The following is a 288,358-nucleotide window of genomic DNA, read 5'->3' on the forward strand; positions in this document are numbered from 1 at the left end:
ACTCTGATCTGGAGCTGTTTGCTCTTCGGCTGGAGTGAAGTGACCTCTTGTGGTTGGTCTTGTCTGCATTTTGTGGCCTGAAAAGTCTTAGACACACGTTTATGGTTGTTTTTATTACAATCCTTTATTTCAAATATTTTAGTGACAATTATTGTTACGTATTACCATCTGTTGCATTTATAAGGAGTACATTACAGTCTGATTGATTATCAAATTGTTTCTTTTTGATAAGCAAATAAGTCTGCTTTAGATTTGGTGATGTGCTGACCGATACTTTAATATTTTATATAATTGACTGATAAAGCCAATAGGGCCTCCTTATATATTTCAGTGTTCTGACCCTTTGTAAAAGCCAACAGGTCTGCCTTATTTAAAGTTACACCACTTTACATTGTTAAGCTACCTAAAAAACGAAACACCTCAGACCGTCAATGAAAAAAAAAAGGTTTAATTAAGGTTAGTTAGGTAAGGTAAAGCCTTACTTTACATTAGGAAAACAACGTAGAAATTCACAGAAAAAAGAAGTTAAAAGGAGGTTATAGTTAAGTGAAAATGTAATTGAAATAAATACCATTTTATACTCAAATAACCACTGAAATTTAGCAGTTATAGTTAACTCGAGTAATTATACTACTGCCTAGCCATGCACTGCGTATGACCTCACATATTACATTATGTATGACATGTTTTCTATGACATCATTGATAACATCTGAAATGACATTGATGAAAACAATGTATGGCAAGGGTGTGTAAGTTACTTCAGATAACTATAATTGGTGAATTTTAGTGTTTTTTTTTAAAGTTTACAATTGTATTTTTGAGTGTCATTTTCACCTAAATATAACATTAATTTAACCTGTCATTTAATTACTATATATATATATATATATATATATATATATACATATATATACATACATACACACACATACATTGTATTGTATTGTAATTGTATTTATATAGCGCTTACTACCCCTGACGCGGCGTCTAAGTGCTCTTTTGGCAAGTAGCACGCTACTCTAGAACCCATAAAAGATTAGTGTTGAATTAGTATAGTGAAATATGAAAGTGATTTTAAGTGGTGGATAGCTTAGTCAATTATTTGGATTCAGAAGGATAGTGGAAGGATAGAAGAGGGAAAAAAGGTTTGTATTTATATAGCGCTTGTTACACCTGATGAGGTGTAAAAGCCCTTTTTTTTATCCTTTGGCGACTAGCACGCTACTCCGAAAACCCATAACGAATTAGTGGTAAATTAGTATAGTGAAATATGAAAGTAATTTGAGTGGTGTTAGTCAGTTATTTGGAGTAATAAGGATAGCAGAGGGATAGCAGAGGGAAAAAGGGATTGCATTTATTTAGCGCTTGATACCACAGATGGGGTGTTGACGCGCTTTTTTTGGCGAGTAGCATGCTACTCCGAAACCCATAAAGGATTAGTGTTGAAAGTTAGTATAGTGAAATAGGAAAGTAATTTGAGGGGTGGATATGTTATTCAGTTATTTGGATAGAGAACGGTAGCGGCTGGATAGAAGAGGAAAAAGAGGTTTGCATTCATATAGCGCTTGCTACCCCTGATGGGGTTTTGAAGCGCTTTTTTGGCGAGTACCATGCTACTCCAGAACCGATAAGGATTAGAGTTGACCCTCCCAGCATCTCACACACAATCCTCCTACCGGGTCCGATAGTGGTCGCCAGTGCACTGTTCTCATTGGGCAACGGCCATACTGAAGCCAGCCCACATCCGGCAGGCACAGGAACTCACATTTTAAATAAGCCTGGAGCTCTCAAGTTTGGAGGAAAATCATGCAACAAGGGTAGTGATGTAAAGTAGCTAATCATCAGGCCCAAAGTTGTTTGAAAGGTTTTCTGCCATTTGCAAGTCATGGTATTTAACCCCCCGAATTGTTATGACAAAGCTCCACCACCCACAAAGTCCCCAGGAGGTTCCTCTTTTGCAGAAACCAGCTATTAATCACTAGGCTGATCCCAACATACACCTGATAACCACATTTCTCAACCCTCTCCTGCCAAATGCTACTGACTGCCCCACGGCAGCAGAATAACGTCCGGATTGCGTGTCAAAGGTATCCCTAGTATATGGTTAATATGGCTGAGCACCTCCTTTCAGAAAATATAATTCTCAAACAGCACCACCATACATGGAACCTTGTGCTAATACTCGCCCCTCATCGAGAACTATAAGAGGCATTGCGGAATGTATGTCTCAGCCTATCGGAGATAAAGTACTACCAACGTCTGCCCCTCACAGCAGACCGCTCCTAGCGCACTACTCCTTAAACTCCGCCCCTAGTTCTTTCTCCCACTGTGTCTTGAGTTTCCATTTGTATGGTGTTGACAACTGTGGTGAGAATGGCAGACAAAGTAGAATGCAAACCACTCATGGAGTCAAAAGCAAATATATTTTTTAAAAAGGCCCGTTGCCCAGCAGCCAGGTCCTTGTTATCTGGATATAATGGCCAGTGTGTGCATATGTAATTCTACTGTGTCTGTTCATCCCATAATCCATTACAATCCTGGAATCACTTAATTGTGATGATTCTGAGGAACATCCGTCAATATTAAACATTCTCTGGCTCTCCATCTATGCATCGCCTTACATCTAAGACTGGAGTAAAATGTGGGTTACAATGTATGGCGCGTACAGTGAGGGGGAAGGTAGTCAGTCCCACCTTCACAGCTAGTCTGTCCCATATCTTCAAAACATTTTGGTAATCTGGGAGATATATAGGTTGCACACTCTGTATTGTCAAAGTAGCCAGTGTGGGCCTCCACAAGAGTCGCCCGGCGAGAGCTCTTTCCATATATAGCCAGTGATTTTCTGAAGTTCTCACTGACCATTCAACCACTACACATAAATGCATAGCCCAATAGTAGTAAACAACATTATTACAAGCAAGGCTTCTACTCTCTCTGGGTGCCATTAGCAATTACAGGGCTTGGAACAGGTAGATGGGGCAGGAAGGATATTCATTTTAAAAACAGTAATTCTGGCCTGCCATGGCTTGAACAGTCTGTTCCGTTGCGTCAGGCCAGTGAGGATCTGAGATATCACACAGGGACTGTTAAGTCTCATACAGTCTGAAATAAAGCTAAAAATAGAAAATGATATATAATTGGCACCTTGGCCCATGAGAACAGTGTAAGTACTCTGAATCCCTATAGGCGGTTTGATGCTATATTTTAGATTTACCAAAACTGATTCAGAAGCTGGAGGCTTATTAAATTCAGCAAGTATTGACATCAGGGTTGAAAGACTAGCCTCGGGTTCTGTAAGGGCGAGTAGCATATTGGCTGATAACGGATAAATCTAGTTAGACCTGGCACCATTGGCGTGGGTCTCCCTTCCATTTTTGCTGTGTGTTTTTGCTGGTGTTAGATGCTTTGGGCACTGTGCCACTGCTGTCCACTACCACAGTGCAAGTGCTCCCTATTGTAAATGAATGTATGAATTTGTGATTCCATGATTGACTGGTTTGCTTTACCTGTCAGACCCTAGTACAGTGCATCAGGAGTGCATAGGGATTGTAAACCAAATTCTGCTGGTGGGGTTGCAGCACTGGTTGTGCCACCCACAGGAGAAGCCTGTAAGAGTGAGTCTTAGGCCTGCCATTGCAGAGCCTGCATGCAGTCTGGTCCTGCCATGCTGACTGGGCAAGTGCACCCACTTGCCAGTCCCTAAATCTACCCTTTTCTTCATATCAGACACCCCTATGGTAGGCCCAAGGGTAGGGTGCATTGGAAGTATAAGGTAGGACATGCCCTGGTGTGTGTGGCATGTCCTAATAGTGAATTACAGCCATTGTCATTTTTTCACTATTGCAAGGCTACCTGTTCTCCATAGGTCAGAATGGGCATTTCAATTATTACATATTATAATCCTAACTGACTCAGGGAACATGGTAGAAATTAGAGTTTAGTATGCCTGGACTCAGAATGATAAAATGCATCTTTTAGTGATGTTGGTTTTAACATTCTGTGTTTGAAAATACCACTTTTAGAAAGTAGGTATTTTCTTGTCTAACTTTCCAAGCCTTCCTCTGCTAGGTTGTGTATTCCTCGTCTGGAGTTTGAGTGACAGGGCTGGAGGATTCCAGGAGACAGAATGAGTCAGCCCAGTGGTGAATAGAGAGATCTGCATCTAGATGGGAGGGAGGAGTTGCACCTGGGACCTGAATAGGGCTGTGCCTTCCCTCCACAATGCTGGCTCCACCTCCTGGGGTGTGGCTGATGTCTCTGCCCTGCACTGTGAAAGAAGAGAAGGAATCATGTCAACAAAGTGCTCCAGGGCTGTGTTTTCCCTTCACAATGCTGGCTAAACCTCCTGTGGGGCGTCTGATGTTTCTGCCCTGCACTGTGAAAGGAAAGAAGGAGTCATGTCAACAGAGTGCTCCAGACTTGGTTTGGACTGGGCAAAGGCCCCTCTGCCCTCAGAGGACAAAGGATTTTGGAGTATAAGTATTGGGACCCTTATCCCAAGAATTTAGATCACTTTTGGACAAGAAGAAACGTTTGCTGAGGAGAGGAACCAGAAGAAACTATGGAGAGATTATTCCTGAGCTAAAGAGCAGCTTCTTTAATTTTTAACTTTATTTATTACATCTGGTTGACAAGACATCCATATTGACATTGTAAGCATTTTTCATCTTCTGGTACATAAATAAAATGGATTACATACATATTACTACACAGCCTCTACAGTAAACATACAAAATCAGACATTGGCGTGAGAACAATCCACAATGTACTGCAAGGTCCATTATATTGCTTACTTCTCTTATCGCATACTAAAAAGCTTATCATATATGTAGACACATGGAAAAATTGGCATTCGCATAAACATTCTATGACCTTTCCTTTAAACACCCGTACCAGTGGGTTTCCTACAATCACTTCTGCATGTCATCCCTTCATTAATCGCTGCTCTGCGTATTTAAGAGATACTGTTTTAGTGGTTCCCAGAAATCTTTGGGTCTTGATGCGTGCGGCAGTTCTTCTGCATACACCTCCATAGTCTCCCTACAGTAGGTCATGTCAACAAGCTAATCCTTAAACCTTGGGGGACGCCTGCTGCCCCACCTAACAGCCACTCTCCTTTTTGCCAATAATAGGGCCACCGCAAGTAACTTCTTTCTCTTTGCAGACTTTAATTTATGCAACCCTAGCAGACATACCTTAGGGGCATTCTGCACCAGTACGGCTAGAAAGTGCATCCATTATTTCTTGCCAATATTTGTGTATCTTCGGTTATGCCCATGCTAGATGCAGAAAATATGCATGTTCAGAGTCACATCTATGACATTTGTCATGCGCTCTAAGCCCATAACTATGTAATTGAATCGGGGAATAATAAAACTGGTGCAGAAATTTAAAATGAATAATCCGGAGATTGCAATTTGATGTTAATAATCGCAGTTGCATACAACTATATTCCCAATCCTGCACCTCTATAGCTTCACCTAGTAATGTTTCCCATCTAATCAATGATTTGTTGCTAGACTCTGTTTGCTCTGATTGTTAAGCCGTATAAAGGCGGGTTATTAACTTCTGACGTGTTGGCGCTTTCAATAAAGATTTTAATGCGAGTAGTGTCAGCGGTTCCTCCGAGAAGGTGGCATACAAGTCCTTATCGCCATTTGTAGGCGCATATGAGCGAATGTTTTCATTGGGGTATTGTGTATGCTTAGCGACGGGTCGCTGCGCTGTATGAATCTGCTGTGTGGGAAAATATCTTTCATAGTGGACAGCTGCATGTCCTCTAAAAGTTGTTTTTCTTGCGTCACTGATAGCTTCAGATGATTAGCTATAGGGAGTGCCGGGGCATAAAGAGGTAGTTTGTCCGCGCTGCTCGCTAATGTATGCCATGCTTTTGAGATACAGTGCGCGGGATGGATCGTGTCTGTGCGTATATAAGACTTAGGGTTGGATAGAAAAGTCATCAGCGGATTTGGGTGTACACTGTCCGTTTCTACCGCTTGGTGTGGGATATATGCATGGTGCGTTTTCCAATAGTGCGCGTGTTGCGCCTGCGCACAAAAAATATATAATTGCATGTCTGGTGCACCAAACCCCCCTTGATGGTATGGCCTCGTTAACACCTTCCAGCTTACTCTAGCTTGTTTACCCGCCCACGTGAGTCTCTGCAGCATAGTTCGCAGTTGGGAGAAAAACGCCTGTGTTAGCCAAATTGGGATATTAATAAATAAATATAAAAATTTGGGAAGAACAATCAGCTTTTGTAACGCAATTCTATCCGCTAATTATAAGGGTAGCTTAGTCCACCTATTAACCTGATCATCTAGTTTAGTTAGCGCCTTGCCATAGTTTTCTTTTAGTACTTGATCTGGGTCTCTATGTATCCCTACTCCCAGGTACTTGACCGGGTCAGTTTGCCATTTTAAAGGATAATTTAGCATTGGCTTAGTAGTGCCTGGCATGAGAGGGATTAACAAAAACACAACAGAATTCAAGTAGGGTCAGAGGCCAAAGTTTACCGACTCAGCAGGATATACAGCCCCATTATAGACTAGTCAAACACACAAAAAATACCCTGCGGTCTTATGCCAAAGAACAACGAATAACTGACAAATACCAAGACTGATCTAAAAAATACAAACATTTGGACGGATTCCCATCACTCGCCGATCCCGGTGACATGCTTCATCATCTGGGTCTCCTTTAGAAAGGGCTAACACTCCACACTAATGATGGAGGAGCCCAAGGATGTTTTCAAAGTTTTGATTAGTACAGATGCGAGCACGTAGCATGTAATAAAGGTGTATGGGAAATAAAGTGCAGTGCAAAAAAAGTGATGTGAATATAAAATTGAAGCGGAATCAGACAATAACTTTTATTCATGTCTGATCCGAACAAACATTAAAAACAGTGCAGAAAGGCCGGATTCAACAAATAACCGTCCATTTATAAGAGTTGGTCAACATGTTTCAGCACACGCAGGTAAAAAGTAAACCAAATGCTTTCATCAGGACCTCTTAAATGTAAAATGCTACTGCAAAACACATTTCAGTGAAGTGAAAAATAACAAACATAAAGGATACACTTTGAGTGTAGTCTTCAAAACACTCCTCTTGCCTCTTGGAAAAATCTATAAGAGAATAATGAGGTACATAATACAGTCTTGGGTCACAGTATACGTAGTCTTTAGAAAATCTATGTGGCTATAAATGGCCATCAGATAACTACCATTCAATGAATATATCACTCCATTGAGCCTTACCTCAAGGGTATGGAGGAATAGCCTCCCCCCACCTGGCAACAGCTCACGGAGAAGGAGGCACCGCTCTATAGGGGAGACAAAGAAACACCAAACCTGCACTTGTACGGTGTTTTTTGCTCCTCTTAACATAAAAATTACAACCATAACGCCCACCCCACAGGTGAAAAACTCTCCTCGATTAAATAGAACCTATCTCTCCTTTCATTTATCATATCAACCACTGTCTGATGTTGTGGTGATATATAATGTCAGTTAAGCACCCACAAAGTGCCAATATCAATATACATTTTGCTCCCTTTCCATAATCCATATCATTTAAGGTCGAAAAAACAGTAATATAAGGAGCTCCCAGTCAAGCTTTCAGGGATGCCCCCAAACTACCCATGGTTACTCTCTTGCTGAGCCCGTTTTATTTATTTAATGGTTTTTGTAAAGCGCGTAGTAACTCAAAAGAGCATCCCAGCGCTGACCTGCTTCTCCAAGGGTTTCAGCCAACTAATGAAATTATGAAAGTGGTGCACGCAAATAATCAGGCCACTGCTCCTCTAATAAAAAATGGGGGTAGGCAGACACTCACCTCACCGTCTGTACCTCTAGCGGTCGTCCGAGCCGTTGGGGAGGTACCGAAAGGGGGCTATCCTGCTGTTTATAAGGCGCCCCCATAACGAGAGCTGCTTCCTCTCCGTCACTAGCGATCCCGGAAGTCACGCATGATTACGAGCGTGTTCTCGCGAGAGTACGCGTGGAACTACAGGAATGTCTCAGTATCATGGCATATGTAGTTCTTTAATCGCTTTCTCATGAAAAAAGGTCCCTTCTTTGTTGTTGTTTCGAGATGATTTTACTAGAGTATGCGTGAAACTACCAGAATGTTTCCGCATCATGGCCTGTGTGGTACCTTAATCAAATTCTTAAAGAAACAATTTTTTCTTTTGTGTTATCTCGTGTTGTTAAAAATAACAAAGGAAGAAAACCGGCAGAGAATCAAACAATAAATAGTTTTGGAGTTACATACTGTTTACTAGTCATGGCTCTTCAAATTCTATAGTAACGAGTATGTACTCACGAAATTACGTGAGCCACTGCCAAAATATCTAGAACATTAGATCATACAGTTTAATATGATTATTTCATTGGGAAACCTCCTGTTGGCATTCAAAAAGCTAAATTGCTACTGGTAATAGAAAAAATAGAAAGGAAGCCAAGGACTTGTGTAAATTGACACTAGACACAGTAATAGAGGAATATCCGGGGTATAGTCATATAATGTCTAAAGAGAGTTTTATCTATAAATCAAGATGTTATAACCTATAGTATCAACCCTCTAGAAGAAGTGAGACTAGTTACATGATGTAACTATAAACTAGCCCAAGGGATAGAATCATTCAATCCAACAATATCACGTTTTAATCTAAACACCCATTTCTGTTCTCTTAGTAAGAGAAATTTTGATATGTCAGAAATATGTTGTGAGTTGAATGGTTGTTCTAAAATGGTCCAAGTCATATCTTCAGGATGATGATTTAGTTCAAGGTAATGTGCTGTGAGGCGTGTAGCTTGTTTCTTACACCTCACCGAGCTCATATGCTCCATGATCCTCTACTTGATTTTGCGGGTAGTCATCCCTACGTATTTCAAATCGCAGGGGCAAACAATCAGGTAGACCACCTTTTCACTATTACAGTTGGTAAAGTGTTTCTGTACCAATGGACGATCAGTCCCGATGTCAACTGCCTTAGACTTCTTGGTTAGAGGACATACCTTACATGTCCCGCAGGGAAAATAACCCTGAACTGGTGGTAAGCCCCATATTGTTCCTGATGTCTGGGAGACTGCACTACGTGGCTACGTGGTCTAGTATGGACAAGTTTGTCCCGCAGGTTGCTTTTTCTCTTGAACGCAAACAAGGGTACAGGTAGACTGTCGCCTCCCGCATTCAGAATTTTCCAGTGTTGTCGTACAATCTTTTTAATATCATTAGACGCTGTTCTGAATGTGTTGGCAAATGTCAATCTAGATGTTGCATCCTTAGGAATTTTGGGTTCCAAGAGGCTATTATGATTGTTGTTGCCAGCCCGTTTAGCTGCACGCTTGGCCAACTTGATCGGATAATCTCTTTCCACTAGGTGGGACGTGAGGGTATCTGCGTGTTTCTTGTAACTGTCTTTTGTAGAGCAATTCCTGCGTAACCACAGGAATTGGCCATACGGCAAGTTGTCTTTCATTGCTCCTGGATGGTGGCTTTTGAAGCTCAATAAAGAGTTCCTGGCCATAGGTTTGGTGTATAACTCTGTCTGGAGCCTAGAGGGAGAAGCAACAATCAAAAGATCTAAAAATGATAGCTTGTGCTTATCAACTTCAACTGTGATTTTAAGAAAATTGTTCCGACTATTCAGCCAGATAAGGAACATGTTCACACTTGTTCCATCACCTCACCAGATGACCAAAATATCATCGATGTAACATCTCCACAGACGTATCGATTCACGGTAGGGGTTAGTTTCAGTCAGTATATGCTCCTGTTCAAAGCCATGAACGTAGAGGTTCGCCAAGCTGGGAGCAAAAATGCTCCCCGTGCTCGTAACAGATGTTTGGAGGTAAATGGTGTCCTCGAATTAAAAAAAATTGTCTTTCATGGCAATTTGAGCACAGGCCATAATGAAATGCACTGGCGTTATTGAATTAAGATCCCGTAGTTCCAAAAGTGTGTTAACAGTGTCCAATGTCTCATCTTGTGGTATAGACGTGTATAAGGACTCCATGTCAAATGAGACAAGCAGATCAGTCTCATAGTCATATTCAATATCGGGCAATAGCCTCAGCACGTCTTTGGTATCTTGCAAAAAGGTGGGCATTTCTTTTACCATCGGGCTAAGAAAGAAATTCACAAATGTGGAAAGAGGTTCAAGAAGTGACCCAATCCCTGATATGATTGGACGACCCACTGGTGGTCTAGTGGGCTTATGAACCTTTGGAAGAACATAGAAATATGGCATCACTGGGTGCTTAGTTTGTAAAAAAGCCCCTTCTTGCCCAGTAATCCAGCCTTCACTGAGAGCTTCTTCCACCAGAGTGGAGATGTTCTTTCTAATTCTTTCAGTGGGGTCTTCCTTCAAATGACGGTACGCACTCCTCACTCCTAGTTGTCTCAGGCACTCCTACAGGTAAGTCTCCGTGTCGAGGAGGACTATCGCGCTGCCTTTGTCAGCCGGTTTGATAGTAATGCTCGGTCCCGCTTGCCCCGCCTGTGCCCCTTGTTTCTTCTTCGAAGAGCTCCGAAGAGTCCTTGGCGAAGGTGGAGGGCTCCAATGGACCTGAGCTCTTAGGTTCTTGCGTCTGCCTCTTGGGTTCCCTCAGCCATACCCTAAAAAAGGTTGGTTCTGAAAATTACCAAAATGGTTGGGTTGGAAATGATCCATTGGTCCCATTGGTCCCATGGTGCCTGGAGGGAACGGAGGTTGCCACGGGTTCGGCTGCCACCACGGAGGATACTGATTAGGTGGGCCCCCACTCCATCATTGCTGAGAACCCCTTCCTCTCCATTCTATCTATAAGAATTCGATTAAGGTACTACACAGGCCATGATGCGGAAATATTCTGGTAGTTTCACGCATACTCTCGTAAGATCAGCTCAAAACAACAAAGAAGGGACCTTTTTTCATGAGAAAGCGATTAAAGAACTACATATGCCATGATACTGAGACATTCCTGTAGTTCCACGCGTACTCTCGTGAGAACACGCTCGTAATCACGCGTGACTTCCGGGATCGCTAGTGACGGAGAGGAAGCAGCTCTCGTTATGGGGGCGCCTTTTAAACAGCAGGATAGCCCCCCGTTCAGGACCTCCCGACGGCTCGGACGACTGTCAGAGGTACAGACGGTGAGGTGAGTGTCTGCCAACCCCTATTTTTTATGAGAGGAGCAGTGGCCTGATTATTTGCGTGCACCACTTTCATTAAAATGGGTGCAGCAAGAGAGTAACCATGGGTAGTTTGGGGGTATCCCTGAAAGCTTGACTGGGGGCTCCTTATATTACTGTTTTTTCAACCTTAAATCATATGGATTATGGAAAGGGAGCAAAATGTATATTGATATCGGCACTTTGTGGTTGCTTAACTGACGTTATATATCACCACAACATCAGACAGTGGTTGATATGATAAATTAAAGGATAGATAGGTTCTATTTAAGCGAGGAGAGTTTTTCACCAGTGGGGTGGGCGTTATGGTTGTAATATTTATGTTAAGAGGAGTCAACACACCGTACAAATGCAGGTTTGGTGTTTCTTTGTCTCCCCTATAGAGCGGTGCCTCCTTCTCCCTGAGCTGTTGCCAGGTGGGGTGACGCTATTCCTCCATACCCTTGAGGTAAGGCTCAATGGAGTGATATATTCATTGAATGGTAGTTATCTGATGGCCATTTATAGCCACATAGATTTTCTAAAGACTCTGTATACTGTGACCCAAGACTGTATTATGTACCTCATTAATCTCTTATAGATTTTTCCAAGAGACAAGAGGAGTGTTTTGAAGACTACACTCAAAGCGTATCCTTTATGTTTGTTATTTTTCACTTCACTGAAATGTGTTTTGAAGTAGCATTTTACATTTAAGAGGTCTTGATGAAAGCAATTGGTTTACTTTTTACCTGCTTGTGCTGAAACATGTTGACCAACTCTTATAAATGGACGGTTATTTGTTGAATCCGGCCTTTCTGCACTGTTTTTAAGGTTTGTTCGGATCAGACACGAATAAAAGTTATTGTCTGATTCCGCTTCAATTTTATATTCACATCACTTTTTTCGCACTGCACTTTATTTCCCATACACCTTTATTACATGCTACGTGCTCGCATCTGTACTAATCAAAACTTTGAAAACATCCTTGGGCTCCTCTATCATTAGGGTGGAGTGTTAGCCCTTTCTAAAGGAGACCCAGATGATGAAGCATGTCACCGGGATCGGCGAGTGATGGGAATCCGTACAAATTTTTGTATTTTTTAGATCAGTCTTGGTATTTGTCAGTTATTTGTTGTTCTTTGGCATAAGACCGCAGGGTATTTTTTGTGTGATTTATGAGAGGGATTAACACCAACCTGTCCCAATTTATACGCAGCCCAGCATATCTTTCAAAGCGAATGTATTCACTAATCATGTCATTCAGGTATGTGTCTGGGTTGCACATGAACAGTACCAGGTCTTCCGCGTATAGCAAAATGTTAAGAGGACGCAGACCTAGCTGTAGTGCAGCATCCGAGTGGTGTTGGCGGATCTTGCAGGATAGGGGCTATAAAATCAGTGCAAACAGTATTGGTGATAGTGGGCAGCCCTGTCTAGTTCCTCTACCTTTGTGTATTGGCCCAGATGTCTGTCCATTTATTCTAATTCTAGCAGTCGGGTCGGTATATAGAATAGTTATCCATCTCATGAAACTCTCCGGGAAACATATCCTGCTAAGCACCACAAACATGAACTCCCATTCCACCGAATCGAAGGCCTTTGCAGCGTCCAGCAGTGCCGCCGCTGCCGGCTGCTCCGGATCCAGATGGTGGTAAAGGGCAAAAATGGTTCTTATGTTTTGGTTAGTGGACCTGTTTGGGACAAATCCTGCTTGGTCGGATAATATAAATTTTTCCTGCAGTAACTGAATTCTAGTGGCTATTACTTTTGCCAAAATGTTAACATCTATATTGATTAGGGACAGCAGACTGTAAGATTCACAGTGAGTTGGGTCCTTATCTGGTTTAGGGAGCGCTAGTAACAATGCCTCCCTAAGTGAATCAGGGAGGCTACCGGTCTCATAGGATTCCTCATAGATTGCCGCCAGGTTGGAAGCAGTAGGTCTTGATATGTTTTATAGAACTCTCCAGGGAGCTCATCAACCCCTGGAGCCTTATTGTTTGGTAGGGAATTGATTGTGTCACTAAGTTCGTTCTTAGTAATGTGGTGGCTGAAGAACTTCCCGTGGGTGTCCGATAGCCAGGCTAGTGCCACATCCTGTAAATAGAGGTCGATTTCTGGTGCGGAAGTGCACGATTGTGTGTCGTACAGTTGCGAGTAGTACTTCATGAAGCTATTTAGAATGGTTGGCGTGTCATACAGCATATTACCCTGTGCATCCCTGATTTGTGTTATGTATGAAGTCGTGTACGAAGGTTTGATCTTGCTGGATAAATCTCGCCCTGGTCTACCTCCCTCACCATAGTTCTGTGCTGTGTATCTCCTGGATTTATATTTTATCTCATCCTTAGCGTATGTGGAATAGTCCTCCATCCTCTCCTGAATTCTACCTAATAAAGTGGAGTTGCCCGTTTGTGTATGTTACGCTTCTAATAATCCGATGTCCCTTTCTATAATGTTAAATTGTTGCTGGATGTCCTTCAGGATCCCAGCGTGCTTACTAATACAGTGGCCTCTAATTGTGACCTTGAATGCTTTCCACATAGTCCCAGCACTCGACACCGATCCAGCATTTAAATCAAAGAAGTCTGTTATTGCCTGATGCAGCTCTGTGAGAAACACTTGGTCCAGTAGGGAGCCCTCCTGTAGCCTCCACGTGAATTGTTTGGGGATATGTGTAGGGATCTTCAGGGTAACATATACCGGGGAGTGATGTGATAAGGTTTTGGGCAGATGTTTAATTGATGTCGTCCAGGATCATGCCTCTGCTGTGAGTAACCAATAGTCTATACGTGACCATGTGTTGTGCGTAGTTGACGTGCATGTGCCCTCCCTACAACCCATGTGTCTCATTCTCCATATATCCGTCATTCCCCAGACTTCCATACCTTCTTTTAAGGCTTTGGCAGCACGCCTTCCATACCTCTTGTAACCCGTAGATCTATCAAGGGCCGGGTCCAGACAGGTGTTAAAGTCCCCTACCCATAATATTGGCGCACTTTGTAAATCTCTGAGTTTGGTCCATATGTCTACATAGAAGTCAGGATCATCTGTATTGGGGCCGTACGAGGTTATGACTGTCAGTACCGTGCCTCCAAAGTTCCCCTGTATAATAACGTATCTGCCGTGGTCATCTCGAAGTTCACGTATGAGCTGGAAGGGAACAGTTCGCCTAACAAGCATCAACACTCCTCTGGCGTATGTGGAATAGGAGGATGCCATATGGTAGATTGCCCATCGTGTACCTATATGTGTATCAGCAGTGGGGGGTAAGGTGTGTTTCCTGTAGACATGCTACATCTGTCCCGTGCCTGTCTAAATATGCAAATAGCTTTCGTATTTTCTGAGGGTTGTGCAGTCCCTGGACATTCCATGTGACAAATGTTAGTTTCCTAATCGATCTATCTGTCAAGTGTCAGGAAGCGCCTTCAAAGAAACAAACTTTGCTCGCAAAACTACATGTCCCAGAATCCTTGGCACAGTGGGAGGAGGATAAAAGGGGAAGTCTGAGGATGCTGTGTGTCGGATATTCTGGTTCTGGACCCGGTGTGGAGAGTTGCGTGTTGTTGGAGTTCCTGTTTGCTGTTTCCTTGTGCCCAGTTTCCTGTTCGTTTCACTCAGCATCGTTGTTATCCGCTGATGTGCCTTCTCTTCACCGGCTCGTGTGGGGGATGACGAGTTGCTGTACTGTTCTGGTGATTCCGTTGATCTAACACGCATAGGAGGAGGCGTGTGAAACGCTGGGCGTGTTTGCGGTGTAAAGAACTGTTTCTTTCACTTCTTGTGTGGAAAAAACGAGGTATTTCGTTTTTTGGGTGTTCACTGCTCGGCGTCCCCGTTGGCTGAGCCTTTTTGCACCGGCTCGTGCAGGGAACGCCCAGATCGTGTTCCCTCCTTCGGCGCCCCTGTTGGCTGAGCCTTCTTGTACCGGCCCCTGCAGGGTGCGCCACGTTCCAATGCTTGTTTTCTCATCCGGCGTCCCCTTTGGCTGAGCCTTCTTGCACCGGCTCGTGCGGGGAACGCCAGCAGTTTCCTACTCAGGTTTCAGGTTTTAATGTCTTTATTTCGATAATGAAATCATAAAAGACAGTTTTGACAAACATTTAAAACACAGTTTCATTATCTCTACATAATACAAGAAGTCTTATAAAATGGATATGCCAATATATAAACAACAGACTAAACACAATATGGAATCCACAGTTAAAAAGTTATTAAACCGTTAAATGGCAGGAAACAAGACATTGCTTTTAACAAAACTTAAAAATATATGTGGCAATTGCTAAAAGATACTATACACTTTACACACTTTACACACTTTATTTAATCATGTGATGATTGAATTCCTTCTTACCCTAATTGCCCATGCCCAGCCCAGATATTTAGCCAAGCATATCACAATAAATTCAGTTGTGTTTGTTTTTAAGGCCCATATAGCATCTGAGGATTTTTTACATTTTATTCGTTTAAAAATGGGTTTTAGCCATTTTGAACGGGGTTCTCTATATTGGGGACAGGCGAACAAAAAATGCCCCTCTGTTTCCTTACACCCGGGGCAGCAGCTACAAAGATTAGTACTGTTGTTGCTCCAGGATGAGGTGAAGGAATTGAGGGGTAATGAGCCCACTCGAAATTGGTGGAACAGTTTTCTGTCCAATGGCCTGGAGATAAGATCCCAATATGTCTCGCGTGCTGGGTCCAGTTTGAATCTTAGGAAACGCCCCGTCAGATTATCAGAGCTGGATGCATGTGCCATAGAGGAGCGAATTGAGGCCCAGAATAAACTCTTGAATTCCTTTTTTGGGGGGAAGTTGTTAGTGCTTGGCGAAACCCACAAGTGACTAAGACCCATGTCACACAGGCTCTTTTTCACCGACTGAAGCCAGGGGATTCGCTCAGAGCCCCCAATTGCCTTCACCTCGATTAACTCCTTGGCAAAGAGTGTCAACTCTTCCGTAGTCCACAGACGCCTCCAAGTAGACACTACTCTATACCTTGCCATGTCTGTTATAGGGAGGCATCCCATGTCGTGGCAAAGAGGGATTGAAGGAGTTGATTGGGGAAGCCCCACCAAGTTGCGAAGGAACCTACACTGGATTTTGTACAGGCTTGAGAGGTCCATAAAGCCCCATAACTCTGCCCCATAGAGCGTCGCAGCATTGATTTTAACATCATAAATTTGTAATGCGGGGGCTACTCTTTTGGTGATAGATTTCTTTTGCTCTCGCAAAAGGCAACCGGTCAGTTGGGCTAGTTTTAATTGCTGGGTCTCTATTTGGGGTATCCAAGACAAACGGCAATCCAGAGTGACCCCCAGATACGTCATCGTGTCAACTTGTTCCAGGTTTACCCCATTAAGTTGTACACTACTACGTATAGGTTTTTTCCTGGAGAAAACCATAAATTTGGTTTTCCCCACATTTATCTGGAGGTCATTTTGGTTGCAGTATTCCTCAAAGTGATTTAGTGCCCTCTGCAGACCCCCCCTCGTCTTTGATAAGAGGAGGGTGTCGTCCGCAAAGATCAACATTGGGAATTTAGTCCCCGCCAAGGACGGTGCATCCGTATTAATAGACCCGAAGAATTTAACGACCTGATCTATGAAGAGTAAAAATAGGGTGGGTGCGAGAACGCACCCCTGGCGGACCCCTCGAGACACTGGGAATGTGTCCGTAGTTTGCCCTTGTGCCCCCCATCTGACCCTGGCGAAATTATCTTCATGTAGTCTAACAATAATTTCCACTAATTCCCCCGGCATTCCTAGGTCCCTTAATACCCGCCATAGTTTTTCCCTCGGCACCAAATCAAAAGCTGATTTCAAGTCTATGAAAGCAGCGAAGATGGTACCCCCACCAAGTATGACAAACTTCCAGAAAATCATACAGAACCTCAGGACCTGGTCAATGGTACTTGTACCAGATCTAAAACCCGCCTGTAATGGGGACAGTATTCCTTCATGCTCCATCCACCCATGAACCCTCACCAAAATCATACGAGCAAACACTTTTTGAAAGCAGTCAATTAGGCTAATTGGGCGGTAGTTCCCTGGGTTAGATCTATCTCCCTTCTTGTATATGGGGAGAATCTCTGCCCCTTTCCATGTCTTGGGGATAGGGGCACCACTCGCTATGATGTTAGCTATACTAGTTAAGTAGGGTACCCATAGGCCCATATTTGCTTTAAATAGGTCTGCCGGGATTAGATCCAACCCAGGTGCCTTCCCCCTCTTTGTTAACCCTAATGCATACTCCGCTTCTGCTTCAGTAAAAGACAGGGTCGTAGTGCTAGGAATTGTTACCGTTAACATGGTTGGTCTGGACAGGGAGTCAAAGGATACTGGACAAAATTGGGTAGAGTAATGTTTAATCCAATCTTCCGGGCATACATGGTTAGATGGGGTACGAAACTCGCCATCCTTTCCGCATTTAACGATGTCCCAGAATTTGGTCTGGTCGTTTGATTTACTGGCGTCCAGAAGGTCCGCCCAAAAATCGTCTTCCCATTCCTTCTTAGCCACCCATTGCACTTTTTTGTATCTTTTCCTGGCCTCTTTAACTGCGACAGAATCTCTAGATTTAACTTGCTCAATGAGGTAACTATGGGCCTCTACATTCTCTATTGTACCATTTTTCTCTTGGTGGATTCTGGTGCCCAGTGTTAGACTTACATGGCTTGGATAGAATAGTTTTAAGTTCAAAAAAACATTTGTCATGTAAGTCCATCATCTTATGTAATTCGCCCTGGCCCTGCTCAACAACAACGGCCCTCATATGGTTTAAAGCATTTGACACCACATTTTCAATGTTGGCCAGTATCGTTACATCATTTGAAATTAGAGCCCACTTCACTCTCCTCCGATCGTTTGATATGGTTACAGCCCCTTGCCCCCTAGGATCAGGATCCCCTAACCTTATCTGATCAAACATTTTAAAAGTCAGGGACAGGGGGTTATGGTCACTTTCTGGGCGTATTATGATTTCCATATCATCAATTACACTCCAATATTCCATTTTTATAAAGATGTAATCGATCCGACTTTTCCTCACACCATTGTCAAAGGTGGGTTTAGCTTCAATGTCTGATTTGGTGCGACCATTCACAGCCCTTAAACCCCATGTAAGGCAAAAAGCTGTCCAGTTCAGAGCGGCCTCCGTCGCTTTGACAGGGACTTTATTAGAAAGTTCGGGGATTTTCCACGTAGCGTCTTCTTCAAACCCCCAGTTGTCCTCCGGCAGATACAATGGCTCAATCGTACAGTTGATATCCCCAGCCAAAATGATGAATGAGGTTTTATTCCAGCCCATTAGTAGTGTATCTAAGGCAGCTATCAACTTGGGGCATCGGCCACCAGGGAGGCCTCTGGCGTATATGTTGATAATAAGCATGTCCTGCCCCCCTGCTTTGCTCAAGCTTATGGCCAAAATATCAGGATTATCTATATGCAACTCAGCAGCTGAGAAACAACAGGCCTGTTTTACCCATGTGGTTAGTCCCCCAGACGCCCTCCCCTTTATACCTTTTATTGCAGGTTTAAAAAAGTTTAAATATCCAGCCTTATAGAACGGAGCAGTAGCCCACGTTTCCTGCAACAATACGACCTCGTAATTGTCTATGAACCCCAGCCAATCCTCAGATACTAGGCGTGACTTGGCTCCAGCAACATTCCAGGACACCATGTGTGAAGTTAGTAAGTCTGTCTCTGCATGGTTGTTACTAACTGAGAGTGGGGAATGGGGACTCGAGAGGCAGGTATTTATTGGTCCAATTTCCTCGATGTTAGAAGTGGTAGCATTGATCCCCTCAAGCCCCCTCTGCTTTCTGGTTATATGGGGCATGGGCAGTTGCTCCTTTGCTAATTTTAGAGTGAGAGTGGATGGGGTATGCACTCCTTCAACTTCCACTGGTACTGGGTTGGGTGGCTGGGTCGGAGCCCATAGTCAGTCAACCCATTCAAGGTCTGACAGAGCTTCAAAATGATTGTAGAGGGGAGGATAATATTGGGGATAGTGTATTGCAGGCTCTCGAGGTCTTCCCCCTTTAACTTTCCATGGATTATGGTCCATGGGGTTAGTTTGGTGTGTATGGGGGTAGAAGTAGCCAAGATGTAAGGTCTGGACATCGCCCAAACGGGCGAATCTGGCTTTCCTCTGGATTCTATCCACTACCCAGGGGTCTCTGAATGAAACTAAGATACAGTCCCCTTCTAGATCTTTTTCACCCTTTCCTACCCATTCTACTCTCCTTACGTAGAGGATTTCGGTAGGGGACGACGGGGGAAGTGGGCGGTGTTTGTTCAACCAGAATGTGACCTTGTTCCGCAAGTCCACTTGGGATTCTTTAATACCCTCTCTAAGGGGGGCCACTCCTGTTAGTACAATTGTGAATTGACACGCTTCTGGGGGAAGGTTAACCCTCGGTGGATTTCTTATGGTTCTATTATTTGTTTTTTTATTCCTATCTGGATGTGGGGTTTTATTATCCCTTCCCGGTGCTGGTGTATGTACCAGGGTATTTTTTTGTTGGTTTGATACACCATTCACATGGTGCTTTTTCCCCTGTGAAATGTTGGCTGCTAAAGGATTTTTGGCCTTAATTGATTCTTTGGTTTGGACTCTGCTAGCAGAAGGCGTAGTTGCCCCCGTTTGTGGTTTCTTATTTAAATTAGTAGTCGATGTCACTGCGGGATTGGTTAGAGTTATCCCCGTTTTTACAGTTGTACCCCCTGTATGGTTTGAGCCCCTCAACTTTGAGCTAGTGGCTGTTAAATTTTGTAAGAGGTCCATGTTAATGTTAATGGCTGCTTCTAAAACGTCTATTTTAGCAGACATTATCCTAGCACTCTCTAAGACCGGAAGCAATAAAGTTTTAACCATTGCTTCCATTTTTGTCAACAGGACGTCATCGCTACTAAGACAAGTTGGACAGGGGTTTGAAGACCCAGAGTGGGCCAATGATGGGCAAAACACTATTGGGGGTGCTTGAGTGGGCTGGGAATGGGAAGAGCTATTCGCTTGATCTAATTTGGGTTGTTTCTGTGTCATAACTCCCTGTGGGCTTGAAACATATTTTCTTTTTCGTGATACCTGTTTAGTGGTTACTAGTGGCGGGACGGGAGTACTGGGTATGATAGGGACTTCTAGTTGCGAAGTTTCTGGCGAGCTACGCTTATCATCGTTCTCTATGGGTAGGCTATCCCCGTCTGTACTGGACACATTATTGTCTGAATTCTGGTCCATATTTTCTTGAGGTCTATGTGTTGTAGCTTCGACCCCATCCTCGTGGACTATTATGTCAGCGACTGATGTAGAAATGCAGTTGAACGCTGCATTGGTTAGTGGGCTTTTTACTCGAGCCAGGGCACCTATCGAGGAGCGTTTCCCAGTAACTAAGTCCAGGGACAGTCTGTGCTCAACCAGTTCAATTTCTTTTTCTAATATTCCTGTGGCTCTGGTAATAAAGGCATCTAGGGGGCCTGAGACAACACCCTTTGAAGTTTGGATATGCACTAATCGTTGTTTACCAGATCTCAGGGCCATGTTTGAGTACAGGTGTTTAGAGCCTCTGGGTACAGTTAATCGGAGTATCTACATATAAGGTAGAACCAGGAGTATGGGCCCAACCCAACCTCGTCCGACCCCGGACGGCCACAGACGGTCCCGCCCTTGTCCCGGGCTTCTCCCGGCGCGCTCCCGCGCAGCGGGGATGACACTACTCTTTTGTAGATGGCTGATTGGACTCTAGGGGCGGAGCCGGCAGGGAGAGCAGCCCAGGTGACCACGGGCGCGCGGGGGCTCCTGGAACTTGGAGTCCCCCGCTTCTGGCTCGCAGCCCTGCCGGTCAGAGAAGCAGCACACCTGAATGCCTCACAACCGCTCCTGGCCGCGAAGCGGGACCCGCGAAGCGGGTCCGGCGAGGGGCAGCGGCGGGAGCAGGCAACAGGCAGGCAACACAGGCAGCAACGACCGCCCTCAGCTCCCTCCTTGGTCGCTGGAGCAGTAGGTCCGTAGTTTTGGCAAAGGAATCCGCCGGATGGAATGATGGACGCCTCTTTAAACGTCCAGGTGGGGGCGGAGCCGGCAGGGAGAGCAGCCCAGGTGACCACGGGCGCGCGGGGGCTCCTGGAACTTGGAGTCCCCCGCTTCTGGCTCGCAGCCCTGCCGGTCAGAGAAGCAGCACACCTGAATGCCTCACAACCGCTCCTGGCCGCGAAGCGGGACCCGCGAAGCGGGTCCGGCGAGGGGCAGCGGCGGGAGCAGGCAACAGGCAGGCAACACAGGCAGCAACGACCGCCCTCAGCTCCCTCCTTGGTCGCTGGAGCAGTAGGTCCGTAGTTTTGGCAAAGGAATCCTACTCATTCGGTGCCCCTGTTGGCTGAGCCTTCTTGCACCGGCTCGTGCAGGGTGCGCCACGTTCCTGTTTGGCCAGACCTGAGGTTCTTATATCAGGTACTGTGATTTCTATATTTTGGGTGACGTAACCCACTCTATTTTCTTTACTTCCCGAATCTTGGTACAGTAGAATTCTTTGGTCCTTGCATTGGGATGTTGAAACGTACTCAGCCACCATCAGTATATGCCTGGTATGTACTTAGTATTATTCTTACATAAGCAGCAGGAAGGTCATATCCGCGCTAAGCATTCATCTGCTTGTGTATTACAGGTGGAGTTTATATACGCTTCATACCTATACCTCGGACCAGATAGTAGGGGAAGTGTAGTATCTTCAGAGCCTACTCTTAGTTTGTTTACAGGTATAAAGTACAGGGGTTCTTTGAGTATAGTTGTCTACTACTCCACGAAAAGATACGATCATTATTGTCTCTTTTGTCGTTACAGTTCTCCCTCCCTGCTGTTCCCTTCCTTTCCTTCCTGTTTATTATTTTGTCCTTCTGCCCTCGCTTGATCCTTCCTGGACCCAGGCTATAATAGCCTTCTGGGTTCGGTTAGATCAGGAGGTGGCCCTGTTCACATCAACCTGCTGATTCCGAGGACTGGGAAGATAACAGAATATCCAACCCAAGGTTATACGTCCTCCCGATCAGGGTTTTTTTGGGGATCATGGCCACATTGGATGACGTTTTGGCAGCCCTAGTGTTAGTACAGGAAGAACTACATTCCTCTAAGCAGGAGACAGCAGAGTTACGTACAAGGTTGGATAATATCCAGAGAAATCCTTTTAGTGCAGGTGCATCAGGAACGCCTCCTCCTAGTTCAGTGGTGGTAGAAATGCCGGCCACCATACCATTGGCTAACCCCGAGCGATTCAAGGGCGATGCTGGTTCCATACAGGTATTCCTTACCCAAGTTACTTTACACTTTTCCTGCAAACCCAGATCCTTTCCCACTAATCAGGCCAAGGTGGCCTTTCTAGTTTCATATTTGGCCGGCGATGCTGCACAGTGGGCAGTTCCTTTAATTCAAAGAAATGACCCCATCATTCATGATTGGGAAGCGTTCAGGGATGGATTTGTAAAGGTGTTTGACAGACGGGCAGACATGTACACAGCCGATAGAGAGTTGTTGATTTTGAGACAGGGTAATCAAGACCTGTTAACGTATTTAAACTCATTCAGGAGGCTAGTCACAGAAACCAAGTGGCCGGAAGCCAAACAGGCTTCCTTGTTTCATCAAGGATTGAGTGAAGAAATGAAGAACGTCATTGCCCAAATCGACCCTCAACCAGCGACTTGTGAGGATTTGATCAATCTGGCAATGCGTTTAGATCATCGGATGCGGGCACGCAATGGAGACCATAAGGAGAAGAGTAGAACAATACCTTCTTTTGTTTCGTCTAAGACCACTGATAACGTTACTGCTTCAGGGGCCGAACCAATGGACATAGGGGCAGTGAGAGCCGCGTTGACTACGACCGAGAAAGAACAGAGAAGAAAAACGGGCTCTGTCTGTACTGTGGTAAAAAAGGGCATTTCGTCCGAGAATGCCCTGTTAAGCCCAAGGTGTCTAGATTCCGCTTTAATAAAGGGGCATCTGCGGTGGTGGAGAAACCGACGGAAAACTAGAGGGCTCTGAGGGTAATGAAGGGGTTCCTTGGAGTCAGTCAGTCATCCCTTCACTGTTGAATGAGTTTGTGGGAAAGAACCATTTGTTTATACAGATTCTGTTATATGTACGAACTGATTGGGTTAAGGCGCCCGGCCATGGTTGACTCAGGGGCCACAGGACTGTTCATGGATTCGACAGAGGCGAGAAGACTTGGTATTCCACTAGTTTCTAGGGCTATCTCTGAAGAGGTCTATGCGGTTGATGGGAGGAAATTAGACATAGGCCCCATCAGTTATCAGACAGAGGAGACAGATATGATATACGGAAGCCACAAGGAAAGGGTCGCGTTTAGCATCATCAATGCACCCCATTATGGCATTATTATAGGGATACCTTGGTTAAAATTACACAACCCTGATATTAACTGGGAAACAGGCATTGTGTCTATGAACTCCCACTATTGCCAGGACCATTGTTACAAAGACAATACTAGTCCGTCTTTTTCGTTGGCCAGCAGTGTGCAGGTAGCCACAGCAGCAGAAAAGGAAGTGTTTTTGCCAGAAGCGTATAAGGAATTTTCCCGTGTTTTCGATGAAGTTCAAGCTGAGGTACTCCCTCCTCATCGGCAATACGATTGTCAAATAGATCTAGTCCCTGGTGCAGTCGTGCCTAGTGGGCATCTGTATGCATTGACAGAGCCTGAAAATACTCATTTAAGGGCTTATTTGGACAAACTGGTTAAGTTGGGGTTCATCCGGCCTTCCAAGTCGCCCGCTGCGTCCCCTCTTTTCTTCATACCTAAGGCAAAGGGAGAACTGAGGGCGTGTGTTGACTTTAGGGCCCTGAATGCAGTTACCGTAAAGAACCGTTACCCTCTTCCTCTTATCCATGTGTTATTGGAACAGGTAAAGACAGCCACCATTTACACCAAAATGGATTTAAAGGGAGCCTATCATCTCGTAAGAATGAGGAAGGGGGATGAGTGGAAAACAGCCTTCAAGACCAGATATGGCCTCTACGAATATTTGGTTATGCCTTTTGGGCTATGCAACGCTCCAGCTGCGTTCCAGTATTTCTTGAACGATGTGCTACGCGAGATACTGGACCGTTACGTTGTCGTCTATATAGATGACATTCTGATATACTCAGAGTCAGAGGTTTCACATATTCAGCATGTCAAGGAGGTATTACGACGGTTACAACAGCATAGTCTCTTTTGCAAGTTGAGCAAATGCGACTTCCATGTCACCACGGTCGAATTTCTGGGGGTGATGCTCAGTCCTCAGGGGCAAGAGATGGCAGAGCGGAAGATCAGAGCTGTCAAGAAGTGGCCTGTTCCTCAAAACATCAGGGACATTCAGTGCTTTCTTGGCTTCGCCAATTTTTACAGGCGCTTTATCAAGCAGTTTTCCCAGGTGGTGGCTCCCATCACCCATCTGTTGAGGAAGACTCAGCCTTTCTTTTGGACGCAAGCGGCTGATGAGGCTTTCCAGACATTGAAGGCAGCCTTTGTGTCGGCTCCGGTGTTGGCACATCCAGACCCGGAGAAACCCTTCATCGTAGAGGCAGATGCCTCGGATGTTGCTGTAGGGGCCATTCTCTCACAAAGACATGAGTCAACAGGGCAGATGCATCCTGTCGCATACATGTCCAAGAAGCTGAATGGGGCCGAAACCAATTATTGTATCGCTGAAAAAGAATTATTGGCGATAAAGGCAGCGTTCACAGAATGGAGACATTTTTTGATGGGAGCCAGACACATGGTAACTGTATATACCGATCACAGGAATTTGCAGTACATGACCTCAGCTAGGCACCTTACACCTAGGCAGCTCCGGTGGATGTTGTTCTTTTCTGGGTTCCATTTCACTATCACCTTCCGCCCTGGGGTGGAGAACAGGAAGGCGGATGCCTTGACACGACAGTCATCTCTGAAGGTCCCAGAGAAGGTGGGGGAAACGGCCATCATTGATCCAGCGAATATGATCTGTGCCATTCAACCAGACGCATTCCTGCAGGGAATCCGCTTGGGTATCAAGACCATATACTGGAGGGGCTGGATACGCATGCATCCAGATTGGCGACTTAAGGATGGTTATCCAGTAAACAATGGACGGTTGTTGATACCCACGTTGCCTCTTCGTAAACAAGTTTATAAATGGTGCCATGAGTCGCCTAGTGCGGGTCACATAGGGGTTGACAAGACTGTCGATCAGCTCCTAAGGAGATGCGGGTGGCCCTCATTGAGCAAGGACGTCAGGGGATGGATTTACCAGTGTGAGGTGTGTGCAACAGCAAAGACGGATCATAGACGCCCGTCTGGGCTTCTAAAACCGCTACCCACTCCATCAGTTCCTTGGGAACGCATTTCACTGGATTTAGTGGTGGGTCTGCCTAAGGATCAGGGATGCACTGCAGTGCTAGTGGTTATTGACTATCTGACCAAGATGAGCCATTTTATTGCGTGTCCACAAGTACCTTCTGCTGGTCAATTGGCAGGGTTACTGATGGAAAATGTGGTACGTCTGCATGGACTACCGACTGTCATAGTCTCGGACAGAGGTTCCCAATTCACAGCACGTTTTTGGAAGGCATGGTGTTTGTATTTACACATTGAGACAGCTTTATCCACCAGCTTTCACCCCCAAACTGATGGGCAGACTGAGCGTCTCAATCAAACGCTGAAACAGTTCTTGAGATGTTATGTTGACCAGGGAAAAGACAACTGGGTGAGCTATTTGTGGCTTGCAGAGGTGGCCTATAACAACACCACTCATAGCGCCACTAGGGTCTCCCCCTTTTATTGTAACTATGGGCGCCATCTGTGCTTCATCCCTTTTCTCCATCCTCATGGGGAACAGACGGTGCCTGAAGCGGCCAGGAGGGTATCGCACATCAAGGACACGTTGGTAAAGACCCATGCTCAGCTACAGGCATCTAAGGTGGCTTACAAGAAGGCAGCAGATAAACGCAGAAGACCGGGCCCGCTTTATCAAGTGGGGGATCTGGTGTGGTTGTCTACTCGGAATATCAGATTCCGAAAGTACAGCGTGTTCAATCCAAGATACATCGCCCCCTTTCCAGTTCTGAAGCGTGTCAACCCAGTGGCCATGAAACTCAAACTGCCGCGCCATTTGCGGTTGCATCCGGTGTTTCATGTGTCACTTTTGAAACCTTCCTCATCTCCTAGACGTCAGCCGCCTCCTCCTGTTGACACTCGTGACGGCTCGGAATATGAAGTGGATGGTATTCTTGATTCCAAGCGACGGGGCAGAGGCCTGTGTTATCTGGTTTCCTGGAAGGGGTATGGACCTGAGGAGCACTCTTGGGAACCAGCGTCGGGGGTACATGCTCCGCGCCTGGTGGCGGCCTACCATAGACGGTTCCCTTTGTGTCCTGGCCCTTTGAGGCGCTCTCGGTGAAGGGGGATGTACTGTCAAGTGTCAGGAAGCGCCTTCAAAGAAACGAACTTTGCTCGCAAAACTACATGTCCCAGAATCCTTGGCACAGTGGGAGGAGGATAAAAGGGGAAGTCTGAGGATGCTGTGCGTCGAATATTCTGGTTCCGGACCCGGTGTGGAGAGTTGCGTGTTGTTGGAGTTCCTGTTTGTTGTTTCCTTGTGCCCAGTTTCCTGTTCGTTTCACTCAGCATCGTTGTTATCCGCTGATGTGCCTTCTCTTCACCGGCTCGTGTGGGGGATGACGAGTTGCTGTACTGTTCTTGTGATTCTGTTGATCTAACACGCATAGGAGGCGGCGTGTGAAACGCTGGGCGTGTTTGCGGTGTAAAGAACTGTTTCTTTCACTTCTTGTGTGGAAAAAACAAGGTATTTCGTTTTTTGGGTGTTCACTGCTTGGCGTCCCCGTTGGCTGAGCCTTTTTGCACCGGCTCGTGCGGGGAACGCCCAGATCGTGTTCCCTCCTTCGCGCCCCTGTTGGCTGAGCCTTCTTGCACCGGCTCGTGCAGGGTGCGCCACGTTCCAACGCTTGTTTTCTCATCCGGCGTCCCCGTTGGCTGAGCCTTCTTGCACCGGCTCGTGCGGGGAACGCCAGCAGTTTCCTACTCATTCGGTGCCCCTGTTGGCTGAGCCTTCTTGCACCGGCTCGTGCAGGGTGCGCCACGTTCCTGTGTGGCCAGACCTGAGGTTCTTATATCAGGTACTGTGATTTCTATATTTTGGGTGACGTAACCCACTCTATTTTCTTTACTTCCCGAATCTTGGTACAGTAGAATTCTTTGGTCCTTGCATTGGGATGTTGAAACGTACTCAGCCACCATCAGTATATGCCTGGTATGCACTTAGTATTATTCTTACATAAGCATCAGGAAGGTCATATCCGCGCTAAGCATTCATCTGCTTGTGTATTACAGGTGGAGTTTATATACGCTTCATACCTATAGCTCGGACCAGATAGTAGGGGAAGAGAAGTATCTTCAGGGCCTACTCTTAGTTTGTTTACAGGTATAAAGTACAGGGGTTCTTTGAGTATAGTTGTCTACTACTCCATGAAAAGATACGATCATTATTGTCTCTTTTGTCGTTACAGTTCTCCCTCCCTGCTGTTCCCTTCCTTTCCTTCCTGTTTATTATTTTGTCCTTCTGCCCTCGCTTGATACTTCCTGGTCCTAGGCTATAATAGCCTTCTGGGTTCGGTAAGATCAGGAGGTGGCCCTGTTCACATCAACCTGCTGATTCCGAGGACTGGGAAGATAACACTATCTGCAGTAGTCATTTACATCCGTGTCCATAAAGTACATTTCAGGCTCACAAACGACAAATGTTGTGTGAGTACTGTGCCAGTTTCTCCTCTTGTCAACCAGACTTTTTCTACATACCCCAATCTGCCCCCCTCCACCACCTACTCCGGCTTGTATATAGCGTTGGAAACATTCCCACAGTTAACCTTCCCATTAACCCCCCCCCCCCTTCTCCCCTCCCTTACAAAGAACAAAAACAGCCCCCTTAAACATAGGAGGAAAAAACTGTGTGGTGCACACCAAGGGGCAGTAGCTGCCAGCCCATTTCTTGTGGATCCGTTCTACATGGGCTAATGCCCTACTAGACTTAATGTATCTAGAAACCGTCTACTCCTAGCATATGTTGATAAGTATATGTGAAGGACTACAACATGTGCATTAAACGACAACAGTAATTATGATAGATAACTTTACAGTCATCGACACGCCAGCAATATTATATTTGGTCAACCTATCCACATTCATAGTATCACTTATCTGGGGATGATCACTAGCTGTCGAGATCTCCAACACTTAACCCATCTCTGATAGCCTCTGCCACAAGTCAGCCGAGGAGAAGGCATTCGTATGGGTCAGGAAGCCTTCATAATGTAAGCCATCCCCATTCTCCCAGCAGTTCCCGTGATCCCAATGTACTGCTGCCAAGATCACCAAGTACTTTACTCAGACATCCATTCCTGTGTATGATGTATGAGTTAATAAAAAAAGGTCTTGATTTTCCCAACTGTTACTCTGCTGTGTCCGACGCTGCAGCCTGGTCTTCCTGGTCACTTCTTGGGGATTTCCATCTCGGGCCTCGGCTGTGTCTTTGTTTAATGAACTTCAGCACGTCTTTAGGCACATTAAAAATGTTTGACTTGCCATCGTCCGTAATCTTGAGCCGTGCTGGGTAAATCATGGCGTATTGTACATTCAGTTCTCTCAGTTTCTGTTTTGACATGAGGAATTTCTTCCTGGCTTCTTGTACTGCCATAGTGAAGTCTGGGTATATGGATATATCCATACCTTGATGAGTCAGTTTTCCCAATTCTCAAGCTTTTCTGAGAGCTGCGTCTCTATAATTGAGTATACGAGCTATGATCGGCCTCGGTCACGAGCCAGTTGGGGGTTTTGGCGCCAGGGGCCTGTGCGCCCTATCCACTATAAAAAACTCTGAGAATGTGTCCCTTCCGAGCAACGAGATGAGCAGCTGTTCAACATATCTCTTCATGGGTCCTGTGTTCGTTGTCTCGGAAATACCCATCAGGCGTATATTGTTCCTTCTCGACCTCGCTTCCAAATCCTCAGCTTTAGCTGCGAGGTCAGCCATCTGTTTATCCATTCTCACCTGTTTGGAATCCATCTGCACATGTGCATCTTCTGCTTCAGATATGCGGCGTTCCGCCATACTTAGCTTTTCGGTGTGTCTGTCCAAGTGTTCTGACATCCTGTCGACCCTGTAGGTAAGAGTCGATTTTCCCATCGATATTCGTCAATGCTGCTTGTATCGTGGTGAACACTGCCGGCACGTCGTCGGTTGGAATTCCACTTGTCGCACCTGATGACCCCTGTACTGGTTGTTGGTCTTCAGTACTCTGGTCCGATGATTTTTTATTAGTTTAAAAATTGATTTTCGGTTGGTTCCTGTCCGGTTTGCCCATTTTTATCTGGTACAAAGCTTAAATGCTGTCGCCTAGTGTAAACTAATCAGATTATTCTCCGCCTTTCCACTGAACTGTTGTCATGGAGGGAGCTGTCAGGTCTCGCAAGTATCACTTCATTTGTTCTTCTCATCCAGATCACTTGAAAATGCAGTCAGTGGGCGGTCCTTGCCTCTCCTTCTTCCCAAGCCAGGAGGATGGTCCACTTCCCCTTGATCTCCTCTATTTATACCCGGAGTGGTCCCAATAAGTCCTGAAAATGCCTTTTCAAACATTGTGTTGGGCTCCCCCTGTCAACTGCGTCATCAGAGGGTCTCTGGTGTATATGCTCCCGAACTGGTCTATGGCGCCTTCCTGCACCCGAGGCTACACGAATCCTGCACACCCAGCCTCACAGAGCAACAAGGGTAGCAGCTCCTCCCAGAGCCTGCGCGTGTGTGACTGGCAGGGGTAGTTCACATAAAAAGCCCACCAACAGCGTTCCATGGGGGGCCTCAATCCTTCCCCACCTTCTCACTGGAGCCAGAATGCAGTCTACACGACCCCTTACTGAGCATTGCCTACGTCTCAATGTTCGCTCTGTCCCCTGGCGGGGGGGGGGCCCACTCCAATCCCACCACTCAACAATCAGCGGGGGGCATCCAAGCGCACCGCACCCGAGACAGGCCGCTCCTCAGTTTTCCCCCACTGTCCCGAGGCTCAGGGCCTCGACTGTGTCCCCTGGCAATCGTCCGGTTCCGGCGTGGACCGGTAGCGGCCCAGATAATGGCTCCGGGCAGCATCTCCGCCAGTTCACGGCCACAGAAGCTGCGCCGGTCCGGCAATGTAGCCACTCGTTCCGGCCCCCCCTCCGCCTCGCACCAGGAGGGTTTCTTTACGGGGCAGTATCTCCGGTGCGCAGGCCTCCGGGCGTAGGGGACGGCATGCCTCAGTGAAGTCTGCCGTACGTGCTGTGCTTGGCAGCCTTGCCGCTCACCACAGGTCCCGGCTGCACTTTCAATTTCTCTCATCCAGGCCTCGCGAAGAACGATCTCGGCACAGGCTAATTTCGAACCGGGGCAAGCACGAATCGCCCAGGCACAGGTTCCGGACAGTCAGTGACGGTAGTCCACACACAGATAACGGAGTTTGGTTTCTATTTAAAAGAATAATGATGCATTATTTCTGGCATTTACGAGGAGCTCTTCTATTACCCTACCATCTCGCAGCGTGGCAAGCTCCGCCCCAAGCTGAAGAGCCGCTTAGGGGATTGGCCTGCAGTGGTTGCCAGACTGCCAAAGAAAGGAGAAAGGACTTTGTGTGCACTTTATTCAACTTGTAAAGGATCTCCAAGCGATTGAGAAAAGAGCTTGCCTCCTGCTGAAGTCTCAGGGATTGCAGACTTCAACCCCCAGCTCCCTAGAGTTCCTTGGAAGTGCCTGCTGCTGTTTTGGGCCTTCTGAGGGACTGCGTGTCGCCAGGAGCTGGAAGCGCGACTCAAGAGGAAAAAGCATGTTGCTGATGCTGCCATCGCATCTTGTATGTCGCCGCTGTAGCTGTCGTATTGCACCGCATCGATAGAAGCGTCTCACAACGAAGAGGAAGCGTGTCGCTGTCGCTGCTGCTGCCATCGCATCTTGGATGTCCCCGCTGTAGCTGTCGTATTGCACTGCATCGAGAGAAGAGTCTCGCAACAAAGGAGAAGCGTGTTGCCGTCGCATCGTGGATTTTGCCGCTGTAGCTGTCGCATTGCCCCGCATCAAGAGAAGCGCCTCGCACCCACGGAGAAGCGTGCCGCTGTCGGAGCTGCTGTCGTCACATCACGGAACAAGGGTATCGCCGTTGCAGCTGACACATCGAGTTGAGACTTCTCGCATCATCAGAGAAGCGTGCCACATCAGGAAGAACTTCACATCTTTATTGCTTTGCACCCTAACTTTGCCGCATTTTCATCGCTGCAACACTTTTGTTGTGGAAGCGTAACGCATTGTAAGGTACATTGACTCACTCTCGCATTTTAAGAACTAAAGAGAACTAAGCTGAACTTACCATTTTAAGTACAGTATTGTAGATTTTGTAGTTTGTGGTCTTGTGATAAGTCTATATAAAGAATACTTATTTTTGATATAAAACCTGTGTGGTGTCCATCTGTAGTGTTGTCACTTGATTACTGTATGTGGTCACAAATGCTTTACACACTGCCTCTGAGATATATCTGTCTGCTCGTGCCAAGCTACCAAGGTGGTGAGCAGGGGTTATTTTAGGAGTGTACCCCCTTATCCTGACTAGAGGCAAGGGTCCCTATTTGTCACAAGTACCTACCTGTGCCAACTAGAGACCCGCAAATCTAACAAATCTCATGTTCAACCCTGTCAAGATTTCACACCCTAATTCTGGGGTTCCTAGCACAGGCCATATGCTTTATTGCTAGTGCAAACAAGATGCGGAACAAGGGACAACCATGTCAGTGCCTCTCCGCCTGTGAATTTCTTCAGAGCCAGAAACTGACCCTCAACCTGGCAGTAGGTGCGCAATAGTTTGCCAGAACTCACCCTCTCATTATAGTCCATATTTTAATTCTTGATAGGATGTCTTTCAGAAAGCTCCAACGCACTCTATCAAGCACTTATCAGCACCAAGGGTCACCAATAACAGCGTGACCCCCGCCCCCTTCTGTTTCACCTTTTCAGTCAGATGCCCCACTCTTCAAATGTTATCAGAGCCCAGCCTGCGCAATATAAAACCCAATAGGTCGGCCCCTACCAATGATGTGACCACCATGCCCAGTCTATTGGTAAAACTTTCACATCAGTTTAAATGTGCAATGAGCCGAAAAGAGGCAAAATAATGATACTGATACCAAAGGGGATTTTTCCTCCCTTTGGAATCAATATAATTATACGTTACACATCGTGGGGGTAACACCATCATATTCCGTAAAGGAGGTAAAACAAATGTTCCAAAGGTTGCAATAGTTCCACACATGTGAACTCTCCCCTCGCACTCCTAGTTCGGCCCTGAGAAGCTTTTGATCAAATTGGGGAAACTAATCTTTTGTCTGCCTTACTGGAGGAGAGTGTGCCCAAGCTTGCTGAATTCTGTGCAGTGTCCTTATATGCAGCGTCATATGTATTCAGTCACGGCTCTCCTTGTTCCCTGGAAAAAGGTTCCTCCACAGGCCCAAACAGCTAGTGAGGCAGATGGTGATCGCCAACCAGATGCCATGAGAACATAGCTACAGCTAGGAGAGCGCCGTTCTCAACCCCAGTACTCTCAATCTGTGTTCAATGTCTTACGTGCCCTGGCTTCACACACTAACGCAACACCCCCAGCACCTGCTGAGCATGCAATGTGGTCCCCCGCTAGCGAGCATGGGGGTAAACATGCAGCAGCAAACAAAACAGGTGGGGTGATGGGCGAATATGTAACCCACTGAATGGCACTAAATAAAACCAGCAGTGCCCCTAGGCTCAAAGCCCAACCATGGTGCACTCCAAACAGTGTTTAGAACGGGCCATGATTGAGGATTCCGGAGCCAAAACAGAAGGCACTGCGAGTTTCTCAAAATGGCTTTCAGTGAGGTAAATTAACAAGCATTGGCATAGCCAATAGGTCTCAGCCTTGGGACCTTACAATTGTTTAGCCATGCAACAGTTGATGTTGTTGCACCAAGGATATTGTACTGCATAACTAAATACTTATATGGTCGCAAAGGCGAGACCTATTGGCTATGCCAATGCTTGTTTTAACCTGTACTCTCTGCAGCCATTTCACAATTAGACTAATAATGTATATAATGAAAAAACTACAAATACCATGAGTTTTTAAACATTGTCACAAGCCCAATGTAGTAAACAGAACATGTAGGTGTGGCGAAACCTATCCTCAATTTTTTCTTTTGAAGCTGCTTAGCAGCCGAGACAAGTGCCTCATTTAGGTGTTTTATTAACCTTGTTCAGTTGTCCCCATTTTACATACATCATTGTGTATCATTGCTCCCATCCTTTTAGATGGTTAATATCACAGTTTTACAGATCTTACTGTCTTCTGACGGTCACTGGCGTCCCACCACCGTGCCCCTGTCGCAGAGCAGCTTCAAGCAGAATGTACAGGTCCATTATGTACTCAGGTAATTAACATTTCTCAACATTACCTACAGCTTCTGAACATGTATTTACTCAACATATATAGAGTAACTGTTCTTTTTCAAGGCTTCTCCTTCGATGCATATAATTGGAAGTTTTTTAGTCCTTGTTTTCCCTCTGGCTTACTAGAGAGGAACAGTGTTTGTATAATGTTGATACACTTACACGTTTTGCGGCTGTTTGAAATTATTGTCAGAAGAATTCCCGCAATGAAGAAGGAATTAAATGAAAGCCAGGACTGAAGCTAGGCGCGTGTGCCGGGAGGAGGGGGTGGAGAGAGAGAGAGGGTGCGCACGCGGAACGGAGGGGGTAGAGGATGAGGTCATTGGGATGTCCAGTAAGAGTGCAAGGAAGATGTGAGCACACACTCCATGTACACACAGGCGGCGTTTGCTGCCCAATTTGCACCAATGAGTTCCTGTGTGAAGACTTGATACTCTCACATGCGTTGTCCAAATAAGAATCCATCCCAATACTAAACAATTCAAAGTCTCAGCATTTTGCAGACTTCCTATTTTAAATCGTAAAGTAGAAATATTTCTTGATCATTTCATTTGCTATTTTCTATAGCACCCGACTTTAATTACTAAATATTAGAGCTCCCTGTGATGAGTAGAGGAATGTCAACAAGCGCGCGCCACACTAAATGAAAACAGATGGCCCCTGCGTGCCGCTGATCGCTACCGCATGGTGGATGCCAGCACAAGCATGAGTGCTTGAAAAGAGCAGACCGATTTCTAAAGGTCATCTCCTAGAGCAGCGCTTGCGGGCTGCGCTAGGCTCGACCTAAAAACAGCAGTCAGTCGGAGGCATTGGATCGCATTGTCAAGCCAAAAGGCGATACCAGTTCACTCTGCCAGTGTTTGAAATCACCTAGGGCAGATACTAAGGCGAATGAGCCTACTGTGGGATACCAGTGGCGAACAGACTGGTAGTTTTTTCAAACTGTGAATTGAAAGCCTGGAAGTCAGCTGCAACTACTACCAGCTGCAGAATTAGTGGCCAGGTACAACAGTCTGAAAGCCGAGAGTAAAGATGTGAGCAGGTGCCCCGAACATGAAACTTACCCTGTGGCAGACGGCCAATGACAGACACAGCATACACGCTTGGTTTAAAAGTACCAATCCTCTGCCATTTAAAAGTCTGTGTGCAGGGTCCTAAACAAAGCCCCCCCATTCACGAAATCCCGCTGGATATGAGGTCCTTCACACACACGACAAAAAGTCATAATTGTTAAACATCACAACAGAGGCGGAATTCTGCATCTGCCTCTTCCAAATAATGCAGGGGGAATTAAAGAGCACAAACAGTAAAAACAAACAGAGAAAAACATAATGCCCAATAGGACCTTCTCTCTGAGTTTCCAGTTGAAATGTGGACTGGCAAAGTGCGTTTTTTAATGATTTCCACACAAATATTATACCATACAAACATCACCTCTCCCAAACAAAGCACTATATCTTAGTTCTGAATATTAAAGAGTGGCGGGTTCCCGCCTTTGAAACAAAGCACGGTGTTTGCTGAAAACCCCAAAAGTGCGAGTAGAGGTGAGTAAAATCCAACAAATTGCACTTTCTGCAGATATATATTAAATCAGAGTGGTTTGCTCCATGGATGGTGTCAGTAACTTGTCCAATGCTATTCTCTTGCATTCTGATTTTTTTAGTGCAGCATTTACATGGGAAAACACAAGCAACAGCAGCTCCTTCATGAAGGTGGAGGAGCGTCGGCCCACTGCTTCTGAGCAGTGCAACAAAGGAAAAAATAAAATGATAATAGGATGTTATAATTGTATTTTCTCTATGGAGCCAGGTTGGGCGGGCTAGGTTTCTGTCACAGTGCAGGAGGCGTGGTATATGCACCTTAAGTGCGCATGACGTTATGGCGGCAGTCTTGGCTGGCCAGTCATGCACACTTAACCCCATGGCTGCTAAGGCAATTCCCCTCCGGTGCTGGCGATTTTACTTTTACATTGTTTTATGACGAGCTGGGCTCGTCATCAGTGTACGAGGAGGCTACACCATGACGAGCCCAGCTCGTCATCAGCTTGGAAGGGGTTAACATGTTCTCCACCAGGTTGTAATTGACAGCCTGGGTGGACTTCATGCCCAGGCTCGCTGTCCGAGTGCCGACCCAGGGCGCTCAGACCAAACCAGATGCTGCTATTGTGGTGAACTCAGCAGCATGGTTGGCTTAGGAGAGCCTGGGTGCTTCCTGCTTCCAGGAGCGAAGCAGAGCAGAGGACGAAGAGAAGCGTGCAGTGTGAACAGGTATGTGATCTTTATTTTTATTTTGTTGTTCCCGCCAACCCCATTCTGAAGCATCCGCCACTAAAAACCAGCACCAGAATTCAGTGGCAAAAACATGACTGGGTGGTTTGTTTACTATTGACTGGGTGGTTTGTTTACTATTGTTAAACCGAAGAGGCGCCAAAGAGTAGCCAGTCTGCGCCAGTCCGCGGCACGGAGGCGGACGGGGCCGGACTGCTCTCGCATATTTTCGCTCTCTGTGCTAGTGGCACTATGTGTCGCTGTACACTTACGTATTCCAGCCCCCAGCTTCGCTCCCTACGCCCCCCGTGTAGTCGCTGCCATCATGTTTTTCCGGGAGGGCGGGCTCTGAGGAAAGGCTGTAGTACTTGTGGCTGGCGCCTCCCTGATCGGAAATCTTTTATACAGGTCAGCCCAGCCTTTCAGCATAATTGTTTACTATTGAACACCAGATCCCTACCCGGCCACTCTTTAGACATTTGGAATATGTTACAGGATTCCAACATATCCTGTCTGTTCCTTACGGAAAATTGGCGGTCCGATTCATCCTCTCCTGATTTGGCCAATGCCGTACCTTCTGCCTATAACATTTATAGGAAAGATAGGTCATCCGGTAGAGGTGGTGGAGTGGCTATTATAGTTAAGAAGAACATTGTATGCCATACGTTCTCAGTAGATAATTTACAGGGCTGCGAAGCATTAGGCTTTACTCTCCAGCTCTCATCTTCCCAGGCCTGTACTGGTATCCTGGTCTGCAGATCACCAGGATCGGTGGGGCTGTTTTTGGAAGAACTACAGGCAGCCCTATCAATACCATGCCTTAGGTCTAATCACTGCATTTTATTAGGTGACTTAAATATCCATATGGATAATAGTTCAGATCCGGACACTTTAAAACTGCTAGATATTACTTCCGTGTTTGGCCTATCTCCTTATGTGGTAGGACCGTCTCATAATAAAGGCCACACGCTTGACCAGATTTTTTCTACCGTTCCTATCTGTGTCGACCCTCCCATGCCAGTTTTGTGGTCAGATCATTTTCTCATCACTTTTTCCATCTCTGTCTTGGCTCCATCACGGTCCCAACCAGTAGGGTCGCTAAAGCCTCTCTCCAAACCTTTCCATCTTCTTACTAGAGAGATGCTATCAAATGTTCTAACTAGCTTCCCGTGTCCCACCTCTAACAATGTAGAGGAGTACATCGATCTCTTCCATAATTGGTTCACAGACCGTCTAGAGAGCTTGATTCCAGCCAAGAAACATACTTCTGCAGATAAGAGAACATCTGCTCCTTGGTTTACCCCTCACCTAAAAAAAGCACGACAAGATCTCAAGAAAGCAGAAAGAGCATGGAGGCGATCCTATGATCTTTCCGAGAGGTTAAATTTTAAGACGCAGACTCGGGCCTACCATAAATTAATTTGGGAAGGTAAAAAATCCTATCTGGAATCCAGAATCAATGAAGCGGAGCATTCTAGCAAGGACATTTTTAGGGTGGTTAAGGACTTCACCTCTCCCACTGCTTATACTCCGACCCATGTTCACTCCGAAACTTGGTTGAAGGAATTAGCTGTCTATTTTGTGCAGAAAATTACCTCTATTCAATCTTCCCTCCAGGCCACTTTCCAGCAGCATACGACAAGTCTGGCATGTCCCCTGCCAGATCATGGCCCCTTTCTGTCCAATTTTCCCCCATTAGATCTAGAGAGTTCTCTTGCCATTCTGACAAGTCTCAAATCCGGATCTCCACAGGATCCTTGCCCTGCCAAGTGTCTAGCAAATATGGCACCTGTTCTTAATGACTTGATAAATCCCATCTTGAATCTGTCACTCTCTTCCGGGATAGTTCCCAAAGGTTGGAAGAGTGCCATGATCTTACCACTTATAAAAATACCGGCGCTCGACCCTGCAGTTCATGCAAACTACAGACCCATCTCCTTACTCCCTGCTCTGGCGAAAGTGACAGAAAGGTATGCTCACAGATCTATTTCCAATTTTATCGAAGAAAGGGGTCTGTTGCATGGTACTCAATCCGGCTTCCGTGCAAATTTCAGCACGGAGACCGCGCTCCTTGAAGTCACAGATGCCATCAGGGAGGAGTTGGATGCTGGTAAAAAAGTGGTACTGATTATGCTGGATCTGTCGGCGGCTTTCGACACCGTTCCCCACGCACTTCTTCTCTCCAGACTCTGGGACTTTGGTCTGCGGGGAACGGTGTGGAACTGGCTCAAGTCCTTTCTAGCCGACCGCCGGCAGACAATCTGGGCGCCACCTTTCTCTGCTGAAATGTCACCGCTTGAAGTGGGGGTCCCGCAAGGTTCCATCTTAAGCCCCCTCCTGTTTAACATCTTTATGGCCCCCCTGGCGGTGATGGCGGAGTCTTTTGGCGCCCGGATTGTCAGCTATGCTGATGACACCCAGCTCCTCTTTGTAAGTAACAGGGATGGTCAGTTTGATGGTGTCCAGGTCAACGGATGTTTGAGTGCTGTTTTTGAGTGGTTTGGATGCCATGGGCTGAAGTGCAACGCCGACAAGTCGGAGTTGCTCTTCTTTGGCTGTACATCTGAACCCGATTGGAAAACCTGGTGGCCGAAAGACATGTCTCCTCCCACTAGCTCGTCTGCGAAAGCCAAAAATCTGGGAGTGGTGATTGACAACAAGCTATCTTTCGGACCACATATTTCATCTCTCACTGGGAAATGTTTCGGCATCCTGCGGATGCTTCGCAAATTTCTCCCCCTAGTCTCTATCCAGCACAGAAAAATTATTGTCCAGGCACTGATCTGCTCCAGGCTGGATTATGCAAACATTCTGTTTTTGGGACTTCCCAAATATTTGGTCAGGCGTTTGCAAACCGCCCAGAATTCTGCAGCCCGAGCCATTTTTGGCCTTCCAAGGAAAGCCAGAGCCACGGATCTTCTCGCCACATTGCATTGGCTTCCAGTTGCAAAAAGGATTTTATTTAAAACACTGACCACGACTTTCAAGGCCTTGCATGGCATAGGCCCCAAATATATCTCCAAACGACTGTCTTGGGTTACCCCTCTCAGATCTCTTAGATCCTCGTCCTTATCAAAAATGAGTGTTCCCACTATCAAACGGGCAAGAGTAGGAGGACGGTCTTTTCGGCACTTAGCCCCTCATGCATGGAATGATCTTCCAATCTCTTTAAGACAGACTTCCAGTCTTCTGTCTTTCCGTAAGGCCCTTAAGACTTGGCTCTTCCCGTAATCTTTGAGGCTGTTTTTATGTCTGTATGCCCTTTTGGTGTTATGTTTTTCTCCCCATCTTCGGTTGGGAATCTTCGTCAAAGCGCCGGGATACTCCAGTGGAGTGGCCGTGCGCTATAGAAGTGTATAAATAACATAACATAACATAACAACTTGAGAGCTTCTATATGTTTTGACTATGAAATGCTATATTTTAGTAGGCCTGGCTGGTTAATCCCACAACCAAAACTTCCACACCTAGGGTCAAGTATCAATGGTAATCTGTAGTAAATGGTAGTGGTGCGCACATGGTACCTCACACCCCGCTACGTGTGGGGTGTGCATTGACCTCGAACAATCAGTTTAAAAATTCCAGACTGAACAGAATGATACTGAAGCACATGCGACTAATAGTTCAGAATATAAAGTCATAGGGATTCAATTCGTGGTTTCCAGAAGTTTTAATCCCTAAAAGCCTTCCAAATCTTCACCTGGACTCTGTCTTTATATACAATTTCTGGCTGTTGACGGGTTTCGTCACAAGGCGACTTTTCTAGGCTCAGCACAGGTCAAAAATGATGAAGGTAAGTGGATGTGTACAGTATTTCAATTATCACAAAGGGCTAGATGTCCAATGACGAACGGTATAAATGACTAGTGAGCAGGGTTATAGTCTACTGTCTGCAAAGGATGAGTGAAAAATGGTAGTCTGCACCCTAGGCAAATAGTTGACCACGGTCACTGGTGTGCAGGCCAAGAAGTAAACCAAATTTTGGGGCCATGATAAGCCTCCACATTTGTCAGTCTCTACCAGAGTATAGTAAACGACAGTGCCTATAGTCCAGACTACGATTATTTTAAACCCTATTGAAGACAGTCGATGATTATCATCTCAAAAGGGGAATAGATTGTCAGTCATTTCAGTGGTTTTATCAGACCATAGAGTTTTGAAGGGTTCCATTCACATGGCTTTCAAGAATGGCAATGATTTGAAAAGGTAATTTTGGAAAACTTTATTAAAACGTTCTATCATACTATTCCATTTTGGAGTGTACAGGGAAGTGGTCCTATGAAAAATACCACAACTCTCCAAGTACTCTTTTGCTTTATTAGAGGTAAACCGGACACCATTATCACTCAATGGACAAGTAGATAACCCTTCACTATGGAACAATTCGTCCAAAAAAAAATTAACACACAATCGGTATCAATGTTGTCAAGCACTTTAACACAAGGCCATCTTGAAAATGTGTCTATGACCACAACAACGTACTTATTTTGTGTTCCAGAGGTCTCCATGAGATCTACAACTTTACTCTCCCAAGGCACACTTGGACACTAAAACTGTGCTAGGGGTGGTTTCAAAGTTTTGAGAGGTTTAATGGACCCCATAGACTCATTACACCCTCTGATCATTCTTTCGACAACCATACACACTCAGATATTTTACAAATGAGATGATATAACTGATTCAAGTTTGATGTCTGGAATCACAATTTAAAGTCCAAATGTATAGTGAAGTCCAATTTTAAATTGCAACTCTGAAAATGCAACTTTTAGAAAATTAACATTTTCTTACTTTAGCCATTTGGTGGCTGCTGCCTGTGTGATCACTTGTCAGGGGTGTGTAACAGCTGGGCTTTGTGTATTCCTCCTAGACAGCCACACAAAATGGTAGCTTAGGTGTGACTTGATGGATTATCCTGGCAGGATGAGAGGGAGGAGTTGGAACCAGCTTCACTTACACCTGAATAGGTGGTGTCCTGGTCCGACAAAAAGGCCTGCATCCCCCCCTATGGTGAGTTAGGTGCCACGACAGGGCCTCTGTGAAATTCTATGGCCTGTTTTTGAAATCTACCCTACTTTAAAGGCACCACCACTTCTGTACACTTCTTCAGCTATGGATATTCTGCCAGGAAGAAGGACTGCTGTGCTGCTGAAGAACTACCACTCTGCAGACCTGCTGCCGTCCTACCTCGGTGAGGACTGGACCTGCATCACTTGACCCCAGATTGACTACAGATCAGGAGGCCTGCCAGGGACATAAGACTTCTAACCCCTGTATCTGATCTCTATATGTGAGTCTACCCTGGTAAGTGGTGCCACCCCTGTCCTGGACCCTTGGAAGTTGGCCTCAGGTGCTTTGTGGCAGAACAGACGCATCTCTGCTGAGCAATGCATCTCCTTAGCGGAGTGTTGCATCATCGAGAAGCACAGATGCATCGCTGCTGTTGTGTGGATAGGACCCGTCGCAAAAGCCTCACATTGCCACACCCATCCCGTATCTGGGACCGCCTTCAAAACCGCTGCTGCGTGACACTTTACCTGCATAAGATCCTCACATCCCTCATTGATGTCAGCCTCAACGATGATAAAGGAACTCCTAATCGCAGCTTCCCCCTCACCAGAACAGACACATCGCCTATACCGCTCCTCACATCCTCAACATCAGCCTTCACATCGCAAGCACCATCGACAAGACCCTCAGTCGACTCATCCAGATCGCGCACCTCTGCCTCGTCGCATCTTGGAACAGTCTCATCACCTCTGATGTGCGAGGCATCTTTGATAAGGATCTGTGCAATGCTCCACAACCAGGATTTAGGGTACTTTGTTCAGCTGGCTTAACTGGGTCGCTGTAGCAGGCCCACACCAGTCTGAACCTGTAACTTTGTCCCAGTCCGGCATGACCAGATATCCCAAACAGTGCTTTTTGCTTCTATGCTCTATTTCACTTTAAAACTTTGAAATTCAATATCTCCACTTCTACTAATTTGATTTGTGTCGTTTTTTGTGTTTTATTTATTAAACTAAGCTCTTTTTTCTAACCTGGTATGGAATCTTTTTGTTTTTTTACTGTTTGAAGTTTTGCACAAATAATTGAGCCAGATTGCTCTTTGCCAAGTTACCAGAAGGTGAGCAAGGGTTAATTTAGGCATTGCCTGCTTCTTACCCTGACTAAGATTGGGGTTGCAGATTGAATAGGGCTCCTACCCCTGTCAACCACCAACCCAATTTCTAACATTGGTGATCAGCAGTAAGGATAGGGCTTATTTATGCAGTGCAATACAGTGATTTGGTATAAACTACTATTCCACATCAAAGACCAATTCGAATTTTTTATTTTCCCTGATTGGCATTTTTATTGCCCCCTCAAAATGGTGGCTCTGGCTGCTGGATCTACAACCTCAAGCATGGAATTTGAGCTGGGCAACATAGAGGAATACACTGTGGAGCAGCTCAGGGACTTATGCAAGGGGTTTGAACTTCCTTCCAAGAGCATCACCAGGAAGGTGGAGTTGCAAAAGGCACAAGGGCCTGGCCAAAAGCTCACCCCATATTGGCTGAAACCACTGCTTCGGATGGTGGACTGCAGGATGGCCCTTCTGAGGAGCTACCTGAGGTGGAGGACAAGGGTGTGATTTCTGAACTGGAGCTTCCTGCCAGTGCAGGCAGCAGTATCTCTTCCTGTGGCCTGTCCCCCAGAGAAAATGGTGGAGAGTAGGGAGGAGAGAGAATATAAGCTGCGGATGGCTAATCTAAAAATGGAGACAGAGGAAAAAGAGGATTAAAGGGCCTTGGAGGCAAAGAAGGCTGAGACAGAGCCTTAGCAGAAAAGAAAATATTTATTTCTTTATTTCGGCCAGTTGGCCATAAAAGACACACATATATACATACATTAACCAGAGGCTCATACAATGTACATACGCAGATACATTAGAAACAGACGACTTTTAAAATACAGTAAAAACTTAGGTTCCAGCATCCTCTTTATAGCACATTTCGTTTGACAGTTGAGATAAAAAGCATATATAAAATTCCTACTCAAAGCATCTGACCCAATTTCCTGCGAACAATATACACAGAGTGAAGAAACCTACTAATGCTGAATACAATAAACTGGGCAGTATTGGTTTTGATAATCCTATATGCTGTCATACAAGATCTTGTTCCTAGGAGAGTGCACATGGGTTTCAACCATCTCTTTCGAGCTTTCGAATATGCTTTGCATATAAACAACATGTGGACCTCATTCTCCGTACAAGAATCTAAGCACATGGAACATTTCCCACTTATAGCATTCGGACATTCCATTTTTCTCTTGGACCAGCGTTCTATATTGGAATTCAGCATGAGGTTACCATACCTGAATTTCAGAAATAAAGACTTCGCAACAGGCGGCTCTATTTCGTCCAAGAAGAGTTCAAAGCAGGGTTCATCTTTAAAAGTAAAAAATTCTTGGATTAAGGACCCAGTTCTATTTTCATATACTAGCCTATTAGTCATGTAGGACCAAAAGGCTCACTTTACTAAGGACTTAGCGAAGGGTGGTAAATTGTCTGGATTCTCCCACAGCTGGGGCAAGCCCAGTATCGAGAACCATTTTTTAATATGTCTAAGCCATACAATAGAATGGAAAGAGTCTAGGTCCAATAACTCTCGAAGGCCGTTCCTATATTCGAATAGTTCTGGGGTAGACCATAACCTTATCCAAAACATTAATGGTCTAATGGTAGTAAAATAATCAGTTCTTTTAAAATTCAAATCAAATTGGAGAGGGATTAACGGTGTACTAGTGGGAACCCTTACAATTGCTCTCATAAATGTATTATCCAGGCCTTGGAAACTGTCCCTGGCCCAAGGTCCCCATATCTCTGCCCCATACAGGGTGGCCGATTGGATTTTAAATTTAAAGAGTTCAAGCTCAGGGGTCACACTCTTACTTGTGCTAGCATTCAGTTTGCTCAAAATCGGTTTAGCATTATGAGCATATGACACCTTACTTTTCTCAATTTGGGCCTTCCAAGTTAAATTTGAATCGAGTACCACCCCCAGATAGGAAAAGTTGTCCACAGTTCCTAAGGTTTGGCCATTTAAAATGAAAGTCCCTCTATCCGGTTTGCTAGGGTTCAATGCCATACACTTAGTTTTGTCAACGTTTATTTCTAATCCTTTCATCACACAATAGCTACTAAATGAGTTTAGGAGTGCCTGGAGGCCCTTCTTAGTTTGGGATATTAAGATGGTATCATCCGCGAAGAGCAACGCAGGCACCCTTTCTCCGTTGAGCTGAGGAGAGTCATTAATACAGCCATTCAGGTGATCAGGCACGTCATTGACAAATAAGGAAAATAAGGTGGGGGCCAAGACGCATCCTTGCCGGACACCACGCTCAATTGGAATGTTACGCGTCAGTTCACCACTTGGACCCCACCTAATGTTGGCATGATTTCTAGCATGTAGCTCAATTATTTGGACCAAAAGACACCCTGGCAGACCGGCTTCACTTAAGGATCTCCAGAGCAAGTTGCGAGGGACAAGGTCAAATGCCGCTCTCAGATCTACGAAAGCTACATACAAATGACCTTTCCTAATGTGCACATACTTCCAATATATACAACAAAATCTGAAGACCTGGTCTATAGAGCTGGTCTTGCTCCTAAAGCCTGCTTGAAATTTGGAAAGTATTGTTTTTTCCTCCAGCCAGTCATTTATCCGAAATAATAGATGTTTGGCATAGAGTTTTTGCAGGGTGTCCATTAAGCTAATTGGTCTATAATTTGAAGGTACAGATCTATTTCCCTTTTTGAAAATTAAAACAACTTCTGCTGCACGCCAGCTATCCGGAAATTGGCAATTTTTAGACAGAGCATTAAACAATCGATTTATATATGGAGCCCAAACTTCGATTTCGTGTTTATACAGGTCGCCCGGTATTTTATCAGGGCCAGGAGCTTTACTGTTTTTTAATTCGTTGATTGCCCTTTTTGTTTCATCCAGTGTAAAGTCAAGGCATTCAATAGGTGGAGGCAGCCATGGGGTCTCATCAACACCACTATCGTATTGTTTATAAAGAGATGTGAAGTGTGTCACCCAAGTCAATTCATCTAAAAACGTGTCCTTCACAACTCTACCTGCGTGACCCTTATTTGCAACCAGCCTCCAGAAGCCAACATTGTCATTAGATTTGGCAGCAACCAGCATGTCAGCCCAGATCGACTCTCCCCATGTTTTTTTTTAAATTTTTTGGACATGCTTGTACTCCTCCCTTGCAAGTCTAACATCTTCCTTTGATTTATTTGTAATAGCAAGCAAAAGCTCCCTCTTGGCCAACCTGCATGAATGGTCATACCATAGTTTGCCATGGCATCCCACTCGTACAGTTTGTTGCTTTTTCTTTGGCATTTTGGACAAGCAAGTTTTTAGCTCATTGAAGAAAGCCTTGTGTAATTCAACAAAATGATCATACTGGTCGGGTAAGAAAGGTTGTCCAACTATAGGCCCGAACATAGTCCCAAAAAGTGAATATACCAAAGCTAAGGCCTTACCTTCGGCTAAAATGTACGGCCATTTTAGTGCACGTCTGTTATTATTAACATGTACCTGCTCGCACATTTTACGGTTGGCAATCTCAGTCGATGTAGAGGCAGAGATGTCACTGAACATGTGTGCGTCGATATGCAGTTCAAGGGGATAATGATCACTCTCATCCCTATTTGCCACCTTGAAATCAACCATGAAATGCCAAATGCTTAGTGAAACAAGTATGAAGTCCAAATTGCTTTTGGACTTCGCGAAGGTTGGCTGTTTTGTTAAATCCGATGGGAGGCGGCCGTTACATGCTCTGAGACCATGATCTACAGTTAGCCTCATTAGTTTGACGGCTAGAGTAGAGCATTTAACACAGTTTGAAGTCTCTAGCTGGGGGATATTATATGCTTGATCTTCATCCTCAAAAACGTCAGTGATACTAAGAATCGGTTCAAAGTTGCAATTTAAATCACCTCCCAGAATCACAGGGACATCACTAACCACCCTTTTCAGGAAGGCACCCAAAGTTTCCAAAGTAGGTGAAACCTTGGAATGACCAAGGGGTCTATTATAAACATTGACAATGTAACATTCATCCCCATTAAAGTTTGCAAGTTTTAGTGCCAAGATGTCAGGGGTTCCTGTGTCTACTGGTTCGACCCTTATTTTTAATGTAATTTTGAGCCATATGATCAATCCCCCAGACGGCCTCCCCCTATCAGACTGGACCGCCTCAGTACCAAAGGTTTTGTATCCTATCCTATGCGGGATATCCATTGCCCATGTTTCTTGCAATAAACAGAAATCACTGGAGTCAACATAATCAGCCCATTCTGGGTCTTTCAGGTTTTTGCCGACTCCAGCAATGTTCCATGACAGAATGAGCAACTTTGGGGTTAGCCCACTACCAGAACAATATTACTGGCTCATGAACGGAGTCTCAAAGAGTTTGACATAAAGGCCAGATAGGTGAATTCCAGCAGTAGTGGTGGCAGTAGATCTGCAGTACCTGAAGGAGAAAAAGGGATTTGATACCGAAGGATTTGGTGCCCAGTTATGTGGGGGGAGATGACATAGACAAATTGTTTTCTGTCTAGGAGCTTGCACTGAGGGGGGTCACAAGATACCTGAGGAGCACGGGGTGATCTGTGGAATCACATGCATACTGTGGGGAAGGACACACTTCTGACACTAGAGGTTGAGGACTAAACCAATTACACCCCTATTTAGGCAATTTTACTTGCCAGATTTGGGCTGACCTCTGAGAATTACCACTAAAGGTTCAGGGAAAGGCAGAAGCTCCTCAACTAATCCTGGGTTTCTAGCTACCATTAATGGTTCTATACCCATCCCCCAGCATTGGCTCCATTTCAGACTCCAAGCTCCATACATCCCAGCGAAGCATCATCTGAAGTGTATCCTACCCCGTCTGAACTCTTACAAAGATGTACCCCTAACTAACAGCATGTTCTGTTGAGTAGACCATCATAGCAATCCATAATCAATATGGCCTCTTGGAATTCACTACATATGTTGCTTCTTGGGCACACTGGCCTAGAGGGTACAGTCTTATGCATGAGAATTTGTTACTTTTAAATCTTGTTCCATTCACACTCTCGAGCTCTGTGCACAACGTTCTCCCACCCTTGGAATCTCTTGTAAGTGGCACTCTGATTTTATAGCTTTTTAACTATGGTTGTGGTTTCCAAACTCAGACGATTATGAGCCGCATTCTTCTTTTCGCTGCTCATACCACTGCAGGTGTATGCTATAGTATACAGAGCAACTTGTTTGTTGTACTACAGTTTTGTTCCTTTTTAGTGTTTATAGTGAGGTCCATCATTCATCGTTGTACAAACATCACAGTTCTGAAGATGGTATTGTGGATGCTTACCGTATGAGACCCAAATGTCGATGCACAGCCCATCTTTCCTTTTGACATTTCATACCACCCCTTTGAGTCTTGTTTTCACTTGAAGACAAACATTCTTTTATTGCATTGTGAAAGTGGGCATTTAGCACATTGTCATATGTTAAATTGAGATTCCAGCTGTAGTATAATATCCATCGTTCATGTACACAATGAACTATCATTTATTCTGAGCCCCTGTATATTTTTTTAGTTTGATTTATAATACAATTTTGAAAAGCATGCACACCTGCCAACATGATTGATTCTGCTTGTCTTTAATTATCTTCGGTTTATTGTGTATAAACCAATTTATTTGAGATGTCACTCTCGGACATCAGAGTAATTAAAACATTTTTTTTGTATCCCGATTCTAAATAAATCCCTTGTTGGCCCTTTTACCTACCCTTTTCTTGAGATTAATGCAAGCATTCCTTTCATCACTTTTTTTATATACTTAAGTGTTTTTGGAGGCATGGCATCCAAGATTTGATGGAGGCTAGTGGATGGTTACCGCTTGCTTTATGACATTGCCACCAAAGTTCTCATTTAACACCATAATACTCTCCGGGTTGTAGTCGTGGTTTAATCCAATTAAACCACCGCCCAAAAAAATCAATTTGTGAAAAGGAGTCCCAGAACTGCAATAACTGGTTCCTGGTGTCATGCACGTTTTTGGAAATTGTCGTGGTAACCATACTGGCGTATTGGTCCATAACCTGGGTTGCAGCCCCTCCCTCGGCAGGTGCGGTTTTCCAGCTCATGATCCGCGAACTACACATCCCGGCGGCCCTTTTGCGTGTCGATTCCATCCTGCCCAGCGGGGGAGGTGGGCTCGGAGCTCTGTTCATGCCGACAGAGCTGGCGGTGCGCTTGGAGGAACTGGGTCGAGATCACCCCCGATCGCTGGAGACGGGCTGCCGGAGATTACGTGCCGAGGCACCCCTTTCCCCGATAGTCCCAAAGCCCCTGGACATCCCTTGGTAGCTCCAGTCTCCGGTCGAACCATCCAGTGTGAGCGGGGGCTGCGGGCGGCGTTCGCCACTACCGGGCTGAATCGGCGGGTTTCTGGGAGAAAGCTTTGGCCCTTTTCACAGGCTTGCCGGTGCAGAATACGGGCACCGAGATAGGAGCCACAGGGGGAGAGCAGTGATATCCACCCGACAGCTCTCACAAAGGGCCGCGCTCCCCTGCTCTGATGGTTCGTTCCGACGGGTATTAAAAGCAGTACAGGCCGCCGCGGCTCAGAGCGGCGAGAGGGGCCCGGAGAGGAGGCGGCAGGTAAGGGCCCATAGAGCTCCCTAGTACCACGTAGGAGGCCCCATCTTATATCCAGCCCCTCACCACCACCCCTCTGACCTAAGAGACCGGGTGGGTGTCAGGCCGGCTTACGATAGGTATGTAAAGGATATTCAGGGCCGAGCTAGCCACCATTGGGGAGGGGGGGCGCTCCCTTATCCCCCTTTCAAGACCAGACCCTCCACTCACTAGCCTGTACGAGTGAGGTCGGACCGGAGTGATGTTGTAAATCCTTTAATAAAAAAAAAAACGCCCACTCGGTCTCCGCAATTATCCCCCCCACACGTCCCCTCCCCCAAGCCCTAGAGGTGGTAGCAGGTAAATGCCACCGGAGGCCTATGGACCTTAGCGCCGTTCCTTCAGTGGTAGACGCCCTCTTCCAACCCTGCTCGTTCCGAACCAAAAACACAGCAGCCCATGGCTCGTAAACAAGTGCTAAGGAGGATAGCTATGTAAATGCCACCGGTAACTTGTGCATCCCACCAAGGATACACTTCCTGATTCATGGGAGTTGCCCCTATGTCATAAACAGGCCACAGGATGAGGCGAAGAAGTCGCGGACACCCCCACCACCCCCGGCCAGCTGGGTTAACGGCACCTGACACCAGTCGAACAGTAGCGGGGTGCTTCGAGGAGTGACGGCAGGGATAAGAATGGCGAGGTGGGGGTGCTAGGCCCACTCCTTAAGCACCTTATGAAGGGCTGATCCCCGGAGCCTGAACAAGATTCCTCTCTTAACGACCATATGCTTGCGCGCCAGAAACCCTGAGGCACATCTCTGTTTATCCAGAAAGCTAACTACACTCGGGCTGTCATAATCGGAGGCCGTCCCCCAGACCGTGGAAAAGGCGGTAAGTAAAAACAGACAAGTATGGATTCTCTGCCACAAGCTTCGAGTTTTCAAACAAGACCGGCCATATCCCTCCAGCCTACTCAGATCGCACATATAGAGGTGCCCACATATTTTAGTTCTTCTAATCTACCCACCGATCACCTCACTAGTAAACACCTTGCTTTATGGTGGTCCTTGTACGCATTCAATTAGGCGCCTTATAGGAAAAGTGTCTGGGAAACGTAAGTTATGCGGGCTTATATGCATGCGTGCAAATAAAGTATTGCCTTGGAATGTTCTTTTAAGCTTGATCTGCTGCCAGTCCGGCAACAAGGTCTCACCTGCAAACCATAAAAAGGTACGCCTGACTGCTCTTTGAAAGGGTGCCTTGTTCAAAAGCAACGCATGCAGGACATTGTAAAAAGAAATACATATGGTATGATCGTCGCCACGAATTTCTCAGTTTTTATAATTGCTAGTTGGGCTTCGTGGTAGCTCGTTGGGAATGGGAGTTGATAGGGTTGAAGGGTGCTTCCGCCGGTCGGTCAGTTTTTGTTCTCTTTTGACACGTGGATAGAGCTCAGCTGATCACGCTGTTCTGTGCCCGCTTGTAACACTGATGTAGTGCCAGAGGGCAGTATTTAATAATGGTTATTCCTATAGCGCTTCATGCCGCTCAGGTTTCCCTTGGAGTTCAGAGGGGAGAAGGACATGCAACAGGTTTTGCGAGAGGGTGAAGGAACGCGAAGGCAAGATGGGTAAAGAGTCTTCATAGTGGATTAGTCTTTATCAAAATGGGAACGTCTTTAAGGATGCAAAAATAGTGCGTTTAGGGTAGCCCACAATGATGTCTGCCATGAAAGGCAGCAGAAGTTAGAAGATTTAAAAGAGGGCAAATAAAGTCAGATGGCAGGGGAAGCAGCGACATTTAGAGGAATCTAAACAAGAGTATAGAAGTCTTGTTGCTCTGTTGGAGATGTATTAGATGGGCTACAGGGAGCCAAGAAACTGCCCTCCCTCCATCTTTTAGGTCCACAGATAGACCTCCCATGGGGATTCTTTAGAGATATCTTTAGGAGTTAAGCAGAAGAGGCAGTGAAAGGGTGAAAGACAATCTGACCCTGCAGACTTGTTGGGGGACAGAGGCAGAAATTAATCTTTAGGGCAGATGGCTTGGCAGGCACATTTGCATAGTGGGGCATGGACTGTCCTTTCAGTGCTCAAGACCCACACCCTGTTCTTCCTGTCTGACCTCTGTGTTAATCCCTTATAGGTTCTTTGTTTGACTAGGGCAGTAGCTAGAGTTCAGTGCACATAATACTGCCTTTTTCGCCCCAGGATACCTAGATCGGAACTGCAATGAGCACACAGGTCATCGGCCTTATGCCCAGCAGTATGATACGAAAACCTAGTTTTGCAACAGTGTAAAATACTTTTCATGACCGGTCAGACGAGCCTTGGTACTCAACTTAATACTTAAATGATGATTTTGTATGTTTTCTTTTCAAGGCGTTAACTGTGAAATGCAGATATTGATATGTATAGTGTTTCTTCTGGAGATATGCTTGTCTCCTCCCATGCAGAGTGGAACAGCTAGATCCTAGGCTCACCTTTTCACACAGAGACCCATTCTCCTGTTGATAGAGTCTCTTCATCTCTTGAGTGGAGGATGGTCAAGTAGACACACACAATGCTACAGTGTTAGCAAGTGCTTGTTGGTTATGCACCCTGTGAAGTGTGAGAAGGACAAAATAGAACGTAGAAATGGACTTTATGGTTTCCATCCAAATAAGCACTTCAGTGTCGTGGCGAACAGCTAGGAGGGCCCTGTGGTTCTTGTACAGGTCTGAGGAGGTAACACTTATAACAGAAGGTTGCAGGTATCTATGAGGACAGCTTGTACATCCATGGCAGTGGTGTGAAGTGGAAGGCAGTTCAGAGCTTCGATTCTTTGGGCCAGCATACATGCGCTGCTTCAGTGGGATGCAGGAGTGCTATGGTGGTAGTTAAAGCGGCTCATGTTCAATCTAGTGCACCCGAGTGCTAACCCTATTGACATGTTAAAGATGCTTTTAGATTATGAGCTGTAATGGTTGGAAGAGTGTTCTGTAATGGTTGGAAGGGTGTTAAAGAATTAGTTCTTTGCAAGTGTGTAAGATAGTGTGAACTTGTAAAGTGCTATGCTTGTAGGACGGTAGGAGGGCTGATTTTAAAGGTGCAAGGGCAGAGCCATTGTGAAATTGCATTGCTTATTTGTTGAACACATTGAGGGAGGACAGGTGAGATGGAATAGACAGTCCAAGAGAGAAGAAATGTGGAAAAACCGAAGATGAAGGAAAGAAGCCCCATGAATACTGTAGCTTTCAATAGTATGCTAGTATTTCAACAGGCACTAATGACATCTTGTGGGTAGCTAGGTATTAGGCAGCAGGTAGCATAGTGCTTTAGAGAGAGGTACGTAATATTAAGGACCCATTGGAGAAGACAACATGGACACAATTTCAGAATAGTCAGAATGTTGAAAACAGCAACAGTTGAAAAGGTGGGTGATTAGTCTTTTAATGTGATCCAGGTTGAAAAAGGATCCCCTGCTGTAGATATTTCCATCTAGAAATGGCATTGAAAGATAGTCGTTACTTTATTATATATGTATAGATTATTAAGAGCCGACGAATAATTAATTTAGTATTAGCGGCGTTAATGGAGGATCCAATTTTCCTGTTCCCCATATATTCGAGAACTTTTTGAAGCCTTTATACTGCTAGAATCCAACTTTGCTATGTGGATATTCCAGTTTAGAATTTTATCAAAAGTTACTCTGACTTATGTATTTTGAACTCTGTTCAATTAAAGATGTGGTTAGGGCTCAGCTAAACCTTGGGGTGGGACTTTCAAGCAATATTATTTTGTAAGCTGAACTTTTAATTAATTTAATCTATCCATGTAATCACTTGAGTTGTTGAAGGTCCATTTGGGTCAATGATAGAATGACCAAGTTATTCGTAAATGCTAGATGGCTAATCTTTTGACGGCCAATCTTTGGGGCAGAATGGTAAGAATAATCAAAACTTTGGTAGGTAATCCATATTTTGCGAAAGTAGTATTTAGAGGTCTTCTGAAGGTGTTAATGGAGTTCTGGATTCTGGCACACTTTCCTGAAAAAGCTTAGCTGAGAGTTCTTGGTTTTGAGGGCAGAATTTCTTGGAGAGTCTGCTCTGGGGGTTTTCATGAGCCAGCTGAGATGATCAGTTTGTTGGCTAGATACCTGTAGACTTTTTTATTATGTATATATATAAGACTTTAGGAAAAACACAGGCTAACTTGAATAATCTTGTAAACTCAATGGGAATCATTTTGGGACAAAGAAAGATTGGTCTGATTTAAGCTGATGCCTCTAGATATCAGACGAGCTGCCACATTAGTGCTGCTTTGAAAGGAGTGAAGTGAAATTTTGGTATTAAAGACAGCAGATAAATGTAATAGTTTCTGGAAGGAACTAGGGCTATAACCACGGAATTAAGTTCATCACATGGAGTGACTGTTTTCATGACACATGGGAGCCTGATTTTTGCTAGTGCATTAGTGGAAACCTGCAGATTGAGTTTATTTTTTTTAGAGTAAGGCGTAACGAATTAGTGCCCTCCACTGTGGACTTGCATTGTAGTAGGTCATGAAATGAGGATTTTCAAAATCCAAATTTAGAGGGTTTAGCTTGAGGTGATGGTGAGACATAGAATGAGTTATTTTAAGGTGAGGACTGGTTCAGTAATATCTGAGGAGGAGACGCTTTGCAATAGCTTCAGGTCATTGATGTAGTTGTGGAAGTAGATGTTAAACTGATTTTTTAAATTTTTTTTAATGTTTTTATTGAGGTTTTGTATTACATTACATCAAGTAGCCTAGTGAGCGCAAACCATTTTAACATAAAGGTATAGCAATCCATGGCGAATGTCCATTCAAGGAACATTGGTAGGATACAATTTTGACAGAAGGAATTGTCCTCCTGCACATGGTCCCTTGGAACATTTGCAATAATTACCCATTGTGGAAAGATCCCAAGCCCACCCTCTGAAGTAGCGATGGAGTGTACGGGCCATTGGGTCAGTATTGTCCGGTGTATCCAGGGACTCAGTGTGGCACCTCCATATGTCCTTGTGGTGTCCCTCACCAGGCCTTTGGTGTATGTATTCCTATAAACTATGCATCGGAATTGGGACCTCCGATATAGAGGAACTGTTAACTTCAGGGGGAATGAACTGGGGGATGGTGCTGCGGAGACTAGTGTGAAAGAGTCTAATCTGGGTAAGTGTTGCGGACTGCGGTAGGATCTTTATGGGAGGCAGTCGCGGAAGGTAACCTCTATGTGTCCCTTGATGTTTAACGGATTTATAAGGGAGCAGTGGGGTTCCATGTATACAAAGACAAATGATATGGAAAGAATAGATTCTCAAGGTACATACTCTTGAAGGGAGGGAGGGGTTTGATAGGGAGTTGGCTATCATTATTAGCTGGGTGCTGTTGGCCAGGTTGGACTCAAACAATCTCACTTCCGAGTTGCCGATTCCCATATGTAATTCCATTGTTTCATGAGTGACTGGATGAAGTCACTTATAATTTCAGAAGAATGGAAAAAAAACAGATGTGCCCAAATCTAGGATTTAGAGTGCATCATCCATAATTTGCAAGATGGCAGACTTAATATAGATCTAGGAGATGATTATTCTTGGAGGTGGAGCATTAATTGATTTGCTATACAGCTTTCCAGGAATTTAGCAGGCAAAGGCAGATTAGAAAATATTTGGATATTATTCAGGACTTATTGATCTGTTCTGTTTTTGGATCAACAGAGATCCTCAGGCAGTTTTTAAAACATCTGGGAATATGCTTTGCTTTAGGGAGGAATTAATCAAATTTGTTAGGAAGGGAACAAGTGATGGACTAGTTTTCCCTCAAAAGGTTTGCTGGGATTGCATCCAATAAATGAGGATGGTTTTTGCCTCAGATTTTTTTTTTACATTCCTGTCTGCTTGACCTTTTGCCTTTAACCGTTGAGGATTTGTGGGTCAGCCCTAAGGGAAGTAATTAAACTATTTGACCTACCCTGAGAGAACGTTCTGTATGTTATTTTATCCTGGAAAGAAGTTGGGATTTTTCAGTTTTCCTCAAGTTCTTTGGCACCCTGTTATATTGGGGGTGTGGGTCAATTGGTTAGCTTTTCAAAATTTCAAATACCTTCCTGGGTTAGTTTAAACCCTGTTGATTTTGAAGACGCTTTTGCGTCAAGTGATGTTTGTATGCCTTTTTTTAGTTTTAGTTTTCTGGGTTTATATGAGAGGGATTTAGCCTCCATTTTCTCCCTGAGTCTCTAGTAATATCCCTATTCTCATGTAGTTCTTTGGATTATTAACTACTTAGGTCAGGGGAAGGAGGGTGTTTCATCTGCTACTTTTATTTTCAATTTTGTCATGGCGTGTTAAGCAGTTGGCATTAATATCAATTATGGGATTCAGTAGCTTGCTTTCTATTTTCGATCAGACCTCTTACCAGACCTTTTCTTTCTTTAACTACCCATTGCTGAGGTTTGGTGCATATGATGTGAATGGTATATGAAGTGATCAGGCTAAGCCAGTCCACAAGGACAGGTTTTTTACTTTTTTTACCTCCTGCTTGGGTCCCTGAGTTTTTGTTGGACAGGCTTCAAAGGGTCCAGTCTGCGGCTGCAAAACTGGCCTTGGGGCTGCCAAGAAGATCTCATGGACCATCTGCCTTGGCAAAACTACACTGGCTTCCTCTCAGACAGAGGATTCAATTTAAGGCCCTCTGTATAGTTTTTAGGGCCCTCCATGGCTGTGGGCCAGCTCCATTAAAATCTAAGTTCGCTTGGTATGCACCTACCAGACAACTCCGTTCATCTGACGCTAAACTGGTAGTCATTCCTAGATTCAGGAAGGTCCGAACCGGAGGTAGATCCTTCGAGGTGGCTGCCGCCAGACTATGGAACACCCTCCCCATCGATATTAGGCACATTAACCCCTTCAGTGCTGATGACAAAGCCAGCTCGTCATGGGCTTTACCTGCCCTGTGCTTATGACGAGCTGGCTTTGTCACAAACAATGGGATCTCAAAGGATCCAGCACCCAGCGGGAAAACCCCTAGCAGCCAAGGTGTTAATGAACTCTTGCAGTTTAGAAGAAAGGTGAAAACCTGGCTTTTCCCTGGCTAAACCTATTCCCCCTACCCCTGTTGTCGCTCCCCTCTGAATTTCTGTCAGCGCCAGGATGCCTACAATGGTGACAGCCGCGCTTTACAAAATCTTAAAATAAATAAATAATAAATAAATAAATATATTGTTGGTTGACCCTTGTATATGAATGGCCATCAATTGTGGTTGATCAGTATAATTATTATTCAGAAAATAGGCTGACAAGACATCCGTTTGTTGGGTCTCCACGAAGCAGATTGAAGCCATCTATGATAGTGTTTGCAGCTGATGTCCTTGGCCAGCACCCTATTTATACAGCCTAACCTCTTTTGCATTCTCTCCTAAAGGTGCATTTAAGTGTGGGTACGTGGCTTAAGTGGGAGGGTGTGATAGAAGACACCAGAAGGCTGAGGTAGATGTATTGGTCATGCTGTTTGTCTCTGTTGGTGTCCTGGGAGTTGAGGTAGTGAGCATTAATTAGAATGTTGTGTTCATGAGGGATAATGGAGATTGGGTGCAGTGGGTCAGGCTCATGACTCCGTCCAGGAAGGAGAGGGTTGGTGATTAGGGTATAGTCACTAAGCCTGGAGATCTAGTCATTGGCAAACTGGTACGTTGCGATTGGTTGTCATGAAGACTCAGAATGCATGAAGGTTTTTCTGTTAAGCTACTCAATGTGTGTTGGCATACAGAGTGCAATACTTAAAGAAATAAGGGTTGTACGGTGTGAACATTGGAATGAATTATAGCAATCAGACCTGTGGAATAATAAAAAATAATATATTATCCCGTTTTCATTTAAAGGTAACGATGGATAGCTGCCATTCGCAAGAGGTTTGGGGAATCAAAATGTGATTGATATATATTAGAGAAGCAAAAATACTAAAACAACTTAGTGATGGAATACCAATTTAATTCAAAAAGGTGAAAATGCTACAAAGCTAACCATTAGTTATGTCTTTTGAACTTATAAACTCAAATAATTTCATGCATATTGACCACAGAAGCTAGTTTGTTGTAACTAAGTAATGCAAATTCCTGGTACTAACAGTGCTGCGTGATCTAATGAAGTCCTTTCACCCAAGGTGAATTTCTTGCCTTGGAAAAATCCGCAGATCTTTTTCCGATCTATTGCACAAATTCTGTGCCAGGGTAGCAGAACCGTCCAAAGAAGTTAATCGTATTTAAGTGAAATGTGCATCTGTTACTAAATGGCAGTATAAAAGTTCTTGAGGCAATTTTTTTTAATAAGCATTGTTATTTGTCAAATATCAAGTATAATGCAGAGATCTGTACCCCAGAAGACTTCTGCCACAATAAACTTACAGGGTCATGACTTTGACCTTTAGTTTATAAGTCCACGGAGAAAAGAAAGAAATACAAAAAGGAAAAAAAAAAACACAACAAGAAAACCCCCCTCCCATTGCACTATTATCTTCCCTTAACCAGTGTGCCACTCCTACACCCAAACCAACATGTAAAATGCATTGCCACACCGTTAGTTCCTTATTAAATGTAGATGAATAGTTAACCTGAGGCCGTGGCATCTGCAGTAGATAATGGCTCCAACTGCAGGCCCAGTAGTCCGCCCATCTTTTCCAGATTTTGAAATGTTTTTGCGGCCATCCCCTTGCTTTGAAGACTGGGATTTCCAACCCCATACAGAAGTCCAGGCCATTCTTCCAAGCGGACAAAGAAGGCCCAACAGATGCTTTCCATAGCTTTGCAATGTCTCTTTGCCAATGTAAATCCTAACATAAGATGGCGTTTATTGATCTTGCCCCAACCCCCTCCATAATATGCAAGAGTACCTGCTTCGGTGAGGAGTGGAGGTGTACTGGACGCACCGTAATTGCTAACTTCAGCGGGGAGGCCAACGCCTCTGTTCAATCCTCCCCCTCTAATGGGCCTAGATTCCCCCCCCGCAAGCTTCTGAGTTTCTGTAGTGTGGTAGAGCTATGTGTAACCAGTGATTCTTGAGGCAAATTTAGTGGCACAATCTAAAAACTAGGCAGATTGCATCTCGTGCAGGATAAGCAGTGATATCTATAAAGATTGGCCATAATGAATACTTGTTCCTGCGAACGCCTGAAAAGGAATGGATCTTAGAGGGTGGAAATGAGGTGATTCATGTGCTCATCCAGTGTTGAATTAACAATGTCCTCCAAGGTTTGCATAGTCTCTATAGGATCCCGTCTTTTTGTTCATTGATGGTTTGGCACAAGTGTCTATCATCTTTAACACTGATCTGTTCAAACATGTTTTCTTCAGGTGTTAGCATAGTGTTTTTAATTTGCCTGTGGTGGTACAGGCAATTTTAGAGCCCCAAGGCTGTAACTAAAAGGCTTTTCCTCCTGTTTTCTTTTGTAAAATGACAGCAACCACTTTCTTAGCTGAAGATCTCCTGGGATGTCTAAGTAGTGGAGAAAGTCTGCTGGAAAAGATGACTAATTGGTAAGGCGGCCTTGTACACTATGTACGGTGGATTAAATAAACCGCTTTGGTATAGGGATAACCAAAGAAGCCGGGACAGGAGTGGTATAATGTATTCTTTTATAATGTCTACCTCTATTCCTGCTGTAATATTAGGAGTGTGTTAAAGTATTGATTTTTTTCATTTGTTTTAATGTCAAAGATAAACATTATATTAAAGAAAGCATTATTACAGCAATATCCACTTCGTGATGGTAGTACAAACTTAGACTAACACAATTTTACAGATTACAGGCTACCATGTATGGATAGTGTACAAATGTCACTACACTTCTAATGGAACTGCTGATCAACATTTAAAACTAATTATGGTAAAACCAAATGTCACCTCCCTACCACCCGCCCCTCCGATTGCCCAGTAGTGTCCCAAAGATATTACAAAACATGTGCATGTCCGCTCTAAATGCAGGCACATGCATTTACAGAACACAGTAAGAGAAAACATTGCAAGTGTTAATATTGGTTCAGTCAGCCAAAGGGCAATACATTAGCCAGTATGAGGGTGTGCAAGAGGTTAAAAGGCCTGGTGAAACTGCAAGGCCTGTGTGATTAGTTCATTTCTAATAGGATTAAGGAGTGAAGGTTATGAATCATTGCAGCCTTTCATCATCCTTCCTGTCATCTTTGAAAGTCTGCAAGAGTTTGCCCCAATACACTGCAACAGGGTATTTCCACAATCTCCACTTTTCTTCCCTGTGGAGCCCTCTACTTTCAGCGCCAGACCAACATTCAAGGTCTCTACGTCATGTGCTAATTGTGGGAGGCATTAAGGATTTCCACCTTAATATCAATGGCTAAGCTGGTATAACGGCCATGGCAGTGAATTTAGTAGTGATTTTTTTTTGGGCCTGGTGCATATATGCCTGGAAAACAGGCTTCAATGTTTCCTTGTATGGTCTATTGATTTTGGAGGAAATACATTGCATGACATCCTAGAAAGGGTGTAATTTATCACAAGCCCATAACATAGGCAGACAATCAGCTGGTGAATAGATAGTAGCATATGGGGCCGGTTGCTGTCGTAGGGTAAATCTGATGTACGTTGTATGGTGTAATGTAAGCCCTATCCATACAGCTGAATTGAATACATTTAAAGCTAGCATTCTGGTGTGCCTTCCAGGGGCATTCCAGAGCCCTCTGCCATTCTTTATCATTATATAACCACACGAGTATTCCTCCAATTGGTCTTTAAGGGGTTGCAGAGATAGACCAATATGCTCTAGAATGGCTGTATAGAACCAAGTTACCAGTTTTCGAACATTCTCTATTGTATATAATGTTTGTATGACGCATGCGTAGGGGGCTCTGTACTATTAGCGTTCCACTATGACTTGAGCACGTATGCGATTGTGCCATTCATTAAAAACTGGTCTCGCAGTCCGTATGCGCCCATGGATGCCTGGAACTCTTGAATTGACCACATCATAACGGTTCCCCACAGTGAGGATACCCATGTCCCCTCCCCCCAGCAAGCCAACCCTCATAAGCGCTCCCGCTCTTGTGGGAAAACCCTGCAATGGAATAGTTGGTGCATATGTTATTGTCGTGGGCGTATACTTTAGACAGTGCTTCAGGTTTATAACTGCCACCTTAACCAAAGTTAGGAGATCTCTTGGGGAATTTGGAGCCCATAAATACATTTCTATATAGGTCTCCCTCTTGGATTATTTTCTCTCGTTATTCCAGTCTTTGCTAAGTGAAGACCTGCCAGCCGGTAGGCTGCCATTGAAGTTGGGCAGCAAAGTAGTATCCATGGAAGTCATAGCACCCAAACTCCCTTCTACTGGGCGACCATTTTAGTTTAGCTAGGCTCTCCCTACATTTTCAACTGCCCCATATGAGATCAATAATTGGGAGTGCATTTGTTTAAAGTTCATAATTGGTATTGTCAATGGAAGATTCACAAAATAGTAAAGACGATGAGGCAGCGTTATAATTTTCACAGTAGCTTCGTGGCTAGGCGCTGACAAATTGCAGTGAAGCCCAGAAGGTCATTTGGGATTTCAAGGACAGGAGCACTCTGCAGATTCCCATCAAGATCATAAGTTTGCCCATTGTATATATTCACCCCTAGGCATTGGAAGTTGTGGGCTGCTCATTTTAGCATCTAGTCTCCTAGGGTGACGACTCGTTAATTGATGTATGCTGAAGCGTAAATACATGAGATTTTTTGTGGTTGACCCAAAGTCCTGATATTCTATAAAATTCACCAATGAATTATTAGCAATTGGACTAAGTTCTGTGATCACATCTCAAATATAAAGTAGCAGGTTGTCTGCATATAGGGAAATAGTATGTATATCCACCTCCTCTAGGATGCCCCAAGTCTGCCCCAGTTCACACAGCTTTATAGCCAGGGGTTCATTAGCCAGAGAAATTAGTAGTGGAGACACTGGGCACTCTTGTCTTCTACCCTTGGATACAGCATAGGCACAATATGATAGGCTTGCAAAATCTCAACAGGTATGTCCAATCTAGAGAATGAAAGGCCTATCACAATTCACAGTCAGATTAGGCTGCTAATGTACGCAAGCAATAGTGTGCTAACTGTATAGTCTGACTGTGAATCGTGATACACAGACTATCTGAATTGTCTGTAAATTCTTGTTTGTCTTTCCTGAAGTCTTAGTTGGGCATCGGCTGGTGTCCTGCTTGTATCACACTACTTTCTTCTTACATTTTACTTACTAGAAATTAAATACTGTCCTGCTGGACAATGAATATAGTTGCTATCTAGTCTATATTTATTTCGCAGAATATTCCTTTGTCTAGGGACCACTGTCCTGTGTAAAGATGTAATTCCCTAAGGTCCCTAGCGTACTGCTTCCTTGGGTTCCCTTGTGTATTAAAATGTCAAGACATCTAAGGCGCTCCATTAATTGGGCAAGCTTATGCCTGCCTTTAATTAGGTGGCCAAGGCAGGAAGGGTCATGATAAGAGGGATCCAATGACAGTTAGGAATCCTCTTTTCAAGTTAGTTTTTATTTTCATGCAAGTTCCTATGGTAGTATTAATACAGAAGACCCTAATCACCACTTTGAAAGCTCCCCACTCAGGGAGAGGTGAGGAAGCTATGGTTTCCTGAAAATAGTTCTATGTTCTCTCTATTCCACCCTAGTTGGCTGTATCTTTGAACCATGTGGGTTAGGAGTTTCCAGGTTGATATTGGTGTAGGAACTTTTCCCCATGCTAAGCCCACCTCCTGCGGCTTATGGTCAAATAATTCTTGTGATATATTGAGGACAGGAGTTTTTCTGAGCAAACAACGTGTAAAGCCTGACATGCAGATTATGAGATGGGGATTAGGAGTATTCCCGCCAACATGTTTTTTTTTTGTCTCCAAGTATTAACTTGTGTCTATTCCCTCAGCCACACCTCCGACGCTTTGATGTTGCATTTAGCCGGAGCACTTGGTAGTGGGGCATGAAAGCAGTCAAGTTGTATGTCGAGTGTGGTATTAAAGTCTCATTCCCCCAAAACCCAGGGAACCGTCACCAAGTTTGCACAACAATTTGTCTAGGCAGATATGTTGATCAGCATTGGTTGGGGGAGCCTTCTAATTGTCCTTCAGTGAGTAAAAGGTATTCTTGGTTTTAACCAGGTTGCTGCACCTCTAGCTTATGCCGAATAAGTGGTGCTAATCAATTGTCTTCCCATCTCTCTCCTAGTGTATTACTTTCTCTCTCAAATGTGCCTCATGAAGAAACACAACTTTTGCTCCCTGACGATGTACTTGGCTAGCATCATGTATCTCTTATGTAGTGAGCCCAGTCCCCTTATATTCTAAGTTGTGAAGAGGTATTCACTGCTGCTTCTTGCAGTGTGGTATTGTGGCATGTGATTCAGTAAGGGAAAGGCATGGTGTGACTCTGGAGGCATCAAGTAGGTTCATATGCACTGTAATAAACTACAGAGCGTTTTGGGATTGAAGACACGTAGGCAAAGCCTAAAAAGTCTCATTCTCACAGCTGGTCTGTTGCAAAAAGGCAATCCGACCAAATAAACACTTGACTAAAACCGATAACAAACTGCTAAAACTGGGCATGAAAACACTGTTTAGGTTATAGCTTGCGGGTAAGTCCACTTGCGCCAGGGCCATATTCTCTGTTGGCCCATTGATCAGCCTTTATAACTGCTCAGCTGTCAGGCTATAATTGTGTGAAGAGGAGCCCATTGTGGCAAGCAGTTATGAGTTTAATGTGCTAAATAAGCTTTGTTGCTTTAGCTTGTATGAATCACTTTTGGGCGTGTCGCAACAGAGTATTGGGCGTCCTTATGGGCATAATTATATTTAAAGCATGTGTAGCAAGAAGTAATAACTATTATGTGAAATCAGTTTGCTGTTGTGGTCTCACTCGTGGCGTGTTTGTGGTTAAGATCTTGTGCACCATCTCGGAGCAGTGTGGTGGTAGTACAGACTATATACAATAATTAGCATTTTTAGATAAATTTGTTTGGACTTTGGAGCGTTCCAAAGGTGAGCACAGTGGAGTCATTGCTGGTTCTTCTTCTGTGTTGTCTTTGTGGGAAAATGGATCTGGATCACGAATGGTGCAATCGCTGCACTATACCCCTCCCGGATCTCTTTATTGGAGGGTGTACCATCGCTGCCTTTCATCGAGGTCTCCTGACACACCGTCCTGGAATAGGTGACTGGGATTTGTCGCCATGTGAGTAGGTCCCAATTGCTTCCCACACTTTCGGCAACAACCTGGTATTCCGCAACCCAGGCCCAAGCATTCTCTGGGCTGGTTAAAAATAAATACAAGTTTGCTGATCAGCAATTATTTTCAATTTAGCTGGGAATAGAAGTGGATTGGTGAGGCATATGTCTCGGAGTCACTTTCTGAAACAAAGGAGGCTCTACAATTTTGAACTGCTAGAGTATTGTTGGGCTGTGACTTTTTGTCAAAAGGGGGTCCAGAGCGTGCATTTTGAAGGGTCCGATCGCGGTAATTCAGGAGTTTAGAGACTATTGGCCTGAACGGAGCTCTCAGAAGGGTTCATCTGTTGGAGACAGTTTGCTCATTCTGCTGGTGAAATTGGTGACAGTCCTTGAGGGTAAACATCCTTCTTAAGCCAGTTCCTAATGTATACGGTAATAATCAGGCCGTCCCTGGTTTATGGTAGGCATTCTATGCACAGTTATTTTACCTGGCTGACCCTTCAGTGTCCTCAGCACGGCCTTCTAAAAATGTGATCTTTTCTATGATGTCATGGCATTGTACTGGTTGCGTCGTTCTATTGTGGTAGCAGCTCTTTAGTGTCTCTTCATTACTTTTAACTCTGTTCTTCAGTTTACATAGCTTTTTTTCTCGTTATGTTCTAATCAAGTGCCAGTGTATCTACTTTCACTACTAAAGCATTCCGTGTTTCTTGGCCCAGAGGGCTGCATTCCTTTGAAGAGGAGCACCAGAGTAGAATCCTCCAGGTCCCCGGAGCTTGGCATATTCCTTCTGGGTGTGATGCTAGGTTGGTAGACTTGGTCCTGCCCAGTGCACCAGAGGAGGATGGCTTTGTTGGGCACAGTTAAAGTGTGTTGCTCAAAGTGCAGTTTTTATTGGCCATTGTCTGTTTGCAACCTCCTCTAGCGTCAGATGATTTATTTGCATCCATTCATCTATCAAATATTGCCAAGAGCAGAGGGTATCGTGAGTTGGTATTGCTCATTCAGATTTAAAGAATGTTGCATGAACAACATGAGGATGAAGTTGAAACGGAGGTATCAGTCTTGTGGGGATGTGTTGCCCTAAGAGCTTTCACTGTGGAATCTTCATTGACCTACACTGATGTATGTTGGTGAAGATCCTGCATTTTGTGTTCCTATTTTCTTATCTTTTACATACACTTAGGGCACTCCTGAAACCATATTTCACTGGCGTGCCCCCGATCCCAAGCCTCTAGCCTTGATTTTTTCTGATCCCCATTCTACCCATACCCTGTGTGAGCAGCTTTTTTCCTTAGTAGGTGAATGCGAGGAACGAGCTACAAATGGCTACTGGACTATTAGTCGATGAACAAATAATTCCAGCAAACCTGTACATAAACATTAAAAATTGTAGATTGAGATTATTCCAGAGGGGCTCCACAAACTTTTGACATATCTAAATAAGTTTCATTTCAAAGCAAAGGGTAGAATGCTGTGTGAGTGAAAGATGATCTAGTGTAGTGCCATTTCTCGAAGCCCAGTCCTCTGATACTGCTGATAGGTGCTGTTTTCTTGAAATCTGAGATCTCCCACTAGCTCTACATAATTTCCTTTGTCCTGATGGGAATCCAGGATATAATGATTGTAAGTGAGGCGATCTTCTTTCACCGATACCTGGACCTGAAATGTGTACTGTTCCCGCTAGTTATGTGGGGTATGAGGAAAATTTAAAAGGTGTGACAGCTTACCAATTAATTTTGTTTTTATTTATTTTTTTATAAAGGATTGACAACTGCACATATGTTTTACATCCAGTAGCTTGGTCCTAACATGGTAAGACAGCTAGCTGGAAGGGTTTGTTTGTTCCCGATATACATGACCCTTATTACGTTACCAGTTTTGATTCAAATGAAGTTCAGTTCTGTACTGGTGTTTTTGCTACTATTGGTTTACCAAGGAGGCCAAAAATCTGAAATCATTCACTGGGTGTGTTTGAGTTATTCCATTCCACCTTTGATGCATTGTAATAGTTTTGCATTGTGCATTTTTTTAGCTTTTTGTGTGTTATTTTCTTTAGTGTTCTGATTTTATTTTTTTGCTGGTTCTACTCGTGATTTAAAGAATTGGTTTCTCCTGGCCTGCAAGTTGTAGGAGTTGCTGAAGTATGTAGCTATCCAATTTGAAAATTTTATTTTCTGCAGGAAAATCTGGTATACAATATTTGTTCCCTTTCTGAACATGTTTTCCTTGAACCAGTTGTCCTAGAAATAGTGGCAATTTGATTTTAACATTAAAGCTTCACCTTTGGTTTAAAGTATGCCCAAGACAATACTTGTGGTACAAAAGGGGGTGGTTATGGACGCAGCATCTGAATCAATCAAACACTCACACCCAGTCAAAAGATCTGGGTTTAATCCATCACCGTTCTTTAGCCCACTCTGCCACCCCAGTTCAGACATGCTATATGCAAATCAGTCTGACCCTGTGCCTCATGGGAACAGTCCAGCCCGAACTGCCAAGCCATGTCTTCCCTGGACCGGAAACAAGGTTCCGAGGACCGGTTTCCGGCATTCCAGCAGTCTTCAGCCTGGCTTGCTTGAATCCAGTGGCAAAGTGAGCAAGGGACTCACGTCTGAGCATACCCTGCCACACTTATGGCGGCCAAAAGCGGTACAAAAGGGGGTGGTGATGGACGGAGCATCTGAATCAATGGTATCTGTCCATGTGTATCTGATTTGGATGGACAGTGCAGACCAACCACTCAGAAACCGCAAGGACGCTTCAGTGCAAATTCTGGTCATAGATTCACCAGTTGTCAGTGACCCAAATTGGAGCAAGTAATATTTGATTTATCAGGTTTGAAGAGGTGGGAAGCTACAAAAAGGGTACTCTCAGCATCCCCGAATTCAAACCAATGTAGGCAATCAATATGGGTTAACCTTATCTGTTATGACTCTTCTTTTATAAAGGATGATTCATTGGATCCTGGCATATCTTAGATATTTTTATAAGGTCCTCTCCCACAGGTGCCATTTTTGGCATGCTTCCTCATTGGATCCTCACCCACTGTGCCTAGTGTGAGTGGGTGGGCTCGACGCAATTTGTAAGCAGAGCACTTTACTAAGAGGAAGAGATTTATGTTAGATTAAAATAGAAGAGGATCCAGAAAGCAATTTTAATCTTGAGGTCCGTTGGCAAGGTTAAAAGCAGAATGATGTAACTGGGTTAATGGCTCAAAACATCTGTGGGTCGACATGTTTCAGCCGTTTAATATGTATGAACATGTCAGCAGTCTTTCTTCAGGACCTATATAAATATAAACCCTGCAATAGATCACTCGGTTGTACCATTTTCTTCAATGAATTGGTGGTGTGACTAGCACATATATGATGAAGCATGCAATGGGAATGATCACTGATTAACATTTTTATGCCTTACTACCCCTCATTATATAGCTTCAATTTCCCGTGGTTGAGTGCACGAACAATAATTTGGTCTAATTCTTATGTGTTGGCTTAGCATTTATAAATATTGTTCTTTGTATCCTTTTTACCCTGTCTTCACATTGCAGTGTGGTAGTTCTGTGTGGAATGTTTTCTTAAACTAAGATATTGTGATTTTTAGTGTTTTGGCAATACTGTGCTTTATCATACATAAAGGATATCTGCGAATATATATATATATATATATATATATATATATATATATATATATATATATATATATATATATATATATATATATATATATATATATATATATATATATATATATATATATATATATATATATATATATATAGTGCTTGATTGATAGAAACACAGAAAAATGTATTTCAATTTACACTGATCCCCTAAGCCCTTCTTACAAAAAGGCATTCTTTGTGTTAAAACTTTGAGTTTTTTTCTCTTTATACTCGGGAGGGAACACCTGCATATGCAGCCTGATTTACACACTATTTTCTATTCTTCAATATATTTTTTGTTAATGTTGACTCTTCCTTTTCTGCCTTATAAATCCTATGCCACAGACAAATGTAAGGACCAAACAGTTCAATAAATAAGAGGCCACCGTCCAGTCTGCATTCTTTATTCCTGCTATTCTCTTAAATCTTGAAGTTTACAAATGTTGGTACCGTTTTGTACCATTGTTTGCTTTTGTCTTGTTAGTGCTTTAATGTTGTGCACTCTATTGGGGAGAAGGGGGCAGTAGCTTAACTTTTCATGCATTTTATCGAGACTGGTAGGCCACACTCTACCTGCTCAGTCGTTTGTGTCATTGTGGTTCCATTTGCTGCGGTTTTTATTATGTAGATATTAATTTATCACTATATTAATTTATACGCTGTTATTCAGTTGTATGCATGATACATTAATTTATTTTTTTGTTACGATGTTGTCTGACATAATTAAAGATGTTTTTGATTCTATAATAAGATACGTCCTGCACACTCCTGTTGCAGTGATATTATTAGTGCGTGTGAATGAATGTGGTTTATAGTGTATGTTCTTTAGGTAGTCAACATTAAACATCTCTTGCATTACCTTTAACATCCTTTCCAATGTTTCCCACTACTTAATTATGTTGCTGTGTGGGAGCTTCTTCCAAGACCACCAGCCTTGAACAGTTCTACTAGCTGTTGTGTGCCATTGCTTAGTAACTCATTACAATGAGGTCGTCCTACATTTACAATATTTATTTGTGCTTTTTATTGGGATTCTGTTTTAATTATTTCTCGAACATGTTCAGATACTTTTAGCCTTTAACTCTTTCTGGGATCCCCAATATCATTTAATAGACATTTTTAGCCTTATTGACATAATGGTAGTTTTCCTTTAGTTATTCGTACACCATTCTTCTTTGGCTATATCTGCTAATCTTCATAGGCAACTCTGTGTATTATTGCTCACTCGCTATTTCATCGCCAAACCAGAAAACCAAACATTTTTAGGGAAGGAAGTACTATAAGTTAATAGGTGTGCTCCAAGATTGCTATGGTTTAATCTAAAGTGGAAAGACATGAATACTGTATTTTTATTTAGCTATTTTGGCACTTTAAAATCTCTAAGGTTTTACATCCTGCTCTTGGAGTTGGTATGCTAGCCTTTACGTTTCTTAAGGTATCAGATTTTCTGTGCAATTTCTTATGATTTGGAATTTACTGCCCTTAGCAGTTCGCAGTCTAAGTTCAGAAATTAACTTAGGACCTGGCTTTTCAGGCGAGCTCACCAGCTCACTTAATTTGTATTTTGGCTTATGGTTTTGCTTTACAACTTTGCTGCCCCTCAGTACCACGAAACCTTACGGTGAACTTGCAATTTACAAATTCCATTTTAAATAAGATCCCTTGATCTACGTAATAGAAAGCAACTTTAAAAGATTGTTTTATAGAATATTATGCCAAATCCGTCTACTTAACATGTCAGTTCATGGGTTAAAGTACTTCTTTCTAATTCAAGAGGTATTTTGACTGCAAACCTTCCCCATACCCAGCAAGTACTAATTTCAAGAATCTTCCCTGTGCATCTAAGCGCACAGTCAGTTGATTTTTGAGTAGAGTGTATTTACCTCTGCCCTAATGATCCTGGGATTGTTTTTTTAATTTTAAATCTCCTATGGATAAGGATTCACCAGTACTGTCCACCATAGAGGGACTGATTTACATGATGATGATAAAGGTTGGGGTGCCGTATTTGTTATTGGTGAAGATATACACAGAGTGTTTCAGCTCAATACCAGTGGAACGAAAGATGCAATGACATTTTGTCCAAATCTGATTCTGGTCACAGTTTTACTGCTGGCTTCTCCGAGACCCCGAGTGTGAACTGGTAGAATAGGTGGATTCTTTGGTATATTTGGTGTAGCTGCCCCATATCTAGGAAACACAAGTACTAATAACTTTGTACAGAGACTCCTGAAATGGCAGCCTCCGCATCCCAATTATTTTCCAGAATAACCTATATAGAGCTTGGGATGTATATTCAGGGAAGAACTTCCCTCTGGGCTACGTTTATATTTTTGCTGGCAATGAAAAAGTTGTTCAGTACCCATTTGCTGTTTAGTGATTTCTCACTAAGTTTGCTATCCCTTTTTTAGGTTTCGCCTATTATCATTCGCTTGCGAATGTAATAGGCGAAAATTCAAGTGCTCAATCGACTTGTGAAACCACTGCGGTTTTCTCACAGTGCATGTGAGTCACGTGACCACAAAAGCGGGTCACGTGATCACACAAGCACGCGCATCTCCCTATTCCGCCTGCCAGACTTCTCCTCCCCTCGCTCGCATTCCCGCCCCCCCCAACAGGCTCTCCCGCCCCCATCCGGCTTCCCTCCGGCCTCTCTCCAAGCGCATCGCGTTTTCGCACACAGGCATTCCGCCTGCCGCACTTCTCCTCCCTCGCATTCCCGCCCCCCACCAGGCTCTCCCGCCCCCCACCCGGCTTCCCTCCGGCCTCTCTCCAGGCCATGTTCCCTCCCCTGCCAGAGTCCACCCCGCCCCTAATTTATCTCTCACATCAAAGCCCCCAGGACCCCCTCCCCCGCTCCTGATCATCTCAGACCCCCACCAACCCCCCCGTCATCCACATCCTCGCGTTGCAGCTCTCTCGTCCCAGCCTGCTTGCCCTCTCCTTCGGTCCTTGCAGACCCCCTTACTGTCCGCCACATCCCCTCACCCCGACCACCACAGAACTCCGCCGTTTCTTCATGGACCCTTCAAAACACCAGATGCCATCGCCCTATTTTTTTTTTTTTTAAGACCAATGGTCCCAAACTGTATTTAGTTTCACATATAAGAAGGCAAGTATTCATACAATGACATGGAAAGGAAAAATTACCACAAACGGTACCCAGCAAGTAGCACATCTTGACATGTCAATTATACATGAGTGAAAATAAACAGTAGCCAGGGGAGATGCATTAGTTCGTAAGTGGCAGTGCCAGGATGTCTCGGGCCGTAGTGCTCGTGGCCCGCAGCGCCGCAGAAGGACCAAGGTGGTCATGTAATCCAGCAACCAATTGTCTTGAGTCGCGTACCCTGGTTGGCACAGTAGCAGTCAAAGGCAGGATCATATCCCACATGGCCATACGGGTCGCTGGGTTTCAGTCTCTTGCTCCCGGCAGTGACCAACAGGCATTGTGTATAAAGTAAACGGGGAGGGGAAATCTAGTATCATCTTGAGTACATCAGAAACATTCTCTTTGCCACCCAAGAGACATAACTGGGAATGAAAAGAAGGGGGGGAGGGAGAAACATTTCAACAACTGTTGGATTAGTGTATGCGTGTACAATAGTGTATCTGGGGTCCTAGCTGTGTATGGCGCACCCTATGTGGGCCGTGTGAGAGTGTGGACGGCTCAGAATGTAGTGTTGCTGCGGCTGCAGGTCGGGGAGGGGGGGAAGTAGGGGCGGGGGGGGGGCAATAGGGGACACATCCCGGTGGGCAAGACCCCGTCTGTCGGGGGAGGGGGCGGGGACGGAGGAGAGGGGGAGCTCGCGCCACGCCTGGACAGTAGTCTACTGGGTCCCCACTATTCCGTGTCGGGCGGTCACACTATACCGGCCTGGGTGCACGCCCGGTGGAACGCGGTTAGGGTGGCGTCCCAGTCTTGGGCGATCGGGTACTTCCGTAGGCCCGCGGTCTCCTCCCTGTGTAGAGACACACTCTCCGCGCAAGCCCAGTTGCCAAGAGAATGACGCCAGTCAGCAGGGCGCGGTGGGCTGGCACTCTTCCATCGTTTCGTGATGAGACGCTTGGCCGTAATGAGGCCTAAGTCCCAAAAACGCGCCCGTAGCTTGGTCTGTTTGGTCCTTTTGTAGAGTCCCAGCAGACATGTTTCCCACGTCTTGGGGAGGGTGTCGCCTATGGCCGCCGTCAATGCGTCTGTGACCGCCGACCAGTACATGGTGAGGTGGGCGCAACTCCAGAGTGCGTGTAGGAGATCTGAATCCAGGAGACCACATCTGGGACACGCCGACGATGCAAGTCCAAAGTAGCGATTCAGTTTGTCTGGGGACAAATACGCGCGGTGAATGATGTAATATTGGATGGTCTTGAATCGCACGTTGCGAGGGATGTTTCTGGCGCCCGCTAATACCGCGGCCCATTGTTTGTCCGTCCAGGCGCTACCCCGGTCGGTCGTCCACTTCTCCCTCAGTCTTTGGGAGGAGAATTGTGTATGGCTGTGTAGTGCTTGTGCTAACCAATGCACTATATGGGAGCCATCGCCCATCACTGGATAAGCAGATGGGTGGGCGGTTCGTGGCCCATGTCACCCCATGTCTTCGCGAGCTCACGGAGTAGTCTGGCGTGTGTCAGAAACTGGCCCACTGGTAGACCAGTATCTGCGGTCAAGGTCTCGAAGGGCAACAGCTCTCCGTCGCAATACAGGCCGCCCAGTTTGTCCAAGTCCGCCGCAGTCCAACTGCGTAGCTCGGTCGAGGACAGTATGCCAGTGCCCAGGGGAGTCCCTAGCAGAGGCAGGTTCGGGGCATAGGGTACCGTAGGTTTGGTGAGTCTGAGGCTCCGCATAAAGCACTGTTTCGCGACTGCCACATGGATCTGAGTGGGGGGTCGGCCCCGCGTCAGGGGGTGGAAGAGTGTCAGCACCCATACGGGGGACAGGGTAGTGTCAGCTGTGGCCGTGTCCGTCAGGTTCTTGCCGCTCAGCCAGTAAGTGACCCATTGTAGCTGGGCTGCTAAGTAATATAGCTCCTGATTGGGAACCGCCAGGCCTCCAGCGTCCGTGGCCACGTAGAGGGTCTTCAATGCTACCCGGGGTCGCCCTTTATTCCAGATGAGGCGCCTGGTGAGGGCCTCCAACCCCTTGAATATGCTCGCCGGTACATACACTGGTAGGTTAGTATAATAATAGAGGAGCCGGGGGAGCATTATCATCTTGGTTAGCGCCACTCTGGCCGGCACATTCAGTGGGAGGGAGTTCCAGAACGTGACCTGGGCCGAGAGCGAGGATATGGCTCTCGCTAGATTGCCCTCCAGGAGATCTACAGGGTCCAGGTATAGGAGGATCCCTAGGTATCTGAATACCGTCGGGTGCCATCGGAGCGTCTCTCCCATCATGCGCACTTCGCATTGTGGCATCTCGGCACTGAATGCATAAACTCCCGATTTGGCCCAGTTAACGCGGAGCCCCGACATGTCCCCAAACGTTTGAAAGATGGCCGTAATTGCCGCGGGTATACAGGCGAGGTCCCTGATATATAACAACAGGTCATCGGCGTACAGAGACACCGAGTGAACGCCATCTGCCAGTGGGATGCCCCAGGTGTCGCCGGAGGTGCGGAGCAGTTCCGCCAGTGGCTCCATCGCCAGGGCGAATAGTAGAGGGGAGAGAGGGCAGCCCTGCCTGGTGCCCCTCCCTATACGAATCCTGTCAGAGAACAACCGCCCAGTCCGTACGCGTACCTCGGGTGCCTGATAGAGGAGCCCCACCAACTGGACATAGGCGTCACCCAGCTCGTACTTCTCGAGGACTCGGAGGAGATACAGCCACTCGACTGAGTCGAACGCTTTTTCCAGATCAAGGATGACGCATCCTGAGCGTGGCCAGGCGGGGGTCGCATACCGTTGGACTCTGAAAAAGCGGCGCAGATTGTAAGACGTGCACCGGGTGGGCACAAAGCCGTTCTGATCAGAGTGCACCAGCTTGGGGACCAGCGGTGCAAGCCTCCGAGCCAGTGTCGCAGCTAAGATTTTGTAATCGGTATTGAGGAGTGCTAACGGTCGGTACGAGCCGAGTTCGTTTGCTTCCCTACCCGGTTTAAGCAGGGAGACCACGTTAGCCTCGTTCAGGGACGCCGGGAGCTCAGCATCCTCCGATGCTGCCTTATACACCTTCAACAGTTCCGGTATTAACACCAGCGAGTAGGCTTTGTAGAACTCAGCTGGGAGTCCGTCAGGGCCCGGTGCCTTGCCATTGGAGAGGGAGAAGATCACCTCCCGCAGTTCCTCACTAGTGAGCGCAGCACCTAGCTCTGTTTGTTGGGCAGCAGTAGCTGCCGGAAGTTGCAGTGTCGCCAAATAGTCCGTGATCTCCACCACTGTGGCCCGCAGCCGTGAGCTGTACAAGGACCTGTAATGTGATGTGAACGCTTCGTTTATCTGTCTCTGGGTGTAGACCTCAGCGCCCTGGGTCGTGCGGATCGACAGGACCGGCGCGGACTGGGTGTCTTGTCGTACCAGCCACGACAGGAGCCTGCCAGGTTTATCCCCTGTGTTGTGAGTACGTGCGGAGTGTGCTGCAAAATTAATGTTCTTTAGGCGCTCCATCAAAACAGCATGATCTGCCCTGGCCGAGATCAGCTGGGAGTCATCGCCCTCCGTCGCCTCACGCTCTTTGTCCAGTAGTGCCCCTTCCACCCGTATCAGATCTCTCTCCACCTGTCCTCGCAGGCCCGCCTGCACACCGAGGCAGTCCCCCCGGGTCACCGCCTTGAAGGCGTCCCACTCAATTCTCGGGGAGGAGGTCGAGTCGCTATTGTCCTCGAAATACTGTATAATCCTCCTGGACATCTCCTCTCGGAATGGGTTGTCCAGCAGGAGATCCGGTTGTAAGCGCCACGTGGGTACAGGCGGGCGCGGGCGTCTCCATCCATATACTAGAGTGTGTGGGTTATGGTCGGAGTGTGTCCGTCCCAAGTAGTCCGTGTCCGTCACGGAGGGGATCAGGTCGCGGGACATCATGTATCTATCTAGTCTGACATGCAATGAGTGGGCCCCTGAGTAGTAGGAATACACCCGGGCAGTGGGGTTTCTGACTCGCCAGGCATCCTGTAAGTTCCACTGTGCCGCCCAATTAAGTAGGGCCCCGGAGGCTGCCTGCGCTGGGGCGATTGTCGCCGGGGGGGACGAGCGGTCAAGGGAGACATCCAACACGCAATTGTAATCCCCACCTATCAACAGGGGTACGTCTGGCCAAGGTGCAATCACCGCCGATAATCGCGTGAAGAATTTCCCTTGCTCGACATTAGGTGCGGAGATGGAGGCTATGACAATCTGCTGCCCGTCTAGCCTGCCCTGTATGAAGACATAGCGTCCCTCAGTGTCAACGTTGCTGTGTGTCAGTGCGAATGGAACCCCGGGTCGTATCCAGATCAGGGACCCACGTGCAAACGCTGAAAAGGTCGTGGCGAATATCTGTCCCCTCCATCTACGGCGGAGTGTGGCTACCTCAGTGGCGCCTAGGTGTGTCTCCTGCAGTAGTGCAATCTGGATCTGGTGTCGTTTAAGATAGGAGTACACCTGATATCTGCGCGAGGGTGTGTGCATGCCCCTGACATTCCAGGTACAAAAGTTAACCGTAGTCATCACAGTATTCATTGCGCCCAAGCACTCGCCCCCCCCAACCCCCAGCCCTCCCCGCCCGCGCACACACAGCCGTATTTATCAATGATCATTCTTTCCACCCGCCATCCCACACAAACCCAGGAATGCGCGCCAGAACACTTCAATGCCAACATTAATCTCAAAGGGGGGAACTTGAACAGAACCATAATACCAAAAGGGCAACAACAAAACAAGTCGCCGCCCAAACGCTCTATCGAGCTCAATCAATCCGTGAGTTCAATGGGGGGATGACAAAGTACGTCACTTAGGTATTAACAAGTTAGTTTGCTGTGCTAGGAGAGCCGTGGTGACTCCCCTCCACGGGCAGTGGGTCAAAGGGTGCCAGCAGATAGTGACAGTGCCCACGGACAGTGCAGTGTTCCCAATGTCACCGGACTTGGATGTTTAGTTCCGGGGGGGGGGGGGCCTCCGCTGGTCCCCCGAGGGGGGCACTCACCTGTAGGGGTCCGTCCACCCCACCAACTCTGCGTTTCCGGGAATGTTCTAGTGGTACATCTCCGGCACCCATCCCTGTGGCCGCGGCAGTTCCGTGTCCGTCCGGCAGATGGGGGGGGTTCGGGAATAGAGCACAGACCCCGGGCATGGGGTCGGGTGCAGCCACATGCCATCGCCCTATAACCCTAGGAAACTACCCAGATCCCCCTCTAACTACCCAGACTCAGTCATAACCCTTCCCCTCAGCCCTCGCTCACCCCCGCCAGACCTCCAAGCTCACGGCGCCCCCCCCCCCTGCGGACTCCTGCAGTATCTTAAAACACCCCTCCACGCATCAACCGAGACCCGATGAGGCTCCGCTCCAGCCTGCCCTCTTACATCCGCCTCCTCTCCCCCTCAGCGCTTGGCGCTCTTCAGGCGCTACACAAATGGTTAACCTAGATATCTTCTCAGAACCCATCAGATCGTTTCCGATCCACTCAGCTCCTCCATACTCCCCCTGTCCGCTCTCTTACAGACTCCTCAGGATAAGTCTATCTACAAACCCTCTCAGGCTCCTTCAAACCAGCTCCAGTCTCAAACAGATGCCACGCACCGCAGAGCGCTCAGGTCTCTGAATCCACAGACCAGTCACGCAAACCTCCTCACCTAAGACGCTTCGGGCAGTCTTAACGTTGACGCCAGACCCCCTCAAACCACATCCGCTCTCATAAACTCCTTACAACTCAGACCCCCTCAAACCATATCCACTATACAAACCCCGCCCCAGACCCCCTCAAACCATATCCGCTCTCATAAACTCCTTACAACTCAGACCCCCTCAAACCATATCCACTATACAAACCCCGCCCCAGACCCCCTCAAACCATATCCACTATACAAACCCCGCCCAGACCCCCTCAAACCATATCCGCTCTCATAAACTCCTTACAACTCAGACCCCCTCAAACCATATCCACTATACAAACCCCGCCCCAGACCCCCTCAAACCATATCCACTATACAAACCCCGCCCCAGACCCCCTCAAACCATATCCACTATACAAACCTCGCCCCAGACCCCCTCACCCCATATCCACTATACAAACCCCGCCCCAGACCCCCTCAAACCATATCCGCTCTCATAAACTCCATACATCTCAGACCCCCTCACTCTTCAGCCCCCTCCAGACTCTCATGCGTCACAGCTCTCTCTCTCAGACCCCCTCACCCAACAGTCCTAGGCCCTTCCAACTACAAATCCATCTTCGAACCCTCAGAAGTACTTAAACCCATGCCCTCGGGCACTCTTGATCTGCACCCCACCCCGTGTACACCTCCACAGACACCCCGAGCTCTCCTTCCCTCCACTCTGCCGGCCGCCCCGGGGCTGGGATCGGGTCATGGGCTCTGCTCCCTCTGAGTCCCCCCTTCACAATCCTGTAACCCCTGTTATTTAGACTGACGCTTATTACACATTGGATTACATATGTGGCAGCAACAGCACAACACTTTCTTTCCCTTGTAGCGCAGCGTAAACTTTTTCGTGCACTTGAGGGGGCTCTGTACCATCGGATGGTTCTCTAGGTTCGGAATTCAACACATGATAAATGGCACCTATCACAGGTTTTCAATTTCCAAATGGGGAATAGCAAGCACATTTGGTGCTTTGGACACCAGAATCTGTATGTCCTGGGGGTAAACGACTTTTTCATTTACAATGACATTACTTGATTAATGCTTCACGAAGGGAAAAAAAACAGTAACATTTAAGTATTTAAGTATTAATTATTTAAAAAAATTAAAAGCCATTGTGAATTGTAATATCAATACATCTAAGTCACGTCAATACAAAACATGTGACATTACAAATACTAAAAGTGTCACATATGCTAAAGTTAAAAGTATTGGCATTGTCAATAACAATATATAAATATAAAATGTCAATTACAAAACCAATAGCTCCAACTTTCCAAATGCGAAACCTATTGGCAACGCCAGTGCTTGTTTTTCTCTGAGTCCTCTGACCACCATTGGTTCCTTTGTGGTATATCTTGTGGCTACGGGTTCATTTTAATGTTACTGAGCCTTGGCTACTATTGTACTGCAATTAACTTTACAGTTGACACGTTGAAGGATCTTCCCCAAAATTAGCTTGGTTGGATAGTTACAGTGCACGTAAAGTAGCAGACACAGGTATGGTACTCTCATAAAAGGTGATTCAATAATCACACATGATAAATTAAATGCTCAGTCAGACTTATAGCTGTAGAAAAGGCCAGACGTTCATTTCAGTATCAAATAGAGGGCCGACTAAAATGAGCAATTCCAACGAAAATGACGCCTGGCACCCTCTGCAGCTGAGAGATGGTACAGACTTTATTTTAGCACTTACGTGGTGAGGAACTATTGTCTGTTTGACATTGGAGTCTCTGAGAAATTCTGTTCTTTTGGATTACAAATGCTCAGACGCGTAGGAGGGAGCCAAACTGGATCTCAGATGGCTATATGGCTGCATCTTTTCTGAGCTGCTCTGCAATCCAAGGTTAAAGGACTTAACTGTGGCCAATGACTCCAGTGCCAAACCTAATCCTCCTGGATCCCAAAACCGCTACAAGCAAGACAAATAAATTTAAGAGTACCATAAGTGGGTGATTGGTGTACTAAGGTTTCCATTGTGTATTGGGAGACAGTTACATTATTCAGATGGCCACTTGTGACTCCAGTTTATTCCAATGCAGTTCATGTTGTAAAGAGACCTAATAGTACCATGTGATTGATGGCCAAGGGTGTTCTGAGCCTCTACCTTGCTTGGTCCTGGTCAAGGTTTTTGAGGATTTGGGGTCAAATGCACAATTGCTCTGTCCAAGATGGGATTTGAGGGTTGCCTTTAATACTGGCCCGTTCTTGAACATCAGAGAGATGATATTTCCTCTGTGATCTTGGTCTGCTAAGATAGAGAGTAAACAACTGACTGCATGATTTTCACACACAACAGTTAAGGTTTTTGGGGTCAGCTGGGGATAACTGCCTATTAAAATGGATCCTTATTTGATGCATTTAATTGACAACATGCACAAATTAAGATTTAACTCCCAAAATTGAATGTCCCAAAATGGAGACCGGAAGTTGGTGTACCCTGAGAAGTTGTTTCCTTCGTATCACTGTTAAATGAGAACACCAGCTTAGATTCCAAAGTTGATTAAGGGCAGGTGAGGCTTAAGACTTAGGATGCTACTTGTACCAGGGCCAGCATTCTTTTGGAAAAGCTTTAGTCGCTGCTGAAGTTGAAGGCAGATCCTTACACTTTGTTAAAGAGGACATACAGCAAATTAGTTGTGTAGTTAAATACTTAATGCTTCATATCAGACCTGATAACCAAACTTACCCCTTATATTGGAGCATGTAGTGGCAGTTCTTAAGTACTGTAGGGCGATGTATGGGGTAGTTTGACATGTCGTGAAGGGCTTGCATTTTGTTATCTTGAAGGCTGCAGGGTTTCATTGCTTAACAGGCAGGCATACCCTTGAAAGGGATGGGAAAAAGAATGTATTTGAGTTTTTTTAATACGTTTTGCCTTGTGAACTTGGCTCTGTTGGCAGTTTCTGTACGGCAATACTGAATATAGGCTCATCTTTTTTGTTACTGTTCAGATTTGCTCTTGTATATTAGAACTGGGGCTGGATAGCCTTGGTCATTTCTGATTGATTCACTTTATTTTGCAGACTGCAGTGATGGAGTGATGTGATCGGCCAGCACTGCCCAGTCCCAGCTGTGGCAGTAGTATGGCCGTGATGGAAAAGTGGCGCTCCTAAAGAAGGGGGCCGCTCTGGGCGAGCAGCGCCCTGACACCATTGGCCGCTCCAGGGCACCATGATCTCCCTAATTACAGAGCAACTGCAGAAACAGAGTCTCGAGGAACTGAAATGCAAGTCGTTCAGTATCAGCCTGGTGAGTATATATTCAGTGCTGACATTCAGATGAAGGTTTTTTGTAATGACCCCTGTCATCTGCACCATCGACTCTTCAGTGACCACAATGGGTACACCTACTCCTGAACCCAACCAACCTCAGCGATTCACCCCGCAGCGTTTTCACACTGCAGGTGTAAAACTATTCAATATTCCAAATGAAGTGCCATTTGCCCAAACTCTCGAGGTAAATACAATGTAACCTTGAAAAGCTGTATTTTAAGTCATTTTTTTGGGCTAGTGGGGTATCCTCTTAAACCACCTTTGCCACTTGCCGAGTGAAGTTTCTAATGTACCAGAAATAAGTACCATTCATCACATTTGTATCATAATTCCGCAGAATTTATCCCCAGTTCTGGAATTCACTGTAGACCAAAAAAACTGTTTTCTATCCTTTTCCAAAATAATAGCTTGTTTGCTTTCCTTCTTGTAGGTAACCATGTAAAAGGAATTAATTGCAAGATTGTAAGGAATTGAAGCAAACCTCATAGGCTAGTTGGAGGTATTTCGGTACCACAGAATCAAACATGCAGGCTGCAGTGCCCAGGCATGTTTTAAAATCTTAGACTCGAGGGAAGAAATATCTCTGAATGGTTCTGTCTATCTTCAGTGACAGTCAGTTAGGGGTTGGCCTTTCACACTGCTCCTACTCCAGATCAGATTCAACCTAAAAGGAATCCCTTCAGTTGTTGACACAGAGACTGGACCAGTCCTATCCTCCGGCCAAAACCTTGGTGTTACCTGTAGTGGGTATCCTAGATTCCGTTGACAGCCGCCGGGAGCCCAGTCTTGCACTTAAATGAGGATGTGTAAGGCAACCTCTGTCTATTCTGATTTTTTGACAGGTACTTTTGCTAGCCTTCCAGCCAGTCCAACTCCACCTGGTGGCTGAGTATTTTGTGCAACTTTCCTTCCGCGAGGAGCTTTGCTTTAAAAGTGTTATGTACTTTTTGCCTATTTTTTTAAACCAGCACAACAGCATGTCTATCCCCACAATTAAAAGTGTGATTAATTAGGTGAAGAGGTACACCTGGAGATGGAGAGTAGTCCAGGGCACTGTGCACCTGCTCTACTTCTGCAAAAGTTGACTGGCATCTTGGTTTGAGAACTTTAGTCACACGCCTTAGGAACAATTCTGCGTTTAGGCTTTCAGATTTTTGGGAATATATAGATAACTAATTAATTCATGATTTTCCCTCTGCATCTTCAACTTTTCGTGATGGCATAAAGGTTTAATCAGCCGTCGCACTTACTTTTGAGCGGCTTCACCTCTTAAAAGAGCATGTTGCCCCTTCTAGGTCTCTCGGATTCGGACATGGATGGTTTTAAGTTTGGCCTCAGTAGATTAACTTCAGTGTTTGCAGCGCAGCGGAGGTTATCCAGGTCAAATCCTTTTTCTTCCACCATTGTATAGTGGGGGGGGGGGCGCCGCGCGCCAGTTCTTTTCCACTTGTAGTATTTACATGTAATCATTTTTCAGCCCTAGGTCTTTTTGCTTCGGAGTTTTCTTTTTCACAAAGTTGTATTAACTTTGATCCTCTGCAAGGGTCTTGCCACCCTCTCTCTGCCCGTTATAGTACTGGATTATGGTTTTCTGTATCTGATGGGATGATGTTTGACGAGATTAGCTAAGGTCTTAACATGTCAACGGTCTGTGTCATGTGCAAGGGACGCAAGAACATTCTATGTGGGATCCCAAACTTAAGGAACCCTTGTCTGGAAATGTAATTTGCAATCTAAATACTTTGTTGGCTGGGGTTCAGAGAGTACTGAGAAGAAGTGCATTCTTGGGCTTCACTCAGTACCAGATCGCAACATTGATCTTGCGTCCTGGTCCAACTGCATCTTCAAATGTTTACATCACTGTAACAAAAGGCGTCAAGAAATTCTAACCGTCTGGAACTAGGGTGGCCAGCCACATCCAAGGTGGCACAACTCCTAAAACTGGTCCCAAGAGAAGTGTCCTCTCCTGAATCTGGTTGAAGACTGATGCAGGTCATATTAGAGTACCTGACAAAATTTGAGCCGTAGGTGCCCGCCAATGGTGTTGGCCTGGAAAGTGTCATGTTCCCTGAGCTTGGATGCTTTTTAATTGCCTTTTGAGGGTCTTGCTCTCTTGGGGTGAAGGATAGTCATTGCTGCTGGGTGATTCACTGCTTTGAGGTGTTCTACTCGCCAAGCTTAAGTCAGCTGGTCTTACTTTGGTTCAGGTCCAGCTACTCTCCTTGAAGGGCAGTAGAGTCTTTCCTTTTCATGTGTAGTTCACAATAGCTAATTTGCTTCAAATCCCTGGCCTTTTTTCCAGCCTCTGGGGAAGATCTCCATCAGCAAGGTCCTGTCCAAGCAAATGCTCTCTTTACTGGTGCACAGTTTCATTACGAATTTCCAGCACAAAGAAGCAATATTTCTTTTGAGTTCCTTTTGACTTGCCATCAGTACCTACAGAGTACAGCCTTCTATCAACTGTCAAATCCTACTTGACTCAGGAGGAAGTGCTTCTTGAGTCTTAGCTCCCTTCTTCCTGTGCTTTTGAATGCGGATAGAACACAGTGAGACATCTTTTTGTGGGGGATCTAAGAGCAGTCTTTGGTTACCGGTTAGTATCATGAGCAGGTATTGCAGTTTTGTCACTGGTTTGCCAGGGCCACCAGTACTGTTTGAACTCTAGTTGGGTTAGGGGATCGCAAAGAAGTCCAGCAGGTCAGGAATGCTATAAGAGATGGATGTGGTTGGAAACTGGGGTACAGCATAACCCAGTAAATCACACAAACCAATGCTGTTAACTAACTTTGGATGAAAACCATATGATATGAATCGTAGTTAATGCTATCCTACTGCAGTATTTGTAGCTTTTATGTACACTTTTCTGTTTTATTTTCTGTCTAGTTTCTAGAGCATACTAGACCAAGAACTACAATGCAGTACTTTGCACCCAGAGCCATTGCGAACACATGCCCAAATATAGCAAACCAGAGAAATCAGTGGTCTGTCCTAGCGGCTGAGATTTTTAGTTGCAAATCACTCTGGGGAATGCATGCAGGTAAAATTAATGCTTCATATTAGGGTGCTAGGCCTCTTGGTGAGTAGTTGATTTCCTGTATGCAGGCAGTTCAGTTGGAGACCAGTTTAGGACTCCACTACCTCGCCAATTATCGTGCAGAAGCAAATATTGCACACTATTATAACCCAAAGTGAAGTCTGCCTGGGGTACCAAATTTTGTTGACTCCTATCCCAAAGAATCAGTCGCTGTTAATATTTTCCAGTGTCGGGGTCCCCACTAGATTCAAAGGTGTAATGATCCTAGCCACAACCATAACTTTAAACTATTATCTCTGAAACCTTAAGGGCTAGCCAGAGTAAAATGGCTTTATATTGCGGACTGCAGCCAACAACAGGAGACAAACTCAATGACTGCCGAGCAGGCTCATCCAAGATGAGTGTAAAGTGTTTCCGCCGCTTCATCACTGCCAGGTCATGCTTCTGAGTTGCCAGGTCATGCTTCTGAGTTGCAGAAGTAAAAACGCCTGGACCCTTGAACTATTGATCTGCTTCCCCAAGCAACTTGTAGTGTGATATAAGGGGACTGTAATTTTCCCAGACAGTCCATGTACCGCAGTCCATGCACCCCTAGAGGGCAGAATCGAAATTTGCCTAGCATAGTAACGGTAAGTTTCAATTCTATTAAGGGCACGGAAGCGAGGATTATGCTTTTCTTCCTTCGCTTTATTTTCCATGTCCAACACACAGCAGCCAGAAAAGCGATAAAAATGTTTTTTTCCATCAATAAACACTTAAATCGTTATAAACAATAAAGTTCTGATCTCAAAACATCAACTCCCATCAGTCCCTGGGAGGATACAGCAACATAGTCCTTTCACACTGTCCACGCACTCCTTGAAAGGTCCTCCATCTTGCGAAACCCTCCTCTTTCTTCGCGCAGGTTACGCTTGAATGTTACTGGTCCTGTTTAGCTCCATCATTCCCTGTAATATAAGGAAACACGAGGCATTACTCCGTCCATAACCTTCCCAAAAGCAACGTTGTACATAGGTTTAATCACATTTCAATGAATGTCACCAATCAACTTAACATAAAAACCTTAAACCAGGTTACTTACAGAAGTACGGGCGGGTTTGCACCAGCTGTGCCACGGGAGGGATAATCCTCGCCTCTGTGTCCTTAATAGAATTGAAACTTACGGTTACTATGCTAGGCAAATTTCGATTCTATGTCGGGACCGGAGGCTCAGATAATGCTAGTTCAAAGCTTACTTACCACCAACTGAGCCACATCCACCACTGGTTTAAAATAAAACCTCTTAAAGGTGGAGTTGGAAGACCAATCTGCCGCACGCGTAAGGTCTTCCAGAGAAGCACCCAGAGAAAAAGCCTTAGAGGCCATCGCACCCCTAGCAGAGTGCGCTCCAAACTGTTTCGTATCAATACCCGCCTCTTGCATGACCCACCGCACCCACCTGGCTATAGTGGGTGAGGAGACAGCTTTGTGCGGTTTCCGTAAGGCAATTAGCAGTTGCTGCTCGCCCGGAGGGCGAAGTTCCAGAGTCATATCCTCATAGGATTTAAGACAATGCACCACACACAGTTTGGGCACATCCGAAAAAGCTTGGTATGAAATTGTCCTAGAGTCCGACGACCCACGGTGAACATAACCCCTTCCTGGGGAAAAAACCCTCGCAGTAATATCCAAAGCACGGACGTCAGAGACCCTGCAACAGGAAACCAATCATAACAGCATGGCTAGCTTAGCGGAAATCTCCTTTAAAGAGAGATACTTATTTGGTTGCCAGGATAAAAAGAGAATCAAGGCCAAATTGACATCCCAAAGGACCGAGTATCGAGGTTCCGGAGGTAGAGACAGGCGAATACCCCATAAAAGCCGACAGACAAACGGATGCTCCCCAATTGGTGCACCGACCACCGGGCAATGAACAGAAATCGCAGAGCGAACAGCGTTAATCGAACGGTAGACCAGACCCTCCGTAGCAAGATCCGCTAGAAAGTTTAGCATGGGAACAACTCCTGCGACCACGGGATCCAGGTCTCATCGAAGACACCAACGCATCCATTTAGTCCAGGCGGACTGATATCGTTTCGATGTACTGTCCGCCCAGGCCTTTGACAAAAGGTTCTGAGCCAATCCCGAAAGGCCTGGCAGCGACCAACGTCTCCTGAAAAGCCTCCATGCCATGAGGTGGAGAGATCCTTGACGAACGAGATGATGCTGTACTCCGTCCGGTTTCAGAAGAAGATGAGAAAGCGGGGGAGTAGGATCGGAAAATGCCAAGAAAGTTCCAGAAGAACTGGAAACCACATTTGGGACCTCCAACATGGGGTCACCACCACCACTTCTGCTCCCAGGAGTCTGATCCGAGCTGCCGTCCTTAACACCATCGAACGGTGGGAAGGCATAACCCCTCTCCTGACTCCAGTCCTGAAGGAAGGCTTCCCTGGCCTCTGCTAGAGGATCGAGCCTCCAACTGAAGAAGCGCAGGAGCAGGTGATCGAGACGGTAAGCAAAAGGTCCACCAAGAACGGGCCCCAGTAATCACTTCACCACTGGAAGACCCGAACATCCAGCTTCCAAAGGCTGAAATCCCTAAGATACCTGGAGTGCCAATCCGCCACCTGGTTGGCCTGGCCTGGGAGATACTCTGCTGTCACCAAGACTTGGTGTTCCAGGCAATACTCCCAAAACTCCTTGGAGAGGTCCGCCAACGCTCGAAACCGAGGACCCCCCCAGGCGATTGACGTAACAGACCTCTGAGACGCTGTCCATCTTCAGCAAGACGCACGAGCTCGCTTGATGCCTGGTCCAACAACGGACGGCGAAAGAACCCGCCAGAAGTTCCAAGCAATTGATATGCAGTTTTTGCTCCTCCAATGACCACACGCCACCTGTGGAGAATTCCCTGCAACGGGCACCCCATCCAGACCTGCTTGCGCCCGACTCTATGACCAAGTTATGTTATGTTAAGTGAATTTGTACTGCGCACAGCTGCCCCAGCTAAGGGGCGTCCTGGCGCATGGCAAGGTAACACGCAACAACCACAGGGAGCACAACAGCTAAAGAGAAGGAACCAGGTTAAAATAAGAAAGTTTTAATAGCCTTACGAAAGGAGGAAAGATCCTCCAGCAGCCGAATCTCCACCGGGAGAGAGTTCCACAGTTCGGCTGCTTTAACCCGGAAGGAACGACCACCAACACGGCACAACTTGTACCGAGGGGTGATGGTAAGATCTCAGAGGCAGAGTGGGGACGTACCAGGACAGGAGGTCCGTAAGAATTTGAGGAGCCGTACCCTTTAGGATCTTAAAGGCCAGGCACAGTACCTTGAATTGTATTCTGGCCCTGACTGGCAGCCAGTGCAATGCTTTCATAGTACTGGAAACGGGGCAGGATCTAGGAAGACCAACAATTGCTCTAGCGGCAGCGTTCTGCACGCGTTGGAGGCGGGTGACTTCAGCCAGGTTAGCTCCCACCAGAAGAGAGCTGGCATAATCCAGGCGCGATGTAACAGTCGCCTGTATTACCAACTGCCGAGTGCGGGGGTCGAAGAACTTCAGGACTGGTCGCAGAGCCCGGAGGATTCCAAAACAGCAGGCAGCCGTTTTCTTTGTGTGCCCCACAAAACTGAGGGTAGGATCCATCCACACTCCCAGGTTTTTTAATTCCGTCACCGGAAGAGGGGCCGACCCAAGCTCCGAAGGCCACCACCTGTCCCCCCAGAGGTCCGCCCTTCTACCGACGATCATGATCTCGGTCTTCTTCCCGTTGAGCTGAAGACAGTTGCCCTTCATCCAGCTTGCCACCGCCCTAAGTCCGCTCTGAAACCTGGGGGCATCCTGGTCCGCATCCCCGCTGATCGTAACCGCTAGCTGGGTGTCATCGGCATATGACACCATGGTCATGCCCCACTGCCTGACAACCTCAGCCAGCGGTCTCACGTATAGATTGAACAACGTGGGACTCAGCGAGGATCCCTGCGGCACTCCCTGTTTCAGAGGATGGAACTTGGACTGGAACGGTGGCATCGCAACGCTGAAGAAGCGACCATCGAGGAAGGACCGAAACCACTGAGGGCAGACCCCCCCCCCACTCCAATCTCCTCCAGGCGGTGCAACAGGATGGAATGAGAGACCGTATCAAAGGCGGCGCTTAGATCTAATAATACAAGCGCCGCCGACTGTCCTGCATCCATCACTGTGCGAAGATGTTCAGCCATCGTGAGAAGGGCGGTCTCCGTGCTGTGACCAGCACGGAATCCGTTCTGGGTGGGGTCTAAGATGTTGGCTCGAGTAAGGTGGTTGGAAAGAACCTTGTTCACATGGGCCTCCACGACTTTGGTCGGCCAAGGGAGCAGGGAAATAGGCCGGTAATTTTCCGGCTTTTCCGGGTCCAGAGAGGGTTTCTTTAAAATAGGAGAAACCACAGCCCGCTTCCAACTTGCTGGAACCGTACCCGAGGCCAGCGAGATGTTAATCAGGGAAAGTACCGAGGTACGACCCACAAACAGCTGGTCTCTGAAAAGGGCTGGTTTAAGCGGATCAGCGGGCGACCCGGATTTCAGGGTGTCAAATCCCTCAGATGTCAACGGGGGCAACACATGAAGCAGAAAATCTCCATAGATGTTACATAGAGTACCTGCCGTGCCTAGTATCATGGAATGTTAAGTAGATGTTCTGAACTTTTTCTAAAAAGAACGAGGCAAGAGCCTCACAATGCGCCGTAGAGCTCGTTGTTATAGCCGAGGCCCGCTTTGCCACAAGGTCCTTTACCACTTTGAAGATGGTTTTTGATGGATTAGGGCTATTGCCGAACTCCGCAGTGTAGTAGGCTGCCCGGGCCCGGCATATAGCGCAATGGTACGTTTTAACGGCAGCGAGATAGACAACCTTCTTCCCGCTGTCGTACACCTTCCGCCATTCCCTCTCTGCTCGCCTACAACTGCCCTTGAGTGCGCGTAAGGCCCTGTCATACCAAGGGCTTGACTCCCTGGAGCTAATTTTCCTAGCCGAGATGGGAATCAGGGAATCAAGTGCCTTAGTAACCCACGAGCAGAACCGGTCGTAACCTGCATCCACGTTCTCCAGAGGTCCCAACGGCTCTGCTGCGAGGGCTCGATGAAGGTCCTCAAGTCTCAATTTACTCCAGTGCCGTGTGGAGATCATCCTTACGGGAGCAGAAGAAGAGATTCCCGGCAGGGGGACATAGATGGCCACTAAAGAATGGTTCGACCAGCCGAGCGGTGTAACAGCCGTAACTGTGGCCTCTGTCAAATTCGTAAAAAACGGATCTAACGTATGGCCGCCTACATGTGTAGGATGCAGCACTATTTGTTGGAGTTGAAGAGCCTCCAAATCGGCTAGAATACAGCACACCGTAGGGATATTCTGATTCTCAAAGTGCAAATTGAGGTCCCCCAAGATAGAAAAGTTAGCACACCCCATCGCCAGAGAACTTACAGCATCAGGAAAGGCCGCCCTGAATGCCACATCGCTTCCCGGAGGGCGATAGACTACCATCCCTGAAAGGGAAAACTGAGGGTTAACCAAAATTTTAAAGACGGCACTCTCGCAGCCTGCGATGTTAAGGGCCTGGTGCCGAGCTGAAGATCGCACGCCTGTTCCAGGCTTCCATGTGTGTCAACCACCATGACATCTCCTCCTTGGCCTCCTCGGACAGGGCAACCGTTTGTTCGTACGATACCCCCTTTATGAGATGATGCGCTGTTAGACGCTGTAAGGCACGATAATGCAACGGGCCCGGGAAGATTGCCTGAATGGAGGAGAATAGGAGGCCTACCACTCTGGCAATCTGCTGTAGGGAGGTGTGGGGTCTGGAAATGGTCTGTCTCAATGTGTGACGGATCTTGGCCATCTTGCGAGATGGAAGAGTCAAGGAGGCCTGGACGGATTCCACCACGAATCCGAGGAAGACGAGGCTTCTGGTTGGTAAGAGGACCAACTTTGGCCCATTGATGATGAATCCCAGACTTTCCAAAAGAGTCACCGTCTGCCGCAACTGAGACAACCGCTTCTGGGGACACTGAGCCATGAGAAGGATGTTGTCTAAGTACACAAACATCCTTATGCCCTGACCTCTCAAGAATTCCACCACCGGGTGGAGCACCTTTGTGAAGCACCAAGGTGCGGAAGAAAGTCCGAAAGGAAGGGCAACGAATTCGTACACCTGACCCACGCCAGAGAAAACTGGAGAAACCAACGGTGTGGTGGGTGGATTGGAACCACAAGGTACGCATCCTTGAGGTCTAACCTGACCATCCAATCCTGCGGTAGCAGCACATCCCGAAGAAGATGGATTCCCTCCAACTTGAAGTGCTGGTACACTAACCACCCATTGAACTTCTTCAGGGTGATTACTGTGCGTCGCCCCCGTCTGTCTTCTCCACCAGGAAGATGTTGCTGAGGAAACCGTGGGGGTGCCGAGCGGATCGACAGATGGCTCCCTTGCAGAGCGCACACCTCCTCGTCGATCAGATGAGCATCTGGAACAGAAAAGGAGGTGGGCCTTGGGGGGGCTCTGCCTGCATCGGCTGATCGTAAAATTCTATGTGGAACCCCTTCACTGTTTGTAAGACCCAAGCATCCGTCCTGAAAGTCTGCCTAACGACCCCCAATACAAACCTGCTCCGCAGGTATGACACTTACCGCCGGACTGGCCACCTCCGGTGCTGCTCCTGAACCAGACGCGACCCCGGAAACACTGCCCTCTGGTAGGGTAGAAGTTATTGAAGTTGGCCGAGGAGTTGTACTGCCCTCGCCCGGAGCCATGTCCCTTGTTGCCAGATTGCTGACCACCACAGCCGGTCGCGCGGCCCCTCCCGCGACCCGCCCCTTGGGAAAAACGAGATTGGAAAACTCATTGTTAGTCTGCGCTTTGTCTAATGACGTAAAGTTGGCCACAAACTTCCCTAACTCTTTTACAAAGGGTTCCCCGAAAAGACCATCTTGGGCCACTGCGCCCGCTTCAGACGAAGCCAAATCCCCCAGCTTCGGATCAAGCTTTATTAGCAGGAAGCGACGACGCTCAGACGATAGGGCGCAGTTTGCATTCCCCATGAAAATTATGGCCCTCTGCGCCTAATTAGATAGCACCTCGGGGGATATAACCGGCTCAGTAACCTTCGCCTCTTCTGCCATATCAAGAATTTTGGTAATCGGGCCTTTGGCGTCCAAGAGCTTGTATTGGCATGAGCGCCAGGATCTATCTATCCCTTTTCGGGGATCTTTCACATATTTGGCCAGGAAGGGAGCCATTTTTGAGCCCAGCTCAGGCATTAGCGCAACTTTACCTTCCAAGGTGGGACGGGACATTCCACCCAGAGGCATCCCTGCGCTTCCTTTTCCAGAGGCTCACGGAGGTGTCCCGCCACGAACGTTGCCACCTTGTGCCCAGGCTTCGGAGTGCGGATTCATAATTTCATCCAAGTCCAACAACCCTGATTCATCCTGAGGCAACGTGCCTGCGGAACGGGCAGGGCACCAAGAACGTGAAGACCCCTCGTTGTCTGAATCGGTCGGGGAACCCCCATCATGCGACGGGGAAGGAGGTGCCGTAGCCGCTGCGGGTTCTGGTGGCGGGGGAGGCACAGAAGGAGGCTGTCCGGACTTATAAGCGCTCCAAGGCATCCTTATCCACCCCCTGTGCCCCCTCCGATCCACCCTCCCACACACTTTCTTAGGGGGGGGAGCACCCTCCTCTGGGGGGGTTGGTCCGGGTTTAATAACCCCCCAAGTGGGCCTGTACCAGTTAGCGTACTCCGCAATAATGCGGTTAGAGAGGTGCTCCACTATAGGGGCCACTACCTCGTTCACACACCTATAAATGGAACTATCCACATCCTCAAAGAAATCATCATCCAGGGGTAAGTATTGGGTGGATTCCTCCTCCTCATAGTAATTCCCCTGGTCCATTGTCCCCAGCACACCCAACAAGGCTCCTACTATCTGCTGGGACCCAAGCACCTGACTATCTGAGGCTGATCAGCGCCTAACTCCACAGGACAGCTTTGAAGCAAGCACAGACCAGCAAAGCATGTTAAATTGGGGCAGAACCAGAGAACTGCAATGATTTTAATTGCGGACCGGCCGCCGTGGGTGATGCACACACCCCTAGCACGCAGGCCCTCAAGTAGACCAGGCCAAACCACCACCCAGCGTGCCGGACAAGCTTGAGGCGAATGCACTTTTCCTGCCCTTAGGCGATTATCGGAGTACAAGCTCCGTGATCCGGAACCCGGGGGGTGTAATTAGAGCAAAAGTGGGGCTGATACGTACCCTCGAGGGCGTTTCAGGTTATGGTGGTAGGGGACAGGCTCCGGCGGACTCAGCTCCCACGGCGCGATCTCTTCATGAGAGAACTTTTGCGCCGCGGGAGCAGCGAGACGCACGGGCGCCCACTGGCGGGCAACGGGCCCCACCGCAAGTGGGCCGGCCACGAAAAGAGTGAGCGAACGCTCCCGCGGTCTGGGGATCTGTGAAAAGAAATATACCACACTTGGCCAAGAATACAATAGACACACAAACCTCACAGACTATTAGGGCAATTCACCCAATGAACACAAGAAATTTCCAGAGAAGGAAAAACAGCACTTAACTGGCTGCCCAGCAGCGAAAAAAGAGGAGGGTTTCGTAAGATGGAGGCCCTTTCAAGGAGTGCGTGGACAGTGTGAAAGGACTATGTTGCTGTATCCTCCCAGGAACTGATGGGAGTTGATGTTTTGAGATCAGAACTCTATTGTTTATAAAGATTTAAGTGTTTATTGATGGAAAAAATCTTTTTCATCGCTTTTCTGGCTGCTGTGTGTTGGACATGGAAAATAAAGCGAAGGAAGAAAAGTATAATCTGAGCCTCCGGTCCTGACATTAGAATCCCTGCTCTACTGCTGAATACTACATGGAGTGATGGAGCCCTGCTCGCAGTTTGTGAAGTCCCCTCTGGGAAAAAATATATGGTGAACAAATAAAAAACAAACAATTCAGCAATACGAGCCATGCATTGGAGCTGTCCCCACGGTTACAAATATTTTCCTCTCCATAGTTACAAACCGATTAGTAGCATTGGAGATCACAGAGCGTTTGAACAAATAAGCAGACTGAGCACATTCTCTATCAAAACAAAAGCACCACCACATAGATGCAATGGTATTATTTAGAAAGAATACACTTAATCTATTAAGTAGATATTGTTTTAGAGTTGTTCCCAGATTTGTTGCAAAATAAGCCCATGCTTTATTCCTGTAAAACGCAATTCTTATCCTTCAGGGGATGTGACCAAAGAAAACTGTGCCTTCCGGATGAGAGTTCGGGGAAGGTTCTTAATTCTGTCTAAGGTTGACCCCTAAAATACATTTGTGAGGAGTTCTTATACAGTATTTTAATGCAGCCTGTGCAAACAGTTTGAAGGATGTTGACGTTTCGTAAATGGAAAGGTTAATCAGAACATGTGCTAGATTAGTTTTCCTACCAAATTTGTCCTTCGTATTACTGCACAGATTTGGATAGTGTAGCTATAAAACCCACTTAGTTTCTTTGAGCAACAGGAGAGAGTAAAGCACTGCTATTGGAAAATAAATGGCATTATTAAACAAACCGTTCAGTAGAAATGGTGAAAGGATTGCTGCAATTTATATGCCCTGAGGCGGAAAGCCGGGGTTTAGGCTACTTGTACGAAAGTCTGTTGCTCGATCTGCTGCTACTGCTCTATTTGCACGAATTGCTCATAAATTGTTTTTAAACTGTGTTTAAGGTGTGTCACACTTCTGGGGCACTTTGTTACTTACCTGACCCTCACAGCTGTCCCCGCAGCCGATTAGGAGCTGAAGCGGGATGCTGTAAGGGAAGCCGCCATCTTGGTTGAGGCGCCGGGTTGCGGTCCAGTTGGTCCTTCCGCCCCACCCTCTTCTGGCATATATGGCGCAGTTTCTCCGTCCGCGCAGCGGGCGGGCGCAGCGGGCGTGCCGACGGCGCGCCAAAGGCGTGCCCGTCTGCGCCCTGCCGGGCCCTGGGGCCTTACCCCCTGCCCAAACCTCTGACTCGTCCCGCAGACTTACTTATAGTGCCAATCTGCTGCGTGCTTACAGGCCCCATCGTAATGTGGACTGCTCTTTGTTCAGTTCAACCAGCACATATGCCCAGTCCTGTTCAAGCTGTTCCCTGTCGCTCGATGTCCCTCAGCTCTGTAGTAGTTGTATCCCTCAAATACCTACTAACCTTGAAATTGTATACAACTTCTACAGCATGAACTGTCGATCTATACCTAAGCACAGGCGTGAGATCTTTGATCTCTTAAATGATTAACAGCCTGATGCTCTCTTTGTCACGGAGTCGTGGCTTCACAATGGCTCTAGCCCAGACATCGCGGAGGCATTGCCGGCTAACTATGCCATCGTCGGGTGTGACAGAGGGGTAAAAGTTGGCGGAGGCATCGCCATTATTTTTAAAAAAACTTATCAATGTCAACTCGACGCCATTGCTCTACCCAACTGCGAAGCCGCGTCTTTTAAACTCGCTCTTCACCCCAAAACCTCGCTGCCCGGAATTTTAATCTACCGTCCCCCTGGTCCTGCTAACGACTGGGTTTCCCATCTGTCCGATCTTATTGCTTCCTTCCTGACTAAATCCAGTACTCTCCTAGTGGTGGGCGACCTTAACATTCATTTAGACGATTCCAGCAACAGTGCAGCCAAAACCTTGATTGCAGACTGTGACGCAATGAATGTTACCCTCCATAACTCGGACCCACTCACGAAGGTGGACACTTATTAGACCCCATTTTTTTCAAACCTGCCCGATCTGACTTGCTTTTCGGCCTTGCCCGTGACCTGGTCTGATCATTATTTGGTCAGTTTCAGGATCACGTCCAGAATTACCTCAGCTTCGTGCAAAGGTACCCATGCCGAAAGTAGGAGGGCTTGGGAAAAATTGGATATTTGTTCCTTGAATAAAGTTCTTGCTTCCCACCTTACCGCAGAACTGCTTATGTCAGTAGATGTGGAAACGCAGCTTCACTAATTGACGCCTGGCTAAAAGCAGCAATTGACATCTGTCTTCCTATCTCGCTAGAGAAGATCGCCCCCCCATAAGACTCCAGCTCCTTGGTTTACCGCGGCGCTAAAAGTTGAAAAATCCCTCTGCAAGAAGCTGGAGCGCATCTGGCGCAAAGACTATTCAAACTCAACAGCTCTTGCTTACAGAAGTGCCTTGAAGTCCTACCACAAAGCCTGCGCCTCCACTAGGGCCGACTTTGTGGCGAAGTCCATAGTAGAGGCTATTGATAAATCCTAAGTCCTGTTTGGTATAGTCAAAAATCTTGCAGGATCTCTTACTACTGCAAAAGCTCCCCCCTGTCTAGTAAAAGATGTGATGCTATTGCCCAATTCTTTGTAACAAAGGTGGACAAGATCCACCAGGACATCTCCACTTGTAAGCATGGACAAAATCCCATGGTTCATTTTACCCCCGCCAAGGATGCCCCTTGCCATGCGGCTCCTATTCTTTGTCCGCTATCAAATTGGCCCGACTTACAGCCTGACGGCCTTCACGAACTGTTTTGCAAAATAAAATCTGGTTCCCCTTTAGACCCTTTGCCTATTGCTGTATTCAGGTCTTTTGACCCCCCGCAACTGTTAGCAATTTGCTCCACATTGAACCTATCGCTCAAGACTGCTACAGTCCCTTCTATTTGGAAACATGCTATGGTCACGCCACTTCTGAAGAAGCCTTCCGCTGATCCCGAACTTCTTTCGAATTACCGTCCTATCTCACTGTTTCCTGCTTTTTCCAACGTTCTTGAACGTCATATCCATCTTCACTCGCAGTCAGGATTCCGGTCCGGTTTCTCTACGGAAACAACCCTTTTGGGCGTCACGAAAAATCTCCGATCCCTGCTTGACAGAGGGGAGACGGCCACGCTGATATTACTTGATCTCAGCGCGGCGTTTGACACCATCTCTCTCAAAATCCTCCTGGACGCCCTAGCCATCATGGGCGTAGAAGGACCCGCCCTGGGCTGGCTGGCTTCCTTTCTTGCAGATCGCACCTTCCAAATATTTTCCCAGTATGCTTCCTCCAATGTCTATTCCCAGCCTTACGGTGTCCCGCAAGGCTCTATTCTTAGCCCCCTCCTTTTCAATCTGTATATCACTCCTTTAGCCTATATAGATGACAGCGTTGGTCTCACTCTATTCATGTACGCCAACGACTCACAGATTGTTTTCTCACTCACCAAATCTGATAAGGCTGCTACATCCCCCCTTTCAGTTGGGCTGGGAGAAATTGCCAAGTGGATGGACCACAATCTTCTCAAGTTGAATGGGGGAAAGACTGAGGTTCTCGTCCTGGGACACAAACCTGACCTATGGACTACGAGACATTGGCCTGCAGAACTTGGCCCTCTCCCTGCACCTGTGGAACAGGTTCGTAACTTGGGTGTTGCTATTGACAAAGACTTGTCAATGCAATGCCAAGTCAACAAGGTATCATCCACATGCTTCACCATTATACGCTGGCTGCGAAAGATCCTGTGGACACTCGGCGAGCTGTAGTGAGTGCCTTGGTCACCTCCCGACTGGACTATGGTAACATACTCTATCTGGGGGCAGCCAAGGCCGTCACGCGTCGCCTACAGCTGGTACAAAATGCGGCAGCTCGCCTTCTCAGTGGCTGCCGAAAAACTGACCATATATCCAGTTGCCTTCGTAAGCTTCACTGGTTGAAGGTGGAAAACCGCGCGAAGTTCAAGGCGCTTACATATATGCACAAGATTAGGCAGGTGGTGGCACCAAGTTACCTACAGACCTTGGTGAAATCCTATTCCCCTTCCCTTCGATCCTCCTCTCAAATTCTCTTTTCTGTGCCTAGGGTCAGACTTTCAAGAATGGGAGGCCGCTCCTTTGCTTATCTGGGGCCTAAACTATGGAATTCTCTTCCTCTGATCATCCGTTCAGAGGACAGTTACACCCGTTTCCGTAAAGCTGTTAAGACCTGGCTTTTTGACCAATAACCCTATTGGCCTCAACTAGCCATATTAGCTGCACAATCTTAGCGCCGGCAAACCCTCAGGGGTAGCTGTTGCGCTCTACAAACTCAAATAAATAAAAGCTGTGGTAGGATATTGTAATTCTGAATAACTTAAAGGTTTATGTGCATTTAAATGCTAAAGTGTTCAGGTACCACTGTCATTTCTCACTTGCTGAATCATGTTAGGTTGCCTTGAGTGCTTGCCAAGTTTTCCTGGGTCTCCTGAAAGGCAGGTTCAGTAGTCTGTCCTCTGCTGTTGATTGACAGCATTGCAGAGGCTTGGGCTATGGACTAAGACATTGGCACAAACTTCTGCTATCTGACCTCTGGTTACCAGACTATCTACACGTTAAATCAAGTGCGCCTGCTTGGTACTTGCGGTGGAACACCTTCTGTGGCAACTTGGATCTTTCCTTTAGGAATCCCAATGCATGGTGTTTTAATTCTATGCTCTACTGGGATTAACTGAGGGACTTTTATGGCCAGTTCGCATAATCACACTTTCAAAACACTTCAAAATATGCTTGCATAATTTTGCATTTGCAAGTAGTCCCTTTTTGGCACAGTCAGTGTAGGCTGTTTTGCGATAGCACAGGTATGCCATACCAAGGACTTTTGCTGTCACCCATTAAATGGGTGGTTTGTTAAGAGTTGCAGCATTTAAATCACAGTACGACGGTGCCCTTGACAGCCTGATTTTTGGTGTCCGTCTACCAGGAAGAGATCGTATGCCTCAGTCGAACACAGTTGTGCACAGAATCTTTGATCAAATGGGAGCCCTTGTGTTGGAAAGTGGGTTATTGGTAGGGGCAAATGTAGGTCTGCCACTGGCAATAAGGCCACTAACACATGATGGGTCTTAAACGATTCCTATGCTCAACCCTTGGTAACGTGGCTGCGAGCCGACAGACTAAACTTCAAAGACAGGTATGTAAAGCATTTAAAAACACAATTTCAGTAAATAATTAAGACAGAACACATAATAAAATCCAGCACCAATACAGAACAATAGGAAATATTTGTATCTTTAAAATGACACCAAAACGACAAAAATACAATGTAGGGAACAGGAAATATGAATTTTCAAAGATTTAATAAAATATAGCTCTTAGAAGATTATAGCACCATATTGTGATAACTGCTCGCGATAGACCAGGCCAAAGTGTCAGGGCGCCACTTCCTCTGAGTCTGTACGTGCTCTAGGGCCCACCTCACGGTACCGCCAATTCAGGATGCTATTACAGCACTGATAGTTAGTGACCAAGTGGCGGGAAGGGTTTGATGAAGGGAGAGGCTGGGAGGGAGACCTGTAAAACAAACAGATAAACATACAAACAATAACAATCAGTATAAATAATTCTCTGGTACCAGACTCTGCTACACAAAGTCTTATTGCTAATGAGTCTCTACTTTATCATAAACCCATGATACAAGATATACAAAAAATACACTTCCAAGGAATGTTACAATCACACCTTCCTAACATTAAAGTTCAATAATATACAGATCATATATTCATAATTATGACACAGTACACAAATAAGCCCCTGTGCGAGCTTGCCCAAGCGCTTGAAAAATCAACATATCAAGAGCACCAAAGGACTAATCCCTAAGTTCCACATACACTATGCCAAATGAACCCAGAGCACTAGTCCCTGTGTTCACCAACTCGATAAGCAAACTGAGCAGAGCTCTAGATCGTAATCACTGGACCTAATGCTCGACAACACAATGTTTTAATGAATTCCAAAATGCGCAATCAGAAGTGTGTGTTCATACAATAGTCAAAATAAACTCCAGAGCGCACTGTTGTATGGTTGCCAAAATGTAGTATGCAATAGTGCTGCCAAACACTGAATGCAGCAATGAGCTCCAATGTACATATACAGGACACCGCAGCCACCATTTAGCATCAGGAAAATGTAGTTTCGTACATAGTACCACAGAGGGGGTGAGCCCTAGTACGCGCGCCACAGAGGCGACGTTAACACAAAGTCAAAGTTTCAGGCCGGGCGCGATGGAGCCCTGAGCAGCTACAGCTCGCGGCAGGTCCCGGTCTCAATTTCTACCTTCACACTTAGGAGCTTTTCTCCTCGAGGCCCCTCGAAGCTCCCAGCCAGTCCAGATTCGGTGAGGGTTCGCCGGTTTGACTTGTGACGAGGTCCCGGGCAACTTCCCTGGAGTGGACTTAGAACATTTCTCAAGATCGCTTCAGCGGGGCAACCCAGGAATCCTGGCTGGCATGTGATGGAAGGCAGGTGGCTTGGCTCTCGCGGTTGCTCCCGATCACCTTTTCTACGAGCGGACGTAAAAGCTTTTCTGGAGCTTTTTCTCGCTGGGTCTCTCGATGCTCCTGATGTAGCAGGATCTGGCGAGGGTTCGCCGGCTTCAGATTTTCTCTAGTCCCGGTCAATCTTTGGAATTTGGAGCGAGATAGCGTTTAGCTGGACGAACCTGGTTGGCTTGGCCGTCTCGGGGTTGAAGGCAGACGGCCTGGCTGGCCAGGTTGAGTCGGTCCCCCTAAGGAGCTTTTTTTCAAAGTTTGTCCAAAGTGCTCCAAACTTTCGGAACTTCTTCCTGAAGTTCCTCAAGGGGTCCCAAAATGTCTCAAACTCACTCCAAGGGTCTGGAATCTCCAAGATAGACCTTGAAAGTTGAGGACTTCAGTTCCCACAATCCACTGTTACAAAACCCTTACAAATCCACTGATGGTTCTCCAAGGTGTAGATTTAGTTGGTGATGTTCCAGATAAGCTCTTTTAACCTGTAGCTTTCAGAGAGTCAACTCTTTAGTTCTTTTTCAGCAAGGTAATCCACAGGGCTGTAGTTTCTAATGGTGCAGTGTTCAGAGGTCTGGCCTTAGACATCTTTGCATAGCAAAACTTCTCAACAGGGCACTTCTTGCTTCAGTAAATTTCAAGCAGCAGATCTGGAGCGCTCTGTCCCTCTCCGATACTTATTACTAGTTCTCTGAGTCAAGCAGGAGGTCACTTTTGACCAATGGGAGCAAGGTAACTCCTCCAAGATATGACCACATCCTGTAGAGTGAGGCATTATTTTGTCCCAGAGTGCATCAAATCTTCCAAATCCATAATGGCTGATTTTCCAGCAAAGAGGTAAGAGCTGGCTAAACACACCCCTAGGATGGCTAATTACTTAAACTCTCGGGGGTGGAGCTAGCTCACAACCGTGATGACTGCTTAGGCCCGGAGCTCCGTTGTGCCATAGAATCATCCTGAATTTATCCTGCAGCTTTGACGACCCTACGATCACCCCTGTTGTGCCCGTGGAAGCGGAGGGCGTGTGAAGGCCGGCGACCCGTTCTAAACTGTGATCGCCTGCCTGAAAGTGGGAGTTTTGAGTTGCGGTGGAGGCTGGGCCGCGAATCCCCGAGCCACAGTGATCGCTGGCGCTGAGGGGCGTAACTGGACGTGCGGCTGGCGCCCAACCCATTCGGAGCTCGTCGCGGAGGACGTCGGCCCGGAGAGCCGGAAAAGCGGAGTGTCGCTCCGGTGAGCAGGAGAGACGTGGTAGCTCGGAGAGCCCCGGTGCCGCCCTGCTGTGTGTATGCTCTGCCCTGTGTGTTGCGCACCGGAGCGGGGCTTGCCGAACGGCCTGGGCAGCTGGGGGAAGCATTGGCCATTGAGAGATACTGCATGGAGGAGCCCTTAAACAGCGGAGGACGGTGAGAAAGGGGCACAGCATACAGATCCCTGGGCCGGGGGTTAACGGCGGCTTGGACAGTGGCATGAGCAGAGAGTAATTGGAACTCGGAGGAGTGAGCCTGAGGCTGGGGGTTTTCCGGCGGCCGCCATTTGTGCATGGAGAGATGGTGAAGGGCGGTGACGTGAGCTGTGGATTGTGGAGGACCTTGGGGGAACACACCTTGAGTGGATCGCCTGCACCTTTCCTGGAACTTATTTGCAGGCGCACAGTGGCGGTGACTGCGGGCCCTCCGTGTTGGCGAGTGAGGAGAGGGGCATGCACACGTAGCAAGCATGGGTAAAGGCGATAAGACTCAATCCAAGTTGTCCTTTGAACAAAGACGATTCAAATCGCAAGACCCTGGCCCAAGTAGGGGTGCGGGGGCTATGAGGCCAGTGCAGGAGGATGCAGAAGACCACATCCACACAATCTGAAAGTCCATGGAGCAATCCTCACAGAGCAGCATCACTGCGATGGGCACTAAAATGGACGCCATGTCGTATAGGATGGATAGAATGGTGGAACGATTGGACAAACACGCAGAGCGTCTGGATATGTCCGAGAGGTGTCTCACGGAGGTTGAGGAGGCTCGCACCACGCTGGACTCTGACCATAAGCAATTGGGTAAAGTCATTCGCATCCTGCAGGATAAGACGGAGGACATAGAAGCACGTTCCCGATGCTGCAACCTGCGGCTTGTGGGCCTTCCGGAAAACACGGCTACAGGCAATATGGAACAATTCATGGAGAAATTGCTTGTCACTCTGCTGGGGGAGGGAGTCTTCTCGGCAATATTTGTTGTGGAAAGGGCGCATAGGGCCCTGGCGCCTCGTCCACCGCTGGGCGCCCCGCGTCCCATCATCACGAAACTGCTCAATTACCGCGACCGGGATGCTGCCCTACATGTGGCCAGGGAAGAGAAGATCTTGAAGTACGAGGTGTCGGAACTCTCCTTATTCCCAGACTTTACGGCAAGGGTGCAGGAGGCCTGCAGACATTTTGTGCCCCTCAAGAAGCAATTGCGTGAGCTGGGTGTGGATTACGCCATGCTGTACCCAGCGAAGCTTCCGAGTTAGCAGACAGGGGAAGTCACACATATTTACGGACCCCAAGGTTTTGCAGCAGGCCATCAATAACTGGGCCAAGGACCGGAAGACCAGCCCGACGCGACCGCAACAAGAAGGGATGGAAGAGGCCTCACTGGACGAACAGGATTGATCTACATGATGGCAGCAACTAGAGTACCGTAAAGTTCAGGTGGACACAGAGCGACGGGCTTAATGTATCTGGCCATGATCCTTTGTGTACGAACATTGTACCCCTGGACGGGGGGGGGGGGGCACACCACTGAGTGTAAAAAATTGGTTTGATTTGATCATTCCGACTCTGTGTATTTGTTGCCAGGAAGCGGGTTAAACTGGTATACCAGTGGGCTTAATGAGGTGACTTGGGACCAGATTACTTGATGGCGATCCTAGTGGAGTCAGCTGGGACTTGCAGACTGATATAAGTCGGGGTTGTCTGTTAACTTATCTGTTGGTGTTGGAAACTTTAGGGCCTCAGCTGTAAATGTTCTTGTTTGGCGGTGCGGGGCCAGGGTCACTTTATGATAGTTGTTACTACTTACCTAAGTAAGGAGCAAGGAGCTACCTCAGCCCAGGCGTGCCTTGCACTGTTGTTTCCCTTTTTTGCATAACCGAGTTCATGGGTAGGGTGAGGGGGGGGGCTTGGGGGCGGTGGGCTGGAGAATTGTATTGCATGCAGCCATGTTGGGGGAGGTCTGCTGTGGGTGGGGGGCAGGTGGTGGGGATGGTGTGCCACAGGGGGGGGTGAGGGGGGGGAATGGTGTGTATGTTTGTTGATGGGTGAACGGATGCAGCACAGCACGTCTCAGTTCCAAAGTACACGATTTGCTTTATGCATGCAATACACTACGAATGGCAGATGCTCAATGTGAGACTCGGGGATGGGGCGGGGGAATAAGATCTTTGTCATAGAATGTCAGGAAACTCAACGATCACCGTAAACTCAGAAAGGTTCTGAGCTACCTTAACAGGCAGAATGTGGATTTGGCCCTGCTGCAGGAGACTCATCTGCCACAATTGAGTCCTATGTTGAAATACAGAGGGCTGGTGGGTAATATCAACTCGTCGGGTTTCACCATACGTGCTAGGGGAGTACTGAACTGGGTTAACCCCAGGTCCTCGCTTACACTCACACTCCTTAAAGGGGATCCTGAAGGCAGAGATTTCATCTCCAAATGTGCGGGCAGGGGCACAGACCTGCTTATAGTTAATGTATATGGCCCCAATTTTGATTGCCTAGAATTCTTTAGAGACGTAGCTAGGATAGTTACCCAATGGAGGGATGCTAAGATCCTCTGGGGAGGAGACTTTAACTTGATTAGAGACCCAGACAGGGACAGATCAGCCGGACCTGTCAGGGGCCCATCGACAGCTGCCAGGAATCTTGAAGAGGTCATAGTGCGTTTGGATGTGAGTGTTGTGTGGCGTGAGAGGAATGCAGAGAAGGGGGCTACATGCACTACTCGGCATACCACAACATACATACACGGATTGATTACTGGATGGTTTCAAATGCGCTGATTCATAAGATACGGCACTGTTCGGTGCTACCGCGCACGCTCTGACCACTCCCCGTTACTGTTGGTGTTGGAGACCCTGCGTAGGCTACTACCGCCATTTACGTGGAGGTTTACCCCTTACTCCTTATTAGATCCGGTGTTCAGGGAGGAGATGGCAGAAGCCATTGACTCCTTCTTTGACACAAACGCTAGCACGGTGGATGATTTCCAGACACTGTGGGAGGACTTTAAGGTATACATCAGAGGGGTAGCGATGGCTAAGCATTCGGGGGTCCATATAGCCCTACGCAAGACTTTGACGGATCTTGAGTGGAAACTAAAAGGCTTAGAGCGGCGGCGACTTGAAGGGGGTGGCAATTCGCTAGATGAGGAAATGAAAGCGGTGCTGAAGGAATATCATGAGCCTGCAGATAGCGAGGTGAAACATTTAGGCAAATACGCCACAGCGTGCGTGTATGGTGAAGGGAAGAGGCCGGGATCTGTCTTGGCTCGATTAATGAAGGTGAGACGAGGCAAGACGTTAGTTACTGAGATTAAGTCGGAAGGAGCAGAGCTTTTGACGGAAGATGCGGAGGTAGCCGACCGCTTCCGGCAATATTATACAGAGTTATACGGCTCCTGGACGTTGGGAACGGATGAACAAATAGTTGAGTACTTGGAGCATATTCAGCTTCCCTTTCTCCCAAATGCGCACAGGGAATTGCTAATGCACCCGATAGAAAAAGACGAGATAATTGAAGCTGTGGGCAGCATGAAGATGAGAAGTGCCCCGGGGACAGACTGCTTGATAGTTGCCTTTTATAAGGCATTTCTGGAACAATTGCTCCCGCACCTTGCAACCCTATTTGATGACCTGTGTGAAAGGGCCATACTACCTCCATCCATGAGGGAAGCTATGCTAGTTGCTATCCCAAAGCCGGGTAAACCGTTGGACGAGTGCATTTCGTTCCGCCCGTTGTCTCTCCTTAACGGAGATGTTAAAATATTTGCCAAGGTCTTGGCCGCAAGGCTTTCTCTGATGGCACATATTTTGGTGGCCCCCGAACAGGCGGGGTTTATTCCGTCCTGGAACTTAACATATAACCTTCGTACAGTCTTTGGAGTAATGCAACACACCCGACAGTACACGAAGGCAGTGGCAGTTTTTCTAGATATGGAAAAAGCATTTGATTCTGTGAAATGGCCTTTCTTAACGCGAGTACTGCAGAGAATGGCGCTGGGGCAGTTTTTTTACAAATGTTGAGGACACTTTATTACAAACCTACGGCCAGGGTGCGAATTGGGGATATGTTCACGGCCCCTTTTAATATTACCAGAGGCACAAGACAGGGCTCTCTGCTGTCCCCACTGTTGTACGCCCTTGTGGCGCAGCCATTGGCTTGCGCATTGAGGGAGTATCATGAGAATGAAGGCATCGGATTCCTAATGTATAGGATAGTCGTATCTACATATGCGGACGATACGCTACTGTACGCAAGAGACCCGGAGAACAATTTAGCACCAATCATTAGGGAGGTAATCAGATTTGGCGCACTATCTGGACTTTGGATTAACTGGGTCAAATCACTGGTGTTCCCGCTGACCCCAACCACTACCGAATTTGACATGGACTTCCTATTATTGTGGACCACTGAATACGTGAAAAACTTAGGCGTGCTACTAAACACAGATGCGGATATAGTTTTTAGAGAAATGTACGGTACGGCCATCTCCGTACTAGAAGACTAGGTCGACCTGTGGTGCCGTCTACCATTGTCTCTGTTGGGCCGTATCTCCATTATGAAAATGGTGGTGCTGCCCAGACTCTTGTTTTTTTTCACGAATATCCCACTGGTACTGCCGAGCATATTCTTTCACAAACTGAGGCAATTGATGTTAAAGCTGGCGTGTGGAGGAAGGTAAGCTAGGGTGAAGTGGGGAGTGCTTGTGCTGCCATACCGTCTGGGCGGACTGGGTGCGCCTGACTTTGAATTATATTATAAGGCGGCCTAAGGTGCCCAACTTCTTGCTTGGATTCACGGAGACGCTGACGTCCCGTGTTTACGACTAGAGAGACTTTGCAGACCCTATCCCTTTGCCAGCTACTATCATGGAGCCAGTGGATCATAGAACGGGCATTTTAGACTCATTGAATACCACTCGTTACGCGTGGCTTTGCCTATTACAGAATCAAGAGGGTGCATTGCTGTACTCTTCGATCATGCTTCTAGAGTGGATGAGATGGATAGGACCTTGCACTCAACGGGGTGTCGTACAGGCATTGCGTGACCTTAACGTAAGGGTGGCCGGTAATCTGTTCTGTGATGGAGTAGTTTGTATGCTGGAGCAGGCGATGGGCGACATGGAAGAGGTCTCACTGTGGACTAGATTCCAATTTCACAGAGTGAGAAGGGCGCTTAGAGCACAGCCGGATGACAGTATGGAGGAGCCGCCGGAAGTACTCGAGCTGGCACATGTTATCAAAAGCGATATATCCCCCGCAAGCGGATTACGTCCATCTACAGGATAGCGATTTCACACAGGTCACATAAATACACTGCGGCCAGACTTGCGTGGCAACGTGATCTGGAAGTGCAATTGGAGGATGACAAGTGGGTTTACTGCTGCATGAACACCAGGAAAGTGTCACTGCATGGCCGGCATAGGTTAGTGCATTTTAAATTTCTGAACAGGATCTACTCTACCCCCGAACGGCTATGCAGATATGGCTTACGTGATAATGCCAGGTGTGAGAGGTGTGATTCGGCAGTTGCAGATTTTATGCATCTGGCATAGGTGTGCCCGGGAGTTTATTCTTACTGGGAAAGTGTGTTTGAGGAATTGGGTAGAGTGGTCGACCTGAGTCTTACGCCGGACCCACTAATGGCGCTTTTGGGATATACAAAGGCGCTACCTAAGGCGGCGGGCAGATTGGTTGATATGGGGTTGCTTATCGCCAAGAGACGAGTAGCTTTGTGTTGGATGAGGGGGCCACCCCCTACGCTGCGACAATGGTCCGGGGACATGATTTACTGCTCCACACAGACGGAGGTATATAGTGAGCTTCTACTTCCTAGAAGCAGACCAACAAACTTTTGGGGCTTGTATGTCACTTAAATGCAGCATGAGGAACGAAGCGCAGATGGTCCCAAATGCTGAAAGGTCGGAGAGTGTGAACGAGCCATTGGGGATTGGCTGAGGCCTTGATGATCTCGTACGGAGATGTTGAGGTGTGGTGGCGGGAATGTGTTGGCAGTATGTATGACCTATTGGGGGAGAAACTAGGACCCTGGGGTGTGTGGGTGAGGCGTCCACTGCGGATCTATTCCTGTTGGGTAGTTCAGCGAGCTGCTCTTACGAGGGTCTCCCTCCTAACATGGCGCCGGGTACTTAGTACTGTCCCCTCGCCTGTGTTGTTCCCCGGTCTCTTTTATTCCCCTGCTTTGATGATAGACACCGCCTGCCTATATAGGGATGTTGGCTAAATGGCTGTGTATACTAAATCAATATGTGTACTGCATCTGCTCAGTATTGATAGATTGAATTTGGGATGCAGTGCTGTGTTACTGTCAACCATTGAAATTAAAATAATAAAAACATTTTAAAAAAAACTTAAACTCTCCCCCCTGAATATGCTCATACCTTCCTTATTCCTACTATCTGCCTAAGGTGGGAAGTTCATAGCTGTAAATGACAATGATCTCTATTCTCCTCTTTGAAGAATATAGTTTACGACTCCTCCCCCCTGGCCTGGCATTTCTATGGAACAGCACACTGCCCTGCCAGCAGAGCTGGTTAACCCCAGGGGCCCTCTATCACCTCTTCAAGGCAGCCTGGCTAATCCACTGAACTCTGATCATTGGTAACTTGTAACTGATGTAGGTTTGCAACCATGTGGAATCTTATGTAAAGCGCTCTGATACCTTCGGGTTTAGCCAGCGCCTTTTAAAACTCTTTAAATAAATGTACACTTTAAGAGAAATTCAACAATAGGATATTGTTGGATTTATTAATACCATTCTATGAAGTATTTTAATGGCATTTCTATCCCACTCCTATCAAGAGTTTTTACTCAATAACTTCCTGCCATGTTAACCTACGTAATGGGGGATTTGAAATGGAAAAATGACTTTGGCCATTTTTCCAGCACCAGGACTTATAAAAACATATTTTATAAGTACTTGCCTTATATCTACAAGAACCCCACCCCCTGTGAAACTAGGGGAGACCTTAGGGGTTCTGAATCTTTAGAAATATTGCAGATTCTCCCTTCGCAGTGCTCCTAGCATCAAAGTCGAATTTGAGCAGCACTTTACCACAATGTGGGGAGTGAATTGTGAAATTTCACTTTACTCAGGCATATCAAAACTCATTTTATAAGGGTGTACCTTACACATACCTGACCCCTCACCCCTAGAATACCTAGGGGAGACCCTTGGGGTCCCTAGTATGCCAAAACATTGTAGGTTAACCATTTTTAAGTGCCCCAAACACCAAAGTCGTGTTTTTAAAAGCAGACCTGGCACCCAGGGCTGCTTTTAAACTGACCTTAGGCTTCAGCAGTGCACACATGCAATTGCAAAAAGAGCTGCTGGCCTCTAAACTGCCATGCCCTAGGGTACTAGGGACTTCTAGGTAGTTGTAATCCCCCTGCCCTATTATATAGTAGGGGCCTATAGGGTCGGTCATGGCAAATATAGGGGTACCCCACCATACCATTGTGTATGTAGGTGTTTTAACTGTATTCTAATGTCTCTTTCATCATAGCACTGGTCCTGGGCCTGGTTAGGCAGAGCCCAGGGTCAGTCGGTTACCACCAGTATCAGTCAGCAAAAAGTTGGGGAGGGGGTTGCCAGGGCCCAGAATGACTTTGCAACACCTTGACATTTGGAACAGGCTGCATTACAAATATTTTATTATGATTTAGAGCTCGGAGGTTCACATAAATACGAACAAAAACTATGCAAAAAGTAATACAAAAACGCATACAATAAAACGTATACAAATTTGTAAAAATGCCATACAATCTTCGTACCATGCTCTGTTCTAAAAACCCAAGTGGACATAAAGTGCAAATTCAACCCAAAAAGTAATTTTAGGCAATATAAGACAATACTTGAAAATTACTAGGAACTATGCATCCTTAATGCAGTACAAGGGATAAATAGTGCAAAATAGGCTGAGAACGTGTGAACAGATGAAGGAACTTCATTTAGCTTTACAAAGCAGTACTAACTCAATCCTTCTACTATGGAATACATCCTCTTTAAAGTGCAATAAGGCTGTTGAAATACTACGAAGTCGAGGGAGAAAGGAGTGCAACAAAGCCAAACCTGGACCCAACACTCATACCTATGAGCATCTAGCTTAATACATAGTACATTAGATACTGTTTCGAGGAATAGTTGCATAGAACCTATACAACCCATATCAACAAAAAATACTACTACTAAAATTACAATGTGCAACACATTTAAAAGATATTTAAATGTGTTTTAAAAATGTAAATAATGTTGTGCAGTCTGTTTCGATTAGAAGGCACGGATGTGCTTCCGCTGCCGATGTTATATTGTACTTTATAAACAATGGTCTTAACAATTGACATTGCAATGAATGTATAAAGTACAAACAAATGTCACACGGCTTAGTTCTTATAGTTCAAACAAAGATCGCAGATCCTCTCATCCCCTAGGTATACTATCCCAAGAACCTGTGACAACACGTAGCGGAAACAGATTCAGCCTTAGTAATAAAATTGTTCTACGCACACCATGGGGAAGGTTCCATAGAACATACGGTTGAGTTCATTGTTTTTTTTTTTTTTTACAAATACGATGTACTGCAATTTCATTCCAAGCATGCTGAGCACCAAGCAGAATATCCCTTTTCCAACTCGCTTCATAAATTGATTTTTTTTTAGTCCAATGTTTTAAAAGAAGCTTGGGGAGAGGTGCCACTTCATTGTGGCTAACTTCATAACCTATTGAAAAATATCAAATAATTTAAAAAAAGGGCACTTCTTCCCTTAAAGCTAAAAGATATTCATCTTTTAGTGCAGCACGGATAGAAACTAAGTCGCTATTCAACAAATAGTTCTCCCACCTTAAAACAGCTGCCATAGCAAACACAGTTGAAAAGACCAAATTCAAGCCGGAGGGCGAAAGGAGCAGCTGAAAGGTTCAGGTTACAGATCTTGCGCCAAGTAAGCCCTGCAACCTTCTCAAAAAAGGACCAGAACTGCTGCTCCATTACTTCACAAGCCGAACTCTGTGAGGGCATTATTTTAATCTTGTAGACATAAGAACACGGGCAAAGTCCCTTTGCCCACTACACTTTTACAGTTTGTGAACGACTGAGGCTTGAGACAGTGCCTTACTTCTGCACTGACTAATATATTTATTTAGAAACGACATACAAGAGAGCAGAACAGGTCAAGGGGTGGTGTGTGGCCATACCAGTGACTAAGGGACAGTAGGCTGCATATGTGAACCAATGCTGCTGGAGGTTATTGGAAACACAAGGCTAGTACAAATCCCATCAGACCACCCTTCCGGTGGAGTTTACGTCACGTGGGAATTGCAGATCAATCCAGATCTCGGCCGGCCATATAGTGCCGGTGTAGAACTGGATGTCAGAAAACTAGCCATAATGTTTACCAAGTAGTGGACTAGATAATGTGCAGTGCTCGAGTGAAAGTGATAAATAAAATTGACTACACAGGCTCTGAAAGAACATATATACAGACGTCCGTGTGTCAAGGAATAAAAACCGCGCCTGGTAGAACGACTACCCTATGGCGCTTGTGCAGTACGGTCAACATGTTTCAGCCAAAGGGGCTTTTCCCCGGCATTCTTCAGGACCTTAAATGTAAACTAGCTACTGCAACTATACCTACAATTGTTGTGTTCAGTGAAAAATAACGATAAGTTTACTAGTAGAAGGATACATATCTACCAGGAACTTTAACGGTTAAACGTCCACTGGTGGGAGAGAAGCATGTCTTCTTCCTATCAATAAACAAAAAAGTATTGTTCAACAACACTAAATTACACATACACAACCACCTGCATACAAAGAGACTGTATAGACAAAACACACCTGCATGAATAATTGACATTCTGCATATATGAAAAAAGCATAATAGCTTTATCACTTCGAGGCATTTCCTCACAGTGATACTCACCCAGCTTTGTGTGGGTGAAGACCTCACCTCACCCGGCAACCGCTCGGGAGTATGAGGCCCCGCTCTGTGGTGTAGAAAAAGGACACAGTAAGCACACAGTTCTCCAGTGCCCAAGCCAATTGCTCTACACACAAACCCAACGGACGTGTGATAGGTACCCAACTGTCAAGCTAAAGTTCACACACAACGCAGCTACCCATGTGTCACATTAAAGATAGTATAATACAGACACTCGAGTGCCTATGAACAACTCTTGTGATGGTATCTAAACCTCTCATTCAATTATTTGTACTAGAAACTTGCAGTCTAGTGGCACTAGTGAGAGGGGCTGATAATGGTCCAAAGAAGGTTGACTGGGCTACCCTCAATTAGGAGCCCTTTCAGTATCAAGGAGTATGGAGCATCAAAGACCTATCTTATATCACAGTCATTTTGAAAAATAAGGACCTCACAGATTACTTGTAATCTCCTTACTTCAACAGAGACTAACTGGACTGATCACTTCTGTACAGCCTGGCTTGAAATGAGTCTAAAAGGACACTCACCTGTCCGTCGGTACCTCCGTCTATGGGCCGAGCGGAAGTGGAGGCACTCGCAAGGTAGCCCTCTGCTCTTAAATACCCGCTAAACGATGAATAATGAGGCGGACGAGGCATACGGGGCATCCTACTGAACAAAACTGTCGGAGCAAACGCGAAACGAGATACTGCTCCATCGCGCATGCGCACATCATTCAGGAAATGTAGATAAGGTTTGTTGTTCCAAATCCATTTCAACATTCATAAGGAGGATTCTATGGTCAGTCGCTGTTACAATGCAGCGTTATATGCGTCGTGTGAGAATGTATTTTTATATTCTCTTAAGTATTGAGCCTAACAGAACTGTCGGAGCAAGCGCGAAAAGAGACACTACTCTATCGCGCATGCGCACATATTCAGAAAACGTCAGAAATCGTTTGTTTGTTGAAAACAAACCGCATCAATCATTCTGCAGGTTACTATGCTCAGTACGCTGATACATGTACAACGTTACTTGCCATCTGCGAGAGTGTATGTCCCATAACAAGTACACCCGACCAAACCGGAACACTATGTTTCCTATGGCGTGCGCCAGACAGGTGGCACTCAACCAGGCTTGTAGTTAGTAGAAACAATCCATGCAAATAAATATCTCAGACGTGCTTCTTACACTAAGAAAGCCATCGTGGAGCAAAATGATCTAATTATAATGTTTCCATCAAGTGTGAAGCACAGAATATATTGTCATTAAGTGTCTTTTGAACGGGGAATATGGAGGTGACTAGGTAGACAGGAGGGCAACGAACACAATTAAGTTGGGTGAGCTATAAAGATGCAAATAAACTGTGTTTGCATCCATATTAACTAGACCCGCAACTAAAAAGTTGCTCTAAACACTAACAAAAACAAACATTTGTGGAGGGTCGGGGGGAATATTTAACGACCTGTCTGCTCGCTCCCCAATTATCAGAAACAACATACAAGAGAGCAGAACAGGTCAAGGGGTGGTGTGTGGCCATACCAGTGACTAAGGGACAGTAGGCTGCATATGTGAACCAATGCTGCTGGAGGTTATTGGAAACACAAGGCTAGTACAAATCCCATCAGACCACCCTTCTGGTGGAGTTTACGTCACGTGGGAATTGCAGATCAATCCATATCTCGGCCGGCCATATAGTGCCGGTGTAGAACTGGATGTCAGAAAACTAGCCATAATGTTTACCAAGTAGTGGACTAGATAATGTGCAGTGCTCGAGTGAAAGTGATAAATAAAATTGACTACACAGGCTCTGAAAGAACATATATACAGACGTCCGTGTGTCAAGGGATAAAAACCGCGCCTGGTAGAACGACTACCCTATGGCGCTTGTGCAGTACGGTCAACATGTTTCAGCCAAAGGGGCTTTTCCCCGGCATTCTTCAGGACCTTAAATGTAAACTAGCTACTGCAACTATAACTACAATTGTTGTGTTCAGTGAAAAATAACGATAAGTTTACTAGTAGAAGGATACATATCTACCAGGAACTTTAACGGTTAAACGTCCACATAGGATCCTCCTTATGAATGTTGAAATGGATTTGGAACAACAAACCTTATCTACATTTCCTGAATGATGTGCGCATGCGCGATGGAGCAGTATCTCGTTTCGCGTTGCTCCGACAGTTTTGTTCAGTAGGATGCCCCGTATGCCTCGTCCGCCTCATTATTCATCGTTTGGCGGGTATTTAAGAGCAGAGGGCTACCTTGCGAGTGTTTCCACTTCCGCTCGGCCCATAGACGGAGGTACCGACGGACAGGTGAGTGTCCTTTTAGACTCTCCTCATTTCAAGCCAGGCTGTACAGAAGTGATCAGTCCAGTTAGTCTCTGTTGTAGTAAGGAGATTACAAGTAATCTGTGAGGTCCTTATTTTTCAAAATGACTGATATAAGATGGGTCTTTGATGCTCCATACTCCTTGATACTGAAAGGGCTCCTAATTGAGGGTAGCCCAGTCAACCTTCTTTGGACCATTATCAGCCCCTCTCACTAGTGCCACTAGACTGCAAGTTTCTAGTACAAATAATTGAATGAGAGGTTTAGATACCATCACAAGAGTTGTTCATAGGCACTCTTGAGTGTCTGTATTATGCTATCTTTAATGTGACACATGGGTAGCTGCGTTGTGTGTGAACTTTAGCTTGACAGTTGGGTACCTATCACACGTCCGTTTGGTTTTGTGTGTAGAGCAATTGGCTTGGGCACTGGAGAACTGTGTGCTTACTGTGTCCTTTTTCTACACCACAGAGCGGGGCCTCATACTCCCGAGCGGTTGCCGGGTGAGGTGAGGTCTTCACCCACACAAAGCTGGGTGAGTATCACTGTGAGGAAATGCCTCGAAGTGATAAAGCTATTATGCTTTTTTCATATATGCAGAATGTCAATTATTCATGCAGGTGTGTTTTGTCTATACAGTCTCTTTGTATGCAGGTGGTTGTGTATGTGTAATTTAGTGTTGTTGAACAATACTTTTTTGTTTATTGATAGGAAGAAGACGTGCTTCTCTCCCACCAGTGGACGTTTAACCGTTAAAGTTCCTGGTAGATATGTATCCTTCTACTAGTAAACTTATCGTTATTTTTCACTGAACACAACAATTGTAGTTATAGTTGCAGTAGCTAGTTTACATTTAAAGTCCTGAAGAATGCCGGGGAAAAGCCCCTTTGGCTGAAACATGTTGCCGTACTGCACAAGCGCCATAGGGTAGTCGTTCCACCAGGCGCGGTTTTTATCCCTTGACACACAGACGTCTGTATATATGTTCTTTCAGAGCCTGTGTAGTCAATTTTATTTATCACTTTCACTCGAGCACTGCACATTATCTAGTCCACTACTTGGTAAACATTATGACTAGTTTTCTGACATCCAGTTCTACACCGGCACTATATGGCCGGCCGAGATATGGATTGATCTGCAATTCCCACGTGACGTAAACTCCACCGGAAGGGTTGTCTGATGGGATTTGTACTAGCCTTGTGTTTCCAATAACCTCCAGCAGCATTGGTTCACATATGCAGCCTACTGTCCCTTAGTCACTGGTATGGCCACACACCACCCCTTGACCAGTTCTGCTCTCTTGTATGTTGTTTCTGATAATTGGGGAGCGAGCAGACAGGTCGTTAAATATTCCCCCCGACCCTCCACAAATGTTTGTTTTTGTTAATATAGTTATTTAGACAATTACTTGAAAATATTCTACCATGATACGGATAGAGCTTCAACACCTCAAATTTATCATTCCACAAAAACCAAATAGATCTTTCCTGACTACACCCATGAGACCTAAAAACAAATAACTTTGCTCTGAGAAATGTTTATTTTTAGAAAGTGTTCATCAGCCTAATTTCCCAAACCAGAAAAATTAGCTTGATGAACACTTTAAGGGAGCTCTTGCCACTTGTAACTGGCTGCATTAAAAACAGGAGTTATGAGCCCATTATGATTGGAAGTCCCCTTATCCACGCTGGTGCGGCCATGAGCGATCTTAGGAAAAACAATGTGCCTGTTATTTTTCTTCTCTCAACGAGGAGGAATGACATGGATAAAATGTTATAGAGGACCCCCCTGTACCTTAAGGCAAGCAAATGATTCCATAATGATAGCCTCTTGCAACCTGTAAAATTGGTACTTTTAAATTTCTAGAGTTTGTCATGAGTAGCCGCAGAGTTTTATTTTAAGGGAACAGTAGTAGATCTGCACTACTAACACTTGTGGACTAGTTAGGATTTTGCAATCTACTGGTAGAGCCATCACTGGCTAGTTCTGTACACAGGCAGGTTTAGTTTTCGATTTTCTTTTGACATTCATGTGTCCAATGTATGGTGTTGGATTACTTCCAGAACTGCAAAAAAAAATTCAAAACATTTGTGCCGTAAATGTCCCTAATTATTTACCCCAACCAAAGATTCAGATGGAGGGTACTTCATATAGTAATATTAGTATGCTTTTATCACAGAGAGCCTAGATTTTTTTTTTAGAAAGGTCTGTTTCAACTCTGCCAGAGAAACCATTGCCCACTTGTTAGTTTTGGTGTAGCATTTTTTTAGCACCACTTCAGCAGTGCATGCTAAACTCCCACAACTCATGTACGGGACAAACGCATTAATTGATTGTGTATTGTGCTTCGAGTATTTGCATTTGAGCATGGATGAGTTAAACCATCTGCTTTTATGCCATGGAGTGCAGATTATGATACCTGATCTGCTGCGGACCTTTTGTGTGTTGCCCCATTGTCTTGCCTCCTCTGTCCAGGTACTGCTGTACCACTCTAGTCTGCACGGCCATTACTGTTAGTCACTGCAAGAGCCTGGTGCTGGCACTGGCTGGGGCCGTGATGTGGTGGCCCTACATAAAGTGTACAGCCAGTGCAGCTGGACGAGGTGACGGCCCGGGACATGGGAGAAATTGGTACATCATAAAACAAAGGGATTCAATGTGAGCGGCATACACATTGCTGGACAGTCTATAGATTTGCTGTGGATACTTAAATGAAAAACCTTTGAAGAAGTCTGGTCACAACAGCAGCAGTGCTCTCTGGCATTCAGCATCCAGGAACAGCAAAGACTGAATTGGTGATGTCTTGTTTGCGGTTAGCATTATGGAGGAAAAGGACAGCAGCATGCTGCTTACCGTCAGGGAGTTTTGTTAGCCCATGTGGTCAACAAACATTGGTTTGTAACACAAAAACATCTACTTTTAGTCAATATAGCGAACAATAATGTAGTTTGTAGAAAAACATTGGCTTTAAGAAAGGAATTGCTTTTTGTTATGAGGTGTTTGTTGTATGAATTAATTTTTATATAATGCATATTATTGGAGATTTGCAGTTTCTTGTTGCCTCAAATTGGTTATTAGTAGTACTTTTGAATTTAGATGGCGTGAGCTTTCATGGACCGTTAGTGCATTCTGGGAAGTATCTTGTGTAGGTTCTGTTTACTACCGATGTCACAAGTCCACAGATACTATTGCACTTCTATTTGATGAGCACGTTATGCCATTTAGGGTTTTGACTCTCCAAGGATTTCAAAGTTGAGCATGCAAGGCCTACCCCACGAGCTAGTTAGCAGCTTGCACATAACAATTTTAAGAAAAATTGAGTTCCTTTAGAGGAACAAGTTCACACATGTATTCGTAGCCACCTGGATGAAATCTAATAGCCTCAAATTGAACTTGAACAAGACCAAGGTAGAAGTGCTTGGGAAGAATCCCTCGCCATCGGACTCCACCTGGTGTTCACCAGACCTTGCAGCTTCCCATGCCCTGCTCGCAAGCGAAAAAACTCAGAATCATCATAAACAACAAATTGGATTTGACTGCCAAAATCAGTGCAGTGGTCTGTCTGCTTCAACATGCTAAGAATGCTGAAGAAAATCGTTACCAGAAAACGGTTACCTGACAACACCAGGAAAATAATCAACCAAAGCCCTCATCACCGGATAGCTACACTATGGAATCACCCTGTATTAAGAGATTACGAACCGGCTCACAAGAAGACTGCAGACCGTCCCAAGGTATCAGCCAATAGTTATCAACTTCCCACACTGAGCCCACATCACACCACACCACTCCTTGGGCAATTCTACTGGCTCCTGATAAATGTGAGCATTTTAAACTCCCCTACAAAGCTCTCCACAACACTGGCTCTTTCTTCCTAAACAGCCGCCTTCACTTCCACCAATCTCCACTCTCACTAGCACGCACCCCATGCATACACAAAGGCAGAGCAGGGGGCGCGCCTTCTCGAACCTGGCCCCTAAAGCGTGTAACGACCTCCCACCACACATCAGAGCCCCTTTCTCTCTTCTTGACTTTTGCAAGTAGTGTAAGACCTAGCTTTTCGAGTAAGCCCCCCCCAGGTCTGGCCTCCAGACATGCTACAGAGCTCTGGATACCTTCACACATGGTTAGCATGCTATAGAATTACTAATGGCCTAACATAACACGTCTGTTAACCCAGTTAAATTATTCATAAAGTGCTGGCAAGTTCTGAGGCTGCGATAGGACTCCAAAGATGTGCATATCACGTGTGAACACTGGACTTTTTAACATTGATTCCCTATGGCCATCCTGAACTTTCCTCAATGCAACATTAACCTATAGGCAGAGCAGTTCTTGTGTTATCAAATCTTCGAGTCCTGTTTTAAACCCGTTTTTTCAGGCTAATCTTTGTAGCCAGAAAAATGCGATATGATTGTCTGTTTGGCAATGCTATGTTTAGCCCTTTACCTTTTTGTTTATATGACTGTTGAGCGCATGGCTGGGTAACTTGGTGGGTTTAAACTCCGCTGCCGAGTTCAGAGCAAGTGTTGTAAAAACCCATGACCCGTACTGGAATAGCTTTACCAATCAAGTCAAACAGCTAAATACGTGTTGCAAACTCCAATGCAGTTTATAGTCTCTTAACTGAACCACTCTCTGTTCAGTAGATGGGAAAGGAGGGAGGTATCCTGTTCAATGCACTAGGTACAGTCACGGAGACCGGGGAGAGCACTAGTTATCCGTTCGACTGCCTAAAAGTATCTGCAAGGGATTTGGGTCCAAGGTATTTACAAGAACGTACTTTGGGATTGCCAAAGTTCAAGGGCTTGCATTTAATTGGTGGCCAGTAGTTTTTGCAGGGTGCCCCAGTCGACCTTTGTTACCTACTGGACCCACATGCTTGACCAGTACAGATGAGGATTTATGATTGGGGTGTCTTTGGGGCCATCTAAATGGTTTAAATCTTTCCAGAATATGTGTGACCAGAGGAAGCCAAATGATACAACCCCAGAACCTTGGGTGAAAAATTAACTGTTTTAGTGGAAGTCTGTGGCTATTAGGAGATGGGGCAGGTAGATGGACTCTTTCGATTAAATGGATTCTTCAGGGACAATACAGCCTCTCCAAAGTTGCAACAATGAAAAGCATCTCTGATTGCTAGCTCATTTATTGCCTCTTGGTAAATCTGGCCTTCTGGGACACTGAGCTTTCCACTTGTACTCTGTTGCTCCTCTCCTTTCTGGGCAGCTCAGTGTGCTGTTCAAAAGAAAAGGTTGAATCGTAGGCTAATCCCTAGAGAAGAATGCAGCAGCAATGCAGTTTTTCTGGTGACCTTCTGTCGGTGCTGGTGAATCTATATATGCCTAAAGTATATGCACATTTCTATGTGTTTGTTAATTTCCGTGCACTGATATTAAACGAGAGACCACTAAAGTGCCAGAAGTTTTTACATCCTTAAAGTTCGCACCAGTCCTAGGTAGGTGTATGTTGGGGTTTGTTCTAGTCTTGCAGTGCTTTTTCAAGCAGGCAAATGTGAGTCAAACCAGTCGAAATTGAGTAACATTCTTTGATTCTAGCCAACTTCCGAACTGTAGAACTATGACGGGAAACCACCTGTTTGACTTTCAATTTCAGTTCTTGCCATCAACCACATAAAGATGTTAAGACTGAGTGCAAGTATTGGTTTCTTCCATTAAATGGACTGCCAAATAGGTTCGGTTTTCGTCTGCTGTATTTTTCCATATGAAACGTCTAAGCCTTGTTCTTTCAGTCTTACTTTTGTATATAAATGTCTTGCTGTAATGGCTGTCATTGGGTCCAGCCGGAATTACTGTAATAGCTTGTACCTTATCATGAGAACCTCTTCAACCCAACGCCTTCAGCCCATCCAAAGTAGGCAGCCCACCTGGTAGTGCGAGCCCCAAGCTTTAGCCCTATGATCATTTGTATGAAAAACGTCTTTATGTACAGCCAGGTAAAGTAGTTTAGCAAAAGTAGTTGGGTACTACATTTACATTGTATGAGGCCCTATGTACTGTGGTGGTCAGTTGGGGTCAGGGAGTGCATTAGGGTTCTAAGATGCCTTTGGATTGTCTTCAGTTTAATGCTGTTTCTTTATACCAAGCGAGCCAATAGGACAAATATAAAATATTTCAAGTTGGATATGGTAAATCTGTTAGACAAAAACACTTCTTGCAAAGAGGATGCCAGGCACCCTATTGGGGTCAGTTGCAAAATGCTGTTCAAAATACCTGCACCATATTCCCATCAAAATCTGGAACTGCCAGCACTGTAAGTGACTCAGTGATATTTATTCCAGCGAAATAAGGTTTAATGACCTTCTATTCTAACAGGAACCCTGCTTACAGTGTTAGTCTGTCCTCTGATTTTAAACCTATCAAAGTGAAATAAATACACATATAAAAACTTGAAAAGGACTCTAATAATGGAAATACAGTAGAAAGTGACATTGCCCCAGTATTGGAACTTTCATAGATTCCCATGCTTTTGTATCATTCCCAGCCGTCAGAATGGGAGTCTCTGTAACAGAGGGGCGTGGCTAAGCACGCAATGGCGGAGGACGCGTTAGGGTAGAGCTCCGTGCCAAGCTCCCCTTCCCTGAGCCGTTTCTCCGCCAAGTTAAATCCTAGCCGCCCGAAACTGCTGGCGGACCCTCCCGGAGCTCTCCTCGGCAATCTGGCCGACTTTCATTTCGGGGCTCCGACGAGGCTGACCCCGACCTATCCTGCGGACCTCCTGCGGGATCCGCTGACACCTGGCCGGCGGGGCAACTGCGGGAGTCCGAGGCTTGGGCCCAGCTCACAGGCCCCAACTGGTAGGCCACGCCACACTGTCCGTGGCCCCCTGGCCGGCTGCTGCCGCGCTGAGAGCAACCTCCGGTGGCCCGGCGATCACCTTGACCTGCAGCAGGACTCCAGCGGAGGGCCCGGACCAAGCGGGAAGTGGGCCCCCAGCCCCCACATCGCGGCCGTCGCGCGACTGCTGCCCTGCTCCTTGGACCTCCGGAGGGCACACCTGGGGCACATCTGGGGCAGGCGAGGCGTGGAGATCTGCCCCGGAGAGGCGCCGGTGACGTGGCGGCCCCGACCAGCGGGGGCCCCTCTACGAGACGCAGTGCAGCCATCGGAGCCACCCGGTGAGTCCCTCCTGCGCCCGCCAGCATAGAGGAGCCCACGCGGAGCGACGGCCCGGGCATTGCGGCCCCAAGACCCGCAGCACAGCAGACCGTCCCTCCCCTCGCCTGGACGCCACACCACTGCCGGAGACAGGCTGACCGCCCCCCCCTGAGGCGGAGACACGCGACGGTGTGCCTCACGCCGGGCCCGCCTGCGGGGCCCCCCCACGGGGACACTCACTGCCTGAAGGTCGGCGAGGCACACGAGAGGCTGTGACCCGGGCCGGAACCGGTGGTCGGACCCGTTCACGACGCCTGGACCCCTCGGACTCACGCACAGTGCCGGCCCCCCCGGCCCCCACTACAACTGGGGCGGAGTGACTGGGCCACGACCCGCTAGCAATCCGGGGGGCAGTCGGCGCGGCCGCGGACCGCCAGGGACGAGCACGGGCGAAGGAGGGGACAGGGCACCCCCGCCTGCGCCGAGGCCCCGCGCAAAGCCGCCCGCTGGAGGACCCCCCCCCCTAGGGGACAACAATGACGGCCTAACCAAAGGGACCTGCCAGCACTCGCGGGGCCCCAACCCAGGGACGTAGCGCCTCAGGGGACACCGTCACGGGAGCAGCGCCAGGGGCCGACCCCGCAGGACAGGCGCCACCCGCACATGTCCGGGGGAGTGCGGACCCGCACCGGGACCGGAGGGGCCCTGCCGAAGGGGAAGACGGACAAGCGGGCACACAAAATGGCCGCCGAGCAACTGGCTGCGAGGCTTGACAGCGTGCTGGCAGCGGTGGAACGGATGGAGCAGTCACTCCAGCAAACTAGAACCTCCCTGGAGTCCAAAATTGATGGGGTCGCAGTGGACCTGACCCTCCTGCGTGATGACCATAGGAAATTGTCCGACCGAACCAAGACCCTGGAAGGCGCAGTGAAGGAGATCGAGCCCAAGGTCACCCAGACTGACAGACACGTACAGGACCTCCTGAACAGAGTGGAGTTCCTGGAGGACAGGGCTGAGGACGCGGAAGGGAGGGCGAGACGCAACAACATTAGACTTGTGGGGGTTCCGGAGAAATGGGAAGGGAACCGCCCGGCCGAACATGTGGAAGAATGGCTACGGACACTTTTGCCCGAAGGCTCGCTGTCACCGCACTTCGTCGTGGAGCGCGCACATCGGGTGCCAACGAGACCCTACACCACCGGCACCAACCCGAGGCCGCTGCTCTTCAGGATACTGAACTATAGGGACAGAGACACGGTGCTGCGTGAGGCACGGCGACTGGGCGAGGTGCGCATTGATAACGCGTCGATCATGTTCTTCCCCGACTACACCATCCAGGTGCAGCGCCAGAGGCACGACTTCATGGCAGTGAAGAGGAGACTGCGCACCGCGGGCCTCAAGTACTCCCTACTATTCCCTGCCAAGCTGAGAGTGGTGGCGGGAGCTAGCACTTACTTCTTCAACACACCCGAGGAGGCCGACGAGTGGCTGGACGGAGGCACGGACACGGCACCGAAACACTCTCGCGGAGGCGAGACGAGGACCAGGCCACGAGCACCACGACGACGCCGCAGGCACAGGACCCAACAGTCCCAACGCGCGGAGGAGGGGGCGGGACTCTCCCCCACACTGGACCAGATGCTCCGAGAACAACGCGATGCACTGCAGAAGGTCTCCCAAATAAGTAACTCATCCTCCCATGAGACGGCCCAGGAGGACGGCCGACAGCCGGTACCCAGCGACGACGACGAGGCCATATACGGGATCCCGAACTCACAGATCTCGATGGAACTGCCCATCGTCACGCCGCAAACATCAGACCTGATCCACTGACCCTACGGGGGATGTCTGCATTGGCCTTGCCATGACGAGGGAGGGGTTGGCAGTGGTCGCCTGGACGATGGTGCGCAATCGGCGCCCGCCACTGCTGGGGCCGCCCCCCCCCCCCCCCCCCCCCCCTGCCAGCTGATCGAACTGTGGACACCTGGAACAGTGAGTAATGCCCTTATGGCACTAGTGGTAGGCTGGGAGGGCGTTGAAGGGGTGGTCCTTTAGCGCGCATCTGCGCCTGGTCGCATACAGGATGGGCGATTTGGAGCATTGGACCGCAGTGGGCGGCCACTATTGTCCTGTATTGTATGGCTCAGGGAAGCGGCCTGCTTCCCCTAAAACTGACTATACATACATCCTGTCGAACTTGTGCTTAGCACACACTGCCCCTTGAACAAAGCGAGACTGTTCCTCTCTCTTGAGAGTATGGACGGTGGCCCGTTCCGCCACTGCCCTTTTGGTATTTTAGTGGGGTTAGCCCGCTGTTGGTTGTTGTTCTTTACTGTTTTTTTTCCCTGTCCTTATGTTTACCCAAACTTTGCTGAGTGTAATGTGGGGGGTGGGAACGGAAGAGCTGGGGGAGCCACTGCTGGGGCCTTTGGTGATGCCGCTGCTATTGGGAGGGTCAGGGGGGAATGTATATTGCTGCAATGTCTGCCATAAAAATATGCACGTGGAACATTAGAGGTATGCACACACCCGCGCGCAGGTACCAAATCTACTCCTACTTGAAGAGGCAGAACGTGCAGGTCGCGCTATTGCAGGAAACACACCTGAGTGGGGCGGAGGTGACAGCGCTGAGGCGGAGATGGAGGGGACAACTGTATGCCACTGAATACTCCTCGTACGCCCGCGGGGCGCTGCTATGGGTAAAACCGGGAACCCCCTTCGTGATGTCGGACGTACACATAGATGCGGAGGGGAGGTATGTCCTGGTGAAGGGTCGCATAGACGGGCAACCAGTGGTCCTGGCGTCCATTTACGCCCCTAACACGGATCAGGGCACCTTCCTGGCGCGTATCTCAGGGAAATTAGCGCCCTGGCACGGCGTCCCATGGATCCTGGGGGGCGACTATAACGCGGTACTAGACCCAGTGCTGGACCGTTCGGTCCCGCCGAGGCCAGAGGCGACACCCCAGGGGGCCACGAGGGCACTCACACAGTGGGCGACCCAGTGGGGTCTGAAAGATGCATGGCGTGCGCACAATCCGAACACTAGGGTGTACTCGTACTTCTCAGGAGCACATGCATTACATGTCCGCCTCGACAGATACATGGTGTCAGCGGACATGTTGCCCCATATCACTGACTCACAATACCTGGGTAGGACACACTCCGACCACAACCCCCATACACTGCACATGGCCTGGGAACGCCCGCGCCCGCCAATCCCCACGTGGCGACTGCAACCTGCATTACTGCTAGACGCCCCCTTTAGAGATTCCCTACAGGCCAGCGTAGCGCAATACTTCGAAGATAACTCAGATACAGCATCATCCCCGAGAGTAGAGTGGGACGCATTCAAGGTGGTGGTACGGGGACATTGCCTGAGCACTCAGGGGAGCATACGGTGGAAGTTGGAGGAGGACTTGCGCAGGGTGGAGGCGGACCTACTCGGCGGGGAGCAGGAGGCGGTGGAGGGTGCAGGTGACCGGCTGCAGGCGGCCCGGGCGGAGCACGAAACGCTACTGGAACGGCTGCGGCACGTCAACTTTGCGGCCCATTCGGCGCGAGTACACCAGCACGGTGACAAGCCCGGCAGGCTATTGGCCTGGTTAGTCAGGCAGGAGGAACGCACGGAGCCGGTCTCCGTCATCCGCACAGCTGAGGGAGACCTAGTGTACACCCAAAATAGGATACACCAAGCGTTTGTGGGACACTACCGGGCCCTATACAAGTCGCAACTGAGAGTAACTGCGGCCTACATAGCAGAATACCTGTCGGACATCCCGCTGCCCTCCCTTATAGGCTCGCAACAGGACGCCCTGGGAGCGCCATTCTCCGCGGATGAAATACGCGAGGCCATCTTCGCACTGTCCAACGGCAAGTCACCTGGCCCGGATGGACTGCCCGCCGAATTTTTTAAGGCGTGTTCAGACACGCTGGTTCCGGAGTTGCTCAAGTTGTACAACACAGCAATGGAAGAATCAACACTCCCAGACTCGCTTAACGAGGCAAACTTGGTCTCGCTGCTGAAGCCAGGCAGGGATGGCGCACTCATGGGGTCCTACAGACCGTTGGCCATGCTAAATACCGATTATAAAATTTTCACCTCACTCCTGGCCCGCCGCCTGGCCCTGGAGGCACCTACTCTGATACACGCCGATCAAAATGGCTTCATGCCGGCGCGGAGCACGTCTCGTAATCTACGCCGCCTCTTCCGGATTCAGGAAGCGGCTCTGACGCATTGGCCTAGATCGGGGTGCCTGGTCCTGGACCTGGAGAAGGCCTTCGATTCGGTGGAGTGGCCATACCTGGGAGCCGTGCTGGACAGATTTGAGGTGGGAGATGCATATGCCGACATGGTCGGTCTGCTCTACCAGAGACCCAGTGTCCGAGTGCGGACGGGAAGGCTGCTGTCGGAGAAGATCGAGGTGCGCAGAGGCACCAGGCAAGGCTGCCCCCTGTCCCCCCTCCTCTTCTCCTTAGCCATCGAACCACTAGCAGCTCTGCTACGGGACAGAGGAGCGGAATGGGGGATCCCATTGGCTGACGGAACGCACATAGTCTCACTCTACGCAGACGACCTGCTGCTTTATGTGCGGGACCTCACCGCGGTGCCAGCCGAGCTATCGGACGTCTTCCAGAACTTCGCAGAGGTCTCGGGCCTCAGGGTCAACTGGGCCAAGTCCGGGGCATACTCGTTTAACCGTGATCAGGAGGAATGCGATGTGCATCTTGGAGGGGCCAGGCTCGCTTGGTACCCGACCACGTTTAAATACCTAGGACTGCACATCTACAGAGACCCACAGGATTTACTAGAGGGCAACCTGGTGCGCGCCATTTCTTCTCTGCGAGCCCAGATGTCCTTCTGGAAAACCCTTCCGCTGAACGTGCCCAGCCGCATCGCTCTTACTAAAATGATAGCGCTCCCTAGGCTGCTATACTACTTCGCGAATATCCCCACGTATGTCCCCACGCGGATATTCCGCGATCTGGAATCAATGCTCCGTGGCTTGATCTGGAACACGGGGCGACCTCGAGTGGCGCTGGCTAAACTGTACTCCCCGACCGCGGAGGGCGGACTGGCTGTCCCCAACATGGAGCTGTATTACCTGGCCGCGCAGCTCCAATGGGTGACGTACTGGCTCAGCGATGCACATCTGGACGATACGGCCACTGCGGACTACCAGTGGACACATCCCCAGACCTGCGCCCTGTTTCACCCATTGACCAAGGGACCCCGTCCCCTGCCCATGCATGTGGCCGTGGCCCGCAAATGCTTTCTCCGCAGCCTGAAGCTGACGCACAATACCAGGCCATATGCTCCTGCCCTCCCCCTGCTGGGCACCCCCAGGAGGAGCGGGATGGTTACGCAGCGCAAACTGGACCACTGGGTCGCGGCTGGAGTAGAGACCATGGGTGACCTGTATTCTGACGGAGCCCTGCTCTCATTTGCGGAGTTATCTGACACCACGGGACTCCCGGCCGGGCAGTTCCTACTCCATGCATCGGTACTGCGGGCATACACTGACTCCTGGGGTGACATCCAGGATGAACCGCCAATGCACCACCTGGTCCAATATCTACATGTAATGGGCAGAGGCTCGCACATCACGCATTGGTTGGCGCAGGCGCTTCTTATCCACACGCAAAAACCCACGCAGCAGATTAGGGCTAAATGGGCGGCGCACCGTGGGAGGGACTGGACGGACAAGGAGTGGAACCTAGTACTGGCTAGCCCCGTGAACATCCCCCGCAATTCCCGCTTCCGTGTCATCCAACTATACATCTTGCACCAGGCATACCTAACGCCAGACAGAATAAACAGATACTTCGCAGTCGACACTGCTGCTTGTCCCAGATGTGACCTGTTAGGCGCAGACATCCTGCACATGCTTTGGCACTGCCCAACCCTGACCGCGTACTGGGGGGAGGTGACCTCACTCCTGAATCACAGCACGGGCCCGGGCCTGCCGGACACGTGGGAGGCGTGCATCCTCGGCCTCTATAAAAGAACCAAGCTAAACAAAACGCAGGCACGGTTCTGGGATCTGGGCCTCGTTACGGCCAAACGGCTGATTACGCGACACTGGAAGCGACGGGAACCACCCACCCCAAAACACTGATTCGCATCCTTTACCAACTGGGCCGGGGCGGAAGGCACGGCGCTCCGCCGGGAAGAAATAGCGGGCCTGCGGCAGTTCCCAATAGCTCAGCTCTGGGATGGCATCCTGGGGTCCCTGAAGGGGGAGGGCACTGTCAGAGGGCTCACGTAGACTAGGTGAAGCCGGAGGTGGGTCACAGGGGCTAATGCTGTATCGCAGGAATCATCGCAAGCGGCGCCACCCCCCCCCCACCCTACCCCCCCCCCCTGACGCAGACAAGAAACAGCCAGCGCGTAAACCTCGGATACGACCCAACGCCCACGCAGGCGCCCGTCAGCGGCCATTGCCCAGCAGCGCGCCCCAAGCATGAAACTGCTGACATCGCCCCCGCAAGCACACTCCACCCCCCCCCCACCCACTATCACATATATGTTTACATGTTTGTAGTATCGGACCCCTGCTCACGGACGGTGGCCTCTCTGCCCCCTCGTGTTGAAGTGGGCAGGAGCCGCTGACGGCGCTACGGATGGCGACTGCAGGCGTGGACGCTGATAGCCACACCGGCAGCGAGGCTCCTCCACCTGAACGCCACATGCTCCACTAACAAGGCCGGCGACCGATGGCACATCATGGCCCGCAGGGGCTATCCCACTCCAAGTTCAGGCACACTTGCGCGCGCACACCTCTGACCTCCAGTTGCACTGTAACAGCATCGGCAAACGACACACCGTACAGAGGTGGCACCTACTAACACCGTGCCTGTGGGACAGACTTCGAGTGGGGAAGCCGCGATAGGAACATTGGGACGCACCGATACGAACTGTTTTGTTTAGTTTGCCGATTTTATGGCTCAGTTCTAGGAAAAATGAAAAATGAGGCGTCATTTATGGACTTTCCCTTTCTTGACCTAAGAAATTGTGATTATCTTCTCCATGTCCTAGCACACCGGGGACACAAGGGACGCAATGACATGCCCTTTTTGTGATGGCCCACACACCCACGATTTACCGTTCATTTGCAGCCGGCCCGCAGGGTTGTAGGCTTTGCTATGTGTACTGTACCTTTGAACATTAATAAACGTCTTCAAAAAAAAAAAAAAAAAAAAAAAAATGGGAGTCTCTGTAACAAAAATACCATAGCTGTAGGTACAAAAGAGAAAGGAAAAAGGCCTAGGCCTCATTCCCTTTTGTAGCATATCACCCTCTTTTTGTAAAAGAGACCAAACTTAAGCATAAGCCAATCAGAAGTGCCTCACCCCTTAGAACCCTCCTGAAGGAACCTTAGAGCCTCAGATTTTCTACCGCACATTGTGCTTAGGGAGTCTCCTTTGAGCTCTGCTCAACTTCTACTCTTCAAGGAATTTCTTCAGGATTTTTTCTTCAGAATCTTTTCAGATTCACTTCAGGATTGTTAGCTGCCTTCCAGGATGTCTGACATGGAGAAGAAAAAGGCCCTTTTAAAGCCATGTTCCACCTGTGGCAAGAAAAGGCTTTTTGTGGAGGATAAGCACAAAGACTGCACCTATTGCCTCTATCCTGACCACAAGGCTGCGGACTGTAAGATCTGTCGCACCTTTTCGACCAAGACCCTCCGGGACCGTGAGGGTAGACTTTTGACATGGCTCCAGAAGCTGAAATCCAGGAAGGATACTGTCTCTAGTGACAGTGAAGATGCAGCGTTGATGTCTTCCTCAAGAAGGTCAGTGAAGAGGGGTAGGGGTTCCCCTTCTCCTTCTGTGGAGTGATCTACTAAGGCCTCAAAAAAGCCCCCCAGTGAGTCTGAGAGCCAGGGTCCCAGCAAATCTCCTCACCGAGGTGAAAAGGAGAGGGTAGGACCTGCTACGCCTTCCAAGGGTGAGAAGACTGCCTCAGCCTTCAAGAAACCTTCTTCCCAGTCTTCTGAGAGGAGTTGTAAGTCCTAGACGACGAAGACGTCGACGGCGGATGTTCCATCGACGAAAAAAATCAAAATCGAAATTGATATCGTCGACGGGGGATTCGTCGATGAAGGAACCGTCGTTGATGAAAGAAGCGTCGACGGCAGGTTCATCAGCATCGACGGGAGATTTGCCGACGACGAAGGCGCCGACGACTAAGGTTACAGCGTCGCTGACGGTAATGGTGACGACGGTCTTGTCGACGAGGGCATAGACGACGACTACTTTGACAGTGACGACAGCTAGAGCGTCGACAGTTTCATCGTTGACGACCCCGATCTCGTTGACGTGTGTACAACCGCCGCCGCCGACGGAACCGTCAACTGTATTGTCCTCTGAAAAGAGAATTACGATTTCTGTAACAAGAATTACGCCGGAGAGGACTTCTCCGAGGAGAGTGACCCCCCTGCTACCAACCTTGCTCTTTCAGGAAGGGGAGTCAGAGGAGGATGACCAGAGGAGGATGACCAGGACTCGTACAGCTGTGCTAATAGTCCCTATCAACTTCTAGTCAAATGCCAGGAGATGGACTCTGAAGGAGAATACGACCAGGAGGATGATGATGATCATCATCAGACGGCCCAGTCGCAACACCATTCTGGCCAGGATATGGTTACAGTGCCATCTTCTTTTCTTCAGAATCTGCATAAGATGCTGCAGGACTACAAATCTAAGGCGAATAGGCCAATTCTGGTTCCGGCGGCGCCTGCTGAGCCTGCAGTGATTTCTGCCTCAACGGTGATTCCAGGTTTACCTGCTCAGGTTTCTCCTCTGCCTCAAACATCCTTTCCACAGGATTCCTCCGGGCTGGCAGATGCCCATGATGATTCCTTGGATGAGGATCAACAGTCGGATCATGACTCTGTTCATACTACTGAATATGATGAATATATCATTCCGGATCCCTCATCACCAGTTCCGGATCCAGTTGATTCCCCGCCAGCGGACATTGGAGGTTTCCATCAGCTGATGGAAAGAGCAGCTGGCAGGTTCAAATTGGCAATGCCTGCGGTGGCTACGGATTGTTTCCTATATGATTTCAAGGAACCCTTTAGGAAAACAACTAAGTCAATTCCTATTATAGATCATCTGTGGAAGGAGGGCCTAAAGGCTATGAAGAACCTAGCGACGGTGGTCCCTGTGCTACCGCGTTTGGATAAGAAATACAGGGCACCCGACGATGGACCTGCGGCCTTGACGGGTCATCCAAGACCAGACTCAGTTATCTCACAGGCAGCACAGAGGAAATCCCGTAACCCCTCTGCCCACTTAACAACTCCTCCGGACAAGGAAGGACGAAGATTGGATAATGCGGGGAAAAGATTCTCATCGATGGCGAGTCTTCTAGTGCGAGCTGCAAATGCCCTGGCGATCTTGGGTAGATACGACCGCCAGCTTTGGTGTGATGTCGTCCCGTACCTAGACCAGCTACCTCCGGAGTCCACATCAGAGGCAAAAAAGATCTTGCAGGAGGGAGAAGCAACGTCAATGGAGATCATTTACTATGCAATGGACATTGCAACAAGAGCGTTTTTTCCTTGGCTGGGGCGGCAGTCCTCAGTCGCCAAGGATGGCTGAAGGCTACTTAGTTTCGGCCTGAGATCCAAAACAATGTCCTGGATCTTCCCTTTGATGGTGAAGCATTATTCGGAAAACTGATTGATGACACTCTTCAGGAAATAAAAAAGGACACGGAGACTGGCAGGTCCTTGGGGACCCTTCAATACCGCAAGTCTCCTTTTAAGGGATTCAGAGGCAGAGGTAATAATTACAGGGGATCCTATCAACAGCAGCGCTATTCCTGTACGGGCTCAGGTTCCCAGCAATACCGTCAGCCTTATCAGCAGACACAGGGCCAGTCTACAAACTACTCCAGGCCTTACAATAAGGGGAAACAGGCTGGACGAGGATGAGATTCGTCCAAGCGCCAATAGCGGCCTCCTGGCTCTTCCTACTAGACCCTCCTCCAAGAGATCATCAGTTGGAGGCAGGGTAACCAAATGCCTTCAAAACTGATCCAGGATAACATCGGACTGTTGGGTGCTCAACATCATTCGGAAGGGGCATACCTTGGAATTTACGCAAGTCCCTCCACCCAAGCCCCTGGCAGCCATTCCATTGAAACACCAGCGTCTCCTGCGGCTCGAGGTCCAACAGATGCTCCGGAAGGGAGCGATAGAGCCGGTCCCCTCAAATCAAAAGGGACAAGGATTCTATTCCAGGTTCTTCCTGGTAAGGAAGACGCAAGAGAAATGGCACCCCATTTTAGACCTCAGGGAGCTCAACACCTATCTCAGCTCCCTGTCCTTCCAGATGGTCTCTCTCCAGGACATCTTGAGGCTTATCAGCCCGGGGGATTTCATGGCCACACTCATTCTCGAGGATGCGTACTGCCATGTTCGATTCACCCAGCACGCAGAAGGTTTCTGCGATTCACAGTAGCCAAGAGCCATTTTCAGTTCAGGGTTTTACCCTTTGGACTCCGCTCAGCCCCGAGGATTTTTACAAAGGTGCTGGCGCCAGTAGCGGCATTTCTGCGAAGGAACCATTTCCAAGTCTTCCCCTACCTGGACGACTGGTTGCTGAAAGCTCCGTCCAGGGAGGCAGCGCTTGACGCTGTTCAGGCTTGTACACATTTGTTTCAGAATCTGGGACTCACTCTAAACAACTAAGTCATCCCTGGTCCCGTCCAGAAAGGCTCGTTTCCTGGGAGCCATCCTGGATTCAAAGCCCTCAAGAGCCTTCCCTACTCCGGAAAGGAGGGAGAAATTACAGACCTTGGCTCGGGACTTACAAGAAAGGTGTCTTTCAGTACGCCGCTACAAGTCTCTACTGGGGGTGATTTCATCATGTATTCCCCTAATTCCTCATTGCAGACTAAGAATGCGTCCTCTGTAGGAGCAACTAGACAACCAGTGGAAGCAGGTCCACGGTTCATTTGAGGACAAGGTGACCATCACTCCAATGATGAGGGAAGCGGCCTTATGGTGGACAGATTAAAACAACTTGTCCCAAGGTCTATCCTTCGTAAGCGACCCGTCTCCACAAGTAGTAACAACGGACGCGTCATTGGAGGGTTGGGGAGCAGTGATGCAAGACCTGCATGTCAGCGGCTATTGGTCGCCCCAGGAGAAACGTCTCCACATCAACCTTTTAGAGCTAAGGGCGATAAGACTGGCTCTGCAAGCTTTTCTTCCTCGCCTGGAAGGTTCGCAAGTGCTTATCAGGACTAACAACACCACGGCCATGCACTATATGAACAAGGAAGGAGGAACCAGATCTAGTCCATTGTCTCAAGAAGCTCAACAGATCTGGGAATGGGCGATTCTTCAGGGAATATCGCTGAAGGCAGAACACTTGCTAGGGGTTCTAAACGAGAACGCCGACAGATTGAGCAGGTCGTCCTCAGTCAGCCACGAATGGGAATTGAATCAGCGAGTTCTGGAGGAGGTCTTCAGCCAGTGGGGCAGACCAGAGGTGGATCTCTTTGCCACACCGACCAAAAGAAATGCCGGTCTTACGCAAGCAGATTTCACCATCGAGGTTCTCTGGGGAATGCGCTTTCGAAAGCATGGTCAAGGACATTTGTCTACGCCTTTCCCCCCATACCTCTTATCCCACGGCTCATCAGAAAGATCAAGGTGGAGCCGTGCAGGATGATCCTGATAGCCCCTGCGTGGCCGAGACAGTTTTGGTACACAGAACTCCATCTGTTGTCGCTAGCTCCTCTTCTTCCTTTGAGGGTTCTACCAGATCTCCTCACAATGTCTGAAGGACAAGTTTGGCACCCAGATCCACAGTCATTACACCTGACTGCATGGCTCCTGAGCAGCCAGAGTTTATGAATCTACCCATATCAAGAGAGATTAAGGAGGTCCTTTCCCAGGCAAGGGCTTCTTCAACGAACAGGACTTACCGTCTTAAGTGGAAAAGATTTTGTTGCTGGTGTAGGAGAGAAAAGATTGATCCTTTTGCTTCCAAGCCTCATCAGCTCCTACCTTATCTGCTGTCCTTGGCTAAGTCTGGACTAGCCCATTCATCGATTAAAGTCCATTTGGAGGCGATATCGAGGTTCAGAAGGTCTGGGGCTGGGCCTTCCAGGATTGTCAAGCAATTTCTTAAGGGATTGTTCAGAGTCTATCCACCAGTGAGACCGCCTCCTCCTACTTGGCATTTAAATCTAGTCCTTTCTCAGCTCATGAAAGGCCCATTTGAACCAATCCATCGTTCTTACATGAAATACCTTTCATGGAAATTGGCTCTCCTCCTCGCTCTCACGTCGGCTAGGCGTGTTGGAGAGTTGCAGGCCTTGACTGTCCAAGAACCTTTCCTCCAAATAAAAAGAAACACTGTGATCATGAGAGCTAACCCTAGGTTTATGCCTAAGGTTCCCTTGGACTTCCACTTGAATGAGCCGGTCATTCTGAAGGCATTCTTTCCTCAACCGGTGACACCAGCAGAAAGAACATTGCAGTCGTTAGATGTACAACGGTGCTTGAAATTCTATTTGGAACGCAAACTAAGGGATTTTGGAATTTCTCGCAGTTAATTGTTGCCTTCGGGGGTCCAAGCAAGGGCCTTCCGCTATCCAAACAGGGTATTTCAAGATGGATCACAAGTGCCATTCTGCATTGTCACACTGCAGCAGGAAAACCTCTGACTGGTAGGATTCGAGCACATTCCACAAGATCTGTGGCATCTTCAACAGCCCTCTTCGCGGGGGTGCAGATTAAAGACATTTGCAGAGCTGCTCCCTGGAGCAGCGTTCACACTTTTACCAAGCATTACTGCTTGGAGTTCTTACAACAAGATGATGCGGCAGTAGGACAGGCTGTCCTGAGGAACCTCTTCCAATAATTGGTGAGCTTTCCTTTCTATCCCACCTTCCGTATTACACATTTTGTATCTTTGTCATGTTGACTATTGCTATAATTTTATGACACAAAATGTGTTTTTTTTGCTAACTGCTTGCTACTCTGATACAAAAGCATGGGAATCTATGAAAGTTCCAATACTGGGGTAAGAAAACAAGTTACTAACCTGTAACTTTGGTTCCCCAGTATTGGTAACTTTCATAGATTCCCATGCGCCCACCCATCTCCCAGAGGAAAGCTCAGCCTACAACAGATATGGTGTCTAAGTACGCAACGGCTACGAAAATCTGAGGCTCCTTCAGGAGGGTTCTAAGGGGTGAGGCACGTCTGAATGCCTGATGCCTAAGTTTGGTCTCTTTTACAAAAAGAGGGTGATATGCTACAAAAGGGAATGAGGCCTAGACCTTTTTCCTTTCTCTTTTGTACCTACAGCTATGGTAGTTTTGTTACTGAGACTCTCCTTCCGACGACGGGGAATGATACAAAAGCATGGTAATCTATGAAAGTTACCAATACTGGGGAACCAAAGTTACAGGTAAGTAACTTGTTTTCTTCCACCACATTCCATAGGGCCTCATACAGTGTAAATTTAGCACATAACTACTACTTCAAAACTACTTTACCTGGCTGCAAATAAAGAAATGTTTCTAGGTTTAAACAGTCTGTAAGTGATTTCGTCTTTTTGAAATTTAAAGGAGTTTCCTGTGTAACTTGGTTACCAATTACTGGATTACATTTAATAGTTCCTCAATGTTTGAGTTTTTCTGACCTTCTTAGAGCCTTAATTAAAGGTGGTCATTTAAACGGATTTTATTAGTGTTGCCAAATTAATTTCTTTTCGTTTGTACATTAGGGCTGCCAAGGATATAACTCTGAATTACTCCTTTGAGTTTATGTACAGCCTTATTCATAGCGTTTTGAGGATACCCTCTGACTGTTTGTGTGTCATATTGTCTTGAACTGATTACAAATGATCATTATTTCTGCAGTATCTTCTAGACCTTTGGAGTCATCCCTTTAGAATGGACACAATAATTGCCCTTTTAAGTGGTGAAATCTGTTGTGCCCTGCTTTCTCTTCCTTAAGCGCTACGAGGCCTCCAGGTAGCTAGGCGCTATAGAAATACTTTTTCATTTCATTTCAATTGGGTTCATGGAATGTATCCATATTAATGGGGCTAACTGGTGTCTGGCAGGAGTTGGTAGGAAGTAGTACTTGCTACAGTCCACTAGGCGCACTCACAGAAACTGGGGACTAGTTGATGTTCCAACTAGTGCAAAAACATTGCAGCAGAACCTGGATGTTGCTTATTATGTGGGGTCAAATCAAATTCCCCATGTAGTCCGAAATGTCAGGGACCCTTATCTCAGAATTGACAGCTTGTGGTAAAGCGTTTTGCCTGGCTGTGACACTCGCTCAAAGTCTAGCCTTAACTAGTCCCAGCAAGGAATTGAAATTTATGGAAGGTCATTTCAACATACCCCTGAAGTGCTTGGGGATAGGGAAATAATTGTAATGGTTGTGAGATGGTGTTGACCATCTACAGCCAAGAGAATACCCTTGCAGGACCTTTAGTGAAGATGAAACTTTAGTGAGCCTCAGGGGCTGGATCTGGGCAGACTGGGCTCTTCTGATCTAGTGGACAGTCCGTTCAGGCTCACCACAGAATAAGTTCTGGAATGCAATTCTGAAGTTCCTAAACCTCTGATGTTTTTCTTTTTGTTGGCATTCCTGGCCAGCTGTGTTGTAAATTTCCCTTGAATCACTTGGGGAGGTGTCCTCTAACACAAGCTTCAGTCGGCTGGGCCTTGGTGTTTATCCACCTAGTCCGGGCAGACGGTGCTCCTCTCCAGTCTCTTGGCTGTTCACCTTCCTCTTCCTGCAATCTGAGCAACATGGCTTCTTCCAGCATCAAGGTCTTGCTCTCAGCACTGTCTGACATCAGCAGATGGGACTATGTTCTCAGTAATCTATTTTTGGGCTACAGGCAGATTCGAGGCTCCATCCAGCTGGGCAAGTTGATATCTGAAATGTTTCCACAAAGCATCAACCAATTTTACCTAGTCGTTAGGTTACAAGAGCAAAATAAGGAAAAGGGGAAAGGTGGGTTTCTAGTACAATGGAAGGACCCTATATGGGCAAAGGAAATTATGTAATTCGTTTCAGGACAGAGGACATTGCCAAGATAACCGTTTTACACAAACATATATTGTTTCTTATACATACACCATCCAATGTGGACATGTTTATTTTTGGAGGCCAAGTAGCTATGTGTAATACTCTACACGCCCCCACCCGTAGGAATGGGCCATAAAAGGACTAATTCTCCGAGGGGTGAGGGAGCATCATGAGTCTGTAGTCTACAGGTCTGAGAAACTCTATTAAGAGGAACCTAACAGAAATTTTTATTCATGCCACTCAAGTGTTATGTTTACGGTTTAAGCTAGTTTCCCCCATTTTTGGTTGACGAAAATAACCATTAAAAGGTTCACCGAGCCAGGCCACTGCATTTTGATGGTATTATTTACTTGGACATTTAATGGTCTTTTCCAACCAAGATAGTTTAAAATCGTATTGTAATTTTATTCAAATCTGCAAATGAATTGGAGTAAGGGTAAAGCTACCAGTAACAAACACTGAAACTTGGTTGTGCACGTTTCAGTTGGGGTTTAACTCTGTGTTAAATTGATGTGTTAAGTGGATTAAATTTAGCATGTTGACCGTGGTCGATCTGTTTGGCTGGGAGTGAAAAATGCATTGAGCTTTTGAACACAATAGCCAGGCCAAGCACTAATAACAGCGAGCTACACAATCAGCTGGTATGAGGTACTGCAGCACTCCTTGTCATAAGCGGGATACACTTTCAGTGCTACAGTTTGATTCATGGTGCACTTCCAGTGGACACATAGCTATGGAGTCTGCAGGGGAATGAAATAAAACCACACCAGGAGACCCAAGAAAAGGGCATAGCAGGTTTCTCAAGGACTCTGATCCTACAAGGGGTGAGGAATGACATGAACGAGCACTAAGAATCTGAAATTCTCATGTCTAAGAATGAGAAACTCTTAAGTGGGTAGTAAGCAACACTGACCCACATTTTTATTCATACCCTCAAGTGTTTAGGGTTTAAGCTCATTTATCCCAGTTTTGGTTGGGGAAAATAACCACCTAAAATTTTAAAGCCAGGCTACTGCATTTTGGTGGATCTTTTCTGTTGAATAATGGTCTTTCCTAACCACTTTAGCTCTTGATCTTATTGTCTTTATCAGTGGCGGTTCGCTCCTTCAGGTGGTTCAAGGAAGAGTGGGTCAGAGAGGAACGCAACATGTACAAGATAAGTTTATTGGTGTGCCCATTCTATCTCACCCTAGTTGTAACAGCACACTGAACCTCCCCATAAGGAAGTAAAATAATGCTTGAGGTATTCTATGGTAACAGTCCTTGGGGGAAATGCTTGTTTTCACGTTTGGCCGATAAACAAAAATCTAATTTTTTCAATATAGAAGAAGCGTGGTTGAGTGAGTCCTTCATTATTGTAATGAACCCTACCAGTGCTATCTTAGTGGCCCAATATTACTTTTACCCAGCTATTTTTATTAGACGTGGTGATTTTTCCCCTGCCAAAAATGCATCCCATGCTATCTAATCTATAAAGTTGATGAAGGAACTATTTAGTTTTGTTCCCTTCTAGTACATCGTACTTGTATACCCTTTTAAGGCCCAATGCTCTCTTCAAAGCCTGTGTCACTGTTACGGGATTGTCATGCGAATTTGATTCTCTTTGCGTTCCTGTTCTTCTTCACGTTCTCCTCCCCCCCCCCCCCATTAACCCACCCACCCAAATGGCACAAAATTTAGGGTCCTTCTCCGTTTTATCCTGAGACTGGCAAGTGAACTCGATTCTATAAGATTGGAATACTTTGGAAAACATTTAGTATTGTAAATGTTGTGTGTTTCTCTGTGCATTTTTGTGAGTATAGTTTTAAAATGGGCATGCTTTCAAATTGCAATTTAAAAACATATTTTTATTGATAAATTTGTAACATATAAATGTGATGGTAAACTGATCATTTTATGGAGTATGTTTCATGGATTTTGCGCTAGAACTTCTGCAATTTTATTGACATCTGCAAATGCTGAAGAGAAAACTTAGTTACCAGTTAGTAAGTTAAATTTAGCATGTCGAGCAAGGTCGGTCAGTTTGGCTGGGGTGAAGAATGCATCGACCTTTTAAACATAATAACCAGATATAATTACTCTGCCCCTCGTATAACACGAACCAGTAATACGAATGTGCCCTCAGAGCACGCTTGAGTCGTGAACACCTTGGCATTTTAGATGCTTTAGAGACCCAGCTTTTTCAACAAGCTTTCCTATCCCCATTAATGCTTATATTGTATTGCAGTACATGCAGACGTCACATTGATCATCTACTAAGAACCCCATTTACATAAATTCATAATTTTGTTCCTAATAGTTCCTTTGTTGGAAGTTGTCAATATAGTTGGTCTGCTCATGAAACTTAGTATTTCTGCTTTTATATCCTCTAGTAATAGAGCTATGTAAAAGATAAAGTAAAATCTGTGTAGGTTGATCGATGTATTCTTAGAGGGTTTGCTTGGTCGTAAATTCAAATTTCCCCAAACAATCCTGCATTGACTTCAGTTTGCAGCCGAATCAGGGGATAACCTTCTTCTGTAGTTTATTGTTCATCCCTTCATAACCAGGTGGGAATGAACACGAAGTTCTTTTATATTGGAGCACTCTCATGGCAAACACTATTGCAGGTTAAGTGCAGCCTAATATCGCAATGACATCTGCAGCAGTCTGTCCTTGGTGTCCAAGTTATTTAGACTTCTCACAAGATGTGAGAACGCTATGGAAATTTCTTGAATTACCATGCTTCCCAAGTTGATTTTTCTCAGTCAGTTAAAGCCGGTGTACTTCTCTCCAACAACTTCCAAAGAAAACCACCTACAAACAGAATGGTCCTCAACTCGAATGTCCTTTAAATAGCTCTTGTCAGAGCATGCAATGAGCACAATGTTACTTTTGGTGCTGCAGGTGTTGTACAAGTAATGTTCATAGGTAGTGCATTCCATACTCCAGATGTTCTGCAAAACTAAATGTTCTTTGAATGTGCCACGTTGCTTCCCACAGCTAGATCCATTGTACATCAAATACTTTGTAGAATAAAAATCTCAATCCATAAAGTAGCTCCTGCTTTCTTTTTCTTTAGGATTCTTTGTGCTAGTTCACAACCGCTTGAATCATCTTTTTGGAAATGTTTTGTTTGGCCATCATACTATTGCTAAAGAGCATACCCGTATATCCTGCAATTGTAATAGGGTTTCTTAGCAGCTCCCTAATGAGTTAAGTTCGGAGGTCAGAACAGTTGAACATAATAATTAATGCTAAAAAGCTTTCACGCTCTTGTTTTGTGTGCCTTGGTCTTCTCTGTTGGCGTCTGTGAAGGGGGTGTTCTGCAGCTATTGTGGAAGAAGATCATACATGATTTCAAGCCATTTTCGACGATGCACAGATAGCTATCTACCTATATGCACATTGCAGGGTGATATCAATGCATACTCATTCACAAATAAAGGTCCGTTAAAAAAAAAAACTAACAATGAAACCACCTCTGTCTCCTCAGCCTTTGCCAGATCATCCAGACCTCGAAGGCTGCAGCAGCCCCATTCACTTCATGTCGGGTGAGAGCAAGCAGGGGGGGAAGCATGGAGGGTACAGAGGGATGGCGAATGAAAAGCTGCATGTAAGGACTGGGTCCGCAAATGTGGAGGGAAAGGGCTTTGCATGCCAGTGGACAGCAGAGGGATGATTATTAGAGGGCAGAGTGGCACATGGAGAGCACCAATAGAGGGTAAGAGGAGCAGAGGTGGCATAAAGAGCAGAAAGTGAAATCTTGATGTCTGTTGAGAATGCAGGGAGATTGGTGGGGTGGAGAGGGGGCACTTATAGTGTAGGGACAAGGCAAAAGTATAGCGAAGTGGCCGAGTAGAGTCTAATGATTCATGCACGCTTTTTTATTAATTAAGGGGATATTTGCATGTTACAGGCAGCATTAAGCCTTTGGTGGAAATAAATTGGGGGATTTACAAGTCCGGAACAGTTAATAGTTTGATACAAGGAAAAAGCATGCTAGGCAGTAAAATGTGACTATGCATGCAGTGGCAAGTGTAGATGGTCCATACCGAACAGGGAAGCCAAGGAGCTGATCAATGGTGGAAAGCAAGATTGAATGTAAAGTACTTACAAGGCCATCCTCTGGGTGGTGAAGATGGGCAGCTTTTGGAAAGCCAATTTGCACAACCTGCGTTGATGGGGAGCGGGGGGGTCTTCATTGTTAGTGCATGTTGGAGTTTTGGGATGACTGAAGTAAGATATGAATGACGTTCTTTAATGCGTTGAGAAGCAAATATATTGTGTTTTTTTTGTCGTCATCTTTTGAGGACAGTTCTGCTGCTGAATTTTCCCAGAGAAGGCACTTTCTGGTTTAAAAGGCTAACAACCTTTTGGAGTTTATTCAAATCCTCTAGTATGTTTATGGTTACCAGTGATTCTAAATAATTGGGGCATAACTTTACCTGTACTAGCCTTTCCTTTTTGAAAATGGTTTTCAGATTTGTTCATCACACTGTTCTGCTATAATACAACTCTGTCTTAGAATAAAGTTGTGGACTGGAAGGTAGGTCATCAGGTGATACCGCCTCTGATAATCCTAGGTATGTTGGTCTCAAAATACAGAATTATCTACAGCTGATTCTGACTCTGTGAAGGAGATCATAGTAGTTGAGTTAGGACAGCAAGTAGGGACCCCGAGGGGCTTCCTTGTGTCTCATATGATAACTGTGCCCTTGGGCTTGGTTGGCCCTCTTTCTAGTAGACCACTTTGGACCTGGCTTACCTCTAGTTTGAGCACAAAAGGAGATTCTTTTCCACTGTGATTTGGGGATCAAGGATCTACCTAGACTTACTTGGGACCTTGAGTTCCCATAGGTTCAATCAGGTTTAATGTTCCTGTAGACTTATTTTGAATCTGAGGTTTCTTTCAGACATCATTAGCCCCTTAAGCTGCTGTCATGGTTTAAATTTAGCTTGCTGGTCTCCATAGGCTGACTTGAGCCCTCTTGCTCACCATCTATTTATTTCCACGGTGGAGTTTTCACTTTGATGTATGTCCCAGCAGGGTCACTTTAGGCTTCACAGGTGGAGGTTCCTCAAAGAAGCTGTGATTTGCCCAGAACCCATGTGTACCAGTGTTCCAGTTTATAATGACCACTGACCTTTCTGTTTTTTGTTGTTGTTTCCAACTGCAAATTCGTGTAGGTATTGACAGGCCTAGAAATGGAGGAAGACCCCACCTTTTGTTTTAATGCAGAGACTGGATCATTATTTTAGTGAGTTTCACTGAGAGTTGATAGTGCTTTGGGGTAGGCCAAAAGGGAGAAATAATTAAAGAACAGGGAAATAAGAGAGATAGCCATTACAGAAAAATCCACTGGGTATTTGAAGTTTTTTATTCCATAGGACATCTGGAGTGAATCCCATCTATTGATCTGGCAATGGTTTGAAAAGTTGTGGTGGTGGGAATAAGGCAGATCTGCAGAGCAGTCTCCTCTGTGTCGTGTTATTGGCAGTGGACACTGTTCCTTAATCAAGATCCCTAGTTGGAGTAAATAGTGAAGGTCATAGTCTGTCCATTATGTAAGTCGAGTTCTTTGCATTGGGCATGCTGAACATTTCCATGATTTATGTGATTGTTTACTGTGACACTGAGATGTTGAAACCATGAAGTATGATTTGTGGTTTTGAACTCTAGGGTTATGCAAAGTATCCGTTTCTCTGGTTTGATGTCACTGGGTGTAGACAGTTGAGTTCTCTGTGGATATGGCCTTTGTGTAATGACACTGGGTGTAGATAGCCATGATACCGTTGGATGTGGTCTTGGTGTGGATGTAGAAGGTCTCTGTGGATGTAGTCTTTGTGCCCTGGCTTTGAGTGTCTCCGCAGATGACTGAGGTCTGCAGTGTTGAACTGATCAATAGATAATTGGTTTGGGTTAAGTAATGGTTTTTAAAGCCTTTCTTTCGGTTTCTTTCAGAGGATCGCTCTTGGGGACTCCTGAGTCAGCAACCAACGACTGAATGTCAGGAGTGTGTCCATCGTCGTCATCACTCCAGCCTGGGTCTACACCTCCCCCTCCTTAGCAGAGAGAACTCTCCTCACCGAAGAGGCCCTTCTTGCACTCCAGCCACGGACACCGCATCCACTCCACCAGCTCCTCCCAGCAAGAGACACTGCCGCTCCTTATCTGTGCCTGAGGACCTCTCCCGCTGGCGGCCCATATGGCGGCCCACCAGTTCTAAAGTCTGGACTCCTGTTAAGCGGCGTTGCAACAGCGGGGGAGGTGGCGGGGGGCTGACTGTGCAAGCTCACAGCCCCACCCCACGGGCCACCAGCCTCAGGTTCCACAATGACCCCAGTGCCTCTTTCCGATGCATCCAAGCCTGCAGTCCACCCTTCTTTAGCCTGGCCTTCTGTCGAGAATCGCCAGGGTCCTGCACTCTCTCGCCAATCGGGGCATTCTCTGATGGAGCCGAGGGGCCAAATTGCTTTTCTCTGCAACGTCGCTTCTCTCTCTCACCAGTTCTCTTTAAGGACACTGGACAATTCCTGCCCTCTGCCAGCAGCTCGCCATCGTACACGCCTGAACTGGTGCGCCGACAGCACTGCCTGCCACGTAGCCAGTCCCAGCCATGTGACCTAAACACCAGAAAATGTGGGACCAAGCGGCGCCATGAGGAGGATGTGAGGTGGCACCGGCCCTCACTGGACTTCTACAAAATGAACCAGGTGGGAAATGGCAAGGTTTGGTATATGAATGCCGTTTAGAGAATGTGGGGCACATTAGAAATGATGGAGGAAGAGGGACACTAAGTGGGTGGAGTAGGAAACATAGTGGATGGGAAAGGATTAGGATTCAGATGGGACAGGGAAGAGACCAATGTAGTTGGGTGAGCAGGAGGCTGTTGTGTGTTTATGGTCCACTTTTGGTCATCCTTGATTCTGAGTGTACTGATTTATCCTTTTGGGGGAGGCAATCATCGAAACTAAAGTTTTCCAGAGTAAGTGTACAAAGGTGGGTGTTCACTTGTCCACACACTGTACTCACCTAATCTGTATCACTTCTGGGTAAGAATCATATTCCTTACTAGGGATCTTGAGTGATGTAGCACTAATGCTCTGAGATATTATCAAATATCTGGAGACACGTATTTACAAGGCAGAGAAGTACACAGATAGCGCACTACTTTCAGACAACAAAAAGTAAAGATTCTCAAGTGTATGAACTGAAATCTCACAAAAAGAATGGTTGTAGGGCTCACAAAAGGGATCACTTGCACAACATTACCATTTACAGTTTGTTTAGCATGTTTCTGTTTTAGGTAATATGCTGTATGTTGTACAGCTTTATAGTGTTGGTCTAGGAAAATGTTTTAAAAAAATAGTTCTGTGCAAGCTTTTGGTTGGAGCTTTGTCTCCAGGTATGACTCTACACATCGTATTTGTACGACATCTTCGATCTCTTTTGCATAGAAGGACACTCCACTTTAGATTCCTTTTTCTTGCAATTGGTCTCAGTCAGGAGTTTGTTGATCCAGTGGAGAAGAAAGGTGGTGGTGGTGGTGATCGATTCTTCATCATGGCTTTCTCTCTAATATCATAAACAGTAATGCATAGGCATGCATGCTGACTACTCGTAACGTTTACAAAACATTTTTCATTTTTAAAAAAAGATATACTACCTACCATTGACGACGTTTTTCAACTTTTGACATTTCCATTAAAAATGAAATGTAACCAATAAGCCAAATTGGTTAAGTACCTTCATGAAAGCTACTGGTCACAGTCTCCCTAGCTAATCTCACCTGCAGGCTATGAAACGTGTGGACCTATATTGGGTCCTTTCGATAATCCCGGATCTCAGTACCAGGTTCAGGGACTAAAAGCACAATTTTGCGAGTTCAAATACTCAAACTACAGGCACTGTTTAAAGTTTAAAAACTAAATGATGTAGTCCTAAAATTGTTCTTTCAGGTATGGGCTGCCATTTTAAGGAGAAGGGGTTCCTAGTGAGCTCAACTTGTTTTTAAACCTTACACAGTCCACAAACTTGAGAACGCAGACCTGGTATGCCTTGCAGTTAGGGCAGGACTTCTTCCATAGTTCGTGGATTATTTGTTCAGTTAAAGAGCAGTCAGAGGAATTTAGTGGCCAGAAGTTAAATTTTCATGCATCATTCCATCTTATCAAAACGTTTAACCGGTAGCACTAGGAAGCAGTCACCAGTTGGTGAAGAGCAGGGAGCAGAGCAGTGGTTGACTGACTGCTGTTTTCCAGCTCTGAGACATGGCGTGAGAACTGCCGCAAAAGATTCCAAGACAATATTCTGCTTCTGTTAAGGAAGAAGTGCTCTTCACTCAAGATGTGGTTGAACTGGAGAACAATACCAAGGATTCCATTGTTTGGGAGTTCTTTGGTTACCCCCTAGGCGAGCAGAAACAGTGCAAGCAGGGCCACCTGCAAGCTTGGACCATAATCTAAGCAAGGGACAGAGAGGACTCATGAGACCAACATTTTTGTCAAGGCAGGAGGAGTATTTGAGGTAGCAGCGTTACAGTACTTCTGAAATACAGAACATAGAATAATTTCAAAACTTTCCGGCAGAGGCACTGCAGCAATTTGAGGAGGGAAATAATCCATATTTAGAAGTCTTTGCACTGTACTGCATTGAACAAAGGTATGGTGCGTATAGCAAATCAAAAATTGGTAATGAAAAGATGGAAGAACATCATAAAAAATTCAATAAGGAAAAAATAAACTAAGTGGCCATTTTCCACCAAATTTAAAAATATATATAGCAGTAAACACCAGCACCACCCTCACAATCCCCTCCCATAAAAGTAAAACACACCCAAAGAACAGAATAAAAGATATTTTGAGAACCACTACCAAAACTTACTGTGTGTCAACTCTGTGCTGGGAAAAAGGCTGTGCGCCACAGGTGTTAACCACTCATGAGGACTGAACTCATCCTTTTTAATGTGTGTGCTCGTATTATAGCTGATTAGATGTGCCAGTGTTTAATTTGTAACATCAGCTGGTACTGACTAATATCTGGAGTGCCAAATACCAAGGCTGAGTAGTCTGGATTCCACCTCCTTACTCTTTCATTAACCAGCATACACAACCTGCTTCTTTGTTTCACTCATGCAGATTGTTTATCACTGTTTCTCCCTTTGTCACTATTTTTAATATTTCCCTTCCTCCTCCTTTCCTCTTTTTGTGCTTATCTTTCTTGCTCTAGATCAAATTGTGATGCGGAAAAGTAAATCCTAGACACCAAAAATGAGTGCAGGAGGGCCACTGACTCAAATTGGGCACTTCATGTGATCCATCTCTGAACCCAGCTGCTAATAAGGACTCAATGTAGTAGAAAGCAGCTGCCAATAAAAGTGTTGCAAATTCACAAACAAAGTAGAACAGATAAGTGGGGCTGATGTGAGTATTTGGTTCAGTATCTGCCTTAAGTAAATAACAAAAAAGAAGAGCAGATGGTTCAAAAATGGAAAGCCACTTCCACTGGCAATACATCAACAAGTAGATGAGAATCAAGCTCTTCCTAAAGTATACTGCATGTCTGCAAGAGCCCAGTTTTCCACCCCAATATTAAAGGCCCGTCTAGCGGCAGATTTCTTACCTTGGAATTCTCCTCAGGCTCCAGACTGGATGCAGAAAATTATTCCCGAGCCGTACCCCTGTATGTCGGTAGAGGGCATCATGTGACTCCATCTGATGTTGCCACGTATGCAATTCCACCGGAGTCCCGATAAGCCCCATCCCAACGTACTGACGTTCTTCTATTCCGCGCTTACAATGCTGATCTGGAGAAGCGGTTATTTCGATAAACAACAGAGGGTCCCTAAAATCTCAATGGGGAGGAAGAGAGCAGGGTAAAAAACACTAGTTAAGCCACAAAGTCTTCCTCCTAAAGAAGTAATATTATGGGTGATTAATCCAAACGATATAGGCAGTTGTCCCGCAGATTTTAGAACATCACAACATATTATTTACTCATATTTTATTAGTATCAAAAAATAAGATAATCACATATATAAACATTTAAAAGTTACTTTCTTATCTCAAGAGTGCTGTCAGTCCATAGGCAGAGGCCCATGGTAAAAAACAACCTCAAATTAAAAACACTACATATACAACAACAACATTTTATAAGTAACACTGATTCAAACACAAGAAACACATATTACAGTAATACAATAAAATGACGATATACAAAAGACTAAACAAAGAAACGCATAAGCACGTTTCAGAACACACAAATACAAAGTTCCTCCTTCAGGGTGAGAACATTTTTGAAGATATTTTTTTTTGCCATTTAGCTGTCGCTTACTAGAGGAAGATATTCTGTCTCCTCTTGCATACCAAATTTACGTTTTGTGAGCTGCTACACCACATATCAGGTGGTCGCCTCATTGAATTCAGATGTCCCCCCAAATATCTTCAAAAATTTTCTCGCCCTGAAGTAGAAACTTTGTATTTTTGTGTGTTCCGAAACGCGCATAGGCGTTTTTTTGTTTCGTCTTTTGTGTATTGCCATTTTATTGTATTACTGTATTATGTGTTTTTCTTGTGTTTGAATCATTGTTACCTATAGCATGTTGTTGTTGTATATGTAGTGTTTCTAATTTAAGTGTTTTACCATGGGCCTTTGCCTATTGACTGAAAGCACTCTTTTGAGATAAGAAAGTAACTTTTAAATGTCTATTTATATGTGATTATCTTATTTTTTGATACTAATAAAATATGAATAAATATGTTGTGATGTTCTAAAATCTGCGGGACAACTGCCTATATGGTTTGGATGAAACACCCGTATTACTTCCTTAGGAGGAAGACTTTGTTGCTTAGCTCGAAGCGGTTATTTCTGGCACTTTTTTGGCCTACTTCGACTTTTTCATTGTGGAAACTGTTCTTTTTTCTGTACAAACCCTGTTGGTCTTGTGGGCTGCACTTGTCGTCGACAGACCTTCACTTCCTTTGTATGTGCTGCTTGGGAAAGCACCATGACTCTGAGGAGTGCGACTCCTGTTGTCTACTTCAACAGAAGGCCCTGGCACTTGTATCTGATCAGCCGACTCAGATGACATCGGCGGCGCTAATCAACACTGTACCATTCCCCCTTTCCGACTTTGAGGCGTTACCAACTCTGCGCCGGTCGACGTAGAGTAAGGAGTAAATGGTGCTGCTTATTTCAGACGCCCTTCTGCTTTCTGTGGAGCCCTCAAATGTTTTTAGGTCTCGGCTAGCGTAGGCTGCGCACATGCGCAGTCTCGCTGGCGAGATTTAATGATCTAGAGTAAGTTTCACTAGCAAGGTTAAGCCCCTCCCCTCTTTTCCATTGGCTGGCATCACCGTTCATGCTAAACGGTGGCCAGCCATTGGAAAATAGGTCCTAGTGACGTTCTCTTCTCTTTTGAAGCTGTCCCACATGGACTAGCTTCCTTGACTTCCTGCTGTGGTAAAAGGTTTCTTATCTTCTTTGAGGCGAACGATTTCCCTACGTCACCAAATGATAACCAAAACTCTGGAATTCATACTAATCACTGTTTTCCATAGTCATAAATCGCTGATCCTAGCACAACCTACAACACAGCCCTTTTTGTGGAAGTTGTTGCCCAATCGCAACGGATTTCAGCTAAAACTAATTGCTCAAATGGTAGACCAATGCTGGCTCCCGGTACGCATGCGCGAAGGACCACCGTCAGTCTTCGCGCATGCGCTTAGAGGAAGACACACGTGTGTATAGCTGCTTAGCTACCGACGTCTCCTTTGCACACACGGAGACGCAGGATCATGACCGGACATGCCGTACAAGGGCATGTAATTATCCTGTCCACAACGGAATACCCATCTTTGGTCATGTTTTCACTTCCGCAAGGGCATGTAATTAACCTGTCAATATCGGAAATCCCATACTTGGTCATTTTCACATTTCCGCCTGCTCAGACCAACAATTAAGAGCCGGGTATAAAAAGTGATTGCCACTTGTTCTCCTCACATTAGCTGAGCAGCGTGTGGGGTAAGAAGGTGAATAGTATGTCCCGAACCTGTAAGTATGAAACAGAAAAACAATCATTTCTTAAAACCAACTAAGTAAGTAAGATTGTACTCTTATTCCTACACTATCTCTCACTTCAAATTGCATTAAAGCAACACCCCAGATGTTCCTATTGCTCATGAAGCAAGCAAGCTTCATAAGTAAGACCAAGACTTCCAGTAATCTCTAGTAATTTATGTATCTTTGTTGTATGTTTTGTTAGTGTCTTTCTATTTACAGGGCTTATTCAAGCACATGGTACGGTTCCAGGTGACTGCACCTGCTTGAACTACCCGTTACATGGGTGACCATCTCTTTGTTTCTTTCCCTACAGGTCATTGTACTTGTAGCATACCTCTGTAGGCACATTATAGCCTCATAGTATTTTCACTTTTGATATTTATCAACTTTAATACATTTTGATACATATTTAATGAAACGTGAGTAAGGTGGGGAAGTTGTGCCCCCGTCCTGAAGAAGGAGCTTTGCCTCCGAAACATGTCGACGCACACCTGAGGTACTGTCCATTAACACGACAGGGTTAACCTCACATTGCACCTTTTTTAATAGTATCAGCCGGAGTTAAGAATACAATTTTTTCGAGAACTCACGTGCCAGGTACTTTTTAAACCTTCACCACGTCCCACCACTCACTTGTAAATACACCCAATACACAAGCACCACATATAGTAAATAACTATAAGTGCTCCCACGTAGTCGTAGGTCGCAGCACGCCGCATCCCGTTAGAGGGGTGCGAAGACCCCGATGATGAAGCATGACACCAAGGGGCCTTTTGGTGTGTGAGGGGTATTTTACAAAACACTAAGTGCTCCAACACCATCTGTTGAACACTTCTCCCTACCTCTGAGTTGTAAACTTAGGCTGCTGCACCACCTAGGTATGAGAAGAGAGGATGTATCCTCTTCTAGGCAGTGCACCTCTAGTCTGTTGAATACTGTGGCAGACTGTGGTGGTTGACGATGTTGAAGGCTGTGAACGGATCCATTAAAACCAGTGCACTGATATCACAACCATGCACAATCTTAAGCAGATAGTCCAACACAAAAACCACTGCCTCTATGCCCATTCCTTGATGAAAACTAGCCTGGAAAAGTTAATTGAAAATGGGGAACTGAAGTTTCCAATAGACGTTTTTTTAATTGTACTTTTTGGCTAGAAACTGCAGCATGGAGATGTCTTACATTTTCCTGACTTACCAATATTTTTTTCAGGAGTTCTTGGTGTCTTAACTTATAATAAAAGAACTACTTAGCAGTATTCAGGTTTTGCAGTTAATATATCTGGAAGGGTGGTGTAGGGAAACTAATATGGACACACCTCTCCATACAGTTAGTGGACCAACATTACCGTCCAACAGATCAACCAGCTAGCACTAAGGGCTGTGGTATTGGCACTCATGGCAATCTGAAAAATAGCAAAGCAGCCTTGATCTAACAAAATATGGTGTACTGCCTGCTATAGCAAGAACACACGCTTGTCTACTGTTTTTGCTAGTATGGGTGATTCAGCTTTGAGAAAGGACATTCACATCTTAGCATGCCTGGGATGAACAACAACTTACTCGACTTGTTAAGCAAGAAAGAGGCTTGACAGGCCTACTAGTGGGAGAATAATATAATTCCTAAAATCGGGCAAGCCAGACATGTATCAGTTTGCTCTAAGGCAAAGTGGGAAAACGGTGTCAGATTATTTGCATAGACTTTCCGCCTTTACCATTTCTACCCCAGGTAGTGCGGAACAAGCACCATCAAATGTTTTCCTAGGTACTTCAACTTGGGTAAGTCCGCTGTGGGTACATATCAATACAGGCTTCTCATCCACAAAGACAATTGATTTACATCTGGATCCAAAGATACTGAACTTTGCAATATGGCACCTGATAAACGTAACATGACTTCAGATTGTATGAGTGATTTGAAGAAGACATGCTAGTGAATCATCCAGGCCTATTTGAAAGCAAAGTGAAAGTAATTTGCATAGCAATGGACACTAACCCTTTGTATGCAAAGGTGAAAGACCTTCCTTAGTAAGTTATTTTACTTCATTTACACATCAGGATATACACATTTGGCTAGTTAGTGTTGTCTTGTTTACAAAGCACGGAATATCATTCTATTTTCAAATACCTGTTATTGGGGTAGTGTTAAAGATGAATACCACCTCGAACTGGTCCTATGCCAACTTGGGTTTGAATTTGGTAAATATTATGCTTATTGTTAATTATTTTGTATTTGTATAGCACACAATCTACCATTGGAATGAGGCTTCGACCTTTCAAACCCATTAGTTCTGCGGTTTGTGCAAAGATGACATTACACATACTTGTGTTGACTTATTTCACACAATGGGAGAATAAAGTCTATGGTTAGGTCCTTTGTGGGCCTAAGGATGACATATGGAGAAGAAATTGGAGCCCTGCATAGAAGCTAAATCTAAAAAGAAATCCACACTCAGTAATTTTCTATGCCTAAACCCTAGATGTTTGTATTATTCGCAATATGGGACTCAAACAGTACAATGGCAAAAAAACTTTTACCTGGTTATGACCACCTTTCTGTTTAGAACCCCTTGGCCTAAGTGCTTGGTTGACGTGACTTCCACAGTCCTGTGGGCAAAAAGAGCATCAATCATACAACGTGGAACGCAATTCACTTTCCAATGAATATTTTCAACTGCAAATACCTCCGTGTGAATTTTCCCCAGGCATCAGACTAAATCTGGAAACTTTAAAAGCAGAACTCCTGCACGCCAGTAGATGCTTTTTTGTTGCTACGCACTGACGTCTTTCATCTCTGGAAATGACGATAGAGGTCGCATGTACGAGCCACCCATGCATGCTGAAGTCCTTTCCGTGCTTGCATACTCTAATCCGGATCTTCTCCTTGGGCTTTTGATGATAGTTTTTTTTCACAAAAAATTATCTAGCGTGCAAGGGAAAATGGCAACCCCTAAAACACGGTTTAAACTGTTTAAGGATTGTGGCAAATTGATATCTGCGACTGACCCTCACAAAGTCTGCTTCTGGTGCCTGGGGTCGCAGCACGACTCCAGGATTGTAATGACTGCTCCCAGATTAATCCGAAGGCCATATAGGACTATGAGTTCAAACTTTCGCCAAACACAAGAACAAGTGAAGTCGAAAGGAAGTTTTCTGTCCCGCTCATGAAGTCGTTCTGAGGCAGATCTTCATTGTAGTTGAAGACTTCTGGTCAGACAAAGAAGGAAAGCACAGGAAGTCAAAGCAGCAAAGTCTGTCTCTTCCTGCCACTCTCAAAATTCAGAGAGGTGGGGAGGGCATCAGTGTGACTCCTAGATTTTGCTCAGAGAATTTGGTCCTGGGGCACAGTAAATTTCCAGGTACATTAGTGACGTTCCAGCAAGTACAGGCCTTTACTTTACCTGCTCCCTCTGGTGCGCCTTCGGTCCTTAGGGATCTACGAGAGTTTCCAGTTGAGTTGCCGACGGCAGGTCCATCCTCTAGACCATCTGTGCCTCTTTGATGTGCATCTGGCTCAGGACCAGCGCCGACTTCAGTTCTAGTGCAATCCCTTATACCAGTTACTTTTGCATCAACGTCATTGGCGCCGAAATAGAATGTACAACCCATAGTGGTATCCGGTTCCTAGCTGGATCCAACTTGACTGGGGTCGTGCCCAGCTCCAACCGGCACACACTACTGAGCAACCCTTCAGATTGAGATACCTTGCCCTTACCACATGGTAGGCCCCAGACTTAGGAAATGTTTCAGAATTGACTCTTGGGCATGATAACTCTGATGAAGAGGATGACTGGGTTCCCCAGTATGAGGAGAAAACCTAGTATGAAGAACTTCAGGATGCCGATGGGCTGGATACTTCCCCCAGATACTGACCTTGCGTCCCACCTAGTCCTGTCACGGATGAAAGTGCCTACTTCGCTGTTATGCGAAGGGCAGAAAGTTCTAAATTTACAACAACCGTGTAAGTTCAGACTAATGTATTGACAGAACTATTTTGACCTGGTCCGGCTCCCACAGATCAACTGTTAACAATTAATTAGGTACACTTTTGGGCATTTAGTCCTAACCTTTTGTCTGCCTATAACAGGCAGATTGCCCTGCACCAGGCGGCACAGCCTTTCTTACTCCCCATCCAATGCCAGGGAGCCTTGTGATTTAGGCATCTACCAGCTAAATGAATGCCAAAGCCTTTCCTCCTACCCTTCTCGTGGTGAATACAACAGAAAAGACAGATTTGAGTAACATATATTTTCATCCATAAGCCTGGCCCCAAGGTCTGTGCATGCCAGCTCTCTCCCGGACAGCTGTTCTCATGCTCTTTGGGATACGATGGCACCAGTTTTGTCTGCTGTTCCAGACGACCCTCAAGTGTCACCTAGGCTATTCAGGAGGGTCGCAATGAGATAAAATTTGTCATTTGCTCTGGATTGGAGATGAGCAATTGCTTAGAGTGAGCAATGGGTTGGTACAATTGTGGATCTTTGGCACCATGCCTGGATTAGGTCTATGGGCTACTCTGGGGATGTCCAGGCATTCCTAATGAGCATGCAGTTTGACAGCTCTTGTCTTTTTGATGAGAAAGCGGACTCTGCCTTGGAACAGTTCAAGGATAGCAGAGCCACAGCATATTGCTGGGCCTTTCTGCTACCACATACAATATCACCAGCGGTTTTTCCTATTTGTGGCTACAGTTAAGGCTTTCTATTTCACCAGCACCAGTCTCCTCTGCCTGTCCAGCAGGCATTTCAACCCTTTCCTTGCAGGGGACGCAGTTTTCGGAGACCGTGTTTGACTACAGGGACAACATGCAGCTCAGTCCCCCATATCTCTATTAGCTGCAACCACCAAATTGCTTCAGTGGGTCCTTGCAGTAACACAGCCATCCTGTCGGAGGTAGCATCAGATATTTACTTGCTATCACTGCAAATTAATGTCCTTCAAATCCATCAGGGCTATGCCTTCCCATTTGTTTCTGCTGGGCTGCACCTTTGTTGAGGCTGACAGAGGACCACCTGTCTATCTTACAGCAGGAAGTGCAGCCCCTTTGAGCCAATAGGCCCGTAGAGCGGGTTGTCCGAAAATGGAATTGGGTGTTACTCCCAATACTTACCTGTGCTCAAGCATCCCTCCTCCCTACCCCGGCCCCATTGCCATTCAGGCTATTGTCACAACGTTTCAGCTTCTTTCCTGGATCTCATTACGGATGACTCTATAGCTCTTGGAGTTGTTTGCTGGCTGCATCTCACTACCCCAAAACACCAGGTGGCACATGTGGGCTCTGCAGTGGGACATAAAATCCCAGTGGGTACAAACTCAGGCAAATCTGTTGGAGTGTATGCAGATCGTTGAGAAGACTGTAAAAGATCTGCAGTGGTGGCTACTAGACCGAAATTGGATTATAGGCAGACCCTTCTTACCCCAACCAGAGCAGACCGTGGTCACAGATGTATCACTGCTGGGCTGGGGAAGCCCTCTGAGAGAGTTGGAGATCAGTCTTCTCTGGTGGAGACTCAACTCCACATCACTCAGTTTAAGGTGATTCACTTGGCTTTGAAGGCCTTTCTGCCCAGCATTGAATGAAGGCTGGTGCAAGTGATCATGGACAACCCCGCTGCCATATAATACTGCACCTAGAGGGCAGGGTCTTGGGCCCTGTGTCATGATGCTCCACGCCTCTGGGAGGGGTTGGATCACCAAAGTATTTCTTTGGTGGTAAACAACCTGGCAGGATCTTTAATTATCAGGGCAAACAAACTTATCAGCAGGCTTTTAGCACATCACAACTGGCAGTTGCATTCCAAGGTAGCACTGGGGAGAACCCTAGTTTGATCTTTTTTGGCGCCTTGGATTTTCCTAAGCAGCTGTCTCTCCGAGTTGCATTTCATCTATAGTGGAGCTATGGAATCTTGTATTCATGTCAGTCTTTCACTGCCTCAGGTTTTGAAGATCATCAAAAATCTCAATCCCCAAGTCATCCAATAAGCCTACATTGGTCCAGGTGAGTGGAGGACCAGGAACTACAGTGCATGAGCATCTGTCCTCCGATCAAGCTGCCATTTTGGGAGGATAGTCTGTGGCAGCAGTAGGCAAAGGTACTGCACACGGGCCTGCACAATTTGCATCTCCCCGCTTGGAGACTGAGTGGTGACAGTTCACCTACTTTGACCTTCTACCGAAGGTCAACGTCATCTTGACAGTGAAGGGTTCCTCTACCAAATCAGTGAATGCTAGTCACTGGGAGAAATGTGTGGATTGGTGCAGCACCCGACAAATGGACCCATTACAGGCAAAGTTGCCTGACGTTTTGTTTGTACGATCTACCCCCAGCCCAGCAAGGATTTGCTTTGGGCACTGTTAAGGGCTACTTAGCAGATCTTCCGGCTTTGCCTCAGTGGGACTCAAACCTAGCCATCACTTTTTGATGTTTACCTCTTTTGAGCCACTGCATAGTGGAGTGGTGTGGCTCACTGGTTAGAGGCGGCAGACCCGGGAGTAGAGGACGGCCCGGGACCAGGGTTCAATTCCCGACGCGGCAGGGTCGTGGACCAGGGTCAGCGGACTCGATAATTCTCACCTCGGTGCCTACTCTAACCAAGGATCACACTCGGCAACTCTGGCCATTAGCTTGCCTCATCTCCACAACGGCCCCCCACATACGCCGGGGATGCCTGGTTTCACCTTGGAGATACCCAGTAGGAACCATCTCACAGGGAAAGCCAGGACGGGTTCCCAAGCGGTCTATTAGCACCAGGATACTCCGGTAGTAATTGAGCGCGGTATAAAACAGCATATAACATAACATAACAGTTGCCTCTTTAGACATCCGACATTCAAGACAGCCATAACATCGGCTATGTGTGTGAGCGAGCTGCACGCTCTTTCTTTCATCCTACCTTATACCACTTTCTTTCCATAGAAGTATGTGTTGAGGAACCGACTTCTGTAGTAGGGGATCTCTGTGTATAGTCATAATCTAGTGAATAGTCCCGCCCATGTGCGTGGACCCCGGAGCAATCAAAAATAATCTCTTAAGCTGTCTTCTTTGCAATCCTGCATAGACACTTAAGAGAAAATCAAAGACAAATAATGCAGCCTATAAAAACAAGTCTACACTGGCCAATACTTCAACTTATAGTGAAAAGGATAGCCAAATAAAATCAAATTTTACACATATTGCCAAGTTTCACCCATAGAGAAACTTCCCTTCACCAAAATTCTTGAAATGATAGAGAGGAAGGGTTGGACAGACAAGCCCCCATAGGCTGCCATTATGTGTCTGGAAAAGGGATACCGTGCCTTTAAGGAACTCTCCAGAGACCCTCGGTATCCCAGGATGCACAGCCAAAGTCCTTTTACTTTCAGTTCTTTTTTCCGGCTCCTGCTAGCAGGACCCTGAAGCATTGAGCTCTTTCTTTTTGGGTATTTCTTCAATTTTTGGCACTTTTCCAGTGTTTTGAGTGTTTCACTTGACGTCTGGGGTCTTCCTCTTCCATTTGCTGTGTTTTTTAAGCAGTTTTACCACCTCTTTCTGTCGAAAATGCCAGCTTTATTCGACAAGTGCCCTGAGTGTGGTAGGAAGAAGGCTAAATCTGACCCCCACAAAGTATGCATACTCTGTCTCCCTTCCACCCATGTCCCTGACTCCTGTGATATCTGTCGCTCTTTCTCCAGGTGGACCCTGCGTGACAGGGAGAAGATTTGTCTCCAAGGACTGAAGCAGAGGAGACATGAAGAACCAGGTGGGACTTCTGGGCATGGAGGGACTCAGTCATCATCCTCTGCCTGTGCTTCGGCCTCGGGGGTGAGGGGGGCTCCCCAGTCAAGAAAAGGCCCAGATCCCAGTCAACGTCGATAGCTTCGGCGTCGAGAGGTATGACCACCATCTGCTCGCCGTCGGCCCAGGGCTCTGGGTCCAAGCGGCGTTGCCGCTCGACGTCGAGGGGCAGGACGTCGAGACCTCGGACGAGGTTGATGTCGAGGAGTTTACCGGCGTCGACACACCATAGACGTTGAGATGAGTCCAGGGGGCGACTGCGTCCGCCGTCGAGGCTGTACTGCCATTCGCCGTCGACGCGACGGTCATTGTCAAGAAGAGGCAAGTCGATGGCGAGAAGACATTCGATGGCGAGGAGTGCATCGACGTCTAGAAGATCGACGTTGAGAAGTAGGAAGTCGAAGGGGGCACGTCGAAGAAGGAAAAATCAACGTTGAGGAGACGTTCAAAGACCAGGCCAGTGTCCCTGGCATCAGTGGTCAGTCTTTCGTCTTCATCGGCGAGCTCCCGGTCGCGGCGGCGCCGGCGCTCGGCCAAAAAGGTCTGCCTCCAGAATATCTTCTTTGAGACCTGCTCAGAAGAAGGAGAGTGGTGAGGTCATCGGAATCGTAGTATTCACGGACCTACTCGCCTTCTAGGCCCAGGACGCCTACACCTCCACCGCTGCCTCCAAGGATGCCTCCTCCTCCTCCGCTTCCACCGCCTCTTCCACCGCCCCTGCCTCCTCTTCCACCGCCTCCCCGACCTCCACAGCCTCTGCCTGAGGTTCCGGCTCCGAATCCTCCGCTTCCGCCTCCTCCAAGACCGGCGGCTCCGGCGAAGCGCAGGAGATCTAGATCAAGGTCTAGAGGAAGGGATCGCACTCGCAGTAGACATCGCTCCTCCACAAGGTCTCGTCATCGGAGAGACAGGTCGCTGTCCCGGTACACGGGCTCCTCGAGTGACCGGAGGTATTCTCCAACATTATTGGATTCCCTCCTACGAGGGTGTCACCTGTGGACGACATTGTGACGTTTCAGGAGGTGCTGCTGAGGGGGGCAGCAAAGTTAGGGATCACATTGACGGTACACACACCATCTAACTCTGTGATCTTTGAGACTTTGCACAAACTGCATCTTTCTCGCCGTTGTTGCCCTTGGCTCCATCTCGGCTGCAAAAGAAGTACAGGCCCCCGGATTCTTATCCGGCGTTCCTGAGTTCAGATCCTGTACCGGATTCTGTCATCGTGACAGCAGCCAAGAAACAGCATACTACTGCTCAGTCTTCTACAGTGCCTTCGGACAAGGAGAGCTGTCAGATGGATTCAGCCGGACGAAAGGTTTGCGGTACGGTTGCCACATCAATGAAAGCGGAGAGTGCCTCGCCGCTCTTGGGTCGCTATGACCGCGCTTTGTGGGAGTCTCTGCAACAGTTTATCGAGCTCCTCCAGAGGGATAGGAGGGAAGATTTCTAGGAGATATTGAACGAGGGCATGATGGTCTCCAATCAAGTCATCAGCTCTGCAGCGGACGCCTCTCTCCTGGCGGCTAATGGTTATTGCCATGGCATTAATTTAAGACAGCATTCCTGGTTGCACCTTACCTCTCTCAAACCGGAGGCGCAGCAGAGAGCCGCAAATTTGCCGTTCCCTTGATCGTCGCTCTTCGGGACGCATGCGGATGAGGAGATGGCCCGCATGAAGGCGGAAGTAGAGACATTGAAGGCCGTTGGTTTGGAGAAACCAAAGGAACAACGGAAGTCCTTCCGTCCGTTCCAGAGGAGATATGGTTCCCAGAAGCGAGGATCAGGTCGTCAGGCTGGCCAGCAGCAATAACAGCAACAGCAGTACCAGCGGCAGCCTTTACAGAAGCGTCAGAGGGGCAGAGGCGGCCTGCAGTCCTCCTCGGCGAACAAGGGTCTGGCTGGGTCTAAGCCCTGAGGTGCTACTTCCCCCTCGTCCTTTACCCGCTCCGGTGGGGGGAAGCATACAAAATTACCTGGCAGAGTGGAGAAAAATTACTCAGGACAAGTGGGTGCTGAATATTGTTTGCAATGGATACAGTCTTCGTTTTGTCCTTCCTTTTGTCAGCCCTCCTCCAGCAATTCTACCGGTTCGCTCGCATATCCAGCTGCCAGTTCCAGCTGTGCAAGCTCTAAGCGGAGGCCGATACCCTGTTAAGAAAAAGGGCGATAGAAGACGTCCCTTTGTCTCAAAGGGGAAAGGGCCTTTACCCACGGTTCTTCCTGGTGCGCAAGAAGGACAAGAACGAGTTAAGGCCCATTCTGGATTTTCGACAAGCAAACAAATGGATTCTGAGGGAGAAATTTTGCATGCTGTCTTTGCACCAGATTTATCCTTGGCTACAAAGAGGAGACTGGCTTTGCGCAATAGATCTACAGGATGCGTACTTCCATGTGCCCATTGCACGGAAACACTGGAAGTTCCTGCGCTTTCTAGTCGGCGCCAATCACTATCGGTACACCGTACTACCGTTTCGACTGAAGTCTGCACCCAGGACTTTTTCAAAGTGCAAGGCGGTGGTGGCAGCGCACCTGAGAAAGAACAAGGTGTTTGTCTACCCGTACCTGGACGACTGGCTGATCAAAGCCTCCACCTTCCAGGAAGCGCAATTGCACTTCAACAGGACGGCCGTTCTGTTGAACCAGCTGGGGTTGCACATAAACATGTCCAAGTCTGTTCCGACTCCTGTCCAGTGCCTACAGTACTTGGGAGCCTCCATCAATACTCTTTCAGCAAGAGTGTGTCCTTCGGAATAGCGACGCTTATCGACCCTTCGGAAGGCTCAGGCTCTTATAGCTGTTCCATCTACAACGGTGAGGACGGTGTCTTCTCTACTGGGGTCGATGGCCTCTTGCATCTTCCTCATGCCACACGCACGCCTCCACATGAGGCCGCTGCAGGAATGTCTGGAGGATCATTGGGACCAAAAGTGGGGGAGCTGGGATGACAGGATCCGGCTGTCCCTTCACGCTCTACAGTCCCTGAGATGTTGGTGCTCAGCAGAGAATCTCCTCAAAGGGGTTCCATTCCACAAGGACATTCCCATTCAGACTATCGTCACAGATGCTTCTCTTCACAGCTGGGGTGCGCATTCAGACCATCTACAGATCCAGGGAACGTGGTCCCCGGCGGAATCCACGTATCGCATCAATTTCCTGTAACTCCGAGCTGTTCACTTGGCGCTGAAGGCCTTTCAGCCGTCCTTCCAGACCAACTCCTTGCTTGTACAGACGGACAATACGACCACAATGTATTGCCTCAACAAGCAGGGGGGCTCGATCGCGCACACTGTCACAAGAAGCGCAGGCAATCTGGCACTGGCTGCTAGCCAGAGGACCGACTATAACGGCTACCCATCTGCCAGGCGGACGCATTCAGCAGGCTGGTGCAATAAAACCACGAGTGGGTTCTAAACGACTAAGTGCTAGGAAACATCTTCGACAGGTGGGGCACTCTGCTTTCTGTACGCTTTCCCACCCATTCCCCTGATTCCGGCGGTACTCCTCAAGCTGTCTCAGTCCAGAGCATGGATGATCCTCATTGTTCCGGAGGGGCCCCGACAGTGGTGGTTCACGGACCTGCTTCACAGGTCTCTCCTACCCCACCTGCGGCTGCCGTGTCGGCCGGACCTTCTCACGAAGTTCGGGGGGCAGATGGTGCACCCTAACCTCATCGTTGAGTTTGGCGGCATGGCTCCTGAGAGTGCAATATGAACACCTGAATCTGCCTGACGATTGCATGGATATACTCAAGGAGGCTAAGCGACTTTCCACTAGGACTTCCTACGCCTACAAGTGGAAGAGGTCCTGCATCTGACCTACAAGGAAGATGTCATTCTTCCATACCCTTTGCATTTGGCTCAGTCTGGCCTTATTTTTCATTCTATTAAGGTTCACCTCGCAGCATTAACTGCGTTCAGGAAATGCCCTTCACAGACATCCTTCTTCCAGATCCCTGTGATTAAAGATTTTTTGGAAGGATTGAAGAAAGTTTTTCCTCCTGTTTGGCGTCTTTCGCCTTCATGGGAGCTGAATGTGGTGCTGTCCAGGTTGATGAAGGAACCTTTTGAACCTATTCATAAGGCTTCAATGCAGCACTTAACGTGGAAGGCGGCTTTCCTCGTGGCCATAACATCGGCCTGCAGGGTGAGTGAAATTCAGGCATTGTGTTGCCAAGAACCTTATACTGTATTTCATGCTGCTAAGGTTGTGATGCATACTCACCCTAAGTTCCTTCCTAAGATTATTTCTGATTTCCATGTCAATCAGACTATAACTTTACCTACGTTTTTCCAAAATCCTTTCACTCCAGCGGAAAGGTCTCTACATTCCCTGGGTGTCAGAAGGGTGTTGAAATTCTATTTGGATAAGACCAGGGACATTCGTAGGTCAGACCCATTGTTTGTCAATTATGGGTCGGTCAGGACTGGTCTTGCCACCTCAAAACAGTCCATCTCGAGTTGGATTGTGTCCTGTATCCAGTTATGTTATCAGAAAGCTAACAAGACCTTAGGGGGTAAGCCTAAGGCTCATTCTACCAGGGGCAAAGCAGCGACAATGGCTTTGCTACGTAATGTTCCCATTGCAGATATCTGCAGGGCTGCCACCTGGAAGTCGGTCCATACCTTGGCTAAGCATTACTGTCTGGACTCTGATGCCAGGGCAGATGCTCAGGTTGGGCAGGCTTCGTTGAGAAATCTGTTTGCACAGTAGTGGTGTTGTCTTTTTCCTCCACCGCCGGATTGGTTGTTGGGATGGGCTTGCCATTCTATTCACTAGATTATGACTATACACAGAGATCCCCTACTACAGAAGGAGTAGTTTCTTACCTGTAGCTCCAGTTCTGTATTAGGGGTATCTCCGTTATAGTCGAAATCGCCCGCCCTCCTCACCGGTGGAGAAAATGATAATGTACTGTATGCTACAGGCCTTGCTTTATACACCTTCAAAAAGAACTGAAAGTAAAAGGACTTTGGCTGTGCATCCTGGGTCTCTGGAGAGTTCCTTAAAGGGACGGTATCCCGTTTCCAGACACATAATGGCAGCCTATGGGGGCTTGTCTGTCTAACCCTTCCTCTCTATCATTTCAAGGATTTTGGTAAAGGGAAGTTTCTATATGGGTGAAACTTGGCAATATGTGTAAAATTTGATTTTATTTGGCTATCCTTTTCACTTTAAGTTGACGTATTGACCAGTGTAGCCTTGTTTTTATAGGCTGCATTATTTGTGTTTGATTTTCTCTTAAGTGTCTATACAGGACTGCAAAGAAGACCGATTAAGAGATTATTTTTGATTGCTCCGGGGTCCACGCACATGGGCGGGACTATTCACTAGATTATGACTATAACAGAGATGCCCCTGCTACAGAACTGGAGTTACAGGTACGAAACTACTCCTTCCTTTCTAGTGAAAGTGGTCACTCTTTCATGTTGGGCAGGCTATCACCCTTCCTACATTCTTTTCTCCACCTCATCCCTCAAAGGAGAAAGGGAGACTCTATTGTTTGGACCGTCAAAGGGCACTAAGACGTTAAATCAGTCATACCTGGGAACATCAAGTTGACCATGCGCTCTCTGTAAGGTGTTCAAGAGCAAAGAAGGACAAGGCAGTGCAAAAACTGACCATCTCCAGATGGATTGTTCTCTGCATAAAAATGCTATGCACTGGTGAAAAAGCAGCTTCCAGAATGCTTGTTGGCTCATTCCACCAGGGCCAAAGCTGTTACCACTGCATTAGCAGGCTGAGAGCCTGTACTGGACATCTCTCAGTTGACTATGTGTACGTCACTACCCGCGTTCATGAAGCACTACTGCCTCATCGGTCCAGTTCATCGTGAGGGACGTTTTGCTTACTCAGTCTTGCAGGACATTTTGGTCTGTAAGTTCACAGACCCCCCCCCCCCCCCACCATGGGTGGTACTGCTATGGTATTTATTTTCAAAGTGAGTAATCTGCAGTTGGATGTATCCATCAGAAGAACAAGTTACTTTTTTTCTGGTGGATACTCTATTTTTTCCTCAGACTCCTCCCTGCCCACCCCGCCATCCCTATCAGTGTACTGGACTCTCTTCACATCTAAAAAAGAGATCTGCACACTAGTCATGCAAGTCTGCTCCGGGGCTGTGCATCTGAGGGCACAAACAGCTTCTGATGTCTGCTTGTATGATTGGTGCTTATATGCGGCTCTGCTCCTCACGGACACTTGGGCAATATTCACAAAGTCTGCAGTTAAAGTCTCCATCAGAAAAATAGTTATAAAGTGTAACTTTTTCATTTGGTTCACTTTGGTTGAACCTTGGCAATTACGATGCTTTCTAAGAACGCTGACATCCTTTTTGACTCGAGCCCTCATGTTCGAGGCATGTGGGCTGCTGAATTCATATCTGTGCATAGATCGCCGCCTAGTGTTGGGTCCGAATGATTGCACATTGTTGTCCTGGAAGAGTCTTCGAAGTATCACGAGATAGGTGGCTCCTCCCCTGGACTCCAGTGCGCATGGGCATCCTCTCCATCCTCAGATTGTTTTTTCCACCATTGGGTTCGGATGTTACTATCTTAGCTTAAGTTACGAAAACTTTCTACAAAGCCAAAAGACTTTCGATAGCGTCGGTATCGTTTCGTTCGGTATCGGTGCCTTTGCTTCTAGAGGACATCGAGGACTCAACAGGTTTTTTCTTTCCACACTCTACCGATCTTAGATCTCAAATGGAAAGAAGTCCATTTAAGAGGTGTCCCCTTTGCAATGCAAAATACCCGCACACCGATGTCCACCCGGTGTGCAACAAGTGCCTGTCCCCAGACCATAACGAAGCCAACTGTATGGCCTGTGCCCGGTTCAGGTCGAAGAAAACCCTCAAGATTCGACGCGCGGCTCGATTGGAGACGAAGAAGTTGGCGCCTGTTCCCGTGAACATCTTCGGGACCGAAGACGAGGAGGTCGTTGATCTGGAGGATCAGGAACACTGCTCCGATCCGGCTTCGGGCCATGACTCCGAGTATGACGCCGAAGACGAGGAGGTACAAGACGAGAACGTCGTCGATGAGGTAGGAGACGACGTGGAGGCCCTTGGGGCCGTAGAAGATAGCTCGGGCGAACCCGGCTACACGGGGGCCGAAGATAACGCACTCAATAAGGCTCAGGTCGAGGGATCGCCACTAGGCCTTACCCAAGATCCACAATCTCGTTCTACAGCCCCGCATAAAGGCCCGGCTTCGAACATTGCTAAAGAGCCTGCGGTTTCGAAACCGCCATCGGTCGATACAAAGAAATCGAAACCGACCGCATCTTTGCCAAACCGAAAGTCCTAGTGCCTCTCGTCGGCTCCAAGGCCTCGAACCCCTCGGAGCCGAAGAAAAAGAAAAAGGCCGTCGATGCCGGAAAACTCAAGAAGGCCGTCGAGCCAATGGTTGGGGCGCCGAAGACAAAGGTCAAGGCCGTCCACCTGCTGACGCCGAAGGGTGTCGATTCGCACAAAATGCTCGAACCGAAGACGGGATCGATCTTTGGTCGAAGCCTACGGACAAGTCGAAGACTGGCTCCAAGGACCCTGTCGAGTCGACGCAACCCAGTCCGTTCATAGCCAAAGAAGTGTCGGAGTCGCTCCAACGCATCAAAGATATGGCTACATCGGTCGGACCGAAGAAGGCCCCGGTGCCAAAGCTGGTTGGACAAGTTCAGACCGCGTCGACACCTATCAAGTTTGGGTTACCACCCTCAGTGCGTCTGAAGATGTTAGAGCCGAAACAATCTATCGGCGCCACTAAACATGTGTCGACGGAAATGGAGGCTTCGGAAGAGCCTGAAGACCAAGAGCCGAGACAATTCATCGACTCGGAAACTGGGAGACTGTCCATATACAAAAGAAAGTTAATGCCAGAGACTCCCATGGAATCATTTAGGATTCCCTTGAAGAAAGAGACTTTCTACAACTTCTCCAGCTCTTGTGGAACCCCTCCATCACTATGGACAGGACCCTCAAAATTTTTCCCCAACATACTCCGATGTGGAGGCAGGGGATAATGACAATGAGGATGACCTCGATCATGTGGACACTGATCCTGATGATCAAGACCAACAATGGACGGACCCTGCTGACTCAAGGGATCCGCAGACTGGCCCGGACACTCATGTGTACAGTGTGAAAACGTCTCCTACTGAGGACACAACTGCTTTTAACGCCCTTATTGAGAGGGCAGCCAGTAATCATGACGTCGAGCTACATGCTGACCCTGTGGACGAAGACTTTCTGGTCGACACTTTTTCAACTTCAGAAAGGGCGGTCAAAACCCTACTCATGCTCAAAGGGGTCCTCAAGCATGCTGCTGACATTTTTAAAGATCCCACTAGGGCCAGGGTGTTAAACCCAAGGATTGAGAAGAAATATAGGCCGGCCCCTGTGGACCCTCCTTATATAAGGGGACAGTTGCCATTGGATTCGTTGGTTGTTTCTAATGCACGTAAGAGAGCAAACTCCCAGACTACAGGTGATGCTCCTCCTCCTGACAGAGTCAAAAGTTATGGAAACTTCAGGAAAAAGAGTAGCTGCGCAGGCGGCTAACATCTGGCGCATTGCCAACACTCAGGCACTCTTGGCCAGATATGACGGGGCACATTATGATACCCTTGAGACACTATTGCAACACCTACCTGATCAGTACAAGGAGGGGGCAGAGCTACTCATCCAGGAGGGAAAACTCATAACCAATGCTTCTATCAAGTGCGCTCTAGACGCAGCTGACACTGCAGCCAGGGGCATCAACTCTAGTGTTATGCTAAGACGACACACCTGGTTGAGGATTTCAGGATTCAAACCTGAAATTCAAACTTCTATCCGCAATCAGCCAGTTAACCCAGACTTCTTATTCGGACCTGAGGTTGACACCACCCTTGAGAAACTTAAAAAGGACACAGAGACTGCAAAGTCTATGGGGGCTCTGCAGTCACAGCAGTTTCGGGGTGGCTCCTTTCGTCGCTCCAATACTAGAGGCCCCTCAAGAGGCCAGTCAACGCAACAGACACAATACAATAAGGGAGGTACACAATCCACCTACAATAAGAACAACCGGGGTGGATATCGGGGAAACAACATCAAAGGCAGAGGCAGAGGAAACAACAGTTCCAGATCCTCTGCCAATACCAAACAGTGACGCCCTGTCACTGCCCCCGACCATATAACACCTGTCGGGGGGAGACTACAACAGTTCCTGCCGGTCTGGAAGTCCATCACCACAGACAGGTGGGTGAGAGACATTGTACAGTACGGGTATTGTCTGGAATTAACGTCCACTCCACCCAACATCCCACCAAGACACCGTTCTATGTCCGCAGAGCACTTACACTTATTGCAGCAGGAGGTCGTCAGCATGCTGCAAAAAGGGGCCATAGAGCTCGTGCCTGTAGAAGACCATGGGTCAGGGGTGTACTCTCTCTACTTTCTAATACCCAAAAAGGACGGGTCTCTCAGACCTATACTGGATCTCGGCCTCTATACAGTTACATTCTGTCAGAGCATTTTCATATGCTCACCTTGCAGCAGGTTCTGCCGTTACTCAGTCAGGGAGACTTCCTCGCAACACTGGATCTAAAAGATGCGTATTTCCATATACCCATACACCCATCACACAGACAGTATCTCAGGTTCACTATTCAACATCAACATTATCAGTTCAAAGTCCTCCCTTTCGGAGTAACGACAGCACCCAGGGTGTTCACAAAGTGCCTGGCAACAGTAGCAGCACACCTCAGGAGACAGCACATACATGTCTACACTTATCTGGACGACTGGCTTATTCAAGCAAAGTCGGCCCAGCAGTGTGCCAGCCACATGTCTCACACCAGTCATCTTCTTCACAGTCTGGGATTCTCACTGAATTATCCGAAGTCACACCTTCAGCCCGCCCACGTACGACAGTACCTGGGTGCGACAATAGACACTCTGGCAGCCAAAGCTCAGCCAAATTCAGTGAGAATAAACAGCATGCAATTGCTGATACAGAAATTCAGACCTCAACGCTCGCTTCCAGCGACAGTGTTAATGCAGTTGATAGGCATGATGGCCTCCTGCATTTTCATAGTCCCGCACGCGGGACTACATATGCGTCCGCTTCAGGAGTGCTTCGCACGTCAGTGGAATCAGGCTCAAGGACAGTTAAAAGACCTAGTGTTGGTGAGCGGTCGGGCATTCAACTCTCTGCATTGGTGGAACCCACGAAACCTTTGCAAGGGCCGACCGTTCCAAGAGCCTGTTCCACAAATTGTACTGACGGCGGACGCGTCTCTCCAGGGATGGGGAGCTCATGTACTCCATTACACAGTGCAGGGACTATAGACCGCACAGCAAAAGAAGATGCACATCAACCTTCTGGAACTGATGGCAATCTTCATGGCGATGAAAGCTTTCAAGGTACACTTGTGCAACAAGGTCGTGTTGATCCAGACGGACAACATGACTGCCATGTACTACATACAGAAGCAGGGAGGAACGCACTCTCCACAGTTGTCTCATCTGGCTCAGCATGTGGAAGTGGGCCATTCAGAGGAACATCTTCCTCATGGCGGAACACCTTCTGCTCAGCAGACACAGCCACCAGATGCACGAGTGGGAGATACATCCATCAGTACTCCAACCGTACTTCCAGCAGTGGGGTCATCCACAGATAGACCTGTTCGCCACAAGGGAAAACGCAAAATGCCAAAGCTTCACAAGCAGGTTCCCACACCCACAGTCGCAGGGCAATGCGATATGGATGAACTGGTCAGGCAAATTTGCGTACGCTTTTCCCCCAGCGCCTTTGATACCGCTGGTGGCGCGCAAACTACGGCAACACTCGATGACCCTCATCCTGGTTGCTCCAATGTGGGCACGCCAACCATGGTACACCACGTTTCTAGAACTGTCCGTGGTACCGCATCAAAGGCTACGCCTCACACCCAGGCTTTTGACGCAGAGCCATGGCGACATTCAGCATCCAGATCCGCAACAGCTCAACCTGGCGATCTGGCTCCTGAAGTCCTAGAATTTGGCTACCTTAACTTGCCGCCAGAATGTATGAATATCATCAAGGAGGCAAGACGGCCCACAACCAGAGCATGCTATGCGGCTAAATGGAAAAGGTTTGTCATATATTGTACCAACAATGACATTAACCCACTGGATGAGTCTATTCAAAACATTATCTGTTACTTGTTGCATTTATACAGATGTAATCTAGCGTACAGTTCCATTCGTATACATTTATCCGCCATAGCAGCCTATCTTCAGAACAGGCAGCACCTCTCATTATTCAGGGTGCCTGCCATTAAAGCTTTTCTGGAAGGACTTAAAAGGGTGATCACTCCCAGACACCCACCGTCACCGGTCTGGAACCTGAATGTGGTCCTCACCAGATTAATGGGACCACCTTTTGAACCTCTACACTCTTGTGAGATTCAATTTCTGACCTGGAAAATTGCTTTCCTAGTAGCCATTACCTCACTTAGGAGAGTCAGTGAACTCCAGGCACTAACCATTCAAGAGCCATTCATACAGGTCCACGCAAATAGGGTTGTATTACGCACCAACCCTACCTTTATGCCTAAGGTAATTTCACAGTTCCACATGAACCAGACCATAGAACTGCCAGTTTTCTTTCCTAATCCGGAAAATGTCGCAGAGAGATCCCTACACACGTTGGGTGTCAAAAGGGCTCTAATGTACTATATAGACAGAACCAGTGCTTAATTTGTGCCGGTGCTTTCCGGTGCTTAGCACTGGCACTTATTTATCAGGGCCGGGTCTAACGCATTTATTTCAGTCTGGTGCTAAATGCATTGTCACGCACATTAATGTATAGTTACAGCTTAGCTATAAAAACACAAGCACTGTCGCTGAAACTGATTCCGCGTGGCCTGCGTGGCTGAGGCTTGGGGCGCTCCGGGGCAGCAGCTGCGGGCTCAAGTGCTACAATGTATTTTTTTGTATTCAATTTCCGCAGCGCCGCTGAGTCACCACATAGGCCCACCTGACGGTAGTATATCCAATTGTTACTATTAACACCCCGGCGGGCCTGCCCCAGTCAAGTTGTGCGTTATTGCGGCGCCGCTCTGGCGGGACGGAAGTGACTTCACATCCTGCTGCCTACCAGTGCTTGTAAGACGCAGAGGGCAAGTCTTGTGCTTACTGCCTGTTGGGGTGGCGCCCGCTGCGGCAATAATGGTGTTCTGTGCTCGGAGGTGCTTCGCTTGCATTGACAATGTGGAGCTCGCACCTGCAACTCGGCCGCCGGACATCCCACGCTGTGGGGGACTTACGTTGCAGTCACTGTGAAGTTGAGAACACAGCTGACCGCAGCTTCGTCTGCACTGACTGGCAGATAATTGCCACGGGGGTCACTGGCGGCCAGCTGCTTGACTTAGCAGAGCTGCCGATTTGAATCCGATCGCCCACTAGACCACACTGCTGCAGATGGCTGGCTCTGAAGATGATTGAAGTCTGCCCACCGCACCCGGCCTGCCACTTCAAGTACTTGTCAAAACTTTTTGAATTTTTATTATACACAAATAATGCTATTAATGTCGATTACATTTGAATGTTGTTGTGTCAGAGCACGCAATCGCGTTAAAGCCGGCCTGCCGCCTATTGGGGAACTTTAAGCCGTCAGCCAGACCCGATGTACACTACATAGTTGGGGTGGGCGACACACACAGCGAGTTGTCAGTCAGTCGGGGCATCACTGTCAATTTCTAATGTTTTCCACATAATTTTGCAGTTCAGCTTTTCGCGGTCTTCGGCCCGGTCCAGCAGGTCTGGCTGTCCGTTTCACCCTTCTCTGCTGTTAATATTACTGTGAGCATCAATGAGTTGGACAATAAAGCACTGTAATACGGTCAATGTAATTAACTTTTTAGCTTTCTTCGAAACAATTATTCCACAATGTCAGTCAGTAGACTGTAGCTGATAAATACATATGGCTATGTTTACTTATTTCATTGCTGGAGTTCATAAAGAAGTGACGTCACGTACCGTACATTAAACTGCTTAAAATAATAGTTTCTCGTTGTGCAAATGGTTGTTTGTGATATTTATATGCTTCCCTTATCTTAATTGCTTAATTTTGCTCGCGAGAAAGTGTCACTCATGCTCGATCAAATGTCACTCATATTAGCACTGAAATTAGGAAAATGTCACACTTGGTGATCTGAAACCTTGGCAGCTATGACCCGGAGTGAAATGTCACCGCCGGCGGCGCGGCGACAACAGTGCCAGGAGGACACACAGACACAGTGTCCACCGCCGCCCGCCGCGCAAGAACAGGCATTGGTGATGCTAGCAGGTGGTGGCGCAATTTAAACTGCGACCAAGTGGGGGGACGAGGAGTGTCAGCAGCCAGTGTCTGGGGGTCGGCGAAGAAGACTGATGCAGTCCCGCAGAGTGCATCATGCTGCAGAGCAGTCAGTGCTGCAGCTGAACTATGCGGCCCCGGCGGGGGGTCCCAGTGCGACCCGCGGCCTCCAGACGGACCGGGAAACGTCTGTCTCTGAACTCTTCTAGTTCAAGTAAGTTTATAATTATACTACACTGAGGCCGCATCTTTAAAATAAATATGATTTCTCTGTAAAACAAACAGCTTCTGCGGGAGGCAGAAGAGCATGGCGGATTTACCTCTCATGCTATAGAGGTGTAAGCTGAAGATGTCCATTACTGCATGGCCCGGGTGGGTCAGTTGAAACCTTTCCTCATGCTGTATATATTCCCCAATCACTCGGCTGCCGGAAGCTTTCATTGAGGTCAGGACCCGTGTTCCATGTAACGCACAACTGAACTTTCTGAAGTCATCGGGACCGTGGAGTAGTGCCAGTTCCCTTGACATCCTGCCCACCCTGCACTGCTGTCCAGTGCAGCCGAACCATGAATGCAGGGCGCCACTACTCGAGTCCTCTCCTCTTGGACCGCGCTACCTGAAGCACGTCACGGCTGTGCCGCTCCCCATGTGCCTTGTGCTTGCAGACACAACACAGCCCAGCCAAGTACCAGCGTGGACGGTGGTTTGCGTTTGCAGAGGAGAGCTGAGGGCATCTCACCCACCAGAAGTGGACCCATGAGCCAGCAATGTGTTGCCATCCCCCATGAGTCAAATGTAACCCACAATCATGAGGGAGGCAGTGACATCAACTATGCATTGTTGTGGTATTTGTCACTGACAAATGTATTTAATTTATTTTTACAGGAGCGCGGCATCATTCTTCTGCTGCGCTCAACACTATTATTTTCAACGTGGTCCCTATCTTAATCGCTCACTTTATGCGGTCTGTTTAGCATATGTTGAGTTGAAGAGAGTGGAGGCCACTTGTCACTTTTTAGCAAGAAACTGGTGCAAAGCTGTACTGGTGCCATCAATGTAATCTGGTCTCAGTTTTTAAATGATTTCACATCTATGCATTTAATTGTTAAACTGTCGTATTGCTTTTGCGCTCACTGCAAGAGAAATATAAAAACACCAGAAGGACCAATTGATGCAAAATACATTTCTGCACTGGTCAGCTTGTGCAAATATTGCACTTTCAGTCAATAAGCAGTGCAAAGGTTGCACAAGTGCCATCTATCTGCATTCGGCAATGGTGATGCAAAAAGACACTAGCATAGTGTGTGTAATCCTGTCTGACTAGTTCTTTTTAGTAGTATGTAAAGCAAAAGCCTCCAGTAGTGTGTAAGTCTCATCACTCAGCTCTGCGTGGAGGTGCCCACCACAGTCCTTGCGTAATCCTCGCAGTGCCAGGAAGGAGGTGTAGAGAGGTGAGCCCTGCAAACTCCTGGATTTGCTCTGAAAAGGCAATATAGTCTGGATGCCACCAGGTGTGCCTGACCTAGTTTTCCCTTCAATAGCTTTGTTATGATAGTCGTTGTAAAGTCTCTCATCTTCTTCCTAATTTAATTTACTTTTACAGGAACGCGTTTGACAGTTAGGCATGTGTGCAGGTGTGAGGTCCCCTAGGTGCTTATGCGAAGAGCCAAGTCTTCAGCTTCTTACAGACCTCAAGGAGTTAGGAGGTGGCTCTCATGTTTGAGGCTTGTGGATGTGGGCGGAGCCGATAACAGAAGTGGGTGGAGCCACGGGAGGAAGTGGGCGGAGCCATGTCGAGTGGGTGTGGCATGCTAAAAAAATGAGAGCACCTGCACTTAATATTTTACAAATTAAGCACTGGACAGAACAAAGGATTTCAGAAAAACAAAACAGCTTTTTGTTGCTTTTTCTCCACAACACAAAGGAAACCCCATTTCCAAAGCAGGGATAGCCCGGTGGATCGTTAAGTGTATACAGATTTGCTATGCTAAGGCTAAACGCACACTAACCATTCCACCACGAGCACACTCCACACGTAAGTTAGGAGCGTCCATGGCTTTCCTGGGGAATATTCCTTTAGAAGAGATATGTAAGGCAGCCACTTGGTCTATCACACATACATTTACGAAACACTACTGCGTAGATGTGCATTCTAAACAGCAGGCAGCTGGTAGGACAGGCTGTTCTCAAAACTCTTTTTCAGACTGCTGCAGCTGGCACGGGCAGCCGCCGCTAACAGGAGGGACTGCCATGTAATCTATGCAAAGATATGAATTCAGCAGCCCACATGCCTCGAACCGAATATGCTACTTACCAGTATGCATCTGTTCTTGGCATGTAGGGCTGCTGACATTCATATCGCCCGCCCTCCTCCCCGGCGCCTGTAGCAGCTGTAGCATTCAGAATATCTTTATAGCATGGACATCACTCACTGGATTACACTCCATCTCTGCCACAATGGCGAAAAACAATCTGAGGATGGAGAGGATGCCCATGCGCACTGTAGTCCAGGGGAGGAGCCACCTATCGCGTGATACTTCGAAGACTCTTCCAGGACAACAATGTGCAATCATCCGGACCCAACACTAGGCGGCGATCTATGCATCGATATGAATGTTAGCAGCCCTACATGCCAAGAACAGATTCATACTGGTAAGTAGCATATTCGTTACCACACACTTGTTGAAATTATGTTGCAGAGGGACTGCAGTCTGTGGGTCCCTTGCACAACCCACTAGTAGTCTGTGATCACCTTCAAGGAGTCCACTTTTGGCTCACCCCTTTCTCTACTGCCCCAAAAACCTATTTTTGCCAACTGGAGGAAGACACTTGTGTTTTTTCAAACGTCTTCTAAGTGTTTTATTCCATCCTCTAATGGTTGGGTCCAGACAACTATCTATAAACCTCTTTCTTTTTTACAGGGGGTGTCTAGTATGACTCCCTATGACGTCCAACGAAATTTCACATTGCCTTAAAACCTATCCTCCATCTTCTATTCCATTTTTTTTTCTTTATGGTATCACTAATTGCACTCCCTCACTGGGGTGGGTTGCATTGGAATCTAGGTTGAGTTTCTCGCTGTCAAATTAGGTACCCAGTTCTTTTTTTTTTTTTTTTTGTTTGTTTTTGCAGTGGGGTTGTCTTGTAGAATCACATGCTGTGCTTTAAGTAGTGCTATTACCCCCCTGTTTCGAGAGGGGAGGGGCGGTTTGAGCGAAGTAGAACTAGCCAAATACAGTCTTAACATACCATAGATTTTGGGACGGGGTAATACCACCAACTCACTTGTACAGCGTCATCAGAAAGCATTGGCAAAGCAAATAGGTCCCAAAGATGAGATCTATTAGCTTTACCAATACGTGTACACTGTGATATTCAGCCAGGTTAGAGAACGAGTACTAGTGCAGTAAACTATTAGTCGTCTCAAAGCCATTATTAATTCCATGTTATTTAAATTGGGTTAAAACTGCCATTTGAAGTTTACATTAAATGACTTAGACCTGTTGTGTATATATTCAGTCTTTCAAAATGACCACAAGTCAAAGAATATGTTAGCTGTTTAAGCCAAAAAAAATTGAAAAACAGAGCTAAGACTTTTTTGGCCTACTGGACAGAAACTGAAATGTAAATTGACTCTGCGGCATTGGGACCAAAGAAAAAGGGCTCCTTTTTGGAGGAAACCGGCATCAGAGGAGGATCAGGAGGAATATTAGTCTGTTTCAGGGTACCACAAAATAGCCTATAAAATGTAGAGCCTTGAGTCTGTCTGTGAAAAAACTTTCAGACTAAGATCATAAGCCTATTATGACACAAAGGAATTGGACTCCGAGAAAACACAGACACAAACCATCCACTAAGTTATCAATGTGATCAAAGAAAAAAATAGGCAAGCACTCCACACCGAAACAATAGCCAGTTGAGGAAGATACTAAGGGGTCCCTTTCTTAAGTATCCAAACCAAAAGCCACTGGAATGGAAAAGCCAAACAGCATCAGTCTGAATTTGGAAGAGCATCAAAGTCAAAAGGTGAACAAGGTAATTAACATAGGAAAAAAAGACTGCTGATGCAAAACCTCTTGAACAACAAAAGATATCCAGGATTCTTGGAGCAGAATAAAAAGACAGACATTCAATATGGCGATAGCTTGATTAATTAAAAGGTAACAGTCCTTCCAGGAAGCTTTAGTGTCTTTTAGGATCCCAAGGCCTGTATGAATTAAGACCGGCTCAAAGAAGAGAGAGAATTAAAACAGGAATAAAAAATGACCACACCCGTCTAACGCAACAGAATTAGGTGGGAATGAAGATTGAAAGCTCAGCGGCCACACAGTGAAACATTGGTAATTCAACACGCTCTTAAATAAGTATAGTCACCGACTGTGGGAAGAGATGGAGGATTTATATCTCATAGAGACTACTAGCCGCAGATTTCTTAACGTAGAATTCTCCCCAGGCGTGAGACTTGATCCGGAAAATGTTTTGCCACAGCATCCCACCATCATCGCACCCCACCTCTGGAACATAATCAACAGCTCCTTCACGTCAGCCACCTTCCCAGGAAGCCAGAAACACACAGAAATCAACGCCCTTCTGAAGAAACCAACAGCGGACCCAAAAGACCTCAAGAACTTCCGCCCCATGTCTCTTCTCCCCTTCCCTGCTAAAGTCATCGAGAAGACAGTCAATAAACAGCTGACTGCATCCCTCGAAGCAAACCACTCGCTCGACCCATCCCATTCCAGATTTCGAGCCAACCACAGCACCAAGACCGCCCTCATCGCAGCCACCGATGACATCAGGACCCTGAGGGACAACGGAGAGACGGCCGCTCTCATCCTCCTGGACCTCTCGGCAGCCTTTGATACCGTCTGCCACCGCACCCTAATAACCCGCCTCTACCACACTGGGATCCAAGGTAAGGCCCTGGACTGGATCAGATCGTCCCTCTCCAACAGAACCCAGAGTGTCCGCCTCCCTCCCGCTCCGAGGCCACCAAGATCTGCGGCGTACCCCAAGGCTCCTCACTCAGCCCAACCCTCTTCAATATCTACATGAGCCCCCTCGCCACCATCGCCCGCAAACACAACATCATCTCCTACGCAGACGACACCCAACTCATACTCTCACTCACCAAAGACCCTCTTACCGCCAAAGCCAACTTCCAGGACGAATGAAAGAGGTCGCAGAATGGATGAGGCACAGCCGCCTGAAGCTGAACTCAAGACAAGACGGAGGTCCTCATCCTCAGACAATCCCCTTCCGCCTGGGACGACTCCTGGTGGCCCACGTCGCTGGGCACCCCACCGACACCCACTGACCACGCACGCAACCTGGGATTCATCCTCGACTCCTCTCACCCGATGACCAAGCAAGTCAACGCATTCTCGTCCTCATGCTTTAACACCCTGCGCATGCTCCGAAAGATCGTCCGGTGGATCCCCACCGAAACCAAAAAGACGGTCACCCAGGCCCTCGTCACCAGCTGACAGGACTACAGGAATGCCCTGTAGCAAGGAACCACAGCCAAACTCCAGAAACGCCTTCAACGCACACAGAACGCCTCCGCAAGACTCATCCTTGACATCACTCGCCATAGCCACATATCAGCCCACCTGAGAAACCTGCACTGGCTCCCCGTCAGCAAGAGGATCACGTTCAGGCTGCTCATCCACGCACACAAAGCACTCCACAACATCTGCCCGAATACCTCAACAACCGCCTCTACACCCCCACCCGCCAGCTCCGCTCCACCAGCCTCACCCTCGCCACCGTCCCACGGATTTTCAGAGCCACCACCGGAGGAAGATCGTTCTCCTATCTGGCAGCCAAGACATGGAACTCCCTACCCGCACACCTACGACTGACCCAGGACCATCTCACCTTCAGGAGACACCTCAAGACCTGGCTATTCGAGCAGTAGCGGCAACCCCCCCCCCCCCTTCAGCGCCTTGATACCCTCACGGGTGAGTTGCGCGCTCTACAAATGTGTTGATTGATTGCGTGCCGGGTGGGGGGGGGGGGGGGGGGAGCACCACGCGACTCAGCCCTGACGATGTCCGCGGACGTGACATCAGCGAGGTCACACAAGTCCCACCCAACGCGCTGACTTTTTTGCGTGCAACGCGGTTTCCAGAGTGAGTTCCCTTGACCTGTTTTCAGGCCTCTTTGGTGTCACAGGAGGTCGCCGGGACTCACGGCTTGTCCTCGGTCCTCCGGGCAGGAGGCTGTCTTACCGGAGGGCGAGCCAACACCTTTCCGGTACCGAAGGCTTTCCTCCCCGGCCCTGGCGGCGGCGTGGGTGTTTGGAGGGGACCTGGGGCGCCTCCCCATGTCCCTCTCGTTCCTCTACGCAGGCGGCTGCCTTGTCTGAGGTCGAGCAGGTGCCTTTTTGGAGCCATTCATTGGCCGCTTTGGCTCCTACCCCGCCCCTTTCTCCTTAAGAGGCACGTGGTGGTGGTGGTCAACTCAACACCCCTGGTGGACACTGTGGCGCCGATCGACGACACACCGGTGCCCATGGCGGACTCCCGGGCGCCGTATCGTAGACACTTCTCTGGATGCCCCTTCCTCTCTGAAGGATTGTCATCTCCTTGTCTCCTATTCGCCGGAGACTGGACGCCGCATCGTTGCCTTTTCCCCGGAGGCTTCCAGGGCGGGTTCTATGCCGTCTCCACATCCACAGCCCCAGACCCGCTCTTCTGCACCTTGCTGTTGATTGCACCGCAGGCTTCTCTGCCTTCTCCGGAGACCCCTCATGCCCCTCACTCGTCCATGGGTCCTCCATACTACAGGGGCTGGCTGTTTCTTCCTCCAGCAGGACTCTGGACGGGTGGCTTAGTTTGCAACCTTCGCCCACGGAAGAGTTGCTCTCTCCCCCACATCGCCCTACGGAGGCGAATGTGGCCTTTGTCCGGGCCATCTCCACGGCCACCGGCATTTTGCAAATGGGCTACACGGTCGCTCCACTCCCAACGGACCACTTGTTGGAGGTTTTCCACCAGAGCTCTGGTGGAGGGGAGCCGCTTCTTCCATTTGAAGCTTCACTCCACAACTCTCTTCTGGGGGCTTCCTGCTATGGGGATCCGGTGCCTCAGCCGCTCCACCACCGTCCTGCTCCGCACGATCCAGTCTGCCTTTTTTCCCACTCATCAGCCCAGGGCCCTGTCCTGCAGACTGCTTTTCCTTCCTTGCCTTCAGTGTTTTTCCCTCCGTCACGGGAGGCCCGGTGGTTGGACTCCTGGGGGTGTAACACATTCTCTCCACTAGTGCTGCTCTGCGCGCGCTCAACACACTTTGTGTGTTGGCCATAGCTACCTCTGACCTATGGGATTCCACGGAGTCCATTCTGTCTCACACCTCCCACGAAGGTGTCCGCGCTGATCTGCCGCACCATGTGCTGGATGGGCGGGAGTTATTGTTCGTTCGGCCTTGGATGTTTCTGATTCTCTCGCCCGCAATATGGCGAGTTCTGTGGCCCTCCGTCGCCATGCTTGGTTACGGGATAGCGTCTTTCCCGAGAATGTACGGGAGCGTCTAGTTGACCTGCCCTTTGATGGGATTCTTTTATTTAACACCCACGCAGACTCTGCTATTCAGCGACTCCTTGCGGGGCTCAGTCATCCTCCCCTCCCCCTCCGTAAGCTTTGGCTTGTCGGTCCTCAGGTGTCTTATGGGAGGCGTTTATCCCACCTTTCTCTTTGGGCCTAGTGTTTCGGTTGGCCCCTCTGTGGCTGGGAATGCCTTCAGGGTCCTAAAGTTAGCTCCCCTCTACTTTTGGCTGCTGGTACAGCCCTTCAACTTTTGTGGTGTGTTTTTTTTACTGTTGGCAAAGCCGTATAGGTCCTCAGGTTGGACCATCTGTATATTTTGTGGCTGATTGGTAAGCTGTCTGTGGTGATACCCACAGGTCTTTTTTGTTCTGGACCTCGGCTGCGGGTTTCCCTAAGAGGTGTTCCCCTGTTTTGTTTTGGGACTGGTCATACCATAGGTGGGGGTACTTGTTGGCTATTGTATAGCTCCTTTCTAAGCTGGGCGGGTGTTGATACCTTCTCGGGTTTCTCGCATTTCCTGGCGTCACTGTATACCGCTTGGTGTGGTCTTTTTTCTTCCACCTTAGCGCAGCTTGCGCTGCTCCAGGTTCTGTCCTGCTCAGTATCCGATGGTGTTTCTTTCCTTCTAGAGGGCTTTCCTGTCATATGTTTTGCCGTTTGTTCCTGCTGGATATCTGCTTGTGTGCCTTTTGCCTTCCCTCTTCAGCCTCTGGATCGCCAGACCGACTTTTGTCATGCTGTCCACGGCGTCGTGTCTTGGTGTTTCCACCTTATTATCCAACGTTTCGGCCTGGTCCTCTACCTTGGGTTCCAGGGTGGCCAGGATATTCCTGGTGTTCTCCTGTGTTCAGGTTGACCGCTTTAGGTCCGTGCTACATATTTCTCGCTTCTCCTCTTTTTCTTTTGGCCGGTCCCAAATCTCTTTGTGGGCTGGGTTGTGCCACTGGAACGGTCCTTCTCTTGGGCTTGTTCTGGGGTTCGCTTGCCTCTGTCTTAATCGTGCGCTCGTCTTGTTCTGGGCACACTACTTCATAGTATGTACCAGCTGCCTGCTGCGCACGCATGGTCGTTATAGTCCACCTCCGTGGGCCTCTGCGTGTACCCGTGTGCTCCTGTGCCTTGCTCTGCTGGAGCTTTGCGCGACTGTCTTCCTTCTCACGTATGCGCTTCTCAGCTGTGGGGCCATTCCTGCCCTGTCCCCTACCTCTGGGCTGATACCCGTTTAGCTATCCCCTTTGCTGTGTGTGTTCTCCTGAGGCAGGCTCTGCCTCTGTTTCCACCTCTTCTCCTTGGATTTTGCGGGTGGTTCTTTTCTTCCTTTAGTACTCTCTTGGTGCCGTCTGTCCCTCCGGGTTCTCTGGCGGGTACCAATTACCCCTCGGTAGGTTTGTGGTATCCTGGCCTTCCCTCCTCCTTGTTCTTATTTACTTCTGCTTGGTGGGGGCTGGGCCATCCTTCCTGCCCCCATGACACATCCCCTGTTGGGGCCCTGTGTTCTTCCAAGCTGCTGGTGAAGTTCTCTCGCAGACCCTCCTCCCCTCTGGGTATGGCTAGGATATCTATTCTACGTTAAGGAATCTGCGGCTAGTAGTCTCTATCGGATGTACAAGTTACTTACCTTTGGTAACGATGTATCTGGTAGAGCCGATTCTAGCCGCAGATTCCTTCACAACCCGCTCTTCCTCCCCGTTCTGCGAGGACCTTCAGCTTGGTCTTCGGCACTCACCTCTCTCCATATGGCTTTGTCTTCTGCGAGTGTCCTCTTTCACTTCCTCCCTGGCAGGATGCTTTGTTCTGTTTTATTTGTTCCACTCCTTCCTTTCTGGCACTTGGACGGTAGGTTCATGTGTACTTCTGCATCCCTACACCCTGGTTATTTCAGTGTGGGTAAACAAAGAATCAAAAGGGGGAGTGAAGAGGTAGTGCTAGAAAGCACTTCGGTGGGCGCACCCTCCTCCAGTTAATGGTATAAATAAACAACAAGGTCCACCTCTAGAAGGTATTCTGTGAGCCAGAGTAGATCAGGCATACACAGTATTTGTTAAAATACCCCTCACACACCAAAAGGGCCCTTGGTGTCATGCTACATTATCGGGGTCTTCCAGCCCCGCTGTGGGACGGGCGTGCTACGACTAGCGACTACGCTGGAGCACTCGGATATTGTAAGTGCTATGTGAAGTGTATTGAGTGAGTGTGAGTAGGGTCAGGAGTGGTATGGGAAAGTGAGATTGAAAAGAATACTTGGCCTTATGAAAGCAAAAAAATCTTTATTAGTCATAGGCTGGTACCGTTAAAATAGTGTGGCGGAGGCAATCTAGCTTAACAATGGGCTAGTTCTCCTGGTGTTGTCAACATGTTTCGAGGCTGACTGCCTCTTTGTCAGGACTGGGTCAGATCCCTCTGTCACTCACTAAGGTTGGCAACAATGTGTGCTATGTGTGTATACAAGTGAATAGAAAATAGATTATAATACAATTGCAAAATGGCATTCAATATTGAACAGTTATAGCCCTGTCAGTATTTCTAAGTCATGGGCTGGAATAAATAGGAGTCAGTGCCCCATGAGCACCAGCAGTCCTCGCATCCTCCCTCATCCGCGGCTTCCGTGTTCATCACGGAAGCTGCGGATGAGGGAGGATGCGAGGACTGCTCGATGGAAGTTCCATGTACCCCTTTTCCAGACCGGCTCATGGGGCACTGACTCCCATTTATTCCTGCCCACGACTCAGAAATACTGACAGGGCTATAACTGTTCAATATTGAATGAGATTTTGCAGTTGTATTATAATCTGACCTCGTCCTGACGAAGAGGCCGTCAGCCTCGAAACATGTTGACAACACCAGGAGAACTAGCCCATTGTAAAGCTAGATTGTCTCCGCCACACTATTTTTAATGGTACCAGCCTATGACTAATAAAGAATTTTTTGCTTTCATAAGGCCAGGTATTCTTTTAAATCTCACTTTTCCATATCACTCCTGACCCTACTCACACTCACTCAATACACTTCACATAGCACTTACAATATCTGAGTGCTCCAGCGTATTCGTTAGTCGTAGCACGCCCGTCCCGCAGCAGGGCGGGAAGACCCCGATGATGAAGCATGACACCAAGGGCCCTTTTGGTGTGTGAGGGGTATTTTAACAAATACTGTGTATGCCTGATATACTCTGGCTCACAGAATACATTCTAGATGTGGACCTTGTTGTTTATTTATTCTAGTGTGGGGCCTACTCATAATCTTCTCCCTTTTTCATTGCTTGGGGTTTCTGAATCCTCTACAGACCTCTGGGTTGGGGTCTCTTGGCTGTGCCTCAGCCCTTAGCTCTTTACAAGGGATGCGACCCTCCTTGACGGTGTTTTCTTGGGGTAATTTTATCGTTACTCATTTGTTCCGGATTGTGGTTGCAGACTTTCTGTTGTCTGCTATGACATTTTCACATGTTTTTCTGCCTCCAGAGTGGATAACGCCTTCGCTTTGCAGTGTTGCTTCTCAGTAGCGGTGCTCTGCTCTTTCCATTCCATGACTTTCAGTAACACAGTGCCTGGCACTGTCCCTAATGGCGCTGTTCTTCACCATACGCTTCTTCCCTTTCAGATTTTTTCGCACACAGTTCCCATACTCTCACAGTTTTGTTTATGATGGCTCTGCGTTGTAGTGCGGAAAAGTTCTCTGAAGAAAACTGACGTCCGCGCGCCGGGGTGGGACTTATGTGACCTCGCTGACGTCCGGTCCGCTAACAGTGTCAGGGCGGAGTCGCTTAATGCCGCCCTCCCGCGGCATGCAGGGAAGCTTTGGCAAAAAAAAATTCTGGATCCAGTCTCATGCCTGGGGATAATTCTACGTTAAGGAATTCTACGTTAAGGAATCTGTGGCTAGAATCGGCTCTACCAGATACATTGTTACCGAAGGTAAGTAATAACTTGTACTTCAGCATCAACCTAGTAGCTCAGAAGAAGGGCAGAGTTCTAGTTGAAGAGGGAAAGACCATTTTCAACACATCTTTAGATGTTCAATGATTTTGCAGCCAGAGGAACTTGAAATTTGTCCACAGGAACTTGTATGCAAATATGTATGGTGAAGTATTTTAATGTTCCACAATTACACAAGTCCGATATCATTTATATACATACCCCTTTTACAGGAAAACAGTTAAGCTCTACAATTGATCCAACATTAGAGGAGATGAAAAAGCTTACCACCAGTGTATGGGGCACTTTGAGCTAGGGTCTTGTAAAAAACAACTTCCATGACAAAAAGAGGCTAATGAAGACTGTTGTACAACACACAGTTCCAAAGGCTAGGTACAGGTGATTCAGCATTCTTTCAAGGGTCAAGTCAGTGACAAGATTTTTTTTCATGTTTTACAACTCTGAAGAGAAGCAAACTGAATAGAATTATACAAATTCATAAGCATATGAAACATTACACCTTATGATAGACTCAGCTTTTTCCAAGACAATCACATTAACAGGTAAAGGTCAACGGTTCCATATGATAAATATTGCTATAATTTTCAGAAACATTAAAAACAGTTAATAACTTGAAAACAAAGCATTTAATTTGTTGGAATATATAGCAAATGAAATGCCTCACCTGCTGTTTGCACGCTAAACCTCAGAAAAAGAGGTCGTAACCACTTGAGCCGACATAACGTTAAAGCAGGCCAAGCAAACAAAACCTATTTCAAGTCTAGAGCGTCATTTTGACATAGATTACAAATATTAGGGGTACCAAATAATTTTGCGGTAAAAAAATTTAACATAAAGTTCAGTCTCAAAAAAAGTTTGACCCCATGTGACAAGTTACATATCAAATATGATTGCGGATTTTTGAGAGTAGCAGTTTTCACTAAGAACACGTATCTCTTTCTTTACCTCATTTTGCATTATACTAGCAATGACTTTGCATGTTTTAAACTGAACTTTAATTGAATTGGTGTTCTAGAAGTCAATGTTTGGTCTATCTATAATTGTTCGAGAGCATACCTAAACTTTATTAAACTGTGACTTTTCTCTCTTTGAATCAAATATTTCCATACATAAATAATGCCTTTGTCTAAATGTCACTTCTCAACAAACATGAGGCCCAACGAACCTCTCCTGCCAGACCTTATTCAAATGTGCTTCTAATCCCTAGTTCGAACCTTAGGGAAGCAACCAATGCTAAAGTATTACATAAGGATAATCCTAACATTTGACCTTCAGTCTGATCCAAAAAGCCCCACCTTGCCACATCAGTTAGCTCCACCGCATACAGTATGGTAGTGGGAATCTTGGCCCAATACACCACAAGAAGGTATGACATTTTTTTTCCTGCCAACAGTGTTGAAAAAGCACCAACTCCCCTTTTCCTGAGAATGCGCCTTACATTGTTTGGATATGCTCCATCGCTGAGGGAGCTAGTTACTATTTTACCTCAATAACGATACGATTCAACCCTCTCCAGTTTTTGATGACCCAAATGCCATGCAAAGTTAACAATTTTACAGCCCTTCTTCCCTACGAAGCATAACATTTTACTTTTCAATTTATCTTAAAATGGTGCAAATCCACAAATAGTTGGCTGGTCGCCAAATGGCTGTCTTAGCCTTTTAGTGTAAGATTGAGAATTGCAATATCGTCAACATGACGCAGGCAGGTTAAAGAGCGTCCTCCAATGCTGGGTAGGAAACCGGAGCTTTTCGATATAAAGCTGGGAAGGTCATGTTTGTACAATGAGGGGAGCAAGTAAGCATCCTTGCTTCAGGCAGTTTTTAGTGAGAATATCTATAGATAGACCCTGATCTCCGCTCAACAGGATTTTACACCAAGTTAAAGAGTGTAGGCCTATAATTAAGTGCAACAGGGTTTCAGGAATGCCGAGACTAGATAACTTCCCCACAGTGTTGGACAATCAACTTTGTCAAAGGCTGCAGCAAAGTCGCTAAATGCGACATATAGCGAGGAGCCCCTGATGGTAATAAACTTTTTATTTGAGCTTGCAGGTGACAATATTGTCCAGTGTTCCATGAGGTTTCCTAAATCCAGTTTGCTCTAGTGGAATGATCATGCTACCTTCAACCCAAGTTTTAAGAGGATCCAGGAGGCATTTAGTAAAAACCTTGCTTCGGCGTCTAACAGCAATTTTCCGATAATTAGCAGGTGAGATTCTATCCGCTTTTTTATTCAAGGGAATGATAAGGCTTCTAGCCCGCAATGAAGGCACCGTTCCATTCATGAAACCGTGTTCGAAGACAAACAAAATTATAACCCACAGATTGACCTCTTTTTTGATAACTGATATTGGAACTTCCTCCGGCCCATTGCTCCGTAGGATCGAAAGGCCCTGATGGAAGTTTCGATTCCACTCACTGAAGGTGGACCGTAATTGCCAGCTAACAATCGTGGACTGAGAGGAATGTCTTCACTTTGTATTTTAACTCTGTAGTTCACCTCATAGTGATAGAATAAAATCCCTCCATGCATCTGCATGATTTGGGGAGGGGAAAGACCTTACTCTACATCCACAACGATTTATAATCTTGGGCTTTGGGCGGTTGTCTTTTACGATCTGTTTAATAAAAGTGGAAACGTAGTTAAAAATGTCCAAACACCATTAATCTAAGTCAAAGACAGCCCTCTCTAAAAGCCCTTTCAAATTAGAGGTCTTTAATGGTGGTCACTGTCTCCTACCTTTTGATTCTATCAAATTTTGTGCTAGTAATAAAACCTTTTCATGACCCCACTGAGTGCAGATTAATCTCTAGAGAGCGGACCAGCAATCTGTGGTCACTATGTGGAGAATGTACCACTTGCAAAAGAAGAAAGGTGGAGTATATGGTGATAATATAGTTGATGATAGAGAAACCCTGAGGAGATTTGAGTACAATAGGCATGAAAGTCTTGGTTAAATCTGCCGTTTACTATCGCACACTCACTCTTTCTTAGGTGATTAAGGAGGGAGTGCCCTCTTTAGTCAGTTCTCAAATGGGGGGGGGGGGGTGGGGAGCGGAGTTGTGGCGGGGTTCTGGAGTGCTGGATCTTTCTCTCGCTCCAGTAAAAAGTGACTCGAGTGGTAAGCGACTTTACAGTTTAGGTCTCCAACCAGAAGAACTTGATATATGTCATTATTCATGACTTTCGATAGAGAGGAAAAGATATCAGGGAGCATCAGGTTATAATTTGTATCTGGCGGAATATAGGTATTCATCACTAATGGTGGGTCTTTCACCCTTCCATCGGCTGATTGAATAATCTTTATCACATGGAAGAGATTGGAGGAATCTTTATAACTTTTGTATACCGACTGCATGTTATTGCTCAATAACACCACCCATGCTGGTGACGAGCTCAGCTCGTCATGGAGTACAGCTGAGCTGTACTCATGACAAGCTGAGCTCGTCACGGCCGTTGGAACGTTCGCACGCGGGGCTAATTTCCCCGCTGTGCTGAACGTTCTAAAAACGTGCGCTGTGCCCCCCCCCCCCGCACTGCAGGGGGGAAACACCCTGCAGCGAAGGGGATAAGTGGCTCCCCTGTCCCCCCGCATGCCCTTTCTTTAATGGAAAGGCATTGCAATTTAGGACAAAGTCACTATTGCACAAAAAGTCAGTCTGGCACCAGGTTACCTTGATGCAGATTATATTTGTTCTTAGACTACTTAAAAAATTCAGGTTTTCTGGAGAAGCCATTAGATGAGCTACATTCTAGGTAACCATTTTTAAGTTATTGCTAACAATGAAGAATTGAATATGCGGCACGATGTACAGGCACAATTGAGTGAACCAATTTCACTTTGTACGCTCATCTTCAGGAGTAGAAGAAAACCCCTGGGCAGAAGTCCCATAGTGCCTTACAAATCTCCCACCATTCATTACAGAGACATGTAAAGATGTAAAAATAGCTGTAGATAATTCATTTAGGGAAGGTCATTGATGCATTGAGATTAAAGACTTCAAAATCTCTTGACCACGGTTGGGCATTTTATTTTCCCTGAACACTGGAGTCACATCAATTCCTTTACAGTGAAGTGAGTCTCTATTTTTTAAGAATCAAATTTGTAACAATTTTAGAGTGGAACTGGACCATTGCCTTTAGAGCTGCAGGAAGATGCATTTGGGAAAACAGAAAAATCATTTGTTTGTATTATCTTCAAGTTCTCCATCTCAGCGAAACAAGTTAATAAGAAGTAATGATTCATAAATCAGAATCAAATAAAGCCCCACAATCGAACACCACAGTATTAGCAGGAATATAGGGAAATGGATGAACAGATCCATTAGACCATGAATGGTTCATATCTTCCTGCGAAGCTGTGCAAAAAAACTGTTTAGCCCGAGGATTTAGGTCCCTTGACTGCAGTTTGGAGGGCCCTGGGTTTGTTTTAAGTATCAGCTTCTCCGCTATTTATTATGGAGCCGTAGTCCATTATTGCAGCCAGACCTCCTTTTGCACTTTGAAGAGACAGGTTGCTGTGAGAGTTAGTTGGAATTTCCCCAAGGGTTTTTGGGATGAGGGTGCTGGATTCGCCCAGTTCTTGTAATCGAAGCTTTCTTGCATGTTTCTTAGAGATTCTCTATTTGTTCTTGTTCCGCAAGACCTGTTTTTTTTGTCTTGGATTTTCACTTCATTTGTCGAAAGGCCCCAAGAACTGTCAAGCCCGATATGAGGTGGTTAGGAAGTCTAAAAATAGAGAAGGTCTCCAGGCCAGTGCTGAGAACCTTCATTGAAGTGCTGGGAACAAGAGCTACTAGGGTCAGGGTCAAAAAAACTTTTTGGCGAATAGGTAGGACTTCTCATAGTTGTTTTTTCTTTCTAGAAGCCACTACCAACTTAATTTGGCTGCATTCGTCCCCTGATCAGGGGAAGATGCTGATTCTCTACTGGAGCTTAGGGTTCTCTGCTTGCAGGCCACAGTTCATAAGTCCCAGCTTACAGCATGCCTCATTTGTTTCTATTTCAAGTGCTTGATGAGGAAATACCACCTCCTCTTTTGGACCTAAACGCACCTTCAATATTACCAATAAAATGTCATGGATATGGTCTGAAATATTTAATGACTTTTCGAAAAGAGCTAAACAGACTAGACTCTTTCAATGCACTTAAGACTCAGATACTTGTGTGCATTGACCAGGATAGTTACAAGACAAGTTCCCAAGTATTTCAAAGTCAGAAGTTTCAGAGTTCCGTAGTGCTATTGATGATTGATCCGACACAGTACTACTGAATACATTTAAACTGGTAGTCTGTGGCGGACCAGAGGGGGGGTCTTAGAGGAGCCAGCCATTATAGAGGAATGTTTTCTCAAATTTATATTCAAGTCCAGTAATGTGAAATCCTAGTTATGAGAATTACTGGGCTTCTCTGGTCCCGAGTTAACAGCATGTGAGGCAGATGACTGCTGAACAAGAGATTGAGGTGAATTGATGTTTGATTCAGCTATTGTTGAGTGTTAACGGTCTCTGAATTAGAGGAGAGAGCATCCTGCTCTTATAGTATTCACTCTGTCTGAGCATAACTCCCAAGCTGTCATCCTGACGTATTGAAAATAAGCAGTTGTTGGAAGTGGAACATTTTCTGGAAGCAATAGATTAAAAAGATGTACTCTTTCACATACAGATGCATCCAGAACATCAGTTGTTTCTCCGGTTTTGTCAAGAAAGATATTCAGTATCAATTCAGAGTTCTATCTATTGATAAAACCTTTGCAAACAGTGTTTTCCCGAATTATTTAGTAGTGTAGCAGCACACCTAAGACATTCAGCCTTGCATGTGTACCCATATGTAGACTCTTGGTTGGTGAAGGGGACTTTGAATACTGTTTTGGTATTCCAGAAGCAAACAGCTGTAGTGTTGTTAACAAACCTGGGCTTCAGTCGGTATGAAAAATTCTCTCTCATTCGTCGGTAACAGAAGACTTTCCTGGGAGCTCGTTTGAATGAGTGAGTTGGGCATGTAAGACTTGGCGCTCACATCTAATTAATGTCATCTGGCGATATAATGATAACAATACCTCTACACAAAGATAGAACCTCTCAGTAAGGAAAGGTTGATCGTATTAACCCTCAGAGTTTGAAAATCTTAACATTTAGGTTTACCACAAGAATTGTGTATTATGATTAAAGAGGCAGGTAGAGAATCCACAAGGCTCTGCTATACTGCAAAATGGTTAAAATACAACCATGAAGAATCCTGGTGTATGACGAATCATTATTATAAAATTGCAGATGAAATACTTGTTAAACAGTATCATGTATTTGGTAGACCATGATCATTTCTGTGGTTCTATGAATGCACTAATCAGTCATTTCAGCATATAACCGATATAAACCAAACAGATTTTCCCCTGAGAAAGGCATGTCGTTCTCATATAATTTTGATCCTGTCTTTAATTTTCATTTCGTTTTGTTTTCTATGGCTTCTCCTTACCTGTTGCTGTACCCCAAGGTTGTCCTAGGACCACTACTGTTCTCTCTGCACCCTACCTCTTACATATCCTATTCCCTTCTGCCTTCTATAGCCGTGTGTCTTTGGATGGGGCCTGGTCTTGCATAGGTTTTTCAAAAACAGGTGGATTACTTTACTGTTTTTTCTGCTGCCACCAACTCAGGTCCCATCATCTTTCCACCTAACACCTTGATGATGTGCAAAAAATTAATTTGCACCATTACTCTTAATGTGAGCTTGGAGTCGTTTTTTTTAACTTCACCATAACTGCTTCCCAGGTAAAACTCCTTAAGGATAGGTTGGCGTCCCCCATTTCAAACTGTAAAATCCCTTATGAATGCAGTAGTCTTCAGCACACAGTGCATGTTTAGTAGTTACCCGATAAACGTGCTTAAATATTTTGCATCCTGCAACAAAAGATGGTGATAATGTACTCTGTCATTACGGAATTGTGCTCCACATCCTGGCTAGTATTGCTTGCTCCGCCTCTGAGCAATGCCCAAGAGAAAAAAAATTTTTGAAGAAAATTTCAAAACCGAGCCATTAGATGGTGGAATAACGCAAAAGCATGCAGGCTACAAACTATTGTTTGTGGTAAGTAACTAGTCTGGTACACCACAAAGACTCTCTTCAACCTAAAGAGATCATTCATCTCAGTATATGGCAGCCAAATATGGTGGTGGTTTGCTAAGCATAGAGCACATAAGATGCTTGACCTAGCCCATAAAGCCATCTCAAACCAAACTTTCTCTGATTCATTACCGCGTCACTCCTGCTCGTTCTGTACAGTCTGTGGTTTTGCACCTTCTTGATGCCCATTGTTTTTTATTGCTCCCTCTTGATATCCATCCTTCCTGCATGGTCCACTATTAAGAAGCACCTTCACACACCCCATTAAAGCTGCCAACTGCATTATTGATCTATGGCAACCACTGTAACCCTTAACATTTTAATAGCAATCAGATACCCACCCAGCTAGGCCTAAATATGTACATACATACCAAACCGACTTGTAGTTGCAAAATTGTAAATACTTTTAGTTCAGTTGCCTTGTTCAGTCTTAAGTCCCTTTATCCAAATGAGTACCATAAGACTTCTGTATGTTCCAGTAAAACTTTTCTTGTGTACTGTTTTAATCAAATATTACTCTATTGACTAAAATTTATTTTAGGAATCCTCTTATCTCAAACCCACTACTTATGTAAATATTACTTGTTGATCTCTGCAGCATTAACCTTAATCGCATGCTGTGGAAAGGAAATGCCTACTTTCAGAATAGTTTGCACTTAGATATGCTAACCGACCTCCACAGTGTTTTCACTTTGAGGCGTAGCAGTAAGACATGCATGTTCATACTAAAAGGTTGTATAAACACAATCTAGAGGTGTGGGGCATTGGAGGATTGATGTCCTGAACTAGACAAGTCCATTGTAAACGTGCCACAGAGAGAGGTTTTGAGGAAAAACGAGTTTAATTCTTCCACCCAAGCTTGAGATCGTAGAAATGAACACAGAATTGGAGTTTAAAATTCTGCGCCCTGCAAACCTGTCTTTATTGGTTACCTTTTTCTTTCAGTGGCAGATAGGCAGGTACTGTAATCTGCTTATTTATTGATGCAGTATGTGGCAATAGGATTTGAGGAAGGGTGGAACAGGGCATGTAGGTTTTCAGGGGATGGTATTGTGAAGTATTGACATTTGAAATACCATATTTGTGTATAGGCCTAAATTTTACTAAGTGAGTTAAAATATCCTAAATATAATTTTGATATATTTTTGTGAGAACGGTATTTACTCCACAGCAAAGGATTGTTGTAGTGTCTGATTTAATGCCCACGTATGGCGGTGTTGAATTGTTGATTGTATTGAGAGATTCAGATGCGACTTTGTGCCTACTGCCATCCCTATTCTGTTATATATTTTTTTGCTTTATCAAAATTAGTGAAGTATCCTGTAGACGTCATTTTGGGCTTCCTTGTAATGAGCACATTAGGTTGATTGCTGGTGAAGTTTTAAATATTGATTTACGTTTTGCTTTGTTCAGATTTGCCTCATGATCTTTTCTGTTGCAGAAGCAGAATGTGGGAACCCTCTGTTTCTTCGATAACTCTGATGAACGGAGCTCTTCCTCCTCCTTTCTGGCTTGCACTGGGATGTCACCCTGCCCTTCCAGCAGCCCTATCACCAGCTGCATCCATGTGCTGAGTGAGGAGGAGGAGGAAATCAGACGAGACCGTATTACATCCACCCACTCCAGACTCTTCCAGCACGACTTTGCCGACCTGGATCTGAACCTGATTGAGGAAAATTAAAGCATCCAAACTCAGGAAACAATGATTCTAGGAGACATCTCGGCTGCAGAGCCAAACTCCGGATCTGGTGCTGCGCATACTGTTCGGAAGACTCGTGCAGGCATTCTGGAGCCTGGAACATTCCATGGACTTGCTGCCCCTCACAGGGGACATTTTGGGGAAGGGGGTTTATGTGTTGTTTTTACATGTCCAGCAGGAGTCTGGGTCTCAATTCGGCAGATGAGTCTGGAGGGTCTTAGCAGGGCCAGGCTCCACCACCAGCTTCCCATCACATTTGAGGCTGCCTTCCCACCAATGGGATTGATGGCTTCATTTGTTGCGTCCCATTAAAAAAACAAAAACAAAAAAAGTGGGATATGTTTGTTGGGTTTTCTTTTTTTGGGGGGTTGAGGGAAGAGGCTGTGAAATTTGTTTGGGAAAAAAAAATTATTTCTGATATTTGAGGTAGATGGGCTTCTGCTTCATTGGAAATATGATACCCGCAAATCTAACGTGATACAAATTAAGCATCTGAAGTAAGGGTGCAGGAAAGCCAAAAGACAGAAGTACAGAAAAAGCTGGGCTACTAGATGAGCCATAAGATGTAGTTCAAAAGAGGAAGTAATCCAGGGAGGGCACAGGAAGGATGGTTGCAGAATTTTAAGTACTGGGAAAGGTAAGCGAAGGAACTATGGGTAAATAGAAGGGTAAGATGTGCAGTGGGGATTAGGAGCAGAAGATCAGCTGTGTTCAAAATAGGTTAATTTACAACATAGTGGATACTGAAAAGAGCTAGCCACAGAGTTGGGGAAGGGGAGGAGGATGATCGTGTGTATGCTTTGGACTGCTTTTAGGCAACTAAATTATGTCTCCGCCCCCAAAGAAGAGTATGTCCTCATTAAGTGGGTTTATACTGGAGGCCAAAGATGACCGTAGAAACTCTCCTTCACAAGTCTGTCTTCAATGAGTGGATTATATAACCTAATTTAGCAGAATTTACTGTGAATGAAATACCATTGTACTTTTCAAAGATGAAAGCCCGAATGTTTGAGAACATGTTCACAAGCGATTGGTGTTCTTGCCGTTCCTAGGCTGGTGCTCTGGCGACTAGGCGTCAATTACGGAAATCCTTCTAGTGTTCTTGCATCAAAGTATTGGTGTTCAAGACTCTTATAGTAGAAATACTTTGTATGAGTAGACCAAACGTTTTTTGGCACCTGCAGGAGGCGATTTAGGGCCATGTCTCGGGCACCTGGGTAGTACAGGAAACTCGTCTGCCCTTAACTTGAGATGGGTATTTGACATCAAAGTGTGGTTTTCAGGTGTCGGTTTACTTTGTAGGATACATTGGGAATTCTCTTCTGAAACTTTCATTTTCAAATTTGCAAGAAATATGCTATAAAACCTGATTTACAAAACATGAATCCCTTTAATATAGGTTGTGCTGCTCCTGTCTACCAGGGGCGTTTTCTTTTGTGCCCCTTGATAACCAAAATTGACTTCTGTTCGTATTTTAAATCATTGCTCAATACTGCCTCTAGCTCTGTTCTTGAAATTTTCTTCATGCTGAGCTATAAAATCCTTTGGCATGACGAAGTCACAGAAAAAGAGGGGGTGTTGCCGTGATATTTTAGGACATAAGGTTAATTGTGATTAGCAATAGTGGTGGCCATAATCATCATACATTGGTATGACTTTTCACCTTCTTGCTCACTTTTATTTTGATGTATTGTCCTTAATTCTATTGTATAAAGTGTAGGGTTTCGTTGGTGCTATCACCTTGCCAGCCCCCAAACCATAATCATTGGTGATTTAAATTATTCAGAGAGCCCCTTTAAAATCAATTAGGTTTATCAATTGGGCCTTGCCACACTTATTTGCCTGGTCATATCATGTTTGATTTATACTGTGCCACCCCCAGCCTAGTGTCTGGTATTACTGTAGTAGAAATGATTTAGACAGGTCACTCGCTCATTTCTATTGACACTGATCCTAGACTAAACCATTTAAGCTGCTGGATAGCGCACTAGCAGGAGTTGGTGACTTCTTACTGTTAAAGAAGTCTTCAAGGAGATTATCAGCTCTGCTAGGTGTTGTGATGTTAGTTTTAAACTACAGTGAATCTAGGGCCATTCTCTTGCATCTACAGTGCCCACTTCTTGTAGCGATTAACCGGCCTTGAACCTGATGAGTTCCATCCTCTATAATCATTGGTTCACGTTGCATCTAAAAACTAAATAATTGGCCAACAAGCTGGTTGAAAAAAGATAGTGCTAATCCTATTCTGAGGAGACTGTTTCCCTTTGGAGTCCCTAAGCTATCATCTCCCATATTCATTTCAAACTGTTTTAAGACCCTTTGGGAGCATTGATGGCATCATTAAATAACAAATTGTTCCCTAAACAGATGACCTTAGTCTCACCCACTGTTGGATTTAATCAAAGGACGGAGAATTTGAAAGACCAGTTCAGTCGCTATGGAGAAGCAATTCATAGCTGAATGGAAATAATCTATCTGAAAGAGACACGTTAGTGATAGATTCCTTACCTTAGAATATCCCCAGGCGTCAGACTGGATCCGGAAATTTTTGCGTAGCAATACCCCTGCGCGTGTGTAGGCGTCGTCCGCCAGGTAGCGCAGATCGGAGAAGCTCTACCACTAGTCAGACCCCAATCGCCGGTGCCTGGAGTGTTTAGGCCTCGACCACGACGACCGCACCTGCTCCGACTGCCGGGCCCTGACGTCTAAAGCTAGGCGGGAGCGGTCCCGCAAGCGACTCGAGCTCCGGCAGTCGGCCCGCGCCGTTCCAGGTCCCGGTCCCACGGGAGGTCGAGGGACCGGTCGCGGGGTCGGAGTCATCGCAGCTCCGGGAGTGGACATCGGTCGTCAGGATCCAAGTCCTCAGGTAAGAGGCATGAGAGGTCGGACGTCATCGTTCCTCCGGCCCACCCAGACGCTCGCACGATGCAGCCGGCGGTTCGGGTGACACCACCCACGCGGCTCCGACGGAGTCCCAAGCGTCACCGCCTGCCCCACACCTTCGGGTCCCTGGGCACGGCGTCGCCGGAGATCGAGCGGTACCTCATGGCCATGAGGTCCCTCCATCCTCAGCCGGGTTCCGTGGCTCCTCTGGGCCCAACGGTCCCGGCTGGAGGCCCTAGCGGGTCGGGTGCTTCGGCCCCGGTGCCGCCGGCGACTTCGATCCCGGCGCCGCAGGACCTCACGACCTCACCGGCGCCAGCCCCGCGGGTGTCGCGCCCGCTGTGGACGCCGTCCTTAATCTTCCCTTCGGTCCGACTCTGGCGCCGCTTTCGACAGCCTTTGGAGATTTTTATTTCCATGAGGAGGCCCTGTCTGTTGCCCCTGTTTTACAGGAGACTGGTGACTAGGGTGACTGGGAGGGGTCTGAAGACCCTCTGGCATTGGAGTGCCAGTCTCAAGAGGACTGGACATATGAGCTTGGGGAGGCCAGTGGATTTGTCTCCCCTCCGACCGTGGGATCGCAGGAGGGGTCTACTTACAGTGTAGTGTTGGCGAGGGCGGCCAAGGCCTTAAACCTTGAGCTCCCCGTTGCGGCCGTGAGGACTAACTTCCTCACTGAGGTCCTCAAACCGCAGACAAGCTCCAGTGAGCCCCTTCTGCCGTTCAATGAGGCCTTGTGTGACGTTCTTGTGGGCACTTGGTCCAAGCCCGCCACATGTCCGCCTGTGGATAGGAACGTGGCCAGACGCTACCACCCGGCCCCGGGCGACCCTTGTTTTTTGTCCACCCATCCCACCCCCGAGAGCCTGGTTATCCAGGCCTCCACTTCCCAGACCGCATTCACGACGGCTCCGCCCGATCGGGAATCCAAGAGATATGAACAATTCGGGAAGAAAGTGTTCTGTCCCAGAGTTTGGGGCTGCGGTCTGTCAATACCGCCTGTCTTTTGGGCCGTTACACCCACACTCTGTGGGACGCGGTCACGGACGTGCTGCCACAATGTCCGGAGGAGGTCAGGGCTAAACTCGCCCAAATGCTTGTGGAGGGCCGAGATGCAGCGCGATATTCCATCCGGTGTGGGCTGTATACCACGGACTCACTGGGCAGGGCGATGGCAACGACAGTGGCGGTTTGACGCCACGCCTGGTTGAGGTCGCCTGGTTGAGGTCTGCCGATTTTTCGGCCGATGTCCAGGCCACACTACTGGACATGTCGTTCGATGGCAGTCGCCTCTTTGGCGACAAGGCAGACCATGCGCTTGAGCGTTTTAAGGACCCTAGGGCTACGGCCAAGTCCTTGGGCCTCTCGGCCACACGCTAGCAATCTGGTGCCTTTCGCTCCTTTCGTGGCCACGGAAGGAGCGCCCCCACACGTGCTGCCAGCCACGCACCGCAGAATGTTAACAGCGCGGTGGCGGCCGTGGAAACCGCCTTGGCGGCGGTCGGGGACAACGGCGAGGCCAGTCCACACCTCCCTCCGCAGCACCTGCCTTAAAACCTTCCTAGTCCGAGTTTTCAGGCCCATGTGATGTCAGTGGGAGGCAGGGTTCGCCATCACCTCTCCCACTGGCGCACTGTCACGTCAGACAGGTGGGTGCTTCAGATCGTCCGAAAGGGCTACTCCCTCCCCTTCGAGGCGACCCCTCCAGCCATGCCACCGCAATTCCACCGCGTGTCGGGGGATCACTTTCAACTTCTGCAAGAGGAAGTCACGGCCCTCTTTGCCAAGGGCGCTATCGAGCGCGTTCCTGAGCCAGAAGTAGGGTGTGGTTGTTACTCCCACTACTTTCTGGTACCCAAGAAGGGCAAAGGGGGTCTACGCCCTATCTTGGACCTACGGAACGTCAAAGGCTTCCTCCTGAAGGAGAAGTTCAAGATGCTGACTTTGGCTCAGGTCTTAGCTGCCCTGGACCCTGGAGACTGGATGGTAGCGTTGGACTTTCAGGACGCTTATTTTCACATCCCCGTCCTGCCGGCCCACCGGCGTTACCTGCGGTTCACGGTAGGCCACGAGCACTTTCAGTTTACCGTGCTCCCCTTCGGCCTTACCAGCGCCCCACGGGTGTTCACGAAGGTGATGGCAGTGGTCGCAGCTCATCTGCGCAGGTTAGGGGGGTCAGTCTTCCCCTACCTCTACGACTGGTTGTTGAAGGCGGGCCACCTCCAGACTACGGCCGACCTCCTGCACTTGCTGGGGTTCTCCATCAACGTGCCGAAGTCGCACCTGTGTCCCTCTCAGAAGCTCCTCTTCATCGGAGCGGTTCTAGACTCGGCGCAGTTTCGGGTTTATCCTCCCGAACAGCGGGTTCGGGATATTCAGGCTCTGATTCTGATCTTTCAGCCTTTATCCCGAGTCTCGGTCAGGTTGACGCTGTGGCTTCTGGGGCTGATGGCCTCCGGCATCCTTCTGGTACATCACGCCCGGTGGCGGATGCAGACTCTGCAGTGGGACCTGAAGTTTCAGTGGGCCCAGCATCAGGGCAACTTGTCCGATCATGTCTTGATCTCGGAGGGCACTGCAAGGCAGTTGCAGTGGTGGCTCACGCACCGCGATTGGGTCAGTGGCAGATCCCTCTCCCTACCCCACCCAGAGCACGTGGTTGTGACTGACTCGTCCCTCCAGGGCTGGGGAGGCCACATGGGAGAGGCGGAGATCAGAGGCCTCTGGTCTCCGGCGGAGTCCCGGCTCCATATCAACCTTTTGGAGCTGCGGGCGATTCGTCTAGCACTGAAGGCATTACTCCCCTCTGTCCGGGGGAGTGTAGTGCAGGTGTTCACGGACAACACCACCGCATGTGGTACTGCAACAAACAGGGCGGGGTGGGGTCATGGACCCTATGCCAGGCGGCTCTCCGCCTCTGGCAGTGGCTGGAACGTCCGTTGGTGGCTCAACACCTGGCAGGTTCTCTGAACGCCAGGGCGGACTAACTCAGCCGTCGGTGCATGATGGATCACGAATGGCGTCTGAACTTGGAAGTGGCGCAAGGCCTCTTTCAGCAGTGGGGAGAGCCTTGGTTAAATATATTCGCCACAGAAGAGACCACGCAATGTCATCACTCCTGCGCGTTGGAATTTCCAAGGCGGCACTCGCTCGGAGATGCTTTTCGTCGCAAGTGGAGCTGCGGTCTATTGTACGATCTTCCGCCTATACCACTTCTGCCCAGAGTGCTGAAGAAGATCAGGCGTGACCGGGCCCAGGTTATTCTTGTGGCTCCGGACTGGGCACGAAGATACTGGTATCCCGAGCTACTCAGCATGTCAGTCGATCCCCCGATTCGTCTGCCTCTTCGGGAGGACCTTCTGTCGCAGCAGCAGGGGACGGTTCTGCACCTGAACCTGTCCAGTCCCCACCTACAAGCTTGGAGATTGAGCGGCGGCAGTTGAGGCCATTTGACTTGCCTCCCGAAGTCTGTGATGTCATTCTGGCAGCCAGGCGTCCCTCCACAAAGTCGGTATACGCCTGCAGGTGGAACAGATTTGTGGCATGGTTCACAGCAAAGGCTGTGGACCCACTCTCTGCACCCCTTTCTGAGGTTCTCCTCTTTCTTCTTTCTCTTGCCCAGCAGGGCTCTGCTCTGGGCACTATCAAGGGGTACCTTTCGGCCCTTTCCGCCTTCCTACGGCTACCTGATCAGCCTTCCTTGTTCAAGTCCCCCATTGTAAATAGGTTTTTGAAGGGCATCACACACGTTCCCTTCGTGATGCCCCAGTGGGACTTGAATCTTGTACTTACTTATCTAATGTGTGCTCCCTTTGAGCCGCTCCATAACTGTCCTCTCCGTCTTCTTACTTTGAAGACTGCTTTCCTGGTGGCCATCACCTCTGCCAGGAGAGTGAGTGAGCTCCAGGCTCTTTCTTCTACACCTCCTTTCCTCTCTGTCCATCCGGACAAGGTTGTGTTGCGGACGAGACACTCTTTCCTGCCCAAGGTTGTCACGGCCTTCCACATCGGGCAGTCCATTACCTTGCCCACCTTCTTTCCGCCTCCGCATCCCTCGAAAGAGGAAGAGAGGCTCCACCGTCTGGACCCAAAACGTGCGCTCTTTTTATCTGGATCGCACACGCCAGTTCTGGGTGGATGACCAACTCTTTGTTGGTTCCGTGGGCGCTAAGAAGGGAAAGGCAGTGCACAAGCGGACCATCTCGCGGTGGATCATCTTGTGCATCCAGGCATGTTACTCCTTGGCCAAAAAGGAGCCCCCTGTTTGATTGCGGGCTCAATCTTCTCGGGCCACGGCGACTACAGCTGCCCTGGGCCGAGGAGTGCCCTTGCAGGACATTTGCCAGGCAGCCACTTGGGCCTCGCTGCACACGTTTGCAAGACACTACTGCCTGGACAGCCAAGTCCGGAGGGAGTGCTTCTTTGGCCGTTCCGTCCTCCAGGACTTTCTGGTGTGATTAATGGTTTGCAGACCCACCACCGGGGTTGGTATTGCTGGGGTATCTATTCTAAGGTAAGGAATCTAATACTAACCTGTTTCTTTCAGATGGACAAGTTACATACCTTCGGTATTATTATTATTATATTCTTGTATAGCGCCAGATTCGACCCCCGAAGGGGTATCTCCGTGCTTGCCTTGGAAACCCGTCCTGGCTTTTCCCTGTGAGATAGCCCCTACAGGGCATCCCCAAGGTGAAAGCCAGGCATCCCGCCGCGGGGGGCCGTTGTGGAGATTAAGCAAGCTTAATGCCCAGAGTTGCAGAGTGTGAACCCATGATTAGGTCAGGCACCGAAGCGAGAATTATCGAGTCCATGGACATTTGAGCTCAAGACCCTGCCGCTTCGGGAATTGAACCCTGGTCCCAGGTCTGACCTCTGTTTCAGGGTCTGCCTGCTCTAACCAGTGAGCCACACTTCTCCGGTAACGATCTATCTGGAAGAAACAGTAGTTAGTATTAGATTCCTTACCGACCCACCCATCCTCCCCGTTCTGCGAACCGATATCTAGGGTTAAGGTCATCCCCTTTCAGGGCCCTAGTTTATTGGCACCAGTGTTGGTTCTATCATGGCTCTGCGTATCTGGCGCGGAAAAGCTGTTTATCTGAACTGACGTCAGCGCACATGGGCGGCGTCTAAGTACTCCGGCGCTAACGACGCCGACGACGGACGCGGAGCCGCGGTCGACGCCTACCGACGCGCAGGGATATTGCTACTCAAAAATTTCCGGATTCAGTCTGACGCCTGGGGATATTCTAAGGTAAGGAATCTATCACTAACTAATGTCTCTTACAGATATATCGTTACACAAGTAGTAACTTGTGCTTTGCAATTCAACGCAGACAAAATGGAAATTGTGACGATGGGCAGAAGCTTGGACTTCTGTGCTCAGCCTCCTGACTAGTCCAGAGTGTTGTTTTATGATTCCTCCTTGACAAACCACTTTCACCAGAGGCACATTTGAGAGAATCTGTTTTGGAGGCTGGGTATAAAAATTCTAAGGTGAGGTTTGGAGCAATCTCTGTCGTCAGCTTGCCACGAGGCACTAGGAGCCTTATTCTTTGATTTGTTGCTCTTTCTTGTAGAAGCTTGTGTTTTTTTCCCTTGGGTCTCCCAACTTAAAGAACCCAGTGGTTAACATGCACTGATAAATGATAATCCTTTGCAGGAGATATTTCTGACAATCCAGTTTTCTGTCATGGTCTTTAGTAATGTACTTCTATTTGCTGGACTTTGATGGATTCTGTTAGCCACCCTGCTGCTTCTTGTGTTATCAAATAGCAGAGTTAGTTTGGGCTGTCTTATTTAACAAATGATTTGGAATAAAGATTCTCTCGTTTTCCCGGGCCCTACGTTGAGACTGTTGCCCACCTTAAATCGTACATAATGTATGCCAAAGAAGGACTGGGAATTTGTGTTCAAAACTGGTTGCAAAATAAAATGTTGTGCAGCACCTAAAGGAGTGCAAAAAGAGGTAGGCAACTAGGAAGTTGCTATAGGAAAATGACTGATCTAAGTCTCACTCATGTGACACAACAAACTAATTTTGGGCACACAGCAGAGTATAACCATCCATATTCTGAGTCAGTGGCTGATATAGGCAATGTCAAGAGTGTTGGTGGACCTTCTGTGTTTATGCCGGTTTAAAGCAGAAGTTGGGAAAGCAAACTGTCACAGTATAATTAGTCTGTGACAAGCTATGAAAATTGTAAACATTTATACTTTGGATGGATACATCCTCTGTGGATTCCTCACCTTTTGAATTAACCCAATGCGCATCATTCCACTGAAACATTTCTCTTCCAATTCTCCCATGTCAACAAGGACGTCTCAATGGAACGGTTCTGCACGTGACCATGCGTGATATCATCGGAGCCATAGGAAGACCTTGTTGGTGTGCTGAAGCCAGTTCCCTTTTTTCCACACAGTCGACGCGTAGCAGTTTTTTCCCAGACTCTCCATTTCTGGGAGTTTCTTTGTTGCTGTTGTCGTGACTCTGTAGCCGTCGAAGATGACTACTCCGAGTAAGTCTGGTTTCAAGCCATGCAGAGAATGTGGGGTCCAGATGTCCATCATTGACCACAGTTACAGTCTTTGGCAGGACGAGCTCCTCTAGATGGTTCATCCCCTGTGCCATCTGGCTCCAAACCGGCGCCGACTAGACTTCGACCGGCTTCGTCTCCTGCGGACCTCACTTCAGCGCTGGTCCTGAAGTCACCAGTGCTTCGTCTGGCGCTGCCAATGCTATTTCCAAGGATAAGTCTCGGAGGTAGGTGCAAAGACTGTTGGAGGGAAGAAGAGTAACAAGAGGAACATGGAGGGGCTGAGCAGGGAGAGATTGTAGAACCTGACCCGGATTTTGAGGGTTTACAGGAGGCTAGTGGCCTGGACACCCATCCTGAGTGGGAGCTTTTGTCAGCAAAGGGCTTGCCGATGCAAGAGGTGACAACATATCATGCTGTGATCAGAAAGGCTGCAGACCTCTTGAGTTGCCTCTTCCTACAGCAGGGTTGAGGTCTAATATTCTGGCGGAGGTGCTCCATTCTCCTTCCTCTATTTCAGAACCTTTACTTCCCTTGAATGAGGCATTGACATAGCCCATTCTCTGTAGGGGAGAAGCCAATGTCCACTCCAGAGGTCTCCAGTACCATGGCAAGGAGGTAAAGGTGGCTCCAGGGGATCCTGTTTTTCTGTTCACCCGTCCTTCGCCACAAAGCTTGGTGGTCCAGGCTTCATGCTCTTCGAGGCTGTCTGCACGTTCCTTCCCATGTACGCCTGCAGATAGGGAGTCAAAGGGCATGGAGCAATCGGCAAAGAAGGTGTTCTCGTTGGGGAGTATGGCCCATAAGTCCACAAATGCCACATGCCTTTTGGGTTGCAACATCCATGCCCTCATGGACTCAGCCAGGGAGGTTGTTCCAAAGTGGCCCGAGGAGGTACAAGGGCATTTGTCAGAGGTGTTGTCGGATGCCCAAGCTGCTGCCCACTAAATGATGCAATCCGGTCTGGACACGGCCAATTCGGTAGCCCGGGTGATGGAATGGTCTGTGGCTACTAGAAGGCATGCATTGTTGTGTGGTTCGGGATTCTCTCCTGATGTCCAGGCTACATTGCTGGATTTGCCCTTTTATGGATCTCGCCTGTTTGGGGCTAATGCAGATTAAGGCTGCAGCGTTTTAAGGACAGTAAAGCCACAGCAAGGTCTTTGGGAATTAAATCTCAGCCCAGGAGCTTTGGACTGTTCTGAAAGTTTTGAGACTTTGGAAAAAAACGTCCTTTCGTGCCAGGCAACAACCACAGCAGCATCAGGCAAATCCCTTGTAGAGGGGAAAGGGCAGAGGTAGTCTGCGGGGTGCTGCACAACAACAATCCTCCTCTTCTGCCCCTCCAGCTGGTCTAACAGGGAAGCAGCTCTAGCTTCACCATCCTACAGCATGCTAGTCCCGTGGGAGGATATGGTGTCCCATTTTCTACAGCATTGGAGGTCTGTTACTACAGATCTCTGGGTGTTGAGCCTCTTGGAGAATGGGTATGCCCTACCATCCCCTGAGTTTCCCCCCTCCTTTACCTCCCGGTCAGGGCTTTTGCTCGGAAAAGCGTCTTGCTTCTCCAGCAGGAGGTCCTGACATTGCTGCAAAAGGGTGCCATTGAGGCGGTTCCGGCGCAGGATAGGTGTCAGGGGTGCTACTCTTGGTACTTCCTGATTCCCAGAAAGGACGGTCGATTAAGACCGATCCCCGACCTCAGGTTTTTGAATTTTTACCTCAAACAGGAGAAGTTCAAAATGTTGACCCTGGCTCATGTTCTTCTTGCGCTGGAGAAGTAAGATTGGATGGTGTCTATCGATTTACAGGATGCATATTTTCACATTCCCATCCTGAACTCTCATTGGAAGTATCTATGTTTTATGGTGGGGTCTCAACATTACCAGTTTGCGGCCCTTCAGTTCGGCCTTACTTCCACACCACGAGTCTTCACAAAGGTGATGGCGGTGGTGGCAGCTCATCTCAGAAGGGAAGGGATTCCTGTTTTTCCCTATCTATACGATTGACTGCTCAAAGCCACGTTGCCAGAGGTGGTGCTGCATCATTTGCAGGTAACAACACAACTGTTCAAGTTGGGTTTTTAATAAATGTACCCAAATCTCACTCCGTGCCCTGTCCGCGCTACCTGTTCATAGGGGCAGTAGTGGACACTACTGTAAGTCATGCCATCCTGCCTCCACAGATGATCCAAGACATCCAGGCTATGATTCCACTTTTTCAGAATGGAGAGGCTGTTCCAGTCCAGAAGGTCTTACGCCTGCTCAGTCTGCTTGCTTCCTGCATACTGTTGCCCAACCTTGCACACTGGCATATGAGGGCCCTCTAGTGGTGCCTCCGTAGGCTGTGGTTTCAACACAGCGGAGACCTCGAAGAGGTGGTAAGAATCTCCAAAGACACTGCAGCGGATCTGCTATGATGGAGTGTTCTAGGCAACCCATCTCAAGAGAAGCAGTTTCATCCTCTATCTGCGGTAGCCTCCGTGATAACGGATACCTCCACTCTAGGGTGGGGAGCCCATCTGAAGGTCAAAGGTCTGTGGTCTTCAGAGGAAAGATTATTTCACATCAGTTTTCTGGAATTGTGGGTGATGAGTTTGGCTCTCAAGGCCTTCCTCCCTTCTCTTTGCGGCCAGTCTGTTCCGGTCCTCGCGCAACATTACTGCGATGTGGTACATCAACAAACTGGGCAGAGTAAGGTTGAATCTTCTCGGCAGAGAGACTGTGCAACTGTGGTACTGGGCTCAGGATCATCAGATTTGTGTAATCGCAAATCTGGTCAGAGAACTGAATGTGCGTGTGGATAGTCTCACTCAGCAGTATTCGGCCGATCACAAGTGGCGTCTCCAAGAGGTGGTCCTTCACGTTTTCAGGCTGGGTGTGCTCAGTTGGGGTGTTTGCCATCCATGAGAACGTGCACTGCCAGGCGTTCTGCAGTCTCCAGTATCCAATGATGGGAGCATTGGGAGACGCTTTTCAGTTAGATTGGGGCTGACCGCTTCTTTAGGCGTTTCACCTCATGCTCTTGATTCCTCAAGTTCTGAGGAAGATTTGCCAACACCTGGCACAAGACATATTGATCGCCCCGGGTGCCTCTCGTTGCACCCTCCGCTCTGTCTCCTTCTCAGGGCAGACATCCTGTCATAGGGGCAGGTTCTCCTCCCCCCCCTTACATCCAAATCCTGTACCTTCATGCTAGGAGATTGAATAGGGCAACCTAAGTTCATTCTCTCTCACTAGATGTGGTGGATCTTATATTATCAGACAGACACTCCACAAAATCTGTATTCTGGTAGGTGGGCCAAGTTTGTTCATTTGTGTGAAGAGAGATCCATTGATCATTTACAGGCCGATTTGTCTGGTGTTCTGTGTTTTTCTCTTTCCGCAGCACAACAGGACTGTGCAGTAGCTACTGTTAAAAGCTACTTGTTGGCTTTTCTCTGTTTACCAGACCAACCCTCATTCTTTAAATCTCCCATAGTTATGAGATTCATTAAGGGTCTTACTAATACATTTCTTCCCCCTCCTTTTATCATGCCTCAGTGGGGTTTGAATTTGGTTCTCACATTTATGATGGGTTCGCATTGCATAGTTGTCCCTTAAGGTTTCTAGCATTTAAAAGTATATTTTTAGTGGCAATCACTTCCGCTAGGAGGGTGAGTGAATTGCAGGCTCTTCGTTCTAAGACTCCATTTTACCTCTTTCCATGCGAATAAGATGGTTCTTAGGGCCAGAGCTGCGTTCCTGCCTAAGGTGGTCACTCCTTTCCACCTAGGGCAGTCCATCACCTTACCCACCTCCTTTTAAGGAGGAGGAAAGACTTTATCGCCTGGACCCCAAGAGGGCATTCAGCTTATACTTGGACAGAACCAAGGACTTCAGGTTGGACAGTCAACTCTTCATTGGTTATGTGGGCAAGATGAAGGGGAAGGCTGTCCACAAAAGCACGCTGTCCAGGTGGATCACTGTGTATCAAGATATGCTATATGTCACAGAATAAAGTCCCATTTGGACCAATTATAAACAGTCAAACACACTTACATTTATCACCATACTAATCAGTACATTCTTTCAATTTTGAGCAACATTAAAGATGATGCGAAAATAGTCAGAAATCATAAAAAAGTACACAATTTATTATACTAAAAAACTTTTACAGTAAAAAAGGATAAACAATATATCCTAATACAGTATATGCAGGTAATAATCACAGAGTGGGAACAAAAAACAACACAATGGTTAAAAGATGGAAAGGGATACTGTGATTCAATTTCAGTAAATCATATTCCAATGTTGTAAGTATATCTATCAAATTGGAAACGTTGTACAGTCCAATGATTTAGTGTATCCCAATACACAAGGGCATTCCTACTTATGGGGTTCCGAGTGACAGAACCCCATAAGTAGGAAGGCACGCTACGTGAGAGCAGACTGCAGGCGGTCTTGTGTCCCAGGCGTTAGCTTCGTCGAAAAAGAGAAGCTACCTAGACTAAACGCCGACCCATGTGCGAATATTTTAAGACTCACGGAAAATTGTTTTACAATTTTACAATTCCATTACTAGCTAAGCACCGAGAGACGGAATATATATCAAAGTCCTCACGGGCGGCAGCAGTGGGTTACGTGTTTACCTATTTCCTACCTTGAGATAAAATATTGGAAGGACCTAAACTGGCCTGTGATTATCAATTTTACGAGATGTTCCTTATATTGTGGGAATGTAAAAAAAAAATTCCTGATGAAGGTGTTGGCTTGGATTTTAATTTGCAAAAACCGAAACGCGTCGATGCCCTTGTGTATTGGGATACACTAAATCATTGGACTGTACAACGTTTCCAATTTGATAGATATACTTACAAAATTGAAATATGATTTACTGAAATTGAATCACAGTATCCCTTTCCATCTTTTAACCATTATGTTGTTTTTTGTTCCCACTCTGATTATTACCTGCATATACTGTATTAGGATATATTGTTTATCCTTTTTTAATGTAAAAGTTTTTTAGTATAATAAATTGTGTACTTTTTTATGATTTCTGACTATTTTCGCATCATCTTTAATGTTGCTCAAAATTGAAAGAATGTACTGATTAGTATGGTGATAAATGTAAGTGTGTTTGACTGTTTATAATTGGTCCAAAGGGGACTTTATTCTGTGACATATTGTCTTTTGGAACCCTACCCCTTTGGCGTTTTGGGTCCCTCTCTTTAATTAGAGATCAAGATATGCTATGCCTTGGTCAAGAAGGAGCCTCCTGAAGGTATTTGTGCTCATTCTAGCAGAGCTAAATTATCTTCTTCGGCTTTAGCTAGAGGTGTCCCTGTGGTAGACATCTGCAAGGTTGCAACTTGGGCCTCCCTCCACACTTTTGTGAAGCATTACTGCTTACACTCAGAGGTGAGGAGGGGCGGCCATTTTGCTCGTTCTGCGCTGCAGGATTTTTTGGTGCTGACAGGCACCCTCTCCCAGGAGTGGGAATGCTTGGGAATAAATTCGAAAGGGGAGGAATCTACAGGCAGATTTTTATCCATCAGAAGAACAAGTTAATTACCTTCAGTAAAGCTTTTTCTGGTAGATACAGTATCTGCCTGTGCATTCCACACTGACCCACCCACCTCCCCATTGGCTGTCGACTTATAGTGGGGGAAAAATCAATGTATATCTTATGTAATTTATTGTTGGAATCATGTGGTACTTGTCACTAGAAAATGTCTATGATGAAGCATTTCCAGATTTGGTTGTTTGTTTACGGACTGTGAATACTAGTAAAAATGTTGTTGGTTCACCTGTTCGCCCATCGAAGGCATGGAAATAATGTGTGGAACTGATGTCAGTACGCTGACCAGGTCGTCTTACGGCTCCGATGACATCATGTGGAGTCGCTTGACATCCTCATCGATGTGGGAGAGCTGAGTAGAAAAGTTTCCATGGAATGCTTCGTATTGGGTAATTCAAAAGGTGAGCAGTCCATAGTCAGATACTTTATCCACCAGAAAAAGTTTCCTAAGGTAAGTAACTTGCTCATTGGCATTTACCAAGGAGATCCCTCCCACCCCTAAGACCCTCTTGTGAGCCCAGGATACTCCAATTCCAAGCATGTTCCTGGACAATGAACAAGTATGTCTCAGTCATACATGGAAGTGGGTCACCAAAGTAGAATCCTCGTCGTTTATTATCACAGGGCTGTAGTATGTTTGAACTGTGAAGTGAATACCAAGATTTGTTGTATTACTCTTGAAAGATGAATCAACCAGTTATCGTTTTACATTTTTTTTATATGTTGTTTACCCAGAGGTTTTTCACTACTAAAACAAACTAGCCTTTGTCCACTGCTCCTTCTTTTCTATGTGGGAGAGAACACACCTCTGCATGTGTCAGTGCATCTGGCTAGACCGTGTACTCACTGCTATAATGAGATGTTATTGAGACTTCTAACTGCAAATTCCTTACCTTGTGCATATCTCCTAGACGCCGGATTGGATCTGGAAACGTCAATGCAATTCCCTTGTGTGTCTGTAGGTGGTGTCATGCAGCTCCGCATCTGCTCTGCCCTGCCTCGGATGGGAGGTCTGAGTCCATATGTACACCACCTCCATTCCATGAAGTCCATTCATATTTTTTTCTGCATCTCTTGACACAGTTCTGGAACTAGCAGTGCTTTCTATTGAAAGACAATGTTTCCCTCAGCCAAACTGCTCAAATTTTCCAGTGTGCAGATATAGGCCCTAAAATGACAGGTTTCAAGCGATCATGACTGTCCTCGAAGATGTCCCATGACATCTGCCTCTGCAGCTCACATGACTCAGTCGTGTTCCTGTTGCGTCACAATTCACCGCAAAGTCTTCAGAAATCACAAAGGCCAGTTAGCCATCCCAGAATTCAGTCTCAAAATGCAGTCCCAGCCGAGGGCACTGACATGCTCTTGTTCACAAGGAAGCTCACATGAGCGTTCAAAATCAAAGTTGCGGAGTTCAGGTAAGTCAAAGAAGTCCCACAAAAAGCACAAGAAGTCAAAACTCTGGTTTTCATAGTCCTGTGAGTTGCACAAAGCCCCAGGTACCTTAAGGCTGCAGAATGGACTTCAGCAGTGTTCCCACTCCCCCTTGAGCATACTGCAACAGCGTGGGAGCTGTGTCAGCTCTGAGAGGCTGTTGAGAAAACCTTTTGTACCCCACTGGTTGCAGCTGGCTTGCTTTAAGGCCCCCAAGGATCTGAGGTGGCTGCCTGTCGGGACCACATCAGTGAATCTGTCCATGACACTGACTGCAACAGGTCGTTCCCTTCGAGTATGACGCTGCCGCTCAAGCCTTGGCACAATGTCCAGCGCCATTCTCGGTGTCGTGACGGACTCCTCCGACTTGAGCCTCAACGCTGGTATCGACACAGGACATGGATCCAATAGTTCTATTAGATTCAGAACCTCTGCCCCTACCCTCTACATCAAAGCATTACGAACCACCCAACCCAGACCTATCTCACCAATGATGATGATTACGGGGATGACTTATAGGAGGATGAAAACCTATTTGATGACCTTCAGGATGCTAGTGGTCTGGATACCTCATCAAACAATGGGTTTTCCTCCCAAAACTGTTGTGGCTACAGAATAGTTCATTCACTGCCTTCACCACAGTGATCGGGATGGCGGCAGAGGTCCGAAGTCAACCTACCCATGCAAGGGGTTAAAATGGATATCCTCACAGTTCTTAACCCAACTACGACCAACCAAGAATCTCTATTGCCTTTCAATGAAGCCTGAATTGACCTGGGGGGCACCTGGGCACAACTGGGCTCTTGCCCCACGTTGAGACAGGTCTGCTCTAGGGAACACAGATTTCATCCTTCAGTATCCCACCCAGTGTTTACTGTTGCAGGTGTCTGCCAGCCGCCAGAACTTTGATTTGAAATTTGATTTGAAATATTATTTATATAGCGCAGCAAATGCCAAGGCGTCTTGGCGCTAACTGTGAAACGTATATGGCTGAAGCAAGCTGACTCACCGGTGTTTAGGTTTTCGCAAACAACCAGGTTTTCAGTTCTTTCCTAGACCTCTTCCGGTTTGGTTGGAGACGTAAAGTGGAAGGCATCTGGTTCCAGTGTTTTGCCGCACGGAGAGACAGTGTGCGGGCCCCCGATCTGGCCTCATGAATTTTTGGAACACATACCAAGCCCTCATTGGAGGATCTAAGAGTTCTTGCTGGAGAGTACCTAGTAAAAAGTTTCTGTACTTCCCCTGAGATCCCTCCGTAGAGGGCCTTATGTACTAGACAGAGATTTAAAATTGGCTTTATGATGAACGAGGAGCCAGTGGAGTGCTCTAATGGTTTCTGAGGTAGAACGACCCTTCGGGATATTCCTAAGCAATCTAGCAGCTGCATTTTGTAGTGATTGCAACTTTTTCTCCTGTGCCTTATCAATTCCCGTAAAAAGAGTGTTGCAGTAATCTAATTTAGACCAAAAGAGGGCAGCTACAACTGTCTTTTTTGCAGTTCATACGTAATGAACGGGAAGATTTTCCTCAAGGTTTTCAAGAGGAAAAAACAGGAGGAAGTTAGTTGATTGACATAGGCCGATAGATGATTGAGCTGTTCATCAAGAATCACCCCTAGGTTTTTGACCTTAGTAACAGGGGTAGGACAGAGTCCCGCCTCTGTAGGCCACCAATTGGTATTCCACAATGATGGCCCTTTACCAAACTAGAGTACCTCGGTTTTATCTGTATTTATTTTAAAAAAATGTGCGATCATCCAGCTCGTGATGTCCTTCGGACAAGGATGAAAGCTACTGGCTCTACTGGTTCGGAAACTGAAACGGTGAGCTGCGAGTCATCTGCATACATTATTAAGGATAAACCATGGTTTTTTACTAATTTAGCTAGGGAGTACAAATAGATATTGAAAAGGGTTGGTGACAGAGCAGATCCTTGCGGAACACCACAGTGAAGTTCAAAGGATCCAGATTGTACATTCTCCCAGTGTATATTTTGTTCCCTATTTTCAAGAAAGGAGGCGAGGAGAGTTAACGCTACATCCTCCACCCCCACATCTCTCAGCCGTAGCACCAACACCTTATGATTTACGGTGTCAAATGCCGCTGAGAGATCCAATAGGACCAGGATCGCTCTGCCACCCCTATCCACTATCTTCCGAATCCCCTCCGTAGCCAAAACCAACGCTGTTTCTGTTGTGATAAGGCCTAAAGCCATGCTGTGTTGGATCCAACAACTGGTTGTCTTCTAGATATTGTATTAACTCTCTATTTACGGCTCTTTCCAGTATTTTAGCTGGTAAGGGTATTTGTGAAATAGGCCGATAGTTTTTTGATTCTGGTGGGTCCAAGGCTGGCTTTTTAAGCATTGGCCTTATGCAGGCTTTTTTCCAGACCTTGGGATATTGACCAGTTTCAAGTACTTGGTTCAGCAAAGGAGTGAGGTATGTACTCACAGTCTTGGATACCAGATGGGTAACTGCTGGAGGGCACGGATCATTTGGTGAGCCAGATTTTGTGGACATCAAGAGGGCCTAGACCTCCTCCACATTAAGTGTTCTGAAGTGTGCAAGTCTGCTAGTTACTGCCCCTACATTTATATTTAATTGGGTATTGTCTGGTGTACTAGTGGCTAAATTTAGAAGGTCATCATAGATCACTTGTACTTTGCTTTGAAATAATTTGGCCGTTACGTCGCAAAAGGCATGATCTGGTCTAAATTTTGCTGTGTTTTGGGGTTTAGCAAGTGTATACACAGTTTTAAAAAGTTCCTTTGAGGAGTGGGTTGCATCTCCTATTTTTGTAGTAAAATACGTTTTTTGGCTTTAATAATAGCTTGCTTATATTCCTCAAGACATTGGTTGTAGGCGAGCTTGTGCTCCTTACTGTAGTCGGTCCTCCATGTCAGTTCTGACCTTCTACATTTCATTTTTATTAATTTTAGCTCCAAACTGTACCAAGGTGCAGTTAAAGTTGCTCTTGTGGCAGTTTTGGTAGTTTCAGGGACGGTACCATGTGCAGCTATTCTAATCAGATTATCAAATTGATTGGCTGCATTATCATTATCTAACGCAGGCGGGCCTGACATCAACGCCTGTTCCAGATCCTCCTTTTTCACCCTATTCCATTTCTGAATCCTGTATTTTGTAGCAGAAGAGGGTCGAGATGGAGTAGACATTTTATTAGTCACATTGAAGTAAATGGCTCTATGATCCGTCCTGGGTACAGGTAGATTCTTTACTATAGTTGTACCTGGCTGGTTTGTGAAAATACCATCTAAGTTATGACTTGCTAAATGTGATGGTTACAATATTATTTGGCAGCGCCCATATGCTGCTACCCACTCCTTATCTATGACCCTGCCTGAACAAGAATCCATAAGAATGGAAATATTTACAAAACAAAAGTATTCGGGCCAGTCTTTACCTCAGGTCTGTCAACACCTCATGGGTAGGTGCGCGCACATGTTCTGGAACAGGGTGGTGGACATCTTGCCAGTTGTCCTAGAAGACACCAGGTCGACCCCCCCCCCCCCCCCCCCCCCCAAGCAGTGTCCCTTTTGATGCTTCCGTGGATGTTCTTAGCAGAGACAGAGCAGTATATGCCTTATAAGCCACAGGCGTCTTAGTCCTTTCAGGGATGAGGCTGGGGAGCAGGCCAACAGTGTCCAGGCTTAGGGGCAACACACTCCACAAATCCCACCCCCCGTACCAGCAGCCATCACAAAACCACTTTAATTTGTTCTTTAGCACACAATCGCCCTGTGGTTGGTCAGGTGACCTTTTAACTTCCCAGTTGTGGGAGAATCACGTCCAAACCTAGGGGTGCTCCAGGTCGTTGAAAAATGATACTCTACACTTTCTATCCTACTCCCATAACCTCTGGGACATTTCGCGTAAACTGCAACACCTCTCTGTTGACCACTTGCCCTAACTTCATGGAGAGGTTCCAGCTCTCTTAGCCAATCTAGCAATAGAAAGGTTGATGTAAAAAAAAATAGGACTGGTTGTTACTGGTGCCAAAAACGGATGGAGGGCCCCACCCTATCCTAGACCTTTGCCCTTATGAACTTCTACCTCTAGAAGGACTCATTTAAATTGCTCACTCTTGCCCAAGTTCTGGCTTCCATGGATCCAGGAGACTGTCTGCTACCCCTGCAGGATGCATATTTTCATAACCATCTCCTACAGTCTTGCAGACATTACCTGCGTTTTCAGGTAGGCCACAAGCTCCCTTTTGGCTAAACAGCGCATCTTTGTTATGCACCAAGGTGGTGGTGGTGGTGGTCGCAGTTGATCTGCGGAGGTTGGGAATTGCCAGTCATCCTATTACTCGAGAAGTGACTATAGAAGGTAGGCTCCTGTCAAGCAGTCGTAGACCACCTCCAGACGACATTTGATCTACTGACATTGTTCGGCTTTTCCATCAGTGTGCCAAAGTCACACCTTACTCCTACGCAACAGCTCCCTTTCATTGGAACTTTCCTTGATACAGTGCTTTTTCGAGCTTTCCTTATACCTCAACGAGTGCAGGACATTTGGTTCTATGATCCTGATGTTTCAAACCTTAACCTGCATCTCCGTGAAACCGGCTCTGAGGCTTATGGACCACTTAACTTCCTGCTTGTGAACCATGCGGCACATGGCATGCTTTGCACTGGATCTAATATCTCTGGGCTCAGCACCAAGGGGACCTCTCAGACTTCATCCAGGTGTCGAGGAAACTGCAAAAGATCTGCAGTGGTGGCTGCTCGACTGTGATTGGACCAATGGCAGACCCCTCACCCTACCCCACCCAGATTAAGTGGTTTTAAAGGACGCATCATTTATGGGTTGAGGAGGTGAAGATGATGGGATTCTGGCAGAAGCTCATCTCCAGATCAACCTGCTGGAACTGCGAGCAACTCGCTTAGCACTGAAGGCGTTTCTGCTGACCAATAAGACAGCATGTGCCAAGTCTGCCGCACAACAGAACTGCTATTTGCTATTGCTACCAGCAGAGCATTGTGGGTTCTGTGCTCTGGCATCTTCCGGACTGCAAAGCACCTGCCACACCAGGGCGGACAAGCCCAGCTGATGTTTCCTAGCAGATAATGAATGGCAGCTGCACTCTGAGGTGACATGGGGGTGTCTTCCGGCAGTGTGGAGAACCCTAGCTCGATCAATTTGCCACTGTAGAAAATGGGTTATGTCCAGAGTTTTGCAAGTGGATGGTCCAATGGCAGTCCTTTCTCCGAGACGACTTCAGCATTTCTATCCTCTAATCCAGCAGCCCCTTCGGGAGAACCTCCTGTCACAGCAGCAGGGCAAAGTCCTGCACAATCTAGAGCTCCTTGCGTGGAGATTGAGTGGCTACAGTTAATACTTTTTGATCTTCCTCCTTAAGTGTTTGGTGTCATATTGGCGGCCAGGCGTTCATCTACCAAATTGATCTATAATTGACCTGGGAGAAGTTTGTTGGTGCTCTTCCTGAATAGTCTCAGGTTGCGCAGTTATCAGATGATCTATTGTTCTGTTTGTCACTGGCCTAGCAAGGCCTTGTTGTGGCAGCAGTTAAAGGTTTTAACTTCCTTCTTATGTTTACCTGACCAGCCATCCTTCTTCAAGTCACCGGTTATGCGTTTTTTTGTGGGGACTTGTTCCTATGTTCATGCCAACTCCATTTCTCATTTTGCAGTGGGACCATAATTTGGTACTCACTTGTGTGCACTCCCATTGAACCAATGCACAGTAGTTCTCTTCGTCTACTTAGCCTCAAGACAGCATGCCTCAACGCCATAACATCGGCCAGGCGAGAGTGAATTTCAAACAGTGTCCTTGGTCCATCCTTCTACTGCTTTCTTCTTGGACAAATTAGTCTTCCAGACAATAGTGGCATTTCTGCCCAAGGTAGTCAAGCCCTTCCTCATTGGGCACTAAATCACTGTGTTTGCTTTCTATGCATCACATCATTCTTCCAAGGAGGAAGAAAGGTTTCATCGCCTTGACCCCAAACGGGCATTTAGCTTCTATGTGGACCGAACCAGAGACATCCGACAGGATGGCCAACTTTTCGTCTGTTTCTCTTGAGCTAAGAAAGGCAAAGCGGTGCATTAGAAAACCTTCTGAGGATGGATTGTGCTATGCATCAAGATCTGCTATGGGCTACCCAAGAAGCAGTTCTCATATGGCTTGCACGCTAATTCCACCAGAGAAAAAGCTGCCACCACTGCGCGGCTGTGCAGAGTGCCAATTCTGGCCATTAGCCAGCCCATGATGTTGCCATCTCTGCTCATGAAGCATATATGCCTGGATAGCCTAGTCTGGCAGTAAGGGTATTTCGCTTGACCAATCTTGCAGAACTTATGGTTTGAGCCATTTTACAGACCCACGACCGGAGGACGTGTACTGCTTTCGTATACATTCACAAATTGAGGACATGAGGTTAGAAGTCTCTATCAGTAACACCTTTACTGATAAAGACACTATCTAACCACTGATTACTCACCAACCCTCCCTGTTCTGTGGAGTGGGCTCACATAGCCCTTTTACTAGGATGTCCAATCTCTAAAAAGATCTGCACTCTGTTCTGTCTGATTTTCATGGCTCTGCATCCAACAGAATGGACAGTGATAAAAAGAAACTGATGTCATTGTGTGGATATGGTGCATATGTAGGGGCCCTGATGTCACATCCGAGGCAGGACAGCGTCGCACAATGTCACCTATTGGTGCGCAAGGGGTCCTGATCAAGTCCACCACTCGCGGGAACTTTCACAAGGTGAGGAATCTGCAGTTGGAGTATCTAACCAGAAAAGTTGTTCCAGCAGGTAAGTAACTTGTTTTTCAGTACTGGGTCATGTGTGTTAATTTACTGTCTCAAAAACATGTTGGTTTGAGGGACTGGCCTCTTCTCCATACCATTTGTTGATCGTTGCTAGTAGCAACCAGTCCTCCAGAAGACCATACATGCCTTTGGGGCCGGAAGACTGCACACACTTGTGTAGTTCACATTTCCTTTGAAGGTTATACATGTTCTTCCCTAGTTTTATGTTAAGGGTAAGCTACAGTTCAGTCTTTCACATGACACTTTATAGCCTTTCTTTGCTTTGTAACTATTTTAAGTCCGTGAATGAGTACTTTAGTTCCAGGGGATGTTTCGTTCTGAATTGTTCTTCCAGTACCTGTTTAAAGCTTGTTAAAGACTTGAAACTTTTTTTATTGCAAAGCTGAACAGTGTAAAATGTATTGTCCCCCTCAAATGAAAAAGCTCATCCTCTCTGTTCCTTCTTTGAAGATGTAGCTTAGCAGTATCTGTTAGTGAGATGTTAGGTGATTGGTTCTCTTTTGTTCTGATCACGTTTCTCAGCCTGTTTAAAGAGCCCTCCTTTCAATGGATTGTGTCTGGAATGCCCCTGAACGGAAGCTCAAAAGAAGCTGGGGCTGCTTCTGGGGTGGTAAGCCTTGGACCCTCTTTCATAACGTTGCCCTCAACCAGCACCACCATTCACTTGATTTACAATGGAAGGTTCTTACTGAATTTGTTAATAATTAGATTCTGCTTCCCACTACTAAAGGTTCAGCTGGAGCTGAACCTAAGGCTTCAGCGGATTCACAAAAGATCTGCTGCTGACCATTGCCAGGCAAGGGTCACTTTCCTCAAAACTTACATACTAGGGCCTGTCTTTTTCTGTGCCTACATTAGAGTGAGTCGTTTTTGGACTTTTCTGTTCCAAATACTGGTAAAAGGAAGAGGTCCAGTACCAAAGCAGACTTAACTTTATTTGTAGTTGGGTGAACACAGCCCAGATTCATTGTTACCGCCTTTCCGTACCATCCAAGAAATTCTCATACCGTTTTGGGACTTTTAGCAGATACTTTCTCAAGTATGTGTGACACGACGAAAGCAGTCTGCTGCTTGATGGGTACTTATGTAGTATACCAATGCGGAGGTGGCTCCCAGACTGGGGTTACACAGACTAAAGGTCACAGGTCTGGGGTTTAATTAACTAGATTTATACAGCGCCTTACACCTCCTGGCCTACAAACGCTAAATTTCAGGTCTCAGGTTAACCACAACTTTTTGCTTATACTGAAATATACTTACTGAGGGGGGCTTTCAGCCAGCCCTCTTCATCTATTTGTCTGTTATTGTCATTCACCTTTGTGTTCTTCCCACAGCAGCATGCAAACAACATCGGTTGATAGAAGGGGCACAAAACAATTCTAAGGAGCTGTTTGCAACAGCTTTGAAACTTAGCCGCATGCAGGAGACTAGTCAAAGCACATCAGATCAAGTGTTCTGTGATCATTTGGCCTCATTCTTTTGTGATCAAGTCTGCCATTTATAACACATTCACGGCCCACGCGGTCAAAACACTAACTGTTCAGGCTCAATTAACCAATATTGAAAAAACACTTTTAGGCTTGTCCATCTTAGCCCATGAACGCACTCCACTCTGTTTTTTTAAATGTTCCACTAATGTCTCACAAACAAACCAAAAAGATTCTGGTAGCAACTAAGTCAATATCCCAGTTGGACCCGTGTCCTCCAAGAATAAGTCAAAAGTAAGTCGAGACAATTACCTGCCCTCTCATGGAGGTTTTAAATACCGCTATTGAAACTGCAACTTTACCCTTGCTGTGGAAAAAGACATATATTCTACCTTTATTAACCCCTTGCATGCTGCCGCGATTCTGTGCCTGTGCGGCACATTCCGATCGTGGGTGCGGTCATGACGGCCGGGAGCCGTCATCAGCACACGAGCACTGTGTGCCATGACGGCTCCCGGCCGTCACACGAGCACTGTGTGCCATGACGGCTCCCGGCCGTCATCAGCATGCAAGGGTTTAAAAAAGCCCAACTAAGATAATACTGAGGTAGGAATTTATCGTCCCATCTCCCGCCTACCTCTACCAGCTAAGATACTTAAACATATGAATCAGGTACTAGGTGCATTTATTGAGAAAAATCAGGTCCTTGATCCTACCCAGTATGATTTCAGAAGCCAACACAATACTGAACTGGCCTTGCTTACCGCTGCTGAGGAAATCAGACTGGCAGTTGACAAAGGAGGATGGCAGCTTTGATATTGCTAGACCGGTCAACTGCCTTTGACACGGTAGACCACGGCATTCTAATAGATCAGCTTCGTGAGGCAGGAGTTGGTGGTACGGCCCTTGCACTCCTTAAGTCATTTCTGTATGGTAGAGAACAATTTGTTGAAATAGGAGGTTTCAAATCAAAATGTTTTAGGCTCCCATGTGGGCTGCCCCAGGGCTCAGCTCTGAGCCCTACCCTTTTCAACATTTATGTTGCTCTCCTGGCTCGTATGATCAAAATGTATGGTTTTATGGTGTCGCAGACGACATGCAGGTTATTATATCAATCTCAAGCAAAAAACAGGATACAGCATTAGAGTTCAAGGAGTGCATTGTAAGTGTTAGTGAATGGATGGCCAAAACCTGCCTTAAGTTAAACTCTAATAAAACTGAGGTTTTCATTTTTGGCAAGGATACAACATTTTGGTCTCCAGACTGGTGTCCATTAGAACTGGGATCTGTCCCCATCACCAAGGCTAAAAACCTTGGAGTCATTATGAACCCCACCCTTTGCTTCTCCAGCATGTAAAAATGCTTACCACATCCATTTATTACACTTTGAAAATCATGAGGAAACTGCTCCCTTTTATTCCAACAAACCTACAGAAAACTGTGGTGTCAGCCTTGGTGTTATCAAGACTTGATTACTGCAATGGGCTTTTGATTGGGGTAAACAAATCAGTTGTAGCAAAGCTTCAGGTACTTCAGAACTCTGCCGCAACCTACTTTTTGGATTAGCCAACTATCGGTCAAACATGCCCTTAACACTCTGCACTGGCTACCTAAGAAGAAGCGCATAAGGTTTAAAGCCTTATGCATTGCCTTTAAAGCATTACAAAATCAGGTCCTAGCTACCTGATGAAGCGCTTTAAATGGCATATCCCTGGATGAATACTTCGGTCAACTTCACAGAAGTTAGTAACAGCCTATGTTCCGTCTCCAGAGATAGGGCGGTAAAAGTTTCTTAAGCATAACTACAAGATGGTGGAATAAGCTACCATTTCATTTGAGTAATGCTTCTGAGTTGTCTGTTAGGAAGGCACTAAAGGCATGGCTCTTTACTCTGTAACCCTACATAAGGACTGGGAATACGACAGCTAGTGTTTACTGTGTGTTGATTCTTCAAGCGCCTAGACGCCCTTGGGTAGTAGTGTGCTATATAAATATTTAAATAAATATATCCGCCCACTTCAGCGATTGGCTAACTTCCTGTGAGTGGCAGCATGCTACCCTTTTACAAGTAGCACATCCACACATAAAGTAGTTCTCTTCAGTTCCAGGGACTACTATGGCAGCGTGTTTTTTTCTCTAAAAATATTTTTGATTTTAGCCAATGTTTAATTTTTTATATTAACCATTAGGAGAATGGGGTAACCCATAAGGTATGGACCTGGGTGAATATATAATAATAAACAAACAGTGGTCCTGAACCTATAAATTACAAATTTGATCAAATCAAGAATAAATCAATATTTGATTTATTCTTGATTTGATCAAATTTCTAATTTATAATTTTTTATATTGGCAACTACATGGCAGTTCTGTTAACAGTAATGGTTTACAAATGACAAAAGCATTGACAAAGCTATGTGGCTTTATTTGAACAGGCAGAGCGAGACGTCCAGTATTTTCTTTTTGACGTTTTAGCACTCTGTTTTGGGACGTGCTCTTCATGAAGCATTCCCTGATTTAATCCCATTTATAGAGAAAGAAATGGGCCTTTCTGAGTGAACTTTTTTAACAAGACAACTCGTTTTTCAGAGTTTGAGAATGTTCTTTTTTCCCATATTCATCTGACTGGGCTGATACCAAAGAAGTTTAAAGAGATTAATATCTGCTCTGCCCATTAAAGCAAATTTTAATAAAGATGAGCCACTAATTATAGGGCTATAACAAACATCTATTTAGACATCCAATCTGAACATCCTGGGTGGAAGAAACGGTCTCATGATTTAACTAATAGGAAGGCTTGGCTCTGTGTCTCCACTGTGATGTCCTCTCCCGAGAAAGCTATTTTTAGTTTACCCCAGGGATCATGCCTAAATTGTTCAACATCTAAATCAAACCTTTTAAAACATTATTTATCCCATCTAAAATCAAAGAACTGTTACAGAGTTATTTTGGAACTTGCTCTATTAAGTGGCAAATAGATATATTACAACTGCCCACTATACATCCAAATGCATGTCTTATCACTTAAAGCTTTTTCCTAAAATAACTGAATTACACCTGAGCCTGAACTATGTAGTGAGGTTGATGGCATCTCTATTTGATTTTCAAACTAATAGCACATCAACACTTTTCATTAGTTTGTGGATATGTGGGCAAAAACATTCTCCATTTTGTTGATACTTTCTAGGCCATCTACCCCAAAATTGTTTAAATGCAAATATTGTTAAATTTTCAGCTTCACGTGTCACTTAAAGGCATCAGTTACTGATTCATAATAGCATTTTAAATTAAGTTGCTGAAGCTGACACTGTATACCTGAAATGATGAAGTTTGGCAAAGTTTAGGCATCGAAAAGTACAGAATTTCCTTGCACATTAGCATTTCGGAGATCCAGTTCTCCCATTTGGTGTGTATACACTATGGGAACTCCGGGTTACCTATTACTTGCAGTGCAAGTTAAAGAAGCTACTGGGCCCTGTGCAGTATAGACTGTAATGTGGGAGGGCCCATCCTACACTGCATTTCAGGGATGAGTGGCAACCCCCGGGACGCGGCTTGCTTGGATCCTGCTGGCTGGGCAGCAGCCTATTACTGTGCTCAGTGGTTCTGCCTGCAAATTAGGCCCCCTACACCAGTAGTGCCAGATGACTGGCTGGGGTAGTTACTACTTGGGCTTAGGCGTCTGTGCGATACCTTGAGCCTATTGTGCCATGGTGCGGCTACCTGGGGCACGTCCACCTGTGATGACTGCCACATCCAGGTGCTCCCCCCAACTTTTGGTAGCAGAGCAGTAGAGGCGAATGGGCGTATGATGAGAGACTGAGGCCCCCCTTTTTCACCCCTCACCACCCCCTTCTTTATCTGAATTGCTGCATCTGGGGGATAAAAATCAATCAAGTGGCCCTTGTAGAGCGCACAGCTGCTGTATTGAGTGTCACGGAGCTAAAAACGAATCAACTGCTGATCCGTAAAGAGTTTCTACGTTAGAATGCACTATTAAAAAGCTATGTTTTAAGCTACGCTTTAAAGGAACCTTCATCCTTAGTTATTCTTGAGTACAGTAAAAGGGCATTCCAGCCAACACAGCCAGTGCTGAGAAGGAATACCCTCCCCATTTCTTCCTTTTAGTTTTTGGCACCTCTGCCAGCTGTGCTTCAGAAGAGAGCAGAGTTCTGGCAGGGTGGTAACGTGAGAGTCTCTTAGGTAGCTGGGACTTGAGCCATAAAAGGCTCTATGAGACTAGATATAGACACGGCTGGGTTGCATCGTCCTTTTTCTAACAACTTGCAGACCACTGTGATCCCTACCTCTCACCATGCTGTTTTGGAGGTACAAGCCCACATTTCAACCACAACTATAGGGACTCAGTAAGCCAATTGTTGGCCGTTGTGGTTCCTGGGCTGTGATCCTTTTGGGCTCCTCTGGGCTTCAGTATGGGACAGGGTGACCCTAAACTGAAAAAACATCTGTTGAAACAGCCCAAGGGTGCGTGGCGCCGACACTCCCCCACAGACACTGAAGAGACCCCACTTTGAGATGCTGTGACTGCAGATACACTGCTGCCATAATGGAGCTCCGCACTGGCTTCAGATCTATTGATGCCTGCTTTGACTCCCTTACAAGCCGATTGGACCACACAGGCGAGCGGCTGGGTTGCAAAAATACTAGAGATGTGGTGGAGAGGTGTATTTTGGAAATGGAAGATGATGCTGTGTCTTGTGAAACGCTTGGAAAAAGTTGAGAAACTTTTAAGTTTACAGCCACCAAGAATAAAGACCTTGAATCATGGTCCTGCCGAAATGATCTCAGAATCATGGGGTGACGAAGTGTACATATGTGGGTCACCCTGACCTCTTTGCTGAGTGCCTCCTCACTGAACTCTTTAGTAGACAGGATTTTACAGACATGTTTGTTTTGGAGAGAGCCCGCAGCTCCCATAGTCCATGGCCCTCTGCCCGGAGTTCAGCCCTTCCCGATCACTTTTGCTGAACTAAAGGGCTACAGCAATATGCCTGGCCCAGGAGTATGGTCCCATGCTTTACAAGGGATCTACCCTATCCTTGTTCTGACATTACTATGGGGGTGCAGAAGGAGAGACGTACGTTTGCGGACTTCAAAAACACTTTACGCAAACATGGGCTCAAATACAGTATGCTTTACTTATCTCATATGAGAGTGGAAGTCAATGGACAGACTTGGATGTTCACTTAGGCAACTGTTGAAAGTATGGGCAAACAAATAGAAAAACGTGAACCTAGATCAAGATCTATATCGGGAACAATTTAATAGTATCAAAAAAGACAAGTTGTAAAAAACAAAAATGATCTATACATTAAATAATTGCAAAATCTAAAACAATAATTTCATGATTATAAATAAAAAGTGATGGAACAGGCCTATCTATTCAGTCACACTTCCACATTCATCCTTCTAGAATGGATACAATAGGTTTATTTTATATGGAAAACAAACCTATGGAGTGTGCATATACATTTACATTTTATTTTACTAAACAGCAATATGTACCAATTCTATTTCTAATGAATTATATTTTAGTGATCCAATTAAGATCACATTTATTTCATTATATATCACTGTATCTTCAAGGGCCAAACATTCTACTTCTTCATGGCTTGCAACAATCAGATGGAACTGCTTCAATTCAGCTCGACTGGTTGGGTTGAGACGTGCAAATACAACATTGCTAATAGATTTTGACCAATAGTGACTTACACACGTTTCGGCTCTACGGCATTCATCAGGAACCATGAAGAATGACATCTTGGTTTATGCACAAATTGGTTAGGCAGGAAATGCCAGTGCCCTCTCTCACTGGAGTAATGCTCGGAGCGAGGTAAGTTTATGGACTTAAAAGCTTTATATTGTTGAAGCACTGCAAATGCATGTGTCGGGCCAATGGAATCTCAAAGGATTGTGTGGTTGTTCTGAGGTGCAGGCGAAAATCATGTCATCCACGTGGAGGAGCCCCTAGTGCATTGTGCCTGGGTCCCAAGGGATTGAGAGCCGGTCCCGAGGTGCAGGTACTGCTGTGATGTAATGCCGGTGAATTCCGTGAAGGAAGTTATACGAACACCACCGATGCAGTCAATGTAGTAAAATCCACACACATGCAGAATCAGGGCTCCATCAACAGGAATTTACCCATGGGCCCAGCAATTCCTGTTTGTGTCTATTCGAAGATTGAACTGCCTCCTATTGCGTCTATTTCTCCCTTTCATCTCCATAGGAGGAGCCACAAGTTGCTACCATATTGTAACCTGCCTTTATCTCTCATTTATGTATCACTGATCCTGGAGCACCACCTACCATGGTGTTGCCATTCCTCCGAGGTGTGCACCACACTACTTGGAATAGGGATGTTGTTTTTATTACTATGGTATTCTCCAGATGTTCCACAATCTGGTGTGAGGGTTGTTTTTTATGTGTTTGTTATTCTTTGTATGACCCTATTCTGTTAGGCTACACTACGATGCCGGAGATATGTGACTCCATCTCTGAATATTACAAACTTAATAGCAGGTTGGTAGCCACACAGGCCACCCTGTACTCTATGGAAAGCCTTTATGACCTGTTGTATGACAGCGGCACTGATGGCTAAACCAGGCGTGCCTCTATAACAATGCCCAAATAACTCATTCCTTTACCACGTAATTTGGTGGTAAATGGATCTGTGGTAAAGATCACACCCCAGCCCCCTGAGCCCTAAAACCCTGGCCCCTGCCCCATAAACAACCCAACCCCGCCCTAAAAACTATCCCCACCCCTAAAACTACATGACCCCCACCCTGAGCCATTAAACTCTGGCCCCTGCCCTAAAACTACCCAAGCCCCTGCCTTCTAGACAACCCAACTTCACCCCTAAAAACTACCCCATCCCGAAAACTACCTTGCACCCCCCTCGCCCTACAAACGACCCCACCGCTAAACCTACCCCTCCACCCCCCAAACCAGCCCCACCTACCAGTCCGCATCCTGTCCTGATCCTTCCTCTTCCTGTGCCCACCGATCCATGCATCTAGACTTCGTGCTGCGTGGTTAAGGCAAGCATGGTTGCACCTGCAGGGAAATGGCACTTGTCTGTGTCAGCGTTGTAAAGGATGCTTCCCTTTATGGCCTACATACATGGAGTGTGCATTACCAAACACGTGGGACTACTTCGAGACATCATTAATTCAAAGGGGTATGAGAGGCAATATATGTATGTATATATATATATATATATATATATATATATATATATATATATATATATATATATATATATATGAAGCAAATAGTCAGAACACCAGGGGGTAAGGTTCTCGTCCAATTTCTAATCAAGTCCGTGTCGGGACAAATGGTGTAAGAGGACTAGACCTCTCAGGAATTAACCTTACCCCTTGGTGTTCTGACTACTATTTGCTTTGTATATAAACAACATGATTCTATCCTTAATCTTTTTTTTGGGGAGTTTTTGTTAAATGTACATATTTGTGCTTGTGATGTGTTGTTTTAGCTAACCACCGTCACTGAGTACGGGGAAAGCACTATGTGTTTTTAAAATACCCCTCACACACTTTGAATCCCCTAGTGTACTGCTTCATCATAGGAGTCTTCCCGTCCCTCTACGGGGCGGGGTGTGCTTCAACCTACGACTACGCGGGAGCACTTGATTTTGTGGTAATAGACTATAGGTGTGAGTGATCTGAGTGGTAGGGAAAAAAGTGTGTAATGGAGAAATTAATTAAAAATTCCCTGGCTAGTAGAAAAAAATAGACTTTATTCGTATCTCTGGCTGGGAACGATCAGGACCTATTGTGATCCCTACTGCACTCTGAGATAATAGTTAGAATGTTAAATGCCTATTTCACAATAAGCTGGCCGCATAAATAGGCTGGCCAACTAAAAAAAGACGAAATGTAAGGAGGTTGAATGACCCCCTCAAAAGGTATTTACTAATTCGGTATGCCACGGAGACGCACGGAGGTCCATGGACGGATGAGGGAACATTGGTATTTACTGATTGAAAATACAAAAGAACCCTCCCCTACCCCAGCGCTGGCTCATGTGGCATGGTGAACTAATACTGATATACAGAATTGGTAAATACCTTTTGAGGAGGTCATTCAACCTCCTTACATTTCTTCTTTTTTAGGGCTCGCCTATTATATCCCGCAGGGATTAATAGGCGAGTTTATAGCAGTTGAAAAAACTCTTGAAACCAAGGGCTTTGGACAGGCGGATTACTGACAGTGCATGAACCCGTGCATGCGCTCTTTCCATTTGCTCCCCCCACTCCCCCCCAGCCGCATCGCATCATCGCATCAGACCCGCCGAGAGCTTCAGACTTCAAAGGAATGCTCTGCCCCCTCTGCCACTTCACGCGCTCCGCAGAATCAGCCCTCCTCCCAGCGCTGCCTGTCCTTCAAAAGCAATTCACGGCAACTTGTTTTATTTGCAAGTCTCTACGTCTTGTAAAAAGTCTTTTGAGGTGGAGAAATAACAGGCAAACCACTGAACTGTACAAATTAAACAAGTCCGTATTTCATTGGACGTAAAAAATGAATGAGACAATAACGCACACTGCCTTTCTCAGTCTCACGAAAATGAAACCGGAAAGGGCGCAATCAAATGAAAGGCATGCATCTCTCGAAGGAGATGGCTGGAGACTCTGCAGTCAGACAGTCGGGGACCTGGCAGTGACGTAGCAAGTTTGCTATAGCCCCCACTACAATCAAGGTCCGCCCCACCCAAGCGCTTGTAGTGAGGTGAACAAAGTCACTGTATAACCGTGCGTGCAGAATGGGTCACAGACCTCCCTAGGCCCATTTCTGCAAATAATAAGAAGTAAACCCCTAGGTCTTCGAGATCTAGTTTTCCGATTTTCCGCGTGTACTGGGGAGCGGAGGGGAGGGGGGGGCATAACTGGTGACCTGGCTTAGTCAAACCTCCACTTCCAGATACACACCGACCCCAAGACCACCCTCCGAGGCACCCTCATCTACAGACCCCTGGGACCACGCACACAATTCAGCGAAGACATCGCAGACTTCATCAGCCCGCACGCCCTTCCCTCCGTCGACTACATCCTCCTAGGGGACCTCAACTTCCACCTGGAGAACAACAATGACAGAAACACCACCACCCTGCTGGACAACCTCGCCAACCTCGGACTCAAGCAACTGGTGAACACCCCCACCCACTACGCCGGCCACACGCTTGACCCCGTCTTCTCATCCAGCCAGCACATCTCCTTCAGCCACTCCACCGGACTCCACTGGACCGACCACAGCTGCGTCCACTTCAACTTCAGAAGAACTGCGACTCACCACCACCCGCAACAGGTTCCCCGCCGGAGCTGGAGCAAGATCACCGCCGAGCAGCTCACCGCCTCCCTCAGCCAGAACACTCCCACCAGCACCACGGACCCCAACGAAGCAGCCAGCAACCTCACCAAGTGGCTGACCGCCTGCGCCGATGACCTCGCACCACTAAAGAACCCTTCCAGCAAACCCGGCAGCAAGAAAACCCCCTGGTTCACTGACAAACTCAAGGACTCCAAGAAGAACTGCCGCACCCTCGAGAAAGCCTGGCGGCTCGACCAGACCACAGACAACAGGACCGCCCTCAAGTGCGCCACCCACAAACACCATCAGCTGATCCGTGCCACCAAGAAGACGGCACTCAAAGAACGACTGGACAACAACGCCCACGACAGCAAGGAATTCTTCAGCATCGTCAAAGAGTTCTCCAACCCCAGCGCCGGAAACAACGACATCACTCCCTCGCAAGACCTCTGCATCTCACTCGCTTCGTTCTTCCACTGAAAGATCGCCGACATACACAACAGCTTCGACGCACAGACCACGCACCCTACCACCGAATCAACGCCCGCCACCACCACCCTCTGCAACTGGACCCCGATCAGCACCGAAGACACCACCTGCACGATGAACTCCATCCACTCCGGATCACCAACCGACCCCTGCCCACACCACGTCTTCAACAAAGCCGACGCCATCATCGCACCCCATCTCCGGGACATCATCCACACCTCCTTCCACACCGCCACCTTCCCGGAGAGCTGGAAGCACGCTGAGCTTACCGCCCTCCTGAAGAAACCAACGGCGGACCCCACCGACCTCAAGAACTACCGTCCCATCTCGCTCCTTCCTTTTCCTGCCAAAGTCATTGAGAAGACCGTCAACAGACAGTTTCGGGCCAACCACAGCACCGAGACCGCCCTGACCGCAGCCACTGACGACATCAGAGCCCTGATTGACAACGGGGAAACAGCGGCCCTCATCCTCCTGGACATCTCTGCGGCGTTCGACACTGTCTGCCACAGCACCCTAGTGCAGCGCCTCAGCAACATCGGAATCCAAGAGAAAGCACTGGAGTGGATCATCTCGTTCCTCGCCGGAAGAACCCAGAGAGTCCGCCTCCCCCCGTTCAGGTCCGAGACCACCGAAGTCATCTGCGGTGTACCACAGGGATCCTCACTCAGCCCAACCCTCTTCAACGTCTACATGAGCCCCCTCGCAGCCATTGCACGCCAACACAACCTCAACATCATCTCCTACGCCGACGACACCCAACTGATCCTCTCCCTCAACAACGACTCCGCCACCGCCAGAGCCAGCCTACACGAAGGGATGAAAGACGTCGCCGACTGGATGAAGAACACCCGCCTGAAACTGAACTCAGACAAGACGGAAGTCCTCATCCTGGGATCATCTCCCTCCGCCTGGGACGACTCCTGGTAGCCCCCTGCCCTGGGCACCGCTCCCAAGCCAACGGACCACGCACGCAACCTGGGCTTCATCCTGGACTCCTCCCTCTCACAAGTCAACGCCGTTTCCTCATCATGCTTCAACACCCTGCCCATGCTCCGCAAGATCTTCAGATGGATCCCCACAGAAACCAGGAAGACTGTGACCCAGGCACTCGTCACCAGCCGACTGGACTACGGGAACACCCTCTACGCCGGAACCACAGCCAAACTTCAAAAAACACTCCAACGCATCCAGAACGCCTCCGCACGACTCATCCTGGACATCCCCCGACAAAGCCACATCACCGGACACCTGAGAGACCTGCACTGGCTCCCCGTCAGCAAGAGAATCACGTTCAGACTCCTCACCCACGCACACAAGGCTCTCCACGACCTGGGCCCCAAGTACCTCAACGACCGCATGACCTTCTACACACCCACCCGCCAGCTACGATCGACCAGCCACGCCCTCGCCACCGTACCACGCATCCGCAGAGCCACCGCCGGAGGAAGATCCTTCTCCTACCTTGCAGCCAAGACTTGGAACTCCCTCCCCACCCACCTTCGGCGAACCCAAGACCATCTCACCTTTAGGAAGCAGCTCAAGACCTGGTTGTTCGAGCAGTAACATACCCCTCTCCCCCAGCGCCTTGAGACCCTCCTGGGTGAGTAGCGCGCTTTACAAATGCTGTGATTGATTGTTGATTGATTTACCCCAGTAAAGCGCGCTGAACGGCACCGAGCCCAGCAGTCCGAAACACAGCACGTGCTCACTTAGCTGATTGAATATGCGGCAGGTGAAATACATTTATTGTCTGTAAATTAAGCAATCCAAGCAAGCAAAGTGCTGTCAACTAGAAATGTGTGGCGCCGCTGGCCACTTGACCGTTATATGCATATACGAAAAAGACACGTTTATATATTCTTGAGAAAAAGCAGTCGCGTCTTAAACTAAAGTGCAAGCTAGACACCCGCACAGCTTGTACGACCTAGGCCTCAGGAAACAAGGCGTACTATCTCGCCCTTCGGTTCCTTTCAATAGGTTTTATATGCCCATTTCAGGTGCTAATTATGACCGGGCTCCACTATATCCTGTGCCATTCAGGAAGGGTGCAATCACGAACCAGGCTCCGCGGGCGGTCCCAGACACCTCCAGGCTTCCCCTCCCGCCCCCCTCGCTCTGCTACCAGCATGTTGGAGCTTTTCTACTAATGTGAAATTTAAAGCGCTTCAGACTGACCGGGAGCGCTATTGATCACCTAAGGATTATGCTACTCGACTGGACCGGTTCAAGACTTTTCAATGCTATTTACAATGGAAACAGAAAAGCACGTTAGGCTTCACAACGGATACTAGACAATTATTCAAATAATATCGGTTTATTCAAGTTGTTACATAAATGGTTAAAAATCAATTCGTCATTTAAGTTAAATAATATCATGAAGCTTAGAATAAAATGCAAAAATTAAAAAGCAGGGCAAAATAGAGTTCTGCTTAATTAACTTCTATAAATCAGAGGTCAGACCGACTGTATCCCCTCACGGGCGAGTGGGCCCAACACCCTCAGAAAAAGGCTCCTTTAGAAATATACATTTAATATATTTGTGTAAGCGCCCCATGGTTTGGACCAATCAAATTAAAGTAGGAATAATACAGTTACAGAAATGACGTTATTTACCACCACTTAATGCCTTGCCCTTTATAGTTAGTGCAAATGTCTCTTCATATACAAGGACAAGTTCTCATGAGAATTCACTGAGGTCCTAATAGGTGAGGCGTTGGGAACATGGTCTTCCAATGAAAGGGTGCTACAGAACTCTAAAGGAAAGAATGAATGAATAAATATAAAATGTATAGAGCGCTAACTTTGCCCAAGGGCGTCAAGGCGCCCTTGGGCTAAGAAAGAAACATTCTACTGGGAAAGCGACATCCCATCTCAAAGCAGTGTTTACAAAGTTGCTAATGCATGAATTGCCTGTGCACAGGCTGAAACAGGGACAAAGAACTGTATGCTGAAAAGAAGAATGCAGACGGCACCAAACTTTATGAAATCAAGGCCTACGTATGCTAATGTTAGGATAAGAACAATTTCCTCAACAAAGTCTTTTATTTAGTTGCATGTTAATTTCCTTTTAGCATGTTAATGCTATTTCGTATAGAAATATAAAACCCTCTACAAAGGGAAAATTGACAGATAATTTCTTCTGAGTTAATCACAGCAGAGGTTATAGCTAAAGTGTTGTTTAATATGGGTTCATATTAACTCCATTGTTATATAGATTCTAGCGCTATCAGTGACTGGAAGCCTTTTTTCCGATTCTAATTAGCCTCTTGCCACACATCCCACACCTTTTTTAGGTCTCGACCTCTGCCAATGCACTTGCGCATTGCAGATGTCGAGATTATAGAGTTGGATCCAGGAAAGCTAAACCAGGCGGATTGCGCAGAGTGCTTGTGCCCGTGCACGCACTTGCCATTTGCTCCCCGAGCCGCCTGCCTCGCATCATTGCATCAGACCCGTCACAGCAATTCCGAGAGCTTACGCTCCTGTCCTCTTTCTATTGTTATTACCAGCACGCACTTAACGTCGCCCGAGCTTCCGGCGTCTACACAACCCAGACGCTTTCCTTCACAATGTTGGCCGTTACTTTTACACTTGTGGTAAGATGCTTTTGTTACATCTTTAAACCCCCACTTGTTATTTTTATTTTTATTTTGGCGATTTTAACTTTAATCACTAACATTCTCCGTGTGCCTATAATGTGTCCTCATTACATTGCTATGATTATACTCGGGCGCCTTTAAGACTCCTCACATTAGACATTACACGTGATGACGATGCAGTTTTACTGTTGCGCGGTATTCCGCAGGAGCCGCTAGTGATTCAGGTAATAGACTTAGCATGTATCTTTGTTTGCTTTATTTTCATTATTTCAGTAATGCACCACAAAGTTGTTTAGCGCATGTGCAATCACCACGTTTAACAGCACTGGAAATATCGACCGCACTTTGCCTCAGAGGCTGCCATGAGTATCGTATGATGACACGGATATTGATGGGTTTGCGTCTTGAACTTCTGTTTTACTAACCTCACTCATTCCATTTCACCTCTGTTCCATTTTATTTCACTTCTGTTCCGACTTTGAGATATCTGCTCGTATTTTCGGGTTACTTGCTTAATTTGGGCCGAACACCTTGACTTTTTTATTCATTTATTTTACGGTTTTATAAAGGTATTTATTTATACACAATGCCACATGCGGCACACTATATGGATTTGCTGGTGTGGGCTTCCTTGCTAAACAAACTTGGTAACAAAAACAGATGTGCACGTGTCAGCTTATACCATGCGGCGTTAGCTCAACTTGCAGGACACAATATGTTTATGTGTACAGCTTGTGCCGCATTTACGCGCGCTCTGTCAAGTCAAGTCAGTCAAGTCAAAGAATTTATATAGCGCACTACATACCCAGAGGGTCTCAAGGCGCTTAGGGAGGGGAGGAGGATTACTTGTCAAATATCCACGTTTTAAGTTGCTTTCTGAATGCTAGGTGGTTCTGGGTAAGGCGAAGGTAAGTGGGGAGTGAGTTCCATGTTTTGGCTGCCAGGTATGAGAAGGATCTTCCTCCCATGGTGGTCTTGTTGATGCGGGGTACAGTGGCTTGGCTTGGCTGGAAGAACGTAGTTGGCGGGAGGGGGTGTAGAAGGACAGTCGTGAGTTGAGGCATTCTGGTCCGATGTCGTAGAGTGATTTGTGTGCGTGGGTTAGCAGTCGGAAAGTGATCCTCTTATTGACGGGTAGCCAGTGGAGGTCTTTCAGGTGGCCAGAGATGTGTTCGTTACGCGGGATGTCTAATATGATCCTGGCTGAGGCGTTTTGGATTCGTTGGAGTTTCTTCTGGATTTTAGCGTTAGTACCTGCGTAGAGGGTGTTTCCGTAGTCCAGTCGGCTCGTGACCAGAGCATGGGTGACTGTTTTTCTGGTTTCGGTGGGGATCCAGCGAAATGTTTTTTTGAGCATGCGAAGAATGTTGAAGCAGGATGAGGATACGGCGCTGACTTGTCTGTTCATTGAAAGTGAAGAATCCAGGATACCGCCTAGGTTCCGTGCGTGGTCTGTCGGGATGGGTGCTTTTCCAAGGTCTTCCGGCCACCAAGAGTCGTCCCATGCAGAGGGGGATGTACCTAAGATGAGGACTTCTGTTTTATCTGAGTTCAGTTTCAGACGGCTGTGTTTCATCCATTCGGCAACTTCTTTCATTCCTTCGTGTAGGTTGGTTTTGGCGGTGCTGGGGTCATTGGTGAGAGAAAGGATCAGTTGAGTGTCATCCGCGTAGGAGATGATGTTGAGATTGTGTTGGCGAGCGATGGCCGCAAGGGGGCTCATGTATACGTTGAAGAGGGTGGGACTGAGTGAGGATCCTTGTGGTACGCCACAGATGACTTCAGTGGCCTCGGACTTGAATGGTGGAAGGCGGACTCTCTGGGTTCTTCCGGTGAGGAACGAGGTGATCCATTCCAGTGCTTTTCCTTGGATTCCGATGTTTCTGAGGCGCTGTAGAAGGGTGCTATGGCAGACTGTGTCGAAGGCTGCAGAGAGGTCGAGGAGGATGAGGGCGACTGTGTCTCCATTGTCCAGTAGAGTTCGAATGTCGTCTGTTGCTGCGATGAGGGCGGTCTCAGTGCTGTGTTTTGCTCGGAAGCCAGATTGTGAGGAGTCGAGGGATTTGTTGGCTTCGAGGAAAGCGGCGAGTTGGTTGTTGACAGCTTTCTCGATGACTTTGGCCGGGAAAGGAAGGAGCGATATGGGGCGGTAATTTTTGAGTTTGGTGGGGTCCGCTGTGGGTTTTTTCAGAAGGGCGGTGAGTTCAGCGTGTTTCCAGCTTTCCGGGAAGGTGGCGGAGTTGAAGGAGCAGTTGATGACGTCTCGGAGGTGCGGTGCTATGACGGAGTCTGCTTTGTTGAAGATGTGGTGAGGACATGGGTCTGTGGGGGATCCTGAGTGTATGGAGTTCATCAGGCGGATGGTGTCCTCAGTGGAGATTGGGTTCCAGTCGTTGAGGGTGTTCAAGGGGGGAGAATGTTCAGCATATGGTTGGGTGGGTTGGTCTCCGGGTTGGTTGTCGAAGCTGTTGTGGATGTCTGCAATTTTGTTGTGGAAGAATAAAGCCAGGGAGTCGCAGAGGGCTTGAGAGGGGGTGATGTCGTTGGAGTTGGCCGAGGGGTTGGTAAATTCCTTGACGATGTTGAAAAGTTCCTTGCTGTTGTGGGCGTTGTTGTCTAGTCGATCCTTGAATGCTGTTTTCTTGGCCTTTCGGATTAGTTGGTGGTGTGTGCGGGTGGCGTTTTTGAAGGCGTCCTTGGTGCTAGTGGTTGGGTCTTTTTTCCAGGCCTTTTCAAGGGAGCGGCAGAGTTTCTTGGACTTCTTAAGATCATCGTTGAACCATGAGGCCTTCTTGCTGCCAGGTTTGCTTTGACGTTTTTTCAGTGGTGCTAGAATGTCGGCGGTGTTAGATAACCATAGGGTGAAGTTGGCGGCGGCTTGGTCTGGGTTAGAAGAGTGGGCTGGGGTGTTTAGAAGGAGCGATGAGGAGATCTGGTCGATGGTGATTTTGTTCCAGTTTCTTTGCAGAGTTGGTTGGAGGTGGTTGGTGGGTTTCGGCTTGTTGTAGGTGAAGTGAACGCAGCTGTGGTCAGTCCAGAGGAGATCCGTAGTGTGGCTGAAGGAGACATGATTGCTGGAGGTGAAGATGGGGTTGAGTGTGTGACCTGCGATGTGGGTGGGGGAAGTGACCAGTTGTTTAAGTCCGAGGTTGGCGAGGTTGTCCAAGAGGGTGGTGGTGTTACGGTCGTTGTTCTTTTCAAGGTGAAAGTTGAGGTCTCCCAGAAGGATGTAATCTTTGGAGGGGAGCGCGTGTGGAGTGATGAAGTCTGTGATGTCTTCACTGAATTTTGCGCGGGGTCCTGGTGGTCTGTAGAGGAGGGTGCCTCTGAGTGTGGTCTTGGGGTCGATGTGGATCTGGAAGTGAAGGTGTTCAGAGTTGGCGAGGTTGACGTCAGAGCTGGTTGAGATGTGGATTGATTTTTTATGGACGATAGCGATTCCTCCTCCTGTGTGGCCGGTACGGTCCTTGCGTGTGATCTGCACCCTTGTTCAACAACTCCCACAAGAGGAAATGGGCGGGCGTCCCACTGGCGCCATGGTAATACGTTTCTTGCTTCCTTGTTGTTTAATATGATTTCACATGTGTACGCAGCAGCCTATATGGCGTTGAAGGTGTGGGCTTCCTTGCTAAACAAACTTGGTAACAAAAACAGATGTGCACGTGTCAGCTTATACCATGCAGCGTTAGCTCAACTTACAGGACGCGATATGTGCACGTGTACAGCTGGTGCAGCATTTACACGCGCTCTGCACCCTTGTTCAACAACTCCCACGAGAGGAAATGGGCGGGCGTCCCACTGGCGCCATGTTAATACGTTTCTTGCTTCCTTGTTGTTTAAGATGATTTCACATGTGCACCCAGCAGCCTATATGGCGTTGAAGGTGTGGGCTTCCTCGTAATCAAAGAAAGGAGATATGCAAGCGCCAGCTTACACCCTGCAGCGTGTTTATATATCTCCTGCTTTACTGCTTAAGAAGTAAAAAAAACAAGGTTTTGGGGTTCTTCGTATAATACTTTTTCCAGCATGTACACATTGTTTTCTGCTTTTTTAATGACTGTTGTTACAACTCATTATTAGTTACTTCACAAACATTTTATGCTGCAGTTCCATGATATCGTTTGCTTTACATTAGTCAGCTGACCTCACCAAAAAAAAAAAAAACATTGCTTATTGGAATGCGTATAGCAATGTACAACTTGCACAGTGTAAATGGTTTATAAGTTGTCTAACGCTTTAAAAAAATGTATATTACGTCTGTGCACCTCACAATATTACATCACATTGTAGTATCTTGTATTTTGCCATTATCCCGCTTTTTATGTGCTTGTTCTCTTACTTGCCCTTTCTCTCTCTCTCTCCCTCTTCACAGCCCTCTCATTAATCTTCCGCTGTCTCTCAGTCTTGTTAATAAGACATGCAGCTGTTTTCTTTCTACCCTCATTTTCTCTTTTCACATTTTCTTCTCCCCTTCTATGTTTTCTCTCCCTCGCTAGTTGCTATGTCCTTCACCACCTTTCTTTTTTTCCTTCATCTCATCTTTCATTCTCTGACTCGTTATCTTTCCCTCGTCTATTTCCTTCCCCTTCCCTTTGTGTAATTTCTTCCGGTTTCTTTTGCTCTTGTTGGTGTTTGTTAGACACGCAAAAATGAAATGAAGTTATTTGCCCAGAATCACAGGGTGCTGCTCAGTTTCAAAATCCGCGGCTCTGGTGTAAGGCATCCTACGATTTTATGCAGCAAGAGAGCAGAATCTACTACAGATTAGACAGGGACTCTTTTCTCTTGGCTATGATTTCTGTCGCTCGCTTTCCATTTTTTTCTGCCATGCAATTCAATTTGAGAATGCTTTATTGACAATGCCATAACGTTTGAAATTCACAAATAAGGGTATACCTTGCATCCGATTTTAACAGCCCTTTGATGGTGCTTCAAACTGGAAGGTATTTCACCTCTTCCTGCCTCCGCGCTCTGACGCCTTCGGGTAAAGTCCGCGCTATATAAAAATGCATAAATAAATAAATAAATAAATAAAAAGTAGACTGCTTTGGATTTACGAACGTGAAGGCTGGTGTCCCCGTTCTGCTCGTACTCGGACAGGATGTTGAGACGCCTTCCGGGCTGCCTGGCTTCTTGTTATTCACTCCCTCTCTCTCTCACACACACACACTCTCTCTCTCTCTCTCTCTCACACACACACACACACACACACTCTCTCTCTCTCACACACACACACACACACACACACTCTCTCTCACAAACACACACACTCTCTCTCACACACACACACACACTCTCTCTCTCTCACACACACACACTCTCTCACACACACACACACACACACTCTCTCTCTCTCTCACACACACACACGCTCTCTCTCTCACACACACACACACTCACAATAAAATACACTGAACATAATATTCCCAAAAGTTATTTACAAAGTTTAAGCTATTGCCATTATAAATTACAAATACTTTTATTTAAGTATTAATTATTTAAAAAATAAAAGCCATTGTTATTTGTAATATTAATACATTTAAGTCATGTAAATACAACACATATTGCATTACAAATACTATAGGTGTCACGTTTGCGAAAGTTAAAACTATTGGCATTGTAAATGACAAAGCTATTAATTTCGCTATTTTCAAAACCAACACATAAATAAAAAATGTGTCATTTACAATACCAATACCTCAAACTTTCCTAATGCGAGACCTATTGCATTGCAAATGCTTGTTTAGTTGGCCAGCCTATTTTTGCGGCCAGCTTATTGTGAAATAGGCATATAACATTCTAACCATTATCTCAGAGTGCAGTAGGGATCACAATAGGTCCTGATGAGTGAAGCAGTAGTGGACTGCTCACGAAACATGTCGACCAAGTTGAGAGTATAACCAAACCAGGATTTACTCCCTCTTTCCCTTTTTTTAACCTTCCCAGCCAGAGATACGAATAAAGTCTATTTTTTCTACTAGCCAGGGAATTTTTAATTAATTTATCTATTACACACTTTTTTTCCCTACCACTCAGATCACTCACACCTATCACACCTATAATCTATTACCACAAAATCAAGTGCTCCCGCGTAGTCGTAGGTCGAAGCACGCCCCGCCCCGTAGAGGGACGGGAAGACCCCTATGATGAAGCATGACATTATGGGATTCATAGTGTTTGAGGGGTATTTTAAAAACATATAGTGCTTTCCCCGTATTCAGTGACGGTGGTTAGCTAAAACAACACATCACGAGCACAAATATGTACATTTAACAAAAACTCAAAAAAAACAGATTAAGGATAGAATCTTGTTATATACAGTCTCACTGGAGGTAGGTTCTTTCCGTGACCTCTATCTCTCCCCCTTTTTGTTGTTTTGATATATTTGCTTTGCCCTGAAGAAGCCCATGTCTGGGTGAAACGTGTTGGCTGTCTTATGAAAACCGAGTGCATCTTGAATAAAGACAACTTAAGATCACAAACAACAACGTGGATTTCCTCATTTTTTGCTATATGTACATACTTTGTTTTACCTTGTGTATATATAAATATTGCCTCTCATACCCCTTTGAATTAATGTTGAACTTTGTGGTCATGTGGCAGCTGACCTTCTGAGGTGGCCAATATCCTTTTACCAGTGTGACTAGTTCGGGCTGTCACGATTCATTCCCAACCGACGTCCAGACTGATCCCTGCCAAGCGTGCCGAGAACTAGTACCCCACCAACCGAAACTCTTCCGTAACTATTTCTACATCCCTTTAACACTTCTTGGCCCAACCAACAGCCTGTTTTTTTTGTTCTGCGCGATTCTCTCCAGAGGCGCTGTACAGAGTGATAGCCTCTTCGTGACGTTCGGTCCCGTTCATTCTGGCCACAAGCCCTCTTTTTCCACCTTGAGTCGCTGACTTAAGCAGGCTATCCTCCTTTCCTATGCTTCACTGGGTTCGGTTGTTCCAGTGGGGGTCCAGGGTCGTTCCACTAGGGGTGTGTCTGTGTCCTGGGCCTCCTTCAAGGGTGTCTCCACTGAGGAGATTTGTGGGGGCGACGTGGTCATCCCCCCACATGTTCATGGAACATTATCGTGTTGTCCTGGGTGGTTCTGTTCCTGGGGACTTCGCTGGGGCCGTACTGAGTGCTGGTGCGGTGGCTCCTTGATGGCCCTTTTGTTTCTTGATTCAGGTTTGCTGATATTCCTGTTTTCTTTCTTTTGTACTGAATAAACCTTGTGTTTGTTTTCTACTTCACCGTGTGGTGTTGTTTTTCTGGTGGTCAATGAAGCCTTTTGGCTTGGGTACTTGCTCACTATGTTAGTCATGTGGCGAGGAAGACTAACGAGGAGGTAATGCCCCGGTTACTTACCGGTAATTTTCATTACTCCGAGTATAGTCTTCCTCGTCACATGAGTTCCCCCCCACCCCTCCCTGTCTGGCTATCGGCTTCATTGTTTGCTTGGTGGTTCAGGCTGTTGGTTGGGCCGGCCCGCCTCTTATAGAGGTCAGGGTTACTGGTCGGCCATGTTGGGAGGGGGTGGGAGGCTTTTTTTTTACTTTGGAGGGTTCTGTCGTGGAGCTGAAGCTCACTATGTTAGTCATGTGGCGAGGAAGACTATACTCGGAGTAATGAAGATTACCGGTAAGTAACCGGGGCAACACCACCTTCAGCCTGAGGGGTGATGTTAAATGTTATAACACTTTCAAAACAGCAGCAAGCAAATAGCAGTGTGTTGGCTCACAGTGCTGTCTGTCACTAGCATCGCACAAAAGTGCTACCAATGAAGGCCCTGGTAAAACTGTATTTGCCTGCCCTCTCGCTCCCCTCTCTTTAAAGGTAAAAATCGTGCCTCGCCTCATCGCTCCTCCGCACGGCTTCTTGTCCTCGGACCTTGCCTTGCGGTACAGAAAGCCAGGCCTAGGCATGCAGCTGGTCTGAGACTACTCCTCCGGCACCCGAGTGACAACTACAAGCTGTAAGTGGTTGGATGCATTAGACCTCTGACGCCCGTAAATCACTTTAAAGCCTACACAAAATGGGAAAGACTGTGGATCTTCAATGCTGGGAGGCAATGGACGAAAGTAAGAGCTGTAACAAAAACACTTTTGGAGGGGGGGGGGGCTGACTGGCATGCAGTGAGACTGGGTGGATCTTCCAAGTGAAGCTACCTGAAGTGGCTGTAGTTAGGTGTCATGGACAGCTCTGAGGTGGAGCTAGATGCTGACCAAACAAAAGAGACTGTCCGTGGTCTATGCTATAACTAGAGGCAGAATAGAAATACTATGTGTCTGATATGATGTATGTGTCACCATCACCAGGAAATGAATCCCATCAGCCCACCCATATGGCGGGGCATCATCATCTGGGACTCTTGTAGATAATGGTCTAGATAAGGAGACACACCTGTTGATATCGTGTGTTATTCTCCAATTCTCCAAGACCACCAGCGATGGATCCAACCAAAGGTACCAAAGAATGGGTGAAATGGTGTGAGATATTAATTGCAGTGAGAAAAATGTGTAAACAAAAACGAGTGTATAACTTAAAATTGGCTACCATGATAACGGGAATAATTTTATTAGGGCAAAATCATGGTGTCAATGTTAACAAGCATTTGCAATGCAATAGGTCTCGCATTATTAAAGTTAGAGCTATTGGCATTGTAAATGGCAATGCCTTTTATGTTTTTGTTTTTAAAACATAAATAAAAGGCATTGTCATTTCCAATGCTAATAGCTTAAACTCTCGCAAAAGTGAGACCTATTGCATTGCAAATACTTGTTTAAAGGACGCCCCAGACACTACTTCCCCAACCTACCAACCTTCAGCGATAGGACAAAACTGCAAGCTTATCTTAACAAGTCCATACCTGAATACAGCGTGCTTCGAAGATCAGCACATGCGCTGCTCAGGATCGACCTAAAAAGTCTCTGTTTTAATAGCATTATACAATATGGTCGGGTATACAGGGAAGAGCCGATTCTGCAGCTAGGATGGCTAGAACGTTCAGGCAGTGTTGGATAGTTGTCAGGGGCTATTCATTTGTTGCCTTTTAGAGGATAAAGAACATTCTTTTCTGCTCCTAAAAAATGTAATAGGTGTCAGTTATAAAGGGCTTTCATGTTAAGCGCTACATATGGAACATTGTTTAATGTAATTGATACCTAGTGTTAAGTGGTCCTTTTTTTCAGTGACTTTGTGTGTGTGCGTGTGTATGTATGTGTGCGTGCGTGCTTATGTGTTTGGGTTTGTTTGTGTGTGTATGTATGTGTGTGTTTGTGTGTGGGTGTGTTTGTATGTGTGTATGTATGTATGTATGTATGTATGTGTGTGTTTGTCTTTCTCTGCAGATTATAGGTTCACATCTCTGCTGGGCAGCCTCTGCCTTTCATCCTTTGATGTCATTCTCCCTCTGACACGTCATTGGTTTCACACAAGGAGTTACTTAATACCACTCAATCTTCAAAATCATTTCAATTGATGACTAATTGTCATGGTTACTTATTTGCTAGGGAATCACTTTAAAATATAATGGCCTAAATCTGCCAAATTATGAGAAATGGCACTGTACCATTAAGAGTACTGTGGTCTTGTTAAGAAATGTTAGTACTGTTAATCAAAAGTGTACCAGGCTTCTTGAGTCGACTGCAAGATAGCTGTGCTATGATAGCTTCATAAACTTAACTGTACCTGTCAAACTGCCTCATATCACGAAGCCCCATCACCTCTCCTCTCACAATGTCAGTGAAGTGCACCTCCATTTTATTAGTACTGATAGAGCATGACATATTCCTGGGCATACTTAAAGCACCTAAATTACAAAAATATAGGAAGTAGCTTGCCCCTCTCTCCCTTGAAGCCAGAATTAGATCAAGCCCCTGTGGAGTTTCTTGCTTTCCATTGTAGAGGGAATTTAGCCAGTGTGTTTGGACTGAACTGTTGCTAATTGAGCAGAAGCTACGCTGATCTGCAAAAGACTGGGCTCTTCATATAGTGGGATAGAGGCCAAAACTATGGACTGAAATACAGCCCGAAGTAATTTCCAGTGCTGGGTTTAATTCAAGCATTCACCCATCACCTTTTCTATTTTCGTCAGCGCGCTGTGTATAACACTAAAGGTTTCAAGCTGCTTTTCACTGACGAGGCCGCTGATAAGCCAAAACCGGTCTAGATGTACTAATATCTAAATACTTATAACACATATTTAATATGTATTTAGAAAACAAAACATGAACATATTTTAAAGTATTCCCACAATATGTCCATATTCCATGTGGCATCCTGTAGTCCGCTTTTAATGTTGTTTTAAGTACTACGTTCAATCTGTGCAACAAAAAACAAGCGGGAGGCGGCTCGGGCGCAGCACGTCTTCCGGAGACGTGCGCGTTCACAGAGCTGAATCGGCTCGTGCACAGGCCAGTAGCGGCTCGTGCACAGCTCTATCTCCCTTGCCAGTTAACACGGTGACTATAGAACTCGCTGGCGGGAGCGCTTCGCGCTCCAACGCCAGCTCGACCTAAAAACTAGTGTATTGACAGTTTGATATAATAACTGCCAAAGGAAGATAGTATTGTGGTCAACATGTTTCTGCCATTTCAAGGGGACATTCCCCTACAAGTTTTCATCAGGACCTTATAATACACTACTACAATAAAGTGTGCAAAATTTTACACAAACAAAATGATACCGGATATCTTACAATACGCGAAAAACTCCTGCGTCTTTATGTCCGGTTCAACAGCTCTTATGGATTCTTTCCCAATAATTCTTGGGAGTAAGCCTCACCTCTCCTGGCCACTGCTCAGGAAGTGGAGGCACCGCTCTCTCTGTCGGTACCTCTGGCCTCGTCCTAAGCCAAGGGGGGATGCTGACCGCCACTGTGGATTGCAGTGTGGCTTTGAGTAGCTGTGACCATGAGAGGTGCGACCACTTGGGGCTTGCTCTGACCTGCGACTGCTGCACCTTGTGTGTGATTCCCGGGCCATAGGCTGGGTGCTGACAGGAAGGCGGGCCTGCCGGCTGTGATCTACTTGAACTCCGGCACAGCAGGAGGCCTGGAGGCAGCACAGGGTAAAACACGGTGAGACCCTGTGGCATCTGGTCAAGGCCAGCCTTAAGAGTTGTGCCGAGCAGAGGTGACAGGAGACCGAAGAGAGGTGGTGAGAGTGGGCTGAAAATGGTGTCCATTTGGAGCAGTGAAAGTTGCTTGGCTGAGAGACCCAAAAAGGGCGTGCGGTTCAGAGCAGAATTAGACTGGATTTTGGTGGCAGAGGCCTGTGGAGCCCACAACGAAGCGGGCCTCCTGCTTATAATCCTGCAAGAGGACTGTTACGGAAATACAGGGTTGCACCAAGGTCCTAGCCCCGTTGCAAAGATGCAGCCTACTGGGAGGAGTGGGGTACTAGACCAGGGCGCCTGGTATGAGGCTGTGGACTGGTGAATAAGCCGTGCTGAGCCACAGACGATAACTGCTGGGTCTGGACACGTAAGCCTGCATGCCGATCCCGCTCCAAAGATTCCAGTGACAGAACTACTACCCCGGGCCCCTGCAGTGAGGGGTTTTCGGACAACAAAAGGAAACAGGCACTAAGCACCTATATGAACTAGAAACTTGGGGGGACCCTGAAAAGACAGCTTTGAAACACTTTGGGTGTGTGGTACTGGGAATGGATTGGAGAGATGGACACGCGGCAGGGTGAATTCTGCATGGAGAGCAGAAATTGAGGAGCATATAGTTCTGACCGGAATTGCAAAATGAAGAAGGGAAAAAAATCCCAAGCCCACGAAGGCAAGCAAAACTTTGAACTACACCCACATGTTGCACCCTCAGGAGGAAGCCAAGGGTCTGGGTGGCTAGCGGGGAGCAGCTCATAACCTGCCCCTACTTTAGCATACTTGATGGCTGAAATCAAGCACACATGCAAGGCAATGGTGGTGAAAATCGACTCTGGCAATAGAAGTCAACCTGCTGGGAGCTTATCTCTGTAAAGTGGCAGAGATGGTTACCACTGAGGAGGAAACCGTAACAGAACTGCAACAAGAAGTAAAGGTATTGAAGGAGACTATCGATCCTACGAAGGGTAAGGCAGAACCTGAAAGAATAGCTTGACGATTCAGAGGGTAGATCATGCCAGAACAACCTAAGTTTTATTGGGTTCCTGGAGAAAGTGGAGTGGCAGTCCATGAAACTATTTCTCGAAGACTGGATCGTCAACACACTGCGCCTTAAACGTTTTGTCTAAGTTCTTTACTATTGAACAAGCGTGTCTGGGGTGCCCTCAAGAGCCCTTATGGCATGCTTTCGGGACCGTGATGCCATCCTGCAACATGTCCGAGTACAGGGACTACCCCAGTTCGAAGGCAGGAACAGCTCCATCTTTCCTAATTATACCCAAAAAGTACATGACCTAGGTAAGGACTATTTGTCTGTTAAAGAAACGTCTCTGTGACCTCAACTTGAAATACAGTATGATGTTTGCCGCAAAGCTATGAGTGCACTATGAGGGGAAGGTTTTGTTCTTTTTTACACCTGGGGCGGCAAATGATTGGGTGGGCACTGTTGCAGAAACTACACATCAGATTGAATCCAGACTGAAAGGGGCCAATAAAGATCTGGTGAGATCATCTACATGCCTGCAGAGGAGGAACTCGTGATCCGAATTCTTGAATGAAACATGGCGGTCAGGCGAGATTATTGTCTCTCCTGATGGTTCTCTCATGGATACAAATGTGATGCCAGACACAAAGAAATCATTCCTGCAAAGGAGAATTGATCCTGGGTCTTTCAGTGACAGTACGGATGCGGGCCTGCCTTAACGCTGCGCTGGACCTCAGAAAGTACTACTGGAGGTTTGGAGGGTTGAAACTTAATGGCCTGTTAGTTCTGCCTTGGATTGCTGACTGTTCCTGTGAGGTAATATTAATTTTTATGGTCAATTGTGTCCCCTAACGTAGACCCCAACGGCTCCATGTACGTGCTTCAAGTACATGTATGTTCCCTCCACAACCAGCTATGAAGACGCAAATACATTTGCGTCCAACGTTAACGTGTCCTCTTTCAGATCCACCATGAATGGGTCGAATATTCAGTTCCTAAGTATGCCGTGCCACCGTCTTTACATGGTGCACTTTCACGTTTTCCTGGCTCTGGCGAGCTAGGCCCTGATTTCTGCCATCGAGCCTTTTCTGCCTTCTGCCTCTGAAAGCTCCAGCCTGGATCCGCATCCATGACCCTTACCCTACTCCCGTGCGGCGAGCAGTGCCCGGCTTGGCCTGCTTGCCTGCCAAGACTGTATTCAGCCTTCAAGTTATCTGCTCCGCTCCTCGAAAATACATTCCTGTCTAGTGATTTAGGAAAACATCTTCCCAGCTGCAGAGCAAAGGGCCCGGCCCTTCTGTCTCCGTGCAAGTAATTCATTGCTCCCGTTACCATGGTAGGCCCATGGCCCCCTCGCATTGCACGTAGACACGTAGTCACATATGCATGCACTAGCAGTCAGTATAGAATAGCCTCTGCCCGAGAGACCTTTCCTTCTAGATAATACAGTTCCTCAAACACAAGATATTAGATATGATTTGGGTTTAGGTTGTTCTGACACGCCAGACTTCTGTCTCCACGTATGGTGCTAAATGTCAAGTCCCTTTCACCCTCCAGTTCCACGTCAATCACACGTCATGCTGCTGCGCGCGCATCTCTGCCACATATTTCTGCTGACACTGCAGGATCCCTCTATGGATCCACCCACCTGTGACACTTTCATGTGACGTTGTCTAGCACACACCTCCGTGTACACCCTCGTGCACGCCTTCTGTTACGCGCATGTGTTCTTATCTCTTTTCTCTCAGCTGTTACGCCTTCTGTATCCATCACCATTATATGCATTTACTATATATATTGTACTCTGTTAATAAAGCATTGTCTATCTCTTCCTGAACCTTCGTGGTGATGGAACATGATACCTGGTTCGAACCAATTCCATTTTATGGAATAAAACCCTTATAAACTCAGATGCCACGGACTCTGCCTCTCATTTTTGATTGAGTTATTCTTATTGAACTTTACCGCATAGAAATTCAGCATAGGTAAATTATATTTACCACATAATTGGCGCCCGAACAGGGACCCCTCCCCCACCTTACGCGCCGGCGGTGCGTTGCAGGCCTGGTCCCCTGCCACAGCCGTGATGGACAACTACGCATACCCGCAGGATTTCCTGTATCTCCCTCAGGCCAACGGAGGTGACTGAGGCTGCGATCGACACCCAGACGAGGCGGTGAGGAGTGCGGAGGATCCCGACCAGAGCCCAGCCGAGAAAGCAAGGTCCGAGGTGTTCAGAGGCCCACCAGTTCCGAAGTTCTGAAGTACCTACGTCACGAGTCGAGTCCAGTCCAGTCCGGTCCAGTCCAGTGTCGAGTTTCCGAGGCCTTCCGTTCCGTGCTTCCCGGTGAGTACCGTTGCTGGGGACGCATCTAGACGGGTGCATTAATTTGTGTCCGGTCAAGACGGGTTTGGGTACACAGACCCGGTCTGCACTGTTTAGCAGTGTATCTGTACTGTTTAGCAGTATATCAAGTATTCAGCTATCAAGTTATTGTTCGTTTTCCGAAATGTTTTAATGTGTTTTAATGTCGTGGTATGAGTGATTGTTTGATTTTCATTACTGTGTTTATTGTATTAGTTGTGTCCAAGTCCGAGTAAGTATCAAGTATCACGGCTCAAAATGCCGCTGTTTTCTAAACTGAAACAGATAGGAACTAGAAAAGGGATACTCGAGGAAGCTGTTCCCATCCCACCCAGGGACACTCCCGGATATTTTATGTACCACAAGCACGGCTTAGACGCTGTATTATATCTCGACTTGTGGGTGGAATATACTAAGGATTTAGCAGAGAATCAGAGATGGCCCGTTACAGGGACATGGGATGCTGATTGCATCATGAGAGTAGAAGAAGCATTATGGAAAAAGAAAGCCAGACAGTCACAGAAAGATGCCATCGAACTATGGCGTAAAGAATCACACAGACGGACAGAGAAAGCACTCAGAAAAGCAGAGAAAAGTAGAGAGGATTCTGAAAAGGCCAAAGAAAAAGAACTACTAGAAGAAGGAGAACGAGTTAGAATAGAACAACACGATAGACGGAGTAATGCCATTATGACAGGATTGTACCCAGTCCTGGCCGAGGGCCTGCCCAAGGCGACCCCGGAAGTACCAAAAGATCTGCCCCCTTCATTGGTTCCGACTAAATTACGTCACAAGACCGCAGCAGATATTTTCCTTTCTTCCTATTTAGACAACGTAGCTCCCGAATATACCAATGTTCCACCTGCACCTGTACCACCCGCTGATCGTCGGCCCCCAGGTCCGCAACAGCTTACCCCTCCCGGTCGGCTTCCTCCACCCTTGCCTGCACCCCCTATTAATCCGATTAATCCTTTTGGGCCTGACACGGCCCTACAGACAGGTGATGCTCAAGCCTCCGCCTCAGGAGGTGCATCAGGAGGTTACCATACCCCGCCACCAGTACAGCGATTAACTATTAGAGAACTAGCAATGCAACGGACCCCGAGAGCAGTTCCAATTGAAAAGCTTAAAGAGTATCTTACAGACTGTAGATATGATCCAGTACCAGGCAAGGACGGTTGCATGATATTAGCCTCAATACGTATAAGACGTGCTGCAAACTTTTTAGTTCTATTTCCAGGAATGAAAAATCATTAAGACAGGATATATTGTTTTGTTCAGACTGGGGAGGGTCAGGAATGTATTCACGAGGCCATGGCACATCAGAAAGTAGACATTCAAAGTATGATTTTAAGATTTCTCATAAACTGTTTCATAAGAGAACGAGACCGGCCTGGTGTAAATAAAGAAGAGATGGAGGTACTAACTACATGGGGTCAGAATATTGCAGACGGAAAACATGATAAACAGAAATGTATGGAGGCCATGTACAGAAAAATTCGTAAAGAAATAACAGAGTTTCATAAAAAAGAGAAAGCTGAAAACGAAGCAGATAATGACAAGAATGAATCCTCAGAGGAGGATGAGCTAGAAGAAGAACATACAGAAACAATAGCATATGTAGGAAAGGGTAGACCCTTTAATAAAACGATACGTCCAGAAAGCAAGAGACTTTTTCACTCTGCTATGTCAAACCCGAAGACTCCTGAACATCTATTTCAGGCTACCGATAAAATACTTCAAGAACGAATGGGGTACCATGTACTCGATTCCATGGATGAACAAGAATTAGCCAGGTCAGCAGTACAATGGGCTGACAATTCTGATAAATATAATGATGACGCATTAGCGCAAACATTTTTGAATCTTTCCCCAGACGAACAGCGACTAGCTGGTATGTACATGATACAGCATCTCCTTATATTGCAGAGGTCTTCAAACTTTTTGATGCCGAGACCCCCTTGTAAAACCTTTTTAGGCGTAAGGACCCCCTTCCGACAAAAGATTCTAGAAACTAGTACTCCTCATCATAAACAACTATCGACAACCATAAATGCGCCTGTTAGACCTCATCACATCCATCCATCATTCATCCACCCACACTTCCACACATCCATCCATCCTTCATCCATCCACCCTTTCATCCTTCCATCCATACATCCATCCTTTACCTATCCACCCGTCCATCCACACACCCACCTTTTCACACATCCATCCATCCATCCATCATTCATCCATGCAACCTTTTATCCATCCATACATCCATCATCCATCCACCCTTTCATCCTTCCATCCATACATCCATCCTTTACCTATCCACCCGTCCATCCATCCACCAATCATTCTTCCACCCACCTTTTCACACATTCATCCATCATTCATCCATGCAACCTTTTATCCATCCATCCATATATCCATCCTTCATCCATCCACCCTTTCATCCATACATCCATCCTTCATCCATCCACCCTTTCATTATTCCATCCATATATCCATCCACCCTTTCATCCATACATCCATACATCCATCCTTCATCCACCCACCCTTTCATCCATCCGTCCACCCATCCATCATTCATCCCCCACCTTTTCACACATCCATCCATCATTCATCCATGCAACCTTTTATCCATCCATACATCCATCATCCATCCACCTTTTCATCCTTCCATCCATCCATCCATCCTTTACCTATCCACCCGTCCATCCATCCACCCATCATTCTTCCACCCACCTTTTCACACATCCATCCATCCATCATTCATCCATGCAACCTTTTATCCATCCATCCATATATCCATCCTTCATCCATCCACCCTTTCATCCATACATCCATCCTTCATCCATCCACCCTTTCATTATTCCATCCATATATCCATCCACCCTGTCATCCATACATCCATTCTTCATCCACCCACCCTTTCATCCATCCGTCCACCCATCCATCATTCATCCCCCACCTTTTCACACATCCATCCATCCATCATTCATCCATGCAACCTTTTATCCATCCATACATCCATCATCCATCCACCTTTTCATCCTTCCATCCATACACCCATCCTTTACTTATCCACCTGTCCATCCATCCACCCATCATTCTTCCACCCACCTTTTCACACATCCATCCATCCATCATTCATCCATGCAACCTTTTATCCATCCATCCATCCATCCATCCATCCATACATCTCTCCTTCATCCATCCACCCTTTCATCCTTCCATCCATACATCCATACATCCATCCAACCTTTCATTAATCCATCCACCCTTTCATTATTCCATCCATATATACATCCACCCTTTCATCTATACACCCATCCTTCATCCACCCACCCTTTCATCCATCCATCCACCCACCCATCCATTCATCATTCATCCCCCACCTTTTCACACATCCATCCATGCATCCATCATTCATCCATGCAACCTTTTATCCATCCATACATCCATCCTTCATCCATCCACCCTTACATCCATCCATTCACCCATCACTCATCCACCCACCTTTTCACAAATCCATTCATCCATGCAACCTTGTATCCATCCATACATCCATCCCTCATCCATCTACCCTTTCATCCTTCCATCCACCCTTTCATCCATCCATCCACCCACCTTTTCACACATCCATCCATCCTTCATCCATCCATCCACCCTTTCATCTTTACATCCATCCACTCATCATTCATCCACCCACCTTTTCACACATCCGTCCACCCTTTCATCCTTCCATCCGTCCTTCCATACAGCCATCCACCCTTTCATCCATCCATCCATACCTCCTTCATCCGTCCACCCTTTCATCCATCCATCCATCCACCCACCCATCATGCATTCACCCACCTTGTCTGTGCCTCTCTCATGGGGGGTCAGTATCTCTCTGCTTCGTCTTCCTCTCTCATGGGAGGGCATCTCTGTGCCTCCCTGCTTGGGGGGGGGGGGAGGGTGGCAGCCGACTGTGAAAACATCTCACCATGAAGAATAAACTCTCAGCCACATTTCTCCTGCACAGGCGCCAGGTATGAGGGCTCGTGGGACTTGAACCAATGATATGATTGTAATGTCCTTCTGCTGTTTACTGTGTATTTGTAAAGCGCTCTGATACCTATGGGTTAAACTAGCGCTATATAAAATGTTAAAAGTAAAAATAAACCCACAGCTAAGTCCATTGAACTCACGCCAAAAACGCCCCCCACCCGCCCACCCTCCAGCTCGTGTATGTCAGCCTGGCTGAAACAGCTTGGACACACACAAAGGCACACCAGAGTACTATCACAGGTCTTTAAAAGACCTTTACTTGTTAACGAGGCTTTGATGTTTTTCACACCTCGGTGTGAATTAGGCGGCCTCTGCCTTGAGCACCCTCGATCAGCCCGACGCCAGGAACTGCACTCTGGCAGAATCTGCGACCCCCTTCCCAGGACTCCACGACCCCCCTGGGGGTCGCGCCCCACAGATTGAAGACCTCTGTTATATTGTATAGGAGCCAACATTCTGATCCAGGTCCCTTACCTGATGTACTAATAGAGTTACTCATGAATAAATGGAGAGGCTTGGGTACCGATTTAATTAAAGTAATTTTAGAACATCGACACAGATATAGTGCTTTCCTGAATCCACAGTTTGTTTCAGCTCCAACTCCAGAAAGAAAAATGTTTTACATAGACAGACAAAATCCCTTGCGAGAAGTGCATCCAGTCAGGAATAATGATAACACCCTTACACGTGTATTTGTATACACGCCCATAACTAAGATGGAATTGTTGGAAATGAAGAAATTAGTGCCCAGTCACGATAAAGACCCTGCAGGTTTCCACCGTGAAATAAAAGACATGTTACTAATGGGAGATTACACCTATCCCGACATTATGAAAATATTGAAAGTATTATTGCCTGCCGGTATTTACGAGAAACTCAAAGAAAAAGAATGGGAGGTGGGAGACACAAAGATAGATTGGGCTGCATTAGAAACTGAAGAAGGGACCCGAACCCCAGGGTTAGGTCTTGGGGATAAAACTAAAGCATTACCAGGATTGTTAGTACAGGTTTTGCCACGTTTGTTAGCAACTAAAAAGGAGGACTGGGATGCAATCTCAGCCTGCAAACAGAAACCCGATGAAGACACTAGTGATTTTTATTCCCGATTTGAGAAATGTTTTATTATTAACAGTGGCCTGAAAGCAAGTAGCGAGTCATACCCACACCTTTTTGTATCTAAATTAGTCGAGAATTCTCTGCCCCAAGTTAAGAATCGTGTACTGAAAGTCGAGAGCACATGGCAAGCAAACACCCCTTCCCAAATGTTACAAATGTTACAGTACCACCAGAACAGAATTAGAGAAGAACATGATCACGAACAAAGACGTATGAAAGACACGAAAATGAAAATGTTAGTTGCTCAGTCAGTTCCAGCTGACGGTCAGAAAAAGGGTATGACACAGTCCAATAATTCAGCAGCTCCTGTTAAAGGGACATGTAACTATTGTAAACAGCCAGGTCACTATGTAAACGATTGTGCAGTTTTGAAACACAATATATCTACAGGTAAAACTAAAGAAAGACCACGTCAACCCAGACAAGACCAGGCCCAACAACACGTTCCACAGAATGTACAGCCTATGCATGCTCCACAACAGACAGTACAGACCGTAGCGGTACCACAGCCACAACCGATTGCCGCAACACAACATGCAACTCAACAGATGTACCAGTATGCACAAACCGATTATCCCGATTATCAGCGATACACATGAAACAGCCTAGAGAGGGAGGTTGGCTTGCCTCTTATTGAGGTTCCTGTAGATCAAGAGGGTCCTTATGTACATAGTCAAGTATTAGGAAAAGATAGAAAGTTTTTGATTGACACAGGGGCAAGCAGAACGACAATAAGTCACGACGAGGTTCCAGGGGCACCCCTCTCAGGCTCACAGAATGTCTCTCTTGGATTTTCAGGAAAGCCTATTGTAAATGAAGTATCGAAACCAGTACCACTTTTAGTTGGTCCATTGTCTCGCACTACAGATTTATTGCTCACGAAATCATGTCCAGAAAACTTGTTAGGTATCAAAACACTGAAAGTTCTAGGAGCTGTAATTTGCTGTTCTCCGGAAGGAGTAAGATTGTTTTTGCGTGACTTTAAGGGTCACTATGTGTTGAGAGATATTGATTCCAGATTACAGAATGTTCCTGCTCATTTATGGGCACAAGGCCCCACTGATGTAGGTTGTATGCACATCACTCCATATCGTGTCACACTCAAGCCAGGAGTAGTACTACCACGAATCCGACAATACAAGTTACCCCCAGATGCTGTAGTGGCTTTACTGAAGATCATTGACGAGCTCATTGCACAAGGAGTGGTTGTAGAAACTGACTCGAATCTATGTAATTCCCCTATCATTCCAATTCTTAAACGTACTGATCCAAATGCACCTCCAGTTTATCGATTAGTGATCGATTTACGAGAATTGAACAAATGCATTGTCCCACAGTACCCTGTGGTTCCAGACATCTCTTCATTATTGACAGCTATTGATTCAGAGGCGACGTTCTTTACTGTAATTGATCTGAAGAACGCCTTCTTTAGTGTCCCAATCGATCCGGAAAGCCAATATCTTTTCGGATTCTGTTTAAATGGCCGAAGCTTCAAATTTGCACGCGCACCTCAAGGATTCACAGAAAGCCCCAGCATCTATAGCCAAGCACTGAAAAGACAACTTGACAGTATTCACATGCCTGACAACACTGCCCTACTTCAGTATGTCGATGATCTATTGATCACCGCCCGAAGTGAACCAGAATGTGAACAAGCATCACTGACGGTTTTGCATTTCTTGGCTGACAAGGGACACAAGGTGTCTCCTTCGAAGCTGCAATTCTGTGTTCAGCAAGTAGTTTACCTTGGGCACTTGCTGTCCAAAGGGGGGAGACAGCTAACACCTGACCGTATCCAGTTAATTGTAAACATGTCACAACCCAAGACACAAAAGGAAGTACGGGCCTTTATAGGCCTCACCTCTTACTGTAGACAATGGATCCCTCAGTATGCATTTCTAGCAAAACCACTCATACAGTTGACAACCCAGGAGGCAGCGTCTTCGACTGTCCTCCCTTGGACTCAGGAACATACACAAGCTTTTGACGACTTAAAGAAAGCCTTATGTCAAGCACCTGTTTTAGCGACACCATGTTACAGCAAACCTTTTACACTTTTTGTCACAGAACGTGAAGGTACTGCATTGTCAGTACTCACCCAGGATCAAGCAGGTTCACACAAACCGTGTGCTTATTTTTCTAGTACATTAGACCCAGTAGCCCAGGCTTTGCCTGCGTGCTTGAAATCAGTTGCAGCAACAGCTCTAGCAATCAGACAAAGTGATTCCATAGTGTTAGGACACCAATTGACAGTACAAGTTCCACATTCCGTGGAAGTTCTTTTAAACCGAACACAGACTCAGCACTTGACTATAGCACGACTGACAGGTTATGAATTGACATTGTTTCAGCCACACATAGAAATCCGACGTTGTAATACATTGAACCCAGCTACACTTCTGCCCTTAAGTGAGACAGACCCTTTGGCACATGATTGTACTGAAGTCATTACCATTACGACGAAACCCAGACAGGACTTGACAGACACCGCATTACAAGATCCAGACCTGACACTTTATGTGGATGGTTCATGTATGAGAACAAGTACAGGAGAGTTAGTGGCCGCATATGCAGTCACGACAGAAACTGAAGTCATAGAAACGAATTGTATTGACACCCTGTCAGCCCAAGCAGCAGAGCTCATCGCTCTGACCCAAGCCTGTATTCAAGCAAAGAACAAGAGAGTTAACATATACACAGATTCCCGTTATGCATTCGGAGTCGTACACGACTTCGGTGTACTCTGGCGAGAGAGAGGTTTTTTGACCTCTCACGGAGCCAAAATCCAGCACGGTCCCCTCATTCAAGCTCTGTTAGACGCAATACATTTGCCTACAGCGATATCCATCATGAAGTGCAAGGCACATACGAAAGTCACAGATACCATTTCCCAGGGTAACGACCTGGCAGACCGAACAGCCAAGCATACAGCCCAGACTCAGATTCACGCAACTGACCTGACAAAGACAGTAGTCCCGACACCGACACATTGCATGACAGTTAGGGATCCCGCCCTAGATGTAATTGACATACAGACACATGCTACACCAGACGAAATCAAGAAATGGACTGAACTAGGAGGGATCCAGACAGAACAGGGATGGATGACGAAGGGGAAAGCCACATGGTTTCTCCCCGACTCTATGGTTCAAGTTATCATTAACACAGTACATAGTCCAGCACATTTAGGAGAAAAAGCCATGTTAGACAGTATTCAAAACCTTTGGTTCAATAAACATTTACGAGCAGCAGCAAAACAGAAAGTTCGTACTTGCATCATCTGTTGTCAGTTCAACCCAGGTAAAGGCATTCCCGTAGAGCAAGGTGGATTTCATCCTCCCGATCACCCTTTTGAAGTCCTCCAGATGGATTATATCCAGATGGAACGTTGTCGAGGATTCAAATATGTCCTCGTAGTTGTATGTGCACTCTCCCGATGGACAGAAGCATATCCAGTCCCAGATTACACTGCTCCGACCACTGCCAAGCAGCTGGTTCGTGAATTCTTCCCCAGGTATGGTTTGCCCCGTATCGTATACTCAGATAATGGTCAGCCATTCTCGTCCGAGCTCATGAAGCAGGTATCACTCCTGCTAGGTTATCAGTGGAAGTTCCACTGTGTCCGACATCCCGAGGCAGCAGGTCTCGTGAAACGTCATAATCAGACCCTGAAAATTCGCCTTGCCAAGATATGTAGAGAGAAAGGCGTTGACTGGATAGTAGCTTTACCAGTTGCACTCTTTTACATGAGAATGATAGCACATTCAAGAACAGGGCTATCCCCGTATGAGGTGGTCTTTGGTAGGCCACCGAATATGTGGGGGACGCCTCTGCCTCGTAAAATAACAGATGTTGACTGTAATATGCTGACAGATTACCTTGCCTCCTTGATGTCTGCACTACAATCATGTCGTTCACAGGTAGCTGCAGCCTTTCCCGACAACACCGAGGTGAAGCCCCACGAGATCGTCCCTGGTGACCTGGTCCTTGTACGGAATTTCGACAGGAGAAGTCCGCTGGAGCCCCGTTGGCAGGCGCCGAAGCTCGTGTTATTAACAACAAGGACAGCAGTAAAAGTGGAGGGCCGCAAGGGCTGGCTCCACTCGAGTCATGTAAAGAGACACTATGGACTACAGCCAAAACTAGACTCCCAGCCCTGCCCCCTTCCAGAGACTGATACTAAACTCCCCCTGGTAGAGAAAACTCCTTCTCAAGAATTTCGCATGAAGTTGAGGTCTAGCAAGTCAGACAGTTTAATTGTTTAAGTCCTCCCCTAGGTGAATCGGTTAGACAAGTTTCTGACATGTACAAGTTAGACCCCAATAGAGAGAGAGATAGACAGAAACAGCTCAAGAAACATGAATATTGTAAATCTCTCCGTAGTCACTGCATCGTGACATTATTGATTATGTTTTTTCTGAGTCTTATGATTATTGCTGCAAGCATACTGTTACACCTGTATTTTCCTATTTTCACACGTGCACATTCTTCTTCAAATAAAACTGCCGAGCATACTTTCAGTGAACTGCCCCCGCACGAGTTATCTTACCGACTTGCGCTGCGCAACAATACATTCATCAGTATGTTACATCATTCCCATCAGACCAGCAATGCTACCAATTGTTGGATATGTGGCCGACTCCCTCCCTATCAGAAATACAAGGGAGTTCTGCCCCTCTTTCCATACCCGTTCACACATAATGGTTCCTGTGGTGCATGGTTTAGTTTAATAAATTCTTTAAATTCTGACTCTGTAGTTTACCAGGGCAACTGGGTATGGGGAAATCTGAACACAGTTTTGCATAAAGTATGTTTCCCTGACAAGGAGGGTCTTCCCCAAAGGACATGGACTGATCTAGAAAACGAAGTATATGGATTAGGTAATTTTACACTTAACCTCATGATTCTGAATGTCCAGTCCGAAGCCGAACCAGTCTTGCCCGCAATGTCAGTATTACCAGTCAAAGGTGAATTATGTGTCAGAAAGAATGGTTCAGTACACCTGGGTCATAATAGATGTACTACTGTGATCGAATTCAGTGATAAAGGCAAGTCTACATTCAAAGCTTCCCGTCATTCCTATTTCATTTGTGGTCATACAGCATATATACGCTTACCCCTAGATTGGGATGGTACTTGTTACATTGCACCTGTTTTCCTAGCCCCTCCTGATTATCATAGGGACTCCCATCTAGTACACAATAGACCCCAGAGAGATCTCCCGATTGTCGACTATACTGAAACGGCATGGGAGCAGTATACAGACTTCAATAAAGGTTTCTTTCCCTATCTAGGTGCTGTCTTTAATAGTAAACTGATACGTAAATTAACCAGAACCCTCGAAGCAGTAGTGAATGAAACTACTTCTGCCCTAGGTAACTTAACAGAGGAGCAGTCTGCTATGCGGATTGTTGTCCTCCAAAATCGTCTTGTTCTTGACGTCATCCTGGCCGACAGGGGCGGAGCCTGTAGAGTCATCGGGTCGAGTTGCTGTGTTTTCATTCCAGAAAACGCACCATCAGTATACAGAGCCATAACCCGTCTCCACAAGATTGCAAGTCAGATACACCAGAATCCAGGCACCTGGACTTGGTCCGGTTGGTTCTGGAGCGTGTTATCAGCCTGGGGATGGAAAGTCCTATCCTTCCTCGGAATAGCCCTTCTCATAGTGTTCAGTTGTTGCTTATGTTTACAGTGTGGGCCAGCGATTTGCGGCTTGTGCGCCACATCATGTATTCCCCATTCAAGTTCACTTTCTAAATCCCGCCAGAAAAAGGAAGAGCAAATGATGTTATATGAACAAATTGATGGACTAATGAAGATCGATATAGCATGAAGGGTCCGTCGGGGACAAGGAGGGAATGAGGTAATATGAATTTTTATGGTCAATTGTGTCCCCTAACGTAGACCCCAACGGCTCCATGTACGTGCTTCAAGTACATGTATGTTCCCTCCACAACCAGCTATGAAGACGCAAATACATTTGCGTCCAACGTTAACGTGTCCTCTTTCAGATCCACCATGAATGGGTCGAATATTCAGTTCCTAAGTATGCCGTGCCACCGTCTTTACATGGTGCACTTTCACGTTTTCCTGGCTCTGGCGAGCTAGGCCCTGATTTCTGCCATCGAGCCTTTTCTGCCTTCTGCCTCTGAAAGCTCCAGCCTGGATCCGCATCCATGACCCTTACCCTACTCCCGTGCGGCGAGCGGTGCCCGGCTTGGCCTGCTTGCCTGCCAAGACTGTATTCAGCCTTCAAGTTATCTGCTCCGCTCCTCGAAAATACATTCCTGTCTAGTGATTTAGGAAAACATCTTCCCAGCTGCAGAGCAAAGGGCCCGGCCCTTCTGTCTCCGTGCAAGTAATTCATTGCTCCCGTTACCATGGTAGGCCCATGGCCCCCTCGCATTGCACGTAGACACGTAGTCACATATGCACGCACTAGCAGTCAGTATAGAATAGCCTCTGCCCGAGAGACCTTTCCTTCTAGATAATACAGTTCCTCAAACACAAGATATTAGATATGATTTGGGTTTAGGTTGTTCTGACACGCCAGACTTCTGTCTCCACGTATGGTGCTAAATGTCAAGTCCCTTTCACCCTCCAGTTCCACGTCAATCACACGTCATGCTGCTGCGCGCGCATCTCTGCCACATATTTCTGCTGACACTGCAGGATCCCTCTATGGATCCACCCACCTGTGACACTTTCATGTGACGTTGTCTAGCACACACCTCCGTGTACACCCTCGTGCACGCCTTCTGTTACGCACATGTGTTCTTATCTCTTTTCTCTCAGCTGTTACGCCTTCTGTATCCATCACCATTATATGCATTTACTATATATATTGTACTCTGTTAATAAAGCATTGTCTATCCCTTCCTGAACCTTCGTGGTGATGGAACATGATACCTGGTTCGAACCAATTCCATTTTATGGAATAAAACCCTTATAAACTCAGATGCCACGGACTCTGCCTCTCATTTTTGATTGAGTTATTCTTATTGAACTTTACCGCATAGAAATTCAGCATAGGTAAATTATATTTACCACACCTGTTTGCCTGAAATTTAAATTTTATGATTTCTGTAATGATATACTGTAGTGTAAGTATCAATAGTTTAAGTCCGGGTATGATTGATATGAAAGCATTTGTATGTTTTGATAGTTTACTTAATGTACATTACACTGGCAGGGGTAAGAGCAAGAGTCTTGGTTTACAGGGGGAAGTTTGAGTGCTTGCTAGGCCTTGCAGCTCCCCATAGACGGTGGACCTCTTGCAAAGCACACGTTTTAGTTGTGGGATGCTTTTCTTGCAAAGCACACGTTTTAGTTGTGGGATGATTTTCCTGCATGAGGGGATGGGGCAGTGGATGCTATCCCCTAAGCTACTAGTTGCAGTTTTCGGTCATTTGGATGTGCTGCCTGGAGGTGGGGGGCTGGAATATGGGTAATTTGTGTTCTCCAGTATTAGGGTGTCTTTCATAGATTCACATGCTTGAATAATTCCCTGTCGTCGAAGTGGGAGTCCCACAGTACATAAAATAGTAGTAATATACATATATAAAACATCATAAATATACATATAAATATAATATATATAAATAGACATAAAGAAAAAATGTAAAAGTACCATAGAACAACATAGGCCCATAGAGGCTTAAAGGGAGAATTCACTTTAGTAACATATCCATGTCATTATAATAGTCCACATTCCAGCCAATCAGGCTGCAACACCCTCTAGAACCTTCTCCTCAGAAGCTCAAGCCCTCAGATTTTCTACTGCATGTCGTGTGAAGGGAGTCTCCCAGAGCTCTGCTCAGTTTCTTCAATCTTCAAACCTTTCAACTTCTTCAAAAATGTCTTCAACTAAGAAATCTTTATTCAGGCCTTGTTCTGCTTGTGGAAAACTACGCCTGTTCCATGAGGACCCTCATAAAAAGTGCATCTATTGCCTGTACCCGGACCATGAGGTGAGGAACTGCAAGTTCTGCAGAACTTTTTCTTCTAAGACCCTGAAAGATAGAGAGGCCCGTCTCCTTCTGCGGCTACAGAAGTTGAAGACTTCAGACAATCCTATGTCTGATGTGGAGAGTGTGTCTACCTACCATTCCAAGACCTCTCTTAAGCATGGGTCAGAGACTGAGATGCCTTCTCCTTTTCTAAAAAGGAAGAAGTTTGTGGACGCTCCAAAGTCTGTCTCCCCACGGGATCTGCCGGCCTCTACGCCTACGGGACCTTGTTCTCTGGCGTCGCAGTCCCAAGCTGTGCCCTCGTCGTCCAAAACGAGTGCCAGCTCATTTACGAGCTCGTCGACGACGACAAGATACGTCAACGCTGTGCCTACGATGACGACGACATGCTCTATGTCGACGAAGACGACAACGACAACGTCTGCATCGTCAACGACGAACCAATAGTTTAGACCCATAACCTCCATTGTGAAGATCTCGTCGACGGTGAAGAAATTTGTCTCGTCGACGGCCTTGCCAAAGAAGCATTCGTCGACAAAGGCTTCGTCGACGCGTCGCTCGTCGACGATACCATCTTCATTGACGATACCATCTTCGTCGACGGTACCATCTTTGTTGACGGTAGCCTTGTCGACGTCGAGTTCAACGTCGACGACCAGCCGCACCATCGACGGGAAAAGTCCTGGCTCCGTCGACAGCTTCCGCTTCTTCGTCAACGCCTTGTTCTACTTTGTCGAATCCCTCGACGATGGTTTCGACCACGAGCTCGTCGACGGGACCGTTAACAGGACACTATTCTCTGGCGACTGCAACAACCTTTACTGTGGTGACGGCTTCTATTGTAAAACGTCCCGCTCTGCTGGTTTTGAGTCCTCTTCAAGGTGATTCTGGCCACCCTGCTCAACTCTTTGCATCTGCAGCGGAGGAATCTTCGGATGGTTCTTATGTTGATGACATCTTTCGTCCTGCAGCAAGTCCTTCGGAGCTCAATATAAAATATCAGTACTATGAGGATGAGGACAATGATGGCAGGGGTTCACTCTTCCCAGTTCATGATGACCAGCTGGATGTTGACCACGAGGTTCCTATGGCACAAATACCGGTTTCTTTGATATAGAACCTTCAGCACATGTTAGACGATTATAATCGTCGATTCCCACCTGCACAGAATTCTCCTACTCCGCCTCCTCCAGCACGAGAGCCACTTCCTGTTGCTCAGCCAAGATCACCAGTTCTTCCTGATCCTGGTACTGATGATGATGACGTCCGCAATGATACGGACCAGGACGACAATGCTGTCCTTACAGATTGGGACAACTATCGGGCCCAGACCCCGTCTCCTCCTCCTGCTTCTCCCCTGGCTTCTCTCCCAGTGGACATTGGGGGTTTCCACAACTTGATGGTGAGAGACGCGAAACGTTTTCATTTGCCAATGGACGTCAAACAACAAGACTGCTTCCTTTATCACTTCAAGGATCAACCTTTGAAGCAAGTGCATACCATCCCAATAATTGCCTTCATATGGCAGGGGGGGGCTTAAACTAATGGAACGGCCTAACTCCATCCCGGCCGTGTTTTCACGCCTTGACAAGAAGTACAAGGCGCCTGCGGATTCACCGGCATGCCTTGTGTCACAACCTAAGGCTGGCTCGGTCACTACGCAAGCCGCCAGAAGAGGTCGCGTAACCCGGCAACTCTGTTGACTTCGCCACCGGATCAGGAGGGTCGCCGCCTGAATACCATTGGAAAGAAATTCACCACTATGGCTGCCACGACGGTCAGGGCGGCAAACTCCTTGGCCATCCTCGGACGATATGACCGTCAGATGTTGTTCGAGATTGCGGCTTTGGTTGACCTACTTCAGGAATCCTCCAGGGCTGAAGCCCATAAGATCGTGCAAGAGGGAGAGAAAATAATCTCCTCTGAAATTATAGACTGTGCAATTGATATTTCCTCTACGGGTTTCAGACAGCTCGCAGGTGCTGCAGTCTTAAGGAGGCAGGGCTGGCTTAAGGCTACGGCTTTTAGGCCTGAAGTGCAGGCAAGAGTGCTCGACTTGCCTTTTGATGGAGAGTCCTTCTTCGGCAAGCATGTGGACGACGCCTTAGAGTCCATCAAGAAAGACACGGACACTGCTCGTGCCCTGGGATCTCTCCAGTACCAGAAGCGGCCCTTTCGTGGCTCCTGCCAGTACCGCTCCTATGGTGAAAACAAGCAGCACTACTCCTATCAAACTCAAATAGGCAATCCGATTCCAGGCCTTATCGAAGGAAAAGCACATACAGAGGAGGTGCTACCTCTAAAAAACAGTGACTTTGCCTTTTGATGGAGAGTCCTTCTTCAGCAAGCATGTGGACGACGCCTTAGAGTCCATCAAGAAAGACACGGACACTGCTTGTGCCCTGGGATCTCTCCAGTACCAGAAGCGGCCCTTTCGTGGCTCCTCCCAGTACCGCTCCTATGGTGAAAACAAGCAGCACTACTCCTATCAAACTCAAATAGGCAATCCGATTCCAGGCCTTATCGAAGGAAAAGCACCTACAGAGGAGGTGCTACCTCTAAAAAACAGTGACTTTCCACGGGTCAAGCGTTCTCCTGCTCTGAAAATTGGAGGTTGAATCTCCAAACACTTCTGCAATTGGTCAAAGATAACTTCAGATCGTTGGGTCTTGGATGTCATCTTAAAGGGCCACGTTCTCAAATTTCTCAAATTTCCTCCCACCCGCCCACCCTCTGGCCCTCCCCCAGCACATTTGAAGGAACTGTTTGCGCAGGTCGCAATTATGATAAAGAAAGGGGCGGTCGAAGTGGTTCCTCGAGTACAACAAGGCAAGGGCTTTTATTCCCGCTTTTTCCTTATCAGGAAAAAATCAGGAGAGTGGCGCCCTATCCTAGACCGCCGAGCCCTCAACAAGTTCATCAAATCCCAAACATTTCGGATGCTGACCTTACTGGAAATTTTACAGTTCCTGAATCCTGGAGAGTTCCTCTCCACAATTGACCTCCAAGATGCATACTTTCATGTGCCAATCCATCACAGACACAGAAAGTACCTTCGCTTCACAGTGGGATTGAAACAGTTCCAATTCAAAGTTTTACCTTTTGGCCTTCGTTCCGCTCTGAGAATCTTCACGAAGATCATGGCTCCGTCTGCGGCTTTTCTACGCCTACAGGGCATACAGTTCTACCCGTACTTAGACGACTGCCTGATAAAGGATCAAACCTTTCATGCAGCAAGACAACATACTCAGACTTGCCTATCTGTCTTTCACGCCTTGGGTCTTTCCATCAACCACGAGAAATCTCATGCCCGTCCAGCACAACAAAGGATCTTTCTAGGCGAAGCTGTTTGTTTCGCAGGAGCGACAAGATCACATAGTCAAGATGGTGGCTCTTCTACGCTCAAGAGGTCCGCTTCTTAAAATCTTTTCTGGGCATGGCATCGTCCTCCATAGAGCTGATCCCCAATTGCAGGCTACACATGGGAGTCCTCCAAGAGGAGTTGGACAAACAATGGCGCCAAGTCTCAGGGTCGTTCAACAACAAAGTCTGCCTGACCCCCCCGCATTCAGGGCGCATTGGAATGGTGGGCTCACCTTCCAAACATCGCCACCAGGCGGCCATTCCAGGACACAGACCCCACGCTTACCCTTACGACGGATGCCTCCTTGGAGGGTTGGGGTGCACACCTCGAAGGGTTGTCAGTCAAGGGCAAATGGACGGCAGATCAATGCACATGGCACATAAATCGCCTGAAACTCTTGGCTATCTTCCTCGCAGTAAAATCTTTCCGGCTGCTGGTGGAAGGGAATTCGCTGCTGGTGCGTACGGAAAACACCACCAGTATGCACTACCTCAACAAGCAAGTGGGTATGAGGTCTCTACTGCTATCCATACAGGCACAACAGATCTAGGAATGGGCGATTCAACATCGAGTCCAGATAACAGCATTTCACGTACCGGGTGCCTCCAACGCCCTTGCCGACTCTCAACAGATCGGCTACGGACAATCACGAGTGGGAACTCCATCAACCGACTCTGGAGTATGTGTTTCGCTTATGTTGCCAGCCGGAGCTGGATCTGTTTGCGACTCCACTCAACCGCAAATGCCTACGCTTTGCAAGTCGGCATCCCCACAGCGGATCGAGCGGGAATGCGTTTTCGATCAACTGGTCGAGCAAATTCATTTACACTTTTCCGCCGATCCCTCTGATTCCACGCCTACTGCACAAGATGAGACTTCAGCCGTGACACATCCTCTTGATTGCGCCCAGGTGGCCGCGTCGCCCGTGGTTCACGGATCTTCTTCTGTTTTCCCAGTGCGATCCGATTCTTCTTCGTCCCCTGCCTCATCTTCTCACCATGAGCCAGGGCCAGATTTGCCATCCGGATCCGGCGTCTCTCCGGCTTCACTGTTGGAACCTGAGCACAATGAGTTTGCACATCTGAATAATGCTCCCGAGTGCAGAGAGGTGCTTGCTCTTGCATGTGCTCCTTCCACAGTTAAGACCTATAAACTGAAATGGAAACGGTTTTGTGTCTGGTGCCACAAGGAGAAGATCGATCCTCTGCTCGCCACACCTGACAAATCCTGCCTTTTTTCCACCTTTTGGCAAAGTCGGGACTTTCACACTCCACTCTTAAAGTCTTCCTGGCCGCGATTTCCCGCTTTCGCCATGATGGTTCCACGTCACTGTACTCCTCTCGGATCATTCGCCAGTTCTTTAAGGGCCTGTTCTGGATGTTTCCACCTATCTGGCGTCCACCACCTGCTTGGTGTTTGAATCTGGTCTTATCACAGCTCCTCCGACCTCCTTTCGAGCCTATTCATTCAGCGGAATTAAAATTCTTTACTTAGAAAGTTGCCCTCCACCTCACACTTACATCCTCCAGTCGAGTGAGCGACATCCAAGCTTTCACCAGTCAGCCTCCTTTTCTTCAATTCTCCAGGTACGCTGTTACACTTCGTACGAATCCTAAATCTATTCCTAAGGTTCCTTCAGACTTCCACCTTAATGAACCTCTCGTTCTCAAGACTTTTTTCCCCAGACCCTCAGTCTCCCGCTGAGCACTCTCTTCATTCTTTGGACTTGAAGCGCTGACTCAAATTCTATATTCAACTCACTGCTGCTTTTCGTAAATCTGACCAGCTCTTTGTGACCTATGGACGAATGCGCAAGGGACATCCGGTCACTAAACAATCCATTACTCAATGGATTTCTTCTGCCATCTCCTTCTGCCATCAACGGGCTGGCAAGCCTCTTTCTGCTCCGGTGCGAGCACACTCGACGGGGGAAGTTGCATCCTCTACCGCCCTATTTGCTGGAGTACCTCTACTAGGTACTAGCGCTTTTTGGTCGCTGCTTTGATGAACTAAGAGAATCCTTAGGATGTCTACAGCTCGATATTTTGACTCATAGCTTGTTTTAAACTGTTTTTTGCATTAAAATTACCACTGCCTTTTAAAAGGAACCGCATACCCGCACTTAAAAAGAAATAATACACACCGCTGTCTAAAGCGGGATCTATCGCTTGTCTGGGTGCTCCAGCGCCATCTTGGGTGAGGAGTTGCCACTCGAGGGCGCCATCTTGGGGAGCGCACAAGTGGCTGGGGTCGACTCGCTTGCTGCCTATATAATCCTGGGCATTGCAAGCAGCTAGTTGATAGATACGCTAGCGCTTTTTGGTCGCTGCTTTGATTACAGCTCGATATTTTGACTCGTAGCTTGCTTTAAACTGTTTTTTGCATTAAAATTACCACTGCCTTTTAAAAGGATCCGCATACCTGCACTTAAAAATAAATAATTCACACCGCTGTCTAGAGCGAGATCTATCGCTTGTCTGGGTGTTCCAGTGTCATCTTGGGTGAGGAGTTGCCACTCGAGGGCGCCATCTTGGGGAGCGCACTAGTGGCTGGGGTCGACACGCTTGCTGCCGATATAATTCTGGACAATGCAAGCGCGCAGCGCGCGCGCCGATGGCGCGCCAGAGGCAAGCCCGTCTGCGCCCCTCTGCGCTTCGGGCGTGCCTAGTGCCAGCCATGCTGCCCGTTTGGGTAGCGAGGGACATCGCTATGTGTACACGAGGACTCAGCTAATGGAAATAGGTAGGAGGGTAGACCCTGACACTACCAATCAGGACCCTGTCAATAAAGAGGCAAGTAAGGTTAAGAACATTAGACTGAGATGTGGGCTGATTAACTGCAGGTCACTGGTCAAGCACCACACTGAAATTTCTATATTGATTGTAGGCATGAATCTGGACACATTATTTTTAACCAAAACCTGGATTCGAGCAGAATCTGCACTGGAAATAGGACTTGCTTGCCCAAAGGGGTTCAACATTCTACATAACCCAAGGCTCAAGGGCAGAGGAGGAGGGGTTGGAGTGATCTATAGAGAAGAACTGAATTTCGCCCCGATAAAGATGGATGAGGTTATTGGGTTAGAGCTCATGGGATTCTCGTTGCAGGAACCCAAAGGTCGCCAACTCACGGGCCTGGTTTGTTATAGAACCCAGGGAGCGTCACCCACTATCAAGACGCTCTAGATACCATCATCAATCTCTCCCTTGCATACTCCAGAATGATCATCCTTGGTGACTTTAACTTGTGGGAGAATGCCTCTCTGAGTATCCACTTGAGAGAATTGACGCACACCTGAGCTAACTTGAGTCTTCATTTGATATTTAACAATCTAGGCAACCATAAGAGACAATCAAAGAAGTTTTAATAAATGGAAGGGAATTAAGCTACAAATGTTTGTAAAGAAAACACTTTATTAAGAGTTAAAAAGAACAATATCACATTCACAGATTTAATATGTACGTTAAAAGAGTGTAGTTTAAACAAACTAGACTTAAAACAACAATCTATAAATCACATGGCATGAATCACAATGCAAATGAGAACATATGTAAAGTTAAAAAACACTGGAAGTAGCAGATTGGTACTCTACGCGGGTTTCGGCGGCCAGCGCCTTCTTCTGGAGTAGCCACAAAACGTTTCTAAAAAAATAAATAAATATAGACAGAAATAAGGATTACACACATAGGTAAATGACTTTACAACAAGAGAACAGTTTACAGATTTTACAGTACCTTAAAAATTGAACCTTCCTATTTAAGATAGTCACCAAATAATGACAAATCTTATCAATTTTTTTTCATTTCCTTGTAATACTGACTAATATGGAAAAGTAATACAAATTTACTTGAATAGGCCCTGTGGTAGAAAATAGATAGGGGCAATGAACCCTCTTTAAGACCATGTAGATATTGATGGCCTTAAAAAAGACAGCATCCCTTTCTCCCAATTCCTGAGAGTTAGGCGCAATTGTACCAATTTAGCTGATTTTGACCGACAAGCTTTAATCATGAGAAGTACATTTATTAAAAGAGGCTACCCTCAACGGCTGGTGAGACATTCTTACAAGCGTGCCCGCTACTACGATCGGGACTGTTTACTTATAACCAACCGTCCGAATCCAAAAGATCAGATTGTTTGTATAACAAAACATTCCACCATTGATGCCAAAATTAAACAAGTAATAAATTCAAATCGGCATATTTTAAACAGCAATTGCCCCTCTGAACAGAAACTGGCCAAACCTCTCTTCGCTCATAAGAGAAACAAAAACATAAAAGAATATATTGTCCACTCTCGCTTTAATAAAACTACAAATGGAAGAAACTTGATGCAAAGGTCAATTGTGACAAATAATCCAATCAAAGGAACTTTTCCTTGTTCCTCTTGCTCCTCTTGTACCAACATTTTGAGAGGAGAAGACTTTATACACAATGGACACAAAACATCTGCAAAGGAAATGTCCAATTGCAGATCTTCGAACCTGATCTATTTTATACAATGCCCCTGTCTCCTGGGGTATGTAGGAGAAACCTCCCGTATGATTCAGATACGTTCAAATGAACATCGCTCTGCAATTAGAACTAAAAAACTTGCTGCCCCTATGGTAAAATACTTTTTAGAGAAAGGGCACAATGCTGAAGACTTTTCTTGGCGAGTCTTAGAAAAAATCCACACCTCTGACACAAATGGAGGATCAGTAATAAGAAAGAAAAGGGAGGTGTTTTGGATTTTTGTCTTTAACACCTTCCGCCAGGTGTTAAATAGCGAAATAAACATGCCATATGCTAAGTTACCCTCTGTTTGTTAGGTATATCCGCTGATAATAGAATTTTCCCTTGATGCAAATTATATATTCCATATAGTAGCCATTTCCCTATGTTCCATTCATTATATTCTTTCTCCCATTAAGAGCTGTATAGTTTAAATTGAGACTAAAGAATATATTATCCTAATACTTGAAAATTACATTCTTATAGGGCCTGTATTTATTTCATTATATATATTTTTTTCTTTTTTCTCCCCCCCCCCTTTTTCGAATTCCACCAATAATGAGCCTTTTTAAATCTTACCTCGCCTTACAAACTGTTCAAGCAAGAGTAACTCTGGCCCTCCTTTGAATTTTATCAATAATGAGTCTTTTCCAATTCTTCCTTGCTTTACAAGCTGTTTAAGCAAGAGAACCTCCGGCCCCCCAGTAATCCCAACCCACATCTCACAAGAAATAACCTTACTAGACGAGGGGGGCGGAGCTTGCCGGCGTCCATGAAGGACGTGTGAGCGCTGAGCTCCTCGCCTGAGCCCCTTTAATATTCGACAAATCTATCCTTTTGGCGCCTAGCCAGCCCTGAAATCTGTGGCGGACTCTCCTTCTACCCCCCGGCCTGGTGGGGGACCCTTCCCCGGTCGAATTCGGTGGTGGTTTTGCTCCGCTGTTCGAAGGAGGGCGCGGTGGCGGACCAGGCCGTAATCCGCGGTCTATCCTGAGGAGCTGCCCGAGCTGCGTCACGCTACGTGCGGCCAGTGGTACCGGAGTGCAGTCGGTCCGCCCGCTTGGTGGCTATACTACAGTTCCTGCTGTCTGTTCTCGAGCTGTGTTCCCGGGAGCGGCTGTGGTGGACCTGCCCACGGTTGAGCATTTCATGGAGAAAGACTGCTGATGCTTTGGGGTGCACTGGCAGGGTGCGGGTGACCGTCAGTGGACCGCTGTCTCCTCGCGGAGAGTTTCATCGGCAGTTGCTTGCATCTGGGGCACCTCGGAGACTGCTGTGGTGCAGTGGCTTGGGAGTGCACTGGAGTGTGGGGGCCCAGTTTGCTGGACTTTGGTGGGGCCTGGCCTCGTGTGAGTACTTGTGGCGTGCTTCTCTGGCTCCTGGGCCTACTCGTGTCTCGGGGCCCGCGGCCGCCATTTTGACTGCATTTCTTGCTGCGCAACAACTCGCCCTGCGGAGCTCGCTTCCCCAGCGCCCCCTCTTCGCCCCACCAGCACTATCTGGCGACATCTTTACTGCCAGTAGGGCGCTTTGTTGAATGTCCACCAGGAATGCTATGGGGAAAGGTGATAAGAATCAACCGAAACTGTTGTTTGATCAGCGGAAGGCGAAAGGTGCCCACAGCTGCCGACAGTTCATTGTGTGCGGACATCCGTGAAATGTTGGGTGCCATGGAGAAGGGCTTACAAGACAGTATGGCGGCGATTGGCACGAAAATCGACGCTTTGTCCTTCAGGATGGACCGCATGTCTGAGAGGGTGGATAAAAACGCTGAGCGGCTAGATATGGCGGAACGGCGGTTAACGGAAGCTGAGGAAGCCCAAACGGAATGGGATAAAGATCGCAAGCAGTTCGGTCGCCTACTCCAAGTCATACAGGACAAGACGGAGGACTTGGAGGCACGCTCACGGCGCTCCAACGTCCGCATTACTGGGGTGGCGTAATCTACCAACACTGGCAAAATGGAGTTGTTTGTGGAGAAGTTGCTCCAGACACTGTTGGGGGAGGAGGTCTTCTCCCCTATGTTCATAGTCGAGAGGGCTCATCGCACTCTGGGGCCGAAGCCGCAGCCTGGACTTCCGCCGCGGCCGATTATTTCCAAACTGCTGAACTATAGGGATCGAGACTTGGCGCTCCGGCTGGCAAGGGAGAAGGGAAATTTGCAATTCGAGGGCATGAACATCTCCCTCTATCCGGACTTCACGGCGAGAGTGCAAGAGGAGAGGAAGCGCTTCGCCCCGTATAAGAAACAGATGAGAGACCTGGGGCTGGACTACGCCATGTTGTACCCAGCGAGACTTAGAATCAACAAACAGGGGCACTCGCACTTTTTCACGGACCCAGCTGACATGAAAAAATCACTGAAGGAGTGGGCCAAGGAACAACGCAACAGCCCAAGGGGTCAGCGTGAGGATGCGGAGGAGGCCGCTTCTATGGACGGCCAGGGGTAATCTACCTTGTGGCCCTTTTAGCCGGCTCAGCTGGGCCTCATCTGTGCGTTTATCTCAACTGCAGGTCCTATGAACCTACTTAATTGACATTGTGGGGTGGGACGTTGCTGTTCGTGGATTGCAATAAGGCTGTGGCATCAACATGGTTTACTCCTCGGTGATAGCTTTGGGGGAGGCTCTCCTCCGGGTGGGGGATCTGATATTCTTTTTCTTGGGCTGGTGAGGGTGCCGAATGTTGCTGGGGGGCGGGGTGGTGGAGCCACTGAGTTCTGTGGTCCTTGTCCTGATTGAATTGCTGTCTGGCTGGGAACCTCTGCCCCCGCGCTTTCGGCTTTTGGCTCCCCGGAGGGCCTTTGGGTTTGTAGTGTGTTTCATTGGGGAGGGTTGATGGTGGGTGGTGGTGAGTCCTGTCTGACCGGGTTGGGGTTGGTCGGCTGTGGGTGGGTGGGCGCTTGCTCTAATTTTCTTTTGTTGATCCCGTTATGTGGGTTGTTCGGGGACTGTTGGGGGGAGGGTCTGGTTGGGCCAGCTACTGGAATGTGTCTACTGTACCATCTGTGCTACTCTGATTTATTCCCTGTCCTACAATGGCGAATGTTGAGTCCCTAGGGCCGGAGAGTGGCCCCAACTCTCTCAGACTGCTATCTTGGAATGTGAGGGGGCTGAATGATTTTCGTAAACTTAGGAAGGTTTTAGCCTATTTGCAGCGGCACCGGGTTGATCTCGCCTTGCTGCAAGAAACCCACCTGCCTCTGACCAGTCCTATATTACAGACCAGGGGTCTTGGGAGTGCTTGTGTTACTGCAGGGTTCACTACGCATGCAAGATGTGTGATTACGTGGGCTAATCCCAAATCTCAGTTGTCACTGCAGAAGGTTGTTGTGGACCCGGAGGGTCGGTATGCGGTTGCCCGGTGCGTGGGGAAAGGCCACGATTTGTTGGTTGTGAATGTGTATGGCCCCAACTACAATACTCCAGCTTTCTATACCTCGCTGGCGGACCTCTGTAGACAGTATGAGAGCTCTAGGATGCTATGGAGGGGAGACTTCAATTTTGTGTTGAACCCAGAGTTGGATAGATCGTTGGGTGCCCCTAGGACCCCGGCGGCCTCGGCATTACTTATGCATACGGAGCTAGTGAAACTCGATCTGCTGGATGTGTGGCGCCATATGCACCTGGGGAAGGGGGGCTTCACTCATTACTCAGCCTACCATAATGTCCACACAAGGATTGATTATTGGTTTGTCTCCCGATCCCTCCTTGACTCAGTGAAGGGGTGCGCGGTGTTGCCTCGCACGCTTTCTGACCACTCGCCACTGCTTTTGCTACTAGATGCCCCAGCTAGGAGGATACCCCCGTTCACTTGGAGGTTCCCCCCGTATTCACTGCTAGACGAGGCCTTCAGAGGGGAACTTGCTGAGGACATAGACACGTACTTTTCAACTAATGTGGGGTCGGTGGATAGTGTTCAGGTTCTCTGGGATGCATTTAAGGTGTACATCCGGGGGATGACAATGGCCAAACACTCAGGGGTGCTTAAAGCTATCAGGCAACGATTGAAATTTCTGGAAACACAGTTGTCTGATCTGGAACGTCAGGCGGGAAGTGCTGGAGCCGCGGACATACCTGACAGGCTTAAACCCCTGCTAGCGGAATTCCATGAGGAGGCGGACAGGGAGATAAGACACATTGGAAAATATGCCACAGCGCGCACGTATGGGGAGCGGGACCGCCCTGGCTCCCTCCTTGCTAAGCTGATGCGTAATAGCAGGCCTCCCCTGGTGATCGAGGAGTTGTTAACAGCTAATGGTGATGTGGTAACGGAGGAGCAAGATATTCTGTCGGAATTCCATACTTATTATACAGCGTTGTACACGTCGAAATCGAGCCACCTAGAGGAGAAAATAGACGACTACCTGAGTTACATCCAGATGCCCTTTTTGGCTGACTGGCAGAGGGAATTTCTGATGGCCCCGATCCAAAAAGAAGAGATCACGGAGGCGCTAGAGGGGATGAGGTCGGGCAGCGCTCCTGGGTCGGATGGCCTTACGGTGGCCTTCTACAAGGCCTTTCAAGATAAGCTGGTCCCCTACTTGATGCTCCTTTTTGACGACATTTGTCAACAAGGTAGCATATCGAAGTCTATGAAGGAGGCGCTTCTCATCACCATCCCGAAACCAGGCAAACCCCCCAACAAATGTGGCTCATATAGGCCGCTTTCGCTGATTAACGTGGATGCCAAATTGTATGCAAAGGTATTGGCGACGCGGTTGGCCCTCCTGGTCCCGGACCTGGTTGCCCCGGAGCAGGCTGGGTTCGTCCCCGCCCGGAACTTGACTTACAACATACGCACGGTGCTGGGCGCTGTTCAGCATGTCCGGCAAGAGAATAAGGCTGTGGCTATCTTCCTGGATATGGAAAAGGCATTTGACTCAGTAGAGTGGTCATTTATGCTCAGAGTCCTCCGTAAGTATGGGCTTGGCGAACCCTTCCTTCAGATGCTAGGAGCCCTATACTACAAGCCAACTGTGCAGCTAAAGATAGGGAACTCTGTCACTGCCCCGAATGAGATCAGCAGGGGCACTCGACAGGGCTGCCCCCTCTCCCCACTTTTGTATGCACTGGTGGCGGAGCCCCTGGCCTGCGCAATCAGAGAATACCACGGGTTCGAGGGGATCAACTTCCCTTCGTATCAGATTGGCATCTCGACGTACGCAGACGACACTTTGTTGTATGTCCGGGACCCGGAGGTGAATCTGTCGGCGGTCTTGCGGGAGGTGGTGAGGTTCGGGGCCCTCTCGGGCCTCCGGGTCAATTGGAATAAGTCTGTGGCGTTGCCTTTGACTCCGGTGACTCTCCCATTCGACTCGGAATACCCGCTGCAATGGGTCACGGACTCCATACGTTATCTGGGGATCCGTATACACACCGATCCCGAGATCCTGATACGTGAGAACTATGGGGTTGCCTACTCCAAGCTGGTAGATGACGTTGAGGTGTGGTGCAGGCTCCCGCTGTCCCTAATGGGTAGGATTGCAATTATGAAGATGGTGGTTCTCCCCAGATTCCTCTTTCTCTTTGCTAACATACCTGTCGTACTCTCCAAGGCCTTTTTTCGTCAGCTTACTCAGACGCTTATTAGACTTGCGTGGGGGGGCAAACAGCCGAGGGTTCAATGGCAAACTCTCCTGCTTCCCTATGAGCGCGGGGGTCTGGGGGCTCCTGACCTAGAAAGGTACTACAGGATTGCACAGGGGGCTCATCTCCACACTTGGATCCATGGGGACCCTGGCATCCCGCACGTGAAGCTGGAGCGCCTCTTTGCGGACCCCACTCCGCTCCCGGCCACAATATGCGGTCCTGTTGATCGCAGGGTCGGCAACTTGGACTCCATTGCTGCCACAAACCACGCTTGGCATGAGCTGGTCCGCTCCCGTGAGAGTGAGCTGTTGTACTCTCCCCTTCTGCGCGTGGAATGGGCGGTGTGGTTGGCCCCGCTAACAGAGAAGGGTGTCCTGAAGGCGTTACGGGACTTGAGCATAGACAAGATGGGGGACCTCTTTTTGAACTGCATAGTGAAGACGTCGCAGCAGGCCCTCCAATCCCACCCTGGGGCAACGCTATTGCACGGCTTCCAATACCACCGGGTCCGCAGAGCGTTGCAGGAATTGCTGGGCCCGGAATTGGCAGAGCCGCAGGAAGTGCCTGAGCTTACGTACGTTATTAAGAACCCCTCTCCCCGTGGTGGCTAGCCGAGCAGCGAGATGGCCGCTCTCTGAGTGAGCTCCGCCGGCTACTTTTATTAATCCTTACCTGATCCTGTTCCTGGTGACTGCAGTCCCCCATTCCTTCGGGGTTCTGCTCCTGAGACCCGGTTGTTCCTTCAGCCCGAGTTTTGGACGCGGGGGCGGCTGCCCTCGGAGACGGGACCGTCCTCCGTTCTCGCCGGCCGGCGAGCGGCTCCTGTCCCCAACCGGAAGTGCCTGCTACTGGGCGCCGCGGAACACGGTGGGCCGAGGCTGCATAGGCCCCAGCAGATCGAGGTCATATTGCGGAGGAGAAATATCGCGCCGCTGCCAGGGGCGCTGCCGGAGGAGTATTGACGCTGCTCTCCCGCTGAAGCTGACGGTAGCTCCATCTGGCGCGCGGCCGCGGGAAGATAGCGGAGGCCGGAGCGGCTGTACAGGTGCAGTTGCGCAGAAGTGGCAGGGATCCTGCGGCCGCCGAAGACGGCGCGGACACGAGTGGCGCCCGGTGGAGGACAGAGTGGCCGCGCCTGCACCATCCTCATCATTGCAGTGCGAGAGCGGAGGTGAGCGGGTGCTACTGCGGAGCTGGGGGTTTCGAATGGTGACACGTACTGGTGGATAGCTGCGCATGGCCCCCCCCCGCTGCTCTGAGACACGGCAACACTCAACACCGCACGCTTGATGCGCCTACTTGCCGCACTGATCCCCTGGAACTCCTGAGCTGCTCCTCCTCGGGTGTTTGGGTGGTCCTAGAGAACGCTGCCAGCGCCCGCCATTTTGGACCGCGTGGAGGCCCTGAATACGCGCATGAGAGCCTATAGCGGTTTCCATTTCTTGCTGAGTCTACATAGGCACGTCTAGAGTGCACTGGCACCACCTGGGCGACCGCGCTCACACAGGACACTTGCTCGCTGGGACGCAGTGGAGTGCTGCCCCACTGTGGGACCGGTGAATTACTCTGTTCGCGAAGATGGGGAAAAATGAAGCCAAGCAACCAAAGCTGAGCTTTGATAATAGAAAAACGCCAAAGACCACGCCGGTGGAGTCGGATGGAGGCGCAACGTCATCGCAAGGAGGTGCCCAGGACATAGATTTTGGAGCCCTCATCATGGAAGTGAGAACCAGCTTGAAAAGCATAGACGCCAAGCTTGATAATATGGCGGCGCAACTCGAAACCGTGAAAACGAAAGTGGACACTCACGAGAAAAGGCTGGACTGTCTCGAGAATAGACAAACTGAGTGTTGTGAATTCCAACAACAGGCCAAGAAACACATCACAACGCTGGAGCGGGAAATTGACAGCTTGCGCGCCAAGTCGGACGATTTGGAAGCACGTTCCAGGAGATCCAACGTTCGCATTACAGGCATTCCAGAAACTACAAACACCGGGAAGATGGAATCGTATGTATCAGACCTACTCCATGAACTGTTCGATCCGGATCTGTCCCCGGTTTTCACGGTGGAGAGGGCGCACAGATCCCTTGGAAAAAAGCCCCCAGTGGGCGCCCCACCGCGCCCAATCCTGGCTAAATTACTCAACTACCAGGACAGAGACGTCGTGCTACGCCTGGCGAGAGAGAAAGGTACAATCACGCATCAGGGAAACCACATTTCCTTTTACCCGGATTTCACCCCTCTGGTGCAAGCGGCACGTAAGGAATTCCTACCGGCGAAGAAGATCCTACTGCAAGCTGGAGTGCCCTACTCACTCCTATACCCGGCGAAATTGAAGGTTCATCACGAAAACACCTCTCACTTCTTCACTGACGCCAAATCAGCCCTCAAGTTTGCCAAACACATATGTGCTGGAGCCAGGAGAAAATCGCCACGGCTGGAGGACGCCTCGGAGCAACTCAGTGACAATGACTGAGACCTGTACAACGCTCATCCGGCACGGTAACCGAACTGCCTGTTACACTGGGGCTGGGAGGCCTGGAACAATCTTTCGTAAAGGTATGCTCCTGCTGGACTGCCTCCTTTTGGGTAAGTCATTGGGCCGCCTTTATACTACCTTTTGCTGCTAACTCCGTGCCTCTGCTGGGACATTGGTAGACTTTGTCACTGGCGGATTACTGGATGGGGGTCGCTGTCAGATCCCAGGGACACGGAAATTTGACTGTAGCCACCCCGTGTATGCGGGGGTGTTGGCCGAGCGCACCACGCCTCATGGGGTGCCTCCCTTTGTTGTTGATGTTGGGGTACTTCCACGCATTGCGTGAGGACTTTTGGGGTATATCACGACCTAATTGGGGGGTTGCTGAGGGTGGGGGGTGGATGGGAGTTATTCCTGAGTTGCGAGTTCCTGTTTGTATTTGGTGCAATGTACTACTACAATTGTCTATGTGTTCGCGTGCTAAGTCTGCAATTATGGCGTCTGGATGCCTGAGGGGCCTTATAGGGCGGGGAGGTGGGGTGGGGGCTGGTTACAGTTGTGTACTTTAATGGGAGGTATCAAACTCTGGACTTGGAACATTAGGGGCCTGGGGGACTACAAGAAAGCCCGCTTACTGCATGGAATGTTGTCTAGGCACAATGTAGATGTATGCTTCCTTCAAGAAACTCATCTGAATGTCGCCCCCTCAGCTCGACTGAAAAATTCCAGATGGGCGCATGTTTATTCTTCCATCTATTCGAATTATGCGAGGGGTGTCGCCATACTCATTCGAAGGGGGTTGGATTGGCGGGAGTACTCCCAGGTGCGGGATGAGGAGGGTAGGTATGTTCTGCTGCATGGGTCATTACAGGGGCGACGGATTGTCCTAGCTGCTATCTATGGCCCCAATGTAGACGATCCGGATTTTTTCAGAAATGTTTGGGCGAAAATTGTGTTACTGGACTGTCAGTCGGTAGTGTTGGGAGGGGACTTTAACACTGTGTTGAATGATGACATGGATCGCAGTGGCGTAAGCAGGCCGCAACACAATAGAACGCGCCAGGCGATATCTGATATCATGAATGAAGGTCTGCTGTCTGATGTATGGCGTGCTAGACACCCGGGAGCGAAAGTGGGAACCTGTTACACCTGCCATAAGGCTGCATGGTCGCGGCTGGACTTCTGGTTGGTGTCTCCCGAAGTCGCGACATGGGTTTCAAAGGTTGATATCATGGCTAGATCTTTGTCCGACCATGCCCCATGCATGTTGGAACTACACCCCCCGGGAACTCCACATAGGGCATTCCAGTGGCGCCTCCCTCCACACGTGCTCACAGACCCTGTGTTCGTAGAAGAGATAAGAGAAGACATAAACAATTACTTTGCTGAGAATGCGGGATCTGCCACATCTGAGGCCATTGTGTGGGATGCATTTAAGACTGTCATCAGAGGTCAATGTATAGCGCGCAAGGCAGGGGTGCTGCGTACCATCAGGGATGAGCTGGCTAAAATTGAGAGGGAGCTGCAGGCCCTAGATGTTGCGTTTAGTGCTAACCCGTCGTTAGAGACTGCAGGCGCTCTAAAGGCCAAACTGCTGACCTTTAACGAGGAGGCGGAGCGGGAGGTGAAGTTTCTAGGGAAACAAGCAGAAGCGCGCAGGTATGGGGAGGGTGATAGGCCAAGCAGGACCCTTGCCAGACTGATAAATCCCCGCGCATCATCACATTTTATACACACTATTCATGATGCCACCGGACGCCTTGTGGTGGGACAGGAGGCAGTGTTGGACGCCTTCGCAGACTTCTATGCTACCCTGTACACCTCACGACAACCCACTCCGCCGGCATCGCTGCGAGACTTTCTTGACTCCATAGCACTTGTATGGTTCAACAACAACCACAGGCAATACATGGACCTCACTGTCACAGTACAAGACATAGCCCAGGTGATTAAGAGTATGCCGGCCAATAAGGCGCCTGGCCCTGATGGCCTGACCACCTCCTTCTATAAAACATATGTTACTGAACTGGCGCCGAGACTACATTCTGTATTTGTCGAGGCTCTCGAATTGAATTCCCTCCCTGACTCCATGCGTGAGGCTCTCATTATCACACTACTCAAGCCGGATAAGGATGAACAGCAGCTGGACTCCTATAGGCCCCTGTCCCTTATAAACGTTGATGCTAAAATATACGCAAAGGTCATCGCGGATAGGTTACAGCCGATGTTGCCTATGATAGCGCTCCCAGATCAATCAGGCTTCATTCCTGGACGCGCGACGTCACACAATCTCAGAACGATCTTTTCGGTCCTTCACTATTTACACCCGTCAGTACAGGCAGCAGTGGTGTTTCTGGACGCCACCAAAGCCTTCGATTCATTAGAATGGCCCTACCTCTTCAGTGTATTAAAGCGGATGGGTTTCAGTCAGAACTTCATGACCCTGATAAAGCTTCTTTACATGGAACCAAGAGCCCGGGTGTGCGTCAATGGTCTCGTCTCCGAGCCATTCAGTATTACACGAGGCACTAGGCAAGGCTGTCCCCTATCGCCGCTCCTTTTCGCGATTGCGATGGAGCCGCTGGCGGCCAGAGTCAGACAACACCATACCGCCAGGGGCATCGGATTTAGTGCTAGAAGCTTACTAATCTCGCTATATGCGGACGATGTAACCCTGTACGTCCTGAATCCTAAAGAGAACCTGAGCCCGCTACTCCGGGAATTTGTACGATTTGAGGGATTAGCGGGGATATCCATTAACTGGGCGAAGTCAGTGGCCTTCCCCCTGACGGAGAGCACTGAACGCCCTGCTCCTGACTACCCCCTCAGATGGGAAACTGAAACTGTCAAATATTTGGGCATCTGGATCAGCAGGGATGTGCAGGAGTTGTGGCAGATGAACTTCGGTAGAGCGGTGGACTGGTTGGAGGGGAGGGTTGAGATCTGGAATAAACTACCGCTTTCCCTGGTAGCAAGAATTGCGTTGGCTAAAATGGTGGTCCTCCCCAAATTCTTATATTTGTTTGTAAATGTGCCACTGCCTATGACAGCTTGCTTCCACGCCCGGGTCCGCTCACTGCTACTTAAACTGGTGTGGGCTGGAGGACAGGCTAGAATCTCCTGGGACCTGCTCACGCTTCCGCTGCGACAAGGGGGACTAGGTGCCCCAGATTTGAAACTTTACGCACTCTGTGCGCAAGCCCAGTTCCTGCATTTCTGGGCATTCCCTACACCTTACCAACCACATGTGGCGGTGGAATTAGCCGTTGTCGCCCCCTTGCCATTACGAGTGGCACTGCACGGTAAGGTTACATGCCCGTCACGCGAGGTAGACACAGTAGAGATGGTCCGCTGGACCTGGCGCGAACTCCAAAAGAGAGCCGGTCTCTCCCTGCTTTATGCACCAGCTATCCCCCTGAGGGGCAACCCGATGCTGCCGTGTCTGACGGCCAGAGGCGACGTCCTCACTATCCTTGGGAATAGGCTACTCACTTTTGCAGACTTATATCCAGATGGTACCTTTTTCGAGCTGCCTGCCGAGGGAGCCGACCGGCTCTGTACATTTAATGACAAATTGCTATTTCATTCCCTTAGGGAGTCTTGCAAGAAGATGGGGCCGTGCTTCCCGGAGGAACCCCGCACACTTGCCGCCCTCCAAAACTTGCTTTCACGACCTTCCCCCAAAAAGCTGGTGTCCAGGTTATATAATTGCATGCAGGAACAGGCCCCGGCGACAGTAGCCACGGCCAAAACCACCTGGGCTGAGGACCTGGGGGACGAGCTACCAGACGACGCCTGGGAGTATTGCTGTGCGCAACTTACAGCCCTGTCCCCAAACTATCGTCTGAGGCTCATCCACTTCAAATTCCTACATAGATACTACCGCACTCCGACTCTACTACGCCGAATGGGCGTCCGTGAGGATGCCAACTGCTGGAGATGTGGAAGTGAAGAAGCGTCCTTTCTTCATATGGCCTGGAACTGCCCCAAGCTGACTACATACTGGTCAGAGGTCTTCACGGCCATAAATCAAATCACCCGAAGGGAGGACTCACCTTCCCCGCTGCTAGGTCTGCTGGGGTATGTTAAGGACACTGAGCCCTGCGACAGGAAACTGCATGCCTTACTCCTTTTATATGCCAAGCGACAGATCGCACTGCACTGGGGTAGACCAGCCCCCCCCTCTCTTGAGAGCTGGATCAGGGACGTGACTTACGGCCACACGCAGTTAACGCACTATTGGGAGTCTATGCCCACCGCTTCCAGACCCACTGACATATGGGGCCCGTTTATACAGTGGGCCACAGCACGCAAGGGCTCTGACTCACCAGATACCTCCCGTGATACGAGTGTTTCAGACGACATGGGCTGAAGGTGCGCAATGCGTAAGTTAGTTATGATGATCCCGCAGTCCCGCGCTTACACTGACAGGCCCTGACCGGACGCACGCTGTGAGACTGCTGCACACGCTGACCCGAATCGAGACCCTGGCCGCCCTGCGCCCCACTGGCAGTCTTGTGTTCTAGCCTCTGTCCCTGGCCCCCTCCCCCCCGCATCGCCCATGCTCCCCTAGACTATACATAACCGGACCAGATATCCTTACATTCCCGCCCTGTATGTAGCTAGCCCACTACCTGCATGACCTGAGGCTGGCCCATATGACCTCGTTGTGGACTGCCGTGTTGTGTGAATGGTTTGTCCATGTACTTGCACCTCTGTTTGTAGTGTTTGGTTTGACTTGCTGGGGGGGTTTGTTGGGAGAAAAATGGTGCTGACGGACGCATCCTTTTACCGAACCGCTGTGACGGGGGATTAACCGCTTCCTACTCAGGGGCGACCTCGTTGATTTTCTATATCTTTCAAATGTCGACAGCACTATGAGAAAAGTAAGACCGTTTCCTTGCTGAAGTTGTACTGCGTATGCTCAAAATTCTATTGTGTCTCATGCTTTCATCTGTATGTTTTACCCGGCTGGGTGAAAGACTCCGGTCTGTCTCTCAGTGATCTCTGTATGAACTTCCTGATAGCGGCCTGCCTCCGGGTTGTTGGCGTGACGCAGTGTACATCTTCATGGCCTTTGTTACAAATAAATGTCTTACACCAAAAAAAAAAAAAAAAAAAAAAGAACCCCTCTCCCCGTAAATTGGTAACTACTCTTAAGAAACTCGGAGATAGGCACCGGCAGTACCCTCCCTCCAAGGCCAGATTGGCCTGGCAGAGTGATCTTCAGTCGCCTATCTCGGATGAGATGTGGCTATACTGCTGTACGAATACTAGGAAGATTTCACTCAATAGTAGACATCGCCTGATTCACTTTAAATACCTACAGCGGGTCTATTATACACCGGACAGGTTACATAGATATGGTCTGCGGGAGTCGGCGGAGTGTGAGCGTTGCCATTTTCCCACAGCTGATTTCCTACATATGTCCTGGACTTGCCCTAGTATCCATAAGTTTTGGAGGGAGGTATTTGCGGAACTTAGCTCTATGCTGGGTACGGAGGTTCTGCCTTGCCCGGCGCTGGCGTTGCTGGGTTTTTCTAAACCGTTGCCTGTAGCGATGCGGCGACTCGCTGACATGGCTTTGCTGACGGCCAAGCGCCTGATTGCGTTGTGCTGGATGAGGGGGCCGGTTCCTACTAAAAAGCGCTGGGAGACGGATTTGCTGTATTGCTGCACACAGTCTGAGGTGTATAATGAACTGCTTCCCCCAAAGAGTCGACCTAAGAACTTCTGGGGGTTATATAGGGAATACCAGTGCGCTAGAGGGGATAGTGAGTCAGAACCCGAAGGGGAGGAGTTGGATGTACTGCAGGAGGGCGGGGTGGCGATGGCGGAGGTTGACTTGATGTGTGGCTGACTGTTCCCCTGCTGGAAGTGGTTGGCGGGTTCCATCCTGGTCTCAACTAAGTAGCAGAGGGTGTGTATCCCTGGGATGGCTGCATTGGGAGGGTGACTTTAGTGGTCCGTTTTTAACTCTGCATCATTCCATTGGGCCCGCGGGTCCATAGCTGTGGGTCCTACGTTCGTCTATAGACGCGGTAGTTAGTGCGGGTGGGTGGGTGGACACGGGTGTAGGTAGGCTGGCTTGTTTGTAGGGTTGGGGTTGTTTTTGTTTTCTTTCTTTTTTTTATTAGCTGTGGGTTTATTGCATCTACTTTTTCCTCCCCCTTCTAGGAGATTTTGTCTTTATGATTCCGAGGCTTGGTTTAGCACTTGTGAACTGACGGCATTATTTTTGCACACCGAACTATGATCATGAGTGTCAGCACCAGTATTGTCTATCCTATCTTTTTGATATCAGTCATAAGCTGTTTCCACAACCCGATTTTGTTTACTCTTTCTTTCCTATGAGTGCGCCGCCAGGCCCCCGGGATGCTGGCGTTACGGCTGTGTATATGACCTATGCTCAGAGATCTGGGTGCTATCTATTGTTGCCGCCGGCCTCCGGGTTGTAGGCGATGAGTGCTGTGTGCAAACTTTGAAGGTGTAATAAAGTACAAATTTAACAAAAAAAAAAATAACCTTACTAGACATCTGCCAGTAGTTATAGTCTCCGTTCCACTGTTAAGCAGAAGAACCCCTTTCCTTTTCCCGTGTTATATTAAATATATCTTGTTCGTAATTGCCCTCCATTCATCTCCATATACCATTGTATATTATTGGGTTTTTTCCTTTTAAATGCCCATTCCAATATTAGCGCATTACTTTTGAAAATTTCCTTTGTTTTTATTTCAAAAATCTCATCTTTAAATCGCTACTCGATAGAAATACTGGGACTGAAATACACTTTTTCTGTTCCTTTCCTACCCAGTTAAAACATGAAACAGCAATATGGAGTCTGTTCTCAGCGGCAGTAGTCTGCCCTCGACTTCTATCTCTTTAGCGGCTCCAGTCCGCTTTCTACTTCTATGTAAAGCACAACTGAGCCACATCTAATCCCCTCCCAACACTATATAAACACCCGCACAGACACTTTCAGTCACTTTCTGCCTGTGCACGCTTGCACTAACCTCGAGTCCCGCCGCCGGAAGTAGAGAGCCCTGTTGAATCATTTTGGGTAAGTACACCTTTAGATTAAATAGCACAATCCTAACTCTTAAATTTACCTATTAGCTATATCTCCCTTTTCTTTATTTTCCAGACAGAGAGTTATTTTAACCTTTAACTAATCATCTCAATTGGAAGAAGAACCACCTTATTAGAGGTAAAACAACAAGAGTTTGCATACAATAATATGTATGTATAGTGATATCCTTTCTTAGGAATATTAAAATAATAGAACCTCAATCGCTTTCTTTGCGCTCCCCTCTTTTTAAATAAATTAAAATTACCTTTTGCTAATTATACAGGGGTTTTGCTCTACCAAATATCTCCACATCAGGAGGATCTCGCTATTTTAAATTACCAAGTATCCTTCACTTGAATGAATAAGAGGTTCCGGTCGGCGGGATCAGTTATTAACCCTTTTTTTCATACAGGTAACTCACTGAAATTTTCCTTAGAACAACATAATTAGAATAACACGAATTTCCAAATAGATTAATTATAATAATAGGTTGGTAGTTTATCCATACTCTCAAATTGAGATCAATTTATCTAACCGATCATTACACTAACTAAAATAAAATGGATTCTATCACTCGCTATCTCGCTTAATTTCCTTAGAATAAGATAAGGGTGATAAATTTAAAAACTTCAATACCTGCATCTCCTGGATTTAAATGAGTTGTAGACTGATTACCTAACAATACTAACCAGCAATGAATCTTTCAGGTAATCTGCCTAGGAACCCTTTCATAAAATCACCCTTAAAATACAAAAAGACAACTCAACTATGATGATATAGCTAGAATAAGATAACAAATCTGGCCTTTTTTCTAAATATCATTTTTATCCCTTGTGATTTTACAGCGTGATATTTTCTTGTTTGGAATCCGTCCATCTAGGAAATAAAATACTAATGTCCTATCTTGACTAGACGTCGCCATTGAGCTTTACACGCTATATCTACATATCATGTAAGTGTCTTATAATTGCTAAATATATATATATATATATATATATATATATATATATATATATATATATCTATGTCGCATAAAGCTAGGATTAATATAGAAAATACATTTTTCTTTAGACTCTTGTTACCAGACAGCTAGAACCGCTCTCTAAAGAAACTAAGAAAGAAAAGTATTTTCCTTACATCATTACAACTTTTTGTAAGTATAGATTATCATTCTAATCTTTCTCTGCCAGTTTTGTTAAAAGGCCATCAATATCTACATGGTCTTAAAGAGGGTTCATTGCCCCTATCTATTTTCTACCACGTGGTCTATTCAAGTAAATTTGTATTACTTTTCCATATTAGTCAGTATTACAAGGAAATGAAAAAAATGTGATAAGATTTGTCATTATTTGGTGACTATCTTAAATAGGAAGGTTCAATTTTTAAGCTACTGTAAAATCTGTAAACTGTTCTCTTGTTGTAAAGTCATTAACCTATGTGTGTAATCCTTATTTCTGTCTATATTTATTTATTTTTTTAGAAACTTTTTGTGGCTACTCCAGAAGAAGGCGCTGGCCGCCGAAACGCGCGTAGAGTACCAATCTGCCACTTCCAATGTTTTTTAACTTTACATATGTTCTCATTTGCATTGTGATTCATGCCATGTGATTTATAGATTGTTGTTTTAAGTCTAGTTTGTTTAAACTACACTCGTTTAACGTACATATTAAATCTGTGAATGTGATATTGTTCTTTTTAACTCTTAATAAAGTGTTTTCTTTACAAACATTTGTAGCTTAATTCCCTTCCATTTATTAAAACTTCTTTGATTGTCTCTTATGGTTGCCTAGATTGTTAAATATCAAATGGTTACTTTTCCCTGGTCTAGGAATCTATTTTCTATGAACTCAGGGGGTCCTTGTTAAATATACGCTAACTTGAGTCTTCAACAGCTAGTCAAACTCCCGACTCACCAAGGAGGCCATATACTTGACCTGCTTTTTGCCAATGACATGGAGACTGAGGTATTGGGTGTTATACCTCAAAACTGGACAGACCATCATCTAGTTTCATTTCAAATACTACTCTTAGAACAGATGGGACAAGCTAAGATACCCTTGGCGTATCGGGTCGGAAGAGAATGGGCGAAGTTGGGTAGGTCAGGTGCCACATTAACTCCACCTCCAAACAACCTCTTCTGTGCCGCTGCCTCAGTTGAGGCGAACTACAACACCTATCAGAACTATATCGTGGGTGCGCTGGATCAAATAATCCCGATAAAAAAAATCAGAATAAGAAATAAAATCTCAGCACCATGGTATATTGATGAATTGAAACATCTACACCTGCTGTGTAAAAAGGCGGAAAGGAAATGGAGGAAGGGTTACTCGGAGGGGGACAGGCTGAGCTGAGGGCAGCACAGATTGCGTATAAGCAACGGATCCTAGACTGTAAGGCCCTTTTCTATGCCAACTCTATTTTGCACGCCTCTAATGGGACTAGAGAACTTTTTAGGATAGTCAGAGATTCATCAGCTCCAGCATGTCTTAGCAATAAAGTGGTGGCCTCCCAGGAACTATGTAATGATATTGCCTCGCATTTCCTGGATAAAGTGGGGAAGATTGTTAGCTTACTCTGGGTGCATAATACCGACACCCAGACCCCCTTTTCACCGGAAATGGAGGTGGCTACACACCCTTGATAGCTTTCAGGCTCTCTCTGACTTCGCCTTTAACGAGGTGGCGCAAAGTATATCCACAGGATCTCCCTCTGACCCTTTGCCACAGAAAATATGGAAAACCTATGGCCACGCAACCCTCCCCTGGCTTAGACAGATATGCAATCAGTCATTGGAAAAAGGCACCGTGCCGGGGGAATGGAAGCAGGCGGTGGTGACACCACTGATTAAAAAACCCTCCTTGGACCCCACAAACTCGGTCAATTTCCGCCCAATCTCGCTGTTCCTTTTTCCTATTAAAATCCTGGAGAGGGCCGTGAGCAGGTCCTTGTCCAACTTTTTTGAGGAACACCATCTGCTGGACAAGGATCAGTTTGGGTTTCGGCCGGGGCACGGGACAGAGTCTGCCCTCTCGACTATGCTGGACAACCTACGAATGCGGGCCGACAATGGGAATGTGGCAATACTGGTACTTCTCGATATGTCGGTCGCGTTTGACACGGTAAGCCAACCAATCCTCTTAGAGAGACTGGAAAGGATGGGGGTTAGAGGTAGGGCCTTGCAATGTCTTTGTTCCTATCTGACAGGAAGAGAACAGACAGTCTCCATGGCACCATTTACCTCCTGCAAGACATCGGTCACTCATGGGGTGCCCCAGGGTTCTGCCATTAGCCCTATTCTCTTCAATGCCTAACTGCAGCCACTGTTTCCTATCATCAAATCGTTCGGGGTTGACTTGGTCAACTATGCGGACGATACGCAGTTGGCATTCTCCCTGGAAGGAGAACAGGCAGTCTCCTTGGAGCACTTTCAAGAGTGTATGCGCCATTGGCTGTGGAGGAACTCTTTGCAGTTCAATGGCGGAAAAACTGAGGTGCTCTATTACTCTCCTGCAAGGCCGTCCACACATGCTCTGCTGGAGTTTAGACTCACTCCAGAGGAAGATCCACTGATCCCGGCCAACACGGTGTGGAATCTGGGGGTCCTAATAGACAAGAACCTCCAGATGGAGTCACAGGCAATTAAGACAGCTAACGTTTGCTTTGGCTTGTTACGCCTGCTACGTCGGATACTCCCCATCCTACCAAGAGATTTGCACGTTTTGGTAGTAAGCAGCACAGTGTTGAGCAGACTGGACTATTGTAATTCCCTATATTTAGGAGCCCCCCAGTACATCTTTCAGGGGCTGCAAAGAGTCCAGTCTGAGGTGGCAAAACTGGTGCTGAGTCTTCGACGTGATTCGTCCTCTACCTCCTCGTTGAGACAGCCTCACTGGCTACCAATTAGGGAAAGGTTTCTTTTCAAGTCACTTTGTCAGGTGTTTAGAGCCTCACATGTGATGGGTCCAATTCCATTACAGGAAAGATTCCCCTGGTACCTTCCTCAGAGACCGCTCCGGTCCTCGGGTACCGGTTTGCTGGCAGTCAAAAAATGTAAATGCACTCGGATGGGGGGGAGGGCTTTCAGTGTGGTAGGGGCACAGTTATGGAACAAGCTGCCACAAATGATCAGACAGAGTGTTTCACTAACCGAATTCAGGAAAAGCCTGAAAACTTGGCTTTTTCCAAAACTCTGATTCATGTTCCATTCTTTCTCTTCACCATCTAGCTGACCAAGTGTTTGATATCTGAAGCGCCAGGATACCCGTAGGGTGGCAGTAGCGCTATACAAGATTAGATACAATACAATACATCACATCAGATCTGCAGGGCGTTAACGTGGTCCAGCAGGCACACGTTCACGAGGCACTACTGTCTGGAGACAGCTGACGCTGCAGACACTGCTGTGGGTCAAGCGGTGCTACGAAATCTCTTCAGATGAAGGTGAGCCTCTGTTGCTTCCCGCCTCCTGTCATAAATGGTTTTTCATAGATATATATCTGCAATGTTCATATGTGCATTTCTTTGCTTGCATTTGTTCTTATTGCCTTTTATGACTCTCATGTGTTGGTGTACTGCTTTCTATTCTTATTCAAGCATGTGAATCTATGGAAGACACCCTACTACTGGAGAAGAACAAAAGTTACTTACCTGTAAACTGTGGTTCTCCAGTATTGGTGTCTTTCATAGATTCACATGCGACCCACCCTTCCTCCCCTCAGAGGCAATCTTCTCCTCATGTACTCTTGGTCACTTTGGTGCTTCGAAAATCTGAGGGCTTGAGCTTCTGAGGAGAAGTTTATAGAGGGTGCTGCAGCCTGATTGGCTGGAATGTGGACTATTATAATGACATGGATATGTTACTAAAGTGAATTCTGGGCCTATGTTCTATGGTACTTTACATTTTTTTCTTTCTCTATTTATATATATATTATATTTATATGTATATGTATATTTATGATGTTATATATATATATATATATATATATATATATATATATATATATGTTAATATATATATTACTACTATTTTATGTACCGTGGGACTCCCACTTCGACGACGGGGAATTATTCAAGCATGTGAATCTATGAAAGACACCAATACTGGAGAACCACAGTTTACAGGTAAGTAACTTTTGTTCTTGTGGTTGGTCTGTGGTTCTTTGGGGGTGTTGATCTGCTCTTGCACAAATCAGTACCTATTGAAGCTGCACACGCCAATCTCTCGACCATATATCAAGGTTGGAACAGGATTAAGGTTGTCCGAATCACAAAGGATGATGGCTAACAATACATTGAAACTGTTGTGCATGGAATGTCAGAGGTCTGAGTTAGATGGATTAATGGTGCAGTGCATTCCAATATGAAAAGGTAGGGGATCTCCATCACCTTCCTACATGAAAGACACACCTGGGGAGAATTGTATAGCACATCTATGGAAGAGATAGAGAGAGCAGCTCTGCAACACATCTTACTCTGGGTTTGCAAGGGGGGCAATGATTTGGCTAGCTCCTGGGGTCGGTTTCACTATAAGGGTCATAAAGTAGATGTTGAGGTCCGATATGTGAGCCTATTCAGGACACTGGATGGGAGGGGTCGTACTTGCTGAATTTTTCTGCGCCTAATACAGATTGTCTGGGTTTTTATGGCCAAGTAACAGCCCAGGCAGCTGATTACCTCGCAGCAGATCTTATTATGGCAGGTGATTTCAAATGTGTCCTGAATGCTGCAGTGGTCCGTAATCTCCCCCATACCCAACACTAAGCCTACCATTACGGGGGCATAGGAGTATACACTGATGGGACTGGAGCTGGCGGACGTTTGGAGGAAGTCAGGGCATATTCATGCTTTACGCCTGGTGCAGGGACCAATAGTTGATTGGACTACTGTGCGCTTGCAGAGGGTGTGATGGAGGTGTCATACTTGGCATGGTATCTGTCCGATCACTCCTCTCTGCTGGCGGGTTACACAGTAGGGGGGCCAACTGCTGGCAATTCCATCTTGGCAGCTCAGGGTGGAGGCACTTCCAGATCCTGTTTGAAACTACAGTGAACCTGACACTGGCACATTTTGAGCAAAAATGGGGAAAGCAGTAGTCATAGCCTTAGTGCTCTCGCTGTTAGACTACTTCAATAGTCTACACCAGCCTCTCTAAAGGCTCACTTAGTAAACTTCAGACCACCCAAAATCCTGTTGCTCGGTGTCTTCTCGAAATTCTCAAATTTCATTCGGCCAGGGCCGCTCTCAGACAACTGCACTGGCTTCCAGTCCACCACCGCATTTCCTTTAAGGCTCTTTGCCTATCGTACAAGTCAATCCATGGAAATGCACCTGCATGTGAGAAGGCAAATCTGATAAGGTATACCCCCAGCAGAATTCTTCGGTCAATCACTTCGAACCTGCGGGTCACTTGGGGAGGCAGAAGCTTCTTAGAACCATATCTTTACTGTGGAACCGTCTGCCTCTGGAGCTTAAAGTTGCACCCACGCTCCTGGCGTTTAGGCAGAACCTTAAAACCTGGTTGTTCAACCAATGATCCCCTGGGTCTTGGCTCTCGTCTGCTCTTTTCTGATTCTGGGTATTCATGCAATTTATAAGATTTTTCATTCATTCATTCAGAGTCACGGACTGGGATGCATTGAGGGTGGTTCTTCATGGGGAGTGCTTAAAAAAACACATACAAAGTCAGGAGACAACTGGAATGGAGCATAGGTAGACATGAGGAAAACCTGTGCAATATTGAAAAGGCTTTGCCCACAGATCCTGCTAAACTACCTGACTGGCAGCAGTATAGGAGAGACCTTTCAGATGACTGGCAGAGACTTGAGAAGGTCTCTTTTTTTTGTTTTGTTTTATACAGTGCAAAATCGACCCAAAGGTATCAGAGTGCTTTACATTAGCACCAGTAACGTTACAGACTGACAAATTCATTTTTGGTATGCATTGGTATGCATTGGGAGATGAGTATGTTGAGCGCCCCTGCTGAGACTCGAGCCAGGTTCCCCAGCTTCGAGGTTGATAGCTCTAGCCATTAGGCCACATCCTCTCCGCTTATACCACCAACAGTCAGAGGCTACATGCAGAAGGGGAGAAAGAGGAAGGGATACTTGCCCGACTTGAAAAAAGTGAAGTCCAATATACCCTAATACTGTCAACAACCTATGTAACATGAGACCCCTTTCCCATATATATCATGCCTCATAACTATATGATAATGCATACGCCTTGGCATTGTTGGAATTTCAAACAGGTTTATGATTCGGTTGACTGGAGCTGCTTGTGGTTGGTCTTGGCGGAAGTGGGTCTAGGTGACAAATGCATACAATGTGTGTAGGAAAGTAGGATCTACTTCTATGGTTACCCCCACTCTTTGTCTGGTGCTAAGCTGTTATCAACTAGTCTGACCGAGATCCTGCTAATCGGGCCCTAGTCTATCTGCTTTCTCCCTAGATTGTTGTGTTCAGTACTTGGGCACATCCCAGATCGGATACTAGGGTACCCTTATAAGTCCCTAGTTAATGGTACTAAGGTACCCAGGACATAGGTACCCCAGAGGTCTCCCATGGGCTGAAGCATGTATTACGCAACCCATGAGTGACTATTCAAAATGGAACTACAGGCCTGCCATTGCAGCCTGTGTACGTTGGTGCTAGCATTTAGGAGAACCTACTGCGGTTGGAAGAGTTTTTTCAGGGTCACAGCTGTGCTCTGGAACAGCCTTCCACTGACATTAAAATGTGTTCCCTCCCTACTTACTTTCAGAAAAGCCTTAAAGACCTGGCTTTTCCTGCAGGAGTAGAAGGCATCTGGCTCATTAGGTCGACCCGCTTCTGACATTCTGCTGTGGCTTTTCTCTTTCCTATAGGACCAAGACGCCCATAGACATAGGTTGCACTTTATAAAAATTATATTCATTCATATAGGTTTCCTATATCTAGGGTCACTGCACTTAAAACCTATAAGTCACCCCTATAGCAGGCCTTTGCAATCCTGAAGGCAAGATGCTTGTTTCTAAGTGAGAGGGTGCCCCTGCATGAGCTGGACACCTCTACAGCCTACAGAGTCCATTCTGTGGGGTTTTCAGTGAAGAAGCCATATACTATATAAAGGGGCACTGCATAATTTCGCGATGACCATCTCGAAACTGGCTGCAACAAATCCTATCATGTTTGGTTTCCAACATGTTGGAATTATACCCCGACACCATAAACGGTGTGTGAGGTATGATTCCAAGCACCGGAAGAGCCCTCCGTTAGGCTCTCAGTGTTCCAGGTGCCAACCTTCTAGACCTGGACAGCACAAAATCGGTGCTGCCGACCAGACACATTTCTGCCCTCCAGCACAAGGGGAAGGCAGAACGATAGGCATCCTGTCACAGGGAGGTGTAACCACCCCCCCCCCCAACAGGATTTAGTGTATTAGGGCCGGGTTGGTGCACTTGCCAGCGCCACAAAGTCTGCACGAGGGGCACATTTGGTGTCCCTGTGCGTAGTCCAGTTCAAGCCAGTCCTGGGAGCCGTTCGCTCCCGCTCTGGCGCAAAACTGGACAGAGGACATGGGAGTAACCTCCCCCCTTTCCAGACCCTCCCCTGGGAGGGTCCTCTGAATCGCCCCAACCCTTTCCTTAGGGTACTTAAGGGCTTACCTGGGTGTAGGTCCCTAGATTTGTTGTGGGACAAGATTCAGATCAGAAGCTACTTCTTCTTCTACCGTCTGGGCACTGTGGACATTGCAGAGGAGGCTGGGCTGTCTTTGTTCTCCTATACGGACAACACCCAAATCATCTTTCTTTGCAGAGAAGATGTCTGAGACATCTGCCCTCCAGTTGGGCTTCAGTAAAATTGCATCTTGGATGCAGGCAAATTTTCTTAAGCTCAATGGAGAGAAGACCGAGATCTTGATTCTAGGAAAGAACCAAGATCTTTGGGGTTCGCAATATTGGCCCATTGAAATGGGTGCTCTTCCTCAGCACTCCCACCAAGTTCGCAACTTAGGCTTTATCATTGATGATCTATTAACTATGAGATACCAAGCCATGAAGGTGGCTGAAACATGCTTTACCATCCTGAAATAGCTTAAAAAGATTATCTTGATGTTGCCTAATTCTGTCCAGAGAACCGTAGTCCAAGATCTTGTCACTTCTAGACTGGACTATGGCAACATTCTGTATCTGGGGACAAATAAGGATGTGACATGTAAACTGGAGGTGGTACAGAACTCCGCCGCCAGACTGATATGCCAGGTTCCTAGAGCTGCCTCTGTCTCCGGCTCTCTGAGTGACCTTCATTGGCTCAGGGTGGAGAACCGAAGTAAGTTCAAAGCCCTGAGCTACATGTTCAAAATCAAAGCTGGGGTGGCTACCCAATACCTGCAGACTCTGGTTCATTCTTACGTGCCTCCATGCCCCCTTGGTTAATATACTCAGGTGAAATTCTCCATCCCTAGAATTAGATTGTCACGCATGGACCATCGCTCCTTTGCCTACTTGGGCCTCTCCTTATGGAATTCTCTCCCAGTGTCGCTTCGTAATGAAACTGTTTACTTCAATTTTCGAAAATCTCTAAAAACTTGGCTTTTCAACCAATAATTTCATCCTCTGCTTTCCGGCTCCTTCTGGCTGCAGTGAAACCCTTTTTGGGTAGCTGTTCCGTCTTACAGATTATCATACAGGAACCTTCCACGGCCTGTGGGCATCAAAGACACCTGAAGGAATCTCCCTTGAAGTGAAGAAGTCACTTCCGTGCATTCGCAGGCACCTCAACTAAGTTGACTGGTATGCTGATCCTGAGCTCCTCCGGACTCCGATAGGTTCTGCAACACAGGTGGTGGTTTTCCCAAACTCCTGAGGCCACCCTCTTACCAAGTTTGATGCCAGAATCCCTCGTGGGGGCTGAAATATCTGAACCTCTGTGCACCACATCAACTTGCAGTTGCAAAGGGTTGTTGGCTTCCTTCCAGCAAAATCTTCGGGCTCCAAGTAGCCCCAACATCAAGTACTTCCCGTAACCAGAATCTTCAGCCACACTGCATTGTGTGCACCGTGTCCTGCATCTTTTGGTGAGCTGCTCAAGGTCCTCTTGCGACTCCAGTGCCTCCGGCCTGTGGGTCCTTTTGAGGGTCACCTTTGTTTCTTTTGAGCTCCCCTGATTGCTCGGGCCTGCCCTGACTCTCCTGCTTGTGGTGAGTACCGGACCTTGCTGGTCCCGACATTGCTCCTTCTCCAGCTCCTGCATTGGTTGCATTTGTCAAGGCTTTAAAAAAAATATATTTATTGACATTTTGCATAATAACAGTACATTTTCATTCTTTTTTTTTTTTTTTATAAATATATTTTTATTGCAGGAAACAAGTATAGTTACAACATTGGCACCTGTCGCGTAATCTGAGTCCGTGCTGGTGATACCAACACTACTTCTATACACGGCCATTCAGCCCACAACCCGGGGGTCGGGCGGCGTGTGCCATTCTTCTGTTGTGTATATCTCCTCGCTCTCGCCGGTTATCACAGGTGGTAGAATAAATCTCTTCTGCTTTTTCAAACACCCCAAACAAACCCATCCCCCCTCCCTCCTTCCGTCTCGCCCCCCCAGAGGAATAAAGTGTCTTTCCTCATGGTGCAGAACTCTAGCGCTTGATGGATGCGAATGTCGATCCTCTTCCTCTATCCCCCACCCACCTCCCCATCCGTCATCGGTAGACTATCTCGTGGTTGCATGTCATGCAATGTAAGCCGTGTTTCTCTATGTCGGGTACAATCTGGCGATAGCATGTTATTGGGATCCAGGCTGTCCCCCATCTGTGCCGTCTGAATCAGTATGTGTGTCATGGTCGCGCAGGGCCTGCACTACTGTCTCCCAAGCCTGTGCCGCCTCTAGGGCTCGCTCATCACGGCGCCGCCTCGCCTGTTGGAATCTCAATGTGCTTTCACTCCCCGCCCACTTGAGAAGTTCACTGCGCCATTTAGTGCCCGTTGGACCAACCCGCGCCTTCCAGTTTCTAGTGATTTCCCGTTTGGCCAGAAGTAAACCTAAATCGATAAATTTACTAGTAATTTTGTTTTTAGGGGTATGCGGAAACCAGTGTAGTATCCCTACCGCCGCATCTATCTGCAACGGTCTTCCAGTCACCTCGGTCAGCGTGTCTCCTACAATCAAGCAATAGGGGGTCAGCATAGGACAGGACCACAGCATGTGGAAAAGGTCCGCCTTGTCTGTCCTGCATCTTGGACAGGCTGCCGTCTCCAGGTCGAAATATTTCTGTAACTTCTCCGGGGTCAGGTAGGCTCTATGCAATATATAGAAGTGGACCAGTTGAAACCGGGCACTTCGCGTTCCCTTCCAGGCCCGCTGCAGTAGCTGCGACCACGTGGACTCCGGAATTTCCTTCCCTATATCCGCCTCCCATCGGGCTTTAAGAACGTTAGGGGGGCCAATCTCTCATCGACCATTCTAGAGTATAAGCACGACACTGCCTTGATTGTCCCCGCGGACATCATGGCATACTGACATGTCATCGATATCTGTGGTTCCTCGTATCCAGTTCTCCAATGTACTTGGAGTGCCCTTGTGACCGCCGCGTGGAGCAAAAAGTCACCTCGAGGGACGTCGTAGCGATCCAGAAGCTCCTGGAAGGGCAGTAGTGCTCCATCCTCGTTGAGGTCGCCTATGGTCTGCACACCCATTTCTTCCCAAACACCCAGCTGAGACCAATCTCCGCCGTGGGGCAATGCTGTGAGCATTCCCAGAGGAATCTCCGGGGCATAGGGTCGCGGTCTGCCCAGTTTGCAGTGCACTCGGTTCCAGCACGAACGTATGGTGCTTTCCTCCTGAGTGAGGTCTCTCAACTCGAGCTTCTGTTGCATCGCAATAAACGATAACACATGTCTGGGTATGCCACTGCCCCGTGACTCCTCCGGGCCTCGAAACTCCCGCGCCACCTCCTGGGTGTAGAACTGTAGCTGGGCCGCCAAGTACTACATCTCAAAGTCAGGTGCCGCTAACCCCCCCTCCGCTCTCGGCCTCATCAAGGTCCTAAGCGCCACTCTGCGGCGGCCCGAGCCCCACAGGAACAACACTATTATAGAGTCCAGGCCCTGGAAGATGGATCTGGGGATCCAAATCGGGAGTGTCCGGAAGTAGTACAATAGGCGGGGTAGTGCCACCATCTTTAACAGTGCTATTCGCCCTACCACCGATAAGGGGAGGTTAGACCAAAAGGACATGCTACCCTTGAGCGCCCGGATGCCCCTGGAGATGTTACCCTCCAGTATGTCAACAGGGCGATGGTAAACATACACCCCCAGGTACTTAAAACAAGCCGGCTCCTATCTAATCTCTCTGTGACTGTCCAGCCGGGGGCAACCTCTGTGGATCGGAAATAGGCAGGTCTTAGCCCAATTCACCCGGAGTCCCGACACCTCACCAAAAGTCGTGAGCACTGCTTCTGCCCCGGTTAAGGCCGTACCAGCGTCTTCGAGGAAAAGCAGTAGGTCGTCAGCATACAGGGAGATGTGTTGGTAGCCCGTTGGAGATTGCAGCCCCCTGTAATGGGCCCCCGTGCGGATCGAGAGAACCACTTCTATGTAAAAACAATGTTAAATTTGTGGAACGCTGGTACGCTATACTAAACAAGTGTTCCCTCGATCTGATCCTGCTGATCGTAGAGGAACTTTCAAAATCTTTGGACGAACTATCACTGGAAATTACAAATGTTAAAAAGGAGCTGACCGAGACCCTATCAGCAGATGACCTGAACAAAATGTTGGATGATATTAATGTTCAACTAGAGAAACATACTCGAGAGACCCAGGAGAGAAAACTGAGCAAGTTTAAGAGGGACACTATAGACTACAAGCTCGGCGAGGTATACACCTGGGCAGAGGTGTATGCCCGCCGACGCTCCAACAAACCCTACAATCCTGCATCAGCCACTGAAACATCATCTTCAGATGACGTCAGCAGATCCAGACCAACCAGCACCACACCAAATGCTGATTCACAAACACCGAGTACCTCCACAGACCCCTCTGTTCATTTTTTAGAGTCGGGCCCGGATCAACAGAAAGACCCCGGGGGGGAAAAACCCGCAGAGGAAACAGAAAAGACACCTCCACAAACCAAAAAGAAACCCAAAGGCAGACGTTGAACACTCAAGATAATCTGGTCATAAACATATCCTCTACTACTTTAACCTGTGATGAAATCAACACCCTACAAAAGGGTCAATCTTTTGTTCCAACCACCGCCATCAACTCTCTGGAACTGGAAGTCAGTGCCTTTAAACTGATTCGTAACATCCGTCTAAAACACTATTTTTTAAACATCAACCCCTCTTCAACACAGGAAGAAGATATGCTCAGAGGATTGAGACCTCATAGTACATTCATGGCACCACAAAGCCACAAGATTATAGATGCATTCGAAAATTTGATCAAGCAAGAAATCTTGAACCTGCCTTTTCAATCGAACATAAAACGTGGTAACCTTACCCGGAAGGAGAGAAACATCCTCCAGAAATTGGCCGACGACCCGACTATCACCTGTCAGAATGCTGACAAAGGTGGTG

At 47.0% G+C, this 288,358-nt stretch overlaps 1 protein-coding gene across 4 annotated transcripts; it reads left to right on the forward strand.

The window, feature by feature from the left end:
- Positions 1 to 48,604: 48,604 nt before the first annotated feature.
- FAM53C (family with sequence similarity 53 member C) lies at positions 48,605 to 186,447 on the forward strand. Of its 4 annotated transcripts, none has more exons than XM_086931825.1 (5): positions 48,605 to 48,664; positions 78,362 to 78,587; positions 136,151 to 136,208; positions 138,620 to 139,371; positions 185,859 to 186,447. In XM_086931825.1, the coding sequence occupies exons 2-5, from the start codon at positions 78,510 to 78,512 to the stop codon at positions 186,096 to 186,098; spliced, it is 1,128 nt and encodes a 375-aa protein (XP_086787951.1). In that variant the 5' UTR covers positions 48,605 to 48,664; positions 78,362 to 78,509; the 3' UTR covers positions 186,099 to 186,447. The 4 variants fall into 4 exon arrangements, with proteins under 4 accessions (XP_086787951.1, XP_086787953.1, XP_086787952.1 ...); XM_086931826.1 differs by lacking the exon at positions 48,605 to 48,664 and adding an exon at positions 49,204 to 49,533; XM_086931827.1 differs by lacking the exon at positions 136,151 to 136,208.
- The last annotated feature ends 101,911 nt before the right edge of the window (positions 186,448 to 288,358 follow it).

Source organism: Lissotriton vulgaris, chromosome 7 (assembly GCF_964263255.1).
Source record: "Lissotriton vulgaris chromosome 7, aLisVul1.2, whole genome shotgun sequence".
NCBI classification, from domain to species: domain Eukaryota; kingdom Metazoa; phylum Chordata; class Amphibia; order Caudata; family Salamandridae; genus Lissotriton; species Lissotriton vulgaris.

Excerpts from the sequence above, each read along its gene's own strand:
- FAM53C (XM_086931825.1), top strand. The coding sequence starts at position 78,510 with ATGATCTCCCTAATTACAGAGCAACTGCAGAAACAGAGTCTCGAGGAA. Across the intron at positions 78,588-136,150 it reads AGTCGTTCAGTATCAGCCTG|CCTTTGCCAGATCATCCAGA; the intron begins GTGAGTATATAT and ends CTGTCTCCTCAG. Across the intron at positions 139,372-185,858 it reads ACTTCTACAAAATGAACCAG|AAGCAGAATGTGGGAACCCT; the intron begins GTGGGAAATGGC and ends TTTCTGTTGCAG.